The 286,331-nt window shown below is 43.7% G+C and overlaps 6 protein-coding genes and 1 pseudogene across 8 annotated transcripts; 4 read left to right on the top strand and 3 right to left on the bottom strand.

Annotated features, from left to right (window-relative positions):
* Positions 1-5,927: 5,927 nt before the first annotated feature.
* On the top strand, positions 5,928-180,702 carry stxbp5l (syntaxin binding protein 5L). Its single transcript, XM_065001593.1, has 27 exons — positions 5,928-6,224; positions 10,459-10,463; positions 13,538-13,699; positions 47,749-47,830; positions 67,916-68,016; positions 94,217-94,351; positions 108,547-108,610; positions 119,552-119,635; positions 123,487-123,610; positions 126,071-126,146; positions 129,349-129,506; positions 130,027-130,099; positions 131,890-132,037; positions 132,176-132,243; positions 132,584-132,624; positions 134,392-134,606; positions 134,808-134,953; positions 135,439-135,564; positions 137,377-137,528; positions 143,373-143,438; positions 159,955-160,137; positions 167,593-167,832; positions 168,287-168,650; positions 168,818-168,983; positions 176,930-177,041; positions 177,250-177,470; positions 177,588-180,702. Exons 1-27 carry the CDS (start codon positions 5,928-5,930, stop codon positions 177,627-177,629), a joined length of 3,651 nt encoding a protein of 1,216 aa, XP_064857665.1. The 3' UTR covers positions 177,630-180,702.
* Positions 180,703-181,270: 568 nt separating this feature from the next.
* poglut2 (protein O-glucosyltransferase 2) lies at positions 181,271-200,806 on the top strand. Its single transcript, XM_029626454.2, is given in 11 exon segments — positions 181,271-181,535; positions 181,537-181,814; positions 183,822-184,027; positions 187,070-187,275; positions 188,273-188,350; positions 190,621-190,793; positions 191,090-191,327; positions 193,035-193,244; positions 193,370-193,459; positions 199,343-199,450; positions 200,706-200,806. Coding segments are annotated over 11 exon segments (1,650 nt in total). The 5' UTR covers positions 181,271-181,490; the 3' UTR covers positions 200,724-200,806.
* Positions 200,807-201,334: 528 nt separating this feature from the next.
* Positions 201,335-205,518, top strand: tex30 (testis expressed 30). The gene is made up of 5 exons (XM_029626585.2): positions 201,335-201,585; positions 201,673-201,909; positions 202,087-202,138; positions 204,717-204,931; positions 205,209-205,518. The coding sequence occupies exons 1-5, from the start codon at positions 201,568-201,570 to the stop codon at positions 205,365-205,367; spliced, it is 681 nt and encodes a 226-aa protein (XP_029482445.1). The 5' UTR covers positions 201,335-201,567; the 3' UTR covers positions 205,368-205,518.
* A 138-nt stretch (positions 205,519-205,656) lies between these two features.
* On the top strand, positions 205,657-213,534 carry nepro (nucleolus and neural progenitor protein). Its single transcript, XM_029673328.2, has 9 exons — positions 205,657-205,798; positions 206,081-206,235; positions 210,477-210,565; positions 210,786-210,914; positions 211,409-211,486; positions 211,675-212,027; positions 212,246-212,307; positions 212,440-212,669; positions 212,823-213,534. Exons 1-9 carry the CDS (start codon positions 205,702-205,704, stop codon positions 213,190-213,192), a joined length of 1,563 nt encoding a protein of 520 aa, XP_029529188.2. The 5' UTR covers positions 205,657-205,701; the 3' UTR covers positions 213,193-213,534.
* Positions 213,535-215,870: 2,336 nt separating this feature from the next.
* LOC115137728 (uncharacterized) lies at positions 215,871-216,922 on the bottom strand (annotated as a pseudogene).
* Positions 216,923-218,502: 1,580 nt separating this feature from the next.
* Positions 218,503-222,697, bottom strand: slc10a2 (solute carrier family 10 member 2). The gene is made up of 6 exons (XM_029626713.2): positions 222,106-222,697; positions 221,592-221,710; positions 221,056-221,144; positions 220,735-220,910; positions 220,206-220,363; positions 218,503-219,907 (listed from the first exon to the last, which is right to left on the bottom strand). The coding sequence occupies exons 1-6, from the start codon at positions 222,504-222,506 to the stop codon at positions 219,732-219,734; spliced, it is 1,119 nt and encodes a 372-aa protein (XP_029482573.1). The 5' UTR covers positions 222,507-222,697; the 3' UTR covers positions 218,503-219,731.
* Positions 222,698-223,614: 917 nt separating this feature from the next.
* gtpbp8 (GTP binding protein 8 (putative)) lies at positions 223,615-240,906 on the bottom strand. Of its 3 annotated transcripts, none has more exons than XM_029626938.2 (7): positions 240,823-240,906; positions 240,068-240,404; positions 232,256-232,354; positions 232,005-232,135; positions 230,869-230,968; positions 227,393-227,508; positions 223,615-225,084 (listed from the first exon to the last, which is right to left on the bottom strand). In XM_029626938.2, the coding sequence occupies exons 2-7, from the start codon at positions 240,383-240,385 to the stop codon at positions 224,994-224,996; spliced, it is 855 nt and encodes a 284-aa protein (XP_029482798.1). In that variant the 5' UTR covers positions 240,386-240,404; positions 240,823-240,906; the 3' UTR covers positions 223,615-224,993. The 3 variants fall into 3 exon arrangements, with proteins under 3 accessions (XP_029482798.1, XP_029482708.1, XP_029482884.1); XM_029626848.2 differs by having other exon boundaries at positions 240,723-240,869; XM_029627024.2 differs by lacking the exon at positions 227,393-227,508 and having other exon boundaries at positions 240,723-240,869.
* Positions 240,907-286,331: the final 45,425 nt, after the last annotated feature.

A 286,331-nucleotide genomic window follows, 5' to 3' on the forward strand; every position in this document is an offset into this window, starting at 1 on the left:
GGGTCAGAAGTTTACATACACTCAATTAGTATTTGGTAGCATTGCCTTTAAATTGTTTAACTTGGGTCAAACGTTTTGGGTAGCCTTCTACAAGCTTCCCACAATAAGTTGGGTGAATTTTGGCCCATTCCTCCTGACAGAGCTGGTGTAACTGAGTCAGGTCTGTAGGCCTCCTTGCTCGCACACGCTTTTTCAGTTCTGCCCACAAATTTTGTATAGGATTGAGGTCAGGGCTTTGTGATAGCCACTCCAATACCTTGACTTTGTTGTCCTTAAGCCATTTTGCCACAACTATGGAGGTTTGCTTGGGGTCATTGTCCGTTTGGAAGACCCATTTGCGACCAAGCCTCAACTTCCTGACTGATGTCTTGAGATATTGCTTCAATACATCCACACAATATTCCTTCCTCAAGATGCCATCTATTTTGTGAAGTGCACCCATCCCTCCTGCAGCAAAGCACCCCCACAACATGATGCTGCCACCCACCCCCATGTTTCAAGGTTGGGATGGTGTTCTTCGGCTTGCAAGCCTTCCCCTTTTATCTCCAAACATAACGATGGCCAAACAGTTCTATTTTTGTTTAATCAGACCAGAGGACATTTCTCCAAAAAGTATGATCTTTGTCCCCATGTGCAGTTGCAAAACGTAGTCTGGATTTTTTTATTGAGCTTTTGGAGCAGTGGCTTCTTCCTCGCTGATGGCCTTTCAGGTTATGTCGATATAGGACTCGTTCTATTGTGGATATAGATACTTTTGTACCTGTTTCCTCCAGCATCTTCACAAGGTCCTTTGCTGTTGTTCTGGGATTGCGTCTCCTTCCTGAGCGGTATGACGGCTGTATGGTCCCATGGTGTTTACACTTGCATACTATTATTTGTACAGATGACTGTGGTACCTTCAGGCGTTTGGAAATTGCTCCCAAAGATGAACCAGACTTGTGGAGGTCTACAAGTTGTTTTGGGCTGATTTCTTTAGATTTTCCCGTGATGTCAAGCAAAGAGGCACTGAGTTTGAAGGTAGGCCTTGAAATACATCCACAGGTACACCTCCAATTGACTCAAATTATGTCAATTAGCCTATCAGAAGCTTCTAAAGCCATGACATCATTTTCTGGAGTTTTCCAAGCTGTTTAAAGGCACAGTCAACTTAGTGTATGTAAACTTCTGAGCTACTGGAATTGTGATACAGTGAATTATAAGTGAAATAATCTGTCTCTAAACAATTGTTGGAAAAAGTACTTGTGTCATGCACAAAGTAGATGTCCTAACCAACATGCCAAATCTATAGTATGTTAACAAGACATTTGTGGAGTGGTTGAAAAACGAGTTTTAATGACTCCAACCGAAGTGTATGTTAACTTCCGACTTCAACTGTAGGTGGAGACACACATTCTCCTTCTCTCTTCAGCCACCAGTTAACCTGTTGACCTCCCTGCTATAGTCAACTCCTCACTGATTGACTCATTTGATTGCGTCTGGTGGCGTACATTTCATCGGCGCACGTCCCCGCGGCAACACGACGAAAGGAGAGGAAGTGGAGCGCGGGAGGGTGGAGGGAGTGGGGCAGAGGGGTGGAGAGAAAGAAAAGAGATGTAAGAAAGCTACATATCCTTATTAATCTTTCTCAGATAGAGGGATTGCAATTACAGTGGAGAACAATGGGCTGGGATGTGATAAATGTGGATTGGGGGAAAGTATTGTTGTAGCCATGGCGTTGTCAGATCAGAGGTGGAGATAGAGCACTTGTTGGGTTTCCTGGCTCTGCCTCTCTGTTGGTGGAGATGGGAAGGACTAGCTATCTGATTTCACTTGGGTGTTGGAGAGTGGAAGATGACCAGTCTGAGACTGGGGTGGTGGGCCATCGATGAAACACTGGAATCAAACATTCATATTGGGTGATAAAGTATTATGGGCTCACTGGGTTTCACATAACCAGTGAGTGTCCTTTCGAGGGCATATAAAATTATGTTTGATGCACTACGAAGCACCTTTTTTAATTTTTTTATTTGATTTTTTACTTAGCTGCATTTATGTGCCGTGATGATGAAAAGACATGAGATGAGAGAGCGAGGGAGAGATTGAAAGAGCAACGAGGGAGACTGCTGGGAGGAGAGGCAATACAGAGAGCTTTTACCTTTGATGGACATCTAAATGCAGACAATAATGACCTCAATGGACAGAGAGAGAACGTCTAAGTGCACATCACATGAGTAGATGCACCCAGTTTTCAGAAGAAGATAGAGTGAATTTGGGTCTTGAAATAATGGGGCCAATGTGTGACATTGGGATCAACATTTCAAAACGGTTTGTAACAAAAATATCAATTATTTATTTTTGTACTTAGAGGAATAAACATGAATGTATGCAAATTGGCCCGTAACTCCACCTATAGAACAACATAGCCCTAAGGACTATACATCCTTTAAGCAGGGTTCATACAGACATTGGCAAGTGAAATTCAAGGACTTTCAGGGACTTTTTCAAGCACTTCCTTTTCAAGGAGCTCAATGTTATACAGTTGTATAATTTCTATAATTGTACATATAGGGACAAATATAGAACCCCCTTCCCCCCAAAAAAGTATGCAAAAAATGTACACTTTAAGAATAACAATGTTCACATTATTATTTCATTCTAAAATATGTGAGAATAATGTGCACTTGCCTGACTAAATAGATTGGATGCATGCCTGAAGACTTTCTGTAGCCTATGTGGCAGACACAGGCACACATATTAAAGCCATGAATAGCGGTAGCGTTAATCTCACCATTTGGATCTCACTCATCACTGTTTTTGTAATGAGAAAGTGACCAAAAACCAGGTTGCTTTTTTAATGGAAAGATTTGTATGGAAAGCCAAGTTAAAGCCAACATTACATTTTGTCTTCCTCATAATAACCGCACATGGCTTTACTGCAACAGAGGAGAGCGAAACACTTCAACTGAAGCGCCAGGAAACAAACACACGAAAGTGGCCACATCTCTCACAAAAACGAATCAGAGAGAGCAGCAGAACTTATAAATTGGCAAAAACTTTTCAAGCATCAAATTGTGGAAAGTCAAGTTCAAGTAGGCTACTTCAAGCCCCTTTGTGTTGTTTAAAATTGCCGGTGTAACAAGAAAAACAAATGTATTTGCCATGTTATTTCATCATCGGACGATATTGTCAATAAGCCCACTAGGCCACGTCATTCGTTGTCATTATGTCCAGAATAATTCATAGGAAGCGCGTTGGGTGATGTTAGATCTAACGATACCCAGCTGTAAATTCAGCAGACAACAACAGATGATCAACATCAATTCGCTAGGGATATTAGATCCAACGTGGATCCAGACACAACTGTCTTCACCCGCCTAGAGAATGACTCGAGACACCAAAAATATTCTGGACATTCCTCGCTAAAAATAACTTTTTTTCCAGCACTTGAGCTGTTGTTGCATCGCATGCACTATCACAACAGCTGTTTGCCACTTAACTGTCCTTCGGAAAATTCCTTCTGGGACCAGATGATGCTGTGTGAAAATATCAGGGAGTAACTAATCAGCTGGCCATCGAATGCATTATTATTGAAGAACCACGTTAATGACGGTGTCGATTTAGGTTTTAAATATCAATGTAAGGGGAATATTTCTGTTGGAAGCATTCGATTTCGCAATATCCTATACCATTTTGGATTGTGTGCCCATGAAAAATGTTATCACCCCACAACATAAGGAGAACTGAAATGTTACATAGTTAAAGCTGCAATTCTGAGATCTTTATACAAAACACTGTCCGACAGCTCGATCCAGAATTCAAGTTCAATGTCAAATTTAACCGATTCATCTTTAGTATATGATATAACGACAACTTACACTGCCGTAAATGCAAGGACAGAAAAGTCATGTTTTATGTCACATGATTTTGGACAAATCCGTCAAGACACCAAACATGATAAAGGTTAAACCTAGGTTTTAATTCAACTCGTGAACTGTATTGAATATAGCTATGAAACCCCTGATTTTATCTGGTTATTATCAATGACTTATCAAAAGATGTAACAAGTTGTACAATAATTGAAATCCTCGCTATTTTCTACAAAGACCCATGCACAGTGTATGTACGTACTGTATGCATGTATGATTGCGTAGCAGTCGGACGTGTTTGTTTGTCTTTGTCTTATCCCGTGTCTTATCCAGTGTAAGTAACCAGTCTTTTTCATATATATCTTCATCTCATTTTCTATCTACGGACTAAATATACATTCCTGCAACTCGCCTCACCCAATGCGGTACGGATCTGCTATTTTTATTCCTTATAACTGGAACTTCCATCAGGTGCTCGCCAGCTACCTAGCTACTAGTCTTTGTTAGCTACGTCTAGCGGTCGTCACCTTTTTCTCGGTCCCCAGCCAGCAAAGCTCGGACAATACCTGCCAGTCTGCATGGCGCGATATCAACCCAGAGCATATGGACTGCTTCTCTCTACCACATCACCGGATTCCTGCTCTATCATTACACCGGATCATCTCAGCTAGCTAGCTGCAAACAAGTGGCTACTGTTAGCTAACGCCTCTGTCCCGAAGCAACCACCAGCTAGCCTTGAGCTCAGCCTCGAGCTAGGCCCATATATACCAGTTAATTCTAGGGCTACAATAGCTCTATAGCCAGTTGGCCTGGACCATTTATTATCGACACGGAGCCCCGCCCGATCCATTACGACTGGACTGCCGACGTGATCGCCCGATGTGGTCTCAACAGGCTATTCTGTTATGGTGTCGCCGGCCCACTAGCTTTCTGAATGCTGTGTCCCCTGCTTGCCTAGCGTAGTCGTGACCACCGAACAGCACCCTGACTCACCTATTGCTGCTCTTTTGACCCTGTGATCACTCGGCTACACAGCTGATGCCCCCTGGACTGTTTTAATAACACGGTACCTCATTTTGTTTACCTGTCGGCCCCAGCCTCGAACTCAGGTCCTGTATGTACCTAACTGACCCGCTCTGCCCATTCATCGCCATTTACCCATTGTTGTCTTAGCTCTCCTGATCAACACCTGTGATTGCTTTATGCCTCTCTCTAATGTCTACTGCTGTCTTGGCTAGTTCTTATTGTTTTATTTCACTGTAGAGCCCTCAGTCCCACTCAACATGCCTTAGATAGCCCTTTTGTCCCACCCCACACACATTCGGAGACCTCACCTGGCTTAACTGGTGCCTCCAGAAACTAAACCTCTCTCATCATCACTCAACGCCAAGGTTTAACTCCATTGTACTCACATCCTACCATACCATTGTCTGTACATTATGCCCTGAATCTATTCTACCACGCCCAGAAATCTGCTCCTTTTATTCTCTGTTCCCAACGCACTAGACAACCAGTTCTTATAGCCTTTAACCGTACCCTTATCCTACTCCTCCTCTGTTCCTCTGGTGATGTAGATGTTAACCCAGGCCCTGTAGCCCCCAGTTCCACTCCTATTCCCCTGGCGCTATCATTTGTTGACTTCTGTAACCGTGAAAGCCTTGGTTTCATGCATGTTAACATCAGAAGCCTCCTCCCTAAGTGTGTTTTATTCACTGCTTTAGCACACTCCACCAACCCTGATGTCCTAGCCTTTTCTGAATCCTGGCTTAGGAAGGCCACCAAAAATTCTGAAATTTCCATCCCCAACTACAACATTTTCCGCCAAGATTAAACTGCCAAAGGGGGCAGAGTTGCAATCTACTGCAGAGATTGTCTGCAGAGTTCTGTCATGCTATCCAGGCCTGTTCCCAAACAGTTCGAGCTTCTACTTTTAAAAATCCACCTTTCCAGAAATAAGTCTCTCACTGCTGCCACTTGTTATAGACCCCCCTCAGCCCCTAGTTGTGCCCTGGATACCATATGTGAATTAATTGCCCCCATTTATCTTCAGAGTTCGTACTGTTAGGTGACCTAAACTGGGATATGCTTAACACCCCGGCCGTCCTACAATCTAAGCTAGATGCCCGCAATCTCAAACAAATGATCAAGGAACCTACCAGGTACAACTCTAAATCTGTAAACACAAGCACCCTCATAGATATCATCCTGACCAACCTGCCCTCCAAATACACCTCTGCTGTCTTCAACCAGGATCTCAGCGATCATTGCTTCATTGTCTGCGTCCGTAATGGGTCCGCGGTCAAACGACCACCCCTCATCACTGTCAAACACTCCCTAAAACACTTCAGCGAGCAGGCCTTTCTAATCGACCTGGCCCGGGTATCCTAGAAGGATATTGACCTCATTCCGTTAGTAGAGGATGCCTCTTTAAAAGTGCTTCATAAAATGGGGCATGCAAGTGCTCTATCTCCAAATCACTCCAGACTTGACTGCCTTTGACCAGCAGAACAACATTCTGTGGCGTTTTACATTAGCATCGATTTGCCCCCGTGATATGCAACATTTCAGGGAAGTTAGGAACCAAAGGCTAGCTTTTTCAAACAGAAATTTGCATCCTGTAGCATAAACTCCAAAATGATCTGGGACACTAAAGTCCATGGAGAATAAGAGCACCTCCTCCCAGCTGCCCACTGCAATGAGGCTAGGAAACACTGTCACCACCGATAAATATACGATAATCACGGATTTCAATAAGCATTTTTCTACGGCTGGCCATGCTTTCCACCTGGCTACGCCTACCTCGGTTAACAGCTCTGCACCCCCCACAGCAACTTGCAAAAGCCTCCTCTACTTCTCCTTCACCCAAATCCAGATAGCTGATGTTCTGAAAGAGCTACAGAATCTGGACCCCTACAATCATGTAGTAACCAAAAAAGTGTTAAACAAATCAAAATGTATTTTATATTTGAGGTTCTTCAAAGTAGCCACCCTTTGCCTTGATGACAGCTTTGCACACTCTTGCCATTCTCTCAACCAGCTTCACCTGGAATTTTTTCCCACATATGCTGAGCACTTGTTGGCTGCTTTTCCTTCATTCTGCGGTCGGGGGATTGTGGAGGCCAGGTCATCTGATGCAGCACTCCATCACTCTCCTTGGTAAAATAGCCCTCACACAGCCTGGAGGTGTGTTTTGGGTCATTGTCCTGTTGAAAAACAAACGATAGTCCCACTAAGTGCAAACCAGATGGGATGGCGTCTCGCTGCAGAATGCTGTGGTAGCCATGCTGGTTAAGTGTGCCTTGACTTCTAAATAAATCACTGACAGTGTCACCAGGAAAGCACCCCCACACCATCACACCTCCTCCTCCATGCTTCATGGTGGGAACCAGTCATGCGGAGATCATCCGTTCACCTACTCTGTGTCTCACAAGGACACGGCGGTTGGAACCAAAAATCTCAGATTTGGACTCATCAGACCAAAGGACAGATTTCCACTGGTCTAACATCCATTGCTTGTGTTTCTTGGCCCAAGCAAGTGTCTTCTTATTGGTTTCCTTTAGTAGTGGTTTCTTTGCAGCAATTCGACCATGAAGGCCTGATTCACATTTACATTACATTTACATTTACATTTAAGTCATTTAGCAGACGCTCTTATCCAGAGCGACTTACAAATTGGTGCTTTCACCTTATGACATCCAGTGGAACAGCCACTTTACAATAGTGCATCTAGGTCTTTTAAGGGGGGAGGGGGAGAAGGATTACTTTATCCTATCCTAGGTATTCCTTAAAGAGGTGGGGTTTCAGGTGTCTCCGGAAGGTGGTGATTGACTCCGCTGTCCTGGCGTCGTGAGGGAGTTTGTTCCACCATTGGGGGGCCAGAGCAGCGAACAGTTTTGACTGGGCTGAGCGGGAACTGTACTTCCTCAGTGGTAGGGAGGCGAGCAGGCCAGAGGTGGATGAACGCAGTGCCCTTGTTTTGGGTGTAGGGCCTGATCAGAGCCTGGAGGTAGTGAGGTGCCGTTCCCCTCACAGCTCCGTAGGCAAGCACCATGGTCTTGTAGCGGATGCGAGCTTCAACTGGAAGCCAGTGGAGAGAGCGGAGGAGCGGGGTGACGTGGAGAGAACTTGGGAAGGTTGAACACCAGACGGGCTGCGGCGTTCTGGATGAGTTGTAGGGGTTTAATGGCACAGGCAGGGAGCCCAGCCAACAGCGAGTTGCAGTAATCCAGACGGGAGATGACAAGTGCCTGGATTAGGACCTGCGCCGCTTCCTGTGTGAGGCAGGGTCGTACTCTGCGGATGTTGTAGAGCATGAACCTACAGGAACGGGCCACCGCCTTGATGTTATTTGAGAACGACAGGTGTTGTCCAGGATCACGCCAAGGTTCTTAGCGCTCTGGGACGAGGACACAATGGAGTTGTCAACCGTGATGGCGAGATCATGGAACGGGCAGTCCTTCCCGGGAGGAAGAGCAGCTCCGTCTTGCCGAGGTTCAGCTTGAGGTGATGATCCGTCATCCACACTGATATGTCTGCCAGACATGCAGAGATGCGATTCGCCACCTGGTCGTCAGAAGGGGAAAGGAGAAGATTAATTGTGTGTCGTCTGCATAGCAATGATAGGAGAGACCATGTGAGGTTATGACAGAGCCAAGTGACTTGGTGTATAGCGAGAATAGGAGAGGGCCTAGAACAGAGCCCTGGGGGACACCAGTGGTGAGAGCACGTGGTGAGGAGACGGATTCTCGCCACGCCACCTGGTAGGAGCGACCTGTCAGGTAGGACGCAATCCAAGCGTGGGCCGCGCCGGAGATGCCCAACTCGGAGAGGGTGGAGAGGAGGATCTGATGGTTCACAGTATCGAAGGCAGCCGATAGGTCTAGAAGGATGAGAGCAGAGGAGAGAGAGTTAGCTTTAGCAGTGCGGAGCGCCTCCGTGATACAGAGAAGAGCAGTCTCAGTTGAATGACTAGTCTTGAAACCTGACTGATTTGGATCAAGAAGGTCATTCTGAGAGAGATAGCGGGAGAGCTGGCCAAGGACGGCACGTTCAAGAGTTTTGGAGAGAAAAGAAAGAAGGGATACTGGTCTGTAGTTGTTGACATCGGAGGGATCGAGTGTAGGTTTTTTCAGAAGGGGTGCAACTCTCGCTCTCTTGAAGCCAGCGGTCAGGGATGAGTTGATGAGCGAGGTGAGGTAAGGGAGAAGGTCACCGGAGATGGTCTGGAGAAGAGAGGAGGGGATAGGGTCAAGCGGGCAGGTTGTTGGGCGGCCGGCCGTCACAAGACGCGAGATGTCATCTGGAGAGAGAGGGGAGAAAGAGGTCAGAGCACAGGGTAGGGCAGTGTGAGCAGAACCAGCGGTGTCGTTTGACTTAGCAAACGAGGATCGGATGTCGTCGACCTTCTTTTCAAAATGGTTGACGAAGTCATCTGCAGAGAGGGAGGAGGGGGGGGGAGGAGGATTCAAGAGGGAGGAGAAGGTGGCAAAGAGCTTCCTAGGGTTAGAGGCAGATGCTTGGAATTTAGAGTGGTAGAAAGTGGCTTTAGCAGCAGAGACAGAGGAGGAAAATGTAGAGAGGAGGGAGTGAAAGGATGCCAGGTCTGCAGGGAGGCGAGTTTTCCTCCATTTCCGCTCGGCTGCCCGGAGCCCTGTTCTGTGAGCTCGCAATGAGTCGTCGAGCCACGGAGCGGGAGGGGAGGACCGAGCCGGCCTGGAGGATAGGGGACATAGAGAGTCAAAGGATGCAGAAAGGGAGGAGAGGAGGGTTGAGGAGGCAGAATCAGGAGATAGGTTGGAGAAGGTTTGAGCAGAGGGAAGAGATGATAGGATGGAAGAGGAGAGAGTAGCGGGAGAGAGAGAGCGAAGGTTGGGACGGCGCGATACCATCCGAGTAGGGGCAGTGTGGGAAGTGTTGGATGAGAGCGAGAGGGAAAAGGATACAAGGTAGTGGTCGGAGACTTGGAGGGGAGTTGCAATGAGGTTAGTGGAGGAACAGCATCTAGTAAAGATGAGGTCGAGCGTATTGCCTGCCTTGTGAGTAGGGGGAAGGTGAGAGGGTGAGGTCAAAGAGGAGAGGAGTGGAAAGAAGGAGGCAGAGAGGAATGAGTCAAAGGTAGACGTGGGGAGGTTAAAGTCGCCCAGAACTGTGAGAGGTGAGCCGTCCTCAGGAAAGGAGCTTATCAAGGCATCAAGCTCATTGATGAACTCTCCGAGGGAACCTGGAGGGCGATAAATGATAAGGATGTTAAGCTTGAAAGGGCTGGTAACTGTGACAGCATGGAATTCAAAGGAGGCGATAGCCAGATGGGTAAGGGGAGAAAGAGAGAATGACCACTTGGGAGAGATGAGGATCCCGGTGCCACCACCCCGCTGACCAGAAGCTCTCGGGGTGTGCGAGAGCACGTGGGCGGACGAAGAGAGAGCAGTAGGAGTAGCGGTGTTGTCTGTGGTGATCCATGTTTCCGTCAGAGCCAAGAAGTCGAGGGACTGGAGGGAGACATAGGCTGTCTCCTCTGAACAGTTGAGATGTGTCTGTTACTTGAACACTGTGAAGCATTTATTTGGGCTGCAATCTGAGGTGCAGTTACCTCTAATGAACTTATCCTCTGCAGCAGAGGTAACTCTGAGTCTTCCTTTCCTGTGGCGGTCCTCATGAGAGCCCGTTTCATCATAGCGCTTCATGATTTTTAGCGATTGCACTTGATGAAACTTTAAAAGTTATTGAAGTTTCCCATATTGACTGACCTTCATGTCTTAAAGTAATGATGGACTGCTATTTCTCGTTGCTTATTTGGTCTTTTATCAAAACGTGTTAAGAAGGAAAGACATTCCACAAATTAACTTTGAACAAGGCGCACCTGTTATTTGAAATGCATTCCAGGTGACTACCTCGTGAAGCTGGTTGAGAGAATGCCAAGCGTGTGTAAAGTTGTAATCAAGGCAAAGGGTGGCTACTTTAAAGAATCTAGAATATTAAGTATATGTTGATTTGTTTAACACTTTTTTGGTTACTACATGAATCCATGTGTTATTTCAGTGTTTCGATGTCTTCACTATTATTCTACAATGTATAAAAAAAAACTTGAATGAGTAGGTGTGTCCAAACTTTTGGCTGGTACTGTATGTACAGTATGCATGTATGTACAGTATGTATGAATAAAGTGTGTGTGTGAAGGTAACCATCAAGACACTGTGTAAACATTGGCCTATGTCTATGGGTGGTTTGATTGCATTTCTGTGTCGTGTTTGTAGGATGATGGTACCCAGCCACGTCTAACGACTTGTCATCTGAACACACATAGACACAGGGATGCAGGGGCATTATGTGTGTTGGGTGTTTGTGTGTGTGTGTGTGCCATTTGTAGTGTACTGTAGCATACAGTAGTGAAGTGCGTGGGAGCATAATACTAATCATCACTTCGACTAAGCCATGGCTCTCTTTGTTATGTGGGTCACAGTGGGTGTTGAATGAATTTGAGCCGTAGCGGATCCAGGACAGATCGGTCTCTTGAAGAGGCCTATGCTACTTAAACTGAAGAGGCACTGGGTCATTAAATAGTGGGTGTTTTTTCGAAATGTGAAAAGGTAATGTGCCTTTATTTGCCATAGTGTGTGCCTGAAGTCTGTAATGGCATGGAATGACTATAGTGTGTAGGCTACGTAATGAATAGAACCTGGGTGTGGCTCATCTACCAGTGAAGACAGTGTTAACCTGCTGAACTAAAGGCTGCATGTAAAGCTCTAGGGCCTTCGCATTCAAATCTGGACTACAAAGCCACTTCCACGACTTAAAACCTCTAATTCGGGACTGATTTGGACCCGAGTGAAATTCATTGTCAGGTAGAACAGAAAAGCAGCAGTCGTCCCAACCTTGTACGGTCAGATTAGAATACCGCTGCTCTAGGGGATATCATCTGCCTTCAGGCTTTGTGCGAGGCAGGGTTATGTTGTTCATGTTAAAGGGTGGGTTCTAGTCCATGAAGTTATTTGACAGTCATGTAATAACCTCCGTGAAGAACTTTGACCTGTGACCTCTATACAGGTTTCTAATGAGTGTCTAATGACAGCAAAGGTCACCAATCTTGGAAACGATCTAACAAGGTGTCAGTGAATGGTGCTAGGGTAAACATCACGTCATTCAGTCTCCTTCTTTCCCTAGACAGTTATTCATAGTTGTTTTGTTACCAAGATGCTCCTCTTGCTAATTGACATTATCACCTTATGCTGTCTAGGCAATATACTTCTATTGGAGCTGTTTGTTTCTGTTTCCCTTGTGCATTTGTTTAGATGTACAGTCTGTCACCCTGCCCCTGGCTGAAACAGCATGTCCAGGTGTGGGATGGAGATAAACACCATTGTTTAGAGCCTTAAAGGGATAGTTCACCCAAATTACAGTGGGGATTTGGATATGGAGTGCGGAAATGCTAATAGGTATAATTGGCTTGCATTGGATTTGTGCCACAATTGCTCAAAAATGTGCATTTGAAAAACTAAAAAGTAATTTTGTAATTTGGGAAACTATCCCCTTAAGGGGAAAACGCAAGAAGGAGAATTTGAAAAGGTTTGACAATGGATTTACAGTGGATGTGGAGGCGACAGCTGAACGACTCTGGTCTGATATGAACTGAAGGGACCACAATGAAATAAGTCATTGACTTTACTGTGCTATCCCTCACATGTTTTAAAATGTATGTACTGTGTATACATGTATATATATTTTTTTTAAATGTCAAATAAAATCAATCGAGAGAGAGAGATTAAGCTAGGCCTGTAGTGAATTCCTCTAAATTAGATTGTGTTAGGCAGGGTGTGCTTGCTAAGTGGTGTGCTGTTGTGATTTGATTGAGGGGTATAAGGCTTTCTGCCCTTGGTGGAGGACACACACACACACACACACACACATACACACACACACACACACACACACACACACACACACACACACACACACACACACACACACACAGTGTATAAATACGAGGAGTATATAAGACCTTGTGCCAGTCTATTGAACAGATCCCCGCTACATGCAGATTACTGAACTGCAGATTGTCACTTTGGCTCCGTCTCTAATTACAGTATTGTTAAGGGTGGGGTCAATTACCCGAAGTCACTTACAGAGAACACATGTTGAGTACATGTGGCTCATACCGGAATGAGAACTGCAGTGAGATGCTGGCCGAGTGCAGAGCAGTGGGTTTTCATGTCTGTCCTGGCCTTACTTGTTAAATTTAAGTCATGTTTTGCTTTCCGTGGCCTGTCCTTTGTGTGTGTGTGTGTGTGTGTGTGTGTGTGTGTGTGTGTGTGTGTGTGTGTGTGTGTGTGTGTGTTACTGTCCCTGGGCTTTTTCTGGCTCTTATGCTTAGTGCTGATGGATTATGTGTCAAGAGGTGTGACCTCCCTTTTCACCACCTCTGGCTCTCCCTACCTTTTCTCTGTCTATTTTGCTGTGCTTCCCTTAGCCTCCTTCCATCTTTCGCTCGAGCACCACATCTCTTTCTTCTACAGGGAGGAGGTCAGAGACCTGGCAGTGTGGTGCCAGGACAACAATCTCTCCCTCAACTTAGGCAAGAGCTCCCTCGGTGTCCACATCATTAAGGACTTATCATGGTCCAAACACACCAACACAGTTGGACATGACAATGCCTCTTCCCCCTCAGGAAGCTGAACAAATGTGACATGGGCCCTCAGAAAGTTCTACATCTGCACCATTGAGAACATCTTGACTGGCTGCATCACCGCCTGGTATGGCAACTGCTCCGCAACCGACCGCAATGCGCTACAGAGGGTAGTGTGTACGGCCCAGTGCATCACTGGGTCTGAGCTGCCTGTCATCCAGGACCGATATACCAGGCAATAAGATAGGAAGGCCCTAAAAATAGTCAAAGAATCCAGTCACTGTCTGTTCTCTCTGCTACCGCACTGCAAACGGTACCGGAGCGCCAAGTCTGAGACCAAAAGGCTCTTGAACAGCTCTACCCCAAAGCCATAACACTGCTGAACAGTTAATGAAATGGCTACCTGGACTTTCTGCTTTCAACCCCCTACCTACATGTACATAGTACTTAAATCAATCACCTCACCAAACCTACATGTACTGTACATATTACCTCAATCAACCACCCCAAGTACCTCGTACCCCAGTACTGGTACTGCTTGTATATAGCCTGTTATATGGCCTCGTTATTGTTATTTTATTGTGTTACTATTTTCTTTGAATCTATTTGTAAATGCTATTACTTTTTAACTGCATTGTTGGGAAATGGCTCGTAAGTAAGCATTGCAGGGTAGAGTCTACACTTGTTGCATTCGGCGCATGTGACAATTAACATTTGATTTGATTCTCTCGCCCTATTCCATTACACCTTCACCTGTCTCTCCCTCTGTTTCTCTCTATTTATATCCATCTCTCCACACCTTTCTCCCTCCCGCCCCTCTCTCTCACTCTCCCTCCATCCTCTCTCTCCCTCCCGCTGCGTTACAGCAGATAGGAGATGAATGTGGCTGTCTGATCCTTTTGCATCTGGTATTTAGACAGCAGAGGGTGAGTGAGTCATGTCTCAATGCACAAGCTCCATAACCTTTCCTCAAAGCAGTTCTTAGCTTTAAAAAGCCCAGAACCTTCGCTCCGTATAATCAGCTCCTACAGCATCAGGGTGTGTGTGTGTGTGTGTGTGTGTGTGTGTGTGTGTGTGTGCACTTGTAAACTTGAGTTTATCATGATTTACTGTGTCTTCAGAAAGTATTCAGACTCCTTGACTTTTATCACATTTTTTTTTGTGTTACAGCCTGAATTTAAAATGTATTCCATCGATATTTTTGCTTCACTGTCCTACACAGAATTCCTCATAACATCAAAGTAAAATTAGTTTTTTTTAAATTTGAGTCAATAAGTATTCAAACCCTTTGTTATGGCAACCCGAAATAATTTCAGGAGTTAACATGTAGTGGCTGTGATAAGAGAAAACTGAGGATGGATCAACAACATTGTAGTTATTCACTACACTAAAGAGTGAAAAGTAGGATGCCTGTACAGAATAAAAATATTCCAAAGTATGCATCCTGTTGGCAACAATGCACTAAATGAATACTGCAGAAAATGTGGCAAACTAATTCACTTTTTGTCCTGAAAACAAAGTGTTTTGGTTTTTGGGCAAATCCAATGCAACACATTACTACACTGAACAAAAATATAAAATGTAACATATAAAGTGTTTCATGAGCTGAAATACAGTGCCTTGCAAAAGTATTAATTCCCCCTTGGCATTTTTCCTATTTTGTTGCATTACAACCTGTAATTTAAATGGATTTTTATTTGGATTTCATGTAATGGACATACACAAAATAGTCCAAATTGGTGAAGTGAAATGAAAAAAAATCACTTGTTTAAAAAAAGAAATAAAAATTTAAAACAGAAAAGTGGTGCGTGCATACTGTATGTATTCACCCCCTTCGCTATGAAGCCCCTTAATAAGATCTGGTGCAACCAATTACCTTCAGAAATCACATAATTTGTTAGATTGCACACAGGTGGACTTTATTTAAGTGTCTCGTGATCTGTCACATAATCTCAGTATATCTACACCTGTTCTGAAAGGCCCCAGAGTCTGCAACACCACTAAGCAAGGGGCACCACTAAGCAAGCGGCATCATGAAGACCAAGGAGCTCTCCAAACAGGTCAGGGACAAAGTTGTGGAGAAGTACAGATCAGGGTTGGGTTATAAAAAATATCCCAAACTTTGAACATCCCACGAAGCACCATTAAATCCATTGTTAATGGAATGAAAAAATGGAACGAATATGGCACCACGACAAACCTGCCAGTGTATGCAAATGAGGTGAGGGAGGTAAGGCAATAAATAGGCCGTAGCGGCAAAGTAATTACAATTTATCAATTAAACACTGGTGTGATAGATGTGCAGAAGATGAATGTGCAAGTAGAGATAATGGGGTGCAAAGGAGCAATTTTTTTTTTTTTTACAGTATAGGGATGAGGTAGTTGGATGGGCTATTTACAGGTAGGCTATGTGCAAGTGTAATGATCTGTGAGCTGCTCTGACAGCTGATGCTTAAAGTTAGTGAGGGAGAAATGAGTCCAGTGAAATATACCTGCTGGAGCGCGTTCTATGGGTGGGTGTTGTTATGGTGAACAGTGAGCTGAGATAAGGCGGGGCTTTACCTAGCAGAGACTTATAGATGACCTGGAGCCAGTGGTTTGGCGACAAATATGAAGCGAGGGCCAGCCAACGAGAACATACAGGTCACAGTGGTGGATAGTAGTATATGGGGCTTTGGTGACAAAACAGATGGCACTGTCATAGACTGCATCCAATTTTCTGAGTAGAATGTTGGAGGCTATTTTGTAAATGACATCGCCGAAGTCAAGGATTGGTAGGATAGTCAGTTTTACGAGGGTATGTTTGAGTGAAGGATGCTTTGTTGCGAAATAGGAAGCCGATTCTAGATTCAATTTTGGATTGGAGATGCTTAATGTGAGTCTGGAAGGTGAGTTTACAGTCTAACCAAGGTATTTGTAGTTGTCCACATATTCTAAGTCAGATCCGTCCAGAGTAGTGATGCTGGATGGGCGGACAGGTGCGGGCAGTGATCGGTTGAAGAGCATGTATTTAGTTTTACTTGCAATTAAGAGCCATTGGAGGCCACGGAAGGAGAGTTGTATATGGCATTAAAGCTCGTCTGGAGGTTTGTTAACACAGTGTCCAAAGAAGGGCCAGAAGTGTACAGAATGGTGTCGTCTGCGTAGAGGTGGATCAGAGAATCACCAGCAGCAAGAGCGACATCATTGATGTATACAGAGGAAAGAGTTGGCCTGAGAATTGAACCCTGTGGCACCCCCATAGAGACTTCCAGAGGTCCGGACAATAGGCCCTCCGATTTGACACACTGAAATCTGAGAAGTAGTTGAGGCTGTTGAGTCTGCCGATAAGAATGTGGTGATTGACAGAGTTGAACGCCTTTGGCCAGGTCGATGAATACGGCTGCACATTATTGTCTTTTATCGATGGCGCTTATGATATCATTTAGGACCTTGAGCGTGGCCTGAAGGAGCTGCAAAGCTCCACAGCGGGAGATTGGAGTATCTGTCCATAGGACCACTTTAAGCCGTACACGCCACAAAGCTGGGCTTTACAGAAGAGTGGCTTTTGGTGTTTGCCAAAAGGCCTGTGGGAGACTCCCCAAACACATTGGAAAAGGTACTCTGGTCAGATGAGACTAAAATTGAGCTTTTTGGCCATCAAGGAAAACGCTATGTCTAGTGCAAACCCAACACCTCCCATCACCCCGAGAATACCATCCCCACAGTGAAGCATGGTTTTGACAGCATCATGGTGTGGGGATGTTTTTCCATCGGCAGGGACTGGGAAACTGGTCAGAATTGAAGGAATGATGGATGGCTCTAAATGCAGGGAAATTCTTGAGGGAAACCTGTTTCAGTCTTTCAGAGATTTGAGACTGGGACGGAGGTTCACCTTCCAGCAGGACAATGACCCTAGGCATACTGCTAAAGCAACACTCAAGTGGTTTAAGGGTAAACATTTAAATGTCTTGGAAGGGTCTAGTCAAATCCCAGACCTCAATCCAATTGAGAATCTGTGGTATGACTTAAAGATTGCTGTACACCAACGGAACCCATCCAACTTGAAGAGGAGTAGTATTTCTGTCTGTAATAAAGCCCTTTTGTGGGGAAAAACTCATTCTGATTGGCTGGCTCCCCAGAGGGTGGATGCACCCCTGCCCAGTCATGTGACATAGATTAGATCCTAAAGAATTGGACCCCATAATGATGAAGTGATAACAGAGTTTTAGAAATGTTTGCAAATGTTTGTACAAAATAAAAACAGAAATAACTTATTTACTTAAGTATTCAGACCCTTTGCTATGAGACGCGAAAATAAGCTCAGGTGCATCCTGCTTCCATTGATCATCCTTGAGATGTTTCTACAACTTGATTGGAGTCCGCCTGTGGTAAATTCAATTGATTGGACATGATTTCGAAAGAGACACAATTGTCTATGTAAGGTCCCACAGTTGACAATACATGTCAGAGCAAACACCAAGCCATGGGCTCCTGAAGACTGCTCCCGAGTGGCGCAGTGGTCTAAGGCACTGCACCTTAGTGCTAGAGGCATCACTACAGACACCCTGGTTTGAATACAGGCTGTATCCCAACCGGCTGTGATTGGGAGTCCCATATGGCGGTGTACAATTGGCCCAGCATCGTCCAGGTTTGGCCGGTGTAGGCCATCATTGTAAATAAGAATTTATTCTTATAACTGACTTGCCTAGTTATTTAAATGAAAAAATATATATATATTTTAAATGAGGTCGAAGAAATTGTCCGTAGAGTTCCGAGACAGGATTGTGCTGAGGCACAGATCTGGGGAAGGGTACCAACACATGTCTGCAGTGTTGAAGGTCCCCTAGAACACAGTGGCCTCCATCATTCTTAAATGGAAGAAGTTTGGAACCTCAAAGACTCGTCCTAGAGCTGGCCGCCCGGCCAAACTGAGCAATCGGGGGAGAAAGGTCTTGGTCAAGGAGGTGACCACGAACCCGATGGTCACTCTGACAGAGTGACAAGACCAAATACAAGACCAAATCTAAAGTGGAGTTGCTTACCGAGAAGACAGTGAATGTTCTTGAGTGGCCAAGATACAGATTTGACTTAAATCTACCTGGAAATCTTTTGCAAGAACTGAAAATGGTTGTTTAGTAATAATCAACAACCAATTTGACAGAGCTTAAAGAATTATGAAAAGAATAATGGTCAAACCCAGAAAGACTCACAGCTGTAATAGCTGCCAAAGGGGCTTCTACAAAGCATTGACTCAGGGGTTTGAATACAAATGTAAATTAGATATTTTAGTATTTTATATTCAATATATTTGCTACATTTTCTAAAAACATGCTTTCACTTTGTCATTGTTGGTATTGTGTGTAAATGGGTGAGAAAAAACATGTTTTTTTTATCCCTTTTTGAATTCAGGCTGTAACACAACAAAATAGGGAATTAGTCAGGGGGTATGAATACTTTCTGAAGGCACTGTATATGGTTGTGTGTGCCTATATAAGTATGTGTATACATGTGTGTATGATCATGTTTGAACACACCACTCATTCCGGGGTTTGTCTTTATTTTTTCCTATTTTCTACATTGTAGAATAATAGTCAAGACATCAAAACACTGAAATAACACATATAATCATGTAGTCACCATTAAAGTGTTAAACAAATCAAAATATATTTGAGATTTGAGATTCTTCAAATAGCCACCCTTTGCCTTGATGACAGCTTTGCACATACTTGGCATTCTCTCAACCAGCTTAATGAGTTAGTCACCTGGAATGCATTTTAATTAACCGGTGTGCCTTGTTAAAAGTTAATTTGTGGAATTTCTATCCTTCTTAATGTGTTTGAGACAATCCGTTGTGTTGTGACAAGGTTGGGCTGGTATACAGAAGATAGCACTATTTGGTAAAAGACGAAGTCCATATTATGGCATGAACAGCTCAAATAAGCAAAGATAAATTACAGTCCATCATTGTTTTAAGACAAGAAGGTCAGTGCAGTCGAAAAATCATCAAGCACTATGACGAAACTACCTCTCATGAGGACTGCCACAGGAAAGGAAGACCCAGAGTTACCTCTGCAACAGAGAATAAGTAACAGATACATTTCAACTGTTCAGAGGAGACTGCGTGAATCAGGCATGCGTGGTCGAATTGCTGCAAAGAAACCACTACTAAATGCCACCAATAAGAATAAGAGACTAGTTCGGGCCAAGAAACACAAGCAATGGACATTAGACCGATGGAAATCTGTCCTTTGGTCTGATGAGTCAAAATTTGAGATTTTTTATTCCAACCGCTGTGTCCTTGTGAGACGCATAGTAAGTGAACGGATGATCCCTGCATGTGTGGTTCCCGCCGTGAAGCATGGAGGAGGAGGTGTGATTGTGCTTCGCTGTTGACACTGTCAGTGATTTATTTAGAATACAAGGCACATTTAACCAGCAGGGCTACCGCTGCAGAACGACACGCCATTCCATCTGGTTTGCGCTTAGTGGGACTATCATTTTTTTCAACAGGACATGACCCAAACACACTACCAGGCTGTGTAAGGGCTATTTGACCAAGAAGGAGAGTGTAAAGGTTTTCCTCCTCTTCGTCTGAAGAGGAGGTGTAGCAAGGATCGGACCAAGATGCGGCGTGGTAAGTGTCCATGGTTGTTTATTTAAAAATATGAACTGAACACTCAATGAATACAAAACAATAAACGTGAACAAAACCGAAACAGTACCGTGTGGCGAACAAACACAGACACGGAAACAATCACCCACAAACACACAGTGAAACCCAGGCTACCTAAGTATGACAACTAATGACACCTGCCTCTGATTGAGAACCATACTAGGCCGAAACATAGAAATTCCCAAAACCTAGAAAAACAAACATAGACAACCCACCCAACTCACGCCCTGACCATACTAAATAAATACAAAACAAAGGAAATTAAGGTCAGAACGTGACAGAGAGTGATGGAGTGCTGCATCAGATGACCTGGCCTCCACAATCGCCCAGCCTCAACCCAATTAAGATGGTTTGGGATGAGTTGGAATGCAGAGTGATGCTGTCATCAAGGCAAAGGGTGGCTACTTTGAAGAATCTCCAACATAAAATATATTTTCATTTGTTTAACACTTTTGTGGTTACTACATGATTCCATATGTGTTATTTCATAGTTTTGATGTCTTCACAATTATTCTACAATGTAGAAAATAGTAAAAAAAACAACAACCTTGAATGGGTCAGTGTGTCTGAACTTTTGGCTGGTACTGTACAGTATGTGTGGAGTGTTAGTGATGTTACGGCATAAGAGTGTGTACAGCCTCTTCTATTTCATAAGGCCTTCCCTGAAGTGACAGCAGGATTATTTATCTTCCCACAGAGTGACTCACCGTTTCAGTATATGGAGTTGAGAGAGAGAGAGAGAGAGAGAGAGAGAGAGAGAGAGAGAGAAAAAAAAGGGGAGAGAGATGGATGGATGGATAGATGGAGAGGGAGAGAAAAGGGGAGAGAGATGAATGGATAGAGAGAGGGAGAGAAAAGGGGAGAGAGATGAATGGATAGAGAGAGAGAGAGAGGAAAGGGGAGAGAGATGAATGGATAGATGGAGAGGGAGAGAGAGAGAGGAAATGGGGAGACTTAATGGGATACAAATCATCCATCCTATGACAGCTATCTGCTCTGTGTTTGTGTAAGTTGGCCCTGTTAGAGAGGGAGTCAGACAGAGTAGCAGACCACTTAATAAAAAAGGCATACTCAGAAGTCCCATGCTAGCTCTAGCTCTGTCTCACGTCATTGATGTTTCTCAAACATTATATTTCAAAGTGGTTAAGTGTAGGCCTTAACTCCACATTTTTAAGGTTAAGTTTAGGCATTAACTCTGAATGGTTAAGGTAAGGGTTAAGGTTTGGGATAGGCTTAAAACAAATATCTCAAAAACAACGTTCTGTTGCTCGATTCAAACATGCAACCTTTGGAATCAGAGGGAGATGCTTACACCAATCTGCTATCCCTGTCCACAATGCCCTAGCAAATCCGAAACCTACTTGAAGGTAATAGCGCTCACTGTTGCCCGTAGTGGCCGGTTTACTCGTCATCTCCCAATGTCGTCAGACATTGATGGGCGTCGGATACTGACTTGAATCACGGGTGACCTGGTTGAACTAGTCCCAACCCCACACCTGTTGCTTAAGGCACAGACAGACCAATAGGATTGTCGTGCGTTTGCCGACTGATAGTACTTAGGATCTCTGAAAAATGTTGTCGGCTGTAATTTGAAAACCGACCTTAAACCGACTCTACATGTAGAAGCAGGCGGGAAATGACGTCCGTCAGCCACCGCCGGTGGGTGGTACCTACAGTATAAAAAAACACGGCGATAGCAAGCTAACGAACTGCAAACAAACGGCCCTGTGCTGTACTTACCGACATTCGGTCTGGTGAGTTTTCTCCTTTAGAGATCCTGAATTCTGGATGTCTGAACACAGACCTGAGTCCTCTGAAAGCTCTCATAAGAGTTTAGCATCGTTTCCCACAATGGTTAACCCATCATCCACATCGGGTCTTGTGATGCAACCGGGTGTTGCATTTTTTTGGCGATAGAGATATCGAAACTATACACAATCTGAAGTTCTCATGTCATTTTTCCAGAAACGTCTGTGAGCCAATCTTCTAAAAAATAGAGGTGTAAAACCCTTCATAGATCCAGCCATGCCATGGGTTTCCACGTGTCGCCATGGTCTTGAGAATATCCCAAACCGGATGACGTATTAGGTTATACTTGGATGTTGAGCTACATGTGTGGAGTAGGAGGCGACTGGAGCAAGGAGGGATGAGGATGCTGTCCCAAGGCTAGTTGATGCTTCCAACAATTCTCAGTTTAGTAATAACCATCTGAACCATCTGAGTGCGAAAGCCCTGTAGGAGATGTCAGCATATCGATTTCAATTTAAATGCAAGTTACGGTAATAAAAAATAAAAAAAGGTACAGTATGTTACCATAAATTCCAAATTAACTTTGGTTAAACAGGGCATTAATATACCGTTTATAGTAATGTACTGTTAAATCAGTGTATTTCGAATTTACGGTAACACACTGTACTTTTTTTTTTACCGTAACTGGATGCCAGTAAGTTATCGTAAAAACAACACGATTTTTTCTTACAGCGCACTTACCCATTGGGTATAGAAGACGGGAAATGTCTGGTCTGATAAGCCTGCAGTTGAACATGTACAGCTTTGGTGTACAGTATGAATGGTGGCAAACGTATCTGCATGCATGTACTGTATAAGTCAGTATATTTTGAAGTGAGTGTTTATATGACTGCCTTCGTGAGCAGAAAATAGGTGTATTTCTCTTTCCAAGTGTTTATGATTGCAATAGGTCATTTACGTTTCTGTGTATTGTATTGTATTGTATTGTATATAATTGTGTATAGGTTATTTGTGTGTTTCCGTGTGTTGATGTCTTTTCCAATTTCCTCCACTGTGGCTTGTCAACTTGACACAACAGCCCGAGGACACTTACTGTAATGTCCCCCAATAGAAATGCATTATGCGGCATTTTCATAAGTGACAGGCCCATGATTGGGCCTCTCGGGAGATTCAAACGACCCTATCCTGCTTGGCTTGCACGCCACCCCACCTCATGCTGCTGAAACCCCCTCCATTGGCCTGAATGCTGTTTATGCCCTGAAAGCTGAATGCTTTTCATGCCCTGAAAGCTGTTTATGCCCTGAAAGCTGAAAGCTGTTTATACTCTACCACTATAATTTGATTGTGTTATTCAATCTGCCGGCTGGGTGGAGTGGTGGTGGCGCTGAATGAGAGAGAGAGAGAGAGAGAGAGAGAGAGAGAGAGAGAGAGAGAGAGAGAGAGAGAGAGAGAGAGCAATTCCCTCTGCATCATAATCATTGATTCAGAGCTGGAGGATAAGTTCCAGTCAGAGGGGAGCGGGCGAGTGGGGTGGACCTGCTAAATGGGCATGTATGGACCTGGCTGCTGGCACGCAAACACACACACGCACGCAAACACACGCACGCACGCACGCACGCACACACACACACACACACACACTCATGTACGTATGCACACACATGCACATGCACGTAAGGACACAGACACACAAATTAAAGCATGTCTTATATGTTTATGATTTGGTAGTATAGTCAACCATGATTTCTTTCAGTCACACTAAGTGTGTATGTTTATGATTTAGGAATATCTACCCTAATTAAGATAGCGACAACAACCCCTCAGCTCTGTTTTGAAAGCTACTTAGGATACATATTAATTTAATGCCTATGTAATAGAAGCCAGGGAAATGAAGTGATTACCAAGATGTTACCTAACATTAGGCAGTAAATCCTACTTAGGCTGTTTCTTATGCTACAGCACATATCACAGTGTGACTGCACTTACATTAGCATTTGGAATATAAAGTACATGTGTAATTAGTGATAAACAACAAGGCACCAGTATTTCTGAGACTTTTCCATGTCTCTCTCTCCTTCTCTCTCTGTTTCTCCCTCACTCTTCACTCTGCAGTACCTCTTCCTCTCTTTCTCTTTCACTCTCCCTTTCCCTTCCTCATTCCTCTGATTCTGTCTTCCTCATTCCTCTGACTCTCTGTCTTCCTCATTCCTCTGACTCGCTGTCTTCCTCATTCCTCTGACTCCCTGTCTTCCTCAATCCTCTGACTCTTTGTCTTCCTCATTCCTCTGACTCCCTGTCTTCCTCATTCCTCTGAATCTCTGTCTTCCTGATTCCTTGCCATCTCTATCTCTATTTCTAAATCCCCCCCCTCTCTCGCCCCCCCCTCTCTCTAGCTATCTCTCCTTCTACTGTATATGTCTTGCTCGCTCTCACTCTCTCTCTCCGTCTTTCTCTACTCTCCATCTTTCCCTATACCCTGTCTCTCTCCGATGGGCAGGGAGGCAGGCAGGCAGTGTTTGGGCTGGGCCCTAATGATGGTGCTGGTTGCTATAAAAGCCTGTAGGCAGCAGAATCGATATCTCCTGATGGCAAATTGAGCCTTGCACAGAGAGGCAGTGGGAGGCAGGGTGGGGGACAGCCGAGCAGGGAAGGACTTGAACCTTCTTACTGGCTGCAGCACAGAGCAACGTGTGTGAATGTGTGTGTACATTTGTTTGTGTGAGCCTGTTAACGAATATGTGTGCAGATGTGTGTGTCTTTCTCTGCCTCTGTGTCTCTATGTGTGTGTTGGAGTGGCTCTCCATGTGCATTTGTGTGTGTGTGTGTGTGTGTGTTTATCCAATTATGTGTTTGTGTGTGTACGTGTGTGTATGTGAGCCCTGGCAGGTTTGGTCACAGCGGGATGTTGTTATTAGCTAGCTGCACCTAATTCTGTGGAGCAGAAAATCTAGCAAGGCTCGTCTTTGTGTGTGGAGGCAGGGTAGAGTGTTGCAACACAGCCAGCTCTGCTAAGGATTAGGGCCAATGCAACAACACCATCAGGATAATAACACTGTACCTACACCACACTCATACACCCATACAGTACCAACACCATCAGGATAATAACACTGTACCTACATCACACTCATACACCCGTACAGTACCAACACCATCCGATTAATGTACGTACACCACATTCATAATACCATGCAGTACCAACACCATCATAGCATTTACAGTTGAAGTCGGAAGTTTACATACACCTTAGCCAAATACATTTAAACTCTGTTTTTCACAATTCCTGACATTTAATCCTAGTAAAAATCCCCTGTCTTAGGTCAGTTAAGATCACCACTTTATTTTAAGAATGTGAAATGTCAGAATAATAGTAGAGAGAATGATTTATTTCAGCTTTTATTTCTTTCATCACATTCCCAGTGGGTCAGAAGTTTACATGCACTCAATTAGTATTTGGTAGCATTGCCTAGAAATTGTTTAACTTTGGTCAAGCGTTTCGGGTAGCCTTCCACCAGCTTCCCACAATAAGTTGGGTGAATTTTGTTGTCCATAAGCCATTTTGCCACAACTTTGGAAATATGATTGGGGTCATTGTCCATTTGGAAGACCCATTTGCAACCAAGCTTTAACATCCTGACTGATGTCTTGAGATGTTGCTTCAATATATCCACATAATTTTCCTGCCTCATGATGCCATCTATTTTGTAAAGTGCACCAGTCCCTCCTGCAGCAAAGCACCCCCACGACATGATGCTGTCACCCCTGTGCTTCACAATTGGGATGAGGTTCTTCAGCTTGCAAGCCTCCCCCTTTTTCCTCCAAACATAATGATGGTCATTATGGCCGAAGAGTTCTATTTTTGTTTCATCAGACCGGATGACATTTCTCCAAAAAGTACGAACGTATTCAGGCTTTTTTTTATGGCGGTTTTGGAGCAGTGGTTTCTTCCTTGCTGAGCGGCCTTTCAGGTTATGTCGATATAGGACTTGTTTTACTGTGGATATAGATACTTTTGTACCTGTGTCCTCCATCATCTTCACAAGGTCCTTTGCTGTTGTTCTGGGATAGATTTGCACTTTTCTCACCAAAGTACATTCATCTCTAGGAGACAGAATGCGTCTCCTTCCTGAGCAGTATGATGGCTGCATGGCCCCATGGTGTTTATACTTGCGTACGGTTGTTTGTACAGATGAACGTGGTACCTTCAGGTGTTTGGAAATTGCTCCCAAGGATGAATGAGACTTGTGAAGGTCTACAATATTTTTTCCTGAGGTCTTGGCTAATTTCTTTAGATTTTCCAATGATGTCAAGCAAAGAGGCACAGAGTTTGAAGTTAGGCCTTGAAATGCATCCACAGGTATACCTGCAATTGACTGAAATTATGTCAATTAGCCTATCAGAAGCTTCTAAAGCCCTGACATCATTTTCTGGAATTTTACAAACTGTTTAAAGGCACAGTCAACTTAGTGTATGTAAACTTCTGACCCACTGGAATTGTGATACAGTGAATTATAAGATAAATAATGTCTGTAAACAATTGTTGGAAAAATTACTTGTGTCATGCACAAAGTAGATGTTCTAACCGACTTGCCAAAACTATAAAACTAGTTTTAATGACTCCAACCTAAGTGTATGTAAACTTCCGACTTCAACTGTGTATCATACACTACATGACCATAAGTTTGTGGACACCTGCTCGAACATCTCATTAACAAATCATGGGCATTAATATGGAGTTGGTCCCCTCCTTGCTGCTATAACAGCCTCCACTATTCTGGGAAGGAATTCCTCTAGATGTTGGAACTTTGCTGCCGGGACTTGCTTTCATTCATCCACAAGAGCATTAGTGGGCACTGATGTTGGGCAGTTAGGTCTGGCTAGCAGTCGACGTTCCAATTCATCCCAAAGTTGTTTGATGGGGTTAAGGTAAGGTGTTCTGTGCAGGCCAGTCATGTTCTTCCACACCAATCTCGACAAACCATTTCTGTATGGACCTTGCTTTGTGCACAGGGATATTGCCATGCTGAAACAGGAAAGGGCCTTCCCCAAAGTTGGGGATGTCATTGTATGCTGTAACGTAAAGATTTTCCTTCGCTGGAACTAAGGGGTTTAGCCCGAACCATGAAAAACAGCCCCAGATGATTATTCCTCCTCCACCAAAAGTTACAGTTGGCACTATGCATTTGGGCAGGCAGCGTGCTCCTGGCATCCGCCAAACCCAGGTTTGTCCATCGGACTGCCAGATGGTGAAGCGTGATTCATAATTCTAGAGAGCGCGTTTGTACTGCTCCAGCCAACACTTTGCATTGCACATGGTGATCTTAAGATTGTGTGCGTCTACTCGGCCATGGAAACCCATTTTATGTAGCTCCAGACGAACATTTATTGTGCTGAAGTTGCTTCCAGAGGCGGTTTGGAACTCGGTAGTGAGCGTTGCAACCGAGGACAAAGGATTTTTACATGCTACGCGCTTCTGTACTTAGCGGTCCCATTCTGTGAGCTTGTGTGGCCTACCTACTTGCTGGAAAGGTGGCATCCTATGACGGTGCCGTGTTGAAAGTCATTGAGCTCTTCGGTACTGGCAATTATTATGCCAATGTTTGTCTGTGGAGATTGCATGGCCGTGCTGTCGATTTTATACACCTGGCGGCAACAGCTGTGTCTGAATTAGCAGAATCCACTCATTTGAAGGCGCGTCCACATACTTGTGCATATATAGTGCACTTATGCCTGAATGCAGAGTATTACTACTGTATAAATGTATGACACAATTACTACATATTATGCTAGAGCTTATTCCTATTGCCTCTATTTAAACTGAACAGGTGGTAATAGCAGTGATAATTAGCTGCAGTGATAGTAGCTTTTTGAGTGCTTCGTTGTTTGATTTCACCCACCTTTGATTTCATTCATGCCTCACATGACAAGTGACACGAGCAAGAGCTTTGAACTTTGCTTCACATGGACCAGAGATTATGTTGTGCTGTCTTTGTATTTCCGTTTCTATTCAGGCATATTTCCAATCATGTCTTTCTTCATCGTGCAGTAATTGCCAAATTGCATGTCCTGACTGTTAATTGCCTTATTAAGGGTTCTGTACTCTTATTGGCTAGTCTGTTTCATTCTATTACGTCTTCTGTACTGCGGTTGGCTGTGACTAACCAACAGGTTCTAAGCTGATGACAAACTCAACACTTCAATCCATTTGTCTGTTTTGTTTTATAGAACAGGGCTCCAGCGCTAATCTAGTGCACGTGATTCTAATAACTAGCTGGTCGATGAACTGAATCAGGTCAGGTCTCTCCAGGAACAGGGTTGGACTGGAGAGCCCTGGTCTAGAAGCTTCCAGACAGGTGGCACCACTTTTTAGTTCACCGCAGCTCGACGTAACAAGTTGAAGTACAGTCAAGTCAATGCATTTGTTATTATGTTATGGGCAGTAGGCTATGGTATTTGGTTAGCGCTGTCACTTCCGGATTAGGAGTCTCGAATGATAACTCTGTGAGTGGAATGAATTGAGTATGGATTTTTGTTTATGGAGTTTATGATGATGTAGCAGACAGACGCCCCTCAGCATGTTACCCAGTGTGTGTGTGTGTGTGTGTGTGTGTGTGTGTGTGTGTGTGTGTGTGTGTGTGTGTGTGTGTGTGTGTGTTAGTGTATGTGTGTGTGTTAGTGTGTGTGTCCTGTGTCGCTTATGATAATGAAGGTCTCCTCAGCGTGGTAGCCAGTGGCACCCAGGCTTGTTTAACATACTATCTGTGGCTACAGCTGCATGGCCAGGCAGAACGCAGTTAGCGCCCACCCCAGCTATCCAGGTTAAGTACCTTGCTCACTCAGCTGTGGAAAAAATGGAACTGTGCCTCACTCTCTTTCAAAAATGTGTGTGTCCTTTGTGGTCGAGTCGTTATTGGCAGTGCATGCAAGGCAGTGAACCATGAGACACTGCAGTAAATAGTGCCAGTTCAGACACACACACACTGGAGACCACACCCCAGTCTGTTCAGTCCCACCTGCCTGTGTGTCTGTGTTTTTGACAGTCAATTTATCTTGCTTGCTTTCCTCTTGGATGGACAGCAAATCCACTTATCTATCACAGGTCCACCCATTTCACACATGACCTCTCTCTCTCTCTCTCTCTTCTTTCTCTCTCTTTCTCTCTCTCTCTCACACACACACACACACGCGCACACACATTCTTGCCTGTAAAGGAGAGAGAGATCTGGGGAGGTGGTAGGCAGTTGACGCGGTGGCTCCTCTGAGCTGTCCAGAATGATTATGGTCTGGCATCTCCAAGTGTGCAGTGGTCCGCAGACAGGCAGTGGGCTGACAGGGGGTACTGAAAAGAAGGGGGAGAGAAGGGTACTGATGTAAAGAGCACATAACCCATTATTTACCTCTCTTTCAAGGACATGTAATGCACACCTACACAAACACACGTGCTGTAAGCAGCCCCACCTAGACAGATACACACACCCTAGTGCATGTCATGCAAACATACAGCCATCAAGCTGTATACACACACCCATTCACACGCACGCCCTTACCTACTTACCTGAAGTCTCTGTGTGAGACCAGTGTGACAGAGAGACAGCAGGGTGTCCCAGTGTGTCCTCCCACCTGCCACCCCCCACTCTTTACTTGGCGGGAAAGAGACAGGGATGAGATGAGATGGGGAATGAGGGCAGTGTGGACCATGCCTTTTAATGACCCTATTTTTCCTCCAGTTTCCCAGGAAGTCAGACCAGTGAGTCTTTCCAGGAAGGACCCAATATAGCGTGACACGTGTGGTAGTGTGTTTGCCAGATCAGGTTTGTTTCTTGCATTTTAATGAGGGAACACAGAGATTTGCAATTTTTCTTTTATTACTGCTGGCTGGACTGCTGCTGTTACGTCCGTTGTTGGAATTAGACCAAGGTGCAGCGTGGTAGGCGTAAATTTTTCCTTTATTAATGAACACCAAGAAAAAAAAACAATTACAAATGAACGTAAAGCTATATGCAGTGCAGAAAGCAACTACACACAAACAAGATACCACAACTGAAGGTGGGAAAAAGTGCTGCCTAAGAATGATCCCCAAACAGAGACAACGATAGACAGCTGCCTCTGATTGGGAACCATACCCGGTCAACAAAGAAATAGAAAACATAGAATGCCCACCCAAATCACACCCTGACCTAACCAAATAGAGAAATAAAAAGGCTCTCTAAGGTCAGGGCATGACAGCTGCTAAGCAAGCTAGGGGTCTTCAATTCCTCAGTTGGTAGAGCATGGCATTTGCAATGCCAGGATTGGGGGTTCGATTCTCAGTTAATGTCATTAGGACGCATACAATGTTCTCTATAGCTTGTTGTTGACACCTATTTGTTCATTTCATTGGCTAGAATGGTCCCATCTGATCTAGCCTCCTCGCACCTGTCTTCCATCTTTGTGGACATGTACAGTATTTCCATTGTTAGAGCTGTCAATCGACTATCTTGTCAATATAGTAGACCATCTTTGGTAAAATTAACACATTTGTATATGTGTAGCTTTGTAAGACTGACCAACCACCCAGCATTGGAGTAATTAGAAGGTGTATTTCCCTGCTTTTGAGAGGATACTGTAACCGGAGAACTGCGCTAAGCTATGCTCAAATCTATCATCTCCAAACTGCACGCAGAGACATAAAAGTGGCATCCATGAGTTCATTTGACTGGGTAAGTAGGAAAACGACCTAAATCTCGAATTCTCACAGTATCCCTTTAATAAATGATTTGCCTGCAGACAGAACAAATGTGTCAATTTTGCACATGATTCACAGAACTACAGTATGCCAAAACCAGAAGAAAATAGGCGGGAGGAGGATAAAAACCTAAATTATGCTCACAAGTCTATCCTCCCTCCCTGTGGTGGCCAAGGACCCTATTTCCTCAGGTCCAGATTACCCAGAATTCCTGCCCACTTTAATTTAGGAAGTGCCAGAGCATAATTTCCAGCCTGCCTCTTTCCTGTTAGAACTCTCTCTAGAGCCAATCGACTCCTTCGCCTTTTGCCAGCTTCTTCTTTCTCCTCTTCTCCATTTCCCCCTCCAGTGTGCCATCCTACAGGCCTCTTGAAATGAGAGGCTGTCTCCCTCAGCCCTCAGATTGAGGGTGGAAATGGAGGGTGGAAATGGAGGGTGGAGGAGGTTGATGAGTCATGGCCTGCTAAGCTGTGTAATGGCTGCCATGCCATCTCTGGTAATTGTAGCCCATCGTGTCCCTTCGTTCCTGGTGTCCGCTGTGACAAGCAGGGTGACAGTGTGCCAGCCTGATCTCTCCACAGATGAGGACACACAGCTGTGGCAGGGCGGAAAGAGGAGGAAGAGCAGAGAGGAGAGTAGGTGTCGTGTAGTAGGCTCAGTAACATAAGGACACGATAGGTATAATTAAGTGTACGTTTACTCGGCGAGATTAGCACTCCATCACCACATACATCACCACCACATGCATACTTTTCTTCGACATATCACGACATCATCTCAGTAGGCACTTCAGATCTGTATTTAATAGGTATGTTATAATGCACTTGGGTAGTGCAGCAGAACACAACAGCGGCAGAGGGCGAAAGATGAGTGGTGTTCTTTCTCTGAACATGACAATTATTTGGAACAGCTAGGTCCAGTGCACTTTGAACCCTTTATCTTCATTTCATCCCACCCCGTTCGGCTCTTTCCTCCTCCCTCGTTCCCTCTCTCCTTCAGTCCTCGCCCGTCGTGCTCGGTGTGGCAGCCAGGGACCACTGTGTGAGTGGTCATGATCATCTCTCAGTTTGATCCCTTCATCATTAAATGGAGTGTGTCAAGCAAACACGGTTAATTACTGTCCCTTCAGCGATAGAGAGGAGGATGAGAGCTTTTACACCTGCATGATCTGGCCAGCAGATTCCCAGCCCTCCGTGGTCAGGCCAAAACACAGTTAGAAAAGATAATTAAAAGTGATAGGAGGCCAGACAGACGGATGGCTTGGCGTCAGCGGCAACCTGGAGTGGTGGAGCGATGCGCTCATCTTCGTACTGTGACTCAGTAGCACCTCAAACCAACCTGCTATTTTCTCTCCTCGATTCCTACAGGATTCCTGGAGCCATGTGAGGATGACGTTAAATGTTCCAAGCATGGAGGGAAATTGTATTGTGTACAACATGAGATTTTGATGTATTGAACTCATCCTGTACATACCAGTCTAGAGCCTATGCAGTGGTTCCTAACCTAACCTTTTTCGGTTATTGTTCCACCAACTGAATTTTACCCTGCCCAGAGTACCCCTGAAGTACCCCCTCATGTGCATTTTACCAGTAGGCCTGTGGTCTCATGAGTCTTCTCATGTACCTCCAGGAGTCCTAGTACCTGGTTAGGAACCAGTGGCCTATAGCATAGACAAGGCAAACAGTAGTTTGTATGCAGGTTTTCAGAGTCCACTCAGATTATTTTTTCCAGTGAGGGAGAAACATGTCTGACTGTAGTTGTGCTTTAGTCGTTCGGTACAAAGCTCCATGCTTTCTGCTTTCTGCTCTGAATTATTCAAACGACTTTCAACAGAGTTGAGCTCCTCATGAAAACACAGAGGATTTTTATTCTACTTTATGGGTGGAATTCTGAAACACAGCACGAAGAGCGTATCAAACATGGAACATAACGTCTATAATCCATATATTTATCCATAAACTAACACGACTCCCTGATTTGAACATGTTAACTAGGAGACGAAGGCAGTTTGATCATCCCAGCATTGGCTCAGAATGTGGTCCTCTGTTGCTCCGTTGGTAGAACATTGCACTGCCGGGATAGTGGGTTCGATTCCCAGGACCACCCGCACGTACAATTTATGCACACATGACTGTACATTTCTTTGGATTAAAGCATCTGCTAAATGGCATATATTACAATGTTTTTTTGTTATTACCACATTGTGTGGAAAATAAGGTAGGATAAGCCTTTAGCCCTGGCAGGGAACGCTAATAATTGGTGATAATCTTCATAATGAGGGCTACATTAGGCTAAGCCTGGGATATCACACCTCAACATATTACTGATTAACATCAACAGATATAGCCAGGGGCCGCACACACACACACACACACACACACACACACACACACACACACACACACACACACACACACACACACACACACACACACACACACACACGTCCACACACGTCCGAACACACACAGTTAAACATGTCCACACACGTCCTAACACACACACACACTCACACACACATATAGTTAAACATGTCCACACACGTCCAACACACACACACACACACACACACATATAGTTAAACATGTCCACACACGTCCAAACACACACACACACACACACACATATAGTTAAACATCTCCACACACAACACACACACACACACACACACACACACACACACACACATGTAGTTAAACATGTCCACACACGTCCGAACACACACACACACACACATGTAGTTAAACATGTCCACACACGTCCGAACACACACACACACACACACACACACACACACACACACACACACACACACACACACACACACACACACACACACACACACACACTGTCATCTCTGCCAGTTTTCATCCATCTAACAGCTTCTTGACATGTTTAAAAGACATTGCAGTCAGATTGACATGTCACCACGTTCACTGTCTATGTTCTATGTTGACGTATCTCTCCTCCCCCTTTTCGTCTCCTCTTCCTCCTCTTCCTCCCCACTCCCTCCTCCTACCCACCTACTCCTAGGGGGAACATACACTAATCGAACAGCGATGGATATCTATTTTACCGGTGTCATATCAGCAGTCTGTGGAGCTCCTCGCCTGCCATTATCTCCCCTGTCAATCACATCTACTGGCAGATACAGCTTCCTCCTGTACTGTGTTGTTGACCACGTTGCAAATGTATTCATTTTGCCAATTATTTGACTTCTCATATACAGTAGTTAACGAGACGAATCTTGATGAATCTTTGGGCTCATTTTGACATAGATATGTTAACATGATCTTAGAACATCTAGTTACCAGAATGCAATGACTATTCAGCAACACCACATATTAAGTCCTGAGTCTGATCCATACTGTCCTTCTCATTTTCCTCCTCCAGTGTAGATGAAGTTTAAGGAAAACAGGCTGGTGATGATGACAGGGTTAAAGTAACTAGCAGGCTGGTGATGATGACAGGGTTCAAGTAACTAGCAGGCTGGTGATGATGACAGGGTTAAAGTAACTAGCAGGCTGGTGATGATGACAGGGTTAAAGTAACTAGCAGGCTGGTGATGATGACAGGGTTCAAGTAACTAGCAGGCTAGTGATGATGACAGGGTTAAAGTAACTAGCAGGCTGGAGATGATGACAGGGTTCAAGTAATTAGCAGGCTGGTGATGATGACAGGGTTAAAGTAACTAGCAGGCTGGTGATGATGACATGGTTAAAGTAATTAGCAGGCTGGTGATGATGACAGGGTTAAAGTAACTAGCAGGCTGGTGATGATGACAGGGTTCAAGTAACTAGCAGGCTGGTGATGATGACATGGTTAAAGTCACTAGCAGGCTGGTGATGATGACAGGGTTAAAGTAACTAGCAGGCCGGTTGATGATGACAGGGTTAAAGTAACTAGCAGGCTGGTGATGATGACAGGGTTAACATAAATCAGCAGGCTGATCACTTGGTGAAATGTCACAGCCGGTAATCAGGCTCTGAGCGCCTGTCAAACAGCATTACCAGACAGACAGACAAACAAACACAAACATACAGTACTCTTTACTTCTGACTAGAGGCCTTCCCTTCCACCACATACTCCAGATTGCTCTGCAATTGAGCCTGTCGCAAAAATGTTGCTTTCAATAAAGGAGCCTGCTAGAGTTGAATTAGCAAATGAGAGATTGGAGTGGTGATGTTTAATTGGGTTTTCTGCACTTTTGAGGTAATCATCTTGTTTTGTAAATTATGTTCCTGATGGATTATGCTAATAACTTGCTGGTCATGGTGGGTTTGGTATTGGAGCAGACAGGAGCTGGCATTGTGACACAGTGGCAAAGACAGACAGACAAGCTGCTGAACCACCTGATACAGTGGTCAATATATACATGTCATACACCATGCATGTTTATATTAGTCAGTGTAGCTTTCTAACATCGAAACTATTCCATTCTTCCTGTGGCCCTGGCAATACATCCTACTAACGTAATCACGGTCTCTCTCTCTCTCTCTCTCTCTCTCTCTCTCTCTGATCATATAGTTTTTGTGTTAGAGACTCTGTCTCATCTGAAATCCTGCAGCTATTGGACTGATTCATATAAATATTGGAAGTTTCGATCGTTTAGATCATTTCTAGACTTGGTTAATAAAAAAGAGTATGTATGGAAATAGTGTGAATAGATCTGGCAGAGGAGGGGGGTGTCGCCATATTCAGAAAGAACAACTTGAACGTTGCTGTGGGTATCATCACCTCTGTCCCCAAACGATTTGAACATCTTGTCCTAAATGTGGGCCTCGGTAATAATACCCAACTAAGGTTGAGATTGGGTGACCTTAACCTGGATTGGTTGATGCCAGTGTCAGATAGACTGAAATATATTTGTACTGAACATTTTATTTACTCAACTGATATCTGAACCAACTTAAAACACCCTGTAAACTGGACTCTTTTGGATGTCATTCTGACAAAGGCTCATCATATGTACAATATACTGGACAGCCAATTGAATCTTTGCTAACGAGCTCAGTGATCAGTGCCCCATTGCTTGCATTAGAGATACTAAGCTACCTAAATCACCTAAGTCCACACATTATTACAAAGAGAAATTTCAGCACTTTTAATGAGCAACATTTTTGATATGACCTTGGTGAACTACAATTGGGAGTGTATATCGTCAATATCTGATTTAGATCAGGCCCTTGAATGTTTTACTCTGTGTCAGATAAGCATGACCCATATAAAACATGTAAGGTAAGGAACAGGCGTAACCCATTGTTTCATGAAAGAAATGTAGCTTGGGCTAAGGCTAGATTGACTGATTCTAGTTCTGACTGGCAGTCCTTCAGACATTTGAGGAATAGATGTGTTACTCTGGTTGGGAAAGCAAAGTCAACATACCTCTTGAATTGTGTGTCTGAGAGTGGTGGAAATCCAGCAAAATTCTTGAGTGGTCAAATCCTTGAAACAAAACTTCACCCCCTCATTGCCCCAGCAGGTTATGATAGCCTCTGGTCCCATAAAAGACAAACAATTACATTTGTGGTGCTTGGGGATACACGTTCCCATTTAGGAACCCCCCCCACCCCCTCAGCTGGAATGTGGCGCATGGAACGCAAGAAATATTCCTAAAAATATTTAACCTCCACACATTAACAAGTAAAATAACTCAAATGAAAGATAAACAAGTTGTTTATCTACCCAGCAAGTCAGATTTCTAAAATGTTTTACGGCGAAAACATAGCACATATTTATGTCAAACCACCACCGCAGACATAGCTCATTAGCATAGCCAAGTAGGAAAAAATATGCAATCAACAAACGCAGGATTAAAAGAAAAATCATTTCACTAACCTTTTGAAATCTTCATCAGATGACAGTAATATAACATGTTACACAGTACATTCATTTTTTTTTCAATAATCTGCAATATATATCCATAAATCTCTGTTTACAATGACGCATCGTTCAAAAAATGCTACTAAAATGTCAGGAGAAATGAAATAGCTCCGGCAGATAACGTCAGCTAACAAGGAATACACATCATAAACTTTGACTAAATATGCATGTTTTACATATTTATAGGAAGATACACTTCTTCTAAATGCAATCGCTGTGTTACATTTATTTTTAACGTTACAGGTTGCGTTCACTAGGCTATACTAGGAGTCGGCGCTCCAAAATTAGCATTATGGCTCCTCTATCTTGGAGTCGACAGAAACCCAAATTTACCACATAAATATTCCCTTACCTTTGCTGTTCTTCCATCAGAAGACCTGGAAGGGATTATACTTACCAAAACAGCGTTTAGTTTTCAAGTCTGTGTCTTTCGGTTCTCAAAAACGACACATTTCGGTCGAAATGTAGCCAAAATTCAAGTGGATGCGCACCAAAACGTCGAAATGACATATTATATGTCGAGTAAACTTGTCAAACTATGTTCATAATTAAGCTTTAACATGTTATAAAGGTGCACAGAAATCGTGAGGACGAACAGAAACACACACGTCGTTTAATCGATCCTGAGGAAAAGACATCACCCGACCAGAGCGTGCATAAGCGTACCCTTTTTTCGCGTGACCGAGACCTTTCGGCCCGCTCAAACTCTCGTGAGCACACGATTCTCACAATGAGAAGCCCCATTGAAAGCAGGCTTCGCGTTGAACACGTACAGCCTGTTCCCAGAGCTGTAACTGTTTGGGAAGTGCGTATACGATGACGTCAAAGTTGGGCCAACTTTTTCCATGACAAGATAGACTTTGGGAGAATGCATGCCCTGAGACTTCTGCTTTAAATAGAGACAACATTTAAACGGTTTTAGAAGCTTTAGAGTGTTTTCTATTCGATAATATTTTTTATATGCATATATTAGCAACTTTTGACAAAAATTTATCCTGTTTTATATGGGTACCCAATTCCTCCAGAAGGGGCAGTAAACAGGGCTAGCCTTAAGAGGTAACCATTTGGCCTAAGCTGGCCCCCTATTTGAAAGAATGGTTTCTGAAAAGATCTAAAGTTCCACAAGAGGGTGTCCTTTATTCACCTCTAAACAGATAGCAGAGAATGATGCTCTTCCAGGAACTCACTATTTTTCATTTGAACTAGTTTATGTCAATGATGTACCAAATGCCTTGCAAAACGTATGTAAAGAAAAAAAAGAAAGAAAATCTACTGGAGCTCAGTTGCTTGATCCCTTTCTACTGCAGTTTTCTGCCTCCCTCAATGTTGAACCTTTGACCCACATTCTTATTTAACAATTGCTTCTGTTGCTATCCTTAAGATATGGAAGGCGGTGCAGGTCCTCGCCCTTCACAAATGTTGGAATCCTTCTGACCTAGGTAACTACTGCCCAATTTTTAATCTATCTTGCCTTGCAAAAAAAATATTAGAATCACTGGCAATCTCTCAGCTAAGAATGCCAAGAACGATATTCTTAATGTTCACCGGTCTGTTTTTGCACCTGGACAGAGGACCGTTTCAGCAGCTACGCCCGTCTTCAATGATGTGTTAAATTGCTGAGATCCTAGGACTCATTGTAGTGCTATATTTATAGACCTATTCAAGGCCTTTGATACTGTCGACCATCCCCTACTCATTCAAAGGTTGTCTGAAATGGGCCTCGGCCAGGCGTCTTGCAGGTGTGCTTTCTGACAGTGTCAAGTTACCTTAGCGTTACTAAAGTTGTCCCGCATGGGTTGATTTTGGGACCTGTCCTCTGCACTATTTATACAGTGCATTCGGAAAGTATTCAGACCCCTTGACCTTTTCCACATTTTGTTATGTTACAGCCTTATTCTAAAATCCCCTTCAACCTACACACTATACCCCATAATGACAAGGCAAAAACAGGTTTTTATAAAATGTTTGCACATTTATATATTTTTTTTACACAGAAATACCTTATTTACATATGTATTTAGACCCTTTGCTATGAGACTCAAAATTGAGCTCAGGTGAAACCTGTTTCCATTGATCATCCTTGAGATGTTTAAACAACTTGATTGCAGTCGACCTATTGTAAATTCAAGTGATTGGACATGATTTGGAAAGGCACACACCTGACTATATAAGGTCCCACAGTTGACGGTGAATGTCAGAGGAAAAACCAAGCCATGAGGTTGAAGGAATTGTCCGTAGAGCTCCGAGACACGATTGTGTCGAGGCACAGATATGGGGCAGAGTACCAAAAAATGTATGCAGCATTGAAGGTCCCCAAGAACACAGTGGCCTCCATCATTCTTAAATGGAAGAAGTTTGGAACCACCAAGACTCTTCCTAGAGCTGGCCGCCTGGCCAAACTGAGAAATCGGGGGAGAAGGGCCTTAGTCAGGGAGGTGACCAAGAACCCAATGGTCCCTCTGACAGAGCTCCTCTGTGGAGATGGGAGAACCTTCTGACAGCCATCTCTGCAGCACTCCACCAAGCAGGGCTTTATGGTAGAGTGGCCAGACAGAAGCCAACCAGGAAAAGGCACATGACAGCCCGCTTGGAGTTTGCCAAAAGGCACAAAAGGCACAGACCATGAGAAACAAGATTCTCTGGTCTGATGAAACCAAGATTGAACTCTTTGGCCTGAATGCGAAGCATCACATCTGGAGCAAACCTGGCACCATCCCTACGGTGAAGCCTGGTGTTGCAGCATCATGCCGTGAGGGTGTTTTTCAACGGCAGGGACTGGGAGACTAGTCAGGATCGAGGGAAAGATGAACAGAGCAAAGTACAGTGAGATCTTTGATGAAAACCTGCTCCTCAGGCTGGGGTGAAGATTTGTCTTCCAACTGGACAACGACCTTAAGCACAAAGCCAAGACACCTCAGTAGTGGCTTCGAGACAAGACTCTGAATGTCCATGAGTGGCCCAGTACACAGCCCAGACTTGAACACGACCGAACATCTCTGGAGAGACCTGAAAATAGCTGTGCAGCGACGCTCTCCATCCAACCCGACAGAGCTTGAGAGGATCTGTAGAGAAGAATGGGAGAAACTCCCCAAATACAGGTGTGCCAAGCTTGTAGCGTCATACCCAAGAAGACTCGAGGCTGTAATCACTGCCAAAAGTGGTTCATGTAAATGTGTAAATGTCATGTAAATGTAATATATATATTTTCTATAAATTATCAAACATTTCTAGAAACCTGTTTTCAGCCTTTAGTTTTAACGCCCCCATTGTTTTCGTATAATTTACAAACTTCATTAAATGTTGAATCCTTGGTGCCAATAGGGCAGTTTAGAACACGGGTGAGGGATGAATTCACTGAGGTTTGCAAGAGTTTTGGTGGTTTATTTGTGTTCAGATCTGCTGTGTCTGATTCTTGTTTGCTGTTTTGTTGATTAACCACCCATGACTGTATTTGTTTGTGACAGAGACATGCTTGTTGAAATTCATCCATTTCCAATCCTGTGGCCTTCACCAAATTGATATTCCAAGTGAATATTTTATCATCTAAATTACATTTTTTTAACACAATACAACAAGTATTTATTAAGGCCTTATTTTGAGGGCCTAATTTTACCCAATACAGTGGTCTGAAACTCGTGTTTTAAGACCCTCAAGTCACATTATGATGGCTTGCAAAATGAGTGTGGATATTCAACATTTTGAATTTGTGTTCAGCCACAACATGCATTCAGAATGACTGTTCAGCCAAACCCCCCCTAAACCATCTACCTAAACCATCTAAACTGGAACAACCATTTCGGTAACAGGTGCAATAAGTCCAAGTAACAGGTTGGAATAGTTTAGAAAAATATATGTTATTTTAATTAATCAATCAAAACATAGATATTGAAACAAATAATTATAAAAGTCAACCCGCAATAGAGCATGCTGGGAAATATTATAATGGTAGGTGTGGTTTTGGTTAAACACTGGTTCTTAACACAAACACTGGGGTTCTTTTAAACCAATGAGTGTTAATTTAACAGCTGAATCAACACCAGAAATGTTACACTGAAAAATCAATACTAGATAAAACTTTCCAATTTGCTGTTTAGCTTTCCCTATCTCTGAGTCACCACTTTCTAACTTGCCTCTCTCTCTCTCTCTCTCTGTCTCTCTCTCTCTCTCTCTCTCTGTCTCTCTCTCTCTCTCTCTCTCTCTCTCTCTCTGTCTCTCTCTGTCTCTCTCTCTCTCTGTCTCTGTCTCTCTCTCTGTTTCTCGGTCTCTCTCTCTGTCTCTCTCTCTCTGTTTCTCGGTCTCCCTCTCTCTACATTTCTATTTTCTTTCGGTGAGTCACTCTCTTCCTATTCTTACCGCTCTATTTCTATCTCAATATCCCTCTCACTGCCTGCTGAAATCCTGTTGACTCATTACACCAAATTAAATAACTCAAGAATAGTTGAAATTGACTCTACTGGGAGTTATCTTAACCCTAGAGAGAGAGTGATACGCTCCCTGGAGTTAGTATTGATAACTGGAGTTCATTGGGAAGGAGTACTTTTAACTCAATAAAAGGGAAATGTCACGATTTTTCAACATCATATTCATCATCTTCAGCATCAGCCCAATATCAACATATGTGAAAATTGTGCGTTTCTATGTTTTGTAGTAAAATAGACAGAGAAAGATAAGTGTTTTCAATGACATCATCAAGCAGTTAGCAGACAATTACTAATGGCAAATTCACACGATGAACACCGATGATGTCATTATAAACACGTATCTCCTATCTTTTTTTTACAACAAAACATAGAAATGCACCATTTTCCCTTTAAGAGTAACCAGAGACAGGGAGTGAAATATTTCAACAACGAAAAATTCCCAGCATGCTCTTGTAACGCGCGGGATATGAACTCAGGTCTCCCAGGGGAGCAACCAATGTCTTAGACCAAGAGGACATGTCCTTTTTGGGCTGAGGGCAAACGCTGGTTTTGAAGTTCACAGGCGGATCTACTTCGTCACGCAACCTCGTGTGACACATTCACTTCCCCCTTTGACCCCTCCCCCGCGAGAGCCCGCCCCAAATTTTGGCGCCAATGTAACACTCTGGATAACACCAGAGTAACACCACCGTCTTAGACCGTTAGACTAAGAAGGAAATGCCTTTTGGACTGACCGTGACCGACTCATGTCCATGGCACTCTGTTGGAGGTTCATTTCTTGTCTCTTGCACATGGACTGTTTCTTTAAATCTGATGCTACACAAAGATACGATACATGCAACTCATCCAATCTGTAAGGGGTTGGATTCATAGCAGCTGTTAGTGAGATAGTTGTTCCAGTTTGATGTTGTTCGTCTCCATGTACTGTATAGTCTTCCTTACTCTGACAGGTGTTCTAAATGCAAGTTAGGGTTGATGTCAAAGTGCCGGATATCTTCCTGTGAGATGGCTTCCGACAGAAATGGGATATCTTATTGCAAAGCCCCATCATGTGAAACGTTCAGAAATGTTCAAATAAGGCTTTACATCATTCTTACTCAAAGGATGTCAGCTGAAAGAAAAATGTGCTCTGCTGCAGTTGATTGTTAATTAAAAACAACACAGAAAAGTGTCAAATGGCAAAAGGGAATTGATTAAAAAAATGATACTGAAATGAGTAAAATGGCAATTGGAGTTCAATTCAAGAAACTATCAGAGTTTAATATTTACTCCATTTAGTGTCGTTTTCCAAAAATATCAACCCCATGACTAAAATTGTGTTGAAATTTGACTCCATAGGAGTTGAATTAACTCATGCGATTTTACTATGTGGATGTCATCTTATTTTTGTATTCATCCACAACCCAGCTATATCTGTACACTAACTGATTTACTAGGAATGGGATCATTTGCTTGGATAAACAAACTCCTTTACTATAAGCTTTTGGTGCCAAGTTGGCACCCGATCAAAACTCAATCTCGACCCCAGTTGGCCAACCTCTCCTATGTCTCTGGGTAGCATACACAAGGGCATGGCCCAGGCTGCTGTGTATTAACAACCATACTGTAAGTGAATGCATCCCAAATGGCACTCTAGTCCCTACATAGTGCCTTATAGGCACTGGTCAACAGTAGTGCACTATATAGGGCATACTATGCCATTTGGGATACAGGCAGTGAGAGCAGGCTGGCACAGAGGTAATGATCCATCTTAGACAGCAGCAGCCATTCTGGCATCTCCTGTCCTGGCTGTGTGTGTGTCTCTGTAGTGGCTCCCATGCAGTCTGGGTCCCATGTGTGTGTTTATCAAACTAATTAAACCAGGACCAATTAACAGGCAACCATGCAGAGAGCACAATTAGACCTAAGACCCATACCATCCATTCCCATTCATACCAACCCTTCTCTCTCTTTTCCCTCATACCATCCCTTCTCTCTCTTTTCCCTCCCTTCTCTCTTTTCCCTCCTACCCTCCTACCCTCCCTTCTCTCTCTTTTCCCTCGTACCCTCCCTTCTCTCTCTTTTCCCTCCTACCCTCCCTTCTCTCTCTTTTCCCTCGTACCCTCCCTTCTCTCTCTTTTCCCTCGTACCCTCCCTTCTCTCTCTTTTCCCTCGTACCCTCCCTTCGCTCTCTTTTCCCTCGTACCACCCCTTCTCTCTCTTTTCCCTCCCTTCTCTCTCTTTTCCCTCGTACCCTCCCTTCTCTCTCTTTTCCCTCGTACCCTCCCTTCTCTCTCTTTTCCCTCGTACCCTCCCTTCGCTCTCTTTTCCCTCGTACCACCCCTTCTCTCTCTTTTCCCTCCCTTCTCTCTCTTCTCTCTCTTTTCCCTCGTACCCTACCTTCTCTCTCTTTTCCCTCGTACCCTCCCTTCTCTCTCTTTTCCCTCGTACCCTCCCTTCTCTCTCTTTTCCCTCGTACCATCCCTTCTCTCTCTTTTCCCTCGTACCCTCCCTTCTCTCTCTTTTCCCTCGTACCATCCCTTCTCTCTCTTTTCCCTCGTACCATCCCTTCGCTCTCTTTTCGCTCGTACCACCCCTTCTCTCTCTTTTCCCTCGTACCACCCCTTCTCTCTCTTTTCCCTCGTACCCTCCCTTCTCTCTCTTTTCCCTCGTACCCTCCCTTCTCTCTCTTTTCCCTCGTACCCTCCCTTCGCTCTCTTTTCCCTCGTACCATCCCTTCTCTCTTTTACCTCCTACCCTCCCTTCTCTCTCTTTTCCCTCGTACCCTCCCTTCTCTCTCTTTTCCCTCGTACCATCCCTTCGCTCTCTTTTCCCTCGTACCACCCCTTCTCTCTCTTTTCCCTCCCTTCTCTCTCTTTTCCCTCTTACCATCCCTTCTCTCTCTTTTCCCTCCTACCCTCCCTTCTCTCTCTTTTCCCTCCCTTCGCTCTCTTTTCCCTCGTACATCCCTTCTCTCTCTTTTCCCTCGTACATCCCTTCTCTCTCTTTTCCCTCGTACCATCCCTTCTCTCTCTTTTCCCTCCCTTCTCTCTCTTTTCCCTCTTACCATACCTTCTCTCTCTTTTCCCTCCTACCCTCCCTTCTCTCTCTTTTCCCTCCCTTCTCTCTCTTTTCCCTCGTACCATCCCTTCTCTCTCTTTTCCCTCATACCATCCCTTCTCTCTCTTTTCCCTCCCTTCTCTCTCTTTTCCCTCGTACATCCCTTCTCTCTCTTTTCCCTCGTACCATCCCTTCTCTCTTTTTTTCCCTCCCTTCTCTCTCTTTTCCCTCGTACCATCCCTTCTCTCTCTTTTCCCTCATACCCTCCCTTCTCTCTCTTTTCTCCTTTCCTTCCCTCCCACCTTCCAGTGGCATGTAACATGTCCAGTCATTACGGCGAGAGGGAGACTGGAGGGAAAGAAGGAGGAGTGGTAGACAGGGCGCCAGGGAAAGAGGGATGAGAAGAATGAGTTACGGTCCCCCCTCGCTTGTCACTCCCTTCTCCCTCTCATCAACCACCTCCTCCCTCCTGGGGAACGAATGGGAAATGGGACGGTCACGGATTGTTAATTCTGCCGATCCCCCGCCGCCCACGAGCCCTGCTCATCCGAACCCCCCCCCTGCACAGCACGCCTGTCTGCATGCCTTGCACGCTCCCTCACTGGTGATAATGTGCATAGAGAATACACATGAAGCATAGAGGCTGACACAGCTAGACACACACTGCGTTTCAAAGGTAGGCATACATACACACACACACACACACACACACAAAAGAGGCCGTTCTTGCTAATGTTTTTGAAATGTGCTTGTTTAAAGGCTTTTGGGAGTGTGATTACCTGCAGTATTGATTTTGATTAGAAGTGCCTCCCTAACTAGAGAGAAAAAAGAGATTCCCAGCCAATCTCAATTCAAGTGGACAGCCACAGTTGTACTTAATATATTGGCTGGGCCTGGAAACAGTTCTTTCACCATCTACTCTTCATCTGCTGAACATGGATGCATGCGCATGGAAGGCCCTGTCCACTCGATTTTACTCCGAATTGCTCAACCTTGTTGCTGTGGTGTTCGCAACAGCACGTTTGACAAGCACGCTGCGTACATGTTTATCTGTTTTATATCACACTGTTTATCGTGTCTGGGAGTAAAATTAGAGAGGTCCCATGACCTTGTCCTTGTCGGAGGTGTGTGTGTGTGTGTGTGTGTGTGTGTGTGTGTGTGTGTGTGTGTGTGTGTGTGTGTGTGTGTGTGTGTGTGTGTGTGTGTGTGTGTGTGCGTGCGTGCGTGCGTGTGCGTGCGTCTGTGTGTGTGTGAGGTGGCTGAAAAAGCAGTAGCACACCTCCTGTGGCACAGATGTATCTGTCCTGACACCTTGTGTTGTCCCCTTATGTAGTCAACCAGAACCCTGCCTCTACAGCCACACACCTCTGTTCTACAACAGATAGAGAGCAGGACATCAACATACTGTACTGGCTGAACACTGGTTGGGTTGGCCTCGCAGAAACAAACATAATCAAATAGCACTTTGGTTTCCACTGGGATGTGGGAAATTGTTTTTGGCTATCATCTGCTTTGCTTTGAGATATAATTGTTCTGGAAACATGATTGCTCTGGAGATATGATTCTTATAGAGATATAATTGTTCTGCAGATGTAAATGTTATGTCCATCCCCACTGCTAAACAGGGATTAGGGCGCAATTTGGGATGCAGGCAGTGTGTCTCAAAGTGGCCTGATATCCTCTCCTGGGGTCCCCTCATTACTCCATCCCTCAGGCATGTTCTTTTTGACACAGAGAGAGAACTTCCACAACAATAACAGCCCACTGGACAGAAACTGTGTGAATCAACGTTGTTCCAACGTCATAAAAAAATAAATATATACAATTATGATGACGTTGAATCAAAGTAGAAAACTGTATATGCAAAAAGGCATCAACGTAAGGGAATTTTGTATTTTTTTTCCACCCAACCTTGAACCTAAATCCAATTACATTTTTGTTTGTGTTCGTTGCGTCCCCCCCCCCCACACACACACACACACACTCCCCCTGCTGTTTCTCCAGTCCTATGACTCATTGTTTAAGAGAGCTACTCTGGAAAGTTAGCCATGTTATCCAGGGAAAGAGAGGACAGAATGGGTGTAGGTGTGGTTTTACAAGACCACTAATGTACTTTATTCACTTCACTCCCGAGTTCAGTGTTTAATACAGGAGTGTTACTCACCTAGAGAGTTCATTTCATTCCATATTTTATTACACCTAACCAGGAGAAATAATGTTTCAGTGTCCTGCCCTGCAGCCTACGACTATTATATCATTTCTAAATATTCAGCAGGTTCCAGTGGTGGTCGGTGCCGTTTAAGATGAGAGAGGACAGTATTTTTTTTAATGAGCGTGTCCTTATTTCTCCTACAGCATATCGGATGACTGTCATTCCTATTCCGCTCACCCTGCTCAATGTAACGTGATCGGTTTAGGCTACTACATGATTCTCGAATGTTCCCTGTACCCACCATGAGGTTGCTACAACCTAGTCTATGAAGGTGGCAGACCTTTAATACCGCCTTGCACACTCTTGCCTTGCACACTCTTTCATAACAGCCACATACAAACAGCATTGATCACTTTGCTCATATAATTCCTCTTCGCATCTCTATGCTCTCCTCCTCTCACCTTTTTCCTTCGCTTGTGGACTTCAGTGCACAACACATTCGCTGTCTGTGACCAGGAAAAAAATCTTTCCAAGCCAAACCTTCATATCATAACCAATAACCACTACACACAGCCTACATCGTTGTGGTCACCGTATTAGCTAACGTCATAGTCAACATAGCTACTAGAACTAACGTGTTAGTAAACTCGCTACAATTATGCAGTGCAGTGTACAGTCAGCAAGCATTTACACCGGCGGGCCACAATGGCAATAAATTAATACAACCAAAAGCTTACCTTGACTTGGAAGAGTTACAGTGTTGGATAGCCATAGCCATCTAGCTAAAATAGCATCTCTCTCTGTTTCAGCCAGGTGTTTGAAACTAGCTAGCTGCATTTGCTAGCCCAGTGAAAGTGAAAAGAATATAAGAAAATATAGCTAGCTTTCTCTCTCTCTCTCTCTCTCTCTCTTGCTTCCCCTTTTTTAAAAGAAATTCATTAGTTCAAAACTGTTCAACTATTGTCTTTCTCTCTCTTTGAGTCCACTACTCACCACATTTGATGTATGGCCATTCAAGCTAGCTGGAGCTTATTCTTTCGGTATTAGATTGATTTTCTTATCCTTTGATTGGGTGGACAACATTTCAGTTCATGCTGCCAGAGCTCTGATACGTTAGAGGACATCCTCCGGAAGTTGTCATAACTACTGTGTAAGTATATGGAAGGGGGTGAGAACCATGAGCCTCCTAGGATTTATATTGAAGTCAATGTACCAAGAGGAGAATGGAAACTAGCTGTCCCCCGGCTACACCATTGTGCTACCCTACAGAGTGCTGTTGAGGCTACTGTAGACCTTCATTGCAAAACAATTATTTGGTGACAATATATTTAGTATAGTTTTATCTAAAAAGGGTAACTTTTTTAACGTTTCACTGTTTTTATTTTTATGAAATTCTCTGAGGAGGATGGTCCTCCCCTTCCTCCTCTGAGGAGTTTTTCATGTTTTTCATGTTTTATCCTGCTCATACAGTCAGTGCTAGACATGGTCCTGTCCTATGCCAATGCATCCTACCGTGTGTGTGTATTTTTCTGTGTCTGCCAATGCGTGCAAATGTGTGTGTGTGTGTGTGCAAATGTGCATGTGTGCGCTAGACATTGTCCTGTACTATGCCAATGCATTCTACTTCCTGGTTGCTTCCTTGACTCTGTGATGTCATCAGCCTGGGACGGCCTGGTGTGGACTGCTATAGCCAGCATGAAAGTGGAGCCGCTGTCCTCCAGCTACAGTTCCTCATCAACGAGGTAAGACTAAATCTATTCTATTCAAGGTAAGATTCCCTCCCTGTTGCCTTCATATAACAATCTTCTCAGTCGTCTACAAGCAGTGTTTCCCATTTCCAGTCCTTGAGTATCCCCAACAGCACACGTTTTTGTTGTTACCCTTGACAAACTCACCTGATTCAACTCATTGAGGGCTTGATGATTAGTTGACACGTTGATTCAGGTGTGCTTGTCCGAGTCTATAACAAAAATGGGAAGCACTGGTCAACAGGCCTCTTCTCCTTGCCTCTCATCTGAAAATATAGTATGGGTGAAGGCAATATGGCCAACAAACATGAAGTGTACCTCCAGTTCATCCAAATGAGAACACATCATCTGTAATAGAAGCTAAGAGTTCTACCATTCCTCTTCATACTTTAAATTTGTTGTTCTAAATCTTGTTCTGGGCAGATAGATTCACAGTTCACAGACTCCCTATTGATTTCAAACCTTGACTCGACACTCTTTTAGGATGGTTATGACTAATGGTAGCACTGTTATTTAGCAACTATGAGGGGCGTGGAGCGGGGGAGATGGATGGGTGGTGGGAGATGAGGGGTGTTTGGTGGGGGAAGATGGGGCTTTATGAGGGGTGGATGTCAAGTATTCTCCCGGCTAGCTAGAGCATTTTGAACTGTGGTGGGCTCAGTGGTCTGAGCAGCACTCTTCGACTACGAGCATCACGAGTTCGTCTCCCTTCACTCACTGTCACTTTCCGTAATACGCCCCCCTTAGTAATTGTGTGTGTATGTGGTGGTGGGGGGGAGCACAGCTGCAGCAGTGTGAGATATTAGTTCTTCATGTGTGTGAGGGGGTGGCTAATTACTGTGACAAGAGGGAAGGAAGGGGGGCATTAATGTCCTTATCTTGTGTGTAGGGAGAGAGTGATATAGGAAAGAGAGGGGAGAGATACAGAGAGAGAAAGGAGAGAAAGACAGGGAGAGAGAGAGAGGAGACATATTGATAGATGTTAGAGTTGGCTTTTTTAATGCCCATTCATGTGAAGCAAGAAGCATATTTTCCCTTCAGAATGTGGATAATATAATCACTATGTGTAGTGTAGGGATGTGCATGGTTATTTGAATATTCAAATATCCGAACAGACATTAGTATTCAAATACTTGTGAATATTTGTTTTTGGGAGGAAAAAAATATGAATTTTAGGCAGATTCTACCACTGAAATGTATTTTTCTAAATTATATTAAAATATCTTGTTGTTTATGTTTGCCAAACAAAGCATCAAAGAGGTTCAATGTGTAGCGAGTGGAGTGAAAGTTCACAAAATATGGAATAAAAGGACCGAATGAAAAGTTAGTGAAATAAAGAGGATTAGGCTACATCGAGCAACCAACGGGTTAGACGACTAAACTCAACTCCACGATTTACGAGCTACAGTCCGCCCACACTAGTCGCCGCTCGAATAGTGAAATTATTTCAAACCCCCATAGTTTAGTGTACTGGTGAAAACAAACACAACTATCGAAAGCAGAAAGTTTTATTCAAAACCAATGTAAATAAATTCTGATGTACTGTATACTCAACTTCAAATCAATGTCTGATAATCACATTTCCTCGTATGTATATACTAGTTCCACACATGTAATACTGTGTACCGAACATTGACACAGACATGTACACAAATACAGTGCCTTTAGAAAGTATTCATACCCCTTGACTTACTAAACGTGTTGTGTTACAGCCTGAATTCAAAATGGATTCTCTCACTACACACAATACCCCATAATGACATGTTGAAAACACAGAAATATCTCATTTAAATAAAGAAATATCTAATTTACATAAGTATTCACACCCCTGGGTCAATACATGTTATAATTGGCTTTGGCGCGATTACAGCTGTGAGTCTTTAAAAGCTTTGCACACCTGGATTGTACAATGTTTTTTGAAACTCTTCAAGCTTTGTCAAGTTGGTTGTTGATCAATTGCTAGACAGCCATTTTCATGTCTTGCCATAGATTCTCAAGTCAAAACTGTAACTAGGCCACTCAGGAACATTGAATGTCATCTTGGTAAGCAACTCCAGTGTATATTTGGCCAGGTGTTTTAGGCTATTGTTCTGCTGAAAGGTGAACTTGTCTCCCATGGTTTGTTGGAAAGCCTGTGCTTAGCTCTATTTCATTTATTTTCATCCCCCAAAATCTCCCTTGTCCTTGCCAATGACAAGCACACCCATAACATGATGCAGTCACCACCATGTTTGAAAATATTAAGTGTGGTACTCATTGATGTGCTGTGTTTGATTCGCCCCAAACATAACGCTTTGTATTCCGGACATAAAGTTCATTTTCTGCCACATTTTTTCAAAGTATTTCTTAAGTGCCTTATTGCAAACAGGATGCATGTTTTGAAATATGTGTATTCTGTACATGCTTCCTTCGTTTCACTATGACATTTAGGTTAGTATTGTGGAGTAACTACAATGTTGTTGATCCATCCTCCGTTTTCTGCTATAATTGTAATGGTTTTCCTGTGGTGAAGTAGAGGAGGACCAAAACGCAGCGTGGTTATATTGATTCATGTTTTAATAAATCACTTCACATGAACAAACTAACAAAAACAAGAAACGTGAAAACCCAAAACAGCCCTATCTGGTGCAAAACACAGAGACAGGAACAATCACCCACAAACACACAGTGAAACCCAGGCTACCTAAGTATGATTCTCAATCAGAGACAACTAATGACACCTGCCTCTGATTGAGAACCATACTAGGCCCGAAACATAGAAATACCCAAAACCTAGAAAAACAAACAGACTGCCCACCCAACTCACGCCCTGTCCATACTAAATAATGACAAAACAAAGTAAATAAAGGTCAGAACGTGACAGTACCCCCTCCCAAAGGTGCGGACTCCGGCCGCAAAACCTTAACCTATAGGGGAGGGTCTGGGTGGGCGTCTGTCCGCGGTGGCGGCTCTGGCCCGGGACGCGGACCCCACTTCACCATTGTCTTAGTCCGCTTTATTGTCCGCCTCCGTGGCTTTCTAACCATGGCCACCCTTCTCAATGACCCCACTGGACAGAGGGGCAGCTCGGGACAGAGGGGCAGAAGCTCTGGACAGGGGCTCTGGCACCTCTGGGCTGAGGGGCTCTGGCGCCGGACAGGCGGGAGACTCCGGCAGCAGCGCCGGACAGGCGGGAGACTCCGGCAGCAGCGCCGGACAGGCGGGAGACTCCGGCAGCAGCGCTGGGCAGGCGGGAAGCTCCGGCAACGCTGGAGAGGAAGGCTCTGACAGCGCTGGACTGAGTAGCTCTGGCGCCTCTGGACTGAGGGGCGGGAGCTCTGGTAGCGCCGAACAGGCGGGAGACTCCGGCTGCGCTGGAGAGGAGGAAGGCTCCGGCAGTGCTGGAGAGGCGGGAGCCTCTGTAAGGATGAGCCGGAGAGACAGCCTGGTGCGGGGGGCTGCCACTGGAGGGCTGGTGCGTGGAGGTGGTGACGGATAGACCGGACCGTGCAGGCGCACTGGAGCTCTTGAGCACCGAGCCTGCCCAACCTTACCCGGTTGAATGGTCCCGGTCGCCCTGCCAGTGCGGCGAGGTGGAATAGCCCGCACTGGGCTATGCAGGCGAACCGGGGACACCGTGCGCAAGGCTTGTGCCATGTAAGCCGGCTCAAGGAGACGCACTGGAGACCAGATGCGTAGAGCCGGCTTCATGGCACTTGGCTCGATGCCCACTCTAGCCCGGCCGATACGCGGAGCTGGAATGTACTGCACCGGGTTATGCACCCGCACTGGGGACACCGTGCGCTTCACAGCATAACACGGTGCCTGCCCGGTCTCTCCAGCCCCCCGGTAAACACAGGAAGTTGGCGCAGGTCTCCTACCTGGCTTCACCACACTTCCTGTGTGCCGTCCCCCAAGAAATTTTTGGGGCTGACTCTCGGGCTTCCATCCATGCCGCCGTGCTGCCTCCTCATACTAGCGCCTCTCCGCCTTCTCCGCCTCCAGCTCTTCTTTGGGGCGGCGATAGTCGCCAGGCTGTGCCCAGGGTCCTTTACCTTCCAATTCTTCCTCCCATGTCCATTCCTCCAAATAGTGCAGCCTCTCCCACTGCTGCTGCTGCTGCTCCTGCTGCTGCTGCTGCTTTTGTTGCCCGTTACCACGCCGCTTGGTCCTGTTGTGGTGGGTGATTCTGTAATGGTTTTCCTGTGGTGAAGTAGAGGACCAAAACGCAGCGTGGTTATATTGATTCATGTTTTAATAAATCACTTCACATGAACAAACTAACAAGAAACGTGAAAACCCAAAACAGCCCTATCTGGTGCAAAACACAGAGACAGGAACAATCACCCACAAACACACAGTGAAACCCAGGCTACCTAAGTATGATTCTCAATCAGAGACAACTAATGACACCTGCCTCTGATTGAGAACCATACTAGGCCGAAACATAGAAATACCCAAAACCTAGAAAAACAAACATAGACTGCCCACCCAACTCACGCCCTGACCATACTAAATAATGACAAAACAAAGTAAATAAAGGTCAGAACGTGACAATAATAGCCATTAAACTCTGTATCTGTATCTTTGTAGTTACTGGGTGTGTTGATACACCATCCAAAGTGTAATACATAACTTCACCATGTTGAAACGGATTTTCAATGTGTGCTTTTTCCTCCCCAACTACCAATATGTGCAATTCTTTGCGAAGCATTGGAAAACCTTCCTTGTCTTTGGGGTTGGACCTGTGTTTGAGATTCATTGCTCAACTGAAGGACCTTACAGATAATTGTATGTGTAGGGTAAAGAGATGAGATCATGTTAGACACAATTACTGACTTGTTAAGCCCATGTGTACTCCTGAACTTAGGCTTGCCATAACAAAGGAGTTGAATACTTATTGACTCAAGACATTTCAGCTTTTCATTTTTTAAATACATTTGTAGACAGTTCTAAAAACACATTTCCACTTTGACATTATGGGTTATTGTGTGTAGGCCAGTGTACTTTGACATTATGGGGTATTGTGTGTAGGCCAGTGTACTTTGACATTATGGGGTATTGTGTGTAGGCCAGTGTACTTTGACATTATGGGGTATTGTGTGTAGGCCAGTGTACTTTGACATTATGGGGTATTGTATGTAGGCCAGTGTACTTTGACATTATGGGGTATTGTATGTAGGCCAGTGTACTTTGACATTATGGGGTATTGTGTGTAGGCCAGTGTACTTTGACATTATGGGGTATTGTGTGTAGGCCAGTGTACTTTGACATTATGGGGTATTGTGTGTAGGCCAGTGTACTTTGACATTATGGGGTATTGTATGTAGGCCAGTGTACTTTGACATTATGGGGTATTGTATGTAGGCCAGTGTACTTTGACATTATGGGGTATTGTGTGTAGGCCAGTGTACTTTGACATTATGGGGGTATTGTGTGTAGGCCAGTGACACAAAATCAAAATGTGGAAAAAGTCAAGGGGTGTGAATATTTTCTGAAGGCACTGTACCTGTTGACACAGGCATGTACACAAATACAGGATATGGACATTTATTTGATCCGTCTCTCTCTCTCAAACTCTCACACTGCGCTCTTGTGTGGCTCAGTTGGCAGAGCATGGCGCTTACGCGGCCAGTATTGTGGGTTCGATTCCTGGGGCCAAGCATACTTCAAATAGAAGCACACATAAGTTGCTTTGGATAAAAGCTTCTGCTAAATAGCTTATATTATTATATTCTACGCTCACAGGGAAAAACACTGGCCTCTCATATCCTCCAGTGACTCACAGCACTGGTTTTGACACAGTTCTGATGGCTCTGATGCGGTGGTGTGTGGGTTGTCTAGTACGGAACACTGATGTTAGACACACATACAGCCCAGCTAGCAGCCCCTTGACATTCAACAGGCTGATTAGCTGCTGGGGCCCTGGAGGGCCACTCCTGACCTGCATGCCTCTGCCTCCCTCACACACCCAGTCAATAATAAGCCTCTGGCTAATGAGAGCCCAGTTACTTTACATTCAAATACAGCTCTCAGCAAACACAGACACTGGGTCAGGATACTTGGGGATGCTGTATTGTTGGTGTGGTGGACCAACATGGATATTGTTTTCACTCTTTATTAATGTGTCATTGCCCTGATTTGTTGCATGCCAGAGCCCTGCTGTCATTCACCTCTGCTGTCATTCACCTCTACTGTCATTCAGCTTTGCATTAGGTCACCTCTCATAATTATAGCCACAGTGTCCCTGTTCAGGTTTGATCCCAGCTGGACTTATTCACTCCAGAGGACAAAGGCTTGTTCTTTATGTCAGAGTGCGACTAAAGGCTAATTAGATTGTTTGTTTGCTAATGTGAATGATTTGTTCCATGAATTATACATCTAATTAGTAAATGGGCTCGGCGGATCAGAGCTCAGTTGGTAAAGCATAGCGGTTCCTACGCCAGGCTTTGATTCCCGAGATCACCCATATGTGAAGTGCATGACCGAAGTTGCTTTGGATAAAAGTATTCTGCTAAATGGCATATATTATTAGAATGGTTCTTTTTGAATATGGATAGTACTGTAAGAGAGAGGTTTTCAAGGCATCTGTAGAACAGACTGTTGGGTTTCAGGGGGAGCTGGAGCAGAGTAGAGTGGTCTAGAGGAGCCAAGTGAAGCAGAGCATCCAGGTAAACAGCCACCTGGGGAGATCAAGGATATTAACTTCTGGCCAGGAAATAGTGACATTTTAGAGGAGCAGAACAGGCATTATATGGATGAATGTGCAAACAGCTAATGGCAGACAGTTTTCTGGCTTGGTTTTACCTGAACACATACAAATGCAGTCCTCTCTAACAATGTGGTATAAATAAATGAGGTGAGCCCTATTTATGACTTTACACAGTATCTCTGAACCGGTGGTTCATTAATCGCTGCTCTCCTCCCCTTTATCGCTCCCCACCCTCCTTGCAACTAATAGCATCCTCGTTTCGTTCCTGCGCTCTGTTGCATGTCTTTGAAGAAAGGCGACAGAGCGCATGTTTCTGTAAACACAATAAGCGCCATGTCTCCCTTCTGTCTACTAGCCTGGGTGACGGGGTCGTGATTGACAAGCGCACACAAAGGATTACCACCCTGCTAGACACAGAGGAAGTTTGAGAGCGAACATTTGAGGACAGAAAGAAAGAGAGAGAGGGGGATAATATGCATAGATTTGCATTTGGATTACTTGGATTCGTTCTGACATTTCAAGATTACATATTTTTTATTTATACTTTTTTATTATTTGTGTACTTGCTTGACATTTTACTGCATTGTTAGGAGCTAGTAACATGAGCATTTTTCTGCACCCGCTATAACATATGCTAAACTTTGATTTGGATTTGATTTGATTGTGAGAGAGAGTGAGAGAACGTGAGAGAGGCAGGGAAGCAAACAGAATGAAGGGCAATATCAGATCTCTTAATCTCCTGAAGGTGATAGCTAATCATCGCTGTGTACTCCATCAGTCAAATTTGACATGGATTAGTTGAGCATATCCAAGTTAATGCTATTAGCCAGCCAACACAACCAGAGCTCACTGAAACAGGATAAGGGTTCACTGACACCAAAACAGACAGAGGGTGGAAAAACACAAGCAATTATATCGTTCATTATTTTCCAGGCTGCTTAATTATTTTGTGGAGATGAATTTATTGTGGTTTATACCAACCTCCTATCTTTCATATGCTAATATGGTGTTATGAAGTAGCTGCCATGTTTTTAACTGAGATGGAGGAGGAACCGGGAAGATACACAGCAAAGGTTGAGCTCTCACATTTTAAAGGGATACTACGGGATTTTGCCAATGGGGCCCCTTTATCTACTTCTCCTGAGTCGGATGAACTCGTGGAGACCATTATGTCGCTGTGTCCGGAATGAAGGAAGTCAGAGGTAGTTTCCTGAGATGATACTAGTGTAATGACTGGAAGTCTATGGGTATCTGCTGCTTTCTAAGAGTATACTGCTTATTTAGAAGAACACTTCCTTTCACTTAGCTCCAAAATGTTCAAATCATTAGTATTCCAAACCAGAGCACCTCAAACTAGCGCCTCAGCTAATTGGGTAGAACATGGTGTACCTGACATTGAAAACAGGGAGATATACATGCATATAGAAGATATACACACACACACACACACACACACACACACACACACACACACACACACACACACACACACACACACACACACACACACACACACACACACACACACACACACACACACACACACAGTCCCAGAATACAACTGAAGACATTCATGAAAAGATGTTTACCCAGATGGGAATCTCAGTGGATTAGTGCCTGTATGCATGTTCCATGGGGATATGATGTTCTATGAGATGTGGAGTAATTTCCTCCCATGATTGAGCCCTTAATCTGGGGCTAATCCCCCCGTGGTTCCCCTGGGTCCCATCCTCCCCGCAGCCTTCCCACAGCACCAGTTACTGCACCGTACTGGGAATTCATGTAATCACTCACTCATAATCCCCCTTCACACAGAGAGGAAAGAAATTAAATATATTTCATAATCTCGGAAACTCAGAACTAAAATCTTGCATAATTGCGTCAGATGCTCAGTAAAATTCTGAGTGGAGATGTTAAGAGAAAGATACTAACATGACTTGCGAAGTCTCCACCCCCTGAACGTAAACGGAATTCGACAGATGTGGGCACCTGTGAGATCATGCTTTGTCCAAATGATCATTGACGGAAAACCAGCATACCGGAACAAAGTTCCTCATTAGTCGTCACAGATCCACAGTCTGTTGACAGACTTTACTACCATTTATGTTGTGTGCGTCTGTCAACAAGAGATGACGTATTTCATAAAAATGACACTATACATCCTGTTGGGCAGCCTCCTGGAACGCTGTAGTTCATTGACTCTCTTTACAAGATGTTTCTCAGACATTAAATGCGTGTCTTTTTTAAATTTTTTAAACATCCACCATACTCAGGTGATCGTTTACTACAGAGTATGCTAATGCTAGTTCAGACACATACATCCACAGGGTTATAGGAACAAGTCTGATTCAACACCTCATTCAACATCCCCTCAGTGAAAAATGACAGCGAGTAAGGGAGAGACCCCTCTCCTCTCAGTTCTCATTTTCTGCGTCCCAAATGGCAGCCCATGGGCCCCAGTCAAAGGTAATGCACTACATGGGAAATAGGGTGCCATTTGGGACCAAGTCATTGTGTCCTGTTCACTCACTCTCACAGGTCTGAACTATGGCCCCAATATCTCTCTCTCTCTGTGTGTGTGTGTATGTGCGCTGCCTGTGTGCGATTTTTGGTTTGTCCGTGTGTGTGTACACGTAGTAGACACACAACTAATGATTCTCTGTGTCATAGGCCTACATTTCCAAGTAATAAATGTCAGCCTCTGTGTCTGGGGACCTCATTTCTCACCTGTATGTTTCTGCACAAGCAGCTCCTGTCTCCAGAGACTTATACAGATGCATTCTGATGGTGTCTACTCGCTGTACTTGTTCATGACCGCTGATTAAGCTTACTGTTGTCATGACGTTGGCCTGGGGGTAGGTTTATGACAGTCATAAATAACTCTTCCCTCCTTTTTCCTCTCTCTACCCTACTGATGTTACATTTGCAAACACCTTGGTTAACATAGAGATTCTGGGAACATCAGAAGGTGGGGGGAAATGAACTATATTCTGGTAATCCGACCAATTGAACATATGCAGTGGTACTTAATGAATATGATGTCAGTTCGGTTGTCATCTGAGACATTCTCATCAATGATAAGATGACATAAACTCTACAGTGGAAAGTCTACACATCAGAGTTATCGGATTCACATGGAATTGTTGTTCAATTTAAATGTTTGAATATGAAATTATTCGCGATGGGATGAAATGTGATTTTAGCTTCTAAAATGTGAGATTTGGGTTTTCATAAGGTAGGGCTCTGCTCAATCAGTGGCCCACCCCTGTGAAGGGACTTTTCAAACACGCCCTCCTCTCCCTTCCTATATAAAGCCTTGATGACAATATAACTTCCTGTTCCGAGGATGTGAGGATGACGGTCCGATGTCAGAATGGTTAAGATAATAACTACAAAACGAAGCCAACATCAGTGTGAGCTTTGGTTGCGAATGGTATGAACTTCGAACTCTTATTCACTACAGAAGTGATAACTCCTAGCCATTGAGTTAGCAACAGCAGCTGCAAACGCAGGTTAGGAAGGAACAGACAGAGTATCCCGTCTACCACACAACGACGTTACTACAACGTATTCAATTTACCAGCAGAGACATTCTTCAAAGGACAAAGGACTCGGTTGGGCAACACGGCCTTCCATCTACCACCAACCTACTGAAGCGCAGCTCAGAGTAAATATTTATTGCATTTTCTTTTTCCAAATGGGCGGTAAATTTAGAATGCATAAGATACTGTATTTGCAATAGCACAGCTTCTCCCTGTGTCCCTCAGTCTTCCCGCTCTTTCACTCAAACCCAGCCCCTTTTCTTTTGTGTAACCAGCTGTCATATCTGTTCCGCCCACTAGGGACGTTTCCCTTTATGATGTAATTTGTAATCAAGTTATGATTAATTATGTGTATGTGTAATTCTGTGTGATTAGTTAGGTATTTAGCAAATAAATAATTAAACCCAATTTTGTATTGCTGATTGAACTTGTTAGCCAGGGTTCGTGCAGATGAGATGAGACTGAATTAAGATGAGGATTAATATTGACTGCTTTTGATGGAAAATATTACTAGGTCTTTATTAAGAGTTTACTCGGAAGATAACAGCTCTATTAATATTCTTTCATGGTGCCCCGACTCTCTAGTTAATTACATTTACATGATTAGCGCAATCAGGTAATATTATTTACGGAGAAATTATTTTATAGAATAGCATGTCATATCACTTAATCCGGCATAGCCAAAGACACGACACTGTCAACACATGCATTCACACATACACTTTAGAATGCATATTTACACCCACACACATACAGGAACTGCCAAAATAAAGGAACACTTGGGTAAATGAGGGATTCAATTTTAAATTGAAACAGGTACAAAAGTATCTATATCCACAGTAAAACGAGTCATATCTCGATTTAACATGAAAGGCCGCTCAGCAAGGAAGAAGACACTGCTCCAAAACCGTCATAAAAAAAGCCAGTCTACGGTTTGCAACTGCACATGGGGACAAAGATCATACTTTTTGGAGAAATGCCCTCTGGTCTGATGAAACAAAAATATAACTGTTTGGCCATAATGACCATCGTTATGTTTGGAGGACATAGGGGGAGGCTTCCAAGCTGAAGAACACTATCCCAACCGTGAAACACGGGGGTGGCAGCATCATGTTGTTAGGGTGCTTTGCTGCAGGAGGGACTGGTGCATTTCACAAAATAGATGGCATCAATAGGCAATGAAAATGATGTGGATATATTGAAGCAACATCTCAAGACATCAGTCAGGAAGTTAAAGCTTGGTTGCAAATGGGTCTTCCAAATGGACAATGACCCCAAGCATACTTCCAAAGTTGTGGCAAAATGGCTTATGGACAACAAAGTCAAGGTATTGGAATGGCCATCACAAAGTCCTGACCTCAATCCCGTAGAAAATGTGTGGGCAGAACTGAAAAAGCGAGTGAGTGAGAGCAAGGAGGCCTACAAACCTGACTCAGTTACACCAGCTCTGTCAGGAGGAATGGGCCAAAATTCACCCAACTTATTGTGGGAAGCTTGTGGAAGGCTACCTGAAACATTTGACCCAAGTTAAACCATTTAAAGGCAATGCTACCAAATACTAATTTGGTGTATGTAAACTTCTGACCCACTGGGAATGTGATGAAAGAAATAAAAGCTGAAATAAATCATTCTCTCTACAATTTTTCTGACATTTCACATTCTTAAAATAAGTGGTGATACTAACTGACCTAGGACAGGGAATTTTTACTTGGATTAAATGTCAGGAATTGTGAAAAACTGAGTTTAAATGTATTTGGCTATGGTGTATGTAAACTTCCGATTTCAACTGTACGTACACATCACATTTATTTTCTACTTATATTTGACTCACTTTAACATTGTGTATGCGTATTTATTATTCAACACATTCTTAACTGGGATTTGAACCTCTTGGTTTATTTCATTTCGATATTCTTGCTTCGCCACCATGTCTGTGTCAGTAACTGATTTCCCCTCCATTTCTACACTTTGGACTTCAAAGTAAATCTCAGTTTTGTTAAAGAAAATATACTTAAGAAAATACTATTATACTGTATTCATCAGTATGATTCAGGAGTAACATCAAAACAAAATAATATGCCCCACCAACATTAGACACCTATACAATTTCACATTTGAAGTGTTCCAAAACACGTTTTCACGTGTGAAATGTCAAATGTGAAGTGTTCCAAAAACACGTTGTCATGTGATTTTCCACATGAAAAATCCTCACTTTCAATTACGCTTAGATGCTCTTATTGCACAAGCTTTTACAAACGTTTCCTGTATTTTTTTAATGGTAAGTTACCAGCTACTGAGTTGCAGTGAAAATAGTGGAAACTCCTTTCATGAATGTATTTCTACAGCTGAACTGTATTTTTTTCTCAATAAATATACAACAACAAATTGTATTCAGGAAGTAGTACACAGAAATTAAAATTCTAATATTTTCAATACCGGAACATTTGGTTGACTTTCTCAACTGACTGGAACTTAAATGGAATTGACCTCCTCATTGGTTAGCACACTTGGGACACAACCACACCTGATATTTTAAATGACAGTCTCATAAATAACAACAAACGGAATTTGCTGCTTTGCCACCAGGTCTGTGGCCATGACAGAAATTGGCCAGAGATTTATAAGCAAGAATGCATTTCTGCACTTTACTAAAAGTTACCCGGAATCAAGTCAATAATTATGCGATTATCTGACAACACCAACTAAAAAGTAGCAGTGCTCAGGGACACTTAACATTAAGGCTTAGATTCAATCAGATCAAGCATAAACATGCAATAGCCAACACCCACATAGCTGGAGTTTAATGTGACATTGTACCTGCTACACCAGAAAACAACACTAAATCTTTATTTTTATTTTTATTTCCATTCACAAAATAGAATGAAAGTGCATGTCAACCATTCTTGAGCTTGGACACTGCCATTGGACATGACGCAACATGGGCAGTATTGCAGCTTGCATTGACTTCAGAGGAAGCGTTCCCTCAATGGCTGATGGCAGATGGCAATGCCGGATGCCCGATGGCTGTAGTGTAGCAGGGACGTGAGAGCTGTCATATCGGTGAGCGGCTAATCGTTTGGTAATTGTCATTGTCATGAATCCACATCGTCCTACTCGCGTTAGAGGATTTCTATCAGCCTTATTGAGGTGTAGATTACATATCACAATCCAATGTTTCAACGTGTAAACAAGGTTGGATGGGATTTAACTTCATGCTGCTCCATAAAGCCAAAGGCAATTTCCACTTCAGGTAAATAAAATAAAATACAATTGTGTTTGTCACATGCTTAGTAAATTAACAGGTGTAGACTAACAGTGAAATACAATGCAGAGGAAAAAATATTGACAAAATTACAACACAAGGAATAAATACACAGTGGGTAACGTTAACTTGGCTATACACACGGGGTACCAGTACCGAGTCGATGTGCAGAAGTACGAGGTAATTGAGGTCGGTATGTACATATAGGTAAGGGTAAAGTGACTAGAGTGGTGGTTTATGTCTTTGTTATCAAATGAAGAGAGAGAACTTATCACACAAGTCAGAGTTATGCTTAAACTAAATCTTTATTCACTTATTAATAAGGAAAGCAGGTCACACCACAGACAGAAGTGCATGATGTGAGTGCTCTGCAATAAAGATGGCTGTTCGACAAACCACACTTAGATGATTCATTGAGAGCCCTGAGACAAAGAATACAAACACCTTTTATAGCAAAGATACACCCCTTTAGTCTAAATGACAAACAACAGATGTGTGGAATGGATCACAAGGTTAGGATTTGATATATGAGAAATGAGTATCCCCCAGCCAGATAGCATTTGCTATGAAGACTGTTCTTATAGTTAGGCCCCTAAGACACGGCCTTGCCTGTCCCTGGTACTTCACAGTACAGAAACACCAACTCATTCTATGGCATAAATCATTTGTCAACTCCAGATACACTTATCTCAAGTAAAATCCATGTCCTTGACCGCACGCCTGGACGAGCTCACTGAGGGGAGTGAGCCTTTAATTTAAGATACACTATCCTAGGATAGGTGCAACACAAAATATGACATACAATGATTCCAGACACTATCCCACACATCCTGTCTCAGACCTTATCTCCCCCAAGGCTGAAGGAGGTAGTGACTGGCACACAGACATTGTGGAGACAAGTAATTGGTTCCCCACATGGTTTGTAATAGGTAAAGATACATATCCACATATGATGACAATGTTCCCTCCTGTCCTCTTCTCTTTCTGATATTCTGCATAGCAACAGGGACATGTGATAGACAAGCCTGACCTCTCCCCTCTCTGGGCCCCAGGTGACTGAGGCCCATATGAGGGAGGAAGAGCAACTGCCAACACCAGAGGCCTGTCACGCCCTGACCATAGAGAGGCCTTGTTTCAGGGGGTAGGGGGTGACTAGGGGGTATTCTAGTTTAATATTTCTGTGTTCTAGTTTATATTTTCTATATTGGTGTTTTGTATGATTCCCAATTAGAGGCAGCTGGTAATCATTTTCTCTAATTGGGGATCATATTTAAGTAGCTATTTTTCCCACCTGTGTTTGTGGGATATTGTTTAGTGTTTGTGCATGTGCACCACGTGGTCACATTTAGTTGTTCGTTTATTGATATATTTTGTTTTGTTTAAGTTTCTCTTTGAATGAAATATGTGGAACTCATCATCCACTGTGCCTTGGTCCTGTTCTTACGACAGCCGTGACAAGTCGGAAGGGATACATGCTAATAACAACAGTTCAATAGTTCAATCCTATAAGCATATTATGCAGATAAGACATCTTAATTATCTATGTTACCGAGCTAATTCTGATTCTTCCACCACACTAGGCATCAGGATAGATAATAAACAGTTGCAGAAGGGTATGTGATGAGTCAAAAGAGTTAGTGCAAAGAGGGTCACTGCAGATAGTCTTGGGTATTTTGGGGGGGCTGCAGGTAGACTAGTGGTTAGAGTGTTGGGCCAGTAACCGAAAGGTTGCTAGATCAAATCCCTGAGCTGACAAGGTAAACATCCGTAGTTCTGCCCCTGAACAAGGCAGTTAACCCACTGTTCCTAGGCCATCATTGTAAATAGGAATTTGTTCTCAGCTGACTTACATAGTTATTTGTTTAACTATTTAGTAGTAGCTTAGGGTTAGAAGCTGTTTATGGTCCTGTTGGGTTCAGACTTGGTGCATTGGTACCGCTGGTATAATGCCAGGAGACGTGGATTTGACAGCTCAAATGCAATTCCACCTCTGACACTGCCAAAACAACCGCCATGCGGATGTCCGCCAGCACAGGTCTGATAGTGTGCATGAATACTCTGAAGATTTGAACTTGCAACCTTATGGTCTGAGTGTATTAATGTTTCAGCAGTGCCACCAGATGGTTATTTGTTACCAAGAGCTTACAGGATCTCAACACACTCGTAAAAATAAGAGTAAAGTTACAGTGTTGTTCCCTGGAGTACATCAAAGTCAAAAGTACCTTTTAGAGGTGTACATAGGAACTCACATGGTTCTGGTCGGTACCTTTTTAGGGTACATGTGTGGTTAATCTAGTATAATGGTCATTTTTTTCTACCCAACATATGAAATATCAAGCTGCATTCTTAACCATGAGGGAGGTGGGAATTTTCCAGTTGTGAAGTCGTAAATACCTGTTGGATGCATTAACGTGCTTTGAAACCATTGGGAAACGTCAACTGGCGAATGGCCAACAAGCTGCGTCAACCATAAACTAAAAGTACAGCTGTCATGCTTGTCAATAATGTAGAGGGTTCAAAATCCACATTAATAGATTGCTTTTTAAAATATTGTTTTGTCGTTCCAGTTAACTGCCGAAAAAATAGTTATTGAGCTAATTTCATTAGTCGGTGATGTCATGTGGGAGGAGTTGAAGCTCAGGGATGATAGACGTGTTTCCCACTAGAAATTACCAGTTGGAGGGTTGATCAAGCTGATTTTTTCCAGTTGTAAATTCCCACTTCCCACTTGGTAACAAACGTAGGCATTTGATGCAATCATTACTGCACTTTGAAATGTAGGTGGGGAAAATGTGCTGGTGGGGGCTCATTAGCATATTTTGTAGGATGGTCTAAAATATTTTGTATTTGTGCCGACTGTTAGTGGAAACACAGTTTAAGTGCTTTTATCATTATGTTGAACAAGGTTGAGCAAGGCTTTTGACATTGTTAGTTATGCAATCTTTGTCAGAATGTGTGACACTGTTAAAAAAGGTTAGCATGCATTTTCCAGTAGAACCTGGTTCACGAGAAGTTAATGTTCCATTTTCAATAGTTTACTGTCAATTAGTTACAAGTGGGTTAATTGTGAAATTCACACTTACTGTACCTAATGCATCACACTCATTGACCTGAAGGTCTGGTAAGAAAGTGAGTATTACAATTACATGGTGACTAGCTAAAAAATGAAATATATTTTGATGCTTTGGTGTCTAATACACTGATAAAAAAAATATATATATATATATATATATATATATATATATATATATATATATATATATATAGCGATATAGCGATGCTCCCCGTCCAACCTGACAGAGCTTGAGAGGGGCTGCAGAGAAGAATGGGATAAACTCCCTAAATACAGGTGTGCCAAGCTGGTAGCATCATACCCAAGAAGACTCGAGGCTGTAATCACGGCTGTAATGCATCAAAATGAGGATAAAGTCAAGGGGTCTGAATGCTTTCAGAATGCACTGTGTGTATATGTTTATATATATTTATATATGCACTGAGGGTACAAATCATTTGGAACGCTTGCTCTTTCCATGACAGACTGACCAGGTGAAAGCTATGATCCCTTCTGATGTCACCTGTAAAATCCACTTCAATCAGTGTAGATGAAGGGGTGAAGTCAGGTTAAAGAAGGAGTTTTAAGCCTTGAGACAATTGAGGCATGGATTGTGTATGTGTGCTACTCAGAGGGTGAATGGGCAAGACACAGTATATAAGTGCCTTTGAACGGGTTTTGGTAGTAGGTGTCAGTAGCACTGTGTTTGAGTGTGTCAAGAACTGCAACACTGCTGGGTTTTTCACACTCAAAAATGTCCTGTGTGTATCAAGAATGGTCCACCCCCCCCCCCGAAGGACATTCAGCCAACGTAACACAACTGCGGGAAGCATTTGAGTGAACATGGGCCAGCATCCCTGTGGAACGCTTTCGACACCTTGTAGAGCAGTTGAGGCTGTTCTGAGGGCAACTATTAGGAATGTGTTCCTAATGTTTTGTACAGTCAGTGTATATTAGGGCTGGAGAACTGAGTGTACAAGCGTAAAGTTTATGAACAGACAACATTAACTAAGTTATTGTGACTTTTACATGAACTTACTGGCAATCAGTTTCCAGTAACTTCTGACAACAAGTTGCCATTAAGTTACTGGAATATGCACAATAACCTCTTCACACTTTAGCTCATTACTGACACATTCTCTTGAAGTTTACTGAAAGACAGTATCAAAGAAAATGTTCTCTACTTGCATTAGCATAACCAAACACTTAAACAGCTACAACACTTCCACTAACGGTTGTTCACATATATTTGACCACGCCCCCCAAATATGCTAATGAGACCCACCAGTACATTGCCACCACCTATCAAAGCCCAGTGCTGGTACCTTATTTTCAAAATATTGGGTAGCAACCAAGAGGTTATGTGTTCAAATCCCATTTAAGCCCTAAGTTTGGTCACCACAGTAAACAATTATACAAGATTCTTATATAGCAGCATACTGTAATGTTATAGAAATAACACCTTCAAGTTGTTTTATATGTTTATTTATACTGTAACTTTAGCAAAGTGCAGAAATGTATTATTGCCAATCTGTTGTGAGGTTGAGTCCTATGTACAGCAGCATACTGTTCCTTTAACATTAACACCTGAATTAATCTTTAAACATACAGTAACTACACTGATCAAAAATATAAACGCCACATGCAACAATTTCAAAGATTTTACTGACTTATTGTTCATAAGGAAATCAGTCAACTGAAACAAATTCAAAAGGTCCTAATCTATGGATTTCACATGACTGTGAATAGAGATATGCATTATTAGGGGCCGGGATTAGGTAACCAATCAGTATCAGGTGTGACCACCGTTTGCCTCATACAACCCAACACATCTCCTTCACATAGAGTTGTTCAGGCTGATTGTGGCCTGTGGAATGTTGTCCCACTCCTTTAATGGCTCCACGAAGTTGCGGGATATTGGTGGGAACTGAAACAAGCTGTCATACACGTTGATCCAGAGCATCCCAAACATGCTCAATGGGCGACATGTCTGGTGAGTATGCAGGCCATGGAAGAATTGGGACATTTTCAGCCTCCAGGAATTGGTTACAGATCCTTGTGACATGGGGCCATGCATTATCATGCTGAAACATAAGGTGATGGCTGTGGATGAATGGCACGACATTGGGCCTTAGGATCTTGTCAATGTCTCTCTGTGCATTCAAATTGCCATAGATAAAATGCAATTGTGTTTGTTGTCCGTAGCTTATGCCTGTCCATACTGTACCAAAACTCAACAGCCAATGTGGGTCACTCTGTTCACAAAGTTGACATTAACAAACCGCTCGCCCACATAACACCATCTACCTTGTACAGTACAGTTGAAACTGGGATTCATCCATGAAGAACACACTTCTCCAGCATGCCTGTGGCCATCGAAGGCGAGCATTTTCCAACTGAAGATGGTTACGCCGTCAAACTGCAGTCAAGTCAAGACCCTGGTGACGACGACGAGCTCGCAGATGAGCTTCCCTAAGACGGTTCTGACAGTTTGTGCAGAAATGTGTTGGTTGTGCAAACCCACAGTTTCATCAGCTGTCCGAGTGGCTCGTCTCAGACGATCTTGCAGGTGAAGAAGCCAGATGTGGAGGTCCTGGGCTGGTGTGGTTATACGTGGTCTGCGGTTGTGTAAACCAACACTTTACATGTTGCGTTTAATATATTTGTTAAGTATACTTGTAGATGTACCATATTTTGACTGTAACTAGACATAAATATTCCGGGGACCATGACTCTTTAAATGTTATTAATGTAAATTATGTCTTTAAAAGGAAAATATTCCAAATTACAGTTGACACCTGGGTTTTCTCATGTGCTCAAATGTTGTCACGCGTAGTTTCATGGTATCACATGTTGAAATTTTGTGTCCCCATCTTGTCACATTTATTGCACATTCATTTCACATAAAATCATATTCTGATACATATGTTTTCAGTCACGTGTAGTTTTGTTGTTATCACGTGTTGTTTCACATGTTGCTTAACACGTTTTCACATTAACTTCACTTTAAATCACACAAGATCACATGAGATCACACAAGATCACATGAGATCACACAAGATCACATGTTTACATTTGAAATTCATGTGGTTTTTCCATAAGGGTTCAGTCTTCCTCCCACCTTTTGAAACTGATTTGCAGTTATTATACGTACCATTCCTTGGCAGGAGTATGCAGTAGCTCAGGGGTATGTATTGATCGTAGTTTGTTAGACAGTTCGAGAGTCAGAGTTCATTATGAGTAGCATTAGTCCACGGTTTACATAGCAGTGATCAGTATAGTAATGATGGAGTCAGTGTACCAGGGTTGGGGTCAAATTGAAGGCAGTTCATTCAGGAATTGAAAAATGTTTTGGAAATAAATACTGTCTACTTTTCAGTTTATTGAGAAGTCATAAAAATAAAAATAAACATTTTTTTCCATAATTTAGTTATTATTCCTGTTTACTTCCTGAATTGACTGCCTTCAATTCGAATTGACCCCAATCAAGTGTACTGACTGTCTGTGTTCTGTTTGTTTGTCTCACCTTCAGGGGGCGCTGGTTACGGCATGTGCAGACGACACGCTACACCTGTGGAACCTTCGCCAGAGACGCCCAGCCATCCTGCACTCGCTTAAATTCAACAGGGAGAGGTAAGTACTCTACGTGCGGTAACACACACACACACACACACACACACACACACACACACACACACACACACACACACACACACACACGACCTTGCATAAAGGCATGCATCTTTTCTGTTTGACATCTCGTGGCTCGATGAGATGGATTCTACTTCAAGGCCAGAGTATGCCCAAATATATTCAAGTTAGACAGAATAAATCTACATGTCCCAAGGTTCACCGTCAAAGTTCTCAAACTATACTCAGAGTTCAGCAAAAGCATTCACCACAATGCTGAATGTCACAAACATCAACATTTCCTCATCTTTCAAAACGCTCTGGGTGAGCATTCACACATTTTCTGCATGACCCTGTCTGGCCTGAATATGACAGATGTATTATGTAGGTGTATGCTGTGCAGAATGTGCGAGCATGGTGGAGTTTGTGCTGTCTGGCTGAAAGGGTTCATTCATCCTCCCTTAAGCCTTCCAGGAAATAGAGGTGGATGGGGCATAGGGAAGAATCAGTCATAGATACTGTAGTGAATGGCGGAAGTGAGTAACACCCTAGCAGGGATTAAAACCTGGTTCGTCTCACCCCAATATTACCCTAGCCATAACAGGCGTATGAAGGGGTAATTCAGGAAAAATATTGGTGTGAAAGACTATATTCTGTTCTGAAATCTGATATTTTGTAGTTTTGTAAAAAGTTTTATGGCCTCTCCATCTATTCCTATTTCTTTCTCTTTCAACAGTAAATTGTATGCAGACACCGATAAAATATTGGAGCAAAGTTTGAAAAGATCCTAAATGATCAAAACAGCCGATACTACAGTGTTATTAACTGACCAATCTCACGACTCTCTTGTCCTGTGGGGCAATCTTCGGGTGCTAGGAAACAGAAAAAAGCTAATTCAAACACTTTGTACATGTTGTTTGAGTGCTTGAAGAAGAGAGAGGGAAAGAGATGCTTTGGAAGGATCTGTTTTTGTGTGTTGTGAAGGTCTTCCTGCGTGAATATTTGAAAAAGAGAGAAACAGAGTGATCCTTTGGGAAGATATTTTGAAGGTCTTTCCCATTTCGACTCATGAATATTTCTTTTTCTGTGACAATGAAAAATGTCCTAATGTCCTAATGATAGAGTTGTAAAGCCATCATTATATGAGTATTCTGCATGTGTTCCCTTACAAAAAAAACACACTCACAGCAGGATTTTAGTCCCTGGCGGCATAGTGTGTTACTGATGGTAGGCTTTGTTACTTTGGTCCCAGCTCTCTGCAGGTCATTCACTAGGTCCCCCCGTGTGATTCTGGGATTTTTTCTCACCCTTCTTGTGATCATTTTGACCCCACGGGGTGAGATCTTGCGTGGAGCCCCAGATCGAGGGAGATTATCAGTGATCTTGTATGTCTTCCATTTCCTAATAATTGCTCCCACAGTTGATTTCTTCAAACCAAGCTGCTTACCTATTGCAGATTCAGTCTTACCAGCCTGGTGCAGGTCTACAATTTTGATTCTGGTGTCCTTTGACAGCTCTTTGGTCTTGGCCATAGTGGAGTTTGGAGCGTGACTGTTTGAGGTTGTGGACAGGTGTCTTTTATACTGATAACAAGTTCAAACAGGTGCCATTAATACAGGTAACGAGTGGAGGACAGAGGAGCCTCTCAAAAAAGAAGTTACAGGTCTGTGAGAGACAGAAATCTTGCTTGTAGGTGACCAAATACTTATTTCCCACCATAATTTGCAAATAAATTCATTAAAAATCCTACAATGTGATTTTCTGGATTTTTTTTTCTCATTTTGTCTGTCATAGTTGAAGTGTACCTATGATGAAAACTACAGGCCTCTCTCATCTTTTTAAGTGGGAAGACTTGCACAATTGGTGGCTGACTAAATACTTTTTTTGCCCCACTGTATGTTGGTCAGTGAGCGTTGGAATAAGTACAGTGAAAAGAACAGTGAAGTTAACGCTCTGTCTCCTTATTTATCTTTTTTTGTAAATATAGAGCTATTTTAGGCATTGAACACTTAACTACTCTTCTACGTTACAATGAGATTGAGTGTCAGGAAAGAACTGCGCTGTTAGAGTTAATCAGTTATTAACTCAAGTTAGATTTTTGGAATTTTAGTGAAGAATTTTTTCATTGCATTGTCTGAAAACGTTCAGAATACACTGAAACAAAATTGAAAATACATCATCTATACAGTTAAAAACAACAATGCAATGGCAAGACAAGTTGATCAATTTACCTGATTTTGCTCAGTGTTACTTCAGACAAAATCTAATCTGCAATATTCTTGTAATTATTTTTGTGTAAAAAAAATCTTTGATTTCAGCTCAGTTTGAGCAAATTCTGAATTTACGATTAATCGTGATCCCAACGACATGGTGACATTTTGTGTTGATTTCACGTTGAAATCACATTAGTTGGCAACTCAACCAAATGTAAATCAAAACTAGACGTTGAACTGACGTCTGTGCCCAGTGGGTAGCTACTTATATTCCTTCAAGGTTACCCTCGGTATGAAAGCAGATAACAAGATAAGAGGTATGTCATTCAACCCATCTCCCTCACCGAGAATAGTGGATGTCAGTTTTCAATTAACAGGTCAAGGGAACTGCCACATTGAAGGTGGTATAAAAGCTCCATTTACACACGAGGTTCATTGTTGATAACGCACAATGTTCACAGGAGTTGTGGCTGTGTTTGAACAGCAGTAAGTTATATCTGAAAGTGAAATACATTTCAGGAAGGCAGGGACTTGAATCGAGTCACAACCAGCCGCTCACCACCGCCACATCTCAACACACAGGACCAATAAACCTTGAGAAACAACAGACAACACTTCTAGATTCCACTGAAAATCCACCAGAAATCCCTCTGCAATGTTAATCTAGGTAACAGTATCTTTAAATCATAAAGCTACTTTGTGCACACTCTTTAAAATGCCAACGGTTTAGGGGTACGAGTGTGATGGCCTCCTTAATGGCCACTAAAATGCTACATTTAATCCCTTTTAGGCCATTGACAGAGAAACTTCCCATGAGTCATGGTGTGTCTCAAGGGTCCAATGTTGAACATTTAGACCAAGAGTCAGACCCGAGAGGCTCCTGAACACTTCAACACCCATAATCCACCTGGTCTGTACTGGGTGGCCATTTTTTTCTCTCAAATCTACCAGTAAACTCGAAACACTACAGTCCCCAGAAAGGTCGTGCAAAAATGCTGGCTTTGTCGTAGCCATTTTGCATCCAACCCAATAGCTCAGATATGGTCTTACTTAGTGGCATTCTAGCTGAATGTTTTTGTGTAGTGTTTGTCAGCCCTGTCCGAGGGTCCCTTTGTGTTTGAGTGATGTTTAACACTCACTGATACCCAATGTGTAGGATTAAAGGGATGGAAAACCCTCGGGCAGACAACTCTTTCCTTCTCTCTATTTCTGTCTCCCTCCATTCCCATATCACAGAGAGCCAGACAGGCCTAAACCTTTGCCTAGTAATTGCCATTAAAGTCGTTTAAACCTGAGGAATTGAATTACCTTTCCTGGTGATAACTGCAGTCCGTGTGACGTGGGGGAATTGCAGAGCAGGGGGGAAGGAAGGTGTTTTTAATAGATTTCCACTAGCCACCCAGGTGGGAAGTGCATGGGTTGAAGAATTGAAAATGTCCAGGCATGATCATTCCCATCACCCTCATATAGTACATTTTCTGTGATGGCACTGATTATTTCTGGTATGACGCCAGTGTGTGTTTTGGCCAGGGAATTTTCACATCATGCAGATGCTCTTCAGTTGTGTGTGTTGATTTCAGTAACAACATCTAATCAAATCAAAGCGTATTGGTTGTGTACATAGATTGGAATAACAGATGTTAGTGCAGGTGCAGAAAACTGCTTATGTTTCTAGCTCCAACAAGGCAGTAATATCTAGGGATGCAATAAACAACAAAAAAACGACAAAAAAACAACAGAAACAAACAAGAGATTTAAGAAATATCAGAACCAGCAATATCAGAGTCTGGAATGTATATTTACATATACACGGAGTGTACAAAACATTAGGAACACCTTCAGAAAATCCTCAATTTGTTGGGGCATGGACTCTACAAGGTGTCGAAAGCATGCCACAGGGATGCTGGCCCATGTTGACTCCAGTGCTTCCCACAGTTGTGTCAAGTTGGCTGGTAGTGGATCTCTACTCTGAATAGCTCAGTCCAACTCATCCCACAGATGCTCAATTGGATGGAGATCTGGTGACTGGGCAGGCCACTGCAGTAAGCTGAATTCACTGTCATGTTCGTGGAACCATTCCAATCCTAGCCTTGTGGCGTGGAGCATTGTCCCATTAGTTTGTAGCCCAAACAGTTCGAACGTTACCAAAACAGCTGTTTGCACATTACCGGTACTGACTTCAGATGAGTCTCCTGACACTTGTGGGGGTCGTAAAGAAAAAGGGAGATGCGGAAGTGCGACACTGGCGGATGCGGTGGATTGATCCTACGTGTTTTGGTCATCGTTTCATATGACCAGGAAAACCTTCTGGACATCAAAACAGCGATTACTAACCTTGATTTGGATGATTACTAACCTTGATCAACTGAAGAACTGTAATATGTTTCACCGAGTCGTGGCTGAACAAGGACATAGAAAATATAAATCTAGCTGTTTTTTCTATATATCGGCAGGACAGAACAGCTGTGTCCGATAAGCTGAGGGGGGGGGGTCTCTTTGTCAATAACAGTGTATTGTGGTAAACCGTGGGGTGTTGAGCATGCAGAGATCGACATAGAGACAGGGAGGCTTTAGTCCGGCAAAAACAAATTTACTAAAACAGAAAATAAATATATCAAATAAATATCTTAAGTTTTGCTTGGTCTTCCTTCTCTCTCTTATCTGGTGTCTGTCTCTCTCCCTTCTCTCCCGCTGTGTGCCATCGCGCCTCTTTTATTTAGCCTCCACGGCTGGTTGGCACTTTCCTCTAATTACCTCCACCTAGCTGTCCGTGTCGGGGTGCCCAGCTCCCGTATTCCCAGCAGAGGAAGCCAACATCGCCTCACGTACCTCCCCTCTATTACCATCCCCCAGGGTAGACCTCCTGGGATACCACAGTGTGTACGATCCCTGATTTAAGGAAGTCTTGAGGTTCTGCCCGCCTGAGCTAGAATCCCTCATGAAACTATAGACCACAGTATTTACCAAGAGTGATTTCATCTATATTTTTCAAAGCCGTCTATTTACCACCACAAACTGATGCTGACACTAAGACCGCACTCAACCAGCCATATAAGGTCCTAAGCAAACAAGAAAATGTTCACATAGATGTGGCGCTCCTATTAGCCGGCGAAAAAACATTAGATCACCTCTACTTTACACACACAGATGCATGCAAAGCTCTCCCTCGCCCTCCATTTGGAAAACCTGACCATAACTACGTCCTCTTAATTCCTGCTTACAAGCAAAACTAAAATAGGAAGTGCCAGTGATGTGCTCAATATGGAAGTTGTCCAATGAGGCAGACGCTAAGCCACAAGACAGTTTCGCCAACACAGATTGGAATATGTTCTGGGATTCATCCGATGGCATTGAGGAGTTTACCACATCAGTCACTGGCTTCATTAATAAGTGCATCGACAACGTACTCCCCACAGTGATCGTACGTTCATGTCCTAACCAGAAGCAATGTATCACAGGCAACAGCCGCACTGAGCTAAAGGCTACAGCTGCCGCTTTCAAGGAGCGGGACAAAATACGGACGCTTATAAGAAATCCCTTTAGCTCTCCAACGAACCATCAAACAGGTGAAGCATCAGTAGAGGACTAAGATCGAATCCTACGACACTGGCTCTGAGGCTCTGCAAACTATCATGGATTACAAAGGGAAACCCAGCCACGAGCTGTCCAGTGATGCCTCCCAGATAAGCTAAATGCCTTCTACACTCGCTTCGAGGCAAGAAACACCGAACCACGCATGAGAGCACCAGCTGTTCCGGACAATTGTGTGATCACGTCCTCCTTGGTTGATGTGAGTAAGACTTTTAAAAAGACGGATTAGCAGGATGCCTACTCAGAGCATGTGCTTACCAGCTAGCAAGTGTCCTCACTAACATCACCCTGACCCAGTCTGTAAAACCCACGTTTCAAGCAGACCACCATACATAGCCGCTAGAAGAAGGAGAGGGTTACATACTGCTATATCGGTCTCCTAATACAGAAAGAGTGAAGGCCCAGTGCACTACTTATTATTAATTTTGTATTATTTATTTATTTCACCCCTACTTCCGGCTATGCCACCACAGTCCCCGTGCCCAAGAATGCCAGTCTAACGTGTCTAAATTACTTTCTCCACGTGACACTCAGCTCTGTAGCCATAAAATGCTTTGAAAGGCTGGTCATGGCTCACATCAAAAGCAACATCCCAGACACCCTGGGCCCAATCCAATTAGCATACCGCCCCCAACAGATCCACAGATGTTGCGATGTCTATTGCATTCCACACGACCCTTCTGGACTAAAGGAACGCCTATGTGAGGATGCTGTTCAAATCAATTGTTATTTTATTTGTCACATGCGCCGAATACAACTGTAAAATGCTTACTTTACAAGCCCTTAACCAACAATGCAGTGCAAGAAATAGAGTTAAGTTAATTTTGTAAATGTTTTCTTAAGTATAAAATAAAATAAAAAGTAACGCAAAAAAATGACAATAACATGGCTATATACAGGGGGTACCGGTACCAAGTCAATGTGCGGAGGTAAAGGTTCGTTGAGGTTCATTGACTACAGCTCATTCAACACCATAGTGCCCTTCAAGCTTATCACTAAATTAAGGACCAGGGGATTAATACACCTCCCTCCGCAATTGGATACTGGACTTTGTGATGGGCCTACAGGAAAAGGACTACATGGACTACAGGAAACGGATGCTGAGCACGTCCCCATTCACATCGACGGGGCTGTAGAGGAGACGGTTGAGAGCTTCAAGTTCCTCTGTGTCCACATCGCTAAATCCAATCAAATTTTATTGGTCAAATACATGTGATTAGCAGATGTTATTGCGGGTGTAGCAAAATGCTTGTGCTTCTAGCTCCGACAGTGCAGTAATATCTAACAAATTACACAACATATACCTAATACACACCAATGGTCCTAACACACCAACACAGCCGTGAAGAGGGATCGACAATGCCTCTTCACCCTTAACTCAATCCATCACCCACCTATCTCCTACCCCACAACACTGACTCAGTATCGGTATGCTTTGTATATAACCTGTATATGCCTCGTTATTGTTATTTTATTGTGTTACAATTTTAATTTTTTATCTATTTGTTAATTTGCCTACTTTTTAAGTACATTGTTGGGAAAGGGCTCGTAAGTAAGCATTTCTACATATATGACGGCGCATATGACAAATACAATTTGAAATGATTGAAGTGAAATCAATAAGGGATCCTAGCTTTCACTTGGATGCACCTGGTCAGTCTGTGTCATGGAAAGAGCGGGTGTTTCTATTGTTTTGTATACATCTGGTATGTACAGACAATATGAACAGTAAATGAATAGAACTGGTTGATACAGCAGTCGTTATATTGGAGGAACCATGACTAGAATACGATATATACATAAAACAGTATGTAAACATTATTAAAGTGACCCGTGTTCAATGACTCTATGTACAGTACATAGAGCAGCAGGGCAGGGTACCGGGCGTAGGCCGACTAGTGATGACTGTTTTCAGTCTCTGTGTCCCAGCTTTGATACACCTGTACTGTCTCTGACTTCTAGATGGTAGAAGGGTGACACAGGTGGTTGAGGTCCTTCCTGTGACACCCATCGGGGGATATAGATGTCCTAGAGGGCAGGCAATGCGTTGGGGTGACCGCACCACCCACTGGAGAGTCCTGAGGTTGCGGGCAGTGCAGGTGCCATACCAGGCAGTGATACGGCCCGACAGAATGCTCTAGATGGTGCATCTGTAGAAGTTTGGGATGTTCTTAGGGGCCAAGTCAAATTTCCTTAGCCTACTGAGGTTGAAGAGGTGCTGTTGTACCTTTTTCACTACGCTGTCAGTTTGAAGGGACCATAACAGGTCTTCAGTGATGTGCATGCCAAGGTGCTTGAAGCTATTGACCCTCTCCATGGCGGCCCTGATGATATGGATGGTGGCGTGCTCTCTCTGTTGTCCCACGTAGTCCACGATCAGCTCTTTCATTTTATGACGTTGAGGCAGAGGTTATTTTCTTCCCAGCACTCTGCCAGGGCTCTCACCTCCTCCCTGTAGGCTGACTCGTCATTGTTGGTAATCAGGCCTACAGTACCATTGTTGTGTCGTCAGCAAACTTGATGATTGCATTGGAGACGTGTTTAGCATACGCAGTCATGGGTGAACAGGGAGTACAGGAGGGGGCTGAGCACGGACCCCTGTGGGGCCCCCGTGTTGAGGACCGGTGTGGCGTAGGTGTCGTTGCCTACCTTCACAACCTGGGGTTGGCCCGTCAGGAAGTCTAGGACCCAGTTGCACAGGGAGGTGTACAGACCCAGAGCCCTGAGCTTAGTGATGGTCTTGGAGGGCACTATAGTGTTGAAGGTTGAGCTGTAGTCGATGAACAGCATTCTCACATACAGTAGGTATCCCTCTTGTCCAGGTGGCATAGGGCAGCGTCCAAGGATCTTTTGGGGCGGTATGCAAATTGTAGTGGGTTTAGGGTAAGGTGGAGGTGATATAATCCTTAACAAGCCTCTCAATGCACTTCATGATGACAGAAGTGAGTTCTGTGGGGGGATAGTCATTTTGTTCAGTTACCTTCACTTTCTTGGGTTTAGGAACAATGGTGGACATCTTGAAGTAAGTGGGGAAAGAGATAACTACACTCTGGATAACATAGAAAACGTCAAACGTTCTATAGATCCTCAGTTTGATATGCTTGAGCAGCAGTCAAATAAATCATCCAATGAAACAGAGGAGAAATGTCCTTCCAAAGAATCAAACAAAACAATGGAAGAGGAGGCGGTTACAACAATGTCAAAGAAGGACAGCGCATTGCTGGCAAGAATGAACATACAGCTACAAAAGCTTGATCTATTGCCCGGAGTAATAGAGGACATTGAAGCCCTCAAGGTAGGAATGGATTACAGCAACAAATTAATGGAAGGACTAAATACAAAATCTTGAAAGCGACAGTAGACTCCCTACACTCAACGACAGAGAAACTCCTGAGTGACTCAAATGAAAGAGCTACTTGACCTAAAATGCAGAAGCATGAAAAATATTTATATTTTTATACTGGGAGTGAAGGAGAATGAAAATTCTGGCAACAGAAGAAAAGGTGAAGGATTTCATGAAAACATCATCTTAAAATGTCCAACAAACAGGTGAATAAAATTGATTTCCAAAGGGCGCATCGTTTTGGTCGAAGGGTTCCCCAGAAACCCTGGCCCATTGTTGCTAGACTATCCCATTACAAGACGAAGGTGACCGTGATGGAAAGGGGTAGGGAGTTGAAGGGCACACCATTCTCTATCAACGAACAACTCCCCCAAGAAATAAGAGAGATGACACATCCTTTATTCCATTTTTTTAAAACAGAGCAGAGAACCAGAATGTGTGCTTAGTATTGGATAAACTGTATGTAATCAACCAGCTCTTCAGGGACTCAAAGTTTACAACGTGGCCTCCTAAGCTAGTTCCCAATACACAGAATTACACAACACTACACATTACCACTCTACACCACACTACACAATTACAGCACTACAGCATTACACTACACTACACAAAAAAAAACATTTATTCTCATCAACTTTTGGAAAAAACTGTTGTTGGTTTTTGGCTCCATCAGGCTACTAGGCCTCGAACAATCCATAACGGGCTAGGTGCCCTTACAGTCCTATAAACTTATTTTGGTATAGCTTATTCTTATTCTTACTTATTCTTGAGTCTTGAACAATGCAGATGTAGATTCACGTTTGAGATAATCAGCAAAAGAAAACGCGTGATGATAGGCAGACTTTTTTACAGGACTGCACAAAGCCTTAAAATGTTAAATAATGGTTTGGTGTTTATTCCTATTTGATCTAAACTGAATGTAAGGATCGGAATGTAGTTATATTGTGGCTACTCAGATGTGAATTGGAACGAATAGTTTTGATGTATTGACTCATTTCATAAGGTTATGATACAATATAAAAACGTAAAGGATTTAATATAATAATGTGCTCCGACGCACATCGGCAATCCGTTAGGCGCATGGTCACCAGGGTCGGTTGAATCCGCCTGCTCACGACTGGTAAATCAAAACAAACTAATGGTATGCTGAACTAAATTGGTAAAGCCAATAGTAACTGGTTTAAGAAAGTACGTTTTGCCTAGTCATCGTGGGGTACTGTGTGTAGATTGTTGAAGAAAAAAAACAATATAATACATTTTAGTATAAGGCTGTAACGTAAAAAAAAAATGTGCTTCTACCTGGCACGCAGGCGTCCCATCTAGAGCTCTGGAAATGCAAATGCGCTACGCTAAATGCTAATAGTATTAGTTAAAACTCAAACGTTCATTAAAATACACATGCAGGGTATTGAATTAAAGCTACACTCGTTGTGAATCCAGGCAACAAGTCAGATTTTTAAAATGCTTTTCGGCGAAAGCATGAGAAGCTATTATCTGATAGCATGTAACACCACAAAAGACCCGCAGGGGACGTGAACAAAATAATTAGCATATTCGGCGCTACACGAACCGCACAATAAAATAGAAAACATTCATTACCTTTGACCATCTTCTTTGTTGGCACTCCTAGATGTCCCATAATCACTATTGGGTCTTTTTTTCGATTAAATCGGTCCATATATAGCCTAGATATCGTTATATGTAGACTGTGTGATCAACGAAAAAAAACAGCGTTTCATAACGTAACGTCATTTTTTTAAATTCAAAAAGTCGACGATAAACTTTCACAAAACACTTCGAAATACTTTTGTAATGCAACTTTAGGTATTAGTAAACGTTAATAAGCGATCAAATTAATCACAAGACGAAGTGTATTCTATAGCTGTCTGTCTGGAAAAATGTCCGGGTAGAATCTCAACCAAAATATCCGGTCCTAGACCTGAAGAACTGTGCTGCCTTGTATCTGTTTGACCAAGAAACAAAGAGTAGGCAAATGACAAGACTCTAGACACCGTGTGGAAGCTGTAGGTACTGCAACCTCAGCCTCATTAAATGTGGTTCACCTTTATCAATGGGTTCAAGTCGCGTAAGGGATATATTTTTCCATTTTCAGTGATCAGATTTTCCTGCGCTTTTGGATGAAACTCACGATCTGTTATAGTGACAGCCGTGATTTAACCAGTTTTATAAACGTCTGAGTGTTTTCTATCCACACATACTAATCATATGCATATACTATATTCCTGGCATGAGTAGCAGGGCGCTGAAATGTTGCGCGATTTTTAACAGAATGTTCGAAAAAGTAGGGGGTAGGAGTAACAGGTTAAGAAATTCTTCCCGACAGCACTGTATATGTCCATAAAAATGACGCGAGCTGATTCATGATTTCGACTGGTTGAGTCAGACAAATGTTGAAGAGACAGACAGTGAGGTCTGTTGTTGAAAACTACATTTTAGTCGAAAAGAAATGTGAGGTAATGTCTAGATGCTTTTCATAGTGGAGACCAAGTTTTTGAATTGCTTGGCTGGGCTGATGAGACAGTGGATCGCACACTCAGATGGAACAGAGAAAAAAATAGCCCTTTAACATCATAGATTTAGCTGGTGGTAACTTGTGGCATAGAAACCGTCTGGAATGCTGTTTTAACCAATCAGCATTCAGGATTAGACCCGCCCATTGCACAAATTTGGATGATGTACTATTTTTGGTGTTGTGATGTATAAATTGGATACCAATCATCAGTTTGGGGAAGGCCCTTTCCTGTTTCAGCATGACAATGCCCCCGTGCAAATGGAATGGCATCAAACACCTGGAAACCACGTCTTTGATGTAGTTGATACCATTCCACCTATTCCGCTCCAGTGATTACCATGAGCCCGTTCTCCCCAATTAAGGTGCCACCTACCTCCTGTGGTGTGATAAACTTGACTGGCCTGCACAGAGCCCTGACCTCAATCCCATGGAACACTGACTGCGAGCCAGGCCTAATCGCCCAACATCATTGCCTGACCTCACTAACGCTCTTGTGGCTGAATGGAAGCAAGTCCCTGCAGCAATGTTCTAACATCTAGTGGAAAGTCTTCCCAGAAGAGTGGAGTCTGTTATAGCACCAACTCCATATTAATGCCCATGATTTTGGAATGAGATGTTCGATGAGAAGGTGCCCACATACTATTCGTAATGTACTGTATTTGTAATGCTAGAATATAACAAGGATGACATGTGAGCACATTTCTTTTGATATTTTTTTCTTCTTCCAAATAGGCAACGTGCAAGTAATGAACATTTAAGAATGGTTCTTGTTTTCAATGTCTTTCTCTCGTTTTACTGACATTCTGATCTAATGAACTGAATGAATAACTTTCCTCTATAGTGATTGTAGGAATGTGAATAAGCCAATAATGTTTACGCTGAATTTTTTATTTGGCAAACGGATCTAATGAACTGAACGAAATGGTCCGAGATATGGCTTTCCTTTGTTTTATTCGACAACTGACAACTTGCAAAGTGAGCCGATAATGAGCAGCTGTATACAGACTTGGTGAGATATACTGTACATGGAGGAGGCTTAATCAAGCTAGTCGTCTTGATTACTTTCTTGTATCCTTCACGCTAGCACCAAAAGTAAAAACGTATTGATGGGGGAAAAATGCAGTCGGACCCTCAAATAACTGGCATCCACATCACTCTTACAGAATTTCCACATATAAGCAAAGCCTACTGGATGACAACCTGTTTTTAACCAAGACAAAGGATTTTTACAACTGACTTTTTCCTGCATGAACATACGTACAGCAGATCCCCTTGTAGTGTAGGACACTTTAACATGTGGCTTTTATAGGTCATGCAAATAAAAAAAATCTGTCAACAGAGTTCATATTATTAACAATGAAATAGAATAAATAACAGTAGAGATAGAATCTTCAACATAGAAATGGAACCAAAAAGAATTGACAGAAACTTGTTACAAATAACTGAGTCATCTATGATTCACAAAATTATATTTTGAAAGACGAAGCAAAGTAATTTAAGCATACATTCTCTTTTCAGTCTCCTCCTGAAGTTAACTGTAATGATTTTTTTCCTAATAATAGTGTAAAATTAACAGCTGTACAGAGAGACTTGCACGAGGGCCAAATTGCAGAGGAGGAACTTCTATATGCAATTAAAGCCTTTAGGCCATGGAAAACTCCAGGGCTGGATGGCATACCAGTTGAGGTACAGTATATGAAACCTTCTTTGATCTACTCAAATATCCACTCATAGCATGTTTCAACCACTCCTATAAAAAATTTAAACTTTCAGGTACTCAGCAATTATTACTGAAACAGGAGCCAGGTGGTAAAAAAAAAAAACTTGAAACAATAGAACACTAAGATACATCTAGGAAAGAAGGGCTGGTATTCATAGCAGATTTTGAAAATATTTTTGATAAAGTACAACTAGAATTTATATATAAATGCGTGGACTATTTTGATTTTGGAGAATCTCTTAAAGTTATGTATAGTAACCCCAGGTGTAAAATAGTAAATAATGGCTACTTCTCAAAAAGTATTACACTGTCAAGAGGAGTCAAACAAGGTTGTCCACCGTCAGCATATCTATTTATTATGGCCATCAAATGTTTGCTATTAAAATCAGTTCCAACAACAATATAGAGAGGCTAGAAATCCAGGGCTTAAAAACAAAGGTGACTCAAATTTCCTCTTAAATCCAAAATCTGGATCCTTGCACAGCCTCATAGAGGATCTGATTATTTTTTGCTGGGGGGATAGGATGATTCTAAGAGCCTGTGACTGACAGTGGCCTTAAAAAATGATTACAACATTAGGTAAATTTTTTTTCAATATTAAATTATTAACCTATCATCATTAATATAATGTTTTGTTTTCAATGTACTAATAGAATGAGCGGTTTCTTTTTTTAAATTACTTTTACCAAAAAGAAACATCCACAGAGCCTCTGTATTGACCCCCACCCCTATTTACATGAAATGGTTCGGTCCTGCCCCCTGCCCCCGAACAGTACTTGCTAGCAGCGAATTGCGAGTGAGGAGTGTTGGTGGAGCATCATGTCTCAGCTTCCTAAAGAAAAATCTGGCTTCCAAAAATGAAAAGAAAAAAAAAGACAGGAGAGAGAAAAGAAAGGACGACAGTATGTCACCCCATTTCTCAGAAAGGAAGGTGGGTGTCGTCTGTGAGTGGTGGAAATGAACCTGTTAGCTCAGTTCATGGTGAAATAGGCTGCTTTTGCTCCCCTAACATTAGTTATTTCATATCTTCACAGAAAATGTTGAGTATTTATATTTTGCTCCTCTTTTAGCTGATATTTAATCAATGCAGGGAAACTTTTAGCAAGCTATTCATAGTAAATCAGTTGTCCCTGCCCCTGCCTGGTGCCAGGCCCAACAGATGCAGCTTCAGGCTCAGCAGCCCGGTCTCACCATACCCCTGAACCAGCCCTACTCCCAACTGAAGAAGGAGGTTAGCAGCATTGTGTTGAATGACATGACATTTGGCATAATTGCAGGTACTGTAATGCAGTGAGGACAGGAGTGTGATTCTCCAGTCAGGAAAAATCTCACTTGGCACAGAGGCAGCCAATATCAGAGCCTTAAAGGAAGAGATGCAGGCTCTTAGAGATGGATGGGGGTCTCTCCTTTCTGAGGCAACACTGATTGCTACGCAAATGGATGTTGCACCTCAATTTAGCAAGGAACACAGCTGCCAGAGGAAAAGATTCCATGATGAGACCTCTCAAGAGGATTTTTATTTAACTTGGCAAGTCAGTTAAGAACTAATTCTTATTTTCAGTGAGAGCCTAGGAACAGTGGGTTAACTGCCTGTTCAGGGGCAGTACAACAGATTTGTACCTTGTCAGCTTGGGGATTTGAACTGGCAGCCTTTCGGTTACTAATCCAACGCTCTAACCACTTGGCTACCCTGCTGCCCCAGGATACGGCTCAGGACAGTGCAGCAACGGTGTTTCAGAACAGTGTTTTTTACTGCTATGAACAACATCATAAGTGACTTGGATACAAGATTCCACACTACTGTAAAAATGGTAAAATAATTTTCTGCTGTTCTGAAAGTTGGGCAGATTAGTGAGGATAAAGTCCCGTCTGTGTGCCAACCACTGATCATGAAGTATTCCAGAGAACTTACACCTGAGTTTCAACATGAAGTAAGACACCTGAACACTGTATATGCTGCCACTTTCCCCCTAAGTTGTCCCCGCTTGGTCTCCTGAATGCAATTTGTAAGATGCAGATGCAAAGCATTTTTGTAGAAGTGTGCATTGCTTTACGTATATTTTCCACGCTGCCTGTGACTGTTGCTGGTGGTGAGAGAGTTTTCAGTAAGATAAAACTGATAAACTATTTTAGGTCCACTATATCCCAGGACAGGCTTTGCAATCTTGCCATGCTGTCCATTGAAAGTCAGTTAGCTAGAAAGCTGGACTTCAAAGACTTGATCAAGAAGGCTCGGCACTGGGCTCTTGGTGTGTAAGGCTGAGCAAGGGCCAGTGATAACTGTTCAATGGCATGGCTATGGATATTGGATCACTACACACATGATGCCCACAAGCTGAGAACAAGACTGAGAACAGACTGAGAACAAGATGTATCTCAAAGTCATGGCTGGATTTTCACAAAATTTGTTGTGCACAATCAAGAACCCAAGTGGAAGAAACCTATTCATTTGGTGACCTTTTGACCTTTCTTCTAGCACCACAATCAGACCTTTTCATTTCCATTTTGTTTTCCATTTTCCATCTCCACTTTTACAGCTGTTTATTTTCTAATTGGTATGTATACTTAGTTAAAAAAATATCTGCTGCTGATTTGAGTATTTTGTTTCTTATATCATTCTATAGTTGATAATATACGTTTATTTTAATTGAAGAGGTTAATGTATATTTAAGTTATATTTATTTTAAGTTATTCATTAATGTTAAGAAAATTTTCCATTAAAGAATTTTAGCAATAAAATTACATTTAGACAGTAAAATATGGCCTTTAGCACATTTCTTATAGAGGTATCAGTCTTGCATCAAATAGTGAATTCCACTGTATGCAGAATATTGCATGCATGTCTGCACAAGTGTTATATTTTCACAGCTCACTGTCAGTAAATATCGTAGTTGTAAATATTGGACTACAAGAGAGTTGCAAGCCTGCAAAGGTAGAGTCATTTAAAACTTTGAACTGGTCGATTTGGTTTTGGAGGTGTGTCGTTACAGCAATTGCCCCAGGGTTGGTTGTGGCCTGTGGTCGTGGGGCCCAATGTGATATCTTTTCATGTGGCACAAAATATATCAAAATATCACATGACTTTATTCTTGCTATGTACAGTTCTGTAGAAAAAAATTGCCATGTATGTAAAATGTGGGTAGAATATACATGTAAAAAAATATGTAGTAGTGGGTCAATTTTGCTATAAAAGAAAACTACAATGACCATAATCCATTGCACATCTGCTTGTCTGGTTGAAGAGACCGAAGAATGCGTAATTGTGAGGGGATATAGAGCGGCTTTTGCTACGCAATTACAGTATTTCTACTTGAAAATACATGATCTAAGTGATTGATATTTGGTATTCAGGAGTCATAAAAGTATGCCTTATTTTCTTTGAAGAACTGCAAATAGTGATTTTTGTCAAACAGCCTAGGCAGCAGCTCTAAAGAGATGAGATGATGACTTGGAATGAAATAATAAAGTAATCAAATCAAATAAATGTAATATACACAACAACTGAAATATTTTATTAAAGTAGAGTAATGTAAATAAATGATGGTTATTAAGTGATAAGCAGTAATGGGCAGTCAGTACCACCATGGGACTTTTGTTAATAGCTTTATTCTGTGTTGTTACAGCATTCAACTCACTAAGTGCATAGTGCATTTAATGTAAACAAATGTATCGAAACCTAAATAGAAAACCATAATTATTTTTGAAATAATCAAACTGAAACTGAACCGACCTCAAAAAGCACTAATCAAGCAGCGCTAATTGCTAGTTTGTTTGTGCATGTCCATGTTCCCAGTCACCTTGCTGTGATTAAATGCAGTGGTAAAACGCTTTCAGTTTTGTGTGAATCCTGCCATCTATACAGGGTTTTTGGTTTGGATAAGTTCTAACCGTCACAGTAGGAACAACATACTCTATGCAGTTGGTGCATACGTTGATACTATTCCCAGAGGAGACCCAGAACATTCCCTAGTCCGCAGGATCAAAACAGTCTTGAAGCATAGATATTCTGATTGGTCGGACCAACGTTGAATAGTCCTTACCATGCATGCTTCAAGTTTAAGTTTCTGCTTGTAAGTGGGGAGGAGCTGGATCAAGATGTGATCTGATTTGCAGAAGAGTGGGTAGTGGAGGGTCTTGTAGCCGTCCCGGACGGGAGAGTAGCAATGATTAAGCGTGTTATCGCAGCGTGTAGCACAGGAGATGTGTTGGTACAAAATCGGGAGCAGTATTGCCTTGGAGGAGTTACCTTCTTTAGTTTTGAGCTCTAAGAAGTAGAGGTGAGAAGTGATTCTATCAAAACAAAATGAGCTTCTATTTACCCTCTGCTTGTCACTGTCTCTCCTCCCCTCTCAACCCCTTTATACTCGCCTCTCCTCTACTTGACTTTCCTGAGATATTTTACACTGTGAGAATACACTTTCTTATTATAAAGTTTGTTTTGTAATGGAAGGTTTTTGGGACTTGCACCCAGACCTACAACATCTGAGAAATTCATGATCATGATCCAACCCCTAGATTCCGAGAAGTACACTGGTCGCCGGAGATTATCCTGTATAAAGTTATTCTCTGTGCTTCTCGGTGCCTGGCTGAGATACTGAATTCGAGGCATCTCAAGAGTCAATTAGAATCTCACACCGTTGAGCTGAATAAAGGGGACACAATACTCTTGGGAGGAGTGATAGCCTTTGCTCTCCTAATGCACATGGATGAAAGCGTTTCGCTCAGAAGTAGGGCTTTTATGAAGGTTTGCCAATTAATGTGTCTGAGTGTTTGGAGTGTGTGTACGTTCATTGATGTACTTTCACGTCACTGTGTCTGGGTCTATGTCTATTCCATAAAAAAATAGCTAACAGCAGGTTTTCGCTTATGACATATGCTGTTTTTTCTGTTGGTCTCCCGAGTGGCGCAGCGGTCTAAGGCACTGCATCTCAGTGCAATTGGCATGACTGCAGTCCCTGGTTTGAATCCAGGCTGCATCACCTCCGGCAATGATTGGGAGTCCCATAGGGCGGCTTACAATTGGCCCAGCGTCGTCAGGGTTTGGCCAGGTAGGCCGTCAATGTAAATAAGAATTTGTTCCTAACTGACTTGTCTTGTTAAATAAAGTGTTTGGATTGCACATACACACACTCACACACACAGAGGAGACAAAATATGCATTTTTTTTCTCTGAATTCACAGGTGGCAAAATCACTTAAAATGTTCTTTATTCCTTTTACTCCTCTGGAATCACTGTGGGGTATCACGGGTCACTCCACAGTAGCATAGGTGATGCACACACTAGAGGTCTTCACAGGTCCAGATGGACCGGATATACCAGAGACCCGAGCCCGATTGAAATTCTAACTTGTCCATCGGGTCCTGGTCGGGTTCTGTTTGAATGTCATCGGGTTACGGGTCTATGTAACTATAGCTTAAAGAGCCATGTGGACCCAAATGGACCAGCTCTGCATAGCCTATAGCATATTTGTTTTTACACCAATAAGGTGAATTTATTGACTTATAGAAGTCATAGCCAACATACAGTATAAAGACCTATTCATTAACCAGAACAGCTGATAAACATTTTAAAAAATGTCACTCGGGTCCAATCGGTTCGGGTCTGATTATTCTCTGGTCTGTTAGAGACCGGGTCCCCTTTTTTTCCATATCGGGTCCATTCTGGTCAGGTCTGATTGTCCTCGGGTCCGTTCGGGTCCTGGGCCAACTTTTTGGACCCGTGAAGACCTCTAGCACACATAGAAAAAGACATGGATGGTGATTCACGAGCCAGCCAGTGAACCATTAGTTAGCTCTCTAACCACTCCTATAATGCAGTGCTTTACCCCTGCAATACCCACAAATCACCTGAGTGTTGACTGGTAGTCATCTGGGAATCACGTGACAGATAACTGAGAATCACTTGTGTGACACCTGAATATCACACGCTCAGCCTGTATCCTCGTTGACGCTCTGCTTGCAAATTGGCAGATCAATCTCCCCATGCTACATACAGTTTCTTTATCTGTCCATGACTAGTAATCCAAAATGGCCCGCTCCTCTCATTCTCCTCTCGGCGGGAGAAACTGAGACTGTTACAGAAACAGATGGGAGGTCACGAGGCATGTGGCCGAGATGGTTAGAGAAACAACATCTTCAATTAAATCTCTCCCTCCCTCCATCTATTTACTTAATTACTTATATTTGTTCCCCCAGAAGCTCCTTGGCTGCCCAGCCAGCTGGCGGTCAGTTCAACCCACGCCTCCTCCTGATTGATTGATAATTATGAGCCGCGGTGACGGCGCCTCGTCAAGCTGTCTGAGTCAAACAAAGCCTTTGACTTTCACTCCATTACACAGTCACCCTCCGAGACCTGCGCCAACCTTTTTATTTTCTCACCCTCCCTTGTTTCTGTATCTCCGCTCCTAAAGTTCTTGATTTTCAGTGACATTTAAATTATGCAAATGGTGTGTAAATGAAAGAGGTCGTCTGGGCACCATCGTGAGTCTAATGGGGTTGTCTGAAATGGCCGCCTCCTAACAGCTGATTGCCTGAGTGGGGACTGAGTCATGTTTCTCCTCAGCCAAGGGCTTTGATTTCAGTATATTTTTTCTTATAGTTAGAAGGCTCAGTGAGTTGAACCAGTTGGAGTACTTAACTTCACTTTGATTAGGGCTCTTGGGGTTCATTTTAGAAAGAAATGTCCTTTCGTGTAACGATCAGGAGAAATATAAAAGGGGCAACAGTTGAACCTTGAGGAACTCCTAATTTAAGTAGTTGATTTTGTAAATGTCCATTATCTGAGTTTTTCTCCATATACTGCTGGGAATCAGATGTCAATAATTATCCTTGCCAACTATAAGAACTGACAGAATACCTACACATGTCATTGTGACATGCAACCTCACTCAACTTTCCTCTCTAGATTATGCTGCTGATAGACTTCTGGCAGCAAAGCTCGGGAAAGTGTCAAATATAGTCAAATATAATCTTCCCCCTGTTCTCTCACACACTTCCTCTCCTGCCTGTGGAGTGGGTAACAGGTGTGATATCTCGCTTTATTAGCTGGGTGCTCTCCCATATATGACAATGACTTCAAATGAAATCCCAAGTTCAAAAACACTGGGAACTGATGGCACTCCAAAATGTTTTTAAAAAATAAACACGTCTGATGAAGATTATGCGGCTGAAACACTTCTTGCAGCAAAGCTGGTGAAAGCGTGAAGACAAATATAATCTTCCCCATTCTCTCAAACACAGTCGCCCTCTCCTGCCTCTCCCAATTTACCATTCCCCTCACCCCGGCACACCCAAGGGGTCAAAATCCTTTTTTGAATTGTCTTCCATCTCATTTATCTCCTATCTAATAATCCTGCATCTCCCGGGTAAGTGGAAGTGGGGTGGCGAGGAACGGGGCCCGCTCATTCTCTCTCCTGGAGAGGTAATCAGCATAGACAGGAGAGAATTAGTGTGTTGATCTGTATTCCCTAGTGATGGTGCTTATAAACACGATGGATGCTAATGCAGACTGAACGACTGTATGAACACCCCACCACCACATAGAAGACTACTTCTGAATATATTACATGACCCCACCGCCACGTAGCAGACGACCACCTGAATATGTTTTACATTTGTACATTTGAGTAATTTAACAGACGCTGTTGTCCAGAGTGACTTACAGGAGCAATTAGGGTAAAGTTCCTTTGCTCAAGGGCATATCGACAGACGTTTCACCTAGTTGACTTTATTGCAAGGCCGCACCGCCACATAGAAGCCTACCTCTGAATATATTACATGTTACATGAACACCAAGCATGCCTTGCTATCAACGGTGTATTGATTGACTAATGATTACACAGCTGACGTAGTATATTATGCACAACCTTACGTGTGAGTGAAGTATGCTTGTACACAGGGTTCAAAATAAAACAAAATCATTGGTAGCACTTGTGCTCCTAACTTAGGAGCACCACACAACATTTAGGAGCACCAGAAACATGTTTTTTTTTATTATTATTGAGATATAGCCTACGTTGGGCCTATATGAATCCTACTGTCACGCCTTGGTCTTAGTATTTTGTGTTTTCTTTATTTATTTGGTCAGGCCAGGGTGTGACATGGGTTATTGTGGTGTGTTTTTTTGTCTTGGGGTTTTGTGGGGTGTCTACGTAGTCTATGGCTGCCTGAGGCGGTTCTCAATCAGAGTCAGGTGATTATCGTTGTCTCTGATTGGGAACCATATTTAGGCAGCCATATTCTGTGAGTGTATCGTGGGTGATTGTTCCTGTCTCTGTGTTAGTTATTTCACCAGATAGGCTGTATAGGTTTTCACATTCCGTTTGTTGTTTTTGTATTGTTCGTGTTTTTTCTTATTAAAGATGTATCGAACTAACCACGCTGCATTTTGGTCCGACTCTCCTTCGACGGAAGAAAGCCGCTACACCTACGTACTTATTGCTGTGCCATCAAATGTTTGCATATACTGGTAAAGCTACCAGGTAGTTAGTAGGGCAAAAAAATCTCATTAAAGATTTTTCAACCAACTATTGCGATATTTATTGACATACAATACCAATCTTAATGAGATTCTTAATGAGACACCTACTCATTCAAGGGTTTTTCTTTATTAAATACAATTTTCTACATTATAGAATAATAATAGACATCAAAACCATGAAATAACACATATGGAATCATGTAGTAACTAAAAAAAGTGTTAAACAAATAAAAAATATTGTATATTTGAGATTCTTCAAAGTAGCCACCCTTTTCCTTGATGACAGCTTTGAACGCTCATTCTCTCAACCAGTTTCATAAGATAGTCACCTGGAATGCATTTAAATCAACAGGTGTGCCTTGTTAAAAGTTCATTTGTGGAATATATTTCCTTCTTAACGTGTTTGAGCCAATCAGTTGTGTTGTGACAAAGGCGGTTTGGTATACAGAATATAGCCCTATTTGGTAAAGTCCATATTATGGCAAGAATAGCTCAAATAAGCAAAGAGAAATGACAGTCTGTCATTACTTTAAGACTTGAAGGTCAGTCAATACGGAACATTTCAAGAACTTTGAAAGTTTCTTCAAGTGCAATTGCAAAAACCATCAAGTGCTATGATAAAACTGGCTCTCATGAGGACCGTCACGGGAAAGGAAGACCCAGAGTTACCTCTGCTGCAGAGGATAAGTTCATTAGAGTTACCAGCCTCAGAAATTGCAGCCCAAATAAATGCTGCTTCACAGAGTTCAAGTCACAGACACATCTCAACACCAACTGTTCAGTGGAGACTGTGTGAATCAGGTCACCATGGTCGAAATGTTGCAAAGAAACCACTACTAAAGGACAAATTTGAGATTTTTGGTTCCAACTGTGGTGTCTTTGTGAGAATGGTTGAATGTATACTGCCACTGTCTTTTTATTGTCTCGACCTTAGGCATATATTACAGTCACAAGGCGTATGAAGTAACAAGTTATAGAGCAAACAACACAGTTATCACAACACATTCAGTATGTTGTAATGTTGTTGTTTTTCTGGCTTCCCCAGGGATTTTACCCATGCACCACTTATGCTCAACAGTTTCCTATGTGTATCAAGAACTGTCCACCACCCAAAGGACATCCAGCCAACTTGACACAACTGTGGGAAGCTTTGGGGACAGCATCCCTACAGAATGCTTTCAACACCTTGTAGGGGAAAGGAAAGTGGGGTACCTAGTCAGTTGTACAACTGAATGCACTCAACTGAAATGTGTCTTCCACATTTAATCCAACCCCTCTGAATCAGAGAGGTGCAGGGGGCTGCCTTAATCGACATCCACGTCATCGGAGCCCAGAGAACAGTGGGTTATCTTCCTTGCTCAGGGGCAGAATGACAGATTTGAACTTTGTCAGCTCAGGGATTCGATCCAGCAACCTTTCGATTTCTGGCCCGATGCTCCTACCCGCCAGGCTACCTGCCGCCCCTGGGAATATATTATAATACATGAGTTTCCCTTATGGGGATCTACATCAAATCAAATCAAACCACCAGTAGTAGCAACCAGTGTTAGCACTAACATTTGCTTTGCCCTAGCCAGTGCATTTAGCTAAATGGAATTTAGCTAGCCAGTTAGCTAATAAGCAATAAGCATTAGTGATTAGCAGTATTTTAGGCACATGCCAGCTTCCTTAAACTAACTTGCGTTTCACCGAGAACAAGATACACAAACTAATAATATAATAGAGAAAACTCGTGGATTCATATTTAGAAATAATGCGGAAAGCCGCATCGTTCTTGTTTTGCAATAATATGTTGAGTGCATGAATTGACAGCATGCTGAGGGAATAAACAGCATGGAGGAACTGTGTGCTGCCTGCTTGAGATACAGGGGTGGGGCTTGGTGGGGTGGGGCTTGGTGGGGGTGGGGGTGGGGCTTGGTGGGGGTGGGGCTTGGTGTGCGTGGCCCAGGAACTGGAAGCAAGCATCTGCAGGTGTCATTCTGTCTTGTTTGAGAAGAGCTGAGGGAAAATATCATTACTCGTTTATCTTTTTTTTTTTACATTTTATTTTAGTTGTACTGGTGCTCCCAAAATAAAACGGGTCGCACTTTAGAGCCCTTATTTCATACTTTCAAGTGAGAAAATGACACGTCGAAATGGAGCCGGTAATGTGTATAATCAGATGTGTCGTATTACTGCAATGTAATGGAACAATAAGCAAATACACAAATACACATGGCAGTGTGTGAGAGAGAGAGAGAGAGAGAGAGAGAGAAATGGAGCGTGCAGCCGGGATAGCACTTACCATGATAATTGCTTTCAACTGGTTTTGTCTGTGTTTTTGAGCCCTGGGCTCAATAGTTCAGAGAGATAAAGAGGGGTGAGTTGGGGGAGAGAGGGAAGGAAGTAAGAAGGAGATAACAAGTTAGAGAACAAAAGGTGCAGGGCATTTTCAATCCCAATGATACTGACCACTTGTGATTAGCTTCTGTTTGTCTCAGGGTAATGATGCGTGACTTATTGATGACTGCTGCCGAATAGGTTAAGAAGGAGGAATAATTAAAGGCACAGTGCAGTCAAAAACGTGATTTTCTGTGTTTAATACAGTATATATTTTCACACTATGAGGTTGAAATAATACTATGAAAGTGTGAAAATTACGATAATGTCCTTTTAGTGATATACCGCTTTCACGCAGGATTTACGGTATTTTTGCCTGGAAACGTGTTTGGCCAATGTTTATGCGACTCCCTTACAAACAGGCCAATTTGACCACATTCTTGCCTGCATACGCCTTTTATAGCTCCTGTGCCGTCATGCCGGTGACAAGTAGTAGTGGTGTGCAGATATGGGTGGGCCTCTATTTGAATAAATCAATTGAGAATAAACACCAGAAAAAAATGTATCTATATTCAATTTGTTTAAGCAGGTCCTAAGAAACATAAGACTAATGCAATATATTATCAGAAGAAAAGAATGGCATATTTTGAGTTTAATTAGACCTATGTTACGGTTCTGTGCAGCCATGGCTGCTCCATCCAATTGAAAGCAATAGTTAGTTATTTTGTTAATTAAACAGACAAGACACACCTACCCGATCACAGTCAACACACATATATTTTATAGTAAGTATATAATGGAATATAACAGAATAAAATAATATGTTTCCCACACAGCAACACGGGGAAGTACATGAAACCACTGCCACATAGAAAGGCCATCCTTTTTGGATCCATGTTTCATCTCTGTCCTATGTACACTTTGTCTACACTTTGTTTGGGAGCAGGCGTAGAGACCTATCTTCATGTGAGTCTCCTGTTCATATTTCACAACCTCTGCAGGCTTTTGGAGTTGCATAGGCTATACACGATCGAGCAAAATAATAGGCCTACTCTTGATTTAGGCTACATTATTGCAAACTAAATGTTTCTGATCAGTGATATATGACCCAACTAATAGATGAACCATACAACTTCCACTTATTTGCCCAGCCAGAAGCCATTTAACCAAATAGCCTGTACAGACAGAGATTCAGTGAAACAAAATCACATGGATTGATTATCAAACTAGTCAGCCTTTTGGTCGGGAGTAGGCCTAGGCTACTACCTAACATGGCAAAATGTTCGAAATAAACTAGTCAAGATGATCAACTAGTCAAGATCAACTAGTCAACTCGTCGAGATGATCATGAGCAGCACTCACCTTAACTTAGCTAACATTTCCCCAGCCTAATCGTAGTCTAACTAATATCCAAATGGAAATTCAGTGAAAACAGAAATCAGACATTGAATGATGTATCAAGACTAGTCCCCAGGCTTGTTTCAAAGCAGCGCGGTGGCGCTGTCCCAATCAAAACGGTGCTGAAATTATCCGGTAGTGGACAACACTATGCATGGATGGAATGACTTTGGGAGTTTCACTAACTGAAATGATCCGGTAGTGGACAACACTATGCATGGATGGAATGACTTTGGGAGTTTCACTAACTGAAATGATCCGGTAGTGGACAACACTATGCATGGATGGAATGACTTTGGGAGTTTCACTAACTGAAATGATCCGGTAGTGGACAAACACTATGCATGGATGGTCAATTAGTTAATAGGCCAATAAGAAAGAGCGTTCCAAACCTCTTTGCCAATAACAGCTTGTTTTCAGTTTTCACCACCTCACTCAGACCAATCCCAAACAGTCCTGGCAACATTTTTGCTTGAGAAAATGTTCTCTGCTAAGAAGCTATTTGTTTATTTTTTTTAAACAATTTGAACTGAAAACACATCATCCTACCAAATCATTATATCAAATGTTATCGTATTTTAACACTGCTGTTTGTTTTCCTCCTCAGGATCACTTTTTGCCACCTCCCCTTCCAGAGTAAATGGCTGTACGTGGGCACAGAGCGGGGCAATACACACATCGTCAACATCGAGTCCTTCGTTCTGTCTGGATACGTCATCATGTGGAACAAGGCCATAGAACTGTGAGTTGAATCATCTAACATACCCAAATGTTCAATAGTCAATGATAACCTAATGATGACGACTACTGTGGGATGACGTTGAGTTGAGAGCTGTTATGAAGTTCTTGTTGTGTGGGTGATAATATTCTGAGGATTGTTGTAATGATGATGACCATAATGATGATAATGTTCTATTCTATTTAATACTGAGTTCACGGCAGTGACAATGGTCTTGTTGGGTGGATGATAATATAATGATCATGATGATGATGATGATGATGACAGTGACTAGCCAGGAAATTCGGGCCACAGAAGGCCTGGTATTTAGTTAGTTGAAGCCATAGACCTATATTTACAGAGTTGGGCCAACTTTTCTTATGTTGAAAATGGTTCTGATTCCAGAAATTAAGTTACATAGCATTGTTAGAATATTCCCCGTGTAATGTTAATGGGGGTGCTAACATGGGTGCCATATCATTTTGTAGTGTAAATGCATCATAATGCAGAAACCTCAATGTCCCAAGTAACTCTCTAAATACATTTGAAGTCGGAAGTTTACATACACCTTAGCCAAATACATTTAAACTCAGTTTTTCACAATTCCTGACCTTTATTTAATCCAAGTAAAAATGATCTGTCTTAGGTCAGTTAGGATCACCACTTTATTTTAAGAATATGAAATGTCTGAATAATAGTTGAGAGAATGATTTATTTCAGCTTTTATTTATTTCATTACATTCCCAGGGGGTCAGAAGTTCACATACACTCAATGAGTATTTGGTAGCATTGCCTTTAAATTGTTTATCTTGGGTCAAACATTTCGGGTAGCCTTCCACAAGCTTCCCACAATATGTTGGGTGAATTGGGCCAATTCCTCCTGACAGAGCTGGTGTAACTGAGTCAGGTTTGTAGGCCTCCTTGCTCGCACAAACGTTTTCAGTTCTGACCACAAATGTTCTATAGGATTGAGGTGAGGTCTTACCTTGACTTTGTTGTCCTTAAGCCATTTTGCCCTAACTTTGGAAGTATGCTTGGGGTCATTGTCCGTATGGAAGACCCATTTGCGACCAAGCTTTAACTTTCTACTGATGTCTTGAGATGTTGCTTCAATATATCCACATAATTTTCCTTTCTCGTGATGTCATCTATTTTGTGAAGTGCACCAGTCCCTCCTGAAACAAAACATCCCCACAACATGATGCTGCCACCCCCGTGCTTCACGGTTGGGATGGCGTTCTTCGGCTTGCAAGCCTCCCCCTTTCTCCTCCAAACATGACAATGGTCATTATGTCCAAACAGTTCTATTTTTGTTTCATCAGACCAGAGGACATTTCTCCAAAAAGTATGATCTTTCTCCCCATGTGCAGTTGCAACCTGTAGTCTGGCTTTTTATGGTGGTTTTGGAGCAGTGACTTCTTCCTTGCTGAGGGGCCTTTCAGGTTATGTCGATATAGGACTCGTTTTACTGTGGATATAGATACTTTTGTACCCGTTTCCTATAGCAAATTCATAAGGTCCTTTGCTGTTGTTCTGTGATTGATTTGCAATTTTCGCAACGAAGTACGTTCATCTCTAGGAGACAGAACGCGTTTTCTTCCTGAGCAGTATGACGACTGCGTGGTCCCATGGTGTTTATACTTGCGTACTATTGTTCCTACAGACAAACGTGGTACCTTCATGCGTTTGGAAATTGCTCCCAAGGATGAACCAGACTTGTGGAGGTCTACAATTTTTCTTCTGAGTTCTTGGCTGTTTTTTTTCTGGAATTTTCCAAACTGTTTAAAGGCATAGTCAACTTAGTGTATGTAAACTTCTGACCCACTGGAATTGTGATACAGTTAAATATAAGTAAAATAATCTGTCTTTAAACATCTATCTAACTGGGTTAGCTATCTAACTGGGTTAGCTATCTAGCAAGTGACAAGAACGTTATTCAGCCTGCACAGCAGATTTTGTTTAGAACTGAGGACCAAATCAAATCAAATCAAATCAAATGTATTTATATAGCCCTTCGTACATCAGCTGATATCTCAAAGTGCTGTACAGAAACCCAGCCTAAAACCCCAAACAGCAAACAATGCAGGTGTAAAAGCACGGTGGCTAGGAAAAACTCCCTAGAAAGGCCAAAACCTAGGAAGAAACCTAGAGAGGAACCAGGCTATGTGGGGTGGCCAGTCCTCTTCTGGCTGTGCCGGGTAGAGATTATAACAGAACATGTCCAAGATGTTCAAATGTTCATAAATGACCAGCATGGTCGAATAATAATAAGGCAGAACAGTTGAAACTGGAGCAGCAGCACAGTCAGGTGGACTGGGGACAGCAAGGAGTCATCATGTCAGGTAGTCCTGGGGCACGGTCCTAGGGCTCAGGTCCTCCGAGAGAGAGAAAGAAAGAGAGAATTAGAGAGAGCATATGTGGGGTGGCCAGTCCTCTTCTGGCTGTGCCGGGTGGAGATTATAACAGAACGTGGCCAAGATGTTCAAATGTTCATAAATGACCAGCATGGTTGAATAATAGTAAGGCAGAACAGTTGAAACTGGAGCAGCAGCATGGCCAGGTGGACTGGGGACAGCAAGGAGTCATCATGTCAGGTAGTCCTGGGACATGGTCCTAGGGCCCAGGCCAGTTGAAACTGGAGCAGCAGCATGGCCAGGTGGACTGGGGACAGCAAGGAGTCATCATGTCAGGTAGTCCTGCGGCATGGTCCTAGGGCTCAGGTCCTCCGAGAGAGAGAAAGAAAGAGAGAAGGAGAGAATTAGAGAACGCACACTTAGATTCACACAGGACACCGAATAGGACAGGAGAAGTACTCCAGATATAACAAACTGACCCTAGCCCCCCGACACATAAACTAATGCAGCATAAATACTGGAGGCTGAGACAGGAGGGGTCAGGAGACACTGTGGCCCCATCCGAGGACACCCCGGACAGGGCCAAACAGGAAGGATATAACCCCACCCACTTTGCCAAAGCACAGCCCCCACACCACTAGAGGGATATCTTCAACCACCAACTTACCATCCTGAGACAAGGCCGAGTATAGCCCACAAAGATCTCCGCCACGGCACAACCCAAGGGGGGCGCCAACCCAGACAGGCCGACCACAACAGTGAATCAACCCACCCAGGTGACGCACCCCCCCCAGGGACGGCATGAGAGAGCCCCAGTAAGCCAGTGACTCAGCCCCGTAACAGGGTAGAGGCAGAGAATCCCAGTGGAAAGAGGGGAATCGGCCAGGCAGAGACAGCAAGGGCGGTTCGTTGCTCCAGAGCCTTTCCGTTCACCTTCCCACTCCTGGGCCAGACTACACTCAATCATATGACCCACTGAAGAGATGAGTCTTCAGTAAAGACTTAAAGGTTGAGACCGAGTTTGCGTCTCTGACATGGGTAGGCAGACCGTTCCATAAAAATGGAGCTCTATAGGAGAAAGCCCTGCCTCCAGCTGTTTGCTTAGAAATTCTAGGGACAATTAGGAGGCCTGCGTCTTGTGACCGTAGCGTACGTGTAGGTATGTACGGCAGGACCAAATCAGAGAGATAGGTAGGAGCAAGCCCATGTAATGCTTTGTAGGTTAGCAGTAAAACCTTGAAATCAGCCCTTGCTTTGACAGGAAGCCAGTGTAGAGAGGCTAGCACTGGAGTAATATGATCAAATTTTTTGGTTCTAGTCAGGATTCTAGCAGCCGTATTCAGCACTAACTGAAGTTTATTTAGTGCTTTATCCGGGTAGCCGGAAAATAGAGCATTGCAGTAGTCTAACCTAGAAGTGACAAAAGCATGGATTAATTTTTCTGCATCATTTTTGGACAGAAAGTTTCTGATTTTTGCAATGTTACGTAGATGGAAAAAAGCTGTCCTCGAAATGGTCTTGATATGTTCTTCAAAAGAGAGATCAGGGTCCAGAGTAACGCCGAGGTCCTTCACAGTTTTATTTGAGACGACTGTACAACCATTAAGATTAATTGTCAGATTCAACAGAAGATCTCTTTCTCTCAGAAGATCCCAGTCCTTTTGCATAGCAACTATTCAAAAATAATTGAAGACCAGGTTGCATCTTTAGCAACATGATCAAAAGCGCTAACAACCAGATTTTTATCCGGACTATATCACTGATGGAAGAATGAAATTGTATGAACTGACATATCAAAATAACTTTTTAATGGAAATATGTAATTCATTGTTATTTTAATATGTTGTTAAAAATTTTGCGAAGGCAATAAGTCACGCGAGGCAGTGCTGTGTCCGCTATCTCGTCGGGCCGAACAACGGCATTTACCTGGGACTGTATTCATGACATAGCACTGCCTCTTGTGCCTTATTGCTTAATTAGTAGACACGAGTGGCTCTGTATGGCTCAGTCAGTATAGCGGGACACTTGCAATGCCAAGGGTCATGGGTTTGTTTCCCGCTGGGGCCATACTTACATAAAACGTATGCACACATGACTGTAAGTCGCTTTAGATAAAAGCATCTGATAAATGTATTATTATAAGTGACATATCCAGACAGAGCCTTCAGACACCTAGTCCAATGAGTCTCTTCCCTGTCACACACAGGAAGTCTGTTTTGCAGGCTTCATTCACCTATGCTTTGTCCCTCGGGTGTTAGTCTGACATGCCCTCCACTGTAGTGTCAATCACGCTTCACTCTAGTCCCATCCACCGAGGCGGCTTTGTGCCTTGACTTGACAGTTTTAGCCAAAGTAAGCAGACTGGATTTCAATGGGTGGGCCGTCTGTCAGTCGCTCCAATGGCAGGCTCAGGAGTCTACCACTGGGTGGGAGCTAACCAAACATATATCCGAATCCTCCTGCTTAATTGGAATGTATGTTAATTATTGTCATGTATTATACCACAACATTGAGTACTAGTTTCTGATTGGCTCATTTCTAGTGTGCATTATTTCTCTGTAATACATGGCAATAACCGGCCGTGTTGTCAAACGTTCATATGTTTGGCTGCCTTTGAAATCAAAAATCTAATTGAAAACATCATTGGCATTGTTCAATATTCGATTTTCAAAAATAGCAAGCTAACATTTAGGAGGACTGATGGTTTGGTCAGCTAAGCTAGCATGTCTGCTTGTTCAGTTACCAATGCAACTACAACAGCTATCTAGTAAACTCGCTCGCTGCTTCAGTTGATGTTGAACACAGTTACATTGGCAAAATAACACATTTCTAGCTGCAAATGCGGTCAATTATAGCCGTGGTATAAGAGAGATAACCGACAGGGGGCTTCATGCGTTCTCTGAAAATAATGCAATAATGGTGCCACTCCACTGTGCGTTGTGGCACATACCTTTCACACCGTGCATTATTGTCCAGAGAACGCATGGTCGTCAGCAGTTGTTGACGTTGGTGTCATTAATATGACCTTTGAGTCGTTTAGCAGACAGTCTTATCCAGAGTGACTAGGGTTGAGTGCCTCGCTCAACGCCTAGTAAGCTCGAGATTTGAACCAGCGACCTTTCGGTTACTGGCCCAACACTAGCCCTTGTTCTATCCTAAAGCCTCTTGCACTGCCACGTCAACTCATTTGTCAATGAAGCTTTGGCAAACTAACTTTGCTCACTTACACCACGCCATTGTTAGATGATGCTCATGCAATAACTACGACTACTTTTAACATGCGTTAAGTGGGTTTTAAAGAGTAGTTCAAGAAAAGTTTAACAATAATGTTTCGTCCTCATCAATGTGTTTAAACAGAGCCAATGAAGCTTGTATTGTCTGACTGTGTTGAACTGCTTTCCACTCAGTATGTATGAAGATGAGTCTCTCTCACAAAGACACACACCCACCCACGCACGCACACTGTGCTCCTTCACAGGGAAAGCATCAAGCATGCCTCTAATGGAAATGAACTGCAGAGGGGAAGGAATGAGGTTTGTTTTTTCCCTCTCCGTCATGCTCGAGGAGGACGGAGGTGTGTGAGGAGCTAATGTGTGTGTGTGTGTGTGTGTGTGTGTGTGTGTGTGTGTGTGTGTGTGTGTGTGCACGTGTTAACGTGTGTGTGTTTCCGTATGCATATGGTGGAACTAAATATAACTTTGCACAAGTATTAAATTGGAACAGCAAAAACCATATCCCCAATGTTTATTTTCATGACATTTACCATATGCACTTTCAGGCTTAAAGGCCCAGTGCAGTCAAAAATGCGATCCCCTGTGGGTTTAAAAAATATATATATATTTCCACACTATGAGGTGTAGGAGCTGTTTGAAAAGCACCTGAAATCTCAATCTGTTTTGTTAGGAGGGAGTTTTGGCATAGCTGGTGACATCATCAGGCGATAAATTAGTTAATCGACCAATAAGAAAGAGAGTTCCAAAACTCACCAAAACTCTGTAACAATAACATTAATTGTTACAGAGAAATGTATTAGGGATCAAGGTAAGACCCAGATGCAGACTGTCAAATTAACACAGTTTATTTTAGCAACGGGGGCAGGCAACGACAAGTCAAGGCAGGCAGGGGTCGAGAATCCAGAGTATAGGGGAACAGACACAGGACGGCAGGCGGGCTCAGAGACAGGCACAGTAGTCAGGCAGGCGGGCTCAGAGACAGGACAGGCAAGGTTCAAAACCAGGGGGGGGCAAGAAAAAGAGAGACTGGGGAAAAGCAGGAGCTGAAAAACAGTGGTTGACTTGACAAACAAGATGAACTGGCAATGGACAAACAGAGAACACAGGTATAAATACACAGGGGATAATGGGGAAGATGGGCGACACCTGGAGGGGGGTGGAGACAATCACAAGGACAGGTGAAACAGATCAGGGCGTGACAGAAATGATTTAATATTAAGATTAAAGCGACTGCTTTGGACCTTTTAAATTGAGGTGGAGGATGTTATTATTCAGATTTTCAGCTCAACACACACACACACACACACGCTAAGACACACATCACTTATTTAAAGTGGAGCTTTTCTGAGCAGGACTCTTTTTCCTAAAAGCCCGTACCAAAACACATTATATGATGTGTGTATCTCCCCGCCCTCCTGAGTATTGGCTGAGCAGTGAGGCACTTGTGATCCAAAATGAATTTGCTTTTCCATTATCAGAAGTGGGAGACATGGCAAGTACACTGCATCCATCTCGATAGAGCTGCATTGCTGGCAGGAAGAGGATGTATCGGACACATAAACATCACACTAGCATGCTGGCTGATTCCCCCAATGGGTTGCAAAGACAATATACCCAATTCATTCTGGCTCCTTGGAAGCAATCAATCACTCAACTATTATCTCTCTCTCTCTCTCTTCTCTCTCTCTCTTCTCTCTCTCTCTCTCTCTCTCTCTCGCTCCCCTCCCCAATAAGGGCTAATTTAAAGTAAGTGCCAGCTGTCCTTTATTCACAGCTCCCAGGATGGGGCCAGAACCCCCTACTACCCATAATGCTCTAGTCTGGGTCTTTTCCTACGAGGCTTTAGATGTAGTGTCTGTGTAATAAAACCAGGGAAAGAAAAGCACAGCCTCAAATCAAAGAAGAAAGTGGGAAGCCTGATGGGAACATAGCTTTGTTAGGAAGACACAGGGGCTCCTACCTCACTCCTCATTGTATTTCACAAGACAAAAATGTCCACCGTGTTGTATGAGAAAGGAACACAAAAAGACAAAGACTTGGAAAAGATAAAAAGACGGATCAGCTATTCAAATATGAGTCATATTGATGTCAGATTGTTATTTCAGAACGTTTACTGTTCTGTATATGGCTCCTTGTGCGAGCATTCAGTCTCTGATTTCCTATACCTTTGAATGACTGCAGTAATGGCTCGTGTGTTTCCTTAATGAGCCCATTATTTTCTAATTAGGCCTGAGTTTATCAGTCTAATGCAATCTCACTGGTTAACGCCTGCCGGTTTTGGCAGCAGCCTAAATTGAGACAGAAATCCCTGAGGGGCGGAACCCAGGCACACGTCTGATAACAAGAGACACATGCTACGTTTCCTCCCTCCTCTCTTCTCTCTTCTTCCCACCACCTCCTCCTTCCTCCACGTCCATGTCAGTCTTTTCACTAGTCAATCTAGTGAGGCACAAGAGGAGTAAAGCCTGACACCTAACAGGAAATGAGTGGAGAAGAACACATGGTTACCGCAGCACATAAAAAAAATGTTTTGCTATCTTGTCTGTTGCAGTCGCTGTGCAGAGATACACATAAAAATACTTCCACACAACAGAAGTGATGTGTGTGTGTGTGTGTGTGTGTGTGTGTGTGTGTGTGTGTGTGTGTGTGTGTGTGTGTGTGTGTGTGTGTGTGTGTGTGTGTGTGTGTGTGTGTGTCATGATTGTACTCAACTTGGCTGGCTGGTTGGCTGGGTGGGGGACCAGAGGCTGTTGGGAAATTAGTTTGTCACCACCAACCAGGCTTCTCTCCAGAGAGAGAGATAAAGAGGAGAGAGTCCTTGGGAGAATCTCAATTTGCATACACCTCGCGTCCTCTCTCCTAACCTCCTTCTCAAAACCCATTGGATCAGAAATCCAGAGATCGCTCCCTTCTGACCTTCTCCTCTAATGGGTTTTGAGAAGGAAGCGAGGAGAGAGGGGCCAAGGAGTATGCAATTGGGATTCTCCCCTTCTGCGTCGAACAGATCGAGGACTGTCGTTACTGCAGGGCCAGCAAATATTGACACAGGAGCGCCTAGTCCCAAAGCCCTGAGCCTCGTTCACCCAGCTCTGTTTCCTCCACATTTCATGTTGATGTTAATGCAACTTACCATCTATCCTCATCAGCTATAATACTATAGGCCATCCGGTGAATAGAGATCATGTGGAGTAAAGCACTTCCCAAATTTCTCTCCGCTTAGTTGCTGTCAAAATATCTCATACAGATGTGTAAGTGGTATGAATACTTGGTAGAACTGCAGAATAGATTCCAGTTACCCTCTGAATGTACACATAGTCCTGTATTGGTGTGTATTCAGTAAGAAATAGATATTCTACTGAAAATATTACATAAATACAAAATGTCCATTATGCCTGACTGAAGCTAAGGAACAGCATATACAGTACCAGTCAAAAGTTTGGACACACCTACTCATTCAAAGGTGTTTCTTTATTTTGACTCTTTTCTACATTGTAGAATAATAGTGAAGACATCAACACTATGAAATAACACATATGGAATCATGTAGTAACCCCCCAAAAAGTTAAACGAATCAAAATATATTTTATATTTTGCATTCTTCAAAGTAGCCACCCTTTGCCTTGATGACAGCTTTGCACACTCTTGGCATTCTCTCAATCAGCTTCACCTGGAATAATTTTCCAACGGTCTTGAAGGAGTACCCACATATGCTGAGCACTTGCTGGCTGCTTTTCCTTCACTCTGCGGTCCAACTCATCCCAAACCATCTCAATTGGGTTGAGGTCAGGTGATTGTGGAGGCCAGGTTATCTGATGCAAAACTGCATCACTCTCCTTCTTGGTCAAATATCCCTTACACAGCCTGGAGGTGTGTTGGGTCATTGTCCTGTTGAAAAACAGATGATAGTCTCACTAAGCGCAAACCAATTGTAATGACACATCGCTGCAGAATGCTATGGTAGCCATGCTGGGTAAGTGAGCCTTGAATTACAAATAAATCAGTGTCACCAGCAAGGCCCCCCCACACCATCACACCTCCTCCTCCATCCTCCGTTCACTTACTATGTGTCTCACAAAGACACGGTGGTTGGAACCAACAATCTCAAATTTGGACTCATCAGACAAAAGAACAGATTTCCACCAGTCGAATGTCCATTGCTCGTGTTTCTTAGCCCAAGCAAGTCTCTTCTTCTTTTTGGTGTCCTTTAGTAGTGGTTTCTTTGCAGCAATTCGATTATGAAGGCCTGACTCACGCAGTCTTCTCTGAGCAGTTGGTGTTGAGATGTGTCTATTGCTTTAAGCATTTATTTGGGCTGCAATCTGAGGTGCAGTTAACTCTAATGAACTTATCCTCTGCAGCAGAGGTAACTCTGGGTCTTCCTTTCCTGTGGCGGTCCTCATGAGAGCCAGTTTCATCATAGTTTCATCAAAGTTCTTGAAATTTTCCATATTGACTGACCTTCGTGTCTTAAAGTAATGATTTGTCATTTCTCTTTGCTTATTTGAGCTGTTCGTGCCATAATATGGACTTGGTCTTTTACTAAATACGGCTATCTTCTGTATACCACCCCTACCTTGTCACAACTGATCTGATTGGCTCAAACACATTAAGAAGGAAAGAAATTATACAAATTAATTTAACAAGGCACACCTGTTAAAACCTCTCTGGAATATGTGGGCTAGCGTCCCACCTGGCCAAGGGAAAATGCAGAGCGCCAAATTCAAATACATTACTATAAAAATCTAACTCATTAAATCACACATGCAAGATAGCAAATTAAAGCTACACTTGTGAATCCAGCCAACATGTCAGATTTCAGAAAGGCTTTTCGGCGAAAGCAAACGATGCTATTGTCTGAGGATAGCACCATAGTAAACAAAGAGAGAAAAGCATATTTCAATCCTGCAGGCGCGACACAAAACGCAGAAATAAAAATATACCTTTAACGAGCTTCTTTTGTTGGCACTCCAATATGTCCCATAAACATCACAAATGGTCCTTTTGTTCGATTAATTCCGTCGATATATATCCAAATTGTCCATTTATTTGGCGCGTTTGACCCAGAAAAACACCGGTTCCAACTTGCGCAACGTGACTACAAATACCTCAAAAGTTACCTGTAAACTTTGCCAAAACATTTCAAACTACTTTTGTATTACAACTTTAGGTATTTTTTTAACGTAAATAATCGATAAAATTGAAGACGGGATGATCTGTGTTCAATACAGGAGGAAAACAAACTGTACCTAGCTTTCTGGTCACACGCCTCTATCTAACAGTACACTTCAAGTTACCCTCGTTCAAGAAGGCCGTACTTCTTCATTACACAAATGAAAAACCTCAACAAATTTCTAAAGACTGGTGACATCCAGTGGAAGCGGTAGGAACTGCAAGAAGGTCCCTTAGAAATCTGGATTCCCAATGAAGAACCATTGAAAAGAGAGTGGCCTCAAAAAAAAAATCTGAATGGTTTGTCCTCTGGGTTTCGCCTGCTAAATAAGTTCTGTTATACTCACAGACATGATTCAAACAGTTTTAGAAACTTGTGTTTTCCATCCAAACTACTAATAATATGCATATCTTATCTTCTGGGGATGAGTAGCGGGCAGTTGAATTTGGGCATGCATTTCATCCGGACGTGAAAATTACTGCCCCCTGTCACCAAGAAGTTAATTGAAATGCAATCCAGGTGATTACCTCATGAAGCTGGTTGAGAGGATGCCAAGAGTGTGCAAAGCTGTCATCAAGGCAAAAGGTGGTTACTTTAAAGAATCTCAAATATCAAATAGATTTTGATTTGTTTAACACTTTTTTTGGCTACTACATGATTCAGTTCATTATTGTTATTTCATAGTTTTGATGTCTTTTCTACTATTATAAAATGTTGAAAATAGTAAAAAAATGAAGAAAAACCCTTGAATGAGTAGGTGTGTCCAAACGTTTGACTGGTACTGTACCCTGTGCAGGTTTTTCATTCTGGACTTTCTGCACTGTGTCATCATGCCCTATCTATTTCAGGTGTGTCACGTCGGCCTTTTAATTTTGTCATCACAGAACATGCCCACCCCCACTCACACACATACCACAAAGAGAGGGAAAATGACTAATGCAACCTACAGCATTTTATAATTGTCTCTTTTGTCTGGTGTCTTTCAGGAGCAATACGTTTCTAATCCTGCTCTAAAGAAATGATTCACACCCTCAGCAGGCTGAGGAACAGAAAATACCCTAATCCTTTGTGAGCCCTGAAGAAATAATGATTTTCATTATCTTTTCCTATTCATTGTCAGACAAAGCGTGCTCATCTGAAAAACAAGCAAAAAAAACCATAATGGTCATTTCACCTGAGCTCTCATGGTTGGATATTCTCTGGGGGAATCTCAATCGCATACTCCTTGCGTCCTCTCTTCTATCTCCTCGCCTCCTTCTCAAAGCCCATTGAATGAGAAACCCAAAAGTCCCTCCCATCTGACCTTCTTCTCCAAAGGGTTCTGAGAAGGAAGCGAGGAGAGAGGATTATGTAATTGAGATTCTCCCATTGTGTATGTGTACTCTGTGACAAGAGAATTGTCGGTATTGGTTGAATAATTAATGTCTCAGTGTAGACGGTCGAGGCCCTTTTCAGACGGGGTGGAATCTTCTCGACAGGATGTAGATATTTCCCCTTCTGGTAGCTCCTCGTCATCCCATCCCGCCGTTACCATGCCGACCAAGAAAAGCCAACCTAAACCTGCCGGCCCTGTGCAGCTTCTACAAAGGCTTGTAGCGTATGTATGTATGTGTGTGTGTGTGAATGAGCATGAGCATGCGTGTGTGTGCAAGCTGGCAGAGTGATGAGTCGGCGAAAAGGAGGACACTCGGACAGATTGGTGTGGTGACCTCTCCCTCAGGGGAGCCACGTTTTTACCATGAGATCCAAACCCAACACAGACAAATCTAAGGGTGTTAAAACTGTTGGAAATGATCTCCAGAGAGAGAACCTGGGCGTTTTCCTTTGAGCGTCAGTCTGGTGTACTCCCGCAGAACCTCTTTCAAGGATTATCATGAACGAATTCAGGTTCAGAGAACTTTAGTTTCCTCAATGAGGCAATTCATTTTGCAGCAACACAGTACCTATATGGTGAAATCAAACAAAAAACAACCGATAGCAATGGGTATTTAAAAGTGAAGGAGGCTGAGGAAGTGCAATTTCATAAAAATGTGAAAGGGGTATAGAGATGTGAAGCCTAAAAGAATCAGCAGAAATAACACGTACTAATGTCTTTGTGATGAATTGAGAACATGTGTTTTTGTAATGGCTTATAATAGACGAGCTCACCAGCCGACAACAACAAACCCACTGGGTTCTGGCGTTGCCATGGCTCCCTGGGACCTGCCAGAGCACAAGGTGTCTGTGTGTTTCCCGACAGCGGTGGTAATTTGTGGCCAGTCTCCTCTGATTGGGTTTGCCTGCCTCTCTTTGTCTGAAGTCGGCAGCTGTAAGGCTGTGATTCTGCCCAGGCTAGCGTGGCGTGGCGATAGCCGGGGTCAGGCCAGTCCAGGTCTCTCTCTGTCTGAAGTCGGCAGCTGTAAGGCTGTGATTCTGCCCAGGCTAGCGTAGTTTGGTGATAGCCGGGGTCAGGCCAGTCCACGTCTCTCTATGTCTGTCTGGCTGTTGTGTGAAGTGTTTACATTGCACTGTTTTAATGAAATGTTGCCCCTCCAGACGCTGAACCCTGAGTAGCCAATGAAGCAACTCTACGCAGTTCATACCCTGTAAAGCTGTAAGGACTCCGAGTCCCTTCGTTCTCTCAAGTCAATTCAACACAACCTTTACTTTGCAATATCAACATGGTGAAAGCGCGTTTCAATCTCACTTTCCTTCACCTAGTCCGCGGTTTATGAACCAATAATTTGTCCGACAAAAGAATACAACCATGAACCTAATGTGATTTATCGTCTTTATTCTACTCTATTCTATTCAAAGAGACACTGACCAGGTTGCTGGCGATATGCTGTCCAGCGATTTCCAGGCCTTCATTGTAAATAGGAATTTGTTCTTAAATCGATCTGCCTGGTAAAATAAAATATCTTAAACCATGCCAGAGATGTCATTGCCTCAGAGTCCTTCTTCTCAGGAACGACCACCATCCAGGGCACTGTTGTTGCCAAGAAACAAAAGATCAGGGTTCAGGAGGACATTTTAACTGGAGTATTCTGGCACAGTCAACTGCCACTGTGCATTGTATAAGTAAGTAGCCTTGCACTGGCCTTGGCTTGTGCGAGCCGGAACGCCTCATAAGAGTAAGAGCCTATCTCCTGTTTCTGTAGTGTGAGGCAGATTCATGTACGAGTACACCGCCTGGACAGGTCTCTAGTCTATCGCAGGGCTTGTGCATTGTATGGTGAGGTCTAATAGTGAACGTCTGGTCGATTCTGGTGCTGGGCGCTGAATACCACTGGTCACTAAGACATTCTGCGGGTGCTCTGTGGGTCTGGAGCGTCTATCTCTTTGGTAACAGCAGATGCAGGAAGTAGATTCAGGTTAACTGGATGGCAGCCAGTCACACGCTCCCTTGACTATCGTTCTGAAACATCTGCACTCATGCTCATAACCTGATAAGCCCTCTCTCTCTCCTCCTCTTGTTCACAGAGCAACTAAAGCACATCCAGGGCCCGTGGTCCATCTGAGTGACAGCCCGAAGGATGAAGGCAAGGTGAGTAGGTGGAACAATAATACATCAAAAACGGCTTGCCTCCTCTTTCTCTCCTCTAGCAGGAACTCTGGTACACAGGCTGCTACATGATGTTAGACGTGTTCTTTTAAGTACAGGACGATGACCCAAAATGGCTCCCGAACAAGTTGCTAACGCTCTCAGCATCACGGCTAGCCTTTGGGTCATTGCTTGCCCTCTAGTACTGGCTGTCCTCCTTGTCATCATCTTTCAGTGGGGAAGGCCTGTGTGTGTGTGTGTGTGTGTGTGTGTGTGTGTGTGTGTGTGTGTGTGTGTGTGTGTGTGTGTGTGTGTGTGTGTGTGTGTGTGTGTGTGTGTGTGTGTGTGTGTGTGTGTGTGTGTGTGTGTGTGTGTGTGTGTGTTAGCAACGCAGAGGGGTTTGGGTCATGAAGCGGTCGCGCCTGCTAAGATGATGGTCGGGGTTGTCGGGGCGGGTTGCCGGCGGTGCGGAGGCATTAGGGGGAATCGATTTGCCATGCAAGACCTGCTGGCACTCGATGTGCGTGGGCTGTTGGTGTGAAAAAAGTCTAAGATGCTGTCAGGAAAATAACAACACTTTAGCAAGAGAGAGAGAGAGAGAGAGAGAGAGAGAGAGAGAGAAAAACGAGGGAAAATGCAGAGCAAGAGAGCCAAACCACACGAACAACAACATTGGAGACTTTATGGAACAAAAAGCCTTCACTATCTCATCCTGCAATATCCCAGGCCTGAGGTCATCTGCATTTGGCCTAAAGAGTGGGAACCTGGACATCACCAAAGAAATCGGAAATACAGACATTGTCATCCTACAAGAAACTGGTTGCCCTCTAGGTTACAGAGAGCTGGTAGTCCCATCCACCAAACTACCAGGTGTGAAACAGGGAAGGGACTCAGGGGTATGCTAATTTGGTATAGAGTAGACCTAACTCACTCTATTAAATTAATCAAAACAGGAACATTTTACATTTGGCTAGAAATTCAAAAGGAAATTATCTTTAACAGAGAAAAATGTCCCCCTGAGTGCTACCTATATCCCCCCCACTAGAATCCCCAGACTTTAATGAAGACAGCTTCTCCCTCCTGGAGGGGAATATCAATCATTTTCAGGCCCAGGGACATGTACTAGTCTATGGTGACCTAAATGCCAGAACTGGACAGGAACCTGACACTCTCAGCACACAGGGGGACAAACACCTGCCTGGAGTGAATGACAGCATTCCCTCCCCCATATGCCCCCCTAGGCACAACTACGACAACATAACCAACAAAAAGGGTAACAACTCCTGCAGCTCTGTCGCATGCTGGGTATGTACATAGTCAAAGGTAGTTTTCAAGGGAAGTCCTATGGTAGGCACACCTATAGCTCATCTCTTGACAGGAGTACTGTAGACTACTTTATCACTGACCTCACCCCAGAGTCTCTCAGAGCGTTCACAGTCAGCCCACTGACACCCCTATCAGATCACAGCAAAATTGCAGTCTACTTGAACAGAGCTATGCTCAGTCATGAGGCATCAAAGCCAAAGGAACTGAGTAATATTAAGAAATGCTATAGGTGGAAGGAATGTAGTGTGGAAACCTAACAAAAAACGATGAACTATTAGGCAACAACAAATTCTATCCCTTTTAGAAAACTTCCTGGACAAACGTTCCACTGTAATAGTGAAGGTGTAAACTTGGTAGTAGAAAACCTAAACAGTATATTTTACTTCTCAGCTTTCTCAAGCAGAAAACCGAAGAAAATCATTATCATTAACAGCAGACCCGTCTGGAAATACAATTTAAAATATACTTTTTACCAAATTACCGTACGACAGACCACGTGTTCACCCTGCACACCCTAATTGACAAACAAAAAAGCCTTTGACTCAATTTGGCATGAGGGTCTGCTATACAAATTGATGTAAAGTAGTGTTGGGGGAAAAATGTACAACATTATAAAATTCATGTACACAAACAAAAAAATGTGCGGTTAAAATTGGCAAAAAACACACAATCATTTCTTTCCACAGCAACGTGGGGTGAGACAGGAATACAGCTTAAACGCCACCCTCTTTAACATATTTATCAACTAATTGGCGATAGCACTAGAACAGTCTGCAGCACCCAACTACAATCTGAAGTCAAATGTCTACTGTTTGCTGATGATCTAGTGCTTCTGTCACACACGAAGGAGGGCCTACTGCAGCACCTAGATCTTCTGCACAGATTATGTCAGACCTGGGCCCTGACAGTAAATCTCAGTAAGACAAACATAATGGTGTTTGGAAAAAGGTCCAGTTGCCAGGACCACAAACACAAATTTCATCTAGACACCGTTACCCTAGAGCACACAAAAAACTATACATACCTCAGCCCAAACATCAGCGCCACAGGTAACTTCCACAGAGCTGTGAACGAGCTGAGAGACAAGGCAAGAAGGGCCTTTTATTCCATCAAAAGGAACAGAACATTTTGACATACCAATTAGGATCTGGCAAAAAAATACTTGAATCAGTTAAAGAACCCATTTCCCTTTATGGTTGTGAGTACTGGATTTCGCTCACCAACCAAGAGTTCACAAAATGGGACAAAACACCAAATTTAGACTCTGCATACAGAACTCTGCAAAAAATATCCTCTGTGTACAACGTAACAGAGGAATTAGGCTGATTAGGCTGATACCCGCTAATTATCAAAATCTAGAAAAGAGACTACAACCACCTAAAAGGAAGTGATTCCCAAACCTTCCATAACAAAGCCATCAACTACAGAAAGATGAACCTGGATAAGAGTCCCTAAGCAAGCTGGTCCTGGCGCTCTGTTTAACAAACACAAACACACCCTACAGAGCCCCAGGACAGCAACACAATTAGACCCAACCAAATCATGAGAAAAAATCTAATAAAATGACTTGACACATTGGAAAGAATTAACAAATAAACGGAGCAAACTAGAATTCTATTTGGCCCTAAACAGAGAGTACACAGTGGCAGAATACCTGACCACTGTGACTGACCCAAACTTAAGGAAAGCTTTGACTATGTACAGACTCAGTGAGAATAACCTTTCTATTGAGGAAGGCCGCTGTAGGCAGACCAGGCTCTCAGTAGAAGCCATGCTGCCCACAAAATGAGGTGGAAACTGAGCTGCTCTTCCTAACCTCCTGCCAAATGTATGACCATATTAGAGACATGTATTTTCCTCGTATTACACAGATCCACAAATCATTTGAAAACAAACCCAATTTTGATAAACTCCCATATCTACTGGGTGAAATACCACCGTGTGCCATTGCAGCAGCAAGATTTGTGAGCTGTTGCCACAAGAAAAGGGCAACCAGTGAAGAATAAACACCATTGTAAATACAGCCCATATTTATGTTTATTTATTTTCCTTTTTGTACTTTAACCATTAACTACTACTAGGAAAAATACAGAGAGAAGGAAAAATACAGAGAGAAGGAAAAATACAGAGAGAAGGAAAAAGACAGAGAGAAGGAAAAATACAGAGAGAAGGAAAAAGACAGAGAGAAGGAAAAATACAGAGAGAAGGAAAAATACAGAGAGAAGGAAAAATACAGAGAGAAGGAAAAAGAAAAGAAGGAAAAATACAGAGAAAAGGAAAAGACAGAAGAAGGAAAAAAGACAGAGAGAAGGAAAAAGACAGAGAGAAGGAAAAAGACAGAGAGAAGGAAAAAGAGAGAGAAGGAAATAGACAGAGAGAAGGAAAAAGACAGAGAGAAGGAAAAAGACAGAGAGAAGGAAAAAGACAGAGAGAAAAGGAAAAAGACAGAGAGAAGGAAAAAGACAGAGAGAAGGAAAAAGACAGAGAGAAGGAAAAAGACAGAGAGAAGGAAAAAGACAGAGAGAAGGAAAAAGACAGAGAGAGACCTTCTGTTTGTGAAGATGACTCATATGCGATATGAAGTATATTTCTTGCTTGGATTTATAGCTGAGAGCATATCAGACTCTTTCTGCCTCCCAAAGCACTTGTAAATGTGTACATTCTGCCACCGAGAGGTTTGATGTTTCATGTGATTGTTTCTCTGAAGGTGTGGGTGTGTATGTCAGAGCCAGTTAATGTCATGAAGGCAGGTAAAGGGAGCAAGACATGGTAAAGGCAATAAGGTGGGTATGATAGAGGCAGTGGTAGTGATGGTATACAGTTAAGGTCGGAAGATTACATACACCTTAGCCAAATACATTTAAACTCTGTTTTTCACAATTCCTGACATTTAATCAGAGTAAGAATTCCCAGTCTTAGGATCACCACTTTATTCTAAGAATGTGAAATGTCAGAATAATAGTAGAGAGAATTATTTATTTCAGCTTTTATTTCTTTCATCATATTCCCAGTGGGTCAGAAGTTCACATACACTCAATTAGTATTTGGTAGCATTGCCTTTAAATAGTTTAACTTGGGTCAAACGTTTCGGATAGGCTTCCACAAGTTTCCCACAATAAGTTGGGTGACTGAGCTGGTGTAACTGAGTCAGGTTTGTAGGCCTCCTTGCTCGCACAAGGTTTTTCAGTTCTGCCCACAAATTTTCTACAGGATTGAGGTCAGGGCTTTGTGATGGCCACTCCAATACCTTAACTTTGTTGTTCTTAAGCCATTTTGCCACAACTTTGGAAGTATGCTTGGGGTCATTGTCCATTTGGAAGACCCATATGTGACCAAGCTTTAACTTCCTGACTGATGTCTTGAGATGTTGCTTTAATATATCCACGTAATTTTCCTACCTCACGATGCCATCGATTTTGTGAAATGCACCAGTCCCTCCTGCAGCAAAGCAACCCCAACACATAATGATGCCACCCCCGTGCTTCACTGTTTCACTGTTGGGAAGGTGTTGTTCAGCTTGCAAGCCTCCCCCTTTTTCCTCCTAACATAATGATGGTCATTATGGCCAAACTGTTCTATTTTTGTTTCATCAGACCAGAGGACATTTCTCCAAAAAGTATGATCTTTGTCCCCATGTGCAGTTGCAAACTGTAGTCTGGCTTTTTTATGGCGGTTTTGGAGCAGTGGCTTCTTCCTTGCTGAGCGGCCTTTCAGGTTATGTCAATATAGGACTTGTTTTACTGTGGATAGAGGAAATTTTGTACCTGTTTGCTCCAGCATCTTCACAAGATTCACTTTTGCTGTTGTTCTGGGATTGATCTGCACTTTTCGCACCGATGTACATTCATCTCTAGGAGACGGAACGTGTCTCCATCCTGAGCGGTATGACGGCTGTGTGGTCCCATGGTGTTTATACTTGCGTACTATTATTTGTACAGATGAACGTGGAACCTTCAGGTGTTTGTAAATTGCTCCCAAGGATGAACCAGACTTGTGGAGGTCTACAAGTTTTTTTCTGAGGTCTTGGCTGATTTCTTTTGATTTTCACATGATGTCAAGCAAAGAGGCACTGAGTTTGAAGGAAGGCCTTGAAATACATCCACAGGTACACCTCCAATTGACTCAAATTGTGTCAATTAGCCTGTCAGAAGCTTCTAATGCCATGACATCATTTTCTGGAATTTTCCAAGCTGTTTAAAGGCACAGTCAGCTTAGTGTATGTAAACTTCTGACCCACTGGAATTATGATACAGTGAATTATAAGTGAAATAATCTGTCTGTAAACAATTGTTGGAAAAAGTACATGCACAAAGTAGATGTCCTAACTATAGTTTGTTAACAAGAGATTTGTGGAGAGGTTGAAAAATGAGTTTTAATGAATCCAACCTAAGTATGTTAACTTCCGACTTCAACTGTATGTTGCCTACCCACAGTATGTTCACTGGTGTCCCCTGTGAGGAGGAGGTAACCTTTTTCAGCAGTATCACACTACTTTCTGGAGCAAATCAAGGTGATGTATGTGCTGAGATAGAAAGACTGGCCCTTTTGGCGCAGGGTTATGAGGTAAGAATTGAGGCAGGTAAGCATGTGAACGCGGGCGGGCGTGTGTGTGTGCGTGTGTGTGTGCGTGCGTGCGTGTGTGCGTGCGTGCGTGTGTGCGTGTGTGCGTGCGTGTGTGTGTGTGTGCGTGCGTGCGTGCGTGTGTGTGCGTGTGTGCGTGCGTGCGTGCGTGCGTGCGTGCGTGTGTGTGTGTGTGCGTGTGTGTGTGTGCGTGTGTGCGTGTGTGCGTGTGTGCGTGTGTGCGTGCGTGCGTGCGTGCGTGCGTGCGTGCGTGTGCGTGCTTGCGTGTGTGTGTGTGTGTGTGCGTGCGTGCGTGCGGCCCATGAGTGGCAGAGTGAAGACGGGCTGTTTTCCACCCCACCTGCTCTCCATTCCACAGTGTGTGATCTGTGCTTTCACAGTGTCTCCTCTCCTCCCTACAGGGACCTGTCTCCTCCTCCCCTCCCCAGAGGATCCCCTCCTTTAAATACTCCTCTCTTCCAGGCTGCGCCACCTCTTCTGCTCTGTCTGTTTCACTGTGTGACACTGCCATTACCCTCCGCGCCACTCTCTTAAGGTGTACTTAGTGGGGTGTGTGTGCATCTTTGTGCATCCTACTTTTTTACTCTGGTTGTGTGTATTCGTCATTCCGTGCGTGGGTCTGTGTTGTCTATCTCTCTCTCATCCTGGGGGTGTGTATATTTTCATCTCTGTGGGTGTGTAAGTAGACTTCTGTATTTTCTCTGCAGGGTTAATAGTACGTACTATTTACAACGTACTGCTTAGTAAAAATGCAGTAAGAACATCGGCACACTCGGTTCATCCTTCTGAGCCTCGTCTAAGCCGCACATGGCGTTGATTCCCGCCGTTCCTTCATTTCGGCGTGGCGTGTCCCCCTCGGCTAATTATCAGCTGTTGTCAGACCGACGTGGGCCTGGAAAGATGATTTTCCTCCTCAGTAGTATGCCGTGAATTCTCCTGTATCAAAAGCCAAAGTGAATATGACATCTTGTTTATTAACTTATTATAACATTTAATTTTTTCACATACCCAAAATACCTAATATGTTGAACGCTAGTACGGGTATTTGGACACGACCAGCGTCTTGGCATATCCCTGTGAACCTCGTGTATGTGCTGTTTCTCATTAATCAAAAACTGCAGAGCCAGTGGATTTTAGATTTTTCGCTGACAAAGGCCACTCTTCTTCTCCCTCTCTCTCTCTATATATATGCCCCATATCCCATCCTCTCCTAAACCCTTCAGACGTCTCCCAGTCCTCCACCCCAAAAAGTAAATCCTCTATAAATCACACACAGGGATAAGAGCTAGCTGGAGAGAGACAGGCAGAGGGAGCAGATTGGTTGTGTGCTGAGTGGAACACTCATGGTGAAGATCATCCCTTCCAATCCTTCTAATCACATCTCCCACAGGGAGAGAACCACGGCCACTGGAGCTACAAGCCAGGGGCCACTACGTCTGGAAAGGGAGAGAGAGGAAAACGTTTCTGTTTACTGAGACAAGCTCAAGTCTATAAGACTCTTATTTCAATGTTCAATAATTTGATCCTATATTTCCTCCTCTGTCGCTCTACTGTCTCCCCTCCCTCTACCTGTCTTCCCTCCCTCTATCTGTCTTCCCTCCCTCTACCTGTCTTCCCTCCCTCTACCTGTCTTCCCTCCCTCTACCTGTCTTCCCTCCCTCTACCTGTCTTCCCCCTCTACCTGTCTTCCCTCCCTCTACCTGTCTTCCCCCCTCTACCTGTCTTCCCTCCCTCTACCTGTCTTCCCCCTTTCTACCTGTCTTCCCTCCCTCTACCTGTCTTCCCCCTTTCTACCTGTCTTCCCTCCCTCTACCTGTCTTCCCCCTTTCTACCGGTCTTCCCACCCTCTATTTGTATCCCCTCCCTCTTCCCTCCTCTACCTGTCTTCCCCCTCCCTCTTCCCTCCCTCTACCTGTCTTCCCCCTTTCTACCTGTCTTCCCTCCCTCTACCTGTCTTCCCCCTTTCTACCTGTCTTCCCTCCCTCTACCTGTCTTCCCCCTTTCTACCTGTCTTCCCTCCCTCTACCTGTCTTCACTCCCTCTACCTGTCTCCCCTCCCTCTACCTGTCTCCCCTCCCTCTACCTTTCTTCCCTCCCTCTACCTGTCTCCCCTCCCTCTACCTGTCTCCCTCCCTCTACCTTTCTTCCCTCCCTCTACCTGTCTCCCCTCCCTCTACCTGTCTCCCCTCCCTCTACCTGTCTCTTCTACCTCCCTCTCTACCTGTCTCCCCTCCCTCTACCTGTCTTCCCTCCCTCTACCTGTCTCCCCCCCTCTGTCTTCCCTCCCTCCTACCTGTCTCCCCCTCTACCTGTCTCCCCTCCCTCTACCTGTCTTCCCTCCCTCCTGTCTCCCCTCCCTCTACCTGTCTCCCCTCCCTCTACCTGTCTTCCCTCCCTCTACCTGTCTCCCCTCCCTCTACCTGTCTTCCCTCCCTCTACCTGTCTCCCCTCCCTCTACCTGTCTCCCCTCCCTCTACCTGTCTTCCCTCCCTCTACCTGTCTCCCCTCCCTCTACCTTTCTTCCCTCCCTCTCCCCTCCCTCTACCTGTCTTCCCCCTCCCTGTCTCTACCTTTCTTCCTTTCTCCCTCTACCTGTCTTCCCTCCCTCTACCTGTCTTCCCCCTCCCTTTCTCCCCACCTGTCTTCCCCCCTCTACCTGTCTTCCCCCTTCTACCTGTCTCCCCCCCTCTACCTGTCTCCCCCTCCCTCTACCTGTCTTCCACCCTCTACCTGTCTCCTCTCCCTCTACCTGTCTTCCCCCCTCTACCTGTCTCCCTCCCTCTACCTGTCTTCCCCCTCTACCTGTCTCCCCTTCCTCTACCTGTCTTCCACCCTCCTCCCTCTACCTTTCTCCCCTCCTGTCTCCCCTCCCTCTACCTGTCTTCCCCCTCCCCTCCCTCTACCTGTCTTTCCCCTCTCTACCTGTCTTCCCCCTCTACCTTTCTCCCCACCTGTCTTCCCCCTCTACCTGTCTCCCCTCACCTGTCTTCTACCTGTCTCCCTCCCTCTACCTGTCTTCCCCCCTCTACCTCCCGATACCTGTCTTCCCCCTCTCTACCTGTCTCCCCCTCTCTACCTGTCTTCCCCCTCTACCTGTCTTCCCCCTTCCCCCTGTCTCCCCTCCCTCTACCTGTATCCCCTCCTGTCTCTCCCTCTACCTGTCTTCCACCCTCTACCTGTCTCCCCTCCCTCTACCTGTCTTCCCCCCCTCTACCTGTCTCCCCTCCCTCTACCTGTCTTCCCCCCTCTTCCCTCCCTCTACCTGTCTCCCCCTCTACCTTTCTTCCTGTCTTCCTGTCCCTCCTCTACCTTTCTCCCCTCCCTCTACCTGTCTTCCCCCCTCTACCTGTCTCCCTTCCCCCTCTACCTCCCCCCTTCTACCTGTCTTCCTTCCCTCAACCTGTCTCCCTCCCTCTACCTGTCTTCCCCCCCCTGTCTCCCTCCCTCTACCTGTCTCCCCTCCCCCTACCTGTCTTCCCCCTCTACCTTTCTCCCCTCCCTCTACCTGTCTTCCCCCTCTACCTGTCTCCCCTCCCTCTACCTGTCCCCACCCTTCCCTCCCCTTCCTTCCCTCCCTCTACCTGTCTCCCCTCCCTCCTACCTGTCTTCCCCCTCTACCTGTCTCCCCTCCCTCTACCTGTCTTCCTTCCCCCCCTCTACCTGTCTTCCCCTCTCCCTCCTCTACCTGTCTTCCCCCTCTGTCTCCCCTCCTTGTCTCCCCTCCCTCTACCTGTCTTCCCCCTCTACCTGTCTTCCACCCTCTACTCTCCCCTCCCTCTACCTGTCTTCCCCCTTCCCTCCCCTCCCTCTACCTGTCTCCCCCTCTCTACCTGTCTCCCCTCCCTCTACCTGTCTTCCCCCTCTACCTGTCTCCTCTCCCTCTACCTGTCTTCCCCCCTCTCCCCTCCCTCCTGTCTTCCCCCTCCCTGTCTCCCTCCCTCTACCTGTCTTCCCCCTCTACCTGTCTCCCCTCCCTCTACCTGTCTTCCCCCTCTACCTTTCTCCCCACCTGTCTTCCTTCCCCTACCTGTCTCCCCTCCCTGTCTACCTTTCTCCCCTCCTGTCTCTACCTGTCTCCCCCCTCCCTGTCTTCCCCCTCTACCTGTCTCCCCTCTCTACCTGTCTTCCCCCCTGTCTCCCCCTCTACCTGTCTCTACCTGTCTCTTCCTCCCTCTACCTGTCTTCTACCTGTCCCTTCTACTGTCTCCCCCTCTCTCCCTCCCTCTACCTGTCTCCCCCTCTCTACCTGTCTTCCCCCTCTACCTTTCTCCCCCTCTACCTGTCTCCCCTCACCTGTCTTCTCCCTTCTACTTGTCTCCCCCCCTCTACCTGTCTCCCCCCCTCTCTGTCTTCTGTCTTCTCCCCCCCTCTATCTGTCTCCCCCTCTCTACCTGTCTTTCCCTCTCCCCCCCTCTACCTGTCTTTCCCCCTCCCCCCCTACCTTTCTCCCCCCCTCTACCTGTCTCCCCTCCTGTCTCCCCCTCTCTACCTGTCTTCTCCCTTCTACCTGTCTCCCCCTCTACCCTCTACCTGTCTCCCCTCCCTCTACCTGTCTTCTCCCTTCTACCTGTCTCCCCCCCTCTACCTGTCTCCCCCTCTCTACCTGTCTCCCCTTCTACTCTCCCCCTCTCCTGTCTTCCCCCTCTACCTTTCTTCCCCACCTTTCTCCCCACCCTCTACCTGTCTTCTCCTTCTACTTGTCTCCCCCTCTCTACCTGTCTCCCCCTCTCTACCTGTCTTCTCCCTTCTATCTGTCTCCCCCTCTCTACCTGTCTTTCCCCTCTCTACCTGTCTTTCCCCCTCTACCTTTCTCCCCACCCTCTACCTGTCTCCCCACCCTCTACCTGTCTCCCCTCCCTCTACCTGTCTTCTCCCTTCTACCTGTCTCCCCCTCTCTACCTGTCTCCCCCTCTCTACCTGTCTTCCCCCTCTACCTTTCTCCCCACCCTCTACCTGTCTCCCCTCCCTCTACCTGTCTTCTCCCTTCTACTTGTCTCCCCCTCTCTACCTGTCTTTCCCTCTCTACCTCCTCCACAGTTGCTGATAGGGTTTGAGAGTGGAACAGTAGTCCAATGGGACCTCCGAGCCAAGAAGGTTGACTTCAGAATCTACTACGATGAGGCGAGTACTATCTTTCATTCTCTCTCTCTCTCTATCTCTCCCTCCCACTAGCAGACAGCTGAACAAGTGATTTCACCCACATGGACTGTCTGATGTAAGGTTTACAAAGACCGTGTGGGAGCTTCTTTTACATGGATGCTTTCTTAGGGTTCATTAAGAGTCCCGTAAAAGTGTTTTAACGTAAGGTCACACAATCAGGGATGATGTAAGGGCCCTATCTGATTAAGCATTGACAGTGTACATGATTTGTAACCTATATGCCCCTACTCGCCCTTCAGGCATCAGTTAAACCTCTACCTTCCTCCCCTTATTTCTAAAGAGGTGTCATTAGGTCTGTCAGTGTTAATTACCCAGTGTGATGCATGATGGAGGCCCGTCTCCGGTGCCTCCACGTTGCTAGGGCCTCACCATCGTAGACGATTTAGAACATGACAAGGGGAGAGGCATCGCCATGGCAGCCTAGACAAAAGCCGAGTGCGTAGGACAAAAGGAGCTCTCACTCTGCCATGATTCATTAAAGGAAGGCTCTTTGTGTGACGCTCCCGATGCGAGCCCGGGAGAAGAGAGGAACGGGAGGATAAATAGCAGCGCTCCAGATATCACACAGCGCTCCAGATATCACACAGCTCTCCGCTCGGAGCCCGATGCTCGTCACAGAAGAGGCCGATGCATTGGAGCGTGCTTCAGATTTTACAACACTCCCTCTTTTTATATATATATATATATATATATATGTATATATTATATATATATATATATATATATGTACCGTATATCTATCACTCACTCTCCGGGAATAAAAAGCAAAACCCATTACAAAGGCTGGTAGAGGAGCTCTCTGCTGAAACCTATAGTTTTTCATTAGTGCAGTTCGATTAACTGGCTCATGAATTCTCCCAAGTCATTTCTGTCTCCTTTAATATCACAGGCAAGCAACATCTACACCTGTCAATTTCCTTTCTTTCTCCTCCCATTGATGTCCCGGAGCTCTCCGGTTCTGTGCGTAGTTTGTGCTACTGATCCCTCTCACGGGTTCTAATCAGTCCAGTTCTAGTCGTGTCCTCTCTCATTTAACACCAGGTTAGTTGAGGGACAGCACTCATTGGTTTTAGCTGCTAAGTTAACTGTGGTTGAAGGACTGCATTCCTATCCTCACGTTGGTGTTGTTACTTCCCCCCCCCAAAAAATGATATATTACCTATTATCATTTGACTGACTATTCCCTAGGAAAAGTGATTCATTACACTACTTGTTATATTACTTTTTGCGTTACAACCCAAAATGTTGCGTGTCCTCACTCAACGTCAACTGTCACCGGCATTTTGTCTGTCTGTCTGAAAAGAGGTGGATTCTACCTCGGATAAGGGCAGCACTTCGTCTACTCCAAACCCAGCTATAAGCTTGTTCAGCAGTTTCTGGGTTACAGCCTGTCCTCCTGAACGATCCAAATCGAGCCTGGGTTGTTTGGATGAGGTAGACCTACAGTCATTTTCAGCAGCGGTGGTCAGGTCTTGGGGGTCTTTTTTCAACGAGTTTTGTGTTTGTGTGTTGCTTTTGCAGATGCTTCAAGAGATTGGGAGTTGTGTTTATAGCAGTGGAGAGTTGTTTCTTGCCTGGGCACAGTTTACATTGGACAGTTGTGTCCTTAGCATTTTGTCCCACCAAGTCAAACCAATAGGAGTACTCCCAGCAGTAGTGCGTACATACGTTAACAGGAACTTGGTGAGAGGACGAAAACGTTTAGAATCTGGGGCAGGGGGATTTTATTTATACTGTGCAAAGTATATATATATACTGTGAGGGAATAATCGTCACCAATTTATTTATTTGGATCAATAACTGTAATGGGAAGGGAATGATAATAGAAGTGACAACCTATTTCTTTGATCAGTAACTGTAATATCTGTCTCGCTCTCTCTCTGTTTCTCTTTCCACGTTACCCTCCCTCCTTCCCTATACCCTTTACCTCTCTCTCTGTTTCTCCCTCCGTCCATGTTACCCTCCCTCCTTCCCTATACCCTTTACCTCTCTCTCTGTTTCTCTTTCCACTTTACCCTCCCTCCTTCCCTATACCATTTACCTCTCTCTCTGTTTCTCCCTCCTTCCATGTTACCCTCCCTCCTTCCCTATACCCTTTACCTCTCTCTCTGTTTCTCTTTCCACTTTACCCTCCCTCCTTCCCTATACCCTTTACCTCTCTCTCTGTTTCTCCCTCCTTCCATGTTACCCTTCCTCTCTCCTTCCCTATACCCTTTACCTCTCTCTCTGTTTCTATTTCCACGTTACCCTCCCTCCTTCCCTATACCCTTTACCTCTCTCTCTGTTTCTCCTTCTACGTTACCCTCTCTCCTTCCCTATACCCTTTACCTCTCTCTCTGTTTCTCCCTCCTTCCATGTTACCCTTCCTCTCTCCTTCCCTATACCCTTTACCTCTCTCTCTGTTTCTCCCTCCTTCCATGTTACCCTCCCTCCTTCCCTATACCCTTTACCTCTCTCTCTGTTTCTCTTTCCACTTTACCCTCCCTCCTTCCCTATACCCTTTACCTCTCTCTCTGTTTCTCCCTCCTTCCATGTTACCCTTCCTCTCTCCTTCCCTATACCCTTTACCTCTCTCTCTGTTTCTATTTCCACGTTACCCTCCCTCCTTCCCTATACCCTTTACCTCTCTCTCTGTTTCTCCTTCTTCGTTACCCTCTCTCCTTCCCTATACCCTTTACCTCTCTCTCTGTTCCCTCTTTCCACTCCTTCCATGTTACCCTTCCTCTCTCTCTTCCCTATACCCTTTACCTCTTTACTCTCTGTGCCTCCCTCTTTCCACTTTACCCTCCCTCCTTCCCTATACCCTTTACCTCTCTCTCTGTTTCTCCCTCCTTCCACATTACCCTCTCTCCTTCCCTATACCCTTTACCTCTCTCTCTGTGCCTCCCTCTTTCCACTTTACCCTCCCTCCTTCCCTATACCCTTTACCTCTCTCTCTGTGTCTCCCTCCTTCCACATTACCCTCTCTCCTTCCTTATACCCTTTACCTCTCTCTCTCTGTGTCTCTCTCCTTCCCTATACCCTTTACCTCTCTCTGTGTCTCTCTCCTTCCCTATACCCTTTACCTCTCTCTCTGTGTCTCTCCCTTCCTATACCCTTTACCTTTCTCTGTGTCTCCTCCTTCCCTATACCCTTTACCTCTCTCTGTTTCTCCCTCCTCCTTCCCTTTACCCTTTACCTCTCTCTGTGTCTCTCTCCTTCCCTATACCCTTTACCTCTCTCTGTGTCTCTCTCCTTCCCTATACCCTTTACCTTTCTCTCTGTGTCTCCCTCCTTCCCTATACCCTTTACCTCGCTCTGTTTCTCCCTCCTTCCCTATACCCTTTACCTCTCTCTGTGTCTCTCTCCTCCCTATACCCTTTACCTCTCTCTGTGTCTCTCTCCTTCCCTATACCCTTTACCTCTCTCTGTGTCTCCCTCCTTCCCTATACCCTTTACCTCTCTCTGTGTCTCTCTCCTTCCCTATACCCTTTACCTCTCTCTGTTTCTCCCTCCTTCCCTATACCCTTTACCTCTCTCTGTGTCTCTCTCCTTCCCTATACCCTTTACCTCTCTCTGTGTCTCTCTCCTTCCCTATACCCTTTACCTCTCTCTCTGTTTCTCCCTCCTTCCCTATACCCTTTACCTCTCTCCTTCCCTATACCCTTTACCTCCCTCCTTCCCTATACCCTTTACCTCCCTCCTTCCCTATACCCTTTACCTCCTTCCTTCCCTATACCCTTTACCTCCCTCCTTCCCTATACCCTTTACCTCCCTCCTTCCCTATACCCTTTACCTCCCTCCTTCCCTATACCCTTTACCTCTCTCTCCAGGCTATCCATTCTGTGAGCTGGCATCACGAGGGGAAGCAGTTCATGTGCAGCCACTCAGATGGCAGCCTGACTATGTGGAACCTGAGAAACACAGCCAGGCCCATTCAGATCACCTACCCTCACGGTGAGGCACACGCACACGCACACACATAACCTCTGACACTACAGCCCTGACCCCAACGTGGTGACACAGCACATGTGGTGGTCATTGAGGGGACGTTTGCGATGTAGATGGATTTGCGGATCTAGACACGAGCGAAAACACATGGCATCGATTGATAGTGCTTTAAATCATGAACCTTTGCTGCCGGTAACGTCAAGACACGTTACAGTGACTTGGTGAGTCCGTAGATTTTCCAAGGTCCTGAGCGTACACTCCGCCACCCAGCAGATGAATAGGTGCCTCATCAGGTCAGATGTTCGCTGAATACTCTTTGAGGAGCTCTGATTGCAATGAGCAAGCTCTGCGTTTCTGCCACGGCCTTGGCTCTCTGACGCTGTGTCGGCGTGGTCTGTGTGTAGGCGGCACAGTTTGACCCTGTGACTTTCCTCATGAAAGACTCCACCAGACACTCAGGAAGGACACACCGTGTCTGTCTATCTGACTGCCTGTCACACTGGGGATGAGTAATAGGGACGGAAATAGAGAACCGAAGATCTGTCTATCGGGACCATAGCTGTGTTAGTCTGATCGTCTTCATGGCTGTGGGTAGTTTGTGTATGATCGTGATGCCCGTCGTGGCCATGGGTGGTTGTCTCTGATGACCGCCGTGCCTGTGGGTGGCCCAGACCAGACGAACACATTCACAGTCATTCTGTGGGCTGTGGGCTAACTATCTCTCTCTGTTCTGGCTGACTCACTGAGACAGACAGGAAGGGTTTTGCCAAGCAGCACTGTGGGAAGGAAGGGCACGATTGGCTGAAATATACTGTACATCGTTATCCTGCCATGTGAATTTAGTTTAGGCCTGGTGTTGGATCAGTCAGACATTACTTTGAGCTGTGTATAGGCCTGGTGTTGGATCAGTCAGACATCACTTTGAGCTGTGTATAGGCCTGGTGTTGGATCAGTCAGACATTACTTTGAGCTGTGTATAGGCCTGGTGTTGGATCAGTCAGACATCACTTTGAGCTGTGTATAGGCCTGGTGTTGGATCAGTCAGACATTACTTTGAGCTGTGTATAGGCCTGGTGTTGGATCAGTCAGACATCACTTTGAGCTGTGTATAGGCCTGGTGTTGGATCAGTCAGACATCACTTTGAGCTGTGTATAGGCCTAGTGTTGGATCAGTCAGACATCACTTTGAGCTGTGTATAGGCCTGGTGTTGGATCAGTCAGACATCACTTTGAGCTGTGTATAGGCCTAGTGTTGGATCAGTCAGACATTACTTTGAGCTGTGTATAGGCCTGGTGTTGGATCAGTCAGACATCACTTTGAGCTGTGTATAGGCCTGGTGTTGGATCAGTCAGACATCACTTTGAGCTGTGTATAGGCCTGGTGTTGGTTGGATCAGTCAGACATCACTTTGAGCTGTGTATAGGCCTGGTGTTGGATCAGTCAGACATCACTTTGAGCTGTGTATAGGCCTGGTGTTGGATCAGTCAGACATCACTTTGAGCTGTGTATAGGCCTGGTGTTGGATCAGTCAGACATCACTTTGAGCTGTGTATAGGCCTGGTGTTGGATCAGTCAGACATCACTTTGAGCTGTGTATAGGCCTGGTGTTGGATCAGTCAGACATTACTTTGAGCTGTGTATAGGCCTGGTGTTGGATCAGTCAGACATCACTTTGAGCTGTGTATAGGCCTGGTGTTGGATCAGTCAGACATTACTTTGAGCTGTGTATAGGCCTGGTGTTGGATCAGTCAGACATCACTTTGAGCTGTGTATAGGCCTGGTGTTGGATCAGTCAGACATCACTTTGAGCTGTGTATAGGCCTAGTGTTGGATCAGTCTGACATCAATCAATCAATCAAATACATCAGCTGATGTCACAAAGTCCTTTACAGAAACTCAGCCTAAAACCCCAAACAGCAAAGCAATGCAGATGTAGAAGCACCGTGTCTAGTCCTCTTCAGGCTGTGCCCGGGTGGAGATTATAACAGTGCATGGCCAAGATGTTCAAGTGTTCATAGATGACCAGCAGGGTCAAATAATAATAATCACAGTGGTTGTCGAGGGTGCAACAGGTCAGCACCTCAGGAGTAAATGTCTGTTGGCTTTTCATAGGCGATCATTCAGAGTTAGAGAGAGTTAGAGAGAGAGTTAGTAGAGAGAGAGAGTAGAGAGAGAGTTAGAGAGAGAGTTAGTCATCAAGACAGGTAGTCCTGAGGCATGGTCCTAGGGCTCAGGTCTACCGAGAGAAGAGAAAGAGAGAGAGAGAGAGAGAAGCATACTTAAATTCACACGGGACACTTGAATCCATTTCCAATTGCAGTTGGATTTGAAGAGAGATGGTGGTGAAGAAGCTTGGACAACAAAGTCATAACTATCTAATGATATGAGGATTAAAAACAACATAACTGACTTATTTTGTTGATGTGCCCAACATGGCTTCCCCTTTTTTTCCCCGTCTCCCCCAGGGAAGATACTGAAGGACGGGAGGAAAGAATCGTGTAAGCCCATCCTCAAGGTGGAATACAAGACCTCCAGGAACAGGTGAATACTCTGCCTCTCTTCATCTCATACACCTACCCAACAGACCCCCGATCCCTCCATCCCACCCTGTGCTGTACGAACCAACATGGCACTCTAGTGCCAGGCGAAGCTGCCTTGTGTTCTGTCAAATGAAATGTCTTTGCCATAACCACTTTTCAGGCAGCGGGATTTTCATAAAGGTTGTTGCTTTCTATTCCATTTACCCTCAAATAGAGACATTTTCCCTATGATATTTCAAATTATTGCCAAGAGCAGTTCCCCTGTAGTGAAAAATGTATTTGTCAAGTTTCCGATGTTTGTATTTGCCAAAAACTATTTTGATCACAGCGTGTTGTTCAGAAGTGAAACCTGGTAGGAACGAGCTCCAGATAGGTCTGAGTCACACGCTGGCTTTCAATCACAGAAAACAGTACAAAATACAGGGAGCCTTTACCAGGGAGCTGTTAAGAAGTGTTTCATCTCTAGACATGGGATTGATAGGTGCCTCTGAAGCAGAATTCCCTCTTGGCTTGATGCTCTGTGTTGACTGTTTGGAATGCATGATTGTTCCTAATTATCTCTACCTATTTCTCCCTTCGGTGGTTCGTCAATTACAATGGAGGCTTGTAAATCATATAGTTGTAGTTGTGTATTAAAGAGTTAGATTGACAAGCAAAGGAAGCCCAGGGGCACCACTGAGACTGAGACAACACTTTAGACTGTGCCTTTCAGGGTGTGACCACGCTTTGTAATGCTGAGAGAAAACAGCACAACGCTCTTGTTACTCACGGCCATGACCCTGACTTTGACGGGGGGGCGGTTGTTATCTTATGGCCATTGTGACCATGGGTGGTTTGTGTCTGATGGTCATTGTGACCGTGACCGTGGGTGGTTTGTGTCTGATGGTCATTGTGACCGTGACCGTGGGTGGTTTGTGTCTGATGGTCATTGTGACCGTGACTGTGGGTGGTTTGTGTCTGATGGTCATTGTGACCGTGACTGTGGGTGGTTTGTGTCTGATGGTCATTGTGACCGTGGCCGTGGGCGGTTGTGTCTGATGGTAATTGTTGCCGTGGGTGGTTTATATCTGATGGTCATTGTTACCGTGGGTGGTTTATGTCTGATGGTCATTGTTACCGTGGGTGGTTGTGGCTGATGGTCATTGTGGCCGTGGGCGGTTGTGTCTGATGGTCATTGTTACCGTGGGTGGTTTATATCTGATGGTCATTGTTACCGTGGGTGGTTTATGTCTGATGGTCATTGTTACCGTGGGTGGTTACATTTACATTTTACATTTAAGTCATTTAGCAGACGCTCTTATCCAGAGCGACTTACAAATTGGTGCGTTCACCTTAAGACATCCAGTGGAACAGCCACTTTACAATAGTGCATCTAAATCTTTTAAGGGGGGGTGAGAAGGATTACTTTATCCTATCCTAGGTATTCCTGAAAGAGGTGGGGTTTCAGGTGTCTCCGGAAGGTGGTGATTGACTCCGCTGTCCTGGCGTCGTGAGGGAGTTTGTTCCACCATTGGGGGCCAGAGCAGCGAACAGTTTTGACTGGGCTGCGCGGGAACTGTACTTCCTCAGTGGTAGGGAGGCGAGCAGGCCAGAGGTGGATGAACGCAGTGCCCTTGTTTGGGTGTAGGGCCTGATCAGAGCCTGGAGGTACTGAGGTGCCGTTCCCCTCACAGCTCCGTAGGCAAGCACCATGGTCTTGTAGCGGATGCGAGCTTCAACTGGAAGCCAGTGGAGAGAGCGGAGGAGCGGGGTGACGTGAGAGAACTTGGGAAGGTTGAACACCAGACGGGCTGCGGCGTTCTGGATGAGTTGTAGGGGTTTAATGGCACAGGCAGGGAGCCCAGCCAACAGCGAGTTGCAGTAATCCAGACGGGAGATGACAAGTGCCTGGATTAGGACCTGCGCTGCTTCCTGTGTGAGGCAGGGTCGTACTCTGCGGATGTTGTAGAGCATGAACCTACAAGAACGGGCCACCGCCTTGATGTTAGTTGAGAACGACAGGGTGTTGTCCAGGATCACGCCAAGGTTCTTAGCGCTCTGGGAGGAGGACACAATGGAGTTGTCAACCGTGATGGCGAGATCATGGAATGGGCAGTCCTTCCCCGGGAGGAAGAGCAGCTCCGTCTTGCCGAGGTTCAGCTTGAGGTGGTGATCCGTCATCCACACTGATATGTCTGCCAGACATGCAGAGATGCGATTCGCCACCTGGTCATCATGGTTGTGGCTGATGGTCATTGTGGCCGTGGGCGGTTGTGTCTGATGGTCATTGTTACCGTGGGTGGTTTATATCTGATGGTCATTGTTACCGTGGGTGGTTTATGTCTGATGGTCATTGTTACCGTGGGTGGTTGTGGCTGATGGTCATTGTGACCGTGGCCGTGGGTGGTTGTGTCTGATGGTCTTTGTGACCGTGACGGTTTGTGGTTGTGTCTGATCTGGAGGACCGCCGGTGGTTGTGTCTGATGGTCATTGTGACCGTGAGACCGTGTGTGCTCGTGTTTGATGACCGGTGTGACCGTCAGGTCCGTGGGTGGTTGTCTCTGACGGTCATCATGACCGTGGGTGGATTGTGTCTGATAATGACGCCCGTTGTGACCGTGGGTGGTTGTCTCTGATGACCGCTGTGCCCTTGAGCGGTTGTGTTAGTCTGGTCCAGACCAGAAAAACACATTCCCAGTCGTTCTGTGGGCTGTGGGCTCACTGTCTCTCTCTGTTCCCGTGGAGTCACTGAGACAGACAGGAAGAATTATGCCAAGCAGCCCTGTGGGAAGGAAGGGCACCATTGGCTGAAATATACTGTACATCGTTATCCTGCCATGTGAATTTTTTATATTCCTCCATTAAGTATCTATATTATACTGTAGGTCTGATGAAATCTTTCACTTCTTTTAGACACTGTGATGTTTCTCGTAGTCTCATGGTTAAATGTGTTGGGAAGGCTTAGCTTGGATGGTGTGTCAGCGAACCATCAGCTGTCTGTCGTAAACAGGACATGATGTTTTTCATGATCAACCATGACAGCTTACTGTCCGTCTATTGTGTGACAAGTTTGCGAACGCTCTCGTGACCAATCATCCTATGTTATACCGACATTGAATATTTCCTGGATTCCATAGCGACACTTGATCACTCCGTCATGATATTGACATATGATCACAATAATGTCAGTCCTTAAGACCTGTTTGTCTTTGTTTCCACAGCAGTGAGCCCTATGTCATCTTCTCTGGGGGTCTGTCATATGACAAGTCCGGTGGAAGGAGGCCCACCCTGACCATCATGCACGGCAAAGCCATCACAGTGCTGGAGATGGACCACCCTATCGTAGAGTTCCTAGTACTCTGTGACACCCCATACTCCAACGGTGAGGGAAGGGATGGGGGGAGGGTGGAGGTCAGTAGGTTGGGTTTGAAAGATGGAGTAAAAGCCCCCCCCCTGCTCCAGTTTCTGGACATGCTGTTTTCGACTCTCTCTCTCTCTCTTTCACTGGCCCTCTCTCTTTCACTCACTTGCTGTCTCTGTCTCTGTCTCTGTCTCTGTCTCTGTCTCTCTCTCTCTCTCTCTCTCTCTCTCTCTCTCTCTCTCCATGATAATTAGTCTAATTTGAGTCAAAGGTGTGATGGTAATGAGTGCCTCTGTGAGACCTTAAATGACTATATCTGCTCTCTCTCTGTCACATACCTGGGAGAGCAGAGGAACAGGGACTTCAGTACAAAGTACACACGCTCGCGCACACACACGTACCCATTCATATATTTACATTTCTATTTGAAGTATTGGAGTGAAGGATTTCCACAGTATTACGTTCCCTGTGTCTACTACATCTATTGGTTCTGTGTATGAATGTAATTCACTACTCTGCATATCTATGTGACTGTCTACAGAGGTCCAGGATCCTTATGCAGTGGTTGTGCTTTTAGAAAAGGACTTCATCGTGGTGGATCTGACACAGAGCAAGTATGTACGGCACACACACACACACACACACACACACACACACACACACACACACACACACATGTTGATGTGACTCGATGTGACAGGAGGGGTAACAGCCCTCTAACACCACGTAACAGCTATAAGAGTCCCAAACAGCATCAATGGATTTAAACATAGACACACTATCAGCACATTCCATTGGCTGATTAAGAGAGAGGGTCACAGATGGCCATTTAAACAAAGAAAATAAACGCACACAGACACATACACACACACACACACACACACATCCACCCAAATGTGTCACATTGCCTTGAGAGAACCTTAGTCCCCTGCCACTCCGGTCAGCTGTCTGTCACTAACGTGTCATCATCACTCAGGGAGCAGGACAAAGACCATGTCACTGTGACACCGTCACACCTATGTCCACTGCTCTTCTTAAAATAGCCTCCTTGATGACACTCTCTGTCGATGATACATCAGCCCTATGATGGAGGGAGCTGAAGGAGGGACAGGGACGTCCAAGCTAGTTATCAGTAGCTGTGTTAACATTATCAGGATGTTGATAAGAAACACTAATTGGACAATAAGGTGCTGGGAAGAACTTAAGTGGTGACCTGAGTGAGGTTATCTCCCAGCAAAAATACCCATTAGATATACACTACAAAACATTAGGACCACCTGCTCTTTCTATGAATCCAGGTGAACGCTAGGATCCCTTATTGATGTCACCTGTTAAATCCACTTCAATCAGTGTCGATGAAGGGGAGGAGTAGTGGGTGCCTGGCGCACCGGTTTGTGTCAAGAGCTCAAATCAAATCAAATGTATTTATATAGCCCTTCGTACATCAGCTGATATCTCAAAGTGCTGTACAGAAACCTAGCCCAAAACCTAGGAAGAAACCTAGAGAGGATCCAGGCTATGTGGGGTGGCCAGTCCTCTTCTGGCTGTGCTGGGTGGAGATTATAACAGAACATGGCCAAGATGTTCAAATGTTCATAAATGACCAGCATGGTCCAATAATAATAAAGCAGAACAGTTGAAACTGGAGCAGCATCACGGCCAGGTGGACTGGGGACAGCAAGGAGTCATCATGTCAGGTAGTCCTGAGGCATGGTCCTAGGGCTCAGGTCCTCCGAGAGAGAGAAAGAAAGAGAGAAAGAGAGAATTAGAGAGAGCACACTTAAATTCACACAGGACACCGAATGGGACAGGAGAAGTACTCCAGATATAACAAACTGACCCTAGCCCCCCGACACATAAACTACTGCAGCATAAATACTGGAGGCTGAGACAGGAGGGGTCAGGAGACACTGTGGCCCCATCCGAGGACACCTCCGGACAGGGCCAAACAGGAAGGATATAACCCCACCCACTTTGCCAATGCACAGCCCCCACACCACTAGAGGGATAGCTGCAACGCTGCTGGGTTTTCCACGCTCAACAGTTTTCCGTGTGTGTCAAGAATGGTCTAAAGTAACACCCAAAGGACATCCAGCCAAATTGACACAACTGTGGGAAGTGTTGGAGTCAACATGGGGCCAGCATCGCTGTGGAACGCTTTCGACACCTTGTAGAGTCCACGCCCCAACCAATTGAGGCTGTTCTGAGGTCAACTCAATATCAGGAAGGTGTTCTTAATGTTTTGTCCACTCAGTGTACATGAACTGCAATACTCAGAGCAGTGTACCTTTTGCTTCTTTGCTATTTAGATATGTTGGTGATGACGTGCTGTAGCAGTCACAGACGTCCACGTCTCCCTGGTGAGAACTCTACACGCTATAACAGTTCCCTCTCCCTTCTGCAGCTTCCCCATCTTTGAGAACCCTTACCCCATGGACATCCACGAGTCTCCTGTCACCTGTACGGCTTACTTCGCTGAGTGCCCTCCTGACATCATCCCCATCCTCTACTCCATAGGGGCCAAGCAGAAGAAGACTGGCTACAGCCACAAGGTACGCTACAGGTCATAGGTCAGACAATGACAAGATGGCTGAAGCAACAAACCAAAAAAACTCAATTACGTCCTGCATTTTTCAGTTCATGACCTGCTGTTTGTTACAATCCATGACCACCTGTTTAATTGATGACAGGAGTGGCCAGTGAGCGGTGGCACATGGACACTAGGCTCACAGACCTACCCAGAGATCATCGTCACAGGGTAAGTCAGTGGGGTCCATGCTGTTGGATGGAGACTTTTTTGTATTTTTTTAAAAGTTTGGCCACTGGGCACACACTCGTTGAAACAACGTCGTTTCCACGTCATTTCAATGAAAGGACCTGGAACCAATGTGGAATACGCGTAGAATTGACATCTGTTCCCAGTAGGTGTGAACAAACATTGAATCACTGGTTCTATTTATTCGGACAGGATGTAGTAAAGTTTTCCTCTGGTGTTTATCATCGGTAGAAGCATTAGTGCGGGAATGTTTCATTCTGCTACAGTTTTAGAAACGGACTGTGCTCTTGACCTCTTTCCCTGTCTTTGATCCTTTCTGCAGACACGCAGACGGAACCGTAAAGTTTTGGGACGCCTCTGCTAGTAAGTTCTCTCCCTCCACCCTTTCTTACGCTGAATGTAATGCAATAATCTCTAACACGTGTCGTGTACGATTACATAACGTGGTGGGGTAGTAGAGTAAAGTCAAGTCAAGTAGGCGGTGCTTACTCTTGTCCTATTTCGCGTATGGGTGACCTGTACAAGTGCGAAGTGGAAGTGTATTTTTGTTTGCCTTTCCGACACCCCTGAGACACCCTCGGAGAGTGTGGGTCATGGCCAGGGATCAGCCATTATTGACAGCGACCCTGGCGTAATTAGGGTTAAGTGCCTTGCTCAAGGGCAGATCTGCAGATTTTTCACCTAGTCAGCGCAGGAATTTCGAACGAGCAACCTTTCGGTTACTGGCTATCCGTCGCCCCATAATAACTAAATTCATCCATTTATAAACGTCCTCTCACTGTCAACTGCGTTTATTTTCAGCAAACGAAACATGTGTAAATATTTGTATGAACATAACAAGATTCAACAACTGAGACCTAAACTGAACAAGTGCCACAGACATGTGACTAACAGAAATGGAATAATGTGTCCCTGAACAAAGGGGGGGTCAAAATGAAAAGTATCAGTCAGTACCTGGTGTGGCCACCAGCTGCATTAAGTACTGCAGTGCATCTCCTCATGGACGGCACCAGATTTGCCAGTTATTGCTGTGAGATGTTATCCCACTCTTCCACCAAGGCACGTGCAAGTTCCCAGACATTTCTGGGGGGAATAGCCCTAGCCCTCACCCTCCAATCCAACAGGTCCCAGATGTGCTCGATGGGATTGAGATCCGGGGTCTTTGCTGGCCATGGCAGACTACTGACATTCCTGTCTTGCTGGAAATCACACACAGAACGAGCTGTATGGCTGGTGGCATTGTCATGCTGGAGGGTCATGTCAGGATGAGCCTGCAGGAAGAGTACCACATGAGGGAGGAGGTTGTCTGCCCTGTAACACACAGCGTTGAGATTGTTGCAATGACAACAAGCTCAGTCTGATGATGCTTTGACACACCGCCCCAGACCATGACGGACCCTCCACCTCCAAATCAATCACACTCCAGAGGACAGGCCTCAGTGTAACGCTCATTCCTTCGACGATAAATGCAAATCCGACCATCACTCCTGGTGAGACAAAACCGCGACTCGTCAGAGAAGAGCACTTTTTGCCAGTCCTGTCTGGTCTAGTGACGGTGGGTTGTTGTCATCCTGTACCTGTCCCGCAGGTGTGATGTTCGGATGTACTGATCCTTTGCAGGTGTTGTTACACGTGGTCTGCCACTGCGAGGACGATCAGCTGTCCGTCCTGTCTCCCTGTAGCGCTGTCGTAGGCTTCTCACAGTACGGACATTGCAATTTATTGCCCTGGCCACATCTGCTGTCCTCATGCCTCCTTGCAGCATGCCTAAGGCACGTTCACGCAGATGAGCAGGGACCCTCGGCATCTTTCTTTTGGTGTTTTTCAGAGTCCGTAGAAAGGCCTCTTTAGTGTCCTACGTTTTCACAACTGTGACCTTAATTGCCTACCGTCTGTAAGTTGTTAGTGTCTTAACGACCGTTCCACAGGTACATGTTCATTAATTGTTTATGGTTCATTGAACAAGAATGGGAAACAGTGTTTAAACCCTTTACAATGAAGATCTGTGAAGTTATTTGGATTTTTACATATACTGTAAACCCTATTCCCTTTAGGCCCTGGTCAAAAGTAGTGCACTACAAAGGGCCATTTGGAACGCAATCTATATACCTCCATGTCTTGTGTGACCAGTTACACTGCAGATGCTGTACAAGCTGAAGACGTCCAAGGTGTTTGAGAAGCCCAAGGCGGGAGAGGGTCGGGCGGGCGAGCTGGTAGAGGAGGACCCCTACGCCGTTCAGATGGTCAGCTGGTGCCCACATAGCCGTCTCTTCTGTGTGGTGGGCATTTCTGCCCACGTCATCCTCTACCGGTTCAGCAAACACGACGCCAACACGCAGATAGTGGTGAGTGGATGAGAGACGTTTCCAAACCCGCTTCCCAAGTCATTTCACATTCCACAGTTGTTTTACCACCAGAACACCTGATTTTAACGTATAAAGGGCTTGAGGGTTAGTTGACTTGTTTAGTGAGGTATGCCAGTGAGTATGCTTGCTATATCAGTCCCAGCAAATCTCTGCATCTGTGTGTGTGCATGTGTTTGACAGTCACTAGAGGTGCGCCTGCAGTTTGATTCAGAGGACGTCATCTCCCCGTCAGAGGCAGAGAACAACCTGTGTTTCTCGGACCCCAGTTCCCCCCAGCCGCCCGGTAGCCCTGGCAGTGGCACACAGGACAGCCTCCCCTGCCTCAAGTGAGTCACTCCTGTCAGCCACCTCAACTGGCTCCACTGGAAAAACCCGATTTACGCAGAGTTCCTAAGAAAATGCAGATGATATATTTTATTTTATTTTTTATTTTACCTTTATTTAACCAGGCAAGTCAGTTAAGAACAAATTCTTATTTTCAATGACGGCCTAGGAACAGTGGGTTAACTGCCTGTTCAGGGTCAGAACGACAGATTTGTACCTTGTCAGCTCGGGGGTTTGAACTTGCAACCTTCCGGTTACTAGTCCAACTCTCTAACCACTAGGCTATCCTGCCGAACAACAGCGTCCAGATGAGTGAATCGATATGCATCACACGTCCAATCTCTCCCTTTCTCCTTCTAACCCTCAAGCTCCCCTCGCTCTTAACAATCTCCTTCAACTCTCTTTCTATCTCTACCTCTCCCGTTCTCCCCTCCTCCCTCCCCCTTTCCCTCCATCCTCTCCCTCCCCGTCCTGCTCTGTATGTCAGGGTGAAGAGTCGTCCAGTGCGGATGCCTCCGGGGTACCAGGCTGAGATGGTGGTGCAGCTGCAGTGGGTGGATGGAGAGCCCCCCCAGCAGATCACCAGCCTGGACATCAACTCTGCCTACGGCCTGTGAGTGACCCTGTACTCTCTATGTGTCTCAGTGCCCTGACTACCTTTCACTTCCACGCTCACACCATCCATCTCTCACTCTCGATCTCCAGCTCTCGCTTCATCTCTCCCCCCTCCACTCCATGTCTGTTCCCTGCTCTTTCATGTTCCCGCCTTCCCTTTCCCTCTATCGCTCTCTGTCTTTCTTTCTCTCTGTCTATCTGTATCACACAATCCATCTTTTTTTTTACACCCCACCCCCCCTCCACACTCTCCTATCTCCCCGTATTTCCCTCTCTCTTACCTCCTCTCTCCCTCTTTGTCTCTCTCTCTCTCTGTCTGAGCTGCGCCTCTTGATTGTTGTCAGGCTTCTTTTGTCTTCAAAGTGATTCACATCATATCCTTCTCATTTTCCACCTCTCAAGCAAAACACTGTTTTATTCATCAGCCCAGCTACTATTTTCTAATAAATGGAATAAAGTATTCGCCTAAATACACAGCATGAAATGAATGTTATTTTTCTGCTTCACCCGGATACATTTTCCATAACACTCAGTTCCCATCTATGATTCAAGTGTAGCAGAGGGAAACGCTAATCAGTAAAACATGATTAAAAGGTAGAAAATGCAGCTTGTATGGTTTGCTGGGAAGATAACCTGCTTTGACAGAGGAGAGAATCTAAGTTTGCTCTTTCTCTACAGTTAATCAATAGACAGCCTCAAGGCCATTTACAAACTTATTTTCTGAATGGCAGAGTTGGTCGAAAAATCAGATAAATTCGCAGCTCTTTAAAAAAAAAGAGTCTACATTACTAGGGGAATACACGGAAAAGGTCACTAACCTTACCCCTGAGAAGCTATTAACATTTTCAAGTGTGTTTGAGTCATCTCTTCCGTGTGTCTTCCCCAGGCGCTTTTAGGCCTACACTCAACACACACACCCTGAGGATATGTTACAGTGGTATTTAGAAGCAATATATTGAGCCGGATTCCAAGGGATGTTGGTTCTAGTGTGGACATTGTAACGTTGGTCGCATGCTGAAGTTGTTTTCTGGAACTGGAATGACAGGTAGTCTAGCCGGTAGAACATTGGGCTTTCGGTTGCTGGTTTGAGTCCCTGCGCCAACAAGGTGAAAAGTCTGGCGAAGTGCCCTTGAGCAAGGCACTTAACCCTAATTGCTCCAGGGTCCCCTTTGATAATGGCAGAGCCTGGCCGTGAACCCACTCTCTGAGTTGGGATATGCAAAAAGAAGATATCCAATCCACATGTGTATTAATACACACTTGTACATGTGTGAAATGGGACAAATATAAGCACCCGCCAAAGTATTATTATAAGTCTTCCTACAGTATTTCAGGCATGCTGTTGATTGGCAATGTAGTATTGGTATGCTGGTCATCATGCTTCTCAGTACACAGGGATGTTGTTGCCACAATACAGGAAATTGTGGGGGAAACGTACCACTTTCCATTTTCAGTGATTCCATGTGTAAGAATCCCTGATGTAATCTCTGATTCTGTGATCTCTGAATAATGTATGTATGGGAAAATATGCCTCGTATTGTTTTTTTGTGTGTTTCCTGAACAGACGAGCTTCTGGTAAATTGTATTATACTATAGATAGGAATTATTCTTCAGGCTTCGGGTTTCGAACCTCCGTTTTCTCCCTTCAGTTTCACACTAACTGGGTAGTGGCTGGTTCTCACTCTCTTCTCCTCTGTGTGTGTGTGTGTGTGTGTGTGTGTGTGTGTGTGTGTGTGTGTGTGTGTGTGTGTGTGTGTGTGTGTGTGTGTGTGTGTGTGTGTGTGTGTGTGTGTGTGTGTGTGTGTGTCAGCCTAGCGTTTGGGAACTGTAATGGTCTAACGGTGGTGGACTTCCTTCAGAAGACGATTCTGATGTGTATGGGCACACTGGACCTGTACGGAGCCGCAGACCCCTACCAACGACTCACACGCTCCCCACGCAAGAACAGACAGTCCACCTCAGGTAGGGGAACACCCACACCCCGTGTTCCACACACACACACACACACACACACACACACACACACACACACACACACACACACACACACACACACACACACACACACACATACATATATACAAACTAATATGCACATTAACATAAACACATGTATTGGTATGTTTGCGCACACAGACATACAGTGCATTCGGGAAGTATGCAGACTCCTTGACTTTTTCAACATTTTGTTATCTTACTGCCTTGTTCTAAAATGTATTTTCTTGGCAATCAACACAGAATACCCCATAATGACGAAGCAAAACAGGTTTTTGGACATGTTTGCAAATGTATAAAAAAAAAAAAAAAGCAGGAATAGCTTATTTACTTAACTATTCAGACCCTTTGCTGTGAGACTGGAAATTGAGCTCAGTTGCACCCTGTTTCCATTGATCATCCTTGAGATGTTTCTCCAACTTGATTGGAGTCCACCAGTGGTAAATTCAATTGATTGGACATAATTTGGAAAGGCAAACACCGGTCTATAGAAGGTTGACAGTTGACAGTGCATGTCAGAGCAAAAACCAAGCCATGAGGTAGAAGGAATTGTCCGTAGAGCTCCGAGACAGGATTGTGTCGAGGCACAGATCTGGGGAAAGCTACCAAAATATTTTTGCAGCTTTGAAGTTCCTCAAGAACACAGTGACCTCCATCATTCTTAATTGAAAACGTTTGGAATCACCAAGACTCTTCCTAGAATCTGTCTGCCCGGGCAACCTGAGCAATTGGAGAAAAGGGCCTTGGTCAGGGAAGTGACCAAGAACCCAATGGTCACTCTGACAGAGCTCCAGAGTTCCTCTGTGGAGATGGGAGAACCTTCCAAAAGGACAACCATCTCTGCAGCACTCCACCAATCAGGCCTTTATGGTAGAGTGGCCAGACGGAAGCCACTCCTCAGTAAAAGGCACATGACAGCCCGCTTGGAGTTTGCCAAAAGGCACCGAAAGGACTCTCAGACCATGAGAAACAAGATTGAACTATTTGGCCTGAATGCCAAGCGTCACACCTGGAGGAAACCTGGCACTATCCCTACGGTGAAGCATGGGGGTGGCAGCATCATGCTGTGGTGATGTTTTTCAGCGGCAGGGAATGGGAGACTAGTCAAGCTTGAGGGAAAGATGCATGATGAAAACCTGCTCCAGAGCGCTCAGGATCTCAGACTGGGGCAAAGGTTCACCTTCCAACAGGACAACAACCCTAAGCACACAGTCAAGACAACTCAGGAGTGGTTTTGGGAAAGTCTCTGAATGTCCTTGAGTGTCCCAGCCAGAGCCCAGACTTGAACCCGATCGAACATCTCTGGAGGGACCTGAAAATAGCTGTGCAGCAATGCTCCCCATCCAACCTGACAGAGCTTGAGAGGATCTGCAGAGAAAAATGGGAGAAACTTGTAGCATCATACCCAAGAAGTCTCAAGGCTGTAATCACTGCCAAAAGTTATTCAACAAAGTACTGAGTAATGGGTCTGAATACTTATGTAACGTAACAAAATGTGTAAAAATTGGTCTGAATACTTTCCGAATGCACTGTATCAACAATTCTCTCTCTTTCTCTCTCTGTCTCTGTCTGTCTCTCTCTCTCACACACACCTTTTCTTTTGCATTCGTTACGACCGTAGTCTCCAATTCTGTCTCTCTATCTTATCTTTCCATTCCTTCTCGTTCCTGTCTCTTTTCCTAACCTCTCTGTATCCCTACAGTACAGACATACATACAGTACATGTGCAAAATTTTAAAAAACACACACAACTGTTCACAAACAGCCACATGAGGTGCATGTGACAGGCTGCATTCCGCGGGAGCATCATGTGCATGTTGTGGTTCTTTCTGTTAGTCCGGCTTCAGCACTACTCTAAGATAAGTCACAGAAGCTTTCCTGAGACTGACACCCTTCTGAGTACTACTAATCTGGACCGGTGCCGGTACACCCTGTGACTACATCACTCCTCCCAGCCCCCTCCACCCTCCCACTACACACACATGCGTATGCACATGCCTGCAGACCCACAGACAGACACAGATGCAGTGCCCTCGCCGTCGGTCCATTTTCTGAGGAAAACCCACAAGAACTTAAAAGTAGAGAAAAGGTTGAGAATAACCTTTGTATTGTTTTCCTGAAGGACAGTTTAATGTACGTTTTAAACCCTCCTCGCGCTCTTGGAAAGGCTTTTTTATCTTGTGAAAACTCCCACAAGTATACCTGAAGAAGCCTTCCATGTATTCAGGACTTTGTTTGGCAGCGGTGGAGGTAGGAGGAGGATGACTCTGGGCTTTGAGTCCTTCTCTCCTTTGGTGTTGCGCAAGAGCTTTTATAGAGCGACGGGACTATTCTCTGCTTCAGTGAAGTCTCCCAGGGTAGCCTTAGTCAGATCAATCAGTCTCTTTTAGAAGAGAGAAAAGAGAGGGGTAGAAAGGGCTGCTCTCGCCCCTGAAGTTGCTACTTTTCTCCTTTTCAGTAATGGCCAGCTTAACTCACGTTCACGTTGCTTATCTGTATAGTCAAACAAAGGTTAAGAGAATAAAAACATGCAAACACTGAGTATGATGTCCTTTAGCTGTTGTCTCTACCACATGTCTATGTGAATAGGACTATATGTGTTTTCATCTCACATAAGTAGACGTTTTAGTGTTGGTTTTATTGCAGTATTGCACTTTTCTTACACTCAATTCCAATTGATAAACATTGCTTTTCCAGAAATACAATTGTACATCAACTTTGCCCAATCAGCAAGTTGCACAAGTAATGCTAATTGGACATTGGGAAGGTGGACTGGGTTTGTCCTTATTTTCCCCCACACTACTAGGTTTCTGTCTATTCCTGTACAATGCTTTTTCATTTTGGGATAAGTAGGATCAGTTACTGTTTGGGGTTGGAACCTGGGTTGCTCTGTTCTCCTTTACACTAACTGGGTTGCTGCTTGCCTTCACTTTATTTTTCACTCTGGGCCTTTGTGTTCTTCTCTCTCTCCCTCCTCCTCGTCCCTCTCTTTTGGTGACTGTGGCTGCTGGTGTGGGCATGTGGGCCTGCCTGCAGACTTTTGCATGCGTGGCCTGTCTCACTTTTATTCAGATTCAAAGAAAAGGATCCGTACGTCCTATCAGAGTAAGTCAGGCCATCCTCAAGGCAAGGAGACTGGGGAGGGAGACAAGGGGACAAGGGAAGAAGGGACCAAGGGAACAGAGACGCAAGAGGATTATGGCAAGGGGACGTACTGGAGAGATGATTGGAATGGCATTGATTGTTTCTGAAACAGCTCTGAAACAAATCCCAGTGACACAGCCATTATTGGATCAAATCCCAGTGACACAGCCATGATTGGATCAAATCCCAGTGACACAGCCATTATTGGATCAAATCCCAGTGCTTTATCAAAACCTATGAATTATTGAACCATATTCCAGTTATGTCAATATAGTATGTCCTTTTGCCAAGGGTCCCCTTTTATGAAGTGACTAAATGTCAAAAAGCCATGACACTGTATACATTGTAAATGCAGCACAGAGATTTGCGTGAGTAAACTTTCAATCATGACATAGACATCCAGACATCATATAACTACTATGTGGACTAGCCGAGTAAAAGTTTTTCTCTTATTAATAAATGATTTGAGACATTGAATCAAAATTGACTTTGTTTTATTTCACAACTTCAAGAACCAAGCATTCATTTGATGAATTACTTCAAATGAAACATGTCAGGCTTTTGTTTCCCTATGGTTGATCAGAGTCAAAAATGTATTAAAACACTGTAGCTGAGTTTTGTCCCAGCACAGTTACTCAGTTAGTACAGTGCACATTTTCCGAATTTCAAGACATTCAACTGAAAGTTTCGGTAAAAGACTCCAGTTTAGATTTCATATGAGATTTTAGTTTTTTACTAGCTTTAAGATCAACTTGATCGCGCTGTGACGAGGTCTTCGTCTCTTTATCATCTGTGTGTATCTGTTTGAATGAGGCTTGTGCTGCATACAGTATGTTTAAATACATTTGTCATTACTTTAACGTTCAGATGTCAATCACAGGGCAATGTAGGCCCAACCCCTCTAAGCCTGGTTCCTCTCTAAGATTCTTCCTAGGTTCCTGCTTGCTCTTTGGGGTTATAGGCTGGGTATCTGTAAAGCTCTTTGGGGTTATAGGCTGGGTATCTGTAAAGCTCTTTGGGGTTATAGGCTGGGTATCTGTAAAGCTCTTTGGGGTTATAGGCTGGGTTTCTGTAAAGCTCTTTGGGGTTATAGGCTGGGTATCTGTAAAGCTCTTTGGGGTTATAGGCTGGGTATCTGTAAAGCTCTTTGGGGTTATAGGCTGGGTATCTGTAAAGCTCTTTGGGGTTATAGGCTGGGTTTCTGTAAAGCTCTTTGGGGTTATAGGCTGGGTATCTGTAAAGCTCTTTGGGGTTATAGGCTGGGTATCTGTAAAGCTCTTTGGGGTTATAGGCTGGGTATCTGTAAAGCTCTTTGGGGTTATAGGCTGGGTATCTGTAAAGCTCTTTGGGGTTATAGGCTGGGTTTCTGTAAAGCTCTTTGGGGTTATAGGCTGGGTATCTGTAAAGCTCTTTGGGGTTATAGGCTGGGTATCTGTAAAGCTCTTTGGGGTTATAGGCTGGGTATCTGTAAAGCTCTTTGGGGTTATAGGCTGGGTTTCTGTAAAGCTCTTTGGGGTTATAGGCTGGGTATCTGTAAAGCTCTTTGGGGTTATAGGCTGGGTATCTGTAAAGCTCTTTGGGGTTATAGGCTGGGTATCTGTAAAGCTCTTTGGGGTTATAGGCTGGGTATCTGTAAAGCTCTTTGGGGTTATAGGCTGGGTATCTGTAAAGTACTTTGTGACAAGTGCTGATGTAAAAATGGCTTTATAAAATCAATGTGATTCATTGAAGAGCAAACAATGACAATGATTGAGTTGGGTCATATCTGATGCGCTGACATTACAGGCCTCGGGCTGAATACTCAGCCAAACTCTGCAGTGCAGGCCTCATGTCATGTGGTGTTCATTGCCATACATGCTGGTAGTGAACTAAGCTGATCCTGAGCTTCAACACAGACGGAAATTATTCACGTTGAACTTTTAGCTATAGCTATATTGAGATGTGTGACCTCTGCAGACCACTGTATAAGTAAAGCTATATTGAGCTGTGTGACCTCTGCAGACCACTGTATAAGTAAAGCTATATTGAGCTGTGTGACCTCTGTAGACCACGGTATATGTAAAGCTATATTGAGCTGTGTGACCTCTGCAGACCACTGTATAATTAAAGCTATATTGAGCTGTGTGACCTCTGCAGACCACTGTATAAGTAAAGCTATATTGAGCTGTGTGACCTCTGTAGACCACGGTATATGTAAAGCTATATTGAGCTGTGTGACCTCTGCAGACCACTGTATAAGTAAAGCTATATTGAGCTGTGTGACCTCTGTAGACCACGGTATAAGTAAAGAAACGGAAGATGGGACTACTTCAGAGGTGTCCAATTTCTATATATCTGAAATTGACGCAGGCTATAGAATGCCTTTCTAGCCAAACAGAATCCTGTATTAAACAATGCTGTGGTATAAATGAGCATCATGTATGGGGGGAAAACTTCCTGAATCCTGTGTGTTGCGTCAGGATCAGAGTGGTCCGCCTCAGCAACGGACAACGTTATGCTACTGATGACTGTATGTTGTGTCTCCATGGCAACAGATGCTGTTACGGCACTGTCAACTGTCTGTTATATCACCATGCTTTCTTTATATGACCATGACTGAAGAGTCTCTCTCTATCCCACGTTCTCCTCCTCCTCCTCATCCTGTTGGAATCTGATTGGCTGCGACAGGCCTTACAGAACTCTCCGATAACCAGGTATCCATGGACATGGAGAGAAGCAAGTCACCCACCTCAGGTAACGCCACACACACACACACACACACACTCTCTCCCTCCACCCAACTCACTTCACAGGATTGTTACATCTGATCAAAGCTGAAGGTCGCACTGGGATGCCGGTCGGTTTCAGCAAGAACCTAGCCTCAGGGTATGGACTCTGTACCTGTCACTGGGGTATGGACACTTTACCTTTGGGGCATCACTTTAACTTGAAGTGAATGGTAATTGTATTAACATATCAACCTGAAGGATAGTTCTTAAAGTGTTCCCAGCTAGCACATAACAAACCATATGTTTCTTAGAGCTCGGTGAGAGCGTGGTTATTTAGCATGCTATGGTAAACCTTACCACAACGTCCTTGGAAAGGATAGTTCCATTGCTTTGGAACATTGTCAGGACATTTAACCCTTTGTGATCGTTGTTCAGTGGTCCCTGCAGCATCGCAACGCAAATATGTGATTGGGACAGTAGCAACAGAACGTATGATGCAGCAAACGCCTCTAAACAGCCTTGTTGTCTGAAAAGCATCTAAACAATGTTTCGTACTGATGGGAAATAAAAGGTAAATGTGACCTTCATCATCCAAGCATCAGAAGGACCACATCCTCAACCAGACCCGTTCCATAAACCAGTCTAAATAACAGGTGGCGCTGACAAAAAGACAAAAACATAAGTTAGCAACCTAACAGCTAAGCTAACAGCCGCTAAATTCTTTATGATGGCAGCCATGTTTGTTTATGTTTGACAAGCAAAAACTCCCTAATCCTAGAATGCCACTCACTATAAGAAGCAAATAAATGTCTAAGTCAAAGATGGCTGTGCAAACTTTGTTTGGCAACTTTTCAGCATATTACAAATCTTCAATGTGCTTGTTACAGTGTATACAGGAACCGGAGCACATTACTTGACAAGTCGTTTACAGTTTTTGACAAATCACAAAGCAAATAAAACGTTATATTCTCACAGAGCATCACCCCAAATACAAGCCTGCTGCCTAGCCTAACTGTAACGCGAAAGCTAAACAGGGTTGCCAGATATGGATGAAATCATTTTATGGGGGCTTTGTGGGGGGGTTCATTTAATGTGTGGAGGGTTTTCAAGTCTATGGGGGGTAGAAATGGGGGAAGATATTATCGGGGGATATGATGCAGGAAATATTACTACGATGTAGGATTTATTAATAATGGGGGCAAACACAGGAGAAGTTTCTAAGCTACATTTTTTTTTTTAAATAAACCTGGAAGGGGAATTAGAGCTGGCAAGCCTGAGGTACCTTAGTTACAATCTGATGCCGCGTTCAAAACAACTGGGAACTAGGAATTTGAAAATCTCAGACTTCCGACTTTAGTGTGTTCAAGACAACTGGGAACTCAGAAAAAAAAACAAGCTCCGACTGTGGAAAAATGGATTTGAACGGTCATCTAACTCGAAATTCGAACTCGGGAATTCTGTCAATTTTCTCGAGTTCCAATTGTCCGACCTGAGAATTCCCAGTTGCACCATAAAGTTCCCAGTTGCCCCAAAAACCAGTCGAGTGCACCTCCCCTTCACCTCGTTTTGTTATAACATCTTTGGTCTGACAGACACTTACGTGACAACCAGAATGCATTGTATGATGCCAACAAACATGGCGCCACAAGTATCTGGGAAATAGCTTTGCATTAGCTAATTATAATCAGTGCAACCTTCACAAAATTATTTTACATATGTGTCCATTATAATCTATGCAAGAATCGGAATGCATGATTTGTCACCAGTACTTGAAAACATAAATAAAACAGTAAATACATTATGCTCCATACATAAAGAATGCTACAGTAGAAACGACAACACCATATGCAGAAAATAAGCCCGTACTTTGATAGGAACGCACACACATGTCCAAAGTTATTATTTGTAAGGGAAACAACAATAGAGGCAATGAGGGGCAGCCAGAAAATGTGCCGTAGGAAAAAGGTTTGTGCCTGTTCTGACTAGAGATGGGCAAATGTCTGGATACTTGATCTGGGGAATCACTGGAGAAGTGCCTGGGCTCTCCTCGAAGGGAGAAGTTTGTCTGGCTTAATAAAGCCTCAAACATAAATGGTCCACAACGGTGAAATGGGCTAATTCTTATGTGAATTAATGAGGATTTCGGGACACACCTCAGTTCAAACTGTTTGAAAATAAAACTTGTTAGAAAATCATTTGAAAAATGACAAGTTGAAACATAGCCAGTAAATAATTAGCAAACAGCGTGCCTTGGTTTGCGTGCTAAGCGGGTTAACTGTCCTGTTGAGTAACAATCCCATTTTGGAACAGTCACGCGAATAAATAAAAAACTGTTCGAGATATTTGGAACTCACAGGGAAAAGGTTAATGAGTGCTTGTTTCCTTTGAAATGTTTTTGATTTGAATAAGTTCAAATGAACAACATTGTATGAGTTTAAAAACATGGCATGCTAGCTCCCTCCTGGTGGCAGAGTGGACTAACACCATCTTTTTTTTGTTGTTCAAAAAAGAGACACCAACCTCGTATCTGAAGTGTTTCTAGATAGTTGACTAGCCTTCCAGTAAAACAAAATGACTCGCCTGTCAACTTATCATTGCGTTGCCCGCTGCGCCCTCCTGTAGAAGCTTAAAAATAGTTCTTCACCAACATCTTCTTCAGTAGTGTTGAAACCAAATAATGCCTCATTGTTTGTTTTACAGATTAATCTCATGTTTTGAGTAGATTCCAGTTTAATACTAACATGTAAAGGAGTATGAATAAATTATGTGTGATCTTTCGCTCGGTCGAATTTTACAATAAACAGCGATTCTTTTACACAATAAAAGAAACGTCATTTCACTGTCAACTGCGTTTATTATCAGAAAACGTAACATGTGTAAATGTTTGTGTGAACATAACAAGATTCAACAACTGAGACATAAACTGAACAAGTGCCACAAACATGTGACTAACAGAAATTGAATAATGTGTCTCTGGACAAGGGGGGGTGGGGTCAAAATTGAGATCCAGGCTCTTTGCTGGCCATGACAGAACACTGACATTCCTGTCTTGTAGGAAATCACGCACAGAATGACTAGTATGGCTGGTGGCATTGTCATGCTGGAGGGTCATGTTAGGTTGAGTTTGCAGGAAGGGTACCACATGAGAGAAGAGGATGTCTTCCCTGTAACACACACTGCAATGACAACAAGCTCAGTCCAATGATGCTGTGACACACCGCCCCAGACCATGACAGACCCTCCACCTCCAAATCAATCACGCTCCAGAGTACAGGCCTCGGTGTAACGCTCATTCCTTCAACGATAAACACGAATCCGACCATCACCCCTGGTGAGACAAAACCGTGACTCGTCAGAGAAGAGCACTTTTTGCCATTCCTGTCTGGTCCAGCGACGGTGGGTTTGTGCCCATAGGCGACATTGTTGCCGGTGATGTCTGGTGAGGACCTGCCTTTACAACAGGCCTACAAGCCCTCAGTCCCTCAGCCTATTGCGGACAGTCTGAGCACTGATGGAGGGATTGTGCATTCCTGGTGTAACTCGGGCAGTTGTTGTTGCCATCCTGTACCTGTCCCGCAGGTGTGATGTTTTGATGTACCGATCCTGTGCAGGTGTTGTTACACGTGGTCTGCCACTGCGAGGACGATCAGCTGTCCGTCCTGTCTCCCTGGAGCTCTGTCTTAGGCATCTCACAGTATGGACAATGCAATTTATTGCCCTGGCCACATCTGCAGTCCTCATTCCTCCTTGCAGCATGCCTAAGGCACGTTCACGCAGAGGAGCAGGGACCCTGGGCATCTTTCGTTTGGTGTTTTACAGAGTCAGTAGAAAGGCCTCTTTAGTGTCCTAAGTTTTCATAACTGTGATCTTAATTGCCTACCGTCGGTAACCTGTTAGTGCATTGTTCATTAATTGTTTATGGTTCATTGAACAAGTATGGGAAACAGTGTTTAAACCCTTTACCCATGAAGATCTGTGAAGTTATTTAGATTTTTACGAATTATCTTTGAAAGACAGGGTCCTGAAAAAGGGACGTTTCTTTTTTTGCTGAGTTTATACAGTGGGGAGAACAAGTATTTGATACACTGCCGATTTTGCAGGTTTTCCTACTTACAAAGCATGTAGAGGTCTGTAATTTCTATCATAGGTACACTTCAACTGTGAGAGACAGAATCTAAAACAAAAATCTAGAAAATCACATTGTATGATTTTTAAGTAATTAATTTGCATTTTATTGCATGACATAAGTATTTGATACATCAGAAAAGCAGAACTTAATATTTGGTACATAAACCTTTGTTTGCAATTACAGAGATCATACGTTTCCTGTAGTTCTTGACCAGGTTTTGCACACACTGCAGCAGGGATTTTGGCCTACTCCTCCATACAGACCTTCTCCAGATCCTTCAGGTTTTGGGACTGTCGCTGGGCAATACGGACTTTCAGCTCCCTCCAAAGATTTTCTATTGGGTTCAGGTCTGGGGACTGGCTAGGCCACTCCAGGACCTTGGGATGCTTCTTACGGAGCCATTCCTTAGTTGCCCTGGCTGTGTGTTTCGGGTCGTTGTCATGCTGGAAGACCCAGCCACGACCCATCTTCAATGCTCTTACTGAGGGTAGGAAGTTGTTGGCCAAGATCTCGCGATACATGGCCCCATCCATCCTCCCCTCAATACGGTGCAGTCGTCCTTTCCCCTTTGCAGAAAAGCATCCCCAAAGAATGATGTTTCCACCTCCATGCTTCACGGTTGGGATGGGGTTCTTGGGGTTGTACTCATCCTTCTTCTTCCTCCAAACCTGGCGAGGGGAGTTTAGACCAAAAAGCTCTATTTTTGTCTCATCAGACCACATGACCTTCTCCCATTCCTCCTCTGGATCATCCAGATGGTCATTGGCAAACTTCAGACGGGCCTGGACATGCGCTGGCTTGAGCAGGGGGCCCTTGAGTGCGCTGCAGGATTTTAATCCATGACGGCGTAGTGTGTTACTAATGGTTTTCTTTGAGACTGTGGTCCCAGCTCTCTTCAGGTCATTGACCAGGTCCTGCCGTGTAGTTCTGGGCTGATCCCTCACCTTCCTCATGATCATTGATGCATTTACATTACATTTACATTTAAGTCATTTAGCAGACGCCCCACGAGGTGAAATCTTGCATGGAGCCCCAGACCGAGGCTGATTGACCGTCATCTTGAACTTCTTCTTCTTTTCTAATAATTGCGCCAACTGTTGTTGCCTTCTCACCAAGCTGCTTGCCTATTGTCCTGTAGCCCATCCCACCCTTGTGCCGGTCTACAATTTTATCCCTGATGTCCTTACACAGCTCTCTGGTCTTGGCCATTGTGGAGAGGTTGGAGTCTGTTTTATTGAGTGTGTGGACAGGTGTCTTTTATACAGCTAACGAGTTCAAACAGGTGCAGTTAATACAGGTAATGAGTGGAGAACAGGAAACACACAATTATTTTCCAGTCCACTTAAATGTTGAGCTCGAAGTGATGAAATTCTCCAAGCGCTAGAGAGTGTCTGAAGTTAAGGGAAGTCCGATGTTGAGGGGAAATTAGGTAGTTCTGTTTTTGAGCTGTTCTTGTTGTTTTGTGTGGACCCCATGAAGTGGTGTTTTGTGTGGACCCCAGGAAGAGTAGCTGGTGCTTTCACAACAGCTAATGGGGATCCTAATACAATGCCAAATACCCAAAGTTGTGTCAAGTTGACTGGATGTCCTTTGGGTGGTGGACCAACTGTTGAGCGTGAAAAACCCATCAGCACTGCAGTTCTTGACACAAACCGGTGCGCCTGGCGTCTACTACCATGCCCCGTTCAAAAGCACTTATATTTTTTGTCTTGCACATTCACCCTCTGAACTCACAATCCACGTCTTAATTGTCTCAAGGCTTAAAAATCCTTCTTTAACTTGTCTCCTCTCCTTCATCTACACTGATTAAAGTGGATTTAACAAATGACATCAATAAGGGATCATGGCTATCACCTGTTCAGTCTATCATGGAAAGAGCTTTTGTATACTCGGTGTGTGTGTATATATATATATATATATATATATATATATATATATATATGTACCTCTCTCTCTCTTTCTAATTATTTATATATATATATATATATATATATAAATATATATAAATAATTAGAAAGAGAGAGATAATTAGAGAGAGCAGTGGCCTGCAGGTTTGCTAGATGGATGTGTTAGAGCGAGTAGGTCGGCCAGTAAGGGAGTTTGCTCCAGGCCACATGCACCAGACTGTACTGGTGCATCAGAGAATTGGCTTCTGTGTGTGTGTGTGTGTGTGTGTGTGTGTGTGTGTGTGTGTGTGTGTGTGCGTGTGCGTGTGCGTGTGTGTGTGTTTGACAGCGTTACATTTTTCCCACTGCCCTTCTCCTCCTCTTTATCACTCCCCTCCTCTCCCCTCCCTTTCTCCTCTCTCTGCTCAGACCAAACCAGCTGTGCCTGAGAATGAGCATTGAGAAGGAGCTGGGGCTAAATGTTTAATATTTGTCTTTTTCACACTGAAAAAGGAGGATAGCAAACATTGAGCGGTTGCCTGCAGCTGCTGGGGAGGGAGGGAGGGAGGGATACTGCTGTTGGGCTAATGTGTGTGTGATGGGAATACAATGCCAGCTGTGCTGTTAGACCTGCTGTGTTCTCTAGGCTTTGGTTTCCATACAGCCTTGCTTTATACTTGATGTAAGGCCATCTTTATTTCACTGGGAGTATGTGTACATACATGTGTCTGAGTGTGTTTGCGTAATTTTTTAAATATATTTTTTTACATAGCCTAAGATAGCAGATTCTCAGCAACTTAAGTTTAGACAAATGTTCTTCTTCTGTGTAAATATTTGCTTCGTATTTGAATCATCACTTTGCCAGACAGAGCCATCATCACCTATAAATAATGTTTTCACCAGGCCCCAGACATTAAATCTATAATGGAATGTATGGAAGGGGGCTGATTAATGGTGTCAACAATGACCTGTAATGTCTGTTACGGTGATGTCACTGTGTTTGATGTGTTCCTCTTAGGAGCGCCACACGTTGCTCTGTCTGCGCGGGTCACTTAGTGCTGACGCGCCGACAGGGGACGGAGAAAGAAGTGTCAATTGGCATGTACTCAAGCAGACAGCTATTTAACCAGCATCTTATTTTGCAGGAAGCAAGAATCCACTTGAACTCTCAAACCTGTCAGTGGAGCGTGAATAACTTGAAATGCTTTGTGTGGCGTTTGGGAAATGGAAAGAATTCGGGAAAAAAAGAGAATGATGGAGGAGGGAGGGAGGGGGGTGGAGGAAAGGAGTGAGGGATGTTTGTGAAAGCACAGCCATTCTGAAGAAAAACTTTTCCCACCGACATCTCCCCCGACAGGGATTAATGAGGCCTCGTTTGTTTTTCCTGACGTCATCTTTTCTGCCCGTTATTTACACACTTATTTCCAGAGGCGAATCTAAACTCCGGAGCATGTTGTTGTGAATATTTAATGAGTCCATAAAAAAAAAATGTTTTCCCTGTTTGGAGACGTATGCTTTTGGAAATCAATTTGCCATAAGCGTCTGCATTATGAATGAACATGGCTTCTGATTCGGAGGAAGTAGGACCAGTAAATGTAAGGTCTTGCACAAGGCTCTCTTTCTCTCCCTCCCTCTCTCTCTAGCGTTCTCTCTTTCCATCTTTCTCTCTCTCTCTCTCTCTCTCTCTCTCTCTGCCTCTCTTTCTCTCCCTCCCTCCCTCCCTCCCTCCCTCCCTCCCTCCCTCCCTCCCTCCCTCCCTCCCTCCCTCTGCCTCTCTTTCTCTCCCTCCCTCTCTCTCTCTCTCCCTCTCTTTCTCTCTCTCTAGCGCTCTCTCTTTCCATCTTTCTCTCTCTCTCTCTTTCTCTCCCCCCGCTCCCTCCCTGTCCCTTTCTCTCTTTCTCTCTCTATCTTTCCATCTCTCTCGCTATCTCTCTCGCCCTGACTGCAGTTTCTCTTGGGTCTATAGGATCTTAGACCTGGCTGACCCTGCCATTGTATCCACACGTCTCCTGAGGATACAGTGTTGGTGGTATGCCGTTAGAAGGAATGCATACCAATGTGCATAGCTATGTGGAATATGTCAGGGTAGCCTATCTATTATCTGATCCCACCCCTTTTATTGATTGCAGAGATGAGAAAAGCGAGACTGGTGGAGATTGGGTAGGAAGAGAGATGAGGATGTGATGTGTGACTGTGTGGTGTTTACAAAGGTGCAGAGAAAAGGAATGATGAAGACGTGTGCAAAGAATGCCACAGGTATGGCTGGAGAAAAAGTGGTGGGAAACATAGAGGATATCAGAGGCAGGAAGGAAGAGATGGACAGATGACAGGCAGATGAAAGGCAGAGTCTCCATCCTGAGGCAGAGGGCTCATGGCGAGATTCTGTCGTCGTTATTCTCCCAAGCAGCTCTGAGGCGATTAGTGACCTGAGCCTGGCTGGCTCTGGCTGTCCCCCTGCCCTGACACCCCAGTCCTGCTGTGACCACCACTGGCCAAACCCAGACCCGGCAGGCAGCCTATTAACTATCCACCATCACCCGTCTCAACTCTCCTCTCTCTCACTCCCTCCTTCTTACTTCCGTCTCACCTCTCCACACTGGGAAACATCCCCCTCCCCCGTTAGGCCCTGTAATTGGCCCCATGTTTGTCTTTGAAGCCATATCCTCCTTTCTGTTGTTGTTTGTTTACTTTGTTACTATCTCTTGTTGTGTCTGGGTTTCTGCTCACGATGGCTGCTGTGGCTGATGGTAGTATAGATCCTGTAGTCTGGGGTGAGACGCGAGTCGTGAGGTTGGGCAAAATAAGTGGAAATGCCAGAGAGTGGCTCTGACCAAGCAGGATAAATTTAGAGGCAAAGCGAGGCTCCAGGAGAAGAAAGGAGAGGTGATGGTGCTGTCCCTGAGCTCACAGGCTGGCTGTTTAAAGGGGAGCTTAAAGGAGAGCGGGGAGCTGAAGCCACCTGCCCGGGCTGGATGTGGCCGTTCTTATCTCCTATAATGAGCAGGGATTAAATGTACTTACTGTTCACCACACACCTGCACACCAAGTTTGAAACATCATTTAGTCTGCGTTATGTCACAAGGAATCTAACGAGAATTTGAAAATTAGTTTGAGTGGTGCTAGAGAGCAAATTTTACAGTACAGTAAGGAAGCACATGTTGTTAGCCAAGTCTGGAATCGACACGTCAAGAACACTCTCTCATCCTGAATTCTGTTGGAAGGGTGCTGGATTATTTTGACCGGAGTGTGACTGGACTAGACAACCGGCGGTGGGGAAGTCCTAGCATAAATGTTAACAACAGGTGCTACTTTACCTGTATCATCAATGACAACATTTCATTGAGTTGCAGTGATTTGTGATGGTGAGTCGTGATAGTAGTTGTAGACATAGTAGTCGTTGTATTAGCAGTATTAGTCGTTGTTTTCGTTGTCGTGGTTGTGTTTGCATGGTGGCCTTACCTTGACCTTATCACACACGTTTTGTATTGGTATCTTCAGAATCAACTGCTATTATGTACCTGCTTGTCTTTATCTCAATTCACCCATGTTGTTTTGTTTTCTCCCTCCTGAAAAGTGTGTGTTCTGTTGCATCTCCTATTCCAGTTCCCTACCCAAGCTCCCTTCACTATGACCCTCGCTCCATGCCTGAGCCTGTGGCCAGTCTGAGAGCCAGCCACTGCAGTCCAGTCTTTTACTTACTGGACAATGGTAAGAGGAGGGACCACAGCCCAGGGAAACCTGTCCCTTTCACGTCCTATCGCTGGGGGAGTGTGCGTGGGTGGGTGGGTGGGCTGAGGGGTGGAGGGTGGAGGGAGGATGGTTTGTGGGTGGGTTTGTGGGTGTGGGGCGTTGCATGGTAGCATATGGAGTGTGTTCCTATGCTTGTCTGTTCCAACTTTCAACATTGTGATCCATGCATCTGTGAGCAGAAGATGTAGGCGTTGTTGCATTGCCTCAGCCCCAGCTGTAGGGGGCGATGTGTGTTTTGTGCTGGGTCTAGTCTGGTCTTGTGGCCTTGCATCCTTCATCAGCCGTGCTACTGAGGAAGGCTGCGGAGAAAAGCGGGAGGAGTCAGTCAAGGTCAGACACTCCTCCCTAATTCTTCAGCTCCTCTGTGATTCATCCATGTTGTTGTTGTTGTTGTTGTTGTTGTTGTTGTTGTTGTCATGTTCTTGTGAGGAAGGCCATGCATCTTTGCCCTTCCTGTTGGGAGGCACTCTGACTCTCATTCCTTTGTAACACTAACTTTGTCTATTTGGTTTTTCTCACCCACAACCTCCTCTTTAACATAATAACAACATCTAATACTCTGTGATGTGTCTAACTGCATGGACTCCATGATGATACCAGACAGCTGTGTTTAGGTTCTCTATTCCCGCCCCCAATGAAATATCGACCTATCAGGAGCATCGGAAACCGACAGGCTGATTAACTTTTAGTTACACATTTCAAATATGGACAGACCAGGAATAGTTTACCCCCGATTTTGATAAGAAATGACCGTACCAGACATTTTTATTTTAAAGACAGTTGGATTTAATGGATAACATAAATTGGAATCAAATCAAATATTACGAGTAGGCTACACCAACATTAGTTTTCCATTCACATGGGTAAATTGCTACAGTAGATTTGTCGTGGTAAATGAGAAAATACTTTATTTCAGTTGTACGGAAGGATTGTCAAATCGATGAATTGCACTTAATCGGCTCAAAAAGCAGGACTAAATGGTTCCGTTGATAATACCCATCAACAGGGTGAACATACTGTATCTTCAGAGACTTTGGTCGCAGGCAGGAATAAGGTAACACCGACATCAGCTTTTAGGGAGCGGTAGAGGTGTCCAATAATGGTTGCAATTGAGATTAGCTGTGCAAGTGAATTTAACCCGTATTGATGGTTTAACAAGAGATCAATTAACGGTAATCTGGTGGCCATTGATGGTTTAACAAGAGATCAATTAACGGTAATCTGGTGGCCATTGATGGTTTAACAAGAGATCAATTAACGGTAATCTGGTGGCCATTGATGGTTTAACAAGAGATCAATTAACGGTAATCTGGTGGCCATTGATGGTTTGACAAGAGATCAATTAACGGTAATCTGGTGGCCATTGATGGATTAACAAGAGATCAATTAACGGTAATCTGGTGGCCATTGATGGTTTAACAAGAGATCAATTGACGGTAATCTGGTGGCCATTGATGGTTTAACAAGAGATCAATTGACGGTAATCTGGTGGCCATTGATGGTTTAACAAGAGATCAATTGACGGTAATCTGGTAGCCAATGATGGTTGCAATATGCTCCATGTCACTAGCAATTAATACTCCCTAAATATTTACCATAAAATGGCATTTGGATGTTATCAGGGCATATAAACAAGACAATATACTTTTCTATTTTTCCATAACTGAGAAAAACAAACTGGCCTTTCGTAGGGCAACAGGTTGATATGTAGCATAATTATGTCCCCAAATATGTAAATGCTGTCATTTGTTAAAAGGCATCGCTGGCACAATGCACAGTCTCACTTTTTATTCAGTTCAAACATCCTTCTATCCAACAAACATATTCCCACAAGAGTCCTAACATGGTGCAAATGAGCTGTTAAATGACTTGTAGAATTCCACCTGTGAATAGTGAATACCAGTGCTATTGGTAGAGCACTGTCATTCCATCTTTATATTCCTCTGTTTCTACACAGTTCTGCTGCTACGCATCATGGCCGCAACATCTGGCCACAGACACACACACACACTTTATTGATTTCAGAATTAAATGATGCCACGGCACTATATACCACAGCAACTTTGTCACAAGCACCGCACAAGGAGAACATTTCATTTACATCAAAGTCCCTTTCAAATTCTATGCTCCCAACAAGGCAATTTATCATAAAATGACTCCTACTTCAATTCTACTCAAAGCCCATGAAAGATGGTGGAATTCAGACTTTTGGCCTCTTGAATTATTATCTGTAAAACAGAGTATTTTTGGGGCCCATAAGAGTTTGTTCAATTTCAAAGCTAAAATGTTCTGGATTCCACTTATAGATGTTGCAATCAAACAACTGCACTTTCCAATATCTGCTAGCTTGCTCCAAACATTACTTTACAAAGATTGGTGTGTGGTTTCTTGATTTGCCATCCTTACAACATCCCACATTTCCCATACACCAGAATAATTATCTAACCTTTGAATCGACTGAGGACAAATTAATGACCGTCTCTCAACATGTACCTTTGCAGTTCTGTATATACTGCAAAATGCTTGCAAAATGTTGAACTTGTTTGTTTCTTTCCAATCTGTTTTGTGTTGATTTGAGTTCCCAGTTGATTTATGTTTCTTATGCCAAACCCCCCAGGCCTTAGTGAACTCTGACAACCCGAACATACAGAAATCAATTAATCAAACAATCAGAAAATACCTCTACTTAAATCAGTTGCTTTTGTGTGGCCAGAGAATGGAAGACTTGGAAGACACACTGGGAAGGAGTCTTGCCCGAAAACGGTTTTCTCGGTTCCTGTTTCTAGAACTGCTTTCACTGTTCCCGTGTCTACACTCTCTCACTGGGAGCACTGGCCTGGGAAAACCATGGAGCATGATGGGAATGGCCTCTGCATCTGCCTGCCATGTGCGACAACTGCACACTTTTGCACGTTTTGAATTACGTTGTTCAGTTTTTTGTTTCGTTTGATCTTTTGTTTTCTGCATCGTTTGGCTTTTACTTTTGCTTCCATTTTGGTTTGGTTTTGGTTTGGAAACATTAACTGCTCCTTTCTTTCCTATGTCTTTTGTTACAGTAAAGGGACCCGGCAGAAAGTTAAGTCTGCCAACAGATCTTAAGACTGATCTTGGTACGGTAGGCGAAAGCCAGCAGTTTTTACCCTCGTTTAATTTGATTAATTTACTTCCTCTTTTGTCCTGTTATGCGCAGATATACATTTTATATTTGTTTTGTTTATGTTGTTCACATCAAGTAGCTTCCTCTTCACGCAACCAGCAGTATTTTCTTATCACTCACTTCTTCTCCTCGACCAGCTCATGATGAGACTGAATGGCCTGTTCTGTCCTTCTCCTTTGACTTTCTATGTCTGTGTTTTTACCCGTCTTAAGCTTTTTTTGTTAATCGTACATTTTGCAAGTGTTTCCAAAGGTGGCTCTTACCTCATGCCCATATCGTTTTGGGAGATGCATTTCCAAATGTACTCTCGCTCTATTGAGATTGGACCCTTCTCTGTCTCTCTATACAGCCTCGCTCCATCGTGATTGGATCATTTTCTATCTCCAAACAGCCTTGCTCTATGCTGTGATTGGACCATTCTCTAACTCTAAACAGCCTTGCTCCATCGTGATTGGATCATTTTCGTCTCTCCAACGGGACTTGCTCCATTGTTGCTGGACCATTCTGCATTTCCTGTAGACTGTAGCGACACGCTCTTTCTCAGTACATCCCTTGAGCTCCTACACCCCTTGCAGTCACAGGTTCTCTCGCTCATGCTTCTGCTCTGTCCTGTCCTACTATATCCCTCTACTATATGCCTCTTCAATTCATATACAGTACACTAATGTGCCAATATCTATAGTATGACATCTGTGAAATGACAACTGTTTCCTTCAACAGGTTTGAAATGTGTGGCTGTAGTTTTAGAGTGAGACCGTGTCGGGTAAACAAGCCATCATTTAACAGGAAATTAAACTGAAAAGGATGATAGTTGATAGCAAAAATGCACCTACCGCATTGGGAAATGTATCTCCTTTTAAACGTTGAACAACAATTGGAGGCTAATCAAAAAAGGTTCAAGCACTATTCCAAGCAGTCCAAATTCAATTAAACATGCAGTGGAACAAAAATATATTTCAACCGTGATCAGTGCCCTGTTTAGGCTGTTAACATAGTAATGCACCTATGTAATTAGTTCAAATATAATATGAGCAGCTGTCTGTCATTAGTCAAGGATACAGCTGCTACAAAGTGGGACTGTTTCATGTGATTAAATTACTTGAACCTGCGTGTGTGTGTGTGTGTGTGTGTGTGTGTGTGTGCACGCGAACGTGTGTGTGTACTGTATGTGTCTGTGTCTGTGTGTGTGTTAGAGCGAGAAAAAGAGAGTGAGTGTGTGTAGGTGGGGCGGGTAGACTGCCATTTTTTTCTGATGTGGACCAGTTTCCTTTAGACTGTGCCAGGACAAACCACTGATTGGCAGACCCAACCATGATGATAAGTGCTAGCCAGACACACAATGGCGTAGTCATGTAGCACATTTATTGGCACTAGAGCTATCCTCAGTTTCCAAGCCCGCTATTGCCCTGCTACAGCCTGCTGTGAAACTGGACTGGAGGCGCACGCGGACTGGGTGGCACCACAGAGTCTTTCATCCTCACTTAGAAAGTGAAACTGATTTGCATCAATGGGCCTAACAAGGGATTTGGTGTTAGGAGTGTGTGTTCCTTCAAATCACCATAGCTAAACAGACAACCCACTAGAGATTCCTGTCTGGCATATTCAGTAGTTAACACGAGGCCAACTTAGCCTGGTCCCAGATCTGTTTGTGCGTTTGCCTACTCCACTGTCAAAACGAACATGTTTTTGCATGACAATCTCTAGAAGGAGTTGGCAAGCGAGCGGAAGCAGACTGGCACCCAGGCTAATGCCAACTTTCTGAATGCAGCTCTCACTCAACAAGGATTGCTCCCAACAAGCCTCCCTGTCACACACACTGATTTCTGGTCTGGAGTGTAGCGCTGGTGGAGTGCTACCTCACTGGGAGCTGTCAGTCAATAAAATGCCAAAGTTTTGTTTACTTGACAGTGAAGACATGGAAGCGGCAGAGTGGTCTGCATCTGGCACAGACGTCGTCAGCTGCTTAATTCTTAGTCTCTTGGCGGCAGCAGAGCTTTCCCTGTTTGGCTGACGAAGCCACATGCTGACGAGCTGCGGAATAGGCGCCAAGCCCATAGAATCCCCCCCCTCCCCAAAATAAATTGCGTCTCATTAACATAGAGTTTTTGGCTCGAAAATACCATTGGAGAGAGCAGGCACACACACACGCGCGCACATGCGCATCTACGCACGCACACGTGCATGCGCACACACACAAGCAAGTGTGGGCACCCACGCGTATCAATATGAATATACACAATTCAGAGCAGGTACCATACATGTACCCACCTTGTCTCAGAGGCATCAGACAGTCCAGTATGCTGTTTCATTAACCTACACTGTATACCTACAGTATCAACCAACTCTATTCAAATATTGATACACTCTGGAATCCACCCAAAGGTCTCTGATTTCTTAAATGTTTGAAGTGCTGCACCGCTCCTGATGCTAGTCTGGTGAGGACCTTACTGGTCAAAAATGTATTACCTGAGTTTCGTCGGCACCTCTCAAAAGTAAAATAAAGTTCGGTACTGAGTGTGAAACTCTCTCAATGCCACTTGAGGACAAAAACAAAGGGATGATGAAAGACTGCCTGGTCCGACCGAATGTACTTTACCATCACCTGTGAATCTATTTATTTATATGAATCAATATTGTTTTGTATCTTTTTTATTTTCTTGGCATGGATTGAGTAAAAAGCTTCTACCTATATTTTGACTGCTTTTCCACTCTCCTTCTCTCTCTATCTCTCTGTAATTATCTCTCTAACTCTCTGTCTCCATCTAAATCTAACTATCTCTCTTTAACGCTCTCTCTCTCTCTCTCTCTCTCTCTCTCTCTCTAACTCAATTCCAATTCAATTCAAGGGGCTGTATTGGCATGGGAAACATGTGTTAACATTGCCAAAGCAAGTGAGGTAGATAATATACAAAAGTGAAATAAACAATACAAATTAACAGTAAACATTACACATACAGAAGTTTCAAAAGAATAAAGACATTACAAATGTCATAATATATACAGTGTTGTAACGATGTACAAATGGTTAAAGTACACACGGGAAAATAAATGAGCACAAATATGGGTTGTATTTACAATGGTGTTTGTTCTTCACTGGTTGCCCTTTTCTTGTGACCAACAGGTCACAAATCTTGCTGCTGTGATGGCACACTCTGGAATTTCACCCAGTAGATATTGGGAGTTTATCAAAATTGGTGTTTGTTTTCGAATTCCTTGTGGATCTGTGTAATCTGATGGAAATATGTGTCTCTAATATGGTCATACATTGGGCAGGAGGTTAGGAAGTGCAGCTCAGTTTCCACCTCATTTTGTGGGCAGTGTGCACATAGCCTGTCTTCTCTTGAGAGCCATGTCTGCCTACGGCGGCCTTTCTCAATAGCAAGGCTACGCTCACGGAGTCTGTACATAGTCAAAGCTTTCCTTTAAGTTTGGGTCAGTCACAGTGGTCAGGTAACTCTACCTCTCTTCATCTCTCTAACTCTCTATCTCTCTAACTAGATCTCTCGTTCTAACTCTAACCTCATTGCCTCTGTCATTTTCTCTTTACCATAGACGTTTTCCCCTCTCTCTCTGCTTTGTTTTCCTTAAGTCGTTTGCTAATGCTTTGCCGTTGTTGCAGATCATGTCAATGGACATTGCACTAGTCCCACCTCCCAGCCCTGCTCCGTGGGGAAGCCTCGCATCACAGGGGTTCCCGAGGGCCCGCGGCTCACCCGGAGAGGGCCTGGCCGACCGCCCTTCCGCAAGGCCCAGTCCGCCGCTTGCATGGAGATCTCTTTGCCTGTTTCCTCCCACACAGAAGGTGTGTGCTTGTCCCCTTCCCCTTAAACCCTCTTCCTAACCTTTTCATCCTCCCATCCTAAGTGCATGTCTACCAGTCATCAACAGGTAGGAGGTTGGTTGGTTGGGTTGTGGTTGGTGGGATATCTGCTGTTTTCTCATTCATTTTGATTGTGCCTTCTCTGACTTTTCTATCCTGAAGAAAAACTGGTGAATGCTGTATTACTGAAGTATAACTGACATTGAATGTTACAGTATTATGTCCCTCCTGGTTAGTCACCATATAGCAGGGTGGATACTGTGGGACGTTTCTCTTCAGCATTGTCTGTGATGAGTGTTATATTGATAGGGTAGATGATTACAGTTGACCACTTCAAAACATGTTTCGTCACATGTAAAATTGTAAGAAAACAGCTATAAAGTCAAAGTTCACAAAAAGGTTTTGCTGAAGACAAATTGTTGGGGATTTTCACACACATTTGCTCGCACATACTCCAGCGGCCCTTCCGCTGTGACCTCACTTGTCATTCACAGCCCTTCACTTTCCACCACACCACCACAATGTGACTACACCACAACACTAAAGCCCACACCCTCACTTTGTACCACACATACTGTCCCTGTGTTAGTGTATCAATGGTGACAGGGTGGGTGTTTGTGTGTGTGTATCTATGTGCTGTATGTGTGGCGCCAGTAGGTGTTTCCATTCCATACTGTACTGTGTGGTATGTGTGTGTGTGTGTGTGTGTGTGTGTGTGTGTGTGTGTGTGTGTGTGTGTGTGTGTGTGTGTGTGTGTGTGTGTGTGTGTATGTGTATGTGTATGTGTGTGTGTGTATGTGTGTGTGTGAATGTGTATGTGTATGTGTATGTGTATGTGTATGTGTGTGTGTGTGTATGTATGTAAAGGTGTATGTGTATGTATATATATATATATACCTGTCTAACTCCCTCTAGGTGCTTATCTGACTGCAATACTATCCCAGATGTTGCTACTTGGCTGAATGTATCTGAATGCTGCTGGTTGTTTGTCCAGTGCTTTCTCAACCATTGCATTTGTGATCTCTGGTTACTACCTCAATAGGAAGGTTATCGTCATATGTTTGTCCCGTGTTTCAGAGCGTAGGTACGTTTCATTGTTGTGCTCGAATGTGTCTTGAGGCGTCCTGCCACAAATAACATCAAACAGAGGAAATCCTCTCATCTGACACTGTCAAGCGGTTACTCACATCTACTTTCACTCTGTTCCTTGTTGAGCCAAAATGTTTACCTCTCCCCTGCGAAACGCTGTGAGAGAAAACGGCTGCTGTCAGGATGGGTATCAACATGCCATTACGTGCAATCATACCTCCCTGTCAGTCAGCCTTCTTTACTCACAGTCAGAGCGCTGTAGGGACAGCTCGAGACAACATCAAACGACGGACATCCATTCATTGTTTTCCACACTTACGCCTCTATAGCCTGGTGGGGAGGAGGGTTGGGCCAGTAACTGGAAGGTTGCTGGATCGAATCTCCGAGTTGACAAGGTAAAAATATGTCGTTCTGCCCCTGAGTAAGGCAGTTAACCCACTGTTCCCTGGTCACCGAAGACGTGGATGTGGATTGAGGCAGCGCTCCGCACCTCTCTGATTCAGAGGGGTTGTGTTAAATGAGGAAGACACATTTCAGTGGAATACATTCAGTTGAACAACTGACTAGGCGTCCCCTTTCTCAGCCAGCTACATGACCTCGCCCCCTTGGTTGTCTCAACTAGCATCCTATTCCCTACATAGTGCGCTGCTTTTGACTCAGGCCCATAGGCCTCTGGTGGGGAATAGGTTGCCATTTGGGCCGCAGCCCTTGTTTTATAGCAGCTTACTGTCACTCAGCTCCTGGCCCATTAATAGAACCAGTCTGTCGGGATGCGGTCCTTTTCTCAAAATGGACAAAATGACGGTGAAATGTGTTGAGTGTTGAGGTCAGCTGCCCAGGCCTGTTAATCCTGAGTAGTATGTAACATCCACAAAGGAAATGTTCTACTGGGTATATTCAGGAGGTGGGGCTGTGTGCACCTTAACTAAATGCAAGTTCAATATGCATTTACATAGGCGATAATAGGCTCTTAAACACAGAGACAAGTCGTCTAACTTGCATGGTTTATGAACACAGTCCTCCTCCTTACCGAGGATAGAGGGACATTTACTAGATTGTATAGTCACAGCGGCAGCTAAACTCAGGTAATATTGTTAAAAGTGCTGTGCAGATTTTATGCATTACCTTTCCACTATGGATCTGAACATCTAGATTACCACTATGGATCTGAACATCTAGATTACCACTATGGATCTGAACATCCAGATTACCACTATGGATCTGAACATCCAGATTACCACTATGGATCTGAACATCTAGATTACCACTATGGATCTGAACATCCAGATTACCACTATGGATCTGAACATCTAGATTACCACTATGGATCTGAACATCCAGATTACCACTATGGATCTGAACATCCAGATTACCACTATGGATCGGAATATCCAGATTACCACTATGGATCTGAACATCCAGATTACCACTATGGATCTGAACATCCAGATTACCACTATGGATCTGAACATCTAGATTACCACTATGGATCTGAACATCCAGATTACCACTATGGATCGGAATATCCAGATTACCACTATGGATCTGAACATCCAGATTACCACTATGGATCTGAACATCCAGATTACCACTATGGATCGGAATATCCAGATATTATTTCAAGAGCTGCATACTAAAACTATACATTATTATGAGTGGTTATGTCAACATCTAAAGGTTAATGTATGTATACTGTTGCTCCTCAGAATGTCAAACATTACTTATAGATGTGTTACACAATTCTTGTCCTTCTCTATCAGAGAGTTAGCGTAATCCACTCTCTGACCTTTCTGAGTCATTCTCAGGATGCCAAACGTTTGACCTGGTATTGATCTGCTGTTGTGTGCTGTCCTGTCAGTGCACAGACCGAGGGGTACTCTGAGTACTGTAAGCCTGGCCAAAGCTCTTCCTATCCAGGTCACACTAGCACTACTGTGGCCTGGCTGGTTCATCCCGATCCGGACGGATTAGCAGACAGACACCAGTGGTCCTTCCAGCTAATCTCTCCGCGGTACAGAGAGGATGGGGACTGCTTCCAAAACGTCACAGTTAGCCGACCTGCGCCGGCGTCAGAGGGCTCTATCACCCAGCTGGAGCGTCAGATCAGACAGATGGTCAGGCAGGTAGGGAGGGATGGAAGGCAGACTGAGCTAGTTGTGTTCCAAGAGGACCCTGGACCCTGGACCAGCCACGTGCCACCGCAGGGTGTTCAGTCCTCACGCTGAGTTGTGTTTGATTAGACGAGGCTGTCCGGAGAACAAAATATTTTAACTTGTCAAAAGTAGCAGCTGCTCCCGAATTGCAAAGACAGTGGGTGATTGTCAGGGATAGAAGTGGACAGGGAGAGAAAGAAAACAACGAATTTATCCATGGTAATGGCAATATAAGAATCTCTATTCCTGAAGATTTCAAAACACACACACCGGCATGCACACTTTCTCAAAAACTGTGTGATTTTGTATTTCCATTTCCTGAACAAATCCTCCATTAAGGCAGAACCCATGGAGCTGGGAGGCAGGCTGCAGTCTGCTGTGTTCCACATTAGCATACGCTCCATGTTTTAATGAAGGCCACAGTCGCCTTTGTTACTGATCAGATTGATACTGACATGCTATAAATGCCTAGTTTACATGTATTCCCAGAGCTCCTGGGTTAGAATAGTAATAAAACCCCTTTAGAACAGAATATTAGTGCCAAAATGTAGTTTGTTCAATTTCGCTGTAACTCAGAACCTTGACTTCTGTTCGTAATGGAATTAAATGACGGCAGGACGTGTGAAAGCCTTTAGTTAACCTAGATCAGCGTCGTCGCCAGAGTGCGAAATTGGGAATCGCCTAGATAACAATGAGGAGTCATTGACCGCGCAAATAGGCCTAATACTTATTCTCTCAAAGCTTTTCACACGGTAAGGTGGGTGAGAGGTTACGGTGACACACCGGAAAAATGAAGAGAATTTGTAAAAGGACAGATCACCTCATTTGAACTCAAACTGTGTAACCGTATCAAAACTAGCCAACAGCTCAACAGGTGGATCTTAAAGTGGTTTCCTCAAAATGTCAAAGCACATGGGAGACCAGGCGGTGTTAAAGTATTTTTAGTGCTATACATGCCCTGGGCAGTTCACTAACTATGTTTAAATATATTTTCCTCTCACCATGGAGACTATAGCTGTGTCCTAAATGGCACCTGTTGCCTTTATAGTGCGCTACTTTTAAACAGGACCCTTAGGGCTCTGGTCAAAAATAGTGCACTACGTAGGGAATAGGGTGCCATTTAGGACATACCCAGTCTATGGCGTGTGTTATGCTGGTGCTCCCATCAGGCAGTGCGACCCCCTTACCCATTCAGTTTGTCGCTGGCGCTGGCTGGGTTACCACAGCGATGAAACAGCAGGGTCACTGGAATAATGAAAGGTCAATGAGCGGTGTGAAGGGCTGAGTTCCTGTAATGAGGCCCACACACCGGGCGACACGCCACACACACACCAGGCGACACGCCACACACACACCAGGCGACCCGCCACACACACACTCATACACCAGACGACACACACACCAGAGAAAGGGGACAGGCACAACATAAACAACCACGCCATGCCTCCCTGTCTGACAGAGAATGAAATATTAAAGCTATGCAACATGAGGCAATTATGGCCTGTGAACATAGTTACAGCTTTGACATTGTTAGGAGCACACAATGACTGTGACTGGACAAAGACATCGATCGCTGCAACCTTTTACTGCAGTGGGCTAAATCAGGGTCACACGGAGTGTTTCTTGGTAGTCTTAAAAAAATGTACTTTAAACAAAAGTATACACCTCACACACATGGTTATGGGCTTAAAAGAAATAAGACACCTGTACCATGTCAGATATAGAGTTGAAATGCATTTAATTTGGAGTTTATACACATCACAGAAGACTGAAATATAACAAAACAGTTTGACATGGAAACACCAGATTTTCGTCATTCCTGGTACTAACTTGCTGAAACCTATGGGTTTCATTCTAGTAGTAATGAAGTTATTGACCGAGGTGTCAGATGTAGCTCCAGGGCGTCTGTCTGTCCTCGTCTCTCCACTATACTGTCTATGTGTGTCTTGAGTCGCTGAAGCATTGCCCTCCCTCCTTACCTTCCTCTTTACTTTCCTCCCCTCCCTCCCCCCCTTCTTCTCTCCTCCTCCTCCCCTCCCTCTTCCTACTATATCCCTGCTTGGCCCCCTTGGGGGTCCCCGTGTCCTGTCCGAGTGCCACTGTGCGTGACTTTCATTAGCTACCACCTTGAAGACTCTGTCATGCACAAACATAACCCGGACACACACGGCAGAAAATGAGCTGCCACTCTGGACACAGGCCCGACAACAAAAGCCATTATATTCTCTAGCCTCAATGCTAGCCGGCAGCGTTGTAGAGTAGTGTAGCGTCGCCCTAAACAGGGCTCGGCTGTACTGCCTTCTGGAGGGATGTTATTTCTCTTCCTATCCCTATTGATTAGTCACAGAAACAGGTTTCACTTGTCATGTATGGTCCGAGGAGTTTGGCAGGAGGAGGAGGGTTAGGCAGTTTTCTTTCTGCTGGAGGGATAAAAACGTCTCTGTTTCTCCCTTTTTCTTTTGTCCTAACCATGCTCATCCCAGCTGAGTTGTTTTTTCTCTCTCTCCCCCTCTGTCTATCTCTGGTATTGCCGTCTGTCCCGTCTGTCCTTCTGTCGGCTGGTTTTCTGGCTGGCTTGGTTGGTGTTGGGGGTTTGAATGGGGGTTGTGATGTGGGGGAATAGGTGGCCATGCGTCCAGGAGGGCAATGCTTCAGCAGTTGCATGGAGTCAGTATGTACTCCCACGACGAGCACCACACCACCTCCTACAACTGGAGCGAGAGAGGTAAGGGGGGCGCAGTGCACCGCCATGTGCGGCCCACTGTCCCCAACTCCGTCGGCCAGTACGTCCGTCCTGTGGCCCCACGTTGCTCTGTCACCGTCCATGTCCTGTCTAGAGATGTTCAGGGACACACGCTTGTTGCTCTTGTACTTGGGGTTGACAGGATGAACACGGTTGTGTACTTGGCTTATAGGAGTGTGTGCTGTGTCCAAGGTACAGCTGTTCTGTATGTGCTTAGTGTACACTGTCCTAATGTTTGCATGCCACGGACACACATCTTTATTGCTGCGTTTTTGCTTGTTCAGTTTTGTTTGCTTGCCTGATAATCCAAGACACTGTGAAATGCCATGAGGTGCATTAATGATGTGCTGGTGCTTTATTCTGATACACTTTTTATTTTCTACTGTTAGTAAAGACAGAGTAGGGCAGAGAGAAAGCAGTGTTTAGCTAGAGCCCTTTCCAATTTGTTCCATTTGCTTTTTGAATGAAAATATTAAGAGTGAACCTTGGGCAATGCAGAAATCCCCAGCCGCTGTTAAGTTATAAAGTCTACGGTGTTTGTAGAACAAGCCCAGGCAGCACATAGTCAGGTTGTAAATAATTGAGAAGTGCATGAATCATTCTTGGGCAATACAGAAATACTTTTATGGTGGAGGCAGGAGGCTAAATCTATAAATATGTAATGGAGGATCCGAATGCCTAGCAAGGCAAGGGGTCAACACAATCTGTGTGTTTTCATGTGATGTGTGTGTGTGTGCGTCCACCTATTTTGTGTGTGTGTATGTGTATGTGTGTGTGTGTACAGTATGAGTATCTGTGTTTTGTGTGTGTGTGTATGCACATCAGGGTATTTCTTGAACCCGCAGTGAGTGAGAGAACATAATAATGGGAAAATTCAAAAGGACAGAAATGGTTTCGTACTGTGTGTTTGCTTTCATTGGGCCATAATCAAATGAGTCATAGATGGATCCAACTGTAACTAAGCACTACAGCTGTGACTTCATGTTGGTTTGTGGTGTGCGTGTCTGTCTCTGCGTGTGTGTGTGTGTGTGTGTGTGTGTGTTGCACGTGTGTGTGTGCTCTCACTTGGCTGCTCGTTGTCTCTCCCCCCTTTTAAGCAGCTGTTTTCTCCCTTCTCTATGTTCCACATCTCTCTCTTCCTGGTCTTATTGCTTTGTTTCTCTTTCTGTATATCACCCTCTGTTTTCTGTCTGTCTGCATACTCCATTGTCCTATTCCTGTTCTCTCTCTCTCTTCTTCTCTCCACTCTGTCTACTGTTTTCCTTCCTTCCTTTTTTCCTTCCTTTTTTCCTTCCTTCCTTCCTTCCTTCCTTCCTTCCTTCCTTCCTTCCTTCCTTCCTTCCTTCCTTCCTTCCTTCCTTCCTTCCTTCCTTCCTTCCTTCCCTCTCTCCCTCCCTCTCCCCCCTCTGCCTCAATGTCTGTTGTTCTTCCCCGTAATTTGTTGTAAAGCAGAAAGTAGAGAGAACTCATTCAGTCGCTCGCGGAGCTCCAGTGTGTCCAGCATTGATCGCGACACCAAGGAGTCAGTGACCACGCTGCAGTTCGGAGAGTCCTACGGCCGTAAGGGCGATGCTCTGCCTACCGCCTGCCTGTGGGTGGGCACCAGCCTGGGCGTGGTCCTGCTCCTGCCCATATCCATCCCCACAGAAGAGGAGGAGAGGATGGAGGAGCCCATCACCATGGGGCCCAGTGGTGAGCCTGTCTGCCTGAGGGAATGATAGATGGTCTGGGGGAAGGAGATCCCGAATGTGGCCTGCCTTAGCCTTCGTTATTTTGATGTCATTTGACATTAGACAGGATTGTAATGGAGGAATCACTCACTGACTCACAGGGTAGGGTGTAGGGGTGCAGGTTCATAGAGGGCATGGTTGTGGGGGAGGGGCTTACTCTTCAAGCCCACCTAAGCAACAATTGAGAAGAGATTATCGATATACTAACGTGGGTGTGATAATGGGTTTTGCAGGTTGGCATTCTTCGCTGCCCTCCTACTCTCTCATTCCATTTCAATGACTGATATTAGTCAATATTAGATAGCAAGATCAGAAAGAATTGAATGTTTGGTGAATATAGAAAAGATCTCGGATGTCACGTTACCGAAAGTGCTATCTTTTCTTATCTTATCTGCCTCTTTCCATGGCACACCCAGGTACCGTCCTGATGCTAAAAGGCTCTGTGTTGCGATTTGCCTTCCTGGACTGTGGGGGCGCTCTCATTCAGAGTCCCTACGAGGTGTGGCGGGACCCCAACGGTCCGGAGGACCCCGACCGGCCCCGCAGGCGCAAGCTGATCAACTTCTCCCCGTCATCATCCCAGGAGGCGTGTGGTGACGGTCACCTGGCCGTTGTGTGCTCTGAGAAGCAGGCCAAGGTCATCCTCATGCCCACCCAGGCTGTCCTGTTCACCCACAACATCACCGAGTCCTCCTTCCTCCTGCGAGCTGACGTTGTCTCCGTCTGCAACAGCGTCTGCCTGGCCTGCTTCTGCGCCAACGGACACATCATGACCCTAAGGTATACGGTCGGTCTTTCTCATGCCTGTTAAAAGCTGTCTTGGTCGTGTTCCCTTGATGGATCGAAAAGACCTGTCTTTCTGTCGTATTCCTACAGGCCCATGAGATGACTTCTACTACTACCACCCTTGACAGCGTTGTGTTTTTTCTGTTGTTGTCTCCTCCCAGTTTGCCCAGTCTAAGACCCCTGATGGATATCAACTACCTTCCCTTGACCGACTTGCGTATCGCCCGGACCTTTGTCTTCACTAACGGAGGCCAGGCCCTGTATCTGAGCTCTCCTACAGAGATACAGCGTCTCACATACAGCCAGGAGATGACGGACAACCTACAGGTCAGCACCCATCTGTGTGTGCATTTGTGTACTGTGGAGTTTAGAATGATCTGTACTTGTTTGTGTGTGTGTGTGTGTTTGTGTTTGTGTTTGTGTGTGTGTGTGTGTGTGTGTGTCTGTATCTGTGCATGTGTTTGTGTGTCTATCCTTGGTAATCTCATTGCTCTGTGGGTATGACAGCACATTGCGTCCTGCAGCTTAGGCAGAGTGATTTCTCAGAGCCAGTGGTGCAGTAAATATATGGGTGCTATAATTGATACCTTTGCTAAAGCCCAATCATGACAGTGGCCATTGAAGTGAAATGTCACGCTTGTCATGTGTGGTTTGAGCTCCACTGCGCTGACTCCGTGGTGGTGGAGTGTGTGTGTGCGCAGCGTTGGCGAGTAGTGAACGACATGTAGCTCAACTATATTTTGCAGTAGCTTGGTGGTAGTTGAACTACATTCTAATCTAGGTAGTGTTTTCAGTAGTTAATGACTACACACTATACATTCAGCAAAGATAAAATAAAATATGGTTGGCAGGAATTTCCTTTCTTTTTCGGCATCAGACCTGCCCAATTCTCACTTGAAACTAAACGCTGACATTCTGTACATTACCTTAGAAAAATGGATGACGCAGTGGAGTGGAGTTTTCACTAATGAATCGCACTTATACCACAGTGGCAAAATAAAACAACATTAAAGCACACATTTACTGGTAGAAATAAAATGTATTTGTTGATATATACAGTATATATATATATATATATTTACAAAAAAAAGCAAATTCATGCTTTCTCATCTTTTGTTTACGGTCATTTGTTAGATTAGTTCTATATCTAGAGACAGGACCCAGACGTTAGTTCTATTAGTTCTATATCTAGAGACAAGATCCAGTCGTTAGTTCTATCAGGTTTATATATAGAGACAAGACCCAGTCAGTTTGATTATTTCTATATCTAGAGACAAGACCCAGTCGTTAGTTCTATATCTAGAGACAAGAGCCAGTTGTTAGTTCTATTATTTCTATATCTAGAGACAAGACCCAGTTGTTAGTTCTATTATTTCTATATCTAAGACCCTGTCGTTAGTTATATTCCGTTTTATTTTTGTAACGGAAGTGTAACTTCATTTATTGCAGTGTGAAGGAATCGGTAACTAGGAAAAGTATATTTTCAGAGTAGCTTTCCCAACACTGTGTGTGTGTGTGTGTTGCTATAGAGCCATCACAACAAACACACACTAATAAGAGCAGACATTGGTGAAGCTTCAGACATGCAGTCCTTCTCATCCAGCAACATGACTGAACGTGCAGCATAATCCTACTGCCATCTGCTGGCACAGTAACACTCCAACACTGATATGCTTCTCAGCAAGTGTCCTTTTTGAAATCGGCAGACAAGTGATGACTTCACCTACAATATTTCAAGCCTGTTTCATCAACTGCATGCTTTTTTTAGCCAACTTGCAATCCCGAAATATCCACAAATCCCATTGTGCGTAATCTGCTGTTGTGTGCCTCTGGTTCGATATGACTGTTACTGTGTGTTTATGTTGGTTAGTTAGGACTGTGTTATGACTGTGTTACTGTGTGTTTATGTTGGTTAGATATGGGTATTAATGTGTGTGTGTGTGTGTGTGTGTATTAATGTGTATGTGTGTGTGTACTTGTGTGTGCAGGTATTAATGTGTGTGTATTAATCTGTGTTGTGTGTGTGTGTGTGTGTGTATGATTTGTCACACACACACACACACACACACACACACAAACGCTTACTGAAACGCTTACTTACGAGCCCTTTACCAACAATGCACTTAAGTGGCCTCCCGGGTGGTGCAGTAGTCTAAGACACTGCATCGCAGTGCTAGCTGTGCCACCAGAGATTCTGGGTTCGAGCCCAGGCTCTGTCCCAGCCGGCCGCGACTGGGAGGCCCATGGGGCGATGCACAATTGGCTCGGGTTTGGCCGGCAGGGATATCCTTGTCTCATCGCGCACTAGCGACTCCTGTGGCGGGCCGGGCGCAACGCATGCTGACCAGGTCGCCAGGTGTACAGTGTTTCCTCCAACACATTGGTGCGGCTGGCCTCCGGGTTGGATGTGCATTGTGTCAAGAAGCAGTGTCTTGGTTGGGTTGTGTTTCGGAGGAGGCATGGCTCTCGACCTTCACCTCTCCCGAGTCTGTACGGTTCCAGGGATGAGACAAGACTGTAACTACTACCAATTAGATACCACGAAATTGGGGAGATTAAAAAGGGGTTCAAAATAAAATAAAAACTATGCAATTAAAGTGAGAAAATTAACAAATAGATAAAAATAAAATAGTAACACAATAACGAGACTATGTACAGTACAGGCTATATACTGTACAAGGTGTTCTGTACAAGGTATACATGAATGCTTACGAGCCTGCTGCTGCCTACCACCGCTCAGTCAGACTGCTCTATCAAATCATAGACTTAATTACAACATAATAACACACAGAAATACGAGCCTTAATATGGTTGAATCCGGAAACTATCATTTCGAAAACACAACGTTTATTATTTCAGTGAAATAGGGTGGCATCCCTAAGTCTAAATATTGCTGTTACATTGCACAACCTTCAATGTTATGTCATAATTACGTACAATTAGTTAGCAACGAGCCAGGCGGCCCAAACTGTTGCATATACCCTGACTCTGCGTGCAATGAACGCAAGAGAAGTGACACAATTTCACCTGGTTAATATTGCCTGCTAACCTGGATTTCTTTTAGCTAAATGTGAAGGTTTAGAAATATATACTTCTGTGTATTGATTTTAAGAAAGGCATTGGTGTTTATGGTTAGGTACCGTCGTGCAACAAATGCGCTTTTGTTAAATCATCCCACGTTTGGCGAAGTTGGCTGTCTTTGTTTTCACACAGTTCGCAATGAGCCAGGCGGCCCAAACTGCTGCATATACCCTGACTCTGTTGCAAGAGAAGTGACACAATTTACCTAGTTAAAATAAATTCATGTTAGCAGGCAATATTAACTAAATATGCAGGTTTAAAAATATATAAGTTTGTATTGATTTTAAGAAAGGCATTGATGTTTATGGTTAGGTACACGTTGGAGGAACGACAGTCCTTTTTCGCGAATGCGCACCGCATCGATTATATGCAACGCAGGAAACGCTAGATAAACTAGTAATATCATCAACCATGTGTAGTTAACTAGCGATTATGATTGATTGTTTTTCTAAGATAAGTTTAATGCTAGCTAGCAACTTACCTTGGCTTCTTACTGCATTCGAGTAACAGGCAGGCTCCTCGTAGAGTGCAATGAGAGGCAGGTGGTTAGAGTGTTGGACTAGTGAACTGTAAGGTTGCAAGATTGAATCCCGGAGCTGACAAGGTGAAAATCTGCCCCTGAACAAGGCAGTTAACCCACCGTTCCTAGGCCGTCATTGAAAATAAGAATGTGTTCTTAACTTGCCAAGTTAAATAAAGGTGTAAAAAAAATATTTAAAAATAAAATCGGTGTCCAAAAATACAGATTTACGATTGTTATTAAAACTTGAAATCGGCCCTAATTAATCGGCCATTCCGATTAATCGGTTGACCTCTAGTTCGAGGTAGTTTGATTGAGATAATATGTACATGTAGGTTTGGTTAGGTGATTGATTCATGTACTATGTACAAGTAGGTAGGGGCTGAAAAGCAGAACGTTTGGATAGCCATTTAATTAACTGTTCAGCAGTCATGGCTTTGGGGTAAAAAAGGTATTGTCATTGTAAATTGTCCGGTGGCGAGGGGTAGAAGCTGTTGAGGAGCCTTTTGGTCCTAGACTTGGCGCTCCGGTACTGCTCGCCGTGCGGTAGCAGAGAAAACAGTCTATAACTTGGGTGACTGGAATCTCTGACAATTTTATGGTCTTTCCTCTGACACCGCCTATTATATAGGTTCTGGATGGCAGGAAGCTTTGCCCCAGTGATGTACTGGGCCGTACGCACTACCCTCTGTAGCGCCTTATGGTCAGATACCGAGCAGTTGCCATACTTTGCCATACTTTACTTTTGAGGATCTGGAGACCCATGCCAAATCTTTTCAGTCTCCTGAGGGGGAAAAGGTTTTGTCGTGCCCTCTTGGTATGTTTGGACCATGCTAGTTCGTTGGTGATGTGGACACCAAGGAACTTGAAACTCTTGACCCGCTCCACTACAGCCCCGTCGGCCCGCCTTTTCCTGTAGTCCACGATCAGCTCCTTTGTCTTGCTCACATTGAGGGAGAGGTTGTTGTCCTTGCACCACACTGCCAGTTCTCTGACCTCCTCCCTATAGGCCTTCTCATCGTTGTCAGTGATCAGGCATCAGCAAACTTAATGATGGTGTTGGAGTCGTGTTTGGCCATGCAGTCGTGGATGAACAGGGAATACAGGAGGGGACTAAGTACACACCCCTCTGGGGCCCCAGTGTTAAGGATCAGCGTGGCAGACGTATTGTTGCCTACTCTTACCACCTGGGGATGGGCGGCCCGTCAGGAAGTCCAAGATCTAGTTGCAGAGAGAGGTGTTTAGTCCCAAAGTCCTTAGTTTAGTGATGAGCTTCGTGGGCACTATGGTGTTGAACGCTGAGCTGTAGTCAATGAACAGCATTCTCACATAGGTGTTCCTTTTGTCCAGGTGAGAAAGGGCAGTGTGGAGTGCGATTGAGATTGCGTCATCTGTGGATCTGTTGGGGCGGTATGCGAATTGGAGAGGGTCTAGGGTGTCCGGGAGGATGCTGTTGACGTGAGCCATGACCAGCCTTTCAAAGCTACTGACGTGAGTGCCAAGGGGCGGTAAACATTTAGGCAGGTTACCTTCGCTTCCTTAGGCACAGGGACTATGGTGGTCTGCTTGAAACATGTAGGTGTTACAGACTCGGTCAGGGAGAGGTTGAAAATGTCAGTGAAGACACTTGCCAGTTGGTCCTAGCATGCTTTGTTTACACGTCCTGGTACACGTCTGGCCCAGCGACTTTGTGAATATTGACCTTTTTAAAGGTTTTATTCACATCGGCTACCGAGAGCATTATCACACAGTCATCCAGAAGAGCTGGTACTCTTGTGCATGCTTCAGAGTTGCTTGCATCGAAGCGAGCATAAAAGGCATTTAGCTTGTCTGGTAGGCTCGCGTCACTGGTTAGCTTGCATCTGGGTTTCACTTTGTAGTCTGTAATAGTTTTCAAGCCCTGCCATATCCGACGAGCGTCGGAGCCGGTGTAGTAGGATCCAATCTTAATCCTGTATTGATGATTTGCTTGATGGTTCAACTGAGGGCATAGCGGGATTTCTTATAAGAGTTCAGATTAGTCTCACGCTCCTTGAAAGCGGCAGCTCTAGCCTTTGGCTTGATGCGGATGTTGCCTGTAATCCATGGCTTCTGGTTGGGGTATGTCGTCCCCACAGTGACTGTACGTATGTCACCAATGCACTTATTGATGAAGCCGATGACTGAGGTGGTGTATTCCTCAATGCCATTGGATGAATCCCGGAACATATTCCAATCTGTGCTAGCAAAACAGTCCTGTAGTGTAGCATCCGCGTCATCTGACCACTTCCACATTGAGCGAGTCACTGGTACTTCCTGCTTTAATTGTTGCATGTAAGGAGGATAGAATTATGGTCAGATTTGCCAAATGGAGGGCGGGGGAGAACTTTGTATGCATCTCTGTGTGTGGAGTAAAGGTGGTCTAGGATTTTATGTCCCTGGTTGCACATGTGACATGCTGGTAAAAATTTGGTAAAACTGATTTAAAAGTTTGCCTGCATTAAAGTCCCCTGCCACTAGGAGCACCGCTTCTGGGTGAGTATTTTATTCTTTGCTTGCTGAGAGCGTCTTAGTGCCAGTTTTGCTTTGTGGTGGTAAATAGATGGCTACGAATAATACAGATGAGAACTCTTTTGGTAGATCGTGTGGTCGACAGCTTTTCATAAGGTACTCTACCTCAGGCGAGCAATACCTTGAGACTTCTTTAATGTTAAACATCGCGCACCAGCTTTTATTGACAAAAAGACACACACCCCCACCCATCTTACCAGAGGTAGCGTCTCTGTTCTGCCGGTGCATGGAAAATCCCGGCAGCTCTATATTGTTTGTTTCTTCAGCCACGTCTCGGTGAAACATAAGATGTTACAGTTTTTAATGTCCCGTTGGTAGGATAATCTTAATGGTAGGTCATCAATTTTATTTTCCAACAATTGCAAATTAGCAAGAAGAATGGAAGGCATTGGGAGTTTGCTCGCCTCCGAATTCTCAGAAGAATCCCTGATCTGCTTCCCCTTTTCCGGTGTCTTTTCTTCATGCAAAAGGCATGGATCTGGGCCTGTTCCAGTGAAAGCAGGATATCCTTCTCGTCAGACTCGTTAAAGGAAAAAGTTATATTGGCATGATTTAGCATAATTAATCATTACCGTTGGCTCGACTAACCAATACCTCACAAAAGGCTTTCTCTCTCTCCAAGTTGAGACCTTGAAACTGAGATACCTCAGTTGTTCCCGTAGCAATATTCTGTGCTTACTGCCAAGTTGAGGAACAGTGATAGTGAGGATTCCTCCATACACAATCAGTTATTCACCCGCATGGCTGGGTTGCCTTTGTAATCCGTAATAGTTTGCAAGCCCTGCCACATCGGACGAGCGTCAGAGCTGGTGTAATAGGATTCGATCTTAGACTTGTATTGATGCTTTGCCTGTTTGATGGTTCATTGGAAGGTGTAGCGGGTTTTCTTATAAGCGGCCAGATTTGTATCCCACTCCTTGAAAGAGGCAGCTCTAGCCATTCCCTCAGTGAGGATGTGACCTGTAATCCAATACTTCTGGTTGGGATATGTACATACGGTCACTGATGCACTTATTAATTAAGCCGGTGACTGATGTGGTAAACTCCTCAATGTCGTCGGATGAATCCCGGAACGTATTCCAATCTGTGCTAGCGAAAATGTCCTGTAGCTTAGTGTCCGCTTCATCTGACCACTTCCGTATTGAGTTCATGACTTGTACTTCCTGTTTGAGTTTTTGCTTGTAAGCCGGAATCAGGAATATAGAGTTATGGTTATGGTTACACAGGAGACATGCTGGTAGAAATTAGGTAAAACGGATTTCAGTTTCCCTGCATTAAAATCCCTGGCCACTAGGAGCGCTGCATCTAGGTGAGTTTATGGCTTTATACAACTCGTTGAAGGCGGTCTAAACTGCCAGCATTGGTTTGTGGTGGTAAATAGACAGCTATGAAAAATATAGATTAAAACTATTTTAGTAAATAGTGTGTTCTACAGCTTATCATGAGGTATTCTAACTCCGATGAGCAGAACCTTGAGACTTCCTTAATATTAGAGATTGCGTAACTGTTGTTGACAAAGAGACACACACTCCCTCCCCTCAGTTTACCGGACACAGCTGTTATGTCTTGCCAATGTATAGAAAAAACAGCTAAATTTATATATTCCTTGGTCAGCTACGACTCTGTGAAACATTGGATATTACAGTTCATCTGATCACATTGATAGGACAGGCTCGAATGGAGCTCATCCAGTTTATTTTCCAGTGATTGCACATTCACCAATAGAACGGAGGGTAATGGCGACTCATCCACTCGCCATCGTGATCTCATTAGATATCTCGCACCCCGACCTCAACAGCGCTGTCTCCGCCTCCTCCGATTTACAGGGATTTGTGCCTGATCTGGGATGAGCATTATATCCTTTGCCTCCGATTCGTTGAAATAGAAGTCCTCATCCAAATCGAGGTTAGTATTCGCTGTTTTAATATCCATAAGCTATTTTTGGTCATATGCAACGATGGCTGAAACATTATGTGGGAAAAAGTTAGGAACATTGCAAAAAAAACACAAAATATCAAAACTGGTCAGGAGCTCGTAAAACGGCGGGCATCCCCTCCGGCGCCATTCTTTTGTGTGTCATAATTAGTGTGTGTGTATTAATGTGTGCGGTGTGTTGATTCAGGACATGCTGGGGGAGCTGTTCACTCCTATAGAAACACCAGAGGCCCAGAACAAAGGATTCCTCAAGGGCTTCTTTGGGGGCAACGCCCAGACCTTCGACAGAGAGGAGCTGTGTAGGTTACCTTCTATATTTTACGTGTGTTATTTATGTGTACCAAGTAAGTATGTGAGAGACTATTTGACACATATGAACCTTTTCCCACCCTTTATCTTTTCATTTCTCTCTGCCTCTCGCTCCTATCCATCTCTCCAATTTATTTTTCTATCTTTTTCTTTCTATCTATCTATCATCTCTCTCCCCTCCTCTCCATCTCCCTATAGTTGGGGAGGCAGCAGCGGGAAAGGCCTCTCGGAGTTTGGCCCAGCACATCCCTGGTCCAATGGGATTGGAGAACATGAAGGCTGCAGCCGGCGGCGTCGTGGGGGACCTGGCCCGAGCCCGCATCGCCCTGGACCAGAGAGGAGAGAGACTGGGTGAGCTGGAGGAACGCACCGCCCTCATGATGAACAGCGCCGAGACCTTCTCCACACACGCCCACCAGGTACGACCCCCCCCAGCCAGTGATTGTGTGATGAAGCAACTTGTGGAAAGCAAGAGGGGTGTGTTATAAGGTGGTATGTATCTTACCCTGTGTCTCTTTTCTATCTGTTCTCCACAGGTGATGCTGAAACATAAGGACAAGAAATGGTATCAGCTTTAAAGGCAGGACAGCGGGCTGTGACTGGGTGGGGTGGGGTGGGGGCACTATGTTGGGACATGGACCTTTATTCGACGGACATGAGAGCGATAGAGATAGAGAGAGACACAAGAGGGACTTTGTGTTAACGGGCCTCTCTGTAGGCCGTCTGTACATCATTGTCACAAGACTTGGATAGAGGGCAGTCACTTATCTAGACTATAGTGAGATGGACACAGACCAGGAAGTAAGTTGGTACGACAGGGGGAACCCAAAGTGGATGATGACAGTCCATCAGTGTGTGTAGGTGGGTTACCCAGATCTTGCTGTGTAGATACTCTAAAGTTAATAATCCAACAAGACTGCATGAAACTAAACAGATGAGTACAAAAAAAGTAAAACTGCAATATTAAAAAGCAGCATGCTACTTTAACAGAGGGAAATAAAACAAAATACAACTTTTATTTAATAATATAAGCCAACAACAGAAAGTATGAAAAAAACTTTATATTTTTGGAAATATGGAAAAAAAGATATATAAAAACGAAAATGTATTCCTGCATAGCTATAAAGCCACATTTTTCTGTTTGCCTTTTTTTTATTACTTTCATTTGGTTTTTGAACACATTCTGAACACACATCATTTCAGTTTCAATGCTTTCTTTACACAATACTACTACTGATGATACTATTCATATTCCCACCATTAGACACTGAGCTCAAACTATATCGTTATCCAAGATCTCTGTGGTGTACTCACAGTGCAAAAACACAATCTAGTCTTTCAACATATATCACTCCACACATTCTGAACAACTGAATTGTCAATTTTACTGGCACTAATTTCATTCTCTTGGCTGCTACTACTGACTAGACCTGTTACCAGGGAAAAAAGGTACATTTCACCCCCCCTGCCAGAAATGTGTGAACACAGAGAATATATTGATTAATAATGTGTGAACACAGAGAATATATTGATTAATAATGTGTGAACACAGAGAATATATTGATTAATAATGTGTGAACACAGAGAATATATTGATTAATAATGTGTGAACGGTCATGGAAATGAGTTGTGTTGGCTGAGGTGCCACGGTGATAGTAGACTGTGAGGTCTGGATTGAGTGTGTTTATATTTCTAATCTGAACATATATAACATGATGTAATAATTCACGTGCCATAAATCAAGATGGGTGAAGCCCCTTACTGTAAACTAGCAAAGAGCTAATACTATGTGGTAGTAATGACGTGTTTGCTGTAGATAAGAGTAGGCTAGCTGAGCCCAACTTTTCAGTATGGCCGCTGATAGGCGTCTGTCGCTGTAACTGGGTTTCTGGTTCTTTTGACAGAATTGTGACACCTTTTTTTAACGTTTTGTTTTTGTTGTTGTTTGTTGCTTCTTCATTGGAATCTTCTGCTGCCTTTCTCATATTATGTATGAGTTTGTTGAGCCAGTGTGTGTCTCACGCAAGCCCATGTAAAGACAAAACTCTTACTCTTTCTTCTGCCAAAGCAATTCACGAATGAAGGTGTCAGTTGGAGGATTGTGTCATCATATGTTATTGTGGGTGGTGGGTCCCGTGTTTACATTTTGGTATCCAGAGTGGTCCTCTTTTGCACGTTGATGAGAAAACTATGCTTCAGAAGTCTCCAGGGGTCTTGTTGAACAGGAGTAGGTCTAGCTAAAAGACTGAGGTAGAGTCAGATCCATTTAAACACTACTACCATTCCGGATCAAAAATATCCTGCGGTCGGTCCGTGTTGTTGATCTATATGGAGAAATGTAATAAGACTAACAATAGCCTACCATCATGAGTCTTGCGGTTGTCAGGTGTCGTTGGCACATACAGTATATGGATCTTCTATGTTACACATATTGGTACATGTAAGGAATCCAGACTGATATGAGTTTGAAGCAAAGGTGTTTCTATTCTTCGTTTTACTCGTAATTGCTCTTGATGACCTTAATGTAACCCCCCTTATCCTCACCCCCTAGTGGATGGTGGTAGCCTCTTCTCTCCTAAATGATCATCTATGTACAAAGATTGTTCTATGATACATGTTATTGTATATGTTGTACAAGTCAATAAGTGTACACGTAACACTGACAAGTCCTCTCGTAACTGATCTATTGTGACATGACAATACCATCATTTATTTTTCTGTTTTCAAAGGTTATGTTTGTATTTTTAAATGATATACGAAAGTCTAAATGATTGTTATGACCACAACAGTCACTCACTCTCCCTCACCGACGCTCACATATCCACCCTGCCTTGAACCACAGAAAGGTGGTTACCATAACCATACAGGCAACCATTCTCTCACACAACATATGTTACACAACACAGCTGAAACACACACACACACACACACACACACAGGTAAAAACTTGCATTATCACTATTCATTTCACTCTGCTCCTTCTCAGGCTAGTGAGACATTCCTAAAGGACAGACAGTCTACTGTACTGGGAGCCAGTCAGCCCCAGACCCTAGAAAGAGTTGGATTCGATTGCCTGGCTGCTTTCCAGGCCAATATGAAGGCCATTGTCCATAACTGATTGTGGTGGTCTAATGAAGAGGGAACAGATCTATTTCCCTATGTGTACTATACCGTCTCTGAGGTTTGTGTTGAGTTAGTACAGGTGCAGTTAACTTCAATGGCTGAGAAAAAGAAAACCGGGACTTTTCCTGACATAAAGGGTGTTTTGTTTGTATGTTTATTTTGATTTTATATCAACTGTACAACAACGCTGGCTGGGAGTAAAGAAAAACACAAAAACATAGAAAAATAGGATATTCTTAGGATATTCTTTCTCTGTAGATGTCTGTTAAATGAATCATGGTACTGTACCTGGTTATTCTGGCTGTGTCTAGTCACTGGAACTCTTGTCCACACTGTTGTTTCCTGGCCAAGCCAACCGTTTCTCTGGTTGTTTTCTCAATGATGGCAGCAAAGTTTGTCTTGTTTAAATGGATTCTACCACCTTTTGTTCTTATTGATATTATAGTAGTGTAATAGAGATTACTGGAAAAAAGAACTGAAAATATGTTGATGCAAATCAAAAATTCAAATAAACATTGATTGATGTACACACCAGAGAAACCTGTACTGCTTTGTTCCCGCAATGTGACTTTTTGAAAACTAAGGCTTGTTAAAATTGTAGATGGAAGCCTTTTGTAAACCAACATTGCACCAACACTTTAAAAAGTTGGGCAATATACTACAGAAATATATATACATATATATGACAGATTTTTAATAGTAGGTCAATATATGTAAACCACACTATTTGTTTACTAGGCAAGTCAGTTAAGAACAAATTCTTAATTACAATTACGGCCAAACCGCGACGACGATGGGCAATTGTGCGCCGCTCTATGCGACTCGGCCGGATGTGATAAAGCCTGGATTCGAACCAGGGACGCATCTTGCACTGAGACGCAGTTCCTTAGACCGCCGAGCCACTCGGGAGCCCACTACCTAGGAACATTGAAGCACAAACCCCTCATGTAAAATTGCTTTCACTTATTCATTGAACATTTGCCCTTGCATGGCAAAAAATACGTGTGGCCCAATGGCTTTTCCCGAATCCTTTGGTCCAATCAGCTTCCCGTTCTACCAGACGTTGTGGGGGCGACCAATCACATTGCCAGGCTCGCCTGTCTGCGAATAACTTCTACCCAAACCGGCCAGGATTTTGTGTCCATGTATGTTTTATTATAAACTTTACCGATAAAAAAATGTGACACAGCAAACTAATAGAAATGCGCCGTGTTGTGTATATGTGAGTATAGTATACACAAATCGAAACATTGCATCCGCATATTTGCCAGAAAGGGTGTTTCGCTGGACGTAGGCTATACACTGCTGGCGGCCAGATGTCGAATTATCCGGCGTTTCCTACATTTTACCGGGATGGTCATTTTTACAGGCTTGAAATTCCATTGTAAAAGAGCAGTTTGGAAGAGACAAGAGACCAACGCATTTTCAGAAGAACCGAGTCACAGAAACATGTTGCGTAAATTGCTTTCGTTGTTTGTGTTGTGCTGTCTGGGGCTGTTGGAACAGACACCTCCCGTGGCTTCAACCGGCGCGGTGCCCAGTGCTACAAGAACTTTGGTATGGGGTTCTGGACTCGAAGCAAATATTGTCCTTCCAGCTCGTTTCTTTTACATACAGACTGTGGACAGCTCGGGGAGAAAGTAAGTATGTCGTTATTCGTCAAGGAAGCCTACCAGACGATACAAAAGCGGCTAGCTAGCTACGGATGGCATGGGCAGTGGACACAATGTAGCGGTGGAATCGTAAAACCACACGTGAATTATGATAGAAAGTGTGCAGATAAAGTCGAGCTGAACGTTTACGTCACTGAACACACATGAATGGCTGTGCTTCCCTAGGGTTGGAGATGTATAGTTTTCGGGGTTAACACTCACTGAACACATCTTTGTGGCACCTCTCCCTCTGGGGCAGTTCCTCCTCCACAGTTGTCATTGTTGTTTTGGGTGTTTACTCACGAGGTCCACTTTTGGCCTACATAATTGTAACCTACAGTCATTTAACCGTTTTGAAATGGACACATCATCTAGGCCTGTAGTGCCTTCAGAAAGTATTCACACCCCTTGATTTATTCCCCATTTGTAGTTGCAGCCTGGATTCGATTTAGATTATATTTTTTGTCACTGGCCTACACACAATGCCCCATAATGTCAAAGTGGAATTATGTTTACAAATGATTTCTTGAGTCAATAAGTATTCAACCCCATTGTTATGGCAAGCCTAAATACGTTTGGGTAACAAGTCACAGAAGTTGTAGGGACACACCCTGTGTGCAATAATGGGGTTAAACATTTTTTTTCCCCTGACAACCTGATCTCTGTACCCTACACAGTCGAGCAATGCATTTCAAACACAGATTCAACCTCAAAGACCAGGGAGGTTTTCCAATGCCTTGCAAAGAAAGGCACTTATTTGTAGATGGGTTAAAAATTGAAAAAGCAGACATTGAATATCCCTTTGACGATGGTGAAATGATTAATTACACTTCGGATGGTGCATCAATACACCCAGTCACTACAAAGATACAGGCTTCCTTCCAAACTCAGTTGCTGGAGAGGAAGGAAACCGCTCAGGGATTTCAACTTGAGGCCAATGGTGACGTTAAAACAGTTAACGTTTAATGGCTGGGAAAACTGAGGATGGATCAATAACATTAGTTACTCCACAATAAGTGAAAAGAAGGAAGCCTGTACAGAATAAAAATATTCCAAAACATGCCTCCTGTTTGCAACAAAGTAATACTGCAAAAAATGTGGCAAAGCAATTCACTTTTTGTCCTGAATACAAAGTGTTATGTTTGGGGAAAATCCAATACAACACTACTGAGTACCATTCTCCATTTTTTCAATCATAGTGGTGGCTACATCATATTATGGGTCTTCCAGTAAGGACTGGGGAGTTTTTCAGGATAATTATTTTTATCGGAATGGAGCTAAGCACCCACAAAATCCTAGAGGAAAACCTGGTTCAGTCTGCTTTCCATCAGACACTAGGGGATAAATTCACATTTCAGCTAGACAATAACCTTAAACACAAGGCCAAATCTTAACTAGAATTGCATACCAAGAAAACAGTGAATGTTCAATGAGTGGCAGAATTAGAATTTTGACTTAAATCTGCTTGAAAATCTATGGCAAGACCTGAAAGTGGTTGTCTAGCAATGATCAGCAACCAATTTAACAGAACTTTAATATTTTTTTAAAAAGAATAATTGACAAATATTGCACAATCCAAATGTGAAAAACTGTTAGACTTACCCAGATAGACTCACAGCTGTAATCACTGCCAAAGATGATTCTAACATGTATTGACTTCGGAAGTTAAATACTTATCTAATCAAGATGTATTAGTGTTTTATTATTTTTTTATTTTAAATGCTAGATTTTGTTTCTTCACATTGACATTAGAGTATTTTGTGTAGATTATTGACAGAAAATGACAATTTAAATACATTTGAATCCCACTTTAACAACAAAATGTGGAAAAAAGTCTAGGGGTATGAATACCTTCTGAAGGCGCTGTAATCAGATTTGTTGATACAATTGTGATCATATGATGACCATCAGCTCAGCCAAATGTAATCTGTTCAGCTCATAGGCCTACATGTTGTTTCCCTCATGTTTCTATATGTCACTGTGTACGCCATTCAGTTTCACATCATCTCCCGGGGAGAACACATTCGAGGTGAAGATCGTGTCCCCAGTGGAACAGTTCACTAGAATCTGGGTTCAGGTTCTAGATCGCAGAGATGGTTCCTTTCTGGTGCGGTACAGGATGTATGCCAGCTACACAGACCTACACGTCCACATACTGCTCAACGACAAGCATGTCGCGAAGTCCCCATTCATTCTGAAAGGTGAACCAACCAACTAACTCTCTCTTTACGTCTCCCTTTCTCTCCATCTCTCCCTCTCTTTCTCTACCTCAGTCTCTCGGTCTTTGTCAATTCAATTCAAAAGGCTTCATTGGCATGGAAAGTGTTACCACATACAGTGCATTCGGAAAGTGTTCAGACCTTTTCCCTTGTTCTACAGTTTGTTACGTCATCAATCTACACACAATACCCCATAATGACGAAGGGAAAACAGGTTTTTAGACATTTTAGCAAATGTATTCAAACAAAAAACATACCTTATTTACTTAAGTATTCAGACCCTTTGATATGAGACTCGAAATTGAGCTCATGTGCATCCTGTTTCCATTGATCATCCTTGAGATGATTTAACAACTTGATTAGAGTCCGCCTGTGGTCAAATTAATTGATTGGATATGATTTGGAAAGGCACACACCTGTCTATATAAGGTCCCACACTTGACAGTGCATGTCAAACCAAAAACCAAGGTATGAGGTCGAAGGAATTGTCCGTAGTGACCAAATCCTACAATGTGATTTTCTGGATTTTTTTTCTCATTTTGCCTGTCATAGTTGAAGTGAACCTTTTTAAAAAAACCTTTGGAATTACCTGGAATTCTGCATAAATTGGTCATCAAATTTGATCTGATTTTCATCTAAGTCACAACAATAGACAAACACAGTGTGCTTAAACTAATAGCACACAAATGGTATTTTTCATGTCTGAAGTTAGCAAATGTGTACCTGGATGTTCCACAACGCTACTGGCAAAATATTCTTTAGACAGATGAAACTACAGTTGAGTTGTTTGGAAGGAGAAAAAAAGGCACAGCACACCAACATCAAAACCTCATCCCAACTGTAAAGTGTGGTGGAGGGAGCATCATGTTTTGTGGATTGATTGCTATCATCGACAGAAAAATGAATTCCCAAGGTTATCAAGACATTTTGCAGGAGAATGTTAGGTTTATTTGTCCGCCAATTGAAGCTCATCAGAAGTTTGGTGACGCAACAAGACAACGACCCAAAACACCGAAGTAAATCTTCAACAGAAGAAAATAGGCCTTCTGGAGTGGCCCAGTCAGAGTCCTGACCTCAACCCGATTGAGATGCTGTGGCATGACCTCGAGCAGTACATACCAGACATCCCAAGAATATTGCTGAACTGAAACAGTTTTGTAAAGAGCAATGGCCATAATTCTTCCTGACCGTTGTGTAGGTCTGATCCGCAACTACAGAAAATGTTTGGTTGAGGTTATTGCTGGCGGTCAAACAGTTATTAAATCCAAGGGTTCGCATACTTTTCCCACCCTGCATTGTGAATGTTTACACGGTGTATTCAATAAAGACATAAATGTATAATTGTGTGTTATTACTTTAAGCAGACTTTCTATTCTTGTGACCTAGATGAAGATCAGATCAAATTGTATGACCAATTTATGCAGAAATCTAGGTACTTCCAAAGGTTTCACATACTTTTTCTTTCCACTGATAATGGCACAAAGGGGTTTTTCTCCCAGTAGATTTTCATCTTTTCTGTTTTTGTTTTAAAACCTTTGAATTTGTTTTAATTTTTGGGAAGAAAATTGCCTGGAAGTCTGCATAGTTCTCTCAGTGTAGGGGAAAGTAGAGCTCTGTCTCGACCTCCTCTCTGAGGGCAGAGTGAGCACAGCCTGTCCTCTGTGGGTATCCAGATCTACCTGTGACAGCCGGTTTCTATGGCCAGTCTGTGCTCTATGAGTCTCTACAAAGCCAGTGTTTTTCCTCAGTCTGCCACCTTGTACTGTCAGGTTTTAGAGCCAAATATCATTTAAGTTAGATCTTTTATGGTATCTTTTCCAATATGTGATATATTTAGCTTTCACTTGTTTAAAAAAAAAAAAGATGATAACATTTGGTGGCTCTTTTAATATTAATCATAAGAGGGAATTGTCCTAATTCTGCTCTGCATGTGTGGTTTCCAGTTTATCTCTGTCCTCTGAGGATGCTCTTCCAGAATTCCTCATGCAGGGTTTGTCAATGCTCTGTAACCCGACGCCACACTTCAATGCCATATAATGCAACTGGTTCTATTATTGATTCTAATATTTCCCAATTTCTAATTGGTATGTCTAATTTTGATAGATTTTTTTTATTTTTATGGCATAGAAAGCCCTCCTTGCTATGTCTCTCACTTCATTCACGGCCAGGTTGAAGTTCCTTGTGGAGCAAATCTTTTGTTGTTGTCCCAAGTAGGTGTGTTTGTGTGTAGGAGTGGAGCCCTGACATCTGGACCTTTTGTGGAATATCATAAGAGTGACTGTCAGTGCCCAGGCGTGACAGAACTGTTGCAGATGATCTACTTGCTGCTGTCGTTCCTATTTCCTGGGTGACTGCATTACCAGATCATCTGCATAAAGGAGGCATATATTTTTTTTCTTCTGTGTCAAGCATGAGACCGGGGGCTGTTGATTGCTCAAGTGTTTTTGGCCAATTCATTTATAGAAATATTAAATAGGCAAGTTGTTTCCGTGTTTTACTCCACGCCCTTGGGAAAATAAACATGTATGTTTATCTCACATTTTGACTGCACGTTTGTTACTTGTGTACATCGATTTGATGACATGGGTTTTTCCACCTGCCACTTTCAATGAATTGTAGTGAAATTCCTTCCTGTTAAATTTAATTAAGTCGTTTTTGGAAATCGACAAAGAAACATTGTTTTTGTTTAGCATTTTTGTCATTTAGGGTGTGTAGGGAATAAATATGGTCTGAAGTTCAATCATTTGGTCGGAATCGAATGTAACTTTTGCTCGGGACGTCTTGTTGACTGAGAGAGTGCAGTAATCTGCTGTTCATGGCGCAGAATATTTCCCCCAGGTTGCAGTTGGCACAAATGCCACGTCAATTGTTTGGGTCAAATTTGGAATAGACTTGGTGTTACTAGTCCTTGGTTCCAGACACCAGGGAAACTGTCTTTCTCTCTGTGAGACACTACTGCATCTATAATGCTTCATGAGGGTCATCTAAACTTTCTATGCTCCCTTCTCTACCCTCTCTCTTTAGGTCCAGTGTACCATGATGGTTGTGACTGTCCTCAGCCCAGTGGTTCTGTGTGGAAGAAGGACATGCAGTGCCCTGTGTCCTTCCCTCAGATAGAGCAGGACCTGGCCCTGTTCCCCAGGGTGGACCCAGACCGCAACGCCCTGGAGGTGCCCCAGCGTTTCGGACAGAGACAGAGTCTCTGCCACTACACAATCAAAGACAACAAGGTACATGGTAGACCAGGACCCATGTTCAAAAAGCATACCAGAGTGCCCCCCCCCCCCTCCTCTTCATATAATTGTATTCATTATGACTCTAAAAAGCTAAACTGGTCCTATATCATCACTCGTATTTCTGAGACTTTTTGTGAATATGGGTCCAGGTGGCGTGGCCATTTCCAGTCATAAAAATGGACTTATTGTAAAGGTTGAAGACACCTGAGTCCCTTTTTTGTTTTGGCACCTGTACCTTGTTGAACAACCAGGTAGTATTGTTAATCCCCCCCAATAATGCTGGAAGACAACAATGCATGGTACCTGTAATCATACTATTACATACAGACATGTTTCAGTTAAAATGCTGTACATTTGAATCCGACTATACAGTTGACAGTTGAGATGTAGATTTGAATCCCACTATACTTCTCAGCTGGGATTTGATACATCTCTAACATCCGCTAACTGGATGTGCTTCATCTCTTGCTTGAACCGTATTCCATACCCAAACAACATTAGCCATGTTCTGGATATATCCCCTTTTCTTGTTTCCTCACACAATGCTGCGTAAACACCGCAATCCAGTGTGAGTGTGTGTTACCCCAGTGACGTCGCACTGCCCTGGTAAGCGGTAGGCTTTATGCAGCGAGGTTGTGGTGAGCTGCAAGAGAGCAGCAGTTCCCACACACTACTGTGGTCATCTGGAATGACACACTAGCTCAGTTGATTTATACATCTACATACATGTGAGCTTCCCAAGAGATGTTGATGCCACCACTGTTGTGACTACAGCCATAATGTTATCAGAATGTTCTAACTGTTACCATGAGCAATGTCTGTCCGTCCATGGCTGCGACACTGCAGCTTGACCATGCGCTCGTCTGAACTGTGGGCGACGCGGGCGGACTGCGGGAGGGTTGAGGACAGAGCAGAAGACCAAATGTCCCACGGTTTGCTGTAACACATGGACGACAAGGTTAATGTGTCTATTCTATATTTCCACCCTGAGGTCTACATTAAGACACTAGGGGAGCATGTGGGATTCAGGATCTTCATGGATGCCTTCCTCCTCTCGCTAACCAGGAAGGTGAGTTCTTGAAATTAAGTGAAAGGACCATGTGGAGTTGATGAACATCAACAGATTGGGGGCTGTCAGCGTAGCTAACTGTCTCGCTGAACTTATCTAGCTAGCTCATTTTATTTGTTGCAGTTTAAAAAATAAATAAAATTGCTACACCATATTCACAAGATTAGCTGGTTCTGGATCTGGGTTTTTCATAAGCATTGATTTAGGGAAAACTGACACAGATGGAAACCGCTGGGCCCATCTTTGACTTCGCCGTCTCTTGTTATCTCAAGTTTTGGCATCTTCCATAAATTGTAGCCCCGATACCACCATAGATATAGTTTTTAAAAAAAGAATAAGATGAAGCTCCTGTAATATGGAAAACTATTGAAAGATAGCCGATATGTGTTTTTCTACAGTGGTAAGAAAAAGTATGTGAACTCTTTGGAATTATCTGGATTTCTGCGTAAATTGGCCATAAAATTAGATCTGTTCATCTAAGTCACAACAGACAAACACAGTCTGCTTCCACTAATAACACACAAATGATTGTATTTGTCTTGTCTATACTGAATACATCATTTAAACATTCACAGTGTAGGTTGTAAAAAGTATGTGAACCCCTAGGCTAATGACTTCTCCAAAAGCTAACTGGAGTCAGGTCAGGAGTCCGCTAACCTGGAGTACAATAAATGAGAAGAGATTGGAGATGTTGGTTAGAGCTGCCTTGCCCTATAAAAAAACACTCTCAAAATGCAAAGATGACTGCAAGAGCTCAGCGCAGAATGCTCAATGAGGTTAACAAGAATCCTAGTGTGTCAGCTAAAGACATACAGAAATCTCTGCAACATGCTAACATCTCTGTTGACAAGTCGACAATACGTAAAACACTAAACAAGAATGGTGTTCATGGGAGGACACCACGGAAGAAGCCACTGCTGTCCAAAAAAAACCTGTGGCTGCACGTCTGAGTTCACAAAAGAGCACCTGTATGTTCCACAGCGCTACTGGCAAAATAGTCTGTGGACAGATGAAACTACAGTTGATTTGTTTGGAAGGAACACACAACACTATGTGTGGAAAAAAAGGCACAGCACACCATCAACACCTCATCCCAACTGTAAGGTATGGTGGAGGGAGCATCATGGTTTGGAGCTGTTTTGCTGCCTCAGGGCCTGGACAGATTGCTATCATCAAGTTTATCACGACATTTTGCAGGAGAATGTTAGGTTTATCTGTCCGCCAATTGAAGCTCATCAGAAGTTGGGTGATGCAACAGGACAACGACCCAAAACACAGAAGTAAATCAACAACAGAATGGCTTCAACAAAAGAAAATATGCCTTCTGGAGTGGCCCAGTCCTGACCTCAACCCGATTTGAGATGCTGTGGCATGACCTCAAGAGAGCAGTTCATACCAGACATCCCAAGAATATTGCTGAACTGAAAAAGTTTTGGAATAGTCCAAAATTCCTCCTGACTGTTGTGCAGGTCTGAATCCACAACTACAGAAAATGTTTGGTTGAGGTTATTGCTGGCAAAGGAGGGTCAACCAGTTATTTAAATCAAAGGGTTCACATACTTTTCCCACCCTGCACTGTGAATGTTTACACGGTGTGTTCAATAAAGACATGAAAACCATATAATTGTTTGTGTGTTATTAGTTTAAGCAGACTGTGACCAACTATCATACTTTGACTAAAACGATGACATCTTGACTTAAATCGTTGTGCAACATCATGGGTAAGCTCAGGCCATCTTTCAGCTTGGAAAGGTGGATTTCTACTGGTGTGGGCGTCCTTGTTGAGCCCCTATTGAAAGACAAAGGCCCGTTCAAGGCTGATCGGAAAGACAGGTTTTGCTTGCACCTATCAGATTCCTCCACATCCGCAATCACCAACGTGGTGGGAGATAATGGAAGGTGTTGGGGTTGATTCTGGGGATATTTGTCCCCGTGGCCACTAGATGGCACTGTGGACTCATGAAGATCGCAACCTATGGCATTTCTGTAAAGAATTTATAAACTTCATTTATAAAGGTTGTGTTATTTATCAGGGTATACTGGGGGGTGAATTTATGTAGAACAGAGCAGAAGACATTTCCGTTGTTCGCTGGAACATGGACAATAAAGTTGTGTTTTGTAGGTGATGTACATTCTAAGCCCAGTATCTTCTCTCTCGCACGTCCTGCTCTGTCTCTCTCTTCTGTCTTCTCTGTCTCTCCCTGTGCGGTCAGGTAGTGATGTATGTTCTAAGCCCAAGGTCTCCTCTCTCTCTCTCCCTGTGCGGTCAGGTGCGGGTCCCAGATCTAGAGTTCTTTGTGAACCTGGGGGACTGGCCCCTGGAGAAGAGGAGGCCCTCAGAGAGGCTCCACCCCATCTTCTCCTGGTGCGGCTCCAATGACACCCGCGATGTTGTTATGCCAACCTACGACCTCACCGAGTCGGTCCTGGAGACCATGGGAAGGCAAGCACCACTGTTGCTCTCCTCATTTATCTTTGTGTGTCATCCATTATACACATGTGCAAGTGATGCTACACCCCAAACATGTCGTTTTTCATAATGTACTATTATGATAGTGTATTAGATTAAAAGGGAAATGTGCGCTGGACAAATAATATAATCCAAAATAGAATAGTGGGGCCCACACACTCAACTGGTTAGTGGCAGCATTTTAAGAAAATGATCTTTATCAGGTCTGTGTGCTAGCCAATTGCGTCTGTTGTTCACTTCGACTGACACGTTTCTCCTCCGATGAGCAGAGTGAGTCTGGACATGATGTCGGTCCAGGCCAATACGGGGCCTCCGTGGCGGGAGAAGAACGCCACAGCGTTCTGGAGGGGGCGGGACAGTCGCAAGGAGCGCCTGGAGCTGGTGAAGCTGGCCAGGGCTCATCCCGACATGGTGGATGCAGCCTTTACCAACTTCTTCTTCTTCAAACACGATGAGAGCCTCTACGGACCGCTGGTCAAGCACGTCTCCTTCTTTGACTTCTTCAAGGTGAGATGGATGTGGTGTAGGCAGAAAAGGTATCCAGTCTCTGCAGATGAGACCGACGCGCTCCCAGGCTAGGTGTATCATCAATTAGACACCTCGCTGCTTTAGGGTAGGTAATGATAAAGTTTGGGTTGATTTCTGGTGTTATCATATTTGGCAATATATTTCATTTGTAAGTCGACAATTAGAAAATGTCCACATGGATCATTTTTACTCTTTTAGTGGTGACATTTGACTACATTTTATTTAATGAGGCAGATAATTGCTTGTAAAACAAAAAGAACAAGGGACGAGACTTGGTTTGGAGGAGACTTTATGCCAGAGATAAAAAGTAGATTTTAATAGTTCATTTTACAAGGCAATATGCACATGGCAACGCATGGAAACGGGAGGCCAGCTTTCCAGTCATAAAGCCAACAAATAAAAACATTGCAGCCTGCAGGTAGAAAATATTCAGATTTTTAAAATAAATATCCTATAAATCACATTGGCTACTCATGGCTTGTCTGCAAGGAACTAGAAACATTGTATAAACTATTAACTTGGGTCCAGCCTGAAGCTTAAACTAGCAAACTTGGAACATTTTATGTAATATTCAGGGCCCTCAGAGTTTCCCAAGCCAGTGAGCTCGGTTACAGAACGGCTGTAGGATATTTTTCACAAGGTATAAGAGCTCATCAAGTAAACCTATTTTATGACGTTCCCACTGGATCAGAGCATGACATTTTTCCCTTTCACGCTGATTGGTTATTGAAAGAGAGAGCGGGAACGATTTTTCAAATACATTGAGGAACTATTGTCATTCTCAATGGCTGGAAAAACAGACTTTGCTTGTGCGTCAGGTGTGCGTCTTTCCTTACACCTCGATCACACCGATTAGTATTTGCACAAAATGAGCATCAGCATCATCTGGGTATGTGTGCAACAAAAGTTCAACGTTCACCTTCCGCTACCATTTCCGTCAAGCCGTCTACACATAGTTTGACGGGTACGTTGGATAAATCCAACGTTATGCACCACACAGAACGTACTGCAACTGCCTCTGCAACGCAATCCTGTGAGGCAAACGCAGTGTTCCATTGGAAATGAATGTACTTTTGGTGTACAAAAATGCAATGACGCTGTCGGTGTGGTCGAGGCGTTACTCAACATTGACAGTAGCGCTCCCAAACAAAAGACTGACTAAATTGACAAAACTTGTAAGTGGAATGAAAATATACCAAGACTAACAATCAAGGAAAACATTTCACACAATTAAGTTATGAAACAATGAATGTGCACAAATTTGGCAGGAGAGAGCACATTCTGGAGAGAGATGTACAATTTAGCACTGTGCCATCCGAGTGGCTCCGCGATGGATTAGTTTCAGTGAGATGGGCGCGACAGGTATAAGATGGGTATCTCGTGTGCCATAAAAATAAAAAAATATATATATTTGCTACTGCTTGCCAAGAAAAAAAGACTTGGTCAACTAAACAGCCTATTGACCAAACAATTGACCAAACAATTGACCAGTCGACTAATTGGGGTCAACAGAGATTCTCCATTGAGGTTGCTTTTTAGTCCAGGACTATGCTTATTCTGTATCAGGTTAACCAGTCCCTTGAATCCCACAGGAAATAGGTCAGGAACAAGCATAAACACCCCAGAAGGCTGATTTGAAAATGGAACTGAACAGTCTCACCACCCCACCTCTATCTCCTCTGACAGTACAAGTACCAGATCAACATAGATGGAACGGTGGCAGCCTACAGACTGCCCTACCTGCTGGCTGGGGACAGTGTGGTGCTGAAGCAGGACTCTGGTTACTATGAACACTTCTACAGCCAGCTCAGACCCTGGGAACACTACATCCCCATCAGAGCAGACCTGGCTGACCTGCAGGAGAAGATCCATTGGGCCCGTGAGCAAGATGAGGAGGTGATGAGGATGATTGATGAATACTCTGTTGGATCTGTAATGCACTTCAAAGTTTCAAATATTTTGGGGCAAACATTTCCCCCCCCCATTCTGTTCAAAAGCTCAGTATGATCTCGCTCTTCCAGGCAAGAAAAATCGCAGTAGCCGGTCAACAATTTGCCCGAAATCATCTGATGGGCGACAGTATATTCTGCTACTACTACAAACTCTTCCAGGTAACATTTCACTTTACACTACGACTACATTGATTTAACTCTACATACTGTATACAGTCAAGATTCAGACATGCACACTTGAAATTGGAGATGTATTTAATAAGTGCAGAGTGCCTTTTGGAGAAACATGAGAACCTGGATAACTGACGGTAGTAGGTATAGATAGGGCTGTGGCGGTCATGCATTTCTGTCAGCTGGTGATTGTCAATCAAATAACTGCTGGTCTCACGGTAATTGGCCGTTGATTAACATAAACACATTTGGCATCTCCTGGCTTCCGCACACAGCCTACAAGCCACTGATGCAGACCTATAGAACATCTACATTTGAAAAAGTCTAATAAATCCATGTAATATAGCCTACGCCATCACAATAAATCTATTTATTTTAGACAGGTCTAAAGAAACAAATTTAGTATTTCAAAAGAACAAAATAGCATACTCTTGAGTTTTCCTAATGTTAGGCCCTGATCTGGCTATGCCATATGGCTGTGGGCTGCACTAGTTAATTTAGCAGACTAGATTTGCTTAGAGTTCCATGGAATTATATTGTTATATAATATATATAATTGAACATAGCTGAATAAAATAGAAAGAATATTTTCTCCAAACGATTTGAGGGAGTGCACACATGCGGCTATTCTGTATTGAGCTGTTAACAAAGAAACATGTACTCCTATATGCTTAATTTAGAGTTATTTATGTAAATTTAGTTGTGATCCAAATGTTAGGCTATATGTTTAGATTTGTATACATTCTAAGGCTGCATGATGCGACTCAAATGATGATTTGACAAAAGTTTTTTTGCGCAGGCTGTACACACTATACCAGTCTCTCATTCACAATTTAACAAGCACTTGATAACACATTTCCCAATGGTGTCCCCTTTGTGTGGCCGTAATGCCCCCTAAAAGAATCCTTGCCTTTTGCGGCCAGTGGCCGTGCCCTTGGGCAGAATATAATTATTATAATTCCCTTATCCCGACTGCGCACTCCGAAGCACTTCTCACTCACATGGCTCTCCGTCATGTGATCGGGTCTTTCTCACAGGCTACAAGTGAAGACAGACACTTCGTGGATGCAACTGCGCATACCCTTATCCAATTTCGAGGCGCATATTGAAGATCTTGGAAGAACTGTTCACACATACTTTTTGTCAGCCAATAAAATGAGTCGGCCTAACCAACGGCAAAAGCACTAGCCTATGTCAATCTACTATCCCCATAATACGAAAGTTGACCTATTGTGTACAATAAATAAATATTCAAAACAGTCTGGGACAGTTGTGAGATCAGTAGATACCAAATTAATGCAACCACTAGCATCAAAAAACCTTTAAGTAATGAGCTTGACGCAACAGATGAGAACATTTATCTTAAAATGTTGATAAACTATTAGGCTGTTTCTTCACATTATAAGCGCAGCAATGTGCTCATGTCAGTAGGCTATAAGCGCAAATGTTCCATTAGCAGGAAAACACCATTCTCATATGACCGAATTTGTGATTTATGGATGTAATGCTTTTATTATAAAGGTGCATTTTTATGGTGAAAATGAACTTCGCCAAACTTGGAACTCCCATGCTGCATATGTATGCCAGTTAGGCTCTAAAGCGGATTAATGTGTTTAATTGTAAGTTATTTTGACACTTTAGTTGTGACACAAACCTTATCAAAACAAATAGGCCTATGGCCTAGGCTATGATTTTGAAAAAGTAAAAAAATAAAAAAAGGCATGTGCTCTTTCTTGCCTTAAGCTGGGCATCATTCACAAGGGATATGCTAATATTGTCATCCATCAGACTATCCTTGATTTAATCCTGTCTTTACTAGATAATGTGTGAAATTTGTTTTCATTTAGAATGTACCATTATCATGCACCTCTGTCAAAACAGGGCAGGGGATAAAAAGACATGTAATCTATGCACGTAAATAGCGAATGGAGGACACTTTTCCCATGGTTCATTTCCATGGGAAAAGTGGAGGCGTACCAGTAATTAGTAATAAATAATAATAAATATTGTAAGCCTATAGAAAGCTGATGGGATCCTCCTCTTTTTAATAGAGGCCATCACTCTGTTTTCTCAGGAAATTGCATAGCCTATAGAAATGTTATGCAACATGAGCTCTCATGAAGTGTTTGATTAGATTTTTGATTACATTTGCATTGTAGGCTATATGACCAGCAGCATTAGAGATCGGAGATTCCTAATTACTGTAACTTAACTGTCACATGGAATTTGACTGGCGTCATGACTCGTGACCGCCGGTGTGGCTGTCATGCGGTCGCCGCAACAGCCCTAGGTACACACTTGTTGCATTGTTGGTTCTAATGATCTAGATGTTGAAAGTGTGCCTAGTGTTTCCATGCACCCTTATCATCATCATCATCAGCATCATCAGCTTGCGTATCTCATCTCTTATCTTCCCATCTCTACCGCTCACTTTTATACCCACACTTCAAGGACAGTAGTTACTCGTACAGAGACCAGGTATTCCAAGGTCGGGCTACTCCTCAGCGGTGACACTGTCACTGACACGTCAGGGCTCAACTTTCACCTTGGCTAGGGCAGAATAGAAGGGCCCACCTATTGGAATGACACTTGGGTGGGTGACCCCCCAGCTAGAATAGGGTGTCATTGAACCATTCCATGGTACGCCTCCAATGAGTGAATTTAATTCCGCGTATTGAGTTCAAGTTAGCAACATGATAACCAAGCTTCCCATCCATGCGTCTGGGTCATCATGGAAACAATTGTCTGGCTGACAAGGAAGACATTTTCTGGCACTGGATCTTGTTTTGTGACTTGTCTGTCTTTGCGCTGTCAACAGTGAGGTTTTGCATGCTCAGTTCAGGCCCTACATGTGTTACTGTTTTACATCGGTGGTATATGCTGACCTTGAAGAAGCGGTGGAGAATCCCTTTAAGCATGTGTACCTTCAACAATTGCTTTGGCTTTGGTTGTTTTCAATGTGGTTTTACATGTTCCTCAATTTGGATTGCTCCTAATGTTATTATCCTCCCTTAGAGCAACATTTCATTATAATGTAGTAATGTCAGTCAAAAGCAGTACATGCTTATCAATGTCTATTTTATTCATGAGAATATACTTTTTGTATTTATTTTGCTGAAAACTATAGATGGCCTCAATGTACATTTGAGTCATTTAGCAGACACTCCTATCCAGAGCGACTTACATAGTGAGTGCATCCATTTTCTTACTCTTTCGTTCTGGTCCCCTGTGGGAATCGAACCCACAACCCTGGCGTTGCAAATTCTTCCAACTGAGCCATACAGATGGGAGATGTTTTCCCCTTTGCACTCTTTCAAACATAAAAAGTGTACCTGTGTGTTTCATCCAATGCCACATTTAAAAACACAATTCTGAATCAGATGAGTGAAGAGCACTAACCCAAACCACCTCCACCTGCCTCCAGCCTTGGTCCACCTCTGAGCCCACAGGTCAGGAGAGTCATGGGGTGTCATGAAGAGTCGTGGTGCAGCCCCTCCCTGTGTTTTCTCTGGGAAAGGAACACTTGGCCCAGGGACATAATGGTGATGTGTCTCTCCCTGAAGTGCTTTATTGGAGCCCATAACCCAGCCGTTGCAGTATGAATGTTTAAACGGACAACTTCCTGTCTTCACAAAATATATCAGCCATAAAGACAGGTGTGTTTTATGAGGGATAGTGTTGGAGGTCAACAAAGTTAGGGCTACCTGTGTTCCTTGTTGGAAACTGAATGAATGTGCACATTTTCCCTTCTCATCGTGCGTACATATTACATAAACGGATTGGGGTCAATTTAAATCTAAGGCAGCTCATTCTGAAAGTGATAAGAATTTCTAAATAAAAACTGTGTTTAAAAAATAGGTACTAAACTCAGGAAAAAAAGAAACATCCTCTTACTGTCAAACTGCTTTTATTTTCAACAAACTTAACAAATAAATATTTGTATGAACATAACAAGATTCAACAACTGATACATAAACTGAACAAGTTCCACAGACATGGGACTATCAGTAATGGAATAATGTGTCCATGAACAAAGGGGGAGCCCAAATCAAAAGTAACAGTCTGTATCTGGTGTGGCCACCAGCTGCATTAAGTACTGCAGTGCATCTCCTACTCAGTTCTTGCTGTGAGATGTTACCCCACTCTTCCACCAAGGCACCTGCAAATTCCTGGACATTTCTCGGGGGAATGGCCCAAGACTTCACCCTCCGATCCAACAGGTCCCAGATGTGCTCAATGGGATTGAGATCCGGGCCATTCGCTGGCATTGGCAGAACACTGACATCCCCGTCTTGCAGGAAATCACTCACAGAACGAGCAGTATGGCTGGTGGCATTGTCATGCTGGAGGGTCATGTCAGGATAAGCCTGCAGGAAGGGTACCACATGAGGGAGGAGGATGTCTTCCCTGTAACGCACAGCGTTGAGATTGCTTGCAATGACGACAAGCTCAGTCCGATGATGCTGTGACACACTGCACCAGACCATGACAGACCCTCCACCTCCAAATCGCTCCCGCTCCAGAGTACAGGCCTCTATGTATCGCTCATTCATTTGACGATAAACGCGAATCCGACCATCACCCCTGGTGAGACAAAGCCGCAACTCGTCAGTGAAGAGCACTTTTTGCAATTCCTGTCTGGTCCAGCGACGGTGGATTTGTGCCCATAGGTGACGTTGTTGCTGTTGAGGACCTGTCTTACAACAGGCCTACAAGCCCTCAGTCCAGCCTCTCTCAGCCTATTGCGGACAGTCTGAGCACTGATGGAGGGATTGTGCGTTCCTGGTGTAACTCTGGCAGTCGTTGTTGCCATCCTGTACCTGTCCCGCAGGTGTGATGTTCGGATGTACCGATCCTGTGCAGGTGTTGTTACACGTGGTCTGCCACTGCGAGGACGATCAGTTGTCCGTCCTGTCTCCCTGTAGCTCTGTCTTACGCGTCTCACAGTACGGACATTGCAATTTATTACCCTGGCCACATCTGCAGTCCTCATGCCTCCTTGCAGCATGCCTAAGGCACGTTCACGCAGATGAGCAAGGACCCTGGGCATCTTTCTTTTGGTGTTTTTCAGAGTCAGTAGAAAGGCCACTTTAGTGTCCTAAGTTTTCATAACTGTGACCTTAATTGCCTACCGTCTGTAAGCTGTTAGTGTCTTAACGACCGCTCCACAGGTGCATGTTCATTAATTGTTTATGGTTCATTGAACAAGCATGTGAAACAGTGTTTAAACCCTTTACAATGAAGATCTATGAAGTTATTTGGATTTTTACAAATTATCTTTGAAAGACAGGGTCCTGAAAAAGGGACATTTTTTTTGTTTGGTTTTCAATAAACTGAAAAGAAAAACAATGTCCTTCTTTCAGTTACATACATATGATTCTGAACGCGTAGTGCAAAGTTGAACTTTTTTGTGTATCCTTGTTTTGCTACTTGTATGACAGGATTGTGGGATAGATTTTTTAAATCTCCAAAATATCACTAATATTTCAACACCTTTGAGTTATGATAAGTAGTGAATGATGGGGACATGACAAGGTGGTGACATGACAAAGCGATCGGTGTCGAAGTTTTCTTATTTTCATCATCACTTTAATATATACACTACCGTTCATAAGTTTGGGGTCACTTAGAAATGTCCTTGTTTTTGAAAGAAAAGCACATTTTTTTGTCCATTTAAAAATGACGTCAAATTGATCAGAAATACAGTGTTGTTTCCAACTACAATAGTCATTTACGTCAGATTTTTGGAGATTTAAAAAAATAATACACAAAACAAGGACATATCTAAGTGACCCCCAAACTTTTGAACGGTAGTGTGTGTAATATATATATATTTTTCTCTCCATGTTTCTCTTTATTTCTGTTGACCAGGAGTATGCCAAGTTGCAGGTGACTGAGCCTAAGGTCAGAGAGGGCATGGAACAGGTCGAGCAGCCCACTGATGACCTCTTCCCATGCTCCTGCCACCGGACACCACAGGTAAGCATCAAGACACAAGCTAATTTCTCTATTACAGCATATAGGGAGGAAAATGGGGGCAGGAATGTTTGCACAAGGGATTGCATCCTAGCTCTGATCCCACTGCAGTCAACCTTGAACTGGGCTGTCAGTGTTTTGATAACAGGAGATTCTGATATATGACAGAGCTGGGACTATAAACACAACATTATTGGCAAATCCCATTTTTATTTGTCACATGCTTCGTAGACTGACAGTGAAATGCTCACTTATGGGTCCATTTCCAACAATGCAGAGTTAAAGATAAACACATAAATAGGGACACAATGAATAAATACACAGTGAATAATGGAGAAAAAAAGGAAGAACATTGCTATATATAGGGAGTAGAAAATAACATATACTGTATGTATAGGCAGGGGTAAAGTGACTAGGCAACAGGTTAGATAATAGACCGTAACAGCAGACGCATCATATGTGGTGAGAATGAAAGTGTGTGTGGCGTCAGTGTGTGTGTGTGTGTGTGGGCGTATGTAGCGTGAGTGTGTGGGTAGAGTTTGTGCAAAAAAGGGTCAATGCAGATAGTCTGGGTAGATGTTGGTTCCAGTCTTGGTGCCTCTTGTCATCCGGTAGTAGATCAGGAATCAAATTAAGGACAATCACGTTTTGACTGCACTGCTCCTGTAACGTTATACACACACATCGTCCTATTCTTCTGAATCGATCAATTCAGGCAATTTATCGCGATATAGATTTTTGTCCGTATCGCCCAACTCTAATACAGTATATGATAATCTGCCCCCTATGTCTACAATGCTAAAGGAATGTCCCCGCCAGTGTCTTTTTACAGGCTGCTGTCTGTCCAAGGTGACATGAAAACATATCTTTGGCAAAGGGATATTCAATCAACTGATTGCGTTGGATTCATAGAATACGTTTTTACAAAATGCATTTGCCACAGAGCTAAATGTTATCTTAGCCTATGCTAAATCCCCCTAAGCTGGTTTTACATCAGTCCAAACATATCATAAAAGTTATGTTGCAAATAACACTCAACTCTAGCGATCTTTAGAAACCTTTTTGTTGTTGTTGTAAAACACGTGCGGATGGATCAAAGATTTCGAGGGAACAGATGAATTGGATTGGAAAAGCATTATGGCATTGCATGGTTTTTATAACAGTTTTTTTTTGACAAACGTATGACTTTTATGACACTAACATCAACCCTGCCCTGCATATGAAGTTTGACATTGATTTTTTTATGTTTGCTTTTCAGGTCAAGGATGAATTATGATTTGTCCACTGTTCAATTATAAAACAATCGCATTTTTATCGGATGTTCCTGTGCTGTAAAATGGGTTTTTGGGGGGGGGGGGGGGGGGGGTGAATTGTGAATTGTGGGCTTGTCAGTCACCCTAACCATACATGATTGTTAGTTTCCACATGTTTATAATAAATATTTTTTTCATTGTATGCACTTGTGTTCTTTTCTTCCTTCAATATATGTACACACCATATCACAGGTTCAAGTTGTACACAATAGAAGCATGTAAAGACAAACACACAGATGTTAGTTGATTATATGATAGACGCATTATATTGTTTTCCTTGCTAAACTCCCATGTAATAGCCCTATAGATTTGTGGAACTGATAGCTTTAAGGAAATGGGCAAAGTGCCTCTCTGACAGTAGTCTATATCCTATGAGGCATATTTACAATAATAAAGCAAGACCTGACCTTGGAAGTGTCATTGTCACTCCACACACACTGGCTAGTCCATCCAGGACTGACACACACCCATCGTCAGTGTGTGTAGTTGGGAGGGTTATTGCTCATAGTCTGGCTGACACCAAACTTGAAGTCCTCCTGTCACAGCTCTCCCTCGCTGTGAGTCCCACCACTGTCGGCCAGGCTATGGGAGCTAGGAAAAATTACACTTTGTGTATTAAAATCTCAGTATACATTAGATTGAGTTTCCAACCATTTATTATGGTCAAATAGATTCTCCCAAATCCCCAATTGTAATTGTGTGGTACCATCGACTCCAGTACACTAGATGGCGTCTTATGAATAGTTTACAGTGAAGTTGAGAAGTCATGTAATTAGAAGAAGCTGTGCGGGATAAACAAATGGAAGCATGGAAACGATTCTAGAGGTAAAATGTTTGATCACTATTGATACAAGGATCGGATAGTTTACCTGGTCATGTTTAAATGACTCACTAACTCGAATTACTTTGCAGGACAGCATGACAATACCTTTTGGGGAAAAACATCTAGTTGCTGTGTTGAGTATCCCAGCCAATGCCAGTGATGTGCAGACCGCTGTTATTCTGACGCACGGGGCTGGTGGGGACATGAACTTCAAGCATTTGGTTTCTCTTGCTCATGCACTTTCATCGAATGGCCTGCTATGTCTTCGCTTCACGTGTAAAGGTTTAAACCTGGTTTACAGAGTGAAGGCTTACCATGCCGTTTGGGTAAGAATTATTTTCGAATGACAGATTTGTGCATGTTTCGTTCCGTTCCATAAGACGACGCGAAGAAAGAATACCAAGTCATAAAAAGCTTCGTCTTTAGTTGGCTATGAAGATCTACTAGTTAATTCACTGAATACAAGTGTGCCATTAATATAAATATTCTATTTGATTTTGCAGGAATATTTGAAAAATCTTGAGAAATTCACAGTAAGAAACATATTTCTTGGTGGTAAGCAATCAAAACTATTTTATAACCTCAATAAAATCTAATTGGCCTTATGTATTTCCCAGTGATGATGAGCCATGCTTGGGGTTTATGCTTCCATAACAAACCAATGAAATTGCATCATTCTGAAAGATCCTTGCTCAATGTTTATCTGCACATAGCTCTCTACTGTATCTCCAACCCCTTGTCCAGAGAGTGGCCCCCCTCACCGGGGTCCTTATTAGCTTCTATACCAATGATTTACAAACTCAGCAATACAAGAAACGTCCTCTCACTGTCAACTGCGTTTTATTTTCAGCAAACTTAACATGCGTAAATATTTGTAGGAACATAAGATTCAACAACTGATACATAAACTGAACAAGTTCCACAGACATGTGACTATCAGAAATGGAATAATGTGTCCCTGAACAAAGGGGACACATTAAAAAATCTAAAGTAACAGGCAGTATCTGGTGTGGCCACCAGCTGCATTAAGTACTGCAGTGCATCTCCTCCTCATGGACTGCACCAGATTTGCCAGTTCTTTATTATGAGATGTTACCCCACTCTTTCACCAAGGCACCTGCAAGTTACCGGACATTTCTGGGAGGAATGGCCCTAGCCCTCACCCTCCGATCCAACCGGTCCCAGGTGTGCTTGACGGGATTGAGATCCGGGCTCTTTGCTGCCATGGCAGAACACTGACATTGTTGTCTTGCAGGAAATCACACACAGAACAACCAGTATGGCTGGTGGCATTGTCATGCTGGAGGGTCATGTCAGCAAGCGTACCACATGAGGGAGGAGGATGTCTTCCCTGCAACACACAGTGTTGAGATTGAGCTTGTTGTCATTGCAGGCAGTCTGATGATGCTGTGACACACTGCCCCAGGTCATGACGGACCCTCCACCTCCAAATCGATCCCGCTCCAGAGTACAGGCCTCGGTGTAACGCTCATTCCTTTGACGATAAACACGAATCCGACCATCACCCCTGATAAGACAAAAACGTGACTCGTCAGAGAAGATCACTTTTTGCCAGTCCTGTCTGGTCCAGCGACGGTGGGTTTGTGCCCATAGGTGACATTGTTGCCTCTGTCTGGTGAGGACCTGCCTTACAACAGGCCTACAAGCCCTTAGTCCAGCCTCTCTCAGCCTATTGCGGACAGTCTGAGCACTGATGGAGGGATTGTGCGTTCCTGGTGTAACTCGGGCAATTGATGTTGCCATCCTGTACCTATCCCGCAGGTGTGATGTTCGTCTGTACCGATCCTGTGCAGGTGTTACGCGTGGTCTGCCACTGCGAGGACGATCAGCTGTCCATCCTGTCTCCCTGTAGCGCTGTCGTAGGCATCTCACAGTACGGACATGGCAATTTATTGCCCTGGCCACATCTGCAGTCCTAGTGCCTCCTTGCAGCATGCCTAAGGCACGTTCACGTAGCCGGGACCCTGGACATCTTTCTTTTGGTGTTTTTCAGAGTCAGTAGAAAGGCCTCTTTAGTGTCCTAATTTTTCATAACTGTGACCTTAATTGCCTACCGTCTGTAAGCTGTTAGTGTCTTAACGACTGTTCCACGGGTGCATGTTCATTAATTGTGTATGGTTCATTGAACAAGCATGGGAAACAGTGTTTAAACCCTTTACAATGAAGATCTATGAAGTTATTTAGATTTTTACGAATTATCTTTGAAAGACAGGGTTCTGAAAAAGGGACATTTGTTTTTTTGCTGAGTTTATAAACACTAGGTGACTCAATGGCCCATACATTGCATCTGCAATCCAGGTATATATTCATTATAATAAACTGGGTGGTTTGAGAACTGAATTCTGTTTAACTGAAGGCCATGGTATATTTAAGCAATAATGTCCGAGGAGGTGTGGTATATGGCCAATTTACCACAGCTGAAGGCTGTGTTTAGGGACGATGCATCGCAGAGTGCCTTAAACCTGTAAAAATAAATGTTTTGTCATACCCGAGGTATACGGTCTGATACACCATGGCTGTCAGCCAATCAGCATTCAGGGCTCGAACCACCCAGTTTATAAGACCGTATACCACGGGTATGACAAAACATTTAGTTTTACTGCTAATTACATTGGTAACCAGTTTATAATAGCAATAAGTTTCCTCAGGGCTTTTGATAAATTACCAATATACCATGGCTAAGGTTTGTGCCCAGGCACTGCGTTGCACTTAAGAACAGCCCTTAGCTGTGGTATATTGGCCATATACCACACCTCCTCAGGCCTTATTGCTTAATTGTTCTATACCCGCAGTCATAAATCACGCCAATTTCTAAAATGTATCTTACTAAAATTGTATTTTAAACCTAACCTTAACCACACTGCTAACCTTATGCCTAACTGTATATTTATTTTCCAAAAAGCCCTTTTTTTGTAGCCAATTTTGACTTTGTGGCTGTGGAAGCTACTGAAAACCCCTCACCAGGGACATATTCTGAGTATTGGTGGTTACTGGGGGCATGAGTAATTGAGCATTGTTAATTGATCCATAAACTAGTTCTTCTTAAGCAATCACTTCCAAGACAGATATAATACTCACTGTTTACTTACTCACTGTGTACCTTCCACTTCAGGCCGTTCTATGGGGTCTCGTGCTGCCTCTGCCCTGGCCAGGCAGCTCAGTGGTGGGTCAGAGGATGCATTGCAGGGACTGGTCTGTCTGTCCTTTCCCCTACACCCTCCAGGACTGACACACACCCATCGACAGCGGAGTGAGGACCTCAGGGCGCTGCCCAAGGAGGTGCCTGTACTGTTTCTGTCTGGTACTGCAGACAACATGTGTGAGAAGGTGAGAATGGTGATGGGTGTCTTTTGGTCAATGCATAAACATCAGCAGATCGGAGGAATGTGATCATTCACAGAAACCGTTGAAGTTTGCACGTGCACACCCCTATTTTTTGATGATGCATGTGTTTCACTTCAAACTGATCACACGTCTCCCTTGTAATTGCACATGCATCTCTTGATTGTGTATGTTATTTTATTATTTCAAACTGACTGGCTGGAAGAAACATTATTTTGTGGTCCCAATTTTGTTTTGCGCTGACGATTTTTCCTTTGTCCAGATCCTTCTAGATGACGTGTTAAAGGAAATGAAGTCTCCAGCGACTGTTCACTGGATTAAAGGAGGTAGCCATGGGCTTATAGTGAAGGGAAGGGCTGAGGAGTCTGTGCTGGAAGAAGTCAACTCACATGTCGTATCGTGGATTTTGGAACATACTTGAACCTTCTTTCAATGCTCAAGTTGTTGTTTTTGTTTGTTTGTTTGTTTTAGCTCCACACATTCTGTATAATTTTGTCATTTGGTTTGACGAATTCATGTGTTTGTGTTGGTGTATTTATGATGTTGATTAAATCTATAATTTTATAATACCAGCGATAGTATTTCGTTTATTTTGGTTAAGGTATTTACACAGATTGACAAATAATAGCCTGCTGGTTGCTTCTCTGAAACAGCAGTGTGCCTGGAGGTGCAAGTGTACCTTTAAAGCCTGGCGATGACGTTAATGTTTCCTTGATTCTAATTGGGTAGCTTTCACTTCCTGTGTTTGCGATGAAATGGACGTGAGCATGGCTGAAGAACCGTGGAATAAAGTAAACATTCCCTTTCCAAGTGCGGTTTCAACTGTCCATATACCATTCGGTCTCTCAACAGGTATGTAGTTTATCACATTTATGCATAAACTTGTTGGAGCGTCCTTTCGCTGTGTAATAATAGCCACATTAGCTCACGGAAACTAGCCCCGCTGCAGACTACAGCAAGCTACGGTACACACGTGGGGAGTGTTCTGACTGATGCCATAGAGCAATCTCTTGCTCTGTAATAGTTAGGCTAACTAGATGAACGTTATTTACATCACAATTGTGTGGTGTTTGACTGCTTTTTTTCGTGTGTGTGTGTGTGTGTGTGTGTGTGTGCGCTGTTCACTGTATCTAGGTACATACGTAAAACGTGTCCTGGAGGAAAATAACAAAGTGCTCAAGTTGCTTGGCAGTGGAGTCCTGCAGACTGAGATCCTTGTCCTGTACGAGCTTCTCTACGTTCTCAATAACAGCCTCAGGCAAAACAAGACTTTCAGGGTTCTCAAACAGGTAAGGATCAAGAAAAAGGCCTGCAATTACATGATCTTATTATTATTATTTTTTTACCAACTAAGTAACTTAAGTCGTAGCCTATTATGATTATAGTTATTAACAATATTATCTATTCAGACCATTATGACTAGGCTACTGTTCCCAGCTGATAGGCTTTATTAGGTAACATTATGTAATGTTAAGCATAGTACAGATACTTTTCAATGAGATCAGATTTGAAATAGACGAGATTGCGGTGTGCAGATTGTTGGGTTACTTCCGGGTGAAAAAATATATTTAATTTAATAATGGAGCATTTTCTAAATTCAATCAAACGCCCTGCAACTAAACGTGGACGTTCAGACTTGTGTTGACTTCCAAGTTGGGAATTGAGTAACCAATTGAAGAGTAACTTTAATTGAAAACCATATTTGAGTTTTAGATTTGAGTTATAGTGAAACAAGTCAATTCTGGTTTTATAACAGTTTGTTGCAGAAGTGATATATTTTGGTCTTTTAGTAGTAAAATCTATCCCCCTTTTAACCTAGCGGTTCAACTCTACGTTGAAATAGTGATGTATTGGCCTCGATGTCATCTCGAGGGAGGGGGTCGGTATGAAATACACTCTCTTCTAGATGTGCTGAGCGGTACCACCTCAAGGCTAACAATAAAAGCTGGTGACAGCACGCCTTATTTGACAGTGGTCTTGACTAGACTACTGACATTACACAGAATTCAAAAGACAGTAAAGCACTTTTTTTTAAATATATTTTATTTTATTTATTTCACCTTTATTTAACCAGGTAGGCTAGTTGAGAACAAGTTCTCATTTACAACTGCGACCTGGCCAAGATAAAGCGTAGCAATTCGACACATACAACAACACAGAGTTACACATGGAATAAACAAAACATACAGTAGAACAAAAGAAAACAAAAAGTATATACAGTGAGTGCAAATGAGGTAAGTTAAGGAAATAAATAGGCCATGGTGGCGAAGTAATTACAATAAAGCAATTAAACACTGGAATGGTAGATCGGCAGAAGATGAATGTGCAGGTAGAGATACTGGGGTGCAAAGGAGCAAAATAAATAAATACCAGTATGGGGATGAGGTAGGTAGATACAGTGCCTTGCGAAAGTATTCGGCCCCCTTGAACTTTGCGACCTTTTGCCACATTTCAGGCTTCAAACATAAAGATATAAAACTGTATTTTTTTGTGAAGAATCAACAACAAGTGGGACACAATCATGAAGTGGAACGACATTTATTGGATATTTCAAACTTTTTTAACAAAGCAAAAACGGAAAAATTGGGCATGCAAAATTATTCAGCCCCTTTACTTTCAGTGCAGCAAACTCTCTCCAGAAGTTCAGTGAGGATGTCTGAATGATCCAATGTTGACCTAAATGACTAATGATGATGATAAATACAATCCACCTGTGTGTAATCAAGTCTCCGTATAAATGCACCTGCACTGTGATAGTCTCAGAGGTCCGTTAAAAGCGCAGAGAGCATCATGAAGAACAAGGAACACACCAGGCAGGTCCGAGATACTGTTGTGAAGAAGTTTAAAGCCGGATTTGGATACAAAAAGATTTCCCAAGCTTTAAACATCCCAAGGAGCACTGTGCAAGCGATAATATTGAAATGGAAGGAGTATCAGACCACTGCAAATCTACCAAGACCTGGCCGTCACTCTAAACTTTCAGCTCATACAAGGAGAAGACTGATCAGAGATGCAGCCAAGAGGCCCATGATCACTCTGGATGAACTGCAGAGATCTACAGCTGAGGTGGGAGACTCTGTCCATAGGACAACAATCAGTCGTATATTGCACAAATCTGGCCTTTATGAGTGGCAAGAAGAAAGCCATTTCTTAAAGATATCCATAAAAAGTGTCAAATGTGGCAAAAGGTCGCAAAGTTCAAGGGGGCCGAATACTTTCGCAAGGCACTGTATATGGGCTGATTACAGAGGGGCTATGTACTGGTGCAGTGATCTGTAAGCTGCTCTGACAGCTGGTGTTAAAGCTAGTGAGGGAGATGTGAGTTTCCAGCTTCAGAGACTTTTGCAATTCGTTCCAGTCATGGACAGCAGAGAACTGTAAGGAAAGACGACCAAAGGAGGAATTGACTTTGGCGGTGACCAGTGAGATATACCTGCTGGAGCGTGTGCTGCTATGGTGACCAGTGAGCTAAGGCGGGGCTTTACCTAGCAGAGACTTGTAGATAACCTGTAGCCAGTGGGTTTGGCGACAAGTATGAAGCGAGGGCCAGCCAACGAGAGCGTACAGGTCGCAATGGTGGGTAGTGTATGGGGCTTTGGTGACAAAACGGGTGGCACTGTGATAGACTGCATCCAGTTTGTTGAGTAGAGTGTTGGAGGCTATTTTATAAATGACATCACCGAAGTCGAGGATCAGTAGGATGGTCAGTTTTACGAGGGTATGTTTGGCAGCATGAGTGAAGGATTTATTTATTTTTTAACCAGGCAAGTCAGTTAAGAACAAATTCTTATTTTCAATGACGGCCTAGGAAGAGTGGGTTAACTGCCTGTTCAGGGGCAGAATGACAGATCTGTACCTTGTCAGCTCAGGGGTTTGAACTTGCAACCTTCCGGTTACTAGTCCAACGCTCTAACCACTAGGCTACCCTGCCGCCCCATGCTTTATTGCGATATAGGAAGCCGATTTCTAGATTTAATTTTGGATTGGAGATGCTTAATGTGAGTCTGGAAGGAGAGTTTACAGTCTAACCAGACACCCAGGTATTTTTAGTTGTCCACGTATTCTAAGTCCGAGCCAGAGTAGTGATGCTGGATGGGCGAGCAGGTGCGGGCAGTGATCGATTGAATAGCATGCATTTAGTTTCCGCATCTGACCAAATTCAAAGTTTTTTGCTTACCATTTCATACACATCTGTATTGCTTTTACGAAGAAAGAAAACGTCTAGACTGGATTATACCTTTATATCTGTAGCTATATCCACTGTATATGTCAACTTGTTTTTTTTTTTCCCGACCGTTATGACTGATTGGTGGCGCGGTCTGCTAAAACAGTTGGCTCCTAGTTCAATGGTTGTAAATTCTAATCCCACATGGGGCATATACATCCTTTATTTACAATATTCATACCGTCGCCCACACACTTCTAATTCTGGAAGGTGAAAGCATAGGCCTTCGCTCTGGTAGTAGTTGCTACCAGCGCTCAGTCTCAGGTCAGAATTAAACATCCATGTTTTCAAATGTCAAATTTCAGTCTTTTTAAGGTTAAATTTAGGCATTAACTCCAAATTCTCAAGCTTAGGCATTAAGGTGAGGGTTAAGGTTTGGGATAGGCTTAAAACAAGAATATCAAAATCAACGTTATGTCGCTGGATTTGAACTTGCATCCTTTGGAATCGGTGGCAGATGCTTACACCCATCCACCATCCCCGTACACAACGCTCTAGCAAAACCGAAACCTCACTGTAGCCCCTAGTGGCTGGTTTTACACTTCATCTCCTGATGTCCTCAGACATGGATGGACTTTGAATACTGACTTGTATCACGAGTACTAAAGACATCTTAAATCAGTTTTGTTTGATATTTTTCCGCCATGCGTAATATGCGGTGCACTATGTAATGTATAAGACACAATGTTTATTAAACACACCTCCATGCTGTGTAAGGGATATTTGACCAAGGAGTGACAGAGTGCTGCTTCAGATAACCTGGCCTCCACAATCACCCGACCTCAACCCAATTGAGATGGTTTGGGATGTGTTGGACCGCAGAGTGAAGGAAAAGCAGCTAACAAGTGCTCAGCATATGTGGGAACTCCTTCAAGACTGTTGGAAAAGCATTCCAGGTGAAGCTGGTTGAGAGAATGCCAAGTGTGCAAAGCTGTCCTCAAGGCAAAGGGTGGCTACTTTGAAGAATCTCAAATGTAAAATATATTTTGATTTGTTTACACTTTTTTTGGTTACTACATGATTCCATATGTGTTATTTCATAGTTTTGATGTCTTCAGCATTATTCTACAATGTATAAAATAATAACAATAAAGAAAAACCCTTGAATGAGTCATGGTGGCCGAAGTGCGATATAGAGGTATGCCGAAAACCAGCGACCAATACATTTTCACCCGTGACATCCTTTTTTCAAAATAGGCCAACTGCGGAAAAACCATGGGCATGGCAACCCTACTCCCAGGACAAAATGAGTGTGACACCCCTGATGTAGAGGGTTATTGACTTGAGTTTTGAAAACCCCTGCAGGTTGAGCAATGCATAAACCGGTTGAAGGAAATGAAGCTGGATGCTGCTCTTCTGGACCTGAAGGAGCTATGTCCAAAGAAAGTGCAAAGGTACTAACTTGCTAGAATTACTCTGCATTTAGATATTCTCTGTGCCAGGGAATTTACATGCCCTTGTTGGACTACTTAGCTGCATCTAATCACGCAGACACAGCACACTATCGAGCATCAAGATCCATATAACTTGTTTTGGGGTCGATGTTTATTTGATAGCCAATACACCGTAGACTAACTGTGTCATCTTGATGTGTGTATATGCTTGTGTTTGCAGCAAGTTAGCTATGGAGACGGGTCAGTGTGATGTCCCCAGTCAGCCCATACTGGAATGGCTTTGTCTCAAGGTGTTGGGAGCCGCCAGACTGATGACATGTCTGCTCAATCACTGCACCAGAGCCTTCATGTATCCTTCTTTCTCTCATCTGGGAGATGTCAGCTGCTATCTCTGTCTCCTTGCTTTTTTTTAAACCTCTTTTTTTGCCTAAGTGTCCTTTTGTTTTTTTTGAAAGGTGCTCTAAATCCAATGTATGATTATTACTATATAAATGACTGTTGCTGGCATTCCAGGTCATCTTTTTTTGCAGTTGCATATTGTTAGGTCTCTCAACACCTGGAGAAGTGTTTAACTTGTCAGGAACCACAGTAATACCTACTCAGCCATCAACATGTCTTAAGGCATCTTGAGACATATCTAGAGATGACTTAAGACCAATATAAATGAAGACGTCTCGAGACAAAAGTGATGACGGGGTATGTAACAACACGACGGTCTTCTGTAATGTGCAGCATGACTGCAAAAAAAAAAAAAGACCACCTGGAACGCAACAATGTTCTCAGTGTAGACATGTATACATGAGCATGGTGTGTATGATTGCCTTGACCAAATCTCCTCTCCAGACTAGCAAGGCAGGACCTCCAATCAAAGCAATTCATTACGTTGAACGTGGTGCTCACCAGCATGCTTAGTCGACTGTGGTGAGTCTTGTGGCTCTTTCAGGGTCATGTCTGACGTACTGCTTTTCACTCAAACCTGTCCCTTCTTACTAGCGCTGACTTACTATGACTTAGCTAGATGAGACAACCACATATCAATCTTAAGACGAATGTAAATGACTAAGTGGAAGTGACTCTGGATAGGAGTGATGTATCTTCCTGCTCCTTAGGGTGTTTTTCCGGGGCATCCTGGGTAGGCTGGCCCCTCTCTACCAGCACCTCCTGGAGCTCCTGAAGGAGGTGTCCCAGGCTCAGGCTATGGCCTTCCTCATAGACTTCACCCTGCCTGCAGGGATGGCAGAGTTCCTCGGGCCCTCTGACTCTTCCTTGTTGAAGATGGAGCATTCCCGGGCTCCTAAGGGCCTTGGAGGGATAGGAGCCTCCAGGTCCTCTGTGCTCAACAGACTGTTCAGAGAGGAGGGAGAGGAGAGTATAAAGCAGGCTCTGGGTGGTCCCCCCAATAGGAAGAGCAGCAAAGTGGATCTGGGAACTGCAGTCTTACTCCGGAGAACTGGTGATACAGGTTAGTGTCCCCGGACTCTGCATTCCTTGCTTTTTGCCGTTTCAGGCTGGGTATTTATAAAGCACTTTGTGATTGGTGTCAAGCTGCTGATGTAAAAAGGACTAAAATACATTTGATAGATTGATCTATATTTTTTTGTAGCTCTCCTGGCATAGCCTATGTTCTGTTGTTTACATTTGAACATATAATATATAACAGTCATAATTTCCTTATAACAGGTGCCGTCTCTGGATTTGATATGAAGCAGTTGCTGAAACGAACCCATGGCGGTATCACAGAGGTATGTGTGGTTGTTTTTATGTCCGAATATTATACAGATTACACCTTTTTTAAGTCCACTACTTTTCATTTGAGTTACTTATTTGATGATGACTGTTGTTACTTATACTAGATTGTCATTTGAACTCTGCAGGTGTCAACAGAACAAGAGCAGCCTTCATTACTGGATGCTGCTGTGATTGGTCAGAAGAGGAAGTTTCTGAAGCAACTGAAAACAGCCACCACTTTCAGCAACATGGCCGCCCACCTGGAGGAAGTGATGAGATGGTGTGAATGCAGGAAGCTGCGTCAGGAGAAGGGGCGTCTGACGTTCCTGAACCTGAAGTGCCAGAGGATGAAACGCCTGGAATCAGAGGGCTGCAGGTACAGGGGCTCTATTTTAACTGGGCTTTTAATAATATTGGCTATTGCATCTTTCAGACTATCACAATGGGACATCTTTGCACACCTTGTCCAAACTAAAACTTCCAGTCACATTAACGATGGGGAACCTGTGTTTGTTCTTGGTCTCCCCAGTGTACAAGGGAAACTAACGCGCTACAAACGGGAGGTTTGCTGGGCCCTGTCACTCAGAGGGGCGGTACCCAGGACCTGTCAGTCGCTGAAGACACTGTGGAGGAGGGCTCACCCTAGAATTTGCTTTCAGCCATTCAGGACTGCATTTGAACCAATCACAAGTGCATTCTGTGTCAACAGAAAACGGTCACTAAGACACAAGAGAAACAGGAGTATTTTACCTGGCACACCGGGGGATGTGGCCACGATGACTGCTGACCAGTCCCTTAGCAATGAGCTTAGCAACCAAAGTAGACACACTCTAGCTCAGAAACCCTTGGATCTGAATGAGACTAACATTGATGACATTTTTGCCTTCATAGGTTTCTAAGACTCCAAAACCCTGGCCTATGGGATAAAAGGGGTTCTCAGCTTTCATGATTTAAACAAAAGAATCCACACAAGGTTTTCTTGGTTGCATGGTGTTTCATCTCTGACATCAAGTTACAATTTTTTCACTTATGTTTCTAGACCTACATCAGTCGCTTGCCTGAAGTTTTTCTTAAAGTAGCCTATGATTAAAATGTTTTAGAAATGTGGTATTAATCCTATGCAAACCCTTACAGTCTGTGTGCGGTATTCACTTTATCTAATTATATTTGGCATTTACAGGAAAACTGCTTATACATTGCTAACAAATAAATGTAAACTTTTCTTTAAGACAAATCATAAACAGATCATGGCAAGTTTCCAACATTTCAGCTAGATTCCTTTTTTTCAAGGGCATAAATAATAATACATTTAAACTTGGTTCACAAATATTGCCTAGAATTCACCTGATTGAATGGAAAGGGGGTGTGATAAACCATATACTGTAAAGGGCCAAATTCAAGGTTAACAATCAGCAGGGATACCTAGTCAGTTATTCAACTGAAATGTGCCCTCTGCAGTTAACCCATCCACTGAATCAGAGAGGTGCGGGAGGCTGCCTTATTCAACATCCTCGGCACCCAGGGAGAAGTTGTTCGGGGTAGAACGGCAGATTTTTCCACCTTGCCTGCTCAGGGATTTGAACCAGCGCCCTTTCGGTAACAGGCCCAATGCTCTTAACACCTGCCTCAATTAGCAACCTCCGTACAAACATCTTTTGATTTATGTTGAAATAAAAATAACTGCTTCATTGTATGAACATTACTGTATTGTCACAGCAGATGGACAGGTTGTTCTCAACCTGATACACTGTAAAACAGAAAGGGATCAAAACCACAGAGTTCTGAGAGACTTTTTCAGTTGCTCTTAGCAACAATGATGCATATGTTTATTGGAAAAACTGGTTAAAAGTCTACAGTACAAAGTCCCCAACCTTATCTGCATCAACACAAGGTCCTACATAAATCTCTGCGCTTACGCTTCAGTCCGAGGTTTCATTTTAGCCCACAGTCTGTCCCAGAATGCCTGGTGCTGATGGGGGTCCTGGTGCCTGTCCAGATAGGTCCTGGTCTTCACCAGGCCAGCCAGCCTGTGGTGGGCAGACAGGCAGTGAGAGGGGGGGGGGGTGATCAGGAGAAGGATGTCCCTTTGCTCCACCTGCAACCTGGAGGTGGCCAGCCGAATCTCTAGGGAACACCAGTTACTGCGCAGGTAGAGGCGACTGACCAGGCAGAGGGTGCGGCGGCTCCGGTAGAGGCTCTGATGTTCTCCACAATGTCCTTCCCCATCTGGAAGTCTACAGTCGTGGCCAAAAGTTTTGAGAATGACACATTAATTTCCACAAAGTTTGCTTCTTCAGTGTCTTTAGATATTTTTGCCAGATGTTACTATGGAATACTGAAGTATAATTACAAGCATTTCATTTGTCAGAATTTGTGGATTTTTGTTTGTCCACCCGCCTCTTGAGGATTGACCACAAGTTCTCAATGGGATTAAGTTCTGGGGAGTTTCCTGGCCATCGACCCAAAATATCAATGTTTTGTTCCCCGAGCCACTTAGTTATCACTTTTGCCTTATGGCAAGGTGCTCCATCATGCTAGAAAAGGCATTGTTCGTCACCAAACTGTTCCTGGATGGTATGGAGAAGTTGCTCTCGAAGGATGTGTTGGTACCATTCTTTATTCATGGTTGTGTTCTTAGGCAAAATTGTGAGTGAGCCCACTCCCTTGGCTGAGAAGCAACCACACACATGAATGGTCTCAGGATGCTTTACTGTTGGCATGACACAGGACTGATGGTAGCGCTCACCTTGTCTTCTCCGGACATGCTTTTTTCCGGATTCCCCAAACAATCGGAAAGGGGATTCATCAGAGAAAATGACTACCCCAGTCCTCAACAGTCCAATCCCTGTACCTTTTGCAGAATATCAGTCTGTCCCTGATGTTTTTCCAGGAGAGAAGTGGCTTCTTTGCTGCCCTTCTTGACACCAGGCCATCCTCCAAAGGTCTTTGGTGCAGATGCACTCACACCTGCCTCATGCCATTCCTGAGCAAGCTCTGTACTGGTGGTGCCACGATCCTGCAGCTGAATCAACTTTATGAGACGGTCCTGGCGCTTGCTGGACTTTCTTGGGTGCCCTGAAGCCTTCTTCACAACAATTGAACGGCTCTCTTTGAAGTTCTTGATGATCCGATAAATGGTTGATTTGGGTGCAATCTTACTGGCAGCAATATCCTTGCCCTTTTTGTGCAAGGCAATGATGACGGCACGTGTTTCCTTGCAGTTAATAATGATTGACAGAGGAAGAACAATGATTCCAAGCACCACCCTCCTTTTGAGGCTTCCAGTCTGTTATTCGAACTCAATCAGCATGACAGAGTGATCTCCAGCCTTGTCCTCATCAACACTCACACTTGTGTTAACGAGAGAACTACTGACATGTCAGCTGGTCCTTTTGTGACAGGGCTGAAAGGCAGTGGAAATGTTTTTGGGGGATTCAGTTCATTTGCATGGCAAAGAGGGACTTTGCAATTCATCTGATCACACTTCATAACATTCTGGAGTATATGCAAATTGCCATCATACAAACTCAGAGGACCCCTCTGTCCCAGGTTGGGCAGAAGCTCCTCCACCACTTAGTGCTCGTCCTTCCCGCTGTAGGAGACAAATGCATCATAGTGGTAGCTTGAGTAGGTTGTGAAAAATGTTGGCAGTACGCTGTATTGAAAGATCCGCCTGTATTTAGTCAGTTTTCTCAGGGGAATCAGCTGCTTGATGTTAAATCAACCACTTTTAGCTGAAAGCTTAGATCTGTACTCAAGTCTTTCCAATGATCTGAAGTACTTTCCCATGAATTCAGATCCACAAAGGAATTCTTCAGCATTAAAGATAAATGACAGACTCAATGAAAGGTCTGTCACAGTCCTCAAATGACACAGTCTGGCCTTTGAGCTGGAGACTCAGATTGTGTTTGGACGTGACATTACTGCCAATTATCAACTGCATTGGCCTCATACCTGAACTAATGTACAGAAGAGTCCGCTGCCTCAGAATGTCGCCAAATATGAGTGTCAGATTCAGCTTGAACACAGGTTCTGTAGGTGGAAAGTTCAAGTCCCCCAGAGACACATGAGGTGTGTGAAAGACATTGCCTCAATAGTGTGAATCAGTGGATTGTCCCTCAGGTCTAACAATGCCAAACTATGTAAACCAGTAAACATGTTTGCATGCATCTCTTCATTTTATTTTGTGTAATGTCTAAGAGCTCCAGATTTGTCAATCCCAGGAAATCAAAGTCTTCGATGTGTGAAATTAAATTCAGTGATAAAACCCGATTCTGCAGCTTCTCAAAACACCTGAACTGTTTTGCAAAAAGCATTTCTAGATTATTTCCCAATAACATTTGATGTGTTAGCCATGTAATTGTTGATTTTGGAAAAAGCAGAGATTGGGTCTATTTTGTGTCTGGCCTAAATCTCAAATTTCTTAAGGTTTTTGAGACTATATAAAATTCCATTTAATATGTGAAGTAGGATTTACCGTTTTAAATGCAAATATTTCAGCCCAATGCATGATTCAACACTGGACATTGAGAAGCTACTTATAGTGGTATATTCCAAACTGATTTCCTTGATTGAAAGCAAAAACACTATATTACAGATATTCTCAATCTAATTCATTACTAGATAAACTCTAGGACTGTATTTTCTTAATGCCAGATAGGGGAAGGCGCAATAGTATTTCCTGGCTGAGCCCTAGTTCAAAAGTTCTCAGGTTCTGGAGACAAGACAGTGGCATCTTCTTCTATATGTGTTATTTGATAACTTAATTATTGTTAGGTTAATCAAAAGAGGTCATGCTTTCGTTGGTGTTTTAAGATCGAACGGTTTTATTGGTTTAGCGATTTTATCACTGGTGTTTCCACATATAGCTCTGTAAGTGACTTTATATCCGTTACTCTGCATAGTATCCCGGACAAATCATCTACACAGGGTTCACTAATGGAAACACTTTGTAACTGAGGTATGCCATGGAAAACATCTGGTTTCCGCCCAGGTTATGGATGTGTCACTGCAACCTTAAAGGTCTTCAATGATGTCACCATTGCTGTTGATTATAAGCAATATTGTGCCGCTATTTTTATTATTGCTATTTTTATTGACTTGGCCAAAGCTTTTGATACGGTAGACAATTCCATTCATGTGGGCCGGCTAAGGAGTACTGGTGTCTCTGAGGGGTCTTTGGCCTGGTTTGCTAACTACCTCTCTCAAAGAATGCAGTGAATAAAGTCAGAAAATCTGCTGTCTCAGCCACTGCCTGTCACCAAGGGAATACCCCAAGGCTCAATCCTAGGCCCCACACTCTTAATCTACATCAACAACATAGCTCAGGCAGTAGGAAGCTCTCTCATCCATTTATATGCAGATGATACAGTCGTATACTCAGCTGGCCCCTCCCCAGATTTTATGTTAAATGCTCTACACAAAGTGTCCAACAAGCTTTCTCTACCCTTAACCTTGTTCTGAACACCTCCAAAACAAAGGTCATGTGGTTTGGTAAAAAGAATGCCCCTCTCCCTACAGGGCTGATTACTATCTCCTGAGGGTTTAGAGCTTGTGGTAGTCACCTCATATAAGTACTTGGGAGTGTGGCTAGACGGTACACTGTCAACCTCTCAGCACAATTTATAGATTGGCAGGTAAGGGTGCTCTCGAGCGGCTAGATTTTCTTTACCATTCGGCCATCCGATTTGCCATCAATGCTCCTTATAGGACACATCACTGCACTATACTCCTCTGTAAACTGGTCATCTCTATACTCAAGGTTACAAAGTCATTATTAAATGGTTAGTTTGGTTCCGTAAATAAAAGTACAAAAGTCCCACAGTCAATTAGGAAATGAGGGCAGGGCTGCAATAAATTCTCTGATCATCACAGACTTGTAGTTGATGTCTGTGTACATCTGAGGAGCAGTACCCTATTTGTACAGTACCGTCCCACTGTAGACAGATGTATGACTGGATAAGGGGGGTGGATACATACAGTACCAGGTCTGTGATACCACATGGAAGATATCTTTGTTAAACAGTTTTGGAAGTGTTTTTAAACACGTCTTAAAAGAGAAATCCTGTATATTTGTATCACCTTTAAAAAAATAAATGAAGCACATGAAGCATATGTTTGGATGTGATAGATGTCAGAAGATAAGTCTCACTAAAGGATCTGCAGTTTGTCATGAAATATATATTTTAGTAAAACTCTTGATAGACCACTTAAAATGTTCACCTTTATTTCATTTCCGGGTACATTTACACATGAAAAGATCAGGTGGGTAGGTACCTTCTTTAAGACAACACACTAGCAACTAGCCTCTGCGTACAAGACAAAGAGAACAACTAAGGTGCAGTTCAATGTGGAGAGTTCGTCACAGATATATACACTGAGTATACCTACCATTATGAACACCCACTCTTGCCATGACATAGACTAACCAGGTAAAAGCTATGATCCCTTATTGATGTCCCTTGTTAAAATCCGCTTCAATCAGTGTAGATGAAGGGGAGGAGACAGGTTAAAGAAGGATTTTTTTTTTTTTAACCTTGAGACAATTGATTTTGTATGTGTGCCATTCAGAACGTGAATGGGCAAGACAAAAGAATTAAGTGCCTTTGAACCCGATATGTTAGTAGGTGCCTGGTGCACCGGGTTGTGTCAAGAACTGCACTGCTGCTGGGTTTTTCACACAACAGTTTCCCGTGTGTATCAAGAATGTGTGTACCACCCAAAGGACATCCAGCACACATGACCACTGTGGGAAGCATTGGAGTCAACATGGACCAGCATCTACACCTTGTAGTCCCTGCTACGACAAATTGAAGCTGTTCTGAAGACAAAAGGGGGTGCAACTCAATATTAGGAAGGGGTTCTTCATGTTTGGTATAGTCTGTATTTAGTCTATTCATCTATGTAAATGTAAAAAAAAAACTAATGGATACAAAGACAGTACATTCATAAATATGGTTCAAATGTAGTGTCTAATAATTTAAAACTAAATTAATGTTCAGCACAACACTTGTATTAGTCAGGAAGACTTGTAATGTATTTTTGTTGTTGCTTTAACATACAAATGATAAAATATGAGCCATGTGTAAAATATCCTGGAGGGGTCCATTTAAAACTCAATATAATGTTTTAATGCTGGTGTGTGTGTGTCATGAGTCCTACGACATGGACTAATAAATTAGTTTAGGTTGACTGGTTTGCAAATATAAATATTGAAAAAGTTATTGTAGTTCTGACAGGAGTGACTAGACAGAAACCTTTTCATGGTGAAACAGTTTCCTCTGTGTCTCTCACCACTCAACAAATCTCACAATACCTCGCCTCAGTCACTACCACACTGCAACCCTGTGCATGGTGTGATTGAGTGGGAAGGATGTAGGTACTGTATTGCACCCAGGTCGCTGGGTGCTGCTGTCAGAGTCCCGCGGCCTGTCCGTGCTCACATCTGGGTGATCTTGCCCTTTTCTCCATTGTTGCCATTCTCGTCGCACTCGAAGCCTCCATTTTCCAGGGCATACTCCTGCTTTTCCTTAGGTGCCTCAGCATCCCCCCCTGCTCCCTCGCTGTCTAACTCAGATGAACCCGCTCCACACTTCCTCTTATACATCCGGTAAGCTGTAGGAAGCAGAACCACACGTTACACCTACTGTGTGCCTTTACAGCCACAAATTCTCAATCTAAATAAGCACTGAAAAGCATCAATAATATAGTCTGAGAGAAGTTAATGATCAGACTGGCACCCGGGCAATCAATCATTAGCTAGAATGACAAATAAAAGCTGGGAATATAGGTAACACACGGGAGAAAATACCAGACCATAGGCCTATTATACATTGATAAGTCGACCACAAAACCATTTGATAGCATATCAATATTGACATTAGCTCTTCAACAGCGGTATAAGCTGACCCACCTCCAACAGACATGACAGCCACCACCAGTTGGAAGATGCTGTAGATGAGCGGGAAGGCGAACATGACCTCCAGTTCTTCAGGGGAGAACGACAGCTGGACGATGGTGCTGCACAACTGGGAGTTCTGGAAGCCTGTCTCCAGGGCGATGGTACGACACCTTAAACACAATCGAAGGGCTTGTTAACTACAGTAGGTTCCATGGAGCGACGAAGTGCTCCGCTTGACTGGCGTGCTTATGAAGAACCTTCTGCTCTGTTAAATGAACAGGGTGAAGTTAAAATGCACTGGATGGTTTTCATTGTAGCGTCTGTGGAGTACCTTGCACATCTGGTACTGTAGTGTTTACATGAACTTGAATGTTAAGGCATTTCCAGAGAGGAGACTAAGGGAATAACTCATTCAGGTTATTCAAGTATAATTCAGGTAGGTGTTATCAACACCTTCTATTGCAATGGTAACTTGGATTTTATCAGCTAGGTACAATATTAAGACTGGACTATCATGAATCATATAATATTGCAGTAGTACTTGTGCCAGGGTTGTCCGACAAAGCGGGCCATGAAGAAGCCCAGGGTGAAGCCTACGAAGGGGTAGATGGCTCCGATGATCCAGAGAGAGGGAGAGATGGTCCAGGAGGACTGGTACAGCACCCCACCAACCACCGCAATTATGATGATGAGGAGGAGGCCAACTATGGAACCCACCTGCAAACACACATTTTACAGACTTGATTTGAATCCACAAATCGCATGCACACTATTGATCCCGGAATAACAACCTAGAAGTGTATAGTGTAGCAGTAGTGTGGAACAAAACCAGCTGTATGCAGTGCGAGGAGTTTAATCTTACCTTGAGGATCTTTTTGGCTATTTCGGGCCACTTGTTTTTGACGTAGATTCCCAGGGCGACGGGGATGAGGAGGGACACCAAAGTGATACCTGGAGACGAAGATATACAATCTGTCATCATCTTCCAAACTGCCTCTGGAAGCAACGTCAGCACCAGAACCTTTTGTCGGGAGCTTCATGAAAGGTGTTTCCGTGGCCGATCAACATGTGCAATGCCAAGCGTCGGCTGGAGCGGTGTAAAGCTCGCCGCCATTGGCCTCTGGAGCGGTGTAAAGCTCGCCGCCATTGGCCTCTGGAGCGGTGTAAAGCTCGCCGCCATTGGCCTAAGGATCCAAATGTTTTAACATTTCTAACGGTGTTCTAACACATAGAAATACAATCTATATGTGGAAATCTATACAATTGATATGTTCCTGTGCTGCTAGATGGAATCTAAAGAGTGCTGTACAAAAGCATTCCCACCAATACATTGTGTAGATGGTACATCAATGCATATGCCCCTGTATGGAATGGTTTATTTTAGTATTTGGTAGCTACCTATGCTTTGGTAGGGGATCTGGATGGTGTCAGCGGAGGTCCAGACAGACGTGTAGATGAGCAGACACAGAGGCATCATCCCCAGGGCTAGGATAGAGGAGCAGGCTGTCATGCTGATACTAGAGCAGGGAAAACACACAACATTAGTACGCTGGATCACGATAGAAATGCACTCGCGTAAAAGTACTCAAAAACGTAGTACCAAAGGCAAAACTTGAAAGTAGGCTAAATCATCAAACAAATAACATGCACTCTTAGGGGGGAAAAAAGGTGGTATCTAGAACCTAAAATGGTTCTCCGGCTGTCCCCATAGGAGATCTCTTAAGAACCCTTTTCTGTTCCAGGTAGAACCGTTTTCGGTTCCATTCCACAGAGGGTTCTACATGGAACCCAAAAGTGTTCTACCCGGAATCCAAAATAGTTATCCTACGAGGACAGCCGGAGAACTCTTTTGGAACCATTTCCCCCCCATTCTTCTTAATCTAAGAGTGTTACTGCTTCCAGTCAGTCTCACCTGAGGTCCATGTCTCCATCCAGCCAGTAGGCAATGATATTAGAGCTGGAGCCACCGGGACAGCAGCCCATGATGATGATGACGACGGCCTGCACGGGCAGCACGTTGAAGGCCAGCGACAGGGCGAAGGCGGTGAAGGGCATGATGCCGAACTGGCACAAGAAGCCAATAAAAATTCCCCATGGCCTCTTGATGTGTCCCCACAGCTTTCCGGCCTCCACGGTGCAGCCCATGGAGAACATAACCATGGCCAGCATGACGGTCAGCACGATGCTGAGAACTAGGCTTAGGTTCTCGTTGTAGTTGCTGGGAGCCACCAGGCATGACGTGCCCGAGCATATCGTGGCGTTGGTGTGGCAGGTGGCCAACGCCACGGCAGCCGTTGTCATTGGTGTGTTCATAGTGGAGAAAGGTGATTCAAAAAATAAATCTAAAAAGGAACCCAATAGAAGAATTCCAGAGTGCGGGGGGGATGGAGAGAAGTAGTCTGTCCTGTGGTGTTGCGTTCTTTTAAGACTCCTCCGGCTCTCCTCCCTCCTGTATCCACGGTGACGAGGGCTGCACTGAGACCATACACCTCTCCCCTCCAGGCCTTTAAGACCTACCTAAAAAAAATCTATATAATAATAATTAACTCGTGCCTAACGTTTATGAGGTCAGTGTCCAAATGCGAATGCAGAAAGACAGTCATTGATTAAACTTACAATAAACGTAAATTGCACCATCTTATTTTTTTTTTTTATCACTCAGCTCTTAAATTTTATTGTCCTCTTCCAATCACAGCCATGCAACATCATCATCATCCTGGTACCGCCACCAAAGGAGCGATGATGCCTACCAGTACGTGTTGAGCGCGGGCACAAGGTCATGTCTGGTGTGCGTCACCTCTCCCCAGTGGGACTGTAAAAGAGTAGGACTGGAAAAAGTCCCTGGGTGTTGGACCCACTGTGGGGAAAACAAAAGAAGCTAGACAGCGACAGTGTCTGTCACTGAAAGACACAAAAAATGACATTGTATAAGCCTCGTATGGGGGGGGGGGGGCGTTTAGCGGTTAGAGGAAGACAAGGACCCTAGAAAATAATATAATATCAACCAAGTAGATGGATAAATATCTGTCAACAAAAAAACATGGAAATAATGTGTTACAGCACAAAAACTGTGACAACGTTTCACTGTATAATCAGTTGTATTTCTGTGCCTCAAATGTATCACAAACCATCTGATTATATTGTAGGTCTGTAACAAGTTTGTTCTTCTTACGCAACTATCCAGTTGATATTACATGAATGTAACCGTATTTTTCCCTGAGATGAGACCTTGGTTCAGTCGTACTCCAGAACTTATCACTTTCCCCACAAAACACAAGAGCTTTTGCTTACCTTAGTCCTTCTTTCCCCATGAATTCTGTCATTCATTAAATGCTAGGGGAAATGTTGAACAAAGTCTCCACCAGTAGCTTACTATAAAAGACCCTTAGGTCCAGAGTTCTACAACAACCAACACAAAATGTTTCCTTTTATAGTTTTTATTACAAAATTAAAACAATCCATATTCCCATCCCCATACAGTGCATTCAGAAAGTATTCAGACCCCTTCCCTTTTCCACATTTTGTTACACCTTATTCTAAAATCAATTAAATAAAAACATTTCATCAATCTACACAGAATGACAAAGTGTAGAAATATTTACAAACAATGACAAACAGAAATAGCAATAACAATGACAAACAGAAATACCTTATTTCCATAACTAATTAGACCCTTTGCTATTATACTCGAAATTGAGCTCAGGTGCATCCTGTTTCCACTGAGCATCCTTGAGATGTTTCTACAACTTGATTGGAGTCCACCTGTGGTCAATTCAATTGGACATGATTTGGAAAGGCACACACCTGTGTGTAAGGTCCCACAGTTGACAGAGCAAAAACCAAGCCATGGTCAAAGAAATTGTCAGTAGAGCTCTGAAACAGGATTGTGTCGAGACACAGATCTGGAGAAAATTACCAAACAATTTCTGAACAAAGTGGCCTCCATTATTCTTAAATGGTAGAAGTTTGGAACCACCAAGACTCTCCCCAGAGCTGGCCGCCCGGCAAAACTGAGCAATTGGGGGAGAAGTGCCTTGGTCAGGGAGGTTACCAAGAACCCGATGGTCAGTCTGACAGAGCTCCAGAAATACAGGTGTGCCAAACCTGTAGCGTCATACCCAAAAAGAATCGAGGCTGTAATCGCTGCCAAAGGGGCTTCAACAAAGTACTGAGTTAAGGGTCTGAAAACCTTAGTAAATGTGATAGTTACGTTTTTTTATTTGGAATAAATTTGCAAACATTTCTAAAAACCTGTTTTTGCTTTGTCATTATGGGGTATTGTGTGTAGATTGAGGTAAAACAAACTGAATCGATAGACTTATTCTAACATAACAAAACGTGGAAAAAGTCAAGAGGTCTGAAAACTTTCCGAATGCACGGTATATACAGAAATAGCAGTCTGACTATAGTAAACAATGTACACAAACACTAAAGATGAAGCAGCTCTATTGGGAAACTGTCTTCAGGTTAGCTTTTAGTTAGTCTCTGTTCCCAAGGTGAAAGTTCCTGTAGAGTCACACAGTACCGTGTCCATAACAAAGCACTTACAGAGAGTGGATCAGATCTTAGATCAGCTGTCTGCTTTGTTATAATGATTTAGGGGTTAGAAAAGAAACACTGTAGCAGCACACGAACCAAGTATAGCAACTGATCTCAGGTCAGTTTTCAAATCTGTCCACAATAGGCTACTGTATCAGTGGTGCGAGTGTTCATAGATTGAGGAAGTATGAGCTGATTCCAAACAAGTTATCAGCTGTGCTCCAGAGTATGCAGTCAAAGAGGTGGTTAACTGGTCTCAGATCAGTATCGACATGTGTCTCCCAGCTGAATGCTCCCGGTCACATGAGCAATGAAACAACGGAGCAGGTATATCCCCGAAAAATGGAGAGAACTGTCGATTAGGAGAAAGAGAGAGAGAGAGATCAGTATATAACTGCTTCAAATTTTTGAAGACATCCAAACATATTTGCATGTATAGAATTGGCGAGGCCTGCTATACACAACACAGGACAGAGTAATGAAGTAGTTGTCAAAGTGAGAAAGTAGGTTTGCCTACCTGTGAAGAATGACAGTTAACATACTAGGGTATGTGTATGTACAGTTTACGAGCCATTACAACGGGGCCCTTCCGTGTTAGTAAATTAGCGCATTAGTGTGCTGGTATCTGTAGAGTAGCACCTCAGTGGGTCTGTTATCAGTTAAGTTACTGGTGTGAGATATTCTTCCGACACTCAACCTCTATGGAATGTGCAGCCGGACGAAATCCCCAAGGCCTTGGCCGAGAGGCAGAGAGTGTGAGTGACAGTCAGTCAATCTCTCACACACATAGTCGGTCACTCCTGCACACGGTCATTCCCCTCCCTCCAATTTCAATGACAGTGTGCAGTCAGGTCCGTGCGTGTGTGTGTGTGCCCAACCATATGTGCGTGTCACTGCCACCATTATCTTGTCTTATCTGATCACTGATAGCCATCTGACCCAATTAGATAGGTAGGTTTTATTTACACAAATGCATGTGTGCACTTTCACAGTTTGCAATAAAGACTGAACTGCACTGCAGTTTACATAAGAGAATATGTAAGCTGCACTGTGACATAATCCCGTCTGTCCTTTCCCTTCACCCAAAGAATTAGGAAGACAGGTTAGTCAAACTACAACCCTAAACGATGACACACTTTCTGGTATACAGTGAAGGCAACAGAGATTTTACAGTACAATATCACCGTACTGTATGGTGTGGTTGGCATGACGATGGAACTGAAGCATATCGTTCCATTATCGAAAAGGATGAACAAGAAATATCTGAGATCATAGGCTACATACATGGGTACAAAACATTAAGAACACCTTCCTAATACTGAGTACTGTACTGTCTTTGTATCCATTGATGTAATTTATGTTTTGTTGCATTTTTTTATATTTACATAGGCTATTCATCTAAATACAGACTATACCAAACATTAAGAACCCCTTCCTAATATTGAGTTGCACCCCCTTTTGTCTTCAGAACAGCTTCAATTTGTCGTAGCAGGGACTACAAGGTGTAGATGCTGGTCCATGTTGACTCCAATGCTTCCCACAGTGGTCATGTGTGCTGGATGTCCTTTGGGTGGTACAAACATTCTTGATACACACGGGAAACTGTTGTGTGAAAAACCCTTCAGCATTCAAAAGGCACTTAAATATTTTGTCTTGTCCATTCACCCTCTGAATGGCACACATACAAAATCCATGTCTCAATTGTCTCAAGGCTTAAAAGCGCTTCTTTAACCGGACTCCCCTTCATCGACACTGATTGGAGTGGATTTAACAAGTGACATCAATAAGGGATCATAGCTTTCACCTGGATTCACCTGGTCAGCCTATGTCATGGAATGTTTTGTACACTCAGTGTACATTTAGTATGTAAGCAGTCAGCAGTCAGCCACACTTTCTTCCTGTAGACGACGACAATTCCATCTGTGACGACCTTGGTCTAGTCATGTGATTGCTACAATGACACGAGTGAAATGAGTGAGAGAGGGTGTGTCAGTCGGTCTTTTTTCAAATAAGTGAGGCTCTGTGACTAACTCCATGTCCTTGAATATTGAGCAATAGTAATGGCTTCTTTTTGGAAGCACTAACTCCGCCATGGCTTGTTAAGCCTATGGGGAAAGGAATGGGGGTTTTGGAGGCTTTTCTGATAAATGCAGAAAATAAAAAAAGGTATTAGGAGATCATAAATGCATCATAATTCCCCAAAAGTGACGTTAGCTGATAAAGAGTATCTGATAAAAAAATTACGTATAAGACATATGTATTTTTTTAATCAGATAATGTTCATCAGCTAACGTCACTTTTTGGGAATTTTTAAGCATTTATGTAATCAAAACGAGCACATAAATGCTCCATAATTCCTAAAGGTCATTAACTCACAGAACAAAACATCTCCTAAACCTGTGTTAACCATACTTTCGGTATTTATCCCAAAACCCCACTCTTTCCCCATTCATTTCCGGCATAGCAATGGTCGTACGAACCAGAGGTAACACACTGTTTAGGACTATAAAAGGTGAGCTCTATAACGATGTGTGTGTAATTCTGACATCACATTGACATTCTGACATGGCAAGTTCACAGTGACAAGCCATCAGTCTAAAAAGAGAGATATCTATGGTGCACAATTTACTGAAAATAGTAGGGGTGTGTGGGTGACTCACCTGACCAGGAAGGGCTGTGGGAAGCATCTAACAGTTTGTGTTATGGCGTCCTGAAGTTGCAGCAGGTTAGTCAACAGCACCCCCTGGCGGCACTTATCGATCTTGGTCACCACAATCTGCGTCACACACCAGACAAAACAAGAGCTTGACAAATATGCCTCATTAACAAGTGCCGATAGGCTATACGATCATAAATGAATAAACAGGTTCTCATTGTGTGCTAGTCCAAATCAGACACTGTGTTCCCAATTCCCAAGCAAAACAAACGGTTCTATGAGGAACAATAGCGAACGCTTTTCGGTCATCTTCCGGGTGGTTTAGGACGCTGCAAGCGGCAGGGGCAAGGCCTGGATTTTATTTGCAATATGACGAGTGCATCCATTCAGTACATCAATGGGATCATTTTAATCTGACGCCAGTCCTTTAGTCTGTTGTGGCTCCACAAGGTGGACATAAGCTTTATTTAAGATCCCCGTTGACATCATTTTAGTTATGTGGTCAAAGTGCTTAATAACCTGATAGCTTGAATAATTTACAGCTCCATGCATTAAAGCACAGGACAGGGCCAATCAATAATGACCCGGATCCAGGACTGCAGTTTTTAAATAGCTGAGTGGGACAAGTTAGAGTGTTCTACATGAAACTGCGCTCTACAGTGAGTGGGATGGAGCATAACACACTAAGGAGGAGAGGGAGAGAAAAGGCTTAAATGGCATGCAATGAAAATGGAGAACCTAGATTACAGCAAAATTCTGTAAACTTAACATATACAAGGACACAAAACAGAACACTGAGTTGTTTAACAATGCCCTCTTGCCATATATATACAATGCTCAAAAAAATAAAGGGAACACTTAAACAACACAATGTAACTCCAAGTCAATCACCCTTCTGTGAAATCAAACTGTCCACTTAGGAAGCAACACTGATTGACAATAAATTTCACATGCTGTTGTGCAAATGGAATAGACAACAGGTGGAAATTATAGGCAATTAGCAAGACACCCCCAATAAAGGAGTGGTTCTGCAGGTGGGGGCCACAGACCACTTCTCAGTTCCTATGCTTCATGACTGATGTTTTGGTCACTTTTGAATGTTGGCGGTGCTTTCACTCTAGTGGTAGCATGAGAGTTTACAACCCACACAAGTGGCTCAGGTAGTGCAGCTCATCCAGGATGGCACATCAATGCGAGCTGTGGCAAGAAGGTTTGCCGTGTCTGTCAGCGTAGTGTCCAGAGCATGGAGGCGCTACCAGGAGACAGGCCAGTACATCAGGAGACGTAGAGGAGGCCGTAGAAGGGCAACAACCCAGCAGCAGGACCGCTACCTCCGCCTTTGTGCAAGGAGGAGCACTGCCAGAGCCCTGCAAAATGACCTCCAGCAGGCCACAAATGTGCATGTGTCTGCTCAAACGGTCAGAAACAGACTCCATGAGGGTGGTATGAGGGCTCAACGTCCACAGGTGGGGGTTGTGCTTACAGCCCAACACCGTGCAGGACGTTTGGCATTTGTCAGAGAACACCAAGATTGGTAAATTCACCACTGGCGCCCTGTGCTCTTCACAGATGAAAGCAGGTTCACACTGAGCACGTGACAGACGTGACAGAGTCTGGAGACGCCGTGGAGAACGTTCTGCTGCCTGCAACATCTTCCAGCATGACCGGTTTGGCGGTGGGTCAGTCATGGTGTGGGGTGGCATTTCTTTGGGAGGGCGCACAGCCCTCCAGGTGCTCGCCAGAGGTAGCCTGACTGCCATTAGGTACCGAGATGAGATCCTCAGACCCCTTGTGAGACCATATGCTGGTGCGGTTGGCCCTGGGTTCCACCTGGGTTCCTCCTAATGCAAGACAATACTAGACCTCATGTGGCTGGAGTGTGTCAGCAGTTCCTGCAAGAGGAAGGCATTGATGCTATGGGACTGGCCCGCCCGTTCCCCAGACCTGAATCCAATTGAGCACATCTGGGACATAATGTCTCGCTCCATCCATCAACGCCACGTTGCACTACAGACTGTCCAGGAGTTGGCGGATGCTTTAGTCCAGGTCTGGGAGGAGATCCCTCAGGAGACCATCCGCCACCTCATCAGGAGCATGCCCAAGCGTTGTAGGGAGGTCATACAGGCACGTGGAGGCCACACACACTACTGAGCCTCATTTTGGCTGGTATTAAGGACATTACATCAAAGTTGGATCAGCCTGTAGTGTGGTTTTCCACTTTAATTTTGAGTGTGACTCCAAATCCTGACCTCCATGGATTGATACATTTGATTTCCATTGATTATTTTTGTGTGATTTTGTTGTCAGCACATTCAACTATGTAAAGAAAAAAGTATTTAATAAGAATATTTCATTCATTCAGATCTAGGATGTGTTATTTTAGTGTTCCCTTTATTTTTTTGAGCAGTATATATATATACACACACACACACTTGAAGTTGGAAGTTTACATACACTTAGGTTGGAGTCATTAAAACTCGTTTTTCAACCACTCCACAAATTTCTTGTTAACAAACTATAGTTTTGGCAAGTCGTTTAGGACATCTACTTTGTGCATGACACGTAATTTTACCAACAATTGTTTACAGACGGATTATTTCACTTAGAATTCACTGTATCACAATTCCAGTGTGTCAGAAGTTCATATACACTAAGTTGACTGTGCCTTTAAACAGCTTGGAAAATGCCAGAAAATGATGTCATGGCTTTAGAAGTCTCCGATAGGCTACTTGACATTTATATCAATTGGGACCACGCAGTCATCATACTGCTCAGGAAGGAGACGCGTTCTGTCTCCGAGAGATGAACGTTCTTTGGTAGGAAAAGTGCAAGTCAATCCCGGAACATCAGCAAAGGACCTTGTGAAGATGCTGGAGGAAACAGGTACAAGTATCAATATCCACAGCTCCAAAACCGCCATAAAAAAGCCAGACTACGGTTTGCAACTGGACATGGGGACAAAGATCGTACTTTTTGGTCTGATGAAACAAAAATAGAACTGTTTGGCCATAATGACCTTCAATATGTTTGGAGGGAAAAGGGGGATGCTTGCAAGCCGAAGAACATCATCACAACCGTGAAGCACGGGGGTGGCAGCATCATGTTGTGGGGGTGCTTTGCTGCAGGAGGAACTGGTGCACTTCAGGAAATAGATGGCATAATGAGAGAGGGAAATTATGTGGATATATTGAAGCAGCATCAGTCAGGAAGTTAAAGCTTGGTCACAAATGGGTTTTCCAAATGGACAATGACCCCAAGCATACTTCCAAAGTTGTGGCAAAATGGCTTAAGGACAACAAAGTCAAGGTATTGTAGTGGTGATCCTAACTGACCTAAGACAGGGAATTTTTACTAGGATTAAATGTCATGAATGTTAAAAACTGAGTTGAAATGTATTTGGCTAAGGTGTACGTAAACTTCCGACTTCAACTGTATATATATATATTCAATTAAAACAGAGTCTATAGACGCTAATCTCACCACGTAAGGCCGACTGAACTCTTCACACATCTCCAGAGCGATCATATCTGCCTCCTGCAGCCCAACACTGCCATCCACCAATAGGAAGGTCCTTACCAGACTGATAGAAATGTAACACAGCAGAGGGAAGCATGATCATGTCACACAAACAGACAAATGCATTCGATCTACATCAAGACTCTCCAACCCTGCTCCTTGAGAGTTTACCATCCTGTTGGTTATCAAGCACACCCAATTCTAATAATTAGCTGGTTGATAAACTGAATCAGGTTAGTTTACAACAGGGATTGGATCGCAAACCTACAGGAGGGTAGCTCTCCAGAAACCGGGTTGGAGAGCCCGGATCTACACTGAACAAAAATAGAAATGCAACATGTCAAGTGTTAGTTCCATGTTTCATGAACTGAAATACAAAATACCAGATTTTTTCCATACACACACACAAGTTTTTCTTTCCAATGTTGTGCACAAATGTATTTACATTCATATTATTGAGCATTTGTCATTTGGCAAGATAATTCATCCACCTGACAGGAGTGGCATATCAATAAACGTATTAAACATCATGATCATTACACAGGTGCACCTTGTGCTGGGGACAATAAAAGGCCCCTTTAAAATGTGCAGTTTTGTCACATGACACAATGCCACAGATGTCTCAAGTTGAGGGAGCATGCAATTGGCATGCTGACTGCAGGAATGTCCACCAGAGCGGTTGCCAGAGAATTTAATGTCCATAAGCTGCCTCCAACGTCATTTTAGAGAATTTGGCAATACGTCCAACTGGCCTCACAACCGCAGACAGTCCAGGATCTCCACATACGACTTCTTCACCTACGAGATCGTCTGAGGGGTGGGGGAGGTGCTGAGGAGTATTTCTGTCCGTAATAAAGCCCTTTTGTGGGGAAAAACTGTGGTTGGGCCTATGCCCTCTCAGGCCCACCCATGGCTGCACCCCTACCCAGTCATGTAAATGTCATAGATTAGGGCCTAATGAATTTATTTCCACATATGAACTGTAACTCAGTAAAATATTAGAAAATGTTTCATGTTGCATTTAGATTTTTGTTCAGTATACTTACTGTACATAGATTGACGGCCACATAACGTAAAGCTAAAACATCCCGAAGACCTACTTTTTTCTTGAACCCAGATAGTGCTCCACCATCTCCACAAAGTCCTTGGGAGCCCTGTATCCATAACCAGGCATGTCCACCATGGTGAAAGCTTTGCCCACTTTGAAAAAGTTCATCTTCTTGGTATGGCCCTGAGAGAGAATGGATAAAATGCCAGGTAGTGAATGTAACTTAGAGAATGTATGGAATGAGACATGAGACACAATGTAGGAGCCCCCCCCCCAATAATCAACAGATCTTAGTTTACTCACTGGTGTTTTGGAGACTCTAATTTCTACGTCAGGAGCCAGGGAGAACAGAGCTCTGATGAGAGACGACTTCCCCACATTACTCCTGCCGATGAAACACACCTGGCAACGCACACACAATCACCACGATCAATATTACAACACATCAACAAACATCCAAAAGGGTATAAGGACCTAAACAACAAGCTGACCAAATTGAAAATATTAAATATACTAGTTTTTTTTGTATTATCACTTTGAAGTTAAAGCTTAGTGTACATAGATATTTGAAAACTAGATAAGTTCACCCTAAAGTATATTCTGCGATGCTGAGCACACGGCTTTGGGTTTGCAACTGTGTGTTGCCAGCCATGACATAAAATCAGTCATTTGTAGAGATGTGACAGTTTGCTACTGTAATATCCCTGGAGTCCCAGCGGACAATCAGAGCTACTGGAGCCATCTGTCTCTGACACAAGATGGAGTCTGTCTGACACAAGATGGAGTCTGTCTGACACAAGATGGAGTCTGTCTGACACAAGATGGAGTCTGTCTGACACAAGATGGAGTCTGTCTGACACAAGATGGATGCAGAGAGCCGTTCCCCCATGTTGCCGGGGGATAAATCACACCGACAGGGGAGAGGTAGCCGAGCGGTAACTAAAACCATGTGTCTCACAATCACTGAACCCTCTGGCTCTGCACCACTCCTCTCTCCAAACATCTTTCCATTTGGAACTGTGAGGAAGAATCTAAGTTAAAGTCCTGGTCTGACTGAGGTTACATGAATACATTTCAGAATTGAGTTAATTTATTAAGCCATGGCCAATGTTCACTTCATTCCATTCTTCTAAGCATAAGAGCATGAAGGAGGGGGCGAGGGTTAATCTGCCCATTCCACACTTAGTCATCCCCCCCAGTCTTCCACCCACCCACGCATGTGCCCCCACACACACCAGACCCGGGTTCAAATACATGTATTTGAATATGTGTTATTTAATATACTTTTTCCTCCTGTGTATTTGAGTATTTTCACAGCCCAAAACAATTTTTTGTATGCAAGTACAGTACCAGTCAAAAGTTCGGGCAAACCTACTCATTCAAGGGTTTTTCTTTATTTTTACTATTTTCTACATTGTAGAATAATAGTGAAGACATCAACACTATGAAATAACACATATGGAATCATGTAGTAACCAAAAAAAGTGTTAAAATTATTATTATTTTTTAAATCAAAATATATTTTCTATGAGATTCTTCAAAGTAGCCACCCTTTGCCTTTGACAGCTTTGCACATGCTTGGCATTCTCTCAACCAGCTTCACGAGGTAGTCACCTGGAATGCATCTCAATTAACAGTTGTGCCTTGAAAGATGTTCCACAAATCAACTTTTTTCTTAATGCATTTGAGCCAATCAGTTGTGTTGTAACAAGGTAGGCGTGGTATACAGAAAAATTCCATATCTGGTAAAAGACCACGTCCCATATTATGGCAAGAACAGCTCAGATAAGCAAAGAGAAAGAAAGACAGTCATTATTACTTGAAGACATGGTCAGTCAATCCAGAACATTTCAGGAACTTTCAAAGTTTCTTCAAGTGCAGCCGCAAAAACCATCAATCGCTACGACGAAACTGCCTCTCATGAGGACTACCACAGGAAAGAAAGACCCAGAGTTACATCTGCTGCAGAAGTTAAGTTCATTAGATTTACCAGCCTCAGCAATTGCAGCCCAAATAAATGCTTTACAGAGTTCAAGTAACAGACACATCTCAACATACACTATTCAGAGGAGACTGCGTGAATCAGGCCTTCATGGTCGAATTGTAGAATGGCGCCGGAGGGGATGCCTGACATTTTAAGTGCTCCTAACCAACTGTGCTATTTTGTTCGCTTTTTATTTAGTTGTTCACTACTTATTTTACACATAATGTTGCTGCTACCGTCTCTTATGATCTAAAATAACTTTTGGACATCAAAACAGCGATTACTCACCTTGAACTGGAAGAAGCTTTTTCCTTTAACGAGTCCGACGCAAATAATATACTGCTTTCTCAGGAACAGGCCCAAATCCCTGTCGTTTGCGTGAAGAAGAAAAGATGGAGAAAAAGGGGGCGGAGGTCGGGCTGCCATCTGAGAATTTGTAGGCGAACGAGTAAACCCCCACTGCCATCTGTTCTATTGGCCAACGTACAAGCATTGAAATATAAAATCGACCTTGACCTACGATCAAGATTATCCAACCAACGAGATATTAAACTATAATGCTTATGTTTCACAAGTCGTGGCTAAACAACGACGACACGGATAAAATAAAGCTAGCGGGATTTCCCATGCACCGGCAGAACAGAGAATCTGCGTCTGGTAAGACAAGGGGTGGGGGGTGTGTTTCTATTTTTCAATAACAGCTGGTGCGGGATGTCTAATATTAAAGCAGTCTCAAGGTATTGCTCGCCTGAAGTAGAGTACCTTATGATAAGCTATAGACCACACTATCTGTATTATTTGTAGCGGTCTATTTACCACCACAAACCGATGCTGGAACTAAGACCGCACTCAACCAACTGTAAACAAGGAAATGCTCATCCAGAAGTTGCGCTCCTAGTGGCCGGGGAGTTTTACCTAATTTCTACCGGCATGTCAAATGTGCAACCAGAGAGAAAAAAAGACAACTCTGGACCACCTTTACTCCACACACACACACACACACACACACACGTGTACAAAGCTCTCCCTCGCCCTCCATTTGACAAATCTGACCATAATTCTATCCTCCGGATTCCTGCTTACAAGCAAAAACTAAAGCAGGAAGAACCAGTGACTCGCTCAATACGGAAGTGGTCAGATGACGCGGTAAAAATTCACAAAGCCGCGGGGCCAGACAGATTACCAGGACATGTACTTAAAGCATGTGTGGACCAACTGGCAAGTGTCTTTACTGACATTTTCAACCTCTCCCTGGCAGTATGTAATACCTACATGTTTCAAGCAGACCACCATAGTCCCTGTGCCCAAGGATGTAAAGGTAACCTGCCTAAATGATTACCGCCCCGTAGCACTCACGTCGGTAGCCATGAAGAGCTTTGAAAGGCTGGACATGGCTCACATCAACAGCATCCTCCCGGACACCTTAGACCCACTAAAATTCACATACCGCCCCAACAGATGACACAATCTCAATCGCACTCCACACTGCCCTTTCTCACCAGGACATAAGAAACACCTATCAGAATGCTGTTCATTGACTACAACTCAGCATTCAACACCATAGTGCCCACAAAGCTCATCACTGAGCTAAGGACCTTGGGACTAAACACCTCCCTCTGCAACTGGATCTCCTGACAGGCCACCCCCAGATCTGCCATGCTGACCCTCAAGACTGAGGCCCCTCAGGGGTGTGTACTTAGTCCCCTCCTGTACTCCCTGTTCCCCCACGACTGCATGGCCAAATACGACTCCAACACCATCATTAAGTTTGCTGACTACACAACAGTGGTAGGCCTGATCACCGACAACGATGAGACAGCCTATGGCGAGGAGGTCAGAGACCTGGCAGTGTGGTGCCAGGACAATAACCTCTCCCTCAATGTGTGCAAGACAAAATAGCATATCGTGGACTACAGGAAAAGGTGGGCTGAACAGGCCCCCATTATTATATATATATTTGATTTATTTCACCTTTATTTAACCAGGTAGGCTAGTTGAGAACAAGTTCTCATTTACAACTGCGACCTGGCCAAGATAAAGCATAGCAGTGTGAACAGACAACACAGAGTTACACATGGAGTAAACAATAAACAAGTCAATAACACAGTAGAAGAAAAAAAAAGTCTATATACATTGTGTGCAAATGCACGAGGAGGTAGGCAAATAATTAATTTACATCAGAGCTGTAGTGGAGCAGGTTGAGAGCTTCAAGTTCCTTGGTGTCTACATCACCAACGAACTATCATGACTGTCACCAAGACAGTCATTAAGAGGGCACGACAACACATTTTCCAACTCAGGAGACTGAAATGATTTGTCATGGGTCCCCAGATCCTCAAAAAGGTATACAGCTGCACCAGAGAGCATCCCGACTGGTTGTGTCACCACCTAGTATGGAAACTGCTCGGCATCTGACCATAAGGCGTTACAGAGGGTAGTGCGTACGGCCCAGTACATCACTGAGGCCGAGCTTCCTGCCATCCAGGACCTATATACTAGGCAGCGTCAGAGGAAAGCCCCAAAAAATGGTCAGAGACTCCAGTTACCCAAGTCATGGACTGTTCTCTCTGCTACCTCACGGCAAGCGGTACCGGAACACCAAGTCTAGGACCAAAAGGCTCCTTAGCAGCTTCTACCCCCGAGCCATAAGACTAATTATTCAGCAATCAAAAAAGGGCCACCGGACTATTGACATTTACACCCCCCCTGGTGACACCATCATTGATTTATTTAGAATTCAAGGCACACTTAACCAGCATGGCTACCACAGCATTCTGCAGCGATATGCCATCCCATCTGGTTTGCGCTTAGTGGGACTATTAATTGTTTTCTACAGGAGAATGACCCAACACACTGTGTAAGGGCCATTTGACCAAGGCGGCGAGTGATGTAGTGCTGCATCAGATGACCTGGCCTCCACAATCACAATCACCCGAACTCAACCCAATTGAGATGGTTTGGTATGAGTTGGACCGCAGAGTGAAAGAAAAACTCCTTCAAGACAGTTGGAAGCATTCCAGGCGAAGCTGGTTGAGAGAATGCCAAGAGTGTGCAAAGCTGTCCTCAAACAATTTTCAAATATTTTTCCAAAACATATTTCAAATGCCCTGAAATAATCAGTACTAAAAGTTTGGCAAAAAAAGGCTAATGTTTATATACAATTCTGTCAACAGAAAACAGAAAATCAAGATGGAGGATAGCCTTATGTCTCATCTAGGATCAGCAACATCTGTTTCACTCTTGATCTCTGGTCCAGTCGTCAAACAAAATCATACAACCAAAGTCAACACTGTGGTAACATGATTGCTGCTTTTGCTAATTTTGAAGACACAACAACCTCTGAAGAAAAGGATAATGATGCCGAAGAGGAAGGTTTGCAACCTGTAAGTTCCACTGACCTTGAAGTTCACTTTCCACAGCATGAAAGATGCTTTGCTCACACACTATAGCTCACCATTAGACTGCCTTAAATCTACAGATAAAGGCTTTTGGAAATGGCTTTGCTGAGGTTATTACTGTCTCCCACTATCCCAAGCCCACATTTGCACAGGATCACCTTAGTGTGTCCCCTACAGCGCCTTCAGAAGGTTATCATACCCCTTGACATATTGCACATTGTTTTGTTACAGCCTGAATTCAAAATGGATTAAATATATATTTTTATCTACACACACACACCATAATAACCAAGTGAAAGCATGTTTTTATAAATGTTTGCTAATTTATTGAAAATTAAATACAGAAATATTTTATTTACATAAGTATTCACACACCTGTCAATACTTTGTAGAAGCACCTTTGGCAGCGATTACAACTGTGAGTGTATCTGGATAAGTCTCTTAGATCTATCCACGCGCGGAATGTGCAATACTTGCCCGTTATTGTTTTAAACATTATTCAAGCGCTGTCAAATTGGTTGTTAATTATTGTTAGACAATTCTTTTCAGGTCTTGCCATAGATTTAAGTAGATTTAAGTCAAAACTGTATCTCGTCTGTTCAGGAACATTCACTGTCTTCTTGGTAAGCAACTCCAGTGTAGATTAGGTTATTGTACCTCTGAAAGGGGAAAGCATCTCCCAGTGTCTGGTGGAAGGCAGACTAGGTTTTCCTCTAGGATTGTGTTATGGGATTTATATGAATAATGACTAAATTATGTATAAATTTAACGTAGAACTATAACTAAACAGAATACTACCCTGTCACTGTATGAATCTTATTATAATCAAAACACTGAATATAACGCATATAGTTTTAGTCAAGAATTAGAACAAGGACTTTCTGTTCCTTGTTAGAAACGAATGGAGTTATCGTCGGACCGGCTGGAAAACTGTGTTCCTTACAGGACATTCTGTCCCCACCCAGGGAGGGGAGAGACCTTGGGCTTGGAGTAGATTGTTTAACAGGTGGCAGACAATGTGAGAAGGCTTTTGAACTATATTGCCATTGCATCTGAGAGGGACATTTATGATGAAATGTGAGGTATATAAACCAATGTACATGGTATTATGACCAGCGCTCGCGAGAATTAACGCTATTGGTTAATGTTGATGACTGGTCTCTGTCTATTTTATGTAAATAAGAACCTTACAAATTCTTATAAACGGACAGTGTTTTAATTGAATTGGTTAATGAACACATAGGAACTAAATCCCTCTAACAGACTGTGCCTGTGTTTAGCTCCATCATTTTTTTTTATCCTGTAAAACTCCCCAGTCCTTAACGATTATAAGTATACGTATAACATGATGCAGCCAACACTATGCTTGATAAAAAAATGGAGAGTGCTACTCAGTAATGTGTTGTATTTGATTTGCCCCAAACATAAGAAAACATGAAAATCATGTTAAACACTATTATTGCACAGAGTCCATGCAACTTATGTGACTTGTTAAGCACATTTTTACTCCAGAACTTATTTAGGCTTGCCAAAACAATGAGGTTTAATACTTAGGACCGACAGGTAGCCTAGGGGTTAGAGCGTTGGGCCAGTAACCGAAACGCAGCTAGATTGATTCCCGAGCTGACAAGATAGAAATCTTTAGATCTGCCCCTGAACAAGGCGGTTAACCCACTGTTCCTAGGCCGTCATTGTAAATAAGAATGTTGTTAACAGACGTTGCCTAGTTAAATAAAAGGTTACAAATTTTGTTTTCATCCTCAAATGATATAGACTCTTAGACTTCATTTGACACACAGTTTGACTAGCTTTGGGATACATCGCAATCTGTGTATTGGTTGAACTCCCTGAGTTGTGCATCGTTCCTGTGGGTGGTGACGGAAAATAACCATACCACAATATAGCCGTTTCCTGTCAACAAAGGCAAATGTATAATCTTTACGAACTTGTGTGTCCCATGGTGTTTATACTTCCATACTTTTGTTTGTACAGATGAATGTGGTACCTTCAGGCGTTTGGAAATTGTTCTACAATTTATTTTCCCATGATGTCAAGCAAAGAGGCACTAAATTTGAAGATAGGCTAATAGAGATCATTTGAGTCAATTGGAGGTGTACATGTGGATGTATTTCAAGGCCTATCAGAATCTTCTAAAGCCTTTGACATCATTTGACATTTTTCAAGCTGTTTAGAGGCACAGTCAACTTAGTGCATGTAAACTTCTGACCCACTGGAATTGTGATACAGATTATTTCACTTATAATTCACTGTATGTAAACAATGGTTGGAAAAATTACTTGCGTCATGCACAAAGTAGATGTCCTAACCAACGTGCCAAAACTATAGTTTGTTAACAAGAAATGTGTGGAGTGGTTGAAAAACAAGTTTTAGTGACTCCAACCTAAGTGCATGTAAACTTCCGACTTCAACTGTACATATTCCAGCATTCTCTGCAGTTGTGGAGTGGCTTTTCCAACATTGGAGGACGTATCTTCATACCAGATCGCTGCTCCATGTCTGACAAGCTTTTTGAAACCATGATGTTTTAAACCAAATGTAACAATAACATCTTTTCATCTTTCTTGAGACACCAATGTTAAATTGAAGCTGCATATTGTGATGTAAAAGTGAAATAAGACCTTGCCTATACAAGTGGTTTTTTATTTCAAATCAAACTACTATGTACATTAACAACTATTTTAACATACATCCAACACACATCCCTCCACCTACCTCTGGCTGGTTCTGTGAGGGCGCGTGTTCCATCCTCACGGCGGAGGTGTGGTAATCAATCTTGTGTGAGGAGGACGGGGAGAAGAGTTTCTCTGCTTTGGTTATGTCCTCCACACTGGGCTGGAAGAGCTGGAAGTGGCCCCTATCCACTGAACAAGCCAAGTGGGGCTCCAGCTCACTGAAGGGAAACAGCAGGCCCCGGAGCTTCCTCTGGGGGAGCAGGGAGGCTTGATGGAAAGAAGCCAGATTGTGGGCACCCTGCTGGGATGCAGTCCAAAATCCAGTCCCTGGCTTTAGCCATAGCCTCCTGCAGAACATCTTTTGTTTGATGTGTGAGCTGCAAAGGTATGATGTCTTATAGGTTATCTCTGTGTATTTTTTTTATATAGTAACAATATTTGGTTGACTGTTTTCGAATACCACTATGCACCGCCCTCACACAAGTGTAGGCAATTGTCAATATCACCTAAGCACTTTAATAATAATACAATGGGTTTGGCACATCTCTTGATGCTCTGATAAAGTCACAACTGTCGGAACGCGTTTGGGATTTAATGGGTAACGTTAGGTTAACACATGACATGGCTATTATTACATTTTATGGCAACTAGCTAGCTATCTGTTTACTTCGCAATTCTTAATTAATTAAACTTACCCAATGACTTGCTGAAATACTACACCAATAATTCATGCGCGTTTAAATGTGACAATACATATATTGATCAAATTACGAATAGATGCATTGTTACACGTACATTTTCTAGTCAACGTCCTCCATGTTTGATTTTTAATGGTTACATTGAAATGCAACCGGCAGACAAAAGTTGACACGATTGTAGTTCCGCCTTAAAACCACCCTCTCCATTCTCGAAGTCTTTTTCTTCTTCGATGAGGTTTAAAGGCAGCCACTAAATATTGCATTACCGCCACCTACTAGACTGGAGTGGAACTCCCTTATACTTTGCATGAAAAAATAAATATATATACAAATACCCTACAATCTAACACTACATTCACACAAAAATCAAAAATAACACCACCCTAGTCCACTATTTAAATCTATTTAGTCCTACCTCAGGCCAACAACCTGAAAGGATGGGACTCCACCACTTAACACACCCAGTAACTCTTCTGATGTTAAGTCATGCACACCAAATACCTCTCTGCAGCTACCACAACCTCCATGTTCTGTGACCTACATTCTATCCCTGCAGTACAGTTAATAACCATTGCTATAAATGCTAAAAATCCAATCTTACTGAAACATATATCACTTGTTGGCCTATCCCTCTGTACTGGTACAGATCTACTACTCACACCACTCCTCTCAGGATCCCTACCCCTTGACCCATCTTCCCGTACTTTCCCCAATGCTACACATTCCTTTGTCCTCATGGCCTTCTGCACACTTCTCACACCTAGGAACCTCCCTTCTACACACAGCTGGCACATGCCCATAAGCTTGACACCTGTAACAACGTAATGTATTCGGCACAAGAGCTCGTACTGGATAACGTATATCCTAACATCACTATGTCGGACAAACATCAAAACTTAAAAGAACAGACAATGACTCTTCTGTTTCACCACTCATTGCCGCCATGTTTCTTTCCCCCATTCGTCTAACGCCTTCTCCTTCCGACCAGCAGAAACACAAACAATTATCACAAGACCACTTCTGGTTAACCTTACTGATTCCACAGCTCCCAACTCTGTTTTCACCCACCCTGAAACCACAAATGGATCAGCCAAAAGGCAAGGGTTCACTTTTTCCAAAAAACTTCACTCCTACTGTCACAGACTCATCTTTATCCCGACTCTCGGTGCAAGCCTCAGGCTCCAAGAACTTCACCACACCTACCATCTCCAATACTTCGACCTCAATCACTTCCATTTCTCCTCCTGTCTTCAGCTCACTCCGTTTACACTTACATTCTTCTTTAACAAGCCATCTCCATTTTTTGACATTTTTCGCCGACTCAAGCTCACCCTCTTCCTCCCTCTCTTAGACCTCCTCTGCCTCTCTTTTTCCCTCCATTCCTCCTCCAAGTCTCCTTATGATAATACTGCACTTCTCCTGACATACATCTTGTTCTTGCCTTCTCAAGGGACCCCATTTAACCGGCTGTCACAATCTCTGTACAATCAGCACGAACCCCTCAGGATGTAATGCTCAACAGTGCAGCCCACTTGTAAAACAGCTGCTTCATCTTGATGTTCTTCTTTATCAAAAGCTACCGCAACGCTTTTCCATTTCCAGCAAGTGTGCTCTTCCAACCACCATCCACAGTCTGAAATCCCTGTCAGCATTGAGTTTCTGCAAGAACAGTTATTTCTAACTTCATGTCACTCATATATATTGTTGATGTAGTTGATGTAGTCCCAAAAAATGCCTCAGCATTAGTCTTCCAACAGGACAACCTTCCAACAGGACAATGACCCTAAGCACAAGGCCAAGACAACGCAAGTGTGGTTTCGGGACAAGTCTCTGAATGTCCTTGAGTGGCACAGCCAGAAACCGGACTTAAAAACCAATTGAACATCTGGAGAGACCTGACAATAGTTGTGCAGCAACGCTCCCTATCCAACCAGACAGAGCTTGAGAAGATCTGCAGAGAATAATGGGAGAAACTCCACAAATACAGGAGTGCCAAGCTTGTGGTGTCATACCCAAGAAAACTCAACTCTGTAATCACTGTCAAAGGTGCTTCAACAAAGTACTGAGAAAAGGTTCTGACTACTTATGTAAATGTGATATTTCAGTTGTTGTTTTTTTATGAATTAGCAAACCTGTTTTCACTTTGTCATTATGGGGTATTGTGTGTAGATTGATGAGTGGGGAAAAAAACCAAACAATTTAATCAGTTTTAGAATGAGGCTGTAACGTAACATGTGGAATAATTCAAGGGGTCAGAATATATTTCGAAGGTGTGTGTGTGTGTGTGTGTGTGTCCACCAAATTTCATATGTGGGTGTGAGACCTGGAGAGGCCTACAAGCCACAGTGTCTCGCACCCACTGTGAAATTTTGTGGAGAATCGGTGATGATCTGCTGGTGCTTCAGCAAGGCTTTAATCGGGCAGCTTTATCTTTGTAAAGGACGCATGAATCAAGCCACGTACAAGGGTGTCCTGGAAGAAAACTTGCTTCCTTCTGCTCTGACAATGTTCCCCAACTCTGAGGATTGTTTCTTACGTCAGGACAATGCTCCATGCCACACAGCCAGGTCAATCAAGGTGTGGATGGATGACCACCATATCAAGACCCTGTCATGGCCAGACCAATCTCCAGACCTGAACCCCATTGAAAACCACCATATCAAGACCCTGTCATGGCCAGACCAATCTCCAGACCTGAACCCCATTGAAAACCTCTGGAATGTGATCAAGAGGAAGACAGATGGTCACAAGCCATCGAACAAAGCCGAGCTGCTTGAATTTTTGCGCCAGGAGTGGCATAAAGTTACCCAATATCAATGTGAAAGACTGCATGCAAAGACACACAAAAGCTGTGATTAAAAATCAGGGTTATTCCACCAAATATTGATTTATGAACTCGTATTGTGTTGTTTAAAAATGAATATGAACTTGTTTTCTTTGCATTATTCGAGGTCTGACAACACTGCATCATTTTTGTTATTTTCACCAATTGTAATTTTCTGCAAATAAATGCTCTAAATGGCAATGTTTTTATTTGGAATTTGGGAGAAATGTTGTCAGTAGTAGAATCCATTTTTATTTATTTTTTTACCCCAAACTCATACCTATAAATAGTAAAACCAGAGAAACGGATCATTTTGCAGTGGTATGCTCATTTTTTCCAGAGTTGTGTGTATATATATATATATTATAAATATATATATTTTATACATGTATTTTTTTTATATATATAATGTTTAAACAGGACAAATCTGAGGGGCCATGATGCCGCTGAAGGCAGCCCTCATTTTGCCTGAATTAAGCCCACCCTTTCCCAGCAGACATGCCCACATTGGCATGATGTGGAGGCAATGCGGGCTAAAATATTGGCCCAATTAGGCCAATGCACTTTTTCTATTTAATAGTTATTAATTAATTGATATATTAATTACAATTTAATTCAATGAACAAATACATTTTTCAAGCCTTAAAGATATTTAGGCAACGTGATACATTGTACCATAAAGATAAATAGGCGTTTACGATCATAAAGTAGGTTTCCATGCAGTTGGCGACAGATTTTCATGTGAAAAGTTCCCACCAGAGATGTTTCCATCAAATTAAGTTGTTGAGGATAAAAGGCTGTGCGTGATGACTGCATTAAAAATGACTTTTGCCAAAAGCTAACCCGTAGTCCCAGGGCTGCTACACAGCCACAATACAAATACTCACTAAAACAGTACAAAATACAAATACATTGCATCAACTAATATATAATTCTAACAACAACAACACTATCATCAACTGTCGTCTTACATATGAGGAACCACAGAAAACTCAGTGTACAGGTTTGGATAGAATTGACACATGTATTCAATTTACATTTCAATAATCAATATAATAAGTAAAATAATCAGTGCAGCTTCTCAAGTCCATGGGCATTGTTTTCCAGTATATTATAGCTCTAGCAGAGAAGACCGATTGGCCGATGTTACAGTGTCGAAAAGGGACAACGCAATCCCCTCTAGTTACTGCCCTTGTGGTTCTGGGGGTGCTTTCCTTGAGCATGATATGGGGGTGGAGGGGCAAGACCATGCAGGATGTTAAAGACAAGGCTTGCACCTACATACTGCTTAAAGCTATCCAGACTAAATAAATTATGTTTGTAAATTATATGACAATGGTGGTAACTGTTTGGTTTGTTATCAAAAATCTTTAGTGTTTGTGGAGTGTTTCAATTGGTTTCAGTAACTTCTGCTTGTGACCAGCATGTGAGGCAATATCTCAGATGTGAGAAGATCACAGCATGCATATATGGTTTGGCAGCCTCCAGAGGAAGGAAAGGTCTTTATAAACCTAAAATTGGATAATCCAAACTTGACCGTGTTAACCACCTTCTTCACATGTTTCTTAAATGTCAAGTTGGAGTCCAAAATGACACCAAGATACCTGAAGTTAGACACAACTTTCAGATTCTCCCCATTAACAAGAACAGCTCGTTGGGAAGAATCAATGGATTTCTTCATGAAGTACATATAAACAGTCTTGTCGATATTTAAATGCAGGCAATAATTAGTCATCCATTTTTTAAACATGTACCATAGCTTCAGTTAACATGTTAACAGCAGTTGTCTATTATTTTGAGTGTACATACAGAACTGTATCGTCTGCATACATCTGCATGTTAACTTGTGGGCAAGAAAGTGGGAGGTCATTTATATAGATGCTAAACAGAAAGGGGCCTAATATTGACCCTTGTGGGACCCCAATGTTATAGTAAAGAGAGTCCAACTGAGTGTCCCCCAAACGTACCATTTGACTTATGTTTGTCGGATAGGAATACATCCAACTAATGACTTCAGTGGACACATTAAAGGAGGATAGTTTGGATAGGAGGACCTCATGATTCACAGTATCAAAGGCCTTTTTAAGATCCAAAAAGACTGCACCGACTTCACCATCTATGTCCAGTTTAGATTTAATGCACTCCAGAAAATAGCAATTGTTTTGATAGAATAGTTAGTTCTGAATCCAAATTGTATTTGATGCATGGAGTTGCCCTGAATGAGGTGATCAGTCAGAATATCAATCACACATCTTTCAGCTACTTTTGATAGCACTGGAAGAATGCTTATAGGTCGGCCATTTTCTACCAGTGGTGGGTCACCAGGTTTTAAAACAGGTATCGCTGCAGCAGACTTCCAAGCATTGGAAGAACCCATATTTTATGGACATATTAACTAGATGTAGATTAGGGGCAATCAGAGAATATTTGTGTCTCTTCAGGAAAACAGTATCAAGACCAAATACATATTTTGTTCTAGAGCTCCTGAAGAAGCTAATAATACTGTCCACTGCTGACGCTGAGATTTCAGGAATTTTGAATATTGGTTTATTATTATCTATGGGAGTGAGAACTGTGGTCTTGGTTGAAAATCTTTGAGCCAGTTCACCAGATCAATTTGAGTCTGGGATGACTTGTGTTACTCTGGTTGGACCTTGTATTATTCGAGTCAGGTTGAAATAGTCTATGATCTCTTTGAGTTTTTTCCTGCAAGTCTGCAAGTTCCCCCAGTTTATATTGAAATGGCCCATGAAGATGATCTCCTTCTTATGATCACATTCTTTAAGCATGGCATTTAGATGGTCATAAAACAAAATATTAGATGTTGGTAGTCGATATAATCCAATAATAGTGAGAGATATATGAGGGGAGAGGAAGACATTCAGCCCCATACATTCAAGGTCATTGGCATGTTTCCATATGGTACGATTGCATTTAAAGTTATCTTTCATGTACATAAGCGGCAGGGTAGCCTAGTGGTTAGAGCGTTGGACTAGTAACCGGAAGGTTGCGAGTTCAAACCCCGAGCTGACAAGGTACAAATCTGTCGTTCTGCCCCTGAACAGGCAGTTAACCCACTGTTCCCAGGCCGTCATTGAAAATAAGAATTTGTTCTTAACTGACTTGCCTGGTTAAATAAAGGTAAAAAAAAATAAGCAATCCTCTGCCCTCTCCCTCCTGAATATGGAATATCCAGGGACATTAAAGGCAGATATATAAGAAGATTTCTTCAGCCATGTCTCAGAGAAACAGAAGAAAATCAAGATTAGAGTCATTCAATAAATGTTCTATCTGTTCTCTCAGAAATAATGTTACGAATATTCATAAGACCTCCCAATATTCCGCTAGGCTTGGAACGAGGGGCCCAGAGCATTTTAGCCTGATTAACGGTACCCTGGGCCGATTGGGTGTTTGTTGATTCCAGATTATTTTAATGATGGCCAGCACTGATGTTTGGCTGCCTTCTTTTGTATTCCGCAGAGAGTTGCACCGCCTTCGGGGTCCCTTATTATCCTCAGAGATTTCTATTGGATTATGATTGTCACGGGTCTCCGTAGCCACTTTCCCAGCTTCATTTTTAGCATTTTTTCTCTTCTTATTTTTCTTGGAATGAGAGGTGTTGTAGACTCTGGCTCACCAGGTACCAACTCCAATGTTTCATTCACTCCGTCTTTGTCCTTGGGTGCTGAGGAGTTATCCTCTTCAACCTCAGTCTCACATTCTGTCATCTCAGCGATATGTGATATGTCTGCCCTACTCACGGGGACAGGATTGTTGTCCTGCACATCCTTTATGCACCTTATGTTGTCCAGTGTAGTAGGACTGTACTTTACCATCTCCTGACCCCCTCTAGCATGGGATTGTGTCAGCCAGTCCTGTCTATGCGCAGAACCTTGTCCATCATAAAATACTTTGATCCAGTGAGGGCCCATCTTTACAGACCGTGTTATAGGAATGATGGGTGCTGCTTCAACATACAAAACGATCTCCTTTGGAGCAGTTCGTAAATTGACCCTTGTATCTTATCATGCGCCTCATCACTCTCCCCACCAGCTTACATCCAGCTTTAGCCAGAAACTCAGTCACAACACTATCCTCTGCTGATTCAGGTAGTTATTTATTTGTAACTGGAATTGAGTTCTGGTCAGCCATGTGCGACTTCAAACTGAACAGATTATTCTCTTTGAACACAACATGTTTTCCTCTGACTATTACTCCTCTGATCAGAAGCTTTGACCTTGCTTCCTTACTGAGAAGATATATATACGCCAGAGGGCATGTACTCTCTGTACTGACCTCAAGTGGTTTCGATGAATTTCATGTATGAGAGTGTGGTAGAGCTCCTCCTCCTTAATGGGGTTGGCTATGGCCTTCTTTGTCAGGATTTCTCTCTCCATGCTCCATGATAAAAATAGGTAAACGAGTCTCCTTTGGGGCATTTTCGACCCAGAACCTTGCTCCAGGTCTCATTTTCCTTGACAGTTTTTGCATCGCTGAAAATAGCCACAACTACATCAGCCATTTTAATTATAGTGTTGGTGATTAAAGTAATTTGTTTAACATTGAAATATATCAACAAAACTATTCAGCATTATACAGCGAGGATACTTCTTACTCAATAATTGACTACAGGTTCGCAAATCGGAAATGTAAAAGTTTCCTAGTTCCAACTAGCACATGAACGCAGCAATAATAAATGTTCAATTGGTTTCCATCGCATTTTCAACTCTACTGATTGTTTTGTCTCAAAAATATTTGTGTGCACTCTGGTCTAGGTACGTGTGCTCTAGCCAACAGCTCACAGATGTATAGTGTGGGTAGGCTAGCTACATGATGAGATTATTCTGGGCGAAAAAATATGATTTTTTTTATTTGTCAAACGATCATGTCACCAGAATAAGCCCCTCAATATGTATTGGAAAGAGGCGTCAAGATCACCATGCACTTTCACCACCTTGTGAAGTTCATCATTTATTTTATCTGTAGCCTCATGAACGGCATGTTTTCCCTAGTGTAATGGGAGGACCACACAACATATACATTTACTTTGATATGATGGTTATTATCTAAATATTTGCATAATTCATTTCACTGACGCAAAAAAATCACACCTTGTCCACCGAATTTTGTTTTTGTCGAATTTGTCAAATTTACCTGAAAAAAATGTGCTGTTTCCATCAGACGTGTCGTGACATTTTCTTTGAATTGACATAAAGACCTACTGAGGTTTGGATGGAAACATGGTTATGTATATATTTGAAGAGAAACTCAAGTTTCTCATATGTCACATGAATGTATTTAAGAGCAGTTTAATCCTTTTTGGCCTCGGCTACATCGTTCCAGTTGATACATGGCTGTCTGTCGAACCTCCTTCGGATTTGTAATGATACTGTAACATTCTTGAGGTCCTACTCAGGGTTTTGGAAAGCAACTGCCTCTCTGAATGTAGATGTCACATATATCGTCTATCACCTTCTGAAAGGGGATTAGGACGGGATTAAAATGATGACGTTTAAATACACCGAGCCAGGGAAATGTTGTGCGATGTCATCGTAAATTCGATTCTAGGAGGTGGTAGTGATAAGAGTGGCTCCATAGACCTCACTCCTTATACATTCCTTTACATTGACTCTTTGAGGGGAGATGATGCTTCAGGTGTTTGGCTGATATGTTACAGGCTACTGAACAGCAGTGTTTTCCAACCTGCTTTTACGCTGAACAAAATATAAATGCAACCTGTAACGTGTTGGTCCCATGTTTCATGAGCGGAAATAAAATGTCCTGTTTTATCGATTGGCAATTTGAATGCTCAAAAATACAGTGACGAAATCCTGAGGCCAATTGTAAGGCCCATTTGGTTTTTTAAGGTATCTGTGACCAACAGATGCACATCTGTATTCCCAGTCATGTGAAATCCATAGATTAGGGCCTAATTTATTTATTTTAATTGACTGATTTCCTCATATGTATTGCAACAGTAAAATCGTTTAAATTGTTTCATGTTACGTTTATATTTTTGTTCAGTATAGTTGGGTGAATGAGCATCCAGGACTGCCCTTACTTTTTCCATTGCAATCAATCGAAGCCAAACTCAATCGTGCAATATAGTAGTAACTAAATTAAACATTGCTCCATACTCAGATATGACAACGTTTACTGGTTTTCAGATTGGGTTGCAATAATCTGTTAATTTTCCAAAATTAACAGGTTTCCCAGAAATCTCGGTTGAAAGATTCCCCAAAAACGAGGGAATAAGCAGGAGATCTTGAATCCTCCAAACAGGATTTACGGAAAACCTGGGAAATGATAGAAAGTTATGGAATTTTGCAACACCAGTTTCAGACCAAGAAAGCCGCCTTCTCTTTCTCCCATCACTAAGGTTGTGTTTCTTCCTGTACATCCACGAGGTGGCAGTGTTGACTGTCCAAAAACCTTGCTCCAGCTGGTTGGCCTTGGCAACATCCCCCTCCCCTGCAGTCCTCCTCCCTATCCACCCATTCGTTTCCTAACCCTCAGAGTTCTAGACAATTACTGCAGTGATTCATGCTGAACTGCACCAGCTAATTCAGAGAAATCCTATCACTCGCTACAATATTCTCCCTCATCCATTTACACTGTAGACCGAGGCTACATGCAATAATCATGCAGATGATTCTTTTTCATTTGTCAGCCACTTAGTGGATTTACTTTTCAACACTCTGTACATCTTGTACCTTTTGTGTGAATCATCAGTTGGTTCAGGCAGGCTCATATAAAGAGAAAAAGAGTTGCTCTGTGTGACCTCAGTGGGATTACTTAGTAAATGAGATGGTGTCCGCTGCATTATTTCAGAGAGAAGAGAATGATGTTCCCTTAATCACATTCCAACAGGAATTACCAGCGAGGACAGCTGACGGGATTCTTTATGGACAACCATTATTATCCCCAGAACGACCACCAGCCATTTATATCGCTCTTAACACAATAGAGCGGCGGGCAAATTCATTAAACCCAAAACCACACATTCCCAGGGCTTTATGAGGCACTTACTGGGGAACGAGACATACAGCAGGATGGGGGATGGAGGGAGGTAGGGTTGGAGGGATGAGAGCATGGAGAAGTAGTAGGGAGAGCGGAATGGAGGGCTGAGAGGACGGAAGGAGGCCCCTTCCAATTCTCTCATGACTCTGTCCCCACCCCCCATCATTCTGCGTGAGCCACAGCATCAAATGGCAGAGCAATCAATTGTCCCCCAAGCAGACATCTATAGTAGAGCCATGATGGCATTTACCTCCCCAGGGTACACATCAATAAAATAAGACAGAAATCATAAAAAATGCATTGTCCCCAAACAACTTACTGAACCAACCCACGCTATCAAGCTAGCTATCCCCTCTTCTCTATAGTCTCTCTCTCTCTCTCTCTCTCTCTCTCTCTCTCTCTCTCTCTCTCTCTCTCTCTCTCTCTCTCCCTCTCTCGCTCTCTCTCTCTCTGATGATGATGATGTTCTTTTTAGATGTCTGTCTAATTTAGTCTGTCTGATTTATGTGGTTGAGACAGGTGTTGGCTGTATGTTGAGGTGTAGGCAGTGAAGACTGTGTCCACTCCAAGGCTGGGTGTTTCATTGTAGCACACACACAATAATACACACTGCAAACTAAAAGCTAATGGTGCTTAAACTGACACTGAATTATCATGCATTGTGACCTCCACTACCCCTGCAAGACACATAACCACATTCATTTGCATGTTAACCACTATTCCCCAACACCTCCCCCCAACCTCCTGCCCCTCCTTTTGTGCGATGAAGTACCAGAGCAGTTTATCAAGTCAGGAGGTCAAACTATCAATACACCTCCTACACACACTGACGCCTGTCGTGAGGGAAACCAACGCCTGCCAGGGATGATCATTATCACAATGTGTTCCTGTTTTATCTCCTCATCTGCCTAGCAGTGTCTGAACAGAGCCTGTGTGTGCAATGGGTATTGTATCTCCAGGCTTGCACCTGTAGCAACCACCAACATCTACTCAGACCACCTCTGTGTTGATAAATGTTAATTAATATCAGTGTTCACCTCACAAATCCTGTTTAGCCGGGGTGAAACGCGAAGCCACAAGCTCTCGATCCATATCTGAGCTCTGCGATGAACCTTGCGCTAAACTGAGCGGAGGTAAAACCGAGCTGAGCTGAAGCCAGCTAGCGCCCTAAGCCTGGTATAACCACAAACATGATCAGTCATGAACTAATACGAGCTTCAAGTTCTCTCTTTTAAGAAACCCCCCAAAACCACCAGCACTGTCTCTCCCATCTATTGTCTCTTTCTTTAGGCATCTGTCTAGAATATAGCATAAATATTTTGGCAGGTGGTATTTGGAAGATATTAGAGAGCTAGCACCCAGAGCTCAGGGATATCGATTGTGGCTTCCCTGCCAAGAGCCCCAGCTCTGCTGTTCGCCGCTGCTGGCATCCATACTTAGAGGGGAGGAGGGGGGAGTGACCTTGAGCCAGGATCCAGGAAGAGAACCTGGTAAAAAAAACACAGCAGTAAGGAAATGCAGAGGGAAACAAACGCTGTCTGGAGATGCCCGCCAGGCCACACTGACTCTGGGTGACACAGGGTGGGCTGGAAGGAGAGAGAGCGAGAGAAGGAGAGGGAAGACAGCCACAAACACTCACTGACTGAGTGTAACCAGGGTGGAATGGGAGAAAAGAAGGCGAGAGAGAGAGGGAGAGTGAAGATCATACGCATGTGAACTGGGAACATAGTCCATCAGGTTACTTTAATTTGCTCTGAATTCCTGGAGTATTTCAGATAATGTGCTGATTTGATAAAGTTGTGGACTGTAGCCCTGGTCATCAGACGCATCAGTCACACAGCTGTTTACAGTTCTCCTGAAACCATCTACATCTGAAACAACAAACTACTATAGAACTTGTTTGTCAGATTCTGAGCCACATCAAAACATTATGGCCACACTCTCCCTTCCAGTGTCTGCATCTAAGATGTATAACCTTCTAGAGGCTGAGGACTGAGGCAACACACACACATACACACACACACCCACCCCATACATTCACCCCCCCATCCGTCCCTTCATCCCTCTCTTTCTTTTCACAGAGATGATGTATCCCCTCTTTCCCTCTCCTCCACGGCCCTCGGGGTCAGAGCCCATGCCGTCTGGAGTCTTAATCCCCACACTGGAGACGCCCGGCCAATACTAGCCTATAATAGATTTGAAAAAAGCCTAGCTTTCTTGTTTTTTTTCTCCTTCATTTTTTTCCTTCAATAAAAGTGAAAGCGAAAAAACAAATTCAGGAAGCTTCTCTACTGTAGACAGGAGTTAAGACTCTAGTCTACAGCCAAGTGATTAGAAAAGAGAGGAGAGTTTCCTGGACAGTTAAATAATGAAGGTGGTGCTATGAGAGCCCCGCGGTGACCCCCAGAGAGTTATTGGAGTCTTCTGAGATGACAGGAACCAGTGTTAAGGTTTCCACGACAGCGGGAGACAAGAACAAAAACAGGAGTCCTGGATGTGTATCAACACAGGAGGTAGGTAGATAGATATGTAGATAGGTAGATAGGTAGGTAGGTAGGTAGGTAGGTAGATAGATAGACTGTAATCATGAGTGTCACAACTAGCTTCTGCTTAGGTCACCAACGACTGTAGCTCTGCCAGGGTCGAGAGAGCGAGAGAGAGATAGAAGCGGATGAAGGAGGATTTGTCTTTTGTGTGGATATGAGACGGTTGTCCTTGGTGAGGGGGTTGGGGGGGATGCTAGTCATGGAGAGATAATGGCCGTGTCAGCCTCACACTGTTCTTCTCATAAAAGCAGAGCCAGGAGGAAGCTAAGAGAGACGAGGGGGGTGTAGGTAGGTGTGTGTGTAAGTGTGTGTGTGTAGCATTACACACTGCTCCACACCTCTCTGACTTTCTAAAGAGCCAAAGTCCTACTGGTCAAGACCACAACAGTTGTGCCTCCCCATCCTCACTGACAATAGGTCCTTCCCATGGCTGCACAGCAGCAGTATGGAGACACGCTGTTGGCCATTGTGACTCGCTGGACTCTGACAGCCCCGGGCATACTAACAATGTGTTTAATGGCTACACGTCAGATCGTCATCTGTGTGGGGCAGGTGGGGGCCTGGAGGGTCTTGGGGGGGCTGAGGTCATTGTCTGTCGATGGCTAGTGGGATCGGATGGGTGGCCCAAGAAGGTTAGTCTGTGAGATGAGATTATAGAGAGGAGAAATTGAGTAAGGTGACGTGATCAGACAGACAGACAGACAGACAGACAGACAGACAGACAGACAGACAGACAGACAGACAGACAGACAGACAGACAGACAGACAGACAGACAGACAGACAGACAGACAGACAGACAGACAGACAGACAGACAGACAGACAGACAGACAGACAGACAGACAGACAGACAGACAGACAGACAGACAGACAGACAGACAGACAGACAGACAGACAGACAGACAGACAGACAGACAGACAGACAGACAGACAGACAGACAGACAGACAGACAGACAGACAGACAGACAGACAGACAGACAGACAGACAGACAGACAGACAGACAGACAGACAGACAGACAGACAGACAGACAGACAGACAGACAGACAGACAGACAGACAGACAGACAGACAGACAGACAGACAGACAGACAGACAGACAGACAGACAGACAGACAGACAGACAGACAGACAGACAGACAGACAGACAGACAGACAGACAGACAGACAGACAGACAGACAGACAGACAGACAGACAGACAGACAGACAGACAGACAGACAGACAGACAGACAGACAGACAGACAGACAGACAGACAGACAGACAGACAGACAGACAGACAGACAGACAGACAGACAGACAGACAGACAGACAGACAGACAGACAGACAGACAGACAGACAGACAGACAGACAGACAGACAGACAGACAGACAGACAGACAGACAGACAGACAGACAGACAGACAGACAGACAGACAGACAGACAGACAGACAGACAGACAGACAGACAGACAGACAGACAGACAGACAGACAGACAGACTGACTGACTGACTGACTGACTGACTGACTGACTGACTGACTGACTGACTGACTGAGGAACCACATGAAAGACAAACAACTCTTTGAGACAGCTTCTGTAATACTCCAGGTGGTTGCTGGGGTCAGATGGATGGCTCTTTATCTCGGTTGTGCGTTTTTTGATGTCTGCTACCTCCTGGGCCGTGAGTCTGTTGCCAGTGTCTGTGTCCCAAATGCCACCCTATCCCCTTGATAGTGCACCTACTTTTCACCAGGGATCATAGGGATCTGGTAAAAAGTAGTGCACTACATAGGGAATAGTGTGCCTCTTGGGACAGAGACTGTGTCTCTCTGTCTGCTGTCTCAGATCCGACGAGACGCTGCCTGCTGCCTGGTTAAAGCAGTGATTGATTGAGAAGTCCTAGACCCCCACCCCCCCACATGGTTCATTTGTTATACATTTATAGTTCATAATCCATCTGCTCACCCCTCCTAGAATTTCATCCATTTTTCATCTTCCTTTTGTATGAGGAGACACATTTTTATCCACGGAAGTGATGGATAGTTTTGTGTCTGTTCTGTTGTCTGAAATAGGCCCGGCACAGGTAGTGGGATCTGTGAAGACTCGTCAGAGATTCCCTCCAAATACGATTGAATCAAATGTGTTTGTTTATAATAGTGTTTACTGGGTCATTCCACGAAAAGGTTGTCTTTTGCATCCCTTTGATATTTTGAGTAGAAATTATGCACCAATATTGATTTTTTAAAAAGCCTTTTATATAAAGTGCTCTTTAATACAGACCACATGGATAATTCAATCAAGCTTTTGATATGAATAAAGGCTTGCTAACGTGACAAAATTCAGCATTTTGACATGTTCCTCCGGCATCCCTCTGTCACGTCTAGGAATATTTCAACCCACTTAATCCCAAAACAGTTTGACAAAGTCAAAGATTATTATTTATTTCATGTGATTAGTGATTCATTTACGTCTGCCCCTCATTTTAAGGTGGAACGCTGTTACGTGAACTGAACTCTCATTTTAAACTATTCCTTTTAAAATATTTACTTCAATAGAAACATTGAACATCTAATAATCAAATCTTAGCGTAAAAGCACGAGATCTGGTTCTCGTTTGGGCCCTTTTCTGGTGTTTTGTGGTGGAAAACTGAGTGGGTCGAGCAGAACACGTCAAACCTGTTACCCATAGACAGACAGGCTAGAAATGTATAGGCAGTAAAAAAAAAGTAAAAAATGTGAAGCTTGCATTCAATTGCCACTCCCTGTTGCACACAACAAGCTTCCACTCCCCCTGTGACGAGGGGATTGATGGCTGATTTAAGATGAAATCATCAATCCTCAATCCCAGTGACTTTATTTGTTACTTAATAAGCAATTACTATACACATTTTTATTTATTTAACCTATTGAGATGGGGAAACATGTTTTTTATGAAGTGGAACATGTGCTCTTTATGACAGAATGTTAAAATTAGGTGAACCCCCCCCCCCCCCCCACCACATTGGTGGAACGACCCTGCTGCATTCATCTATTTCTGTATTAAATCATCATGTTCTTTCAACCAATGTAAATCTGAAGCCAATTGGCTGTTGAGTTGCGGAGGTGAACAGTAAATGTTTCACTAATACAGGGGATATTAGAATCCATTTTCATCGAGGAATGAATGTAGAATATAGTTAAAGTCAACAAAGAATCTTTGTTGCTCATCATTACCACTGTTTTCATTTGTTTGTTTGGAATAACATTTGACCCAGCTTGTTTAAAGAGTATGAACCACTCTACTGAAATCTAAGTTCCCATTCGCCTCATGCAGTTGTCAAGAGGAAGCCCCTACCAGCAGATGGCAGTAGAGCCCCACGGATCCCCAGACAGCGGCTGAGTCACACAGAGTTTACAATCTGTTGCCTTTCATAGGGTCCTGGGAGAGTCCAGACAGAGTATGTGAACCTAAATCATGTTACCCAGCGTTTCTTCCTCTCTCTCCCCAGCCAAGCTCACTCATCTCAGCTGTTAACAATACAAGGCGGAGGGGGGAGTGAGTGGAACAAAGTCTGGAAGCTAGGCTGGCTAACCTTTAGCAAGGCCTGCTATGGGATGTGTTAACAATGGGGACGGCAGTGTTGGTGAATGTCAGAGGGACAGAGAGAGAGTTATGACCGAACTATTACTGGGGTTGGAGACAATACGGATGGAAGAGTCAGACCAGACGGGGGATCAGGCCAACACTGAGACTGAGACAAGCCACGACTGGATCTGCTAACAGTAGGGATGGGCATTACACACGGTAGATATATGGCACAGAGCTACAACCTAAAGATGTGGTAGGGTTAGGCATGGCTCATGGCTCGATTGTGGCAAACACTGTAGAGAATGTTAATTTGCACTTTAGAGTACATTTGGCTAAGCTTCCGTCAGGTGCTAACAAACATTATGAAACGATCTAATATAGGACTTGCCAACAAGTCAGTCATAAAAACGTATTTTAGCATCAGGCTGGGACACAGTGGGCCAGGCACGTGCACAGATAGGGGTCTACCTGTGCCCAAGCACCTGCTCCTTTGCCCCACACACTCATCTAGTGCCAGTGACAGTGACACCCTTTTGTTGTTTGGCTCTGTACTCCAGCACTTTGGATTTGAAATGATACAATGAATATGAGGTTAAAGTGCAGACTGTCATCTTACATTTTTGGGGGGTATTTTCATCCACATTGTGTGACCCGTTTAGAAATTAGAGCACTTTTTTTTGACATAGTCCCTCCATTTTAAGGGTCCAAAAGTATTAGGACAAATACACTTATGTGTATTAAAGTAGTCAAAAGTAGAGTATTTGATCCCATATTCATAGCACACTATGACTACATCAAGCTTGTGACTCTACAAACTTGTTGGATGCGTTTGTTGTTTGTTTCAGTTGTGTTTCAGATTATTTTGTGCCCAATAGAAATGAATGGTAAATGATGTGTTGTGTCATTTGGAGTCACTGTTATTGTAAATAAGAATAGAATGTGTTTCTGAACACTTCTACATTAATGTGGATGCTACTACCATGATTATGGATAAACCTGATTGAATCGTGAACAATGATGAGTGAGAAAGTTACAGATGCACAATTATCATACCCCACGCAAAAAAATACTAACCTCCCCTGTTATTGTAATGTTAAGACTCTTGCATATCTTGGGGGTTTGATATTTGTGCGTCTGTAACTTTCTCACTTCATTATTCACAATTCATTCAGGACTATCTGTATTTATGGTAGCAACCACATGAATGTAGAAGTGTTTAGAAATATATTTTATTCTTATTGATAGTAAAAGTGACTCCAAAATGACACAATATATTATTTAGCGTTTTTATCATCTGAAACACAACCAAAACAAACAGCAAATGCATCCAACAACTTTGTCGAGTCACAAGCTTGATGTAATCATTGCATTCTAGGAATATGGGACAAAATACTACACTTTTGACTACTTTAAGACATATCTAAGTGAATTTGTCCCAACAATTTTGTTCCCTTAAAATGTGGGGTCTGTGTACAAAAAGTACTGTAACTTCTAACTGTTTCATGCCGATATGGATGAAAATACCCTCAAATTAAAGTTGACAGTCTGCACTTTAACCTTATAGTCATTGTATCATTTCAAATCCAAAGTGCTGGAGTACAGAGCCAAAACAACAAAAAAATGTGTCACTGTCCCAATACTTTTGGAGCTCACCGTATATTTGTTTTGTATTTTTGTCGTTGTTGTTATGAACCCACTGCCCCCAAGTGGTCGTGAGGTCGTCAGGTTCGCCACCCCTACCCTGTCCGTTAGACTGCTTCGGTATGGAGCTCACATGCACCCATTGTGCCTTTCTCCCAGTCTGCCCTGTACCCCGGTATCCAAACATGCATGGTTTTAAATGCGGTCAGTGGTCGAGTGTGTGTAGCAAGCTACCTAGTTTAAATAGCAACAGTACTGCCACAGCAGCATAACATTTGATTTGGCCCGTTTGCTGATAGTCTACCCGCAGCACTTCATAATTCATTTCCTCATAGAATCCTAGCCTCGGGAAGAGTGCTGGAGGTGCTGGAGGTGCTGGAGCACCCCTGATAAATTGAAATACATTTCCCAAAGTTATAGAATGAATGCTGTCTGTCTGTCAGAAAGAAATTCAATAATTCAGAATAGCCTAGGTGTCACGCCCTGGTCTAAGTATTTTGTGTTTTCTTCATGTATTGGGTCAGGCCAGGGTGTGGCATAGAGTTTTTGTATTGTGGTGTGTTTTGTCTTGGGATTTTGGTATGTGTGTATAGTGGGATTGTAGCTTAGTGGGGTGTTCTAGGAGAGTCTATGGCTGTCTGAAGTGGTTCTCAATCAGAGGCAGGTGTTTACCGTTGTCTCTGATTGGGAACCATATTTAGGCACCCATATTCTTTGGTTATATTGTGGGTGATTGTCCTGTGTGTCTTGATGTCCTTGTTAGAGGTTAGTAGACACTTGTATAGGCTGTTTTCGGTTTTCGTTTTGTAGTGTTAGTGTTTTGTTGTGTGTTACGTTTGTTTATTAAAGATGAGTCGCAATAGACACGCTGCAGTTTGGTCCGACTCTCCTTCACCATTAGAAAGCCGTTACACTAGGCCTGTTACACCACGAGTAGGCCTATAATTTAGCCACAGAGGATCAATAGCTTCTTTAAAAAAAAAAAAGGGATTGCCTAGGACCAAGAGGCATGGAGAGGCAGCCTTTACTTATTATGCCTCTGGAACAGCCTGCCAGAAAAACTGAGGGGGGCCAAAACTATGGACATATTTAAAAGAGATCTTAAAACACATTTTTAGCTTTTATTTTCCTTAGTGTACATTTTAGAATTCAGTTTTTATTGTTATTCTTTAGTTTTTATCTTAAGTTTGTTGTGTAGCAAATATTGATATTATTATGATATACTTTTTTTGTGACGCACATTTACGTTGCATTCCATGCCTGAAATGTGCTGAATGAATAAAGTTTTATTTCATTTGATTGCGTGTAGTCCAATAACAAGGCATAGCCTACCGTCGGAAACATGTGGCAAATCTGTCAGTGAAGAGCATACAGACAAAACCGGTCTTTCGCAATATTTCAAATACAATCGCGAGAAAACACAGGTTGGAAAGCAAATGGCTCCTGCTGAAAAGAGAAGACTCTAATCTGTCTGCTGTAGGATACCAACATATTCAACTTCTAAATAGGCCTATTGAGCGAATGTTATTTTACAAAGTAAAACAAAAGAAAGAGGTAGGCTTTTGACACGAGCATCGACCAGCTCTGGCGAGTGAGCTGCACATAATTGGGTGAGTCAGTGAAACTGGAAAGCTTTTAGCTTTTAGGACTATAATTTCCTCCTCATATTGTACCCTACAATATGTGTGTCTCCACACATCCAGGCCTAGGATATTGATGGATTTAAGACAAAGTCGTTTTTATTGATCTCAGTTTGTCAGTGTCAAGGTAGCCTGTCATTTCCATCGTTTGTGAGGTATTAAAACCCCCTAGAGTTGATGTCCGCGCCCCCGTGGAAATGTAATTAGCATAATCAAAAAAAATCTCCATCAAAATCTGTCTAAGGTAGAGATATGTTTGTTTTGTTTTGCGTGGGCTGCATCTCAATCCACCACCTATGTCAGCCTTCCGCATCTGTGGTGGAAGGTGGCCGAGCTACAGCGGCGTTTGTCCGACCATGAGACATGCCTAAAATCGGTCTTCTCACGAAAGCGTCTGAACTGTTTGGCCTATAAGATGAGGCTCTCACAAACATGATGTTCTCTGTTTTGGAAGTAGTTTAGTGCCAAAATAAATTGTTTAAATATGGAGAGAAAAAATGTTTTAAATAATAATTTCATGATCTTTCTTATATCTCTCAGATATAGCACAGAAACTTTTGAAACAAAACACATTTTTGACTTGTTTTTTCTATGTATGAATTGGTTATTCAATGCGTTTCTAAGGGCTAATAGCAGTAAGGTCAATGTTTCATAAAATATATGTTTTATATATTTTTTAAATGATGTAGAATTACATGGAATACATTTCTAAAAGACCAAATTTTTTCCCATACTCTTGGCTATGAAAAATGTTCCCTCGTGTGCAACTTCTGTAAGTTGCTCTATGCCACTACACAAATGTGATGACATGCCTTGCAATGCTTTATTATAAAGTCCAAAAATATATGTCTCACACTTTCCGGTACCACAGAGCATTTCCCAGGCCACACCTTTCTCGTCCTCACTTTTTGTTCTGGCACCTCCCAATTTACCAATTAAGCCCTGAACACAGGTAGTTTAGACTCTGGCTAATCACCATACTAAAATATCCACACAAGCCACTAGTCAGACAGTCATAGCCTATATCAGCTTATAACCAATACCCTCTTTTCCCGATGTCAGTCATGCCTTTAGGAGTTTGTTTTACAATTTGTGATGAGTGAGGCCTATACTTTTTTAAAATCATGTTTGAAGAACAATTTTCACGACAGAGGCAATTAGTATATATTCTGAATTTCGAGATATTAGTTATGAAAGTCTGATTATGACAGGTATGTGCACGGCTTTATTGTAACAAACCTAACACAATAGAAAACAGGAGCGTTGGCGGTAGCGCAATAGGTTCAGGGGTGAGTGAGAATTCTTTTTGCTATTTTCACAGCCAGAATTATGGTCACAGTAGCTGGCGGTGGTGCGAAGGGGCTTTTGATGAATAAACGTGTTGAAGGTGTGTCAACTTGACCCCTTACTGTCCAATTAACTAAATGCAGGCCTATCCTATAATTGTAGATTCTGTTTTTGAGCAGTAATTCCATGGCTTCTGTATGGAAATATATTGTTAACATAGCATTCACACTGATATAGACCTACTGTAAAATGCATTATGTCTGAGCCATGGACAAGCCAAACGTTGTCAATAAGCAAGATTAAATTCACTATTGATGAGACCTAAAAAGACTGAATAATTCTAGTCAAATTCTAATAAATAAATAACTTGTTTTAGGCAAGGGGTGGAAGGGTAGCTTAGTGGTTAGTGTTGGACTAGTAACCGAAAGGTTGCAAGGTCATATCCCCGAGCTGACAAGGTACAAATCTGTTGTTCTACCCCTGAACAGGCAGTTAACCCACTGTTCCTAGGCCGTCATTGAAAATAAGAATTTGTTCATAACTGACTTACCTAGTTCAAAACAAAAAAAAGACAGGCTATGTCTGAATAGTTACCAGCATACGGAGGGTGGAGGGTTTTTACACACATTCAAACCTTTCACATGAGCTGGAAAAAGATCCAATATAAAGAGAATGTCCAAAATATATAGCCTACCATTGCCGTTGATATGGCCTGTCGTGACTTTGCCACGTGAAAGGTAAACAAACACCCAGGCAAATATAGCCTACGAACAGACTCAGCACACTGGAATTCATGAGATTTGAAAGTGGAAGATGCATTTTTTGGACAACATTAGGAAGGAAAAACAATGAGGATTCTTTTTAAGTAACTTGATTTTCCTAAACATGCTTCCTACTGTCACTCACACCTTTCATGCAAGGGGCAACGCACATAACGAGTCCAAATGTTTAAAAAGAATGTCCAATATCAACAAAAAGGCTTGTGATAGTGTAATAAAACACTGGTGATGTACATATCCAATTTGTATGTCACATGCACCGGCGACAACTGGTGTAGACTACTGTGAAATGTTTGCTTACAAGCCCTTCCCAACAATGCAGAGTTTACAAATAGAAACATTGTAACACAAAATGAATAAAATAAAATACACAAGAATGGAGCTGTATAGAGGGAGTACCAGTACCAGATCAATGTGCAGAGGTACCAGGTACTTGAGGTAGATACTGTATGTACATGAAGGCAGGGTAAAGTGACTAGGCATCCAGACAGATAATAAGGTATTTGAGGTAGATATGTACATGAAGGCAGGGTAAAGTGACTAGGCACCCAGACAGATAATAATAAGGTATTTGAGGTAGATACTGTATGTACATGAAGGCAGGGTAAAGTGACTAGGCATCCAGACAGATAATAATAAGGTATTTGAGGTAGATATGTACATGAAGGCAGGGTAAAGTGACTAGGTATCCAGACAGATAATAATAAGGTATTTGAGGTAGATACTGTATGTACATGAAGGCAGGGTAAAGTGACTAGGCATCCAGACAGATAATAATAAGGTATTTGAGGTAGATATGTACATGAAGGCAGGGTAAAGTGACTAGGCATCCAGATAGATATGAATGAAAAATAAAGGAGTAGTAGGAGTAAATCATGAGTGCAAAAATGAGGGTGCGTGCGTGTGTGTGTAATGTGAATGTATGTGTGTGTTGTGTCGGTCTGTATGTGTGTGTTATGTGTGTTTGTGTGTGCGTACTGTACGTAGTGTATGTGAATGTGTATGTTTAGTGTGGGAGTGTCAATGTAGTGTGTGTGAGGGTGTACTGTATGTGGTGTGTACAGTGGGGCAAAAAAGTATTTCGTCAGCCACCAATTGTGCAAGTTCTCCCACTTAAAAAGATGAGAGAGGCCTGTAATTTTCATCATAGGTACACTTCAACTATGACAGACAAAATGAGAAAAAAAATCCAGAAAATCACATTGTAGGATTTTTTATGAATTTATTTGCAAATTATGGTGGAAAATAAGTATTTGGTCAATAACAAAAGTTTGTTATATATACCCTTTGTTGGCAATGACAGAGGTCAAATGTTTTCTGTAAGTCTTCACAAGGTTTTCACACACTGTTGCTGGTATTTTGGCCCATTCCTCCATGCAGATCTCCTCTAAAACAGTGATGTTTTGGGGCTGTTGCTGGGCAACACAGACTTTCAACTCCCTCCAAAGATTTTCTATGGGGTTGAGATCTGGAGACTGGCTAGGCCACTCCAGGACCTTGAAATGCTTCTTACGAAGCCACTCCTTCGTTGCCCGGGCGGTGTGTTTGGGATCATTGTCATGCTGAAAGACCCAGCCACGTTTCATCTTCAATGCCCTTGCTGATGGTAGGCTTTGTTACTTTGGTTCCAGCTCTCTGCAGGTCATTCACTAGGTCCCCCCGTGTGGTTCTGGGATTTTTGCTCACCGTTCTTGTGATCATTTTACATCTCATGGGGTGAGATGTTGCGTGGAGCCCCAGATTGAGGGAGATTATCAGTGGTCTTGTATGTCTTCCATATCGTAATAATTGCTCCCACAGTTGATTTCTTCAAACCAAGCTGCTTACCTATTGCAGATGCAGTCTTCCCAGCCTGGTGCAGGTCTACAATTTTGTTTCTGGTGTCCTTTGACAGCTCTTTGGTCTTGGCCATAGTGGAGTTTGGAGTGTGACTGTTTGAGGTTGTGGACAGGTGTCTTTTATACTGATAACAAGTTCAAACAGGTGCCATTAATACAGGTAACGAGTGGAGGACAGAGAAGCCTCTTAAAGAAGAAGTTACAGGTCTGTGAGAGCCAGAAATCTTGCTTGTTTGAAGGTGACCAAATACTTATTTTCCACCATAATTTGCAAATAAATTCATTAAAAATCCTACAATGTGATTTTTTGGAGTTTTCCCCCTCATTTTGTCTGTCATAGTTGAAGTGTACCTATGATGAAAATTACAGGCCTCTCTCATCTTTTTAAGTGGGAGAACTTGCACAATTGGTGGCTGACTAAATACGTTTTTGCCCCACTGTATATATAGTCTAGTGAGTGTGCGTCGGGTCAGTGCATGGTAGTTTGGGTACCATTAGTAAGACTGTGTGCGCCATAACCAATTGTGTTACTGCTAAGACCAGCTTTTGAAAAGGGTATTTTGTTTTAAAATGTTATTGTAAATTGGAATTCTCAATCCAAGATTACAACCAATTGATTAGAGAATTACCCCCAAAATTTAGGAGGTAGGTGTCAGCAGGAAGAGGTGGGGAACTGGTTTGTCTGCCCAATATAAAGAGCAGCTGCTGAAAAATGAGCTCCTGTATATATTGAGATTTAAATGGTTTTTTAGAGTGAAGTACATCGAAAAAATCAAGAGAAAACTGCCAGACTCAATAGAAGATAAAACAAGGAACAAACCAAAAAGACAGGCTTTTGAAGAAGTAACTATTTTTCATAAAATTGTACAGTTATCTTAGCTAGCTGAATTGCTAGCTGAATTGTTTACTTGTTGCTAAGCAGTTGCTAGGGACTCTCCTGGAAGAAGCTAGCTAGCTTACAAATAATAACAACAAAAAATATCTAGTTAACAGAAGAAAGGAAGACAAAATAAGGACAGAAGAAAAAGGAAAAGAAAAGGACAACAAAGTGAAACCTCTAAAGAAACAAGAGACCATAATACAAGAAACAGCACTATAGAGAGATAGAACAACAACAACGCAGCCACTGCCAGCTAGCCTACTTCAGCAGTACTGTATCATTTGAATTATTTTAGTCAATAAGATTCCTGCTACGTAAGCTTAACTTTCTGAACATTCGAGACGTGTAGTCCACTTGTCATTCCAATCTCCTTTGCATTAGCGTAGCCTCTTCTGTAGCCTGTCAACTATGTGTCTGTCTATCCCTGTTCTCTCCTCTCTGCACAGACCATACAAACGCTCCACACCGCGTGGCCGCGGCCACTCTAATCTGGTGGTCCCAGCGCGCATGACCCACGTGGAGTTCCAGGTCTCCGGTAGCCTCTGGAACTGCCGATCTGCGGCCAACAAGGCAGAGTTCATCTCAGCCTATGCCCCCCTCCAGTCCCTCGACTTCTTGGCACTGACGGAAACATGGATCACCACAGATAACACTGCTACTCCTACTGCTCTCTCTTCGTCCGCCCACGTGTTCTCGCACACCCGAGAGCTTCTGGTCAGCGGGGTGGTGGCACCGGGATCCTCATCTCTCCCAAGTGGTCATTCTCTCTTTCTCCCCTTACCCATCTGTCTATCGCCTCCTTTGAATTCCATGCTGTCACAGTTACCAGCCCTTTCAAGCTTAACATCCTTATCATTTATCGCCCTCCAGGTTCCCTCGGAGAGTTCATCAATGAGCTTGATGCCTTGATAAGCTCCTTTCCTGAGGACGGCTCACCTCTCACAGTTCTGGGCGACTTTAACCTCCCCACGTCTACCTTTGACTCATTCCTCTCTGCCTCCTTCTTTCCACTCCTCTCCTCTTTTGACCTCACCCTCTCACCTTCCCCCTCTACTCACAAGGCAGGCAATACGCTCGACCTCATCTTTACTAGATGCTGTTCTTCCACTAACCTCACTGCAACTCCCCTCCAAGTCTCCGACCACTACCTTGTATCCTTTTCCTCTTGCTCTCATCCAACACTTCCCACACTGCCCCTACTCGGATGGTATCGCGCCGTCCCAATCTTCGCTCTCTCTCCCCGCTACTCTCTCCTCTTCCATCCTATCATCTCTTCCCTCTGCTCAAACCTTCTCCAACCTATCTCCTGATTCTGCCTCCTCAACCCTCCTCTCCTCCCTTTCTGCATCCCTTGATTCTCTATGTCCCCTATCCTCCAGGCCGGCTCGGTCCTCCCTCCTGCTCCGTGTCTCGACGAATCATTGCGAGCTCACAGAACAGGGCTCCGGGCAGCCGAGCGGAAATGGAGGAAAACTCGCCTCCCTGCGGACCTGGCATCCTTTCACTCCCTCCTCTCTACATTTTCCTCTTCGGTCTCTGCTGCTAAAGCCACTTTCTACCACTCTAAATTCCAAGCATCTGCCTCTAACCCTAGGAAGCTCTTTGCCACCTTCTCCTCCCTCCTGAATCCTCCTCCCCCTCCCCCTCCTCCCTCTCTGCAGATGACTTCGTCAACCATTTTGAAAAGAAGGTCGACGACATCCGATCCTCGTTTGCTAAGTCAAACGACACCGCTGGTTCTGCTCACACTGCCCTACCCTGTGCTCTGACCTCTTTCTCCCCTCTCTCTCCAGATGAAATCTCGCGTCTTGTGACGGCCGGCCGCCCAACAACCTGCCCGCTTGACCCTATTCCCTCCTCTCTTCTCCAGACCATTTCCGGAGACCTTCTCCCTTACCTCACCTCGCTCATCAACTCATCCCTGACCGCTGGCTACGTCCCTTCTGTCTTCAAGAGAGCGAGAGTTGCACCCCTTCTGAAAAAACCTACACTCGATCCCTCCGATGTCAACAACTACAGACCAGTATCCCTTCTTTCTTTTCTCTCCAAAACTCTCGAACGTGCCGTCCTTGGCCAGCTCTCCCGCTATCTCTCTCAGAATGACCTTCTTGATCCAAATCAGTCAGGTTTCAAGACTAGTCATTCAACTGAGACTGCTCTTCTCTGTATCACGGAGGCCCTCCGCACTGCTAAAGCTAACTCTCTCTCCTCTGCTCTCATCCTTCTAGACCTATCGGCTGCCTTCGATACTGTGAACCATCAGATCCTCCTCTCCACCCTCTCCGAGTTGGGCATCTCCGGCGCGGCCCACGCTTGGATTGCGTCCTACCTGACAGGTCGCTCCTACCAGGTGGCGTGGCGAGAATCTGTCTCCTCACCACGCGCTCTCACCACTGGCGTCCCCAGGGCTCTGTTCTAGGCCCTCTCCTATTCTCGCTATACACCAAGTCACTTGGCTCTGTCATAACCTCACATGGTCTCTCCTATCATTGCTATGCAGACGACACACAATTAATCTTCTCCTTTCCCCCTTCTGATGACCAGGTGGCGAATCGCATCTCTGCATGTCTGGCAGACATATCAGTGTGGATGACGGATCACCACCTCAAGCTGAACCTCGGCAAGACGGAGCTGCTCTTCCTCCCGGGGAAGGACTGCCCGTTCCATGATCTCGCCATCACGGTTGACAACTCCATTGTGTCCTCCTCCCAGAGCGCTAAGAACCTTGGCGTGATCCTGGACAACACCCTGTCGTTCTCAACTAACATCAAGGCGGTGGCCCGTTCTTGTAGGTTCATGCTCTACAACATCCGCAGAGTACGACCCTGCCTCACACAGGAAGCAGCGCAGGTCCTAATCCAGGCACTTGTCATCTCCCGTCTGGATTACTGCAACTCGCTGTTGGCTGGGCTCCCTGCCTGTGCCATTAAACCCCTACAACTCATCCAGAACGCCGCAGCCCATCTGGTGTTCAACCTTCCCAAGTTCTCTCACGTCACCCCGCTCCTCCGCTCTCTCCACTGGCTTCCAGTTGAAGCTCGCATCCGCTACAAGACCATGGTGCTTGCCTACGGAGCTGTGAGGGGAACGGCACCTCAGTACCTCCAGGCTCTGATCAGGCCCTACACCCAAACAAGGGCACTGCGTTCATCCACCTCTGGCCTGCTCGCCTCCCTACCACTGAGGAAGTACAGTTCCCGCGCAGCCCAGTCAAAACTGTTCGCTGCTCTGGCCCCCCAATGGTGGAACAAACTCCCTCACGACGCCAGGACAGCGGAGTCAATCACCACCTTCCGGAGACACCTGAAACCCCACCTCTTTCAGGAATACCTAGGATAGGATAAAGTAATCCTTCTCCCCCCCCCCCCCTTAAAAGATTTAGATGCACTATTGTAAAGTGGCTGTTCCACTGGATGTCTTAAGGTGAACGCACCAATTTGTAAGTCGCTCTGGATAAGAGCGTCTGCTAAATGACTTAAATGTAAATGTAAATGTATAAAGGATCAAAACTGGCAGAGGAACAAAAATAGCAAAAATAGTTAAGTAAACCAGTTTAAGTTGAGGACCAGGATGTTGACAGCTGTGTCATACAGATTGCAAAATAGCTGGCAAGAGATTTTTGATGCACCAATTTCATGGCACAGGGTGTATGAGTTCATACATGAAACGATGCAAGATTCAAAACTTTTCAGCTAAACTTATCGTTCAGAATTCTTGCCTTCAACAAAATGTTGAATATTTTGGGTATAAAATCATCGCAGCTCTGCAGATGCAGAATCAATAGACCATTTGTTTTGGTATTGCCCTCAGGTCGCCTGTTTCTGGTCTCAGGTTCAGAAATGGCTGAAAATTCATAGCATTAATCTAAAGTTGACCCTAGAAATAGTACTGTTAGGAGATCTGGAGAGACCGGGTCAGTCAATTACTAATATACTAATATTCTTAGTAAAAGTATTTATCTTTAACTCGCAATCTGTGGATTCTATTCAATTAGATAGGTTCAAATTGTATGTTAAACATCACAGAATAGTTGAAAGATACAGTATGTGCTGCGTAAAAATCCGAACAGGGTGGTCTCGGATGGTTGAGGAGCAGCTCTAGGTGAACTGTGGGGGATCTTGGATTGGCGGACTGGCGGTTGGGAGCTTGGGTCGGTGGCCAATGGGTCTCTGGTTCGGGACCCGATTTGGTGGGGGATCTGTTGACGTGCCCTTGGGTGGGGAGCTTGACTCTGGCTGCTCCTGTAGGTGCTCTGGATGGGAGTGTCTGCTAGATGACTGAATATATTGTAAATGTTGAGCGGCTTCACTGCATGTAGATTGTATGTTTTAATATGTAATAAAATAAATACAAAAATAAAGACCCGTCTTAAATTCTCCTAGTTGCGCTCACTGAAATTGTCATATTGGCACACGTTTGTAAGTACACACCTCAACCATTTAAATCCCTCCCACCTCAGCACAAGCCAGCTGATGTTAGACAGGTAAATTGCCGAAGCTGCCGTAAAGGCAAAAGAAAAGCCAATTCGCCAGTATTTACATGACACAATTCATTCCAAGAAGAAATTAGACACTTGCACCTCCAACCAAAATCAGAGCCCAATGTGTGTAATAATAATACATGTCATTTAGCAGATTATTTTATCCAAAGCAACTCATGCATGCATCATTTTTTTTTTTACATATGAGTGGCCAAGGGAATCGAACCCGCTATCCTGGCATAGCAAGTGCCATGCTCTGCTAACTGAGCTACAGAGGACACTGCAGTCTAGACCCAGTGCAAATCTAGCCTCAGCTCTTCAGTGAGAGCTGTAATCTATATGACGTAGAGAGAGTATGTGTGTGAGAGAACTGAGAATGTCACCAGAGTGAGGCTAGGGCACAGTATAATGAGGTCTAGTGCAGGAAGCTGTTTAAAGAGGAACACAGGGGAGCGTGGCGCAGCGTCTGATCTCTGTGTGGCCCAGCTCGTTCCCCGTCACGTCACCCAGACCCTGGTGGCTCATTCTCCTCATTCCCCTTTTCGTCCTTGTCGCTCCTGAGGACAGCACTCCGGGGGCGATGGCGATCCTTTGGCCCAGGACACGGCCAGCGATGTTGGAATAAATCTGTCCTGATTTGTGGGCCATGTAGCTACAACCATTATCTCTTGAGTCCTGTCCAGGCAAAGCATGGAGACGGAGTGCTCACTTCCGTGCAGACAGGGAGGAGGTGGAGGGAGGTAGGGAGTGTGAGAAAGACAGAGGGAGGGGAAGAAAGAGTGAGGCAGATGGAGGGAGAAGGAGAGTGCGAAAAAGAGGGAAAGGTTGAAGGGGAGAGAGAGAGAGAGAGAGAGAGAGAGAGACCGTATTAGATTAGGTCCTGGATTTAAATCCTTCTCTGGCAAACTCAATTGAGGCATAACATCAAATCTTTCTGATCATGAGAGAGAGATGATGATGGTCTTTGTTTATTATGACTGCTGAGAAAGAGGGATTTTTACCCAAACCTCTTTGGAATGGAGATTGCTTTCTGGGCCCTGCTGTCAAAACTCTAGAACTCAATTCTCTTTGTTCTTCGGTCATAAAAAGTACAGTTTAATCTTCACCCCAACATAAAGCAAAGTGGTAATTCACAAAGTTATTTAATTATGCTACATTTTTGCAGAGCTGGTAATGCTTAATAGATTTAGCACATTGACATGCAAGTGTGCCAGCCATAGAGAGAGAGAGAGGGGGGGAGAAATGAAAGAGTGTCTGTCTAAACGAAGGGACTGTGTGCTGTGCAAGGCAGTGTGTTGAGCTCCTGTGGTTGTGGGTGTCTGTCCAGGCTTAGTGGTCTCTGGATGAGAGCCGGAGCCGTCCTCTTTGGGCCTGGTGGTGCTGGATCTGGTGCGGTGGCAGTGGGCCTCTTTGGCTCGGCATTTGGCACTAACTTCTCCCCTCCTTGTTCCACTCGGAGGAGGGCGTGCAGAAGGAGAGTGCGCACCAGGAAGAGAGGCCACACCGCGGGCCCTTATGGCCCAGAACAACCCCTGGCTCCGGGGGCTGCTGACTCATCAATCTAGGCAGCAACCGTCCCCTCTCCGAAAACAGCCCTCTTACCAGGCTCCAGTGGAAAAAGCAACACACATCACTTCATCATGGTCACAAAACCCCCCTTTGAACCACCATCCAACTGTATTTGTCTTTGGTTCTCTATATCACTGAACAACTACAGCCTGGGGGACGATCATTACATTAGTAGGGATGATGGTCATATGAGATAAAGCCAAGCAGTGTAATTAAGATTGAGCTGGCTGGCTTGTTAGAACACGTACTATACAGCAATACACGCAGACGGCTGAGATTATGACTCACGACAGACGTGCATAACGGCATAGCAATTACTATTCAGTGTTATAAGTCGCTCAGGCTTCCAACGGGTGCTCTTTTTCAGTAATCTCATATCCAATTTCTCTCAAGTGATCTGATCTGAATTATGATGATATTACTATACAGTTACCAAGATGTGGTAATGACATAATGTTACCAATGCATGGGAATGAAATTAACACATTTTATTCCCCTAATAATGCTCCGATGCTGCGAAAACCACCACCGTCACTATAGAAAAAAATATACATCTGGTAAATAATAAACCCATATTTCTTCATCCCAGGCTCTATTCCTAATAATCCTTGCTGAATTAACTGCAAATGAATGAGGGGCTCTAAGGGTTGTGAAACAACAGAGTGGTTGAGTTAACAAGGGGTGTGGAGAGACCAAGTATTAGAAAGCCCCCCTGCTCCGATCAGGCATGTGTGACACTAGGTGAACATGATTCAGCACCCCTCCCCACCCCACCCCTCCCTATCCAACACCAACCCCTCCATCTCTATCCAAAGGCTTGGCAGTAGATCGTTGCCATGACTTCATCACCAGAGATGGGACTTCCCTTTTGTTCCCAAACCCGAGGCCTCGCTGTGCTGACAAACACACTGGGATTTATCATGACTTATTAATCACTCAACTGTTATGCTCTTACACATTCACATAGCTGTGCTCCCTTTAAAATAAACCATGTAGACCTACAGAGCTGGATCCCTCACAGGTCTGTCTTCAAATTAGCTTGCGTCGTCAGGTACACGTTTCTCGAGTGGCCGTGCTGCGCTGAAAATAAGTCCTCTGCAGTTTTGAAAAGTTACTTTCTCCCACTCCCTCTGGCGTTGGTTCGTAGCTAAATCCCCGCTGGCTAACATAGCGCTTTCAATCAGCCTGAGAGGCGTAGTCATTCATGAGTGAATGACAGCTTCTCGACAGCTTCATTAAGAGCACAGATGGCGGGGAAGCATAGAGAAGCAGAGAGGGGCTGGAACCAATGTAACATTGGCTATATGTGATGGGGCCGCAGGACTTTTACACAGCTTGCAACGGCTGGCGAAGAGCCAGGCAGCCCGCCCTCTTCAGAACTGGCTTGAGACAGGGTCACACCGCCCTGCAGCCACGTTGTTAGCTGTTTCTCTGAGCTGCCTGGTGGCTGTGTCGAGCAGAACACTGCAGAACAGAACACTGCCCCCCTCAGGTTCGGAAGGAGGAGCGTAGAATCAGCTACAGAGATAAGATGCACTGCAGGATAGCTTTACCTCTACAGGAAGATGCAGCTTGGTTGGTTCAGGTCCATGGTACTGCAGTGTTCTCCTCCTCTCCCCAGGCTCCTCTCTGACACAGATCGCTAAAGGAAAACATAGAAAATGCCTCACAATAAGAGACGGACGAAAACAGACTATTACTGAATTGGCAGTCATCAAAGGTGCGTGTGTAGTGCATGAGCGACGGGGGCAAGAGAAAAGGGGATAGAGGGGTTTGAGAGAGAGAATAGTCTGACAGAGAGAAGGAGAGAGCGAGAGCAAACACAAGAAGGATGGCAAGAATGGAGGAAGGCGAGGGAGATAGTGGAGGAAACGACAATGACAGAGTCGCATAGGGTAGCTGGAGAATAGGGGCTTAAGACACCCATTCAGCTTTACAAGTACAGATAAAGAAACCTGTGAATGTAAGTAAGTGTAGTCCAGACATCAGACACAGTCCTGCTCAGTCTGAATGATTAATACCTGCAGGGGAAAACGGACGTACGCAGCAGCACCTCATTTATACAGACGCATACAGCCCCCGTTAGAGAGAGAGAGAGAGAGGGGTTATCACACAGCCAGAGAGCCATGAATAAACCCATGTTTAAGAAGTCAAATTCACAGGAGAATCTGCAAGTGGAGAAAAAGGTACCGCTGCCAAAGGAATAGACAGGCTAGACGCTTCTCCACTCCTACCACCCACACAGCTTATGTTAGGTAACTGGGGTGAAAATGAACAAGGTTAGGCCTATAAAATGTAGACAGGGAAACTGGCTAGATGTGACAATCAAACCCGATCAAACATCTCTGGAGAGACCTGAAAATAGTTGCCAAGCGATGCTCCCCATCCAACCCAATCAAATGAGAAGATGACCGGTACTCAGTAGCTAAGTCTGACAGGAACTTGTCTCAAAAACAAGACCCCGATCAAATGTAGAAGGGCAAGATATGACGAGACAGTCCAAAAGCTGGAAGAAGAGAAAGACGGGTACAAAGTCAGTCAGTCAGTGCGATTCCCTGAATTAAGTAGACAGGTCGGATAGGACTTCATAAAGTCTGAACAAACCCTCACCTTAAGCACTTCCCTTGAGCAATTGTGCTAGTGCTTTCTTGGCCAGGTCTCCCTCGCAAAAGAGACTATGTGTCTCAATGGGTTTTTCCTAGTTAAATAAAAGGTACAAAAAAACATGCCAAATTTCCCTTGTTTTCTTAATTTGTCTTGTTGCTTCCAAAGTCCCATGCTGAACTTTTGTGATTGCTCAGCTCTTCCTTCCAATGACCATATTTACTGCTTGATATTTCCATCCTATATTTAGCCATGAGGAGGATGCTAGACAGTGTGGTCAACACTAGTCTAGGGACATTAGTGGTCTCAATTGGCCATTCAGTGGTCATTTCCATCTGCACCGTCCAGCCTCCGTTATTTTAGATCCCAGCCCACATTACACAAGGAGCCTCCCATTCAAAATAAATACAACCAAACTATAAAAGCGAACAAGAGTAAACCAAAGCACATTTAATGCATGTTTCCTCGATTTCCTCTTTTCCATTGTTCGTTCCTCAATTCCATTTTCTTTGTGTTTTCTGTGGTAATAAATAATGATTTATATTCCTGCAGTGGCAGAATAGTTTTAGAGGCACTATTTCTTCATGTCATAACATCTTGGCACCCGACATGGAAACGCTCAGTGTTCCAAGTTAGCATTCTGAAGTCTGATCCAGCGTGGTTGAATGAAAATGTGCAAACATAAAGAATAAAAAGGAAATAAAGAGTTAAATAGTGTTGAGGTCTGGGCAACACTTTGTTGATTCCACCTCTATTGTTTCACTGAACATACGGTATCATACCTTTCAAATCCATGTGAATATTGCCCTTTCTCATTATTCAGTCTTAACGGTGTAATAACAGTATGTTACTTCTTTATATTATATCTCCAGGACCAATATTTCTATAAACTATCAAAAGAAAGAAAGTCGCACACTCCATATATAAACTCCCAGCAATTGTAATGGATAGAGCCCAGATATTTCAACTCTACTGATCAGCCTGTCTCTGTCCGGAGGAACATCTCACATTGGGCCTAGGACAGACAGGGCACGCTCTCCTCCAAAACAGGCCTGGGTTAATGAGCTCTCCAAATCAGCAGCACACAGCTCAGGGCGTGTCAGACTAGCGTGATTGACAACTGCTTGGGAACAGAGGGTGGGGACCAGTAAATGTACTCTGTGACTGTTGAATTAGTGATATTGAATTTGACCACGGGAATCCTCCAGTGCTGAACGTTGATGTTATATTAAAGTTACATGTTGTGTAGAAATTCCGTATATCTGCTTTTACTTCCTTGATTATATATTTTTCAAATCAGTGCAGTATAATGACCTTTTACTGTCATTGAGGTAATACAGACTGGAAAGGTTGGTTGGCCTCTCCGGTCCAGTTCTAAATAGGTTTAGGACCTATTTAACCGGTCAAGAGGTTTTTTTCCCACCCTTGGTGAACATAACTCTGAGAAAATACATATCACATGTGGCGTTCCACAAGATTTGATTTTGGGTCTGGTACTGTTCAGTTTCTATATGTTACCCCTTGGCCGTGTTATCATAAAGCACAGCATTGATTTTCACTACCACGCCGATGAAACACAACTTTACATTTCTGTGTCACCAGAGGATTTTAACTCCACAGACAAATTATACGACTGTATTAGTTATTTACAGTGCATTTGGAAAGTATTTAGACCCCTTCCCTTTATCCACATTTTTGTTACATTACAGCCTTATTCTAAAATGGATAAAAAAATGAAATTGTCCTCATCATTCTGCACATAATACTCCATAATGACAAAGCGAAAACAGGTTTACATTTGCAAAAAAAATACCAGAAATACCTTACAGTACATAAGTATTCAGAACCTTTGCTATGAGACTTGAAATTGAGCTCAGGTGCATCCTGTTTCCATGAATCATTCTTGAGATCTTTCTACAATTTGATTGGAAACCACCTGTGGTAAATTCAATTGATTGGGCATGATTTGGAAAGGCACACATCTGTCTATATAAAGTCCCACAGTTGACAGTGCATGACAGAGCAAAAACCAAGTCATGAAGTCGAAGAAATTGTCCGTAGATCTCAGAGACAGGATTGTGTCGAGGCACAGATCTGGGGAAGGGTACCAGAACAATTATGCAGCATTGAAGGTTATGCAGCAAGAACACTTTCATTCTTTAACAAAAGAAGTTTGGAACCACCAAGACTCTTCCTAGAGCTGGCCGCCCGGCCAAACTGAGCAATCCAGGGCGAAGGGCCTTGGTCAGGGAGGTGACCAAGAACCCAATGGTGACTCTGACAGAGCTCCAGCATTCCTCTGTGGAGCGGAGAATCTTCCAGAAGGCACTGCATCTCAGTGCTAGTTGCATCACTATAGACCATGGTTCGATTCCAGGCTGTACCACAACCGGCCGTGATTGGGAGTCCCATAGGGCGGTGTACAATTGGCCCAGCGTTGTCCGGGTTAGGGTTTGGCCGGGGTAGACCATCATTGTAAATAAGAATTGGTTCTTAACTGACTTGCCAATTTAAATGAGGGAAAAAACGAAGTAATACATTTTTGAATAACACTGTAATGTAACAAAATGTGGAAGAAGTCAAGGTGTCTGAATACTTTCTGAATGCACTGTAAATGCTTGGAAGGCTCACAACTTCAGAGGTACTATTTTTTTGGAGCCAAAGCCCAGAGAGAGAATCTGGCCACACATTTTCATTCACGGGCAATAAAGGTAACAAAAACTGTTATTTTAGATTCTGAACTTAAATTCCAATCACACATTAGGAATGTGACCAAAATAGCTTAGTACCGCCTGAGGAACATTGCCACGGTGGGGACATTTCTCTCTCAGGCTGATACAGAGAGACTCATCCATGCTTTTATTACGAACAGGCTTGACTACTCTAATGCTCCCCTGTCTGGTCGATCTAAAAAAGCCATCGGTCAACTGCAAAACATACAGAATGCTGCGGCGTGGGTACTGACCAAGACCAGGCGGAAAGCATACATTACACAGCTTTTAAGGTCTCTGTACTGTAAAACATACAGAATGCTGCGGCGTGGGTACTGACCAAGACCAGGCGGAAAGCACACATTACACAGCTTTTAAGGTCTCTGTACTGTAAAACATACAGAATGCTGCGGCGTGGGTACTGACCAAGACCAGGCGGAAAGCATACATTACACAGCTTTTAAGGTCTCTGTACTGTAAAACATACAGAATGCTGCGGCGTGGGTACTGACCAAGACCAGGCGGAAAGCACACATTACACAGCTTTTAAGGTCTCTGTACTGTAAAACATACAGAATGCTGCGGCGTGGGTACTGACCAAGACCAGACAGAGAGCAGACATTACACAGCTTTTAAGGTCTCTGTACTGTAAAACATACAGAATGCTGCGGCGTGGGTACTGACCAAGACCAGACAGAGAGCACACATTACACAGCTTTTAAGGTCTCTGTACTGGCTGCCTGTAAGTTTCAGAATTCATTTGAAGATTATTTTTTGTTTTTTTAAATCAATTCATGATTGTGCACCCCAGTACATGTCAGACATGCTTTTAAGTTATGTACCCAGTAGGTCCCTCAGGTCCTCTGGCACTGGCCTTTTAACTATCCCAAAGCCTAGGACCAAGATGCATTGAGAGGCAGCCTTTAGTTATTATGCCCCCAGCCTCTGGAATAGCCTGTGAGAGAACCTGAGGGGTCCTAAACTGTGGACATATTTAAAAGAGATCCTAAAACAGTCTATCCTAATCCGAGGAGTGAATTGCTCCCTTTGGTGAACGGCAATCAAACGACTGCACAGCAACTGTAGCTGAAAGGCCCGACTGAAAACCTTTCTGCTTCAGCTCTGTGTTCTGTGTGTATATTGATGACCTCCTCCTTGACCTTTGAGCATTCTCTTCTCATTCTGCTGGATTTACAGCTGCACTGTTGTGTCACTGAGGGTTACGCTGCAGCCCAGAGGTCATGTGTGAACAGATACAGTACACCGAGCAGAGACAGGTCTGGAGTTCAATGCCTCGTGGTCCTCTGGCAGAGACCTTCTGTTGTCAACATTTTACTTTGGTACTCCAACACCACTTCATGTGTCACTTCCTTTCATGTCTTTGATTATTACCAAACCTATATTCCAAGTTCCAACCTATTTCTTTCAACACTCAATTTACTTTCCCCTTTTGTTAAACCTAATAAATAACAAATAAAAACAAATATTTCATGTGAACACAACCCATTTGTTTTGTTATCTTGTTACAAATGCACTTTTTAATCTGGAATAAACCAAACTTCTCCATTTAGGTTACAATAAATGACATGACTTCCCTGTAAATCAAGAAACACAATAACCAAAATATTATCAGGCTCCTTAGCACCACATGCACTTATTCAGGTATCTTTACATGTGCTGCCAGTATACATCTGCATGTGAATAACGACTACAGTAGACCAGATTAACTAGGATGACATTCACTCTCACAGATAGGCAAAAAGAGCAAACTTAAAGCCACGCCCCAAATACGCCATGCCCCCAACCCTTCTGATAGGCTGCTGCCGCTGCTACATTGCCCCCACTGATATTCAATCTGCATTGCAATTTTAGAGCTTTCATTCAATTAAAAAAATCACATTGGTCTGTCAAATGTTGTTATTTTATTTAGGTTGTTTGAATGAACCCAAGCATAATTTTCAATCTCCCAATCAGTAAAAGCACTTCAGATAAACAACAGCGTTGTCCCACTTTTTAAAGTGTAGTTGTTTACCACTGATAGGATATCTCCCCTGTTTGATCTTCAACAATGTGGATGTTTTCACATCACCAACTGATATGCAAGGTGCTTAGATAACCATGTTTCATGCTATGACTCTGAAAGGACTTTTGACAGTCTTGCTCTTGTTGTTGAAATTGATCAATTGCTTACCAAGTTGGGGGTTAAACTAAGTCATGGGGCCTAGCCTTTATTCAGACAGCCTGTCCCCTCCCAGACTTTGTAGCCCTATCCCAGGGAAGCTAGTGTAACAGCACCATGTTCAATCACTTTGTTTTGGGAAAGCAAGCACAGGATCACATCGATACCACAGTGCAAAACTCTCTCTAAGGTCAGGTCTGAGAACCAGTCAACCGACAGGACCTCCTCAGCAGGAGCCTTGCTACACATAATGGGAAATCAATGTTATTTTGGTTGCCTGAGTAGGTGGGCTTAAGGAATAAGGACAGAGATTGAAGAGGGTGAGAGAGTGAGGCAAGTATAGAGGGAGAAAGAAGCTGTCCCAACTTTGCTTATCCACTGTCTCCTTCCTGCTTCCTACTTGATGTGAAACCAATACCATTATCCGGGTAAATCCGGCCTGGTCTGCTCCTGCTTGGGCTCCAGGAGAAAAACATCAGTCTGAAGCAGAGCCATCGACGCGTGGAGGGCTTTAATGAGATTCCTAAGGTGCATTTTAATCGCTTGGATTTCATCAATTAACCAGCGTTGGGTTCACACAGTCCCAGAGGAGAAACAAATGATTACACACTTAGAAAGCCTATCGCTTAGTCCAGGGCACTTCATATGCTGGCGCCCACCGGAGACCCAGGCAGATGGGGGGGTGTAAGCCCCACTTCAGATGGGCTTTTCTAAGGTAATGTGACTTGTCTGGTTTTTCCTCCACAGTGATGAAGGCCACAGCCTACCCCCGATCAGAGCTATGCATTATACATCTAAATACGTGGCTCTATCCCTGACCATGTGATGTTTATAATCCTTCAACCACTAGTGGTGGTCAGTGTTGGTTGCTTGTACCCTGTCTGGTACATGCATATTATGCCTGATTGCACAGACCGCAGTCATGACAGAATATACAACTACTTACAGATGTAGTCATGTTAAAAGCTGGTATAGAACAATACAACCACATGCATGTCCAGAGCCTCTATGTATGTGCATGAGCCGGGTAATTGCTGAAAATTCCTTTGGTTAAGGGCCAAACCACCCCATACTCCTACTCCTCCTCCACCCCTCTTTCTCTCTCTTCCTCCCTCCCTCCTGCCACTCAGCTATCTCTCCCTCCCTCCCTTTCCTTACACATAGCCGTCCCAGGAGGCTCAGTGTCTTTGTGTGTGTGTGAGAAATGCCATGTGGGTTTAACATGGCTGAACTTGGGAGTGGAATCTGGATGCAGCTAACCAACCCAATTAACCAGGAGTCAATGGAGAGCAAATTAAAAAGCCCTGGGGCATCATACCTCGCCAGAAAATGCCAACCACATCAAGATGGTCAAGGCCGCAACAAAGGCGTGAGCCCCCTAGCTCCCACAATCGTCCTGAGCTCCCTGATTAGGCTGGGGAGGTTTAGCCTCCCCTTCCATGGAGAGGAGGAGAGGGTATCCATTCATTCAGGGCAAAGGGCTGGGGGAAATGGCAGATATGGGGTTGAGAACCATCGAGCGTGATCACTGAGGTGTGAGCAGCCACCGCTCAAAAGACAACAAGCATTAAAACAGCAATGATTGGTTGGATAAACAAGAAAAACAACCATTCACAGATATTCGCAAATATGGGGCTAGACACACTGTATACTTTATGTCTATGTTTTAGACAGGTTTGGGTAGTTTACTTTGTAAATGTAATCCATTACAGTTAGTTACCTGTCCAAAATTGTAATCCGTAACTTGATTTTTGGATTACCGAAATTACTTTTAGTAATAATGACTTTGTTACTTTTGATTACTTTCCCCCTAAGAGGCATTCGAAGAAGACTAACATTAATATTACCAATTGAATAACATCTATTACAAGATAAATCAATTCATTAATAATTCAATAAGTTTACATAGCCTACCATTAACAGATGTTGCATTTTACTTTATGGGTTAGTTATGTAGGCTTCTTCTAACCCATCGCTTTCTACTACAAAACAGATAATATTACTATTTGGCGATAGCTATAAAATGTAATCAAATCAAATGTTATTTGTCAGGTGTGCCGAATACAACAGGTATTCGAATACAACCATTATTAACCTTACAGTGAAATGCCAAATACAACAGGTGTAGACCTTACAGTGAAATACTTACTTACGAGCTCTGGTGTGGGACTTAGACCCCGCTCCGCCTCGCCGCAGGCCCCGGACGGGGGACCCTCGCTGCCGGCCCAGGACTGGGGACCCTCGCTGCCGGCCCCGGACTGGGGACAGTCACCGGAGGCTCTGGACCCTCGCCGCCGGCCCCGTACTGGGGACCCTCGCCGCAGGCCCCGGACTGGGGACCCTCGCTGCAGGCCCCGGACTCTGGCTGGGGAGACTTACTGGAGGCCTGGTCCTTGGAGGAGGCACAGGATGACCCGGGCTGTGGGGGAGCACTGGAGATCTGGTGCGTATCCTTGGCACCACTCTTCCAGGCTGAATGCCCACTTTAGCCCGGCACTTCCAGAGCGCAGGCGCAGGACTCACCGGGCTGGGGAGGCGCACAGGATGCCATGTGCGTGGGGCTGGCACAGTCTTCACCAGACGGCTAGCACGCACCTCAGGACGAGTATGGAGAGCTGACTCAGGTGACATTAAACTGACAACATGCTCCGTAGGGCGAATGTCATGCCTCAAGCACCAACACAACAGCTCTCTCCTAACTCTCTCCTCCAATCTCCAAATCAATTCCTTAACTGTCTCTGCTTCCCTCCCTTCACTCCCCTCCAAGTTCACCTTCTTCTTCCCGACTGGCTCTGGTTCCAACCTGGGCTTTGCCGACCGCCCCGTCCCGGGCTGCCTCTCCTGGCCACACTGCTTGGTCCTTTGGTGGTGGGTAGTTCTGTCACGGGCATCATCCTGGAAATGACCGGACCAAAGCGCAACGTGATGAGCGTACATTTATTTTTATTTGAAATGAATGTCGCCAACAAAACAAGGAAAATACCGTGAAGCTTACTAGGGCTAGAGTGCCACGAACAAAGTCATCTACCCACAAAATACAAAGGAAAAAAGGCTGCCTAAGTATAATTCTCCATCAGAGACAACGATAGACAGCTATCCCTGATTGAGAACCATACCCGGCCAAAACATAGAAAGAGAAAACATAGAAAAAAATAAACTAGAATGCCCATATTTTGGGTTCTCGTGGGGTACGACAGTTGAGCTAAGCTCATTAGGCATTTATAAGTTCTATTCTTCAAGAAACAATGGGTATACATAATTCATTTATCAATCCTAAAATTGACGTAGCAACTGCAGATTTCACCTTGACTGTTTGAGCAAGTGTACGTTAGGCCTATGGATTTTGTTTTTGAATCATCTCAAATTGGATACAGCAACAAAAGCCCCACTCATGGTCTACTTAAATAAATGTAACTTGTTTTTGACAGTATGGAGCACAATACTAGGGAGGAGTTTGGAAGGGAGGAACTTAGACTTGTATTCCATAGGCTGGGATCCGCACTATGCAGCTGTTGCAAGAGCGCATTTTTCACTGGCTGTCCACTGGTCGTAAAACAATGATTGGTAGGCAATGTAAACGTACACAAATACATTTGTGAATATGCAGCCATCCACAACAACCTCAATCCGTAAGCTACAAATAGCTAAATGAGAGAGCAGCAATGTGATTCACATCAATGCACTATGAAGATATTAATAATAAGTGATATCCGTACCGCCGGTAGACCACGCCACTGCTGTCATCCTTACCTCTAAACATTTATTCAATTTGGATAATCTTTGGATGCCGACAGCAGTCACACCATTGGAAGACCTACACTACATGCTCGTCAAACATCTCATTCCAAAATCATGTTAATATGGAGTTGGTCCCCCCTTTGCTGCTATAACAGCCTCCACTCTTCTGGGAAGGCTTTCCACTAGACATTGGGCACATTACTGCGGGGACTTCTATTCCATTCAGCCACAAGAGCAGTAGTGAGGTTGGGCACTGATGTTGGGCGATTAGGTCTGGCTCGCAGCTGGCGTTCCAACTTATCCCAAAGGTGTTAGATGGGGTTGAAGGCAGGGCTCTATGCAGGGAGTCAACGTCTTACACACCGATCTGGAAAAAACATTTCTGTATGAACCTCGCTTTGTGCACAGGGGCATTGTCATGCTGAAACAGGAAAGGACCTTCCCCAAACTGTTGCCACAAAGTTAGAAGCATAGCATGGTCTAGAATGTCATTGAATGCTGTCAAGTTTAAGATGTCACTTCACTGGAACTAAGAGGCCTAGCCCGAACCATGAAAAAGCCTCAGACCCTTATTCCTCCTTCACCAAACTTTACAGTTGGCAATATGCATTGGGGCAGGTAGCGTTCTCCTGGCATCCGCTAAACCCAGATTTGTCCACCAGACTGACAGATGGGGAAGCGTGATTCATTACTCCAGAGAAAACGTTTACACTTCTCCAGAGTCCAATGCCGGCAAGCTTTACACCACTCCAGCTGACGCTTGACATTGTGCTTGGTGATCTTAGGCTTGTGTGTGGCTGATCGGCAATGGAAACCCATTTCATGAAGCTCCCTACGAACAGTTCTTGTGCTGACGTTGCTTCCAGAGGCAGTTTGGAACTCGGTAGTGAGTGTTGCAACTAAGGACAGATGATTTTTACATGCTACGCGCTTAGCACTTGGCGGTCCCATTCGGTGAGCTTGTGTGGCCTACCACTTTGCTGCTGAGCCTTTGTTGCTCCTTGACATTTCCACTTCACAATAACAGTCCTTATAGTTGACCGGAGAAGCTTTAGCAGGGAAAATATTTGACTAACTGACTTGTTGGAAAGATGGCATCCTATGACAGTGTCACGTTGAAAGTCACTGAGCTCTTCAATACGGGCCATTCTACTGCCAATGTGTTACTATGGAGATTGCATGGCTGTGTGCTGTCAGAAACTGGTGTGGCTGAAATAGCCGAATCCACTAATTTGAAGGGGTGTCTGCATACTTTTGTATATATAGTGTAGTTTGGACTGTAGCCTACAAAAGCTTATTCCTACTCTTTTCCTGCGATCCATCAAATGCATTTTGTGGGTCATCATAGTGGTCTCTGACTTGTGGTCAGACTCGCTCAGGTGGTACAACCGTAAATTTGCACCTTTTTTCAATGCTGATTTGAATGCCAACAGAAAAGTGTCATTCATTATTTTCTTTGCACATATCCTTTCTGAATTTAAAAGTAATTCTAGAAGAAATCATCTAGTTTTTCGAAAGTATCTATAATCTGATTACAATATTACAGTTATAGTTTTTTGTAATCCGTTTACTTCCCAACCCCGGTTTTGGATAACTCAACTGAAATAACATTTTATGAATTGAACAAAAAATGTATTCACTTCCCTGAACTTCCCTTTCCCTTCTCCCCATGACCTGAATAATGTTTGAGCCTCCTTGTCGGCTGACTCCGGAGTTACCTTTCTGTGGGTAAAGCCCTCTCCTGGCACAGGGCGAAGCTGAGAGCGCTAAACTAATTACCGTCGGTCCCCTCTGCCTGGCAGTGTAAGCCAGGGGCTTCACCAGACAATGGAGCCTTGAGCTCTGAGAGCCTCTTTCCTTAACTTCCTCCGTTTGGTAGCACCTAGTCCGACAAAGAAACCTCCATTAGCGTAATTAGGAGAAAAATTAAATGCACTCTTGTTCTGTATGTAAAGTAAGTTGTGTGTGAGGGGGGGGGGGGGGGTCGGTCTCGGTTTTTGAAAGTGGGGACTGTTCAGCACTTGAGTGATAATGAAACGCAACATGGAAAGCTGGGGACTTGTATTTTCTGTTCAGTGTGATTTAATTTCATTGGAGGTTACGGTTCTGTTCGTTTCCATGCCTAGCATGACGTGTCACGTCCTGACCTTAGTTCCTCTATTTTAGTTTGGTCAGGGCGTGAGTTTGGGTGGGCATTCTATGTTTGTTCTGTGTGTTATAGTTCTATGTGTTTGGCCTGGTATGGTTCCAAATCAGAGGCAGCTGTCAATCGTTGTCTCTGATTGAGAACCTTACTTAGGTAGCCTGTTCCCATCTGGTGTTTGTGGGTAGTTGTTTTCTGTGTCTGTGTTTTCACCATACAGAACTGTTTCGATTTTCATTTCTTTCCCTCACTTTGTTATTTTGTATTTTTTCGTGTTGTGATATAATAAGTTAGCATGAACACTTACAACGCAGCATTTTGGTCCGATCCTTCCTACTCCTCATCAGACGAAGAAGAAGTTCGTTACACCACGGGAGTTGATTGGTTTGAATTTAGATCTGGATTTTAAAGAGATGTACCAAAATGGAAGCCCAATAGCTTCTGTGGCAACTTTCATACTGAGTTCAAATGGGAACAGAACAGACTCTGCAATATGAAGTTGCCAAAGTTGTTGAGAATAACATCAATGGCTAATCAAGACATAATCATGGGCAATTTACCAAACCCCTCTTGCACAGACACAAACAAAACATTCAGATCGATGGATTTTGATTGTCTGAAAAGTCAAGAGTCCACTTTAAGTTCTCAAATGATAAACTTGGATCGACTGTCCACCAGCCCTGCTCATCTCCCCACTTTGAGACAACAAGAATATAACTTAGAAATGCCTCATGAGCTTAGTTCAACTGCCATACCCAATTCAATTCCAAAATATACGCTTGTTTGAAGCCAGTGTTTGAAAACAATGTCAATCTGTAGCACCGTATGGCCTCAAAACATGGTTAAAACTATAATTTCTGAGATAATGGATGGTCAGATCTTGCATCCATACCCCTGTCTGTGAATTTGAGAGTGGTTACATTTCTCCAGGCCCTTCCCTCAGCTTTTTTACCAAACTCAGAGCACCAGAGAACCCAGCCCACCAGCACCATGTACCTGACCCAGGAGGCCAGATTTGGGCTGAGTGACAGTTCCACGCCCCCTCTGATCCTGGCATTGGCCCCATGCTGGAGGAGGTCTGATTGCGTGCATGTGTGAATAGCTTGCGTCTGAGGAGGGATCTGGGGGCTTGGGGAGTTCCTCTGCAGACTGGGTCCTGGATCTGGTGTGCAGTCAGACTCCGAGAGGGTTTATGTTCGAGTACATAGCTGTGACCTGTCACTACTGGCACTCAAAGTTAGTCTCCCCCCAGCTGGGCCTGGATCGCTCTACCTACAGTAACTGTATGTGCATAACAAATTAGCCAGCTGATTTCTCATGAGTATTCCATGGTGTCCTCTGAAAACATACAGTCTTTACAATAATAATGAATAAACGTGTCAGTTGAATATCATTAAACTAATTCAATCTACACATAATAGACAGCCAAATATAATCTGGTATTCTGCGCAGTATTTGTACAAATAGTTATCAATCAATGACCATAATCAATTATATTTGTCTGTGTAAGATAATACAGTTATATTAGTAGCTGTCTTTTATTGGCTCTTGCTGTCACCACTCCTAATGGTATACAGTACCATCAAAAGTTGTAGAACACCTACTCATTCAAAGGTTTTTCTTTATTTTTACTGTTTTCTACATTGTAGAACAACAGTGAAGACATCAAAACAATGAAATAACACATATGGAATCATGTAGTAACCAAAAAAGTGTTAAACAAATCAAAGTATATTTTATATTTGAGATTCTTCACCCTTTGCATTGATGACAGCTTTGCACACTCTTGGCATTTTCTCAACCAGCTTCATGAGGTAGTCACCTGGAATGCATTTCAAATAACAGGTGTACCTTCTTAAAAGTTAATTTGTGGAATTTCTTTCTGTCAGATTCTCCCCAAGGAGATGTGGGTGTGGAGTCAGGCGCAATCTCCGAAAGGGCGTTTATTTAGCAAGTCCAAATAACAGGAAAGCGGACTACAACAGTAGCCTCAAAACCCACTCAGACACAGTCCAGGGAAAACCCACCTGTTATTAAACTAAACCCAAGAAAACGCAACCCAAAACTAACTGACAGCAAACAAAACAATCCCGCACAAAACCCAGATAAACCAAATACCCCCCCCTAATAAACCAAATAGAACACAGGTGAAACACAAAAAGGATCGGTGGCAGCTAGTAG

This window comes from Oncorhynchus nerka, linkage group LG1, assembly GCF_034236695.1.
Source record: "Oncorhynchus nerka isolate Pitt River linkage group LG1, Oner_Uvic_2.0, whole genome shotgun sequence".
Taxonomy (NCBI): Eukaryota; Metazoa; Chordata; class Actinopteri; order Salmoniformes; family Salmonidae; genus Oncorhynchus; species Oncorhynchus nerka.

Bases quoted from the DNA above. Each gene is read 5' to 3' on its own strand.
- nepro (XM_029673328.2), top strand. From the start codon at position 205,702: ATGGACGTGAGCATGGCTGAAGAACCGTGGAATAAAGTAAACATTCCC. The intron at 206,236-210,476 runs GTAAGGATCAAG...AAACCCCTGCAG, and splicing joins CTTTCAGGGTTCTCAAACAG to GTTGAGCAATGCATAAACCG. The intron at 212,028-212,245 runs GTTAGTGTCCCC...TCCTTATAACAG, and splicing joins CCGGAGAACTGGTGATACAG to GTGCCGTCTCTGGATTTGAT.
- stxbp5l (XM_065001593.1), top strand. From the start codon at position 5,928: ATGCTTAACACCCCGGCCGTCCTACAATCTAAGCTAGATGCCCGCAAT. The intron at 94,352-108,546 runs GTGAGTTGAATC...TCTTGTTCACAG, and splicing joins TGGAACAAGGCCATAGAACT to AGCAACTAAAGCACATCCAG. The intron at 132,625-134,391 runs GTAAGTTCTCTC...TTGTGTGACCAG, and splicing joins GTTTTGGGACGCCTCTGCTA to TTACACTGCAGATGCTGTAC.
- gtpbp8 (XM_029626938.2), bottom strand. From the start codon at position 240,385: ATGTTCTGCAGGAGGCTATGGCTAAAGCCAGGGACTGGATTTTGGACT. The intron at 230,969-232,004 runs GTAGGTCTTCGG...CATTTCTATCAG, and splicing joins TATCTGGGTTCAAGAAAAAA to TCTGGTAAGGACCTTCCTAT. The intron at 227,509-230,868 runs GTGAGATTAGCG...TGTGTGACGCAG, and splicing joins AGTTCAGTCGGCCTTACGTG to ATTGTGGTGACCAAGATCGA.
- tex30 (XM_029626585.2), top strand. The intron at 201,910-202,086 runs GTAAGAATTATT...TTGATTTTGCAG, and splicing joins AGGCTTACCATGCCGTTTGG to GAATATTTGAAAAATCTTGA. The intron at 202,139-204,716 runs GTAAGCAATCAA...CTTCCACTTCAG, and splicing joins AAGAAACATATTTCTTGGTG to GCCGTTCTATGGGGTCTCGT.
- slc10a2 (XM_029626713.2), bottom strand. From the start codon at position 222,506: ATGAACACACCAATGACAACGGCTGCCGTGGCGTTGGCCACCTGCCAC. The intron at 221,711-222,105 runs GTGAGACTGACT...TCCCTGCTCTAG, and splicing joins GATGGAGACATGGACCTCAG to TATCAGCATGACAGCCTGCT. The intron at 220,364-220,734 runs GTACTACTGCAA...ATTGTGTTTAAG, and splicing joins GTCGGACAACCCTGGCACAA to GTGTCGTACCATCGCCCTGG.